A 243793-nucleotide genomic window follows, 5' to 3' on the forward strand; every position below is an offset into this window, starting at 1 on the left:
TGACATATCTTCTTTGGTGTACAGTCAGTAAAAATTTAGCTCCATGCAGGGTTTTGGTAATTTAGAGAGTTAATTAGGGAACTAATTAGCCATTCAGTCATTACAGTGACTTATTAGATTGAATAGTGTCAGAGATTCAAACAGTGTCATTCACTTACTAAAAATAACAGTCTTTGCACTTTGGATGACTCTAGTGGGTCTGATGCAATGACACGCTCTCCAATCAGAATTAATCAGCTTACGTTTACAAGGTTTTCTTCCATTCATTTTTTTTAATTGAAAAAATGATTAATCAATATTTTAACCACGTTGATGAGGTGACAGTGAACAGAGACAAGCTCTCTGTGCTACTGTGGGAACAGACGGGACCTCTGACCTCTGACCTCCCTGCTGAGGCTCCTTTTGATTGGCTGTGGCTTCGTGATCACAAACACTCACCTTGGGCATGATGGACTGTGATGGATGGTAACGCATGAGCCACAAGGTCAGCTAAGTCAGCCCCACACAGATTCAGCCACCTGACCTCAGATTGGTGTTTATCTACGTGTGTGTGGCATTGATTAATTCAACAATCCATGTGTTTAAATAAGCTTCTTGGCATTTTGTTTGGGTTAGATGAATTGGGAAAAAATCTCAATTTTATAGAATAAAGAAGAAAAAAACAGAAACTTGCAGGTGTCTGGTGATCATTGCTTAGCAACAAGCAGAAATTGCTTTTGTTCTGCTTGAAAAGCAATTGATTTTAAAATTCACAAGAAAAACGCTGCTATGAACAAGCAGTGAGGATTCAGCTGATGGTCTTGCATTTATCCTGCGGTGTCTCACTGCAGCAGCTCAAGTCTCCTATGTGCATGGCAGGATAATGATATCTCCCCTTTTAATCTTCAAAGTGAGTCCTGACACTCATGAAAATGTCCCTCGGCATCAGCCCAGGCACGTCCCCGCTCCGTCACAAGCACGCAGATGCCTTCCGCCATCCATGCTGAAGGTGGGAATGTTACGTAAGCATCCTATGATAGACGGGAAAGCAAGTTGGCAAACTGGCTCATCCTATCTCTGAAATCAGAAGGAGATAGCTTAAAGACACGTTTATACTGAGATGTGTATGATGAGGACTTCAAAAAGAGAAGCTCAGGCACGAATAATCACTGAAGATTATAATATTAGGCACACCAATTTGTAAATTGGAAGTTGGTACTATCTGATACACATCTAATATATAATTTCACAGCTGCAGCCAGGTAGAGAAATTAGATGACAGCTCCTTCTGCACCCTGAGATACCCAGATCACAAATGGCACACTCAAGCAATGTTTGCATTATGTATGCTTCTAATTAAAACTCATTGAAATCACTTAATTTGCCCTTTTAAAATTCATCACTTGCAGCATCCCCATCATTGGCACTAGCTGTCTTACATACAGCACTAGCACGGACAGAAAAGAGCCCACCTTTTACCATGAAGTGCGTTTAGGTAATTGCTCAAATTTCCAGGGATAAAATCAGACAGTAGGCTGCTCTAAAAGCTCTATAAATGGAATGAGTCCTTTTGTTCTTCCCCTAGAGACAAAGTCACACAGTTGCCTCACACATGGAGGCAGATGAATAGTTTTTAGCACTAGAGTGGAAAGCCTTTTACAAGGCCCTTCAACAAACTCTCATCGCTTCCTGTCAAGCAGCCATCATATAGGAAGGAGTTTTATAAAGGTATATTTAGCCACAACTTGGTTAGCTCTAGTGGACTTTGTACATTCTGTTTGCATTTCATCTTATAAATGAGAAAATTCTGACTCATAAAATCAAAGATGAGTTTCCCTTGTCCTCATGTGCTGGCTGGCAGTGGAGTGGTTCTGGGTAGGCCAAAGTCACTGGAGTTAATTACGAGAAAGGTCTGTTCTCTCTTTAGAGGAGAAACAGCAGGCCAACAAGACACTGTTCAGATAAAAGCTGAGGGACAGACCAAGCAACAAAAAACAGACAAGTGGACAAAGACTTTTAGTTTTCTTCTACCTGCAGTGAGAGGACCAAGAAGTTAAAGACCTTTTTGGGGTCTTTTGTGGAAGGTATTTCCAATTTGCTATTTTAAGGTAAACCTAAGATCACCTGTTGTAAGGAATTAAAGTTTGTTCTAATAATTGACAAGTCTACATATTTTTATCTGTGTATAAAGAAAGTATAACTTTACTGTTGAAGATTTCCGTCCCTAATCATGTCATAAAACCTATACAAAAAGAAAGTAAAGGCGGGGGGGAGGCTGACCTGAGCTATTCCAGCATAAATCTTTGAAAAACCTTAATGATGACTATAAATGTGTCAAAACTTGGTGCTTGTGGTGCGGCAGAGCATCATCATACTAACCCCTGGGCATGTGAGCATCAGAAGCAAACCCTCCAGCAATGCAAGAAATGATAGTTAACCTAACAAGTATGTCTTTGCACTATGAAAGGAGCCTGAAATACCCAGAGTGAGCCTACACAGGCACCGGAAAGACATCCAAACTCCACACAGAAAAGCCCCAGTAGAGCCAGGACCTTCTTGCTGTGAAGTAACAATACTAACCACTGCACCACTGTTTATTTACTCAAAAGCCAAAAAGTAGTACAATATGTCCCAACATTGGAAAATAATAGAAGAAGCAAAAATTTCCAATACAGGAAATTCCTTCCTCCAAAACAATGTGTCCACATGAGAAAACCCAAATTTCTTAATCACTAATTAGAACATTGTGTTCATGACTCAGGAGGTTAGCAACAAGGTTAGCAGATATTCACAACACCAGTTCACAACAAACTTTGTTGGACCAACTGTTTTTTGCGGTGTGATTGACCACTTGAATACTGTCTGTCTGGAAACTATCTCATCCATATTCAAGCTGAATGTGAGTCTCTGCAGGATAAACTGCACTTTCACTTCCACAAAAAGGAAAAAATGCACAGGTAACTAAGGTCAGAGCCAGACAGAGGCATCAGCTCACACTCTCACACTCTCACACACATGCATGTTCATCACAATCCACCAGGAGAATAATGTGCTGCTCAAGGGTCTGACTTGGATCAAAGGTCACATATTGAGTCTGTCCTCATCAGACGTTCATCTCTGACACCGTTGAAGAGGGGTCGTGCATCGCGGTGGGAAGTCCTGCGTGTCAAATTAAACCCTTGTGTAGAACGGGCCATCCTTCCTGTTTTTAGTATGTGTGCTTTTGTGTGTGCATGTATGTTTGGTGAGTGATTCACCAGTAAATAGTCCCAAATCTTGCATTATTTCACCAGCTATTATATTTTTTCTTTCTGTAAGGGTCTTTAGCTTATAACAGTTCATGTTTGTGTCTGCCGGTGTGAACAGAGATTTTCTCAATATGTGATTTTTCGTGTACAGTGGGGCAAAAAAGTATTTAGTCAGCCACCGATTGTGCAAGTTCCCCCACTTAAAATGATGACAGAGGTCAGTAATTTGCACCAGAGGTACACTTCAACTGTGAGAGACAGAATGTGAAAAAAAATCCATGAATTCACATGGTAGGATTTGTAAAGAATTTATTCGTAAATCAGGGTGGAAAATAAGTATTTGGTCAATAACAAAAATACAACTCAGTACTTTGTAACATAACCTTTGTTGGCAATAACAGAGGTCAAACGTTTACTATAGGTCTTTACCAGGTTTGCACACACAGTAGCTGGTATTTTGGCCCATTCCTCCATGCAGATCTTCTCGAGAGCAGTGATGTTTTGGGGCTGTCGCCGAGCAACACGGACTTTCAACTCCCGCCACAGATTTTCTATGGGGTTGAGGTCTGGAGACTGGCTAGGCCACTCCAGGACTTTCAAATGCTTCTTACGGAGCCACTCCTTTGTTGCCCGGGCGGTGTGTTTTGGATCATTGTCGTGTTGGAAGACCCAGCCTCGTTTCATCTTCAAAGTTCTCACTGATGGAAGGAGTTTTTGGCTCAAAATCTCACGATACATGGCCCCATTCATTCTGTCCTTAACACGGATCAGTCGTCCTGTCCCCTTGGCAGAAAAACAGCCCCATAGCATGATGTTTCCACCCCCATGCTTCACAGTAGGTATGGTGTTCTTGGGATGCAACTCAGTATTCTTCTTCCTCCAAACACGACGAGTTGAGTTTATACCAAAAAGTTCTACTTTGGTTTCATCTGACCACATGACATTCTCCCAATCCTCTGCTGTATCATCCATGTGCTCTCTGGCAAACTTCAGACGGGCCTGGACATGCACTGGCTTCAGCAGCGGAACACGTCTGGCACTGCGGGATTTGATTCCCTGCCGTTGTAGTGTGTTACTGATGGTGACCTTTGTTACTTTGGTCCCAGCTCTCTGCAGGTCATTCACCAGGTCCCCCCGTGTGGTTCTGGGATCTTTGCTCACCGTTCTCATGATCATTTTGACCCCACGGGATGAGATCTTGCGTGGAGCCCCAGATCGTGGGAGATGATCAGTGGTCTTGTATGTCTTCCATTTTCTGATGATTGCTCCCACAGTTGATTTTTTCACACCAAGCTGCTTGCCTATTGTAGATTCACTCTTCCCAGTCTGGTGCAGGTCTACAATACTTTTCCTGGTGTCCTTCGAAAGCTCTTTGGTCTTGGCCATGGCGGAGTTTGGAGTCTGACTGTTTGAGGCTGTGGACAGGTGTCTTTTATACAGATGATGAGTTCAAACAGGTGCTATTCATACAGGTAACGAGTGGGGGACAGAAAAGCGTCTTACAGAAGACGTTACAGGTCTGTGAGAGCCAGAGATTTTCCATGTTTGAGGTGACCAAATACTTATTTTCCACCCTAATTTACGAATAAATTCTTTACAAATCCTACCATGTGAATTCATGGATTTTTTTTTCACATTCTGTCTCTCACAGTTGAAGTGTACCTCTGGTGCAAATTACTGACCTCTGTCATCATTTTAGGTGGGGGAACTTGCACAATCGGTGGCTGACTAAATACTTTTTTGCCCCACTGTACCTCAGTGAGAAGATAAAATGCTAAGGTCTGACATGTGAACTGAGGGAATGTTTTTTAATTTGTTCATTTTAAAGTATTTTTATTCCCAGAGTAATTGTCATGTGACTTGGTTGCTTGGCTAACCAGCTGCACTATGCATATGAAGTTGCTAAGAAGGATAGTTGCCACCTCTGCCACAGTGGAGATACAGCAATCTCTGTACACTTTCACTCATGCAACTTTCCAGGACTCTGCATTGTTCAGCCATCATTAAACATTTTGAGGGAAAACTTGGAAAAAATGAAAAGCTTTCAGATTATTGACTCTGCGGCACGTCTGTTAAATAAAAACCTTATTCCTCAGAGAGCATCCGTCACTTTTTTTTTTATCATCAGTTTCTGCAACAAGAATTTCTGCAAACCTATGATGAGACACAACAGTAATAATGGAGTGAAGATAGCTTCCTTCATAGGCTTATTTTCAGCTTCATGATCTATGACACACGTTTGCAGTTGTCCAGGTTTCTGCTATTTAATGATAGATGAGCCACAGATTTAGAGATTGCTCTCATCTTCTCTACAGTTGTCTCCCCATCCCGCTCCAATGCTTTCCCTCTCTCCCTGTATCGCTTTTTAGCTCCGGTACATTTTCTCCTCTGAGCTTTCCTCCAGCTATCTCCCTTCACACTTCTCTGTCCCTCCCTCTCAGTGACTTTGTGGATTTTTGCATCTCTGTTACATAATGGGACTCCAGGGACGAGGGCACTTCAATCAATACTTCAAACAGCCCAGCTCCAGAGGACTTGCTCCAAATGCCACGTGACAACATGAGAGGATGACATTTGTGGAGGGGATCGTCTGCCCCAAAACACCTATTACTACCAACAGTAGGGAGATGGTTATGACTGGGAGGAAGAAAGTGCACCGGGAACACTGATAAGAGAGATTAGGGACCACTGGAGAGGGGAAGAAATTTCAAAAATAGGAAGAACAATGGGCAGATAAAAACACATTCACTTGGGGACCAGAGCCCAGGGTGATTCATATGTCTGGGTGAGATAAAAGCTAGCCGAATAAACAGAAATGGAATTATTCATACTGGTCCATCGGTAGAGTTAGCACAAGCTTTATTTTTGAAAAGACATCAAATCTGCATACACTAACTAAAAAAAGGCAGTCTGTTCACGACCAATTTTGCGAGGGTTAATTGTGAATTTGATCAACAAAATGAGGATTTATAATAAAAATATGTAAAGGTCTCTCTCAGGTCGGTAACGTCATCCTCCCATTATCGAGCCCTTCAACTGGGACTTGCTCTGAGAGGAAAGCGAAGGCCCTGTACTTCATAAATCTTCTGCCTATTCATGCTATTTTAGGTCTAAGTGACAACATAGACGTAAGTGTAATTGTGAAGCTTGTTTGTATAAATCTTTATTTATTTGAAACACTACCTTTGAAGGTACACTCTCCTCCTCTTAGAGATAATCAGCTGAATAACGTACTGGGAGGTTTTGTATGATGAATTGAAGAGAAAAACAACAGCATGCATGCATAAGCCATTATTACAATGTTATTACTGTGATTATGTTATTAAGCAGATTAATGTTTATGGCAAATTTAATATGTTGATGGCTCAAGACAATTACAAGTTCATATATATACATATCATACACTCACCATACAAATGCTATGATATAAAATATTTTTTAATGGAGTATGAATGCTAAAATGAAGGGTGACAGTTTTGTGTTGAGAATGACTTGACAAATTTTATTCAGGAAAGCACAACCTGAGCATATCTTTCTCCTCTGCTGGGCCAGTTTATATCAGATTCAGACCTCCTTGTTCCGTCTGCAGACCTGACCTGAATCTTTCAGCCTCTGCGCAGTTTTTTTTTTTTAAACTGTTGCGTCCCAAATGTTCTTGTTCAATTTGACAGAGGAGGTTTACAATATCAGAACAGTAGAGTACTGGGTCACAGCCGCAGGATCATATGTGTGTGCAGTTTAAATGCAGGAGGTTAAAGTGTGTAAAGAATTTGATTGAGTATTTGAATTCTTTGAAATCATGCCCCCATCTTATCTTAGAGATCTCACCGTACCACATTTCCCTAATAGAGCACTTTGCTCTCAGACTTCTGGCTTATTTGTGGTTCATAGGGTATTTAAAGGTACAATGGGAGTTAAAGCCTTCAGCTTCCAGGCTTCTTTTCAGTGGAATTAGCTCCCAATTGGGATCTGGGAGACAGACAGTCTCTCTACTTTTAGGACTAGGTTTAAAACTTTCCTTTTTGAGCAGCATATAGTCAGGACTGGATCAGGTGACTCTACACCTTCCCTCAGTTACACAGCAATAGGTCCTGACTGCTGGGGGCTTCCCATGATGAGTACTTCTTTTTCACTCACCCTTTTTTCACTCTCACTCTCTATTACTTTGTACACCACTCTGTATTTAACCATTAGTTAATCTTCATCTCTGGCTCTCTTCCACAGCATGTCTTTGTCCTGTCTTCCTCCCAGCATGGCAGAAGGCTGCCCCTCCCTGAGCTTGGTTCTGCCAAAAGTTTCTTCCTGTTAAAAGGGAGTTTTTCTTCCCACTGTTGCCAAAACCCTTTGTAGTTTAGGGGGTTGCTAGATTGCATTGACTGTATCACTGGGGGTCTGTACCAAAGGCAACCAAATGTGTTTGAGGATAGAAGTAGCTAAATAAAACTTGGAAAAACAAAACCAGTAGCTGAAGTATTAAAAGTACAAGCATATTTAGAGTATCACTCTCAAACTGAACAATTCCTCCTTATACAGCATTTGTTAAATCTAACGTCAGTTTAAGTTTTCTTGAAATGCAAGAGGTAATCTGTCAAATTAGTCATATACTATAGCAATACTATTATCAGACTAAACATACCAAATTAGAGAAAAAAAACTATGTTAAATACAGGCTTTGTGAAAACCTTCCCCACGTTGATGCCTAAGGGTCCACATTTCCTCACATGACAACACCTCTGCAGTTGGTGCGAAGTTAAACTTATGTAAACTCTGATTAATGGATTACTCATGCCGAAATGTTCCCAGAAACAGAACCCTGAAAGGACTTTTCAGAACTAACACTAATCACAGCAGGGTTGCCATTTCCAGAACTGCTAATGGAGCAATTTTACCTTATTTTCTGAAACCCCACATTGAGGTCAATTAGTGAGTCAAGGTAGGCTGAGATTTTCACACTCTTAGTCACCACAGTAAAGAGCTCAGGTGGGTGAGGATAAAAGAGAAGTGAAGGCAGTTTGTAATAGTTGAGTCAGGGAAACAGCTTTAAATCCTCAGGTTTGATTACATTAAAAAATACTGATTTTGAATTTTAATCATAAACTAAAACCATGTATGATTTTAGTTGAACACTAAATTCTGCTTCTCTACTGTTAAGATGAAGGCCACTGACAGTTTCAGTTCTGTCTTGTTACCACTTTTGCAAAAGTCACTGAGCACTCACATTTTTTTAATGCAACATTGTCAGATTAACATTTAGGGCTAGTTTATTCAGCAACAGCACAGCACTGTGGGAAAGCAATCTGCTCTAGCCGGTCTAGTGAAGCTGTAAAAAATGTCCACAATAAGCTGACATTCAATAAAGGTAAGCAATATTGTTGTACTGTTGTGTGCTGTACAAGGAAAACTGATGGAAATCTGTAAAGCTGTGTACTACCCAACTGAAGAAAAGATAATCAATAATGTTTAGTTAGTTTAGTTAGTATTCACTTATTAATTATTTACCTTCATTTAATCAAAATCACTAGTTTAAAGTGTCCAGCAGATTCCAATACTATTATTTTGAACAAATTTAGATTAGAAATCAAGGAACTATGAATAAAGGCATTAAATATCCACATCCACGTGACGCCTGCATGATAAATGCTCTGACTTGTACCTCTTTGACTCTTCCACGTATGTCTCCTCCCATCTCTGTCACATTGGCTGTGACTCACATCATTGGCCTCAGAGACTGATCAATCACCATCAGCACTGACCTGCATGGATGTCATCCATCACTACTGCTTCAGAGGTGTTTGTGATGGTCTCTTCAGTGCTGTGTGCCCATATTCCGGCACAGCCAGCCAAGTTCCCAGAATTCCTTTCATTTGGATGGAGACTGTTAGGATAATAATGATAAACATTGCTAATCCTCCCGTGTGCTTTGTTCCGGGTATTAGATTTGCAAAGCTGATCCATTGATCATTTCTCAGGGGATTTGGAGAGAGCATGTTACAAAATGTTAAATTTATTTTGGGATCCACATGGCACTGTATATAAGTTGTCTGTTGTGTAAGATAATTTTTTAATTGCTATGTCTTGATTAACTCCCAGATTTATCTCCCATAAGCCGTGTGTTAGATTCTTATTTCTCTGGGTTGAATCCTCAGCTGAAGGTGAGATTTAATCAGTGGTTTTGCAAGCATGACAAGAAGGAAAGAGGGTTTTTTTGTTGTTTGTTTGTTTGTTTCTCTAATCTCAATTCTTTTTATCCCAGTTTGCCTCATAAGCTGGTTGTATCAGTGAATGGTCATCTATAAACCTAAATGTCCTGTGTCATGTGCTTACATGCTGCCACCCCATGTGTATCCCCGGTGTCTGCTAAGCTACCTACAATATGACTCTGGAATTTAGTTGTGTGGTTAATTATCACAGCCAGTGCTCACAGAGCTGAGGGAGCAGACTAAACTGTTTGCCTGCATTTGGTCCCAGTTCATTTAGCTGCTGCCCGCGGGACTGAAGCTCTTTATTATGAATGAGGCGCCTCATTGATGTGCCTCAAAGTCAGAGGCTCATTAGAGTTAAATACTGTGTGCTGGCTTTGCTTGCATCTTGATGACTCAAACAGCAATGCGCTACCACTCTGTTGTAATGCCATCATTTTTGTGCATTGGCAGCTACCTGACTGATATGTCTGTTTACAGAGTTATATGCTCAAAATTGCACTTGAATTGATAACCCTTGCGAAGAGGTTCATCAGCAATTCTGCATGTATTTTGCATTTATTATCAAAATTAATGATTATGGCTTATTTTACATGTACATATAATTTGATTTAAGAATGTGGTGGAGGCAGTATTAAATATAAAATGCTGCAAGCAAACTGAAGCTCTTTTGGTTACGTTTTAGCCACAGCTGTTCTTGATGCTGTCATTTTAGGACAGACTTAGACAGGATTTAGACTTCTGGAGTGAATCTTTGTAGTGCCTTCGACATAAGCTATTTTAGTGGCTGACATAATTGCTAGCATTTATTGTTGTGTTGGAGCATTATGTGTTAATTACCTTGTGGTCGTGTCCTGGTGTTTTATATCCAGTGCCAGCTGATAGAAAGAAAGAAAATGCTGGGACTCTTATCCCTCCTGGTCCCCGCTCTCTGTTGTTGTCAGTTGTTTTCATGGACAAACATTTTTGTTTATTTGAGATTTTCCAGATTTTTTTCCCCAGATTTTCTGGGTGATATTGTGCTGTAACAGATTTTCCTGTTTTTTGTGCATTCCTTCTTGTCCTTCCCAATAGTGTCAGCAGAGATTTGCTGATATTTGTGAGTCCTTATATTGATGCTGTGATTATTGTTCACCATATTAAGCATCAAGTTACTCACTTGATACCTGTAGGCAGCAAGTCATTGCCACATTACCTGTTAAGGATATAAACCTGAGGCTACAGTCCCAAATACCAACACAAATCCCTATTATAGTGACAATTACTTTTAGTGTTTAAGTGTGAACACAAAGCCAACAGCAAAGCTGAAAACAAACGAAAGAGCACTTCACAGAAAGACATTGACATTGACATTGCTCCAGTGCCACAGCCTGCGAGTCACTTCTTTTGTTAACTTTTGAAAACTAAGTTTTGGTTGTTTGGTTGGACTTGGCATACAGTAAGTTTTAATATTACTGCAGTTTTGCGTTAGCATTTTGACTTTGCTGATCCTTGCAACAAGCTTTGATGTTAACAGCAATACATACTTGTTTCTGGCCAAATTAAACTTGACCGTCCGTTGCTTTCATGCAATAAGAAGAAAAAGAAAATTAAAACTGATTCATTAAAAGTAAAAAAAAAGTCTTTATTTTAATATAAGCATGCATTTTTTTAAATTTGTGTTTTTATTCTGTTAACTTTGACAAGTTTTATTTGATAACCTTTTCTTTTGTCAGTGTTTACTGTGTTAGAAATGTGAAAAATGTAACATTACAAAAGGTAACCTAACTCCTTTTTCATTGTCTGGCATTTTCTGATTCTTTTTTTCTAAAGGGTTAGTTTGACTTTTTAGGGAGTCCTTATTCAGTTATTGGAGCTTTATTGAATAAGAAGATCAATATCCCTCACATGTCTGTTCATTAAAAAGAACAGTCATTTATCTTCAAGCTTAGCTTAAAAAAGACAATTGAAATTGAAATACCAAAGTTAAATACAGCAGACCATACAGTGTACTTGATAAATGTATGGTTTCCCTAAGACGGTGCATCATTAGGCTCGTAGCAACAATGCATTTTTACTGCACTCATAAAGAAATGTGCACTCAACAAAAACCTCACCAACGCTTTACTTACAGCAGTGCTTGCAACACAGATCAATGGCAAGCAATGAAACTGCACCTCTAACAAACCAGGCGCTGCGTTACAGCTGTCTGTTAATGTGTTATGTTTTCACCACATCCACTCTTGCCTAATCATTTTGTTGTCAGTTTGTCTCGAATAATGCTGTCAATAACCGTCCATTTTCAAAAGACTGAAACAGATTACACAACACCAACTGGAGCTGTTCATTGCTTTCATTTGAATAACTTTGCATAATGGGAATAATTAATAAACACAAATGTTTTTTTTTCTTCTTGAAAATAAAATGACAAAAGAGATTGAAATGAGTTGAATATGCACATAATTTCCTACCTCACCAGTTCACTGCTTTGTTTACATTGGTTCAAGGCCATTCTTACTGTGTGCTGCTCCAAGTGAATATTAGACGCTGGAATTCATGTTCACTTCATTCTTGTTAATAAGTAGGAAGCTCTGTTTGTTATCATGTGCGTCTGCATGTGCACGTGAGAGAGAGGGAAGAAACAGGGAAGTGTTTATGGTGATGAGAGTGCATGCACACCGCCCTCTTGGGAGTTGTTAACATGTTTACATCCGACCTATGTCACTATTCTTCTTTCTCCTTCAATTGACTTATTGATTCACTCTTAATTATGTAACAATTTCAGTTTAAAAATAGACCTTCGCCGCAGTCAGTGCATTTTGTCATTATAGTCTACCCAGCTCGGGACATCTATACCACAGTATTAGGGGGCAGCTGAATGGGATTAACAGCAGTTCAAGGACCCCTTTGCTGTTCACTCTTTCAGTCTCTCTGAGATCAATAATTTAAGTTCCACATTAGTGTTTTGTCTCTTTAAATGCAAAAAATAGCTGAAAATCACATTCTTTGCCTTATTTATCCATTGTTTACTATACCTTGCATCTATATGCTTTGTGCTCCTTAATATGGGTTTGCATAATAGTGTTGTTCCATGTTAACCTTGTTTAAGGGTTTTAACTGTACAGGCTTTAACTGTACCTCGGCTCAATACGCACTGTGAGACAGATTAAGAAGTTGATACTCTTGCATTTCCAGATCAACAACAGAGCTCACGCTCCACCTGGAATGTTTTAACAGTCAACATTCTAGCCTTAAGAACTCTGCAAATTCTCTGAAAATTTCTTTAAGACATAGGTCAAGTCATGCTACATGTTTTAATCGTTCTCTCCGTTGCCTGAACCTGTGATTGCTCTGGTCAAAAAACGTGGGTTATCTTCCGTACATGTGTCAAAGCTAGTTAATGTTACATACTCATACTTCACCTGGAGGTGGTCTTCCTCTGATAACTTGCACATGTGCAAGCTCGGTACCACACCATGAATGCTGTCTATCATTACACCCCTAACCTTGATCTGTCCCTAGCTGTGCACCTGCGAGTGGATAAAGCAGAGTAGAGCCATGCAGAGCAAACCTGCGATGTCTGATTACACGTCCACTTGTTAAGAGAGGGGAAAGACAGGCAAGGGAGTAGACAGCAGAGAGGAGCGCATTGCTTAACTGACTCATCAGAGACATCATAGACAGTTAAGCTGCAGTTGTTGGCATTTTACTTTAATCCTTTGACAAAATGCACAGAAAACAGCTTATGTTAATGCAACATGTAACCTTAAAAAATACAGATGTGTGCGCACTTATGTTACCTAAGTCTGTCTATTAATGTTATGCAGCAGCGCGTGTTCACGATAGGTCACTTTCTATTTATGTCTGAGCCCGCACCCACACTCAGCTCTGCTTCGCGCCTTCCCCTTTATCCTCTCAGTGATGTTAACCTCCACGTCTGTTCAACGTCACAGGACAGCCACAGGGGAGGTTGGGCGAGGGAGGGAGGGAAAGGGGATGAAAAGGAAGGGATGAGGAGAGAAAAAGGAGCTGGTGTTGGAAAGAGCACAGGAAAACAAGGAGAGAGGGGAAGGGACAAAAAAAAGGGGCACAGTTCCAAGTGTGACCTAAGCAGTTCCCCTGGTTGACTCCTACTGTTGTGACAGTCTAGTTTCATTTTACACACATCCATTAATCCCTGGCTCTGTTTTCTTCTCATCCATTTGACATCTCCTCCCTCCTTCTTTTACACCGTGAACCAGCTATTTGGCTTAAAAGCCTTCAGTTTCTCGCTGCACTCCTCATCCTCCTCACCTCATTTTATTTCCCATGTCGGCTTTCTCTCTGCTCTGTGATGTGAAAGCTCTCTTTTACTTCTACACAGCAACTCTCCTCCGCAGTCTCCCAAGCATCATAATAACTTGTGATTCAAATACTGTTATTCTTTATCTGACACTGACCCTTTTTCTACTAAGCTTCTCTCAAGAGTTTCAACAGTACTGCCTGAACATCTTACGTCACCCTCAGGGTAATGAAAACTGTATCAGCCAAGTCTGTTTTGCAGATACTGGGAAAATTGGAAACAGAGCCCCGTCTGGGACACACAAGAAGACTTACAATAAACAATAAAGAAAAATACAGCGAGATTTTTGCTAAACAGCCGGATTAATATAATTTGTAGATCATTGTCATGGGTTTCAAATATTGCTTATTGCTTTATAGGGGTTTTGCGAAAATGTCCTCAGTATATACTTATATGTACTTCAGTTTCTGTGAGAAACTAAGTCTAAAAAACAATAAAGAACATACATTCACCAGTTACTTTATTAAGTACACCTTGCAAATACTGGGTTGGAGCTCTGTTGCTTTGAGAATCGCTTTAATCCTTTGTGACATAGATTCAACAATGTGCTGGAAACATTTCTCTGAGATTTTGGTCCAAAGTGACACGATAGCATCACACAGTTGCTGCAGATTTAGTGCTGCATATCCATCATGTTAATCTCCAGTTCCACCGCATCATAAAGGGCTCTATTGGATTGAGATCTGGTGACTGCGGAGGCCATTTCAGTACACTGAACATTGTTATATCCAAGAAACCAGTTTGAGTTGATTTAAGTTTAGTGGCATCGCGTGTCATCCTTCTGGAAGCATCCATCAGAAGATTGGTAAACTGTGGTCATTAAAGGATGGACAATTGTGAGCAACAATGCTTAGGCAGGCTGTGGCCTTTAAATGACCCTCAGTTGGTAGTAAGGGGCTTTAAGAGTGGCAAGAAAGTCATGTTGTTTATACCAGATTCTGAGCCTACCAACTAAATGTTGCCGCAAAAATCAAGACTCCTACGATCAGGCAACATTTTTTAAAACTTCTATTGTCAATTTTTGTGAGGCCATGTAAACTGTAGCCTCAGTTTCTTGTTCTTACCTGGTCTCCTTCTGCTAGAGCCCATCTACTTCAAGATTTAACGTGTCGTGTATTCAGAGATGCTTTTCTGCATACCTCGGTGTCAATGAATGGTTATTTGATACTGCTACTGCTGTTGCCTCCTATCGACTCAAAGCAGTCTAATCATTCTCCCTTAACATCAATAAGTATATGTATAATAAGCTTTTTAAGATTTGACTGACTTAATTCTAAAAACTTTATCGCAATTACCCAGCACCAAATAGCAGTGACAATAAGATAATAGCTGCTGAAAAAAGTGGAAAATTTAGCAGCTGAAGATCCAGATATTTCCCTAGGAGTAGGAATCGGGAAGCTAGTAGTACAGATCCTTGGAATAGTTGGTATATCTGCCTATAAATCCTGCGTATTGGTTCTTGCGCTACAATCAGATGATTTCAGCTCACTTGTCAGAGGAGGAAAATAGCCACGCAGTCTAGAGTGTGAATATGGACATTTATTTTTATTGCACAAAAAGGACGAGATACGTGGTAAAGTAGAAAACTGCATCCAGGACAGAAACAACCGCATTATGCTGCTGACACAACGCTAAGAACCCAGCAGCCAGACCCTGAACTTCAACAGGTAACAAGCAGCCTGCAGCCTCCCTTTCTACCTGTTCACGTTTGTAAAGCAGAATCAATGTAGTGATCGCTTTTTTGTGCTGGTTTTCATCTTTGCTTTGTGCGGTCGGCTTTGCGTTCTACTAACGATCTTAGAGATTTGTGTCCACATCAGGGTTTTGCGTAGGTATGTGGGGTTGTACCTCAGGTTATATTGTTAAATGGTGATTATGAGACAGCGAGTTTCATCTGTTTTACAGAGTAACAAGAAAGTAATGTAACGAGTAGTATAATAAATTCCTTTCCCCGGGAGTAATTAAGTAATGTAATCCATTACTTTCAAGTGTTCTGTGTAATATGTGTTATAATGACTTTTTTGAGTAACGACTCCAACTGATCTCAACAAAGAGGGAAATACCTCAACAAAGGTATGCACAAGCATTTGACCCACAGCATGTAATTCATTAGCATGTACGTAATGTTTATTTATTGCTGCTCAGTGGTAGTGACTTTCAAAATGGAGCCAATGAGAATCCTATGGGAATCGATAGGAGAATCAATAAGGAACTGAATCGATAGGTGATGTTGATAAAGGAATTGGAATCGCTAAATTCTTATCAATTCCCATCCCTACGTAGGAGAGATCTGAACAGAGCAGATCATTACAGAAGAATATTTTTGGAAGTTTCTTGCTTATAGTGGTGTACTGTGACACAATTTATTGCTACAGTTTTCAGTGGAATATTAAAATAATAATGTGTTTAATTTGTTCATTTGTGATCTCAAGAGGAGCTGGTATGTTCATTTTAGTTATATGCAGTCAGCCATGCTAAGAATTGTAGCTTCATTCATTATATAAATCTTTTCTTGAATGAAAGTGAATAATGCTCAAATTCAGCAAAATGTTTTTAGAAATTTAGCTATATTTAATGGATTGTTTTATTAAATTAAATATCTTCAGAAATTGTTGCATAAGGAGCACTTTAATACAGCTGACTTCTGCCTCAGTTATATATATTTTATAATAGAAATAACTCAGTATAACTGGAACATGGCTTTAATTCAGTCATTTGAGTTCAATTTTATTTATATAGGATCACAACAACAGTCGCCTCAAGGTGCTAAAGTCAGGCCAAGACATCAAGCTTAGTCGCAAGCTTAGCAGATCAGTCTCTCCTGGTACTGGGTCTACGGCCCAGTATTTGTGTTTCTGACTCTGTAAATATTATAGTGTTTGATTATTGTTGTTCATGGTTTTGGTTTTCTTTAGTTCTTAGTGACTGTAGTCCTTCCTCCCTTAGTAGTTATCTTAGCCTGTCTTTAGTGTCTGTTCCCATGTCTACTCTATGCTTTTCCTGTATCCCATGTTTTATGTCTAGTCACCCTTGTCGCTATGTTTCCTATGTCTCCCCAGTTACTCTGTTAACCTTGGGTGTCCTGAGTCTGAGTTTCGGTCTGTGTGCTTCCTGTTTTATTTTGATAGTCCTTGTCCTTCGTCAGTGTATCTAGTTTTGCTTGTCCTCGTCTCATCATGTCAGATTAGTCCCAGCTGTGTTTCCTCCTGTTCCTCCATCATCTCGTGATCCTACCTGTGTATTTTAGTCCTCAGTCTTCCCCTGTTTGTTGTCACGCTGTAGCCTCTCCATGCTGTGTTTTCTCCCCTTCCTGTTCCTGATTTAGTCTAGTTCATTGTTCCTGGTACATTTCCCTAGTTCATGTCACTTAGTTTCTTGAATCCAGTTTATTTCTAGTTTCCATGCTCGAGGTTTTGGTTTGGGTTTGTGAGTTAATTTCATGGAAAATTCTCCTAGCAATAAAGGCTGCCGCTTTAAGTTAATCCTTCTGTCTCTGAGTCCTGTGTTTGGGTCCTACATTCTGCCTGCCACACAGCACACCATGACACAGCCAGCTGATGAATCAGCCAGTTGCCTTCTATTAATTCATTTGAAAAATCTCATGCACTGTTTAAGTTGCTTTTGCCTGTTCAGATTTGCTGTGCACTTGCAGGGTTGCTCTGAATCCACCCTCACCTCAGCTCCACCTTTTCACACTCTATCTGACAAAATCAATGTCAAATGTGTTGTCATTGATGCTTATTCTCTTCTAAACGGAGGTCTTGGCACTGCTCACCCTACTGTTAGCTTTTCACATATGCGAACAGAAGGGCACGGAGGTGTTTTCTCACACAACAGAGACAAACCATCAGGCATAAATTACTGCATTTTAAACTGATACACTTTTATTGTGGTCCTGACTGAAGTAGAGCCTAAATCTGGGAAATTATTGCAAAATCAAGTTTAGTACTTATTCAGTATCCAATTTAGTTTTCCTATATTAGTATTTCTGCTGTAGGAATACAGATGCTACTGTATACAAGCTGTCTTTTATGTATTTTTATGTCTACAGTGTTTCTTCAACATGTGCTTTGTCAGGGTCTGTGCAGAGTAGTATAGCTATGCCCTGAGGCTGAATGAGAGCCATCAAGATGCTTCACATCAATGACTCAGTTTCCCACTGGTAGCTGGCTTAAGAGCAGAGCAGCTGCTGTGACTGGCACACGAAGGACAATGGCCAGAGAAATATATAAGACTCGGATAGACATCACAGGAGACAAGGCGGTGTGCTGTGAAAATCAATACAAGCCTGAAATACTGCATAGAGAGAGCCATGGACATGCAAAGCAACTAGTCAGTAAACAACAAAAGAATCCAAAGAACTGATCTGCATCTTGGGAGATTGTAATAAGAAGGATGAAAGCAAAAGAAAAAGAAATATCATAAAGTCATAAATGGGTGGTAGGACTGCCAAAAAGAACAAATACACTGTTCTGGTAAGAATATAACTTTGTGCTAATAGGATTTGGTGCAGTATTTTCCTGCCAAGATTACACATCTCATTTGGAATACATGAACATTTTTATCAACAAATAAACATGTTGAGTTTCACTGTACTAATAAGATTTTAGAGCCCCGATGGAAGTTAGCGCCTGCAAAGATCTGAGGCTTTTTGGCCGTTCAGCTAAGTGATCACAGTAGGGTAGAGAGAGAGGAGGAGAGATTTCTGAATATTTATAAAGCCTAATTCATTCCGCGTTCAACACTTCTTCCCAAAAGGAATGTTTGCTTTCAGAAACACTGAACAAAAACAGGCCCTAAGCCGGCATCATCTCACATAAGCTTTTGCACCTGGATTTCTGCATCATCCTTTATCTTCACTGACTGTGTGCTGGTATCATGCTCATGTATGTGGATACAGGGTTACATGGCAGCTGAGTAAAGTGACTGTCTAATAAAAGGATGAGAGGATTACATTACAGTCATGATGAATGACTCCCGTCTGTTCATATTCTTGTAAGTCCTGGTCATCTGGACTGTTGCATCATAAGCCCAATTTAATCACTCCAAAATACTACGAAACGATTGGAGGAAGACCAACACTGTCCTAACGGGCCCCTGTTAATAATATGCTGCAACTGACACAACTTTTACATAACCATTACTAACATTATGAAAGATATCTGAAATGAGAATTGGAGGGACTCAAATAACAATTTTAAGAAGAGGGTTTTCTTGATAGGACAAGATGTTAAGTTAAAGCAGCGAAAGCCTTTCTACACAAACCACAACATAAATGTCATGCAAAGTTAGACTGTGGTTCGTCACTACTTGCCATCTATTCTCAGTTGGGTGAAATGTGTCTTTACACATCTCTTCAGAAGCAAGGAGGTCCTGCTGAGAGCCTGAAGGCTTGTCAGGGGCTGGGGTATGGCCAGGTATGCAGGGATTTAACAACTGGTGTGATTTATCCTTGCAGCTTACAGTACCTGCAGCTGTTAAAACCTGCTAGTACCCAAAATTGATCATTCACTCTTTCCTGCAACCTTCTCCATTTTTTGTAGTGTATTCTCTTTATTTTGTCTCACACTAGAGGACATGTTAATCAGCCGTCTCCTGTTACAGAACGTGAAACCAATCAGGCTAATGTGCCGTTAGCGAAGGCAACTTCTGAGTGACATATGAGGTTGGCGGGGGTCGCCGGTAGCCTCTCACACTGGACCAGGATAATGAGACTGTCCCGCTGTCAAGCATCTGTGGCCCTGCTCTAGTTTCCTTCAACACACACTTCAGGCCACACAAACAAACACATACACACACACATTCAGTCTCATTTACACGGTCACATAGAACATTTTATTCATTATGAGTCAGAAACATTAAAATTAATTTTAAAAAAATGAAAGAACTTCAGTAGAGTAGTGTGTGTGCGAGAGAGAGTAAACTGGAGGGGCTGAGAGGCCTTGGTCTGCGTGTATGTGTCTCAATGTGAATGTGTAGTTTTGGCAGCTGAGAGATTAACTGCATTCATCTTCATTTGTTGGCTGGCGTTTGCTGTGTTACCTGCTGGAACAGCAATGCTCTACTTCCCCCTGAGACTCAGACCACCGATGTGATTCTGAAAACTGAAGCAGACATACCGCTCATTTCATATCTCATTTTCTTTCTCCTCTCTCTCTCTTTCCTTGTGTTCTGATTCTGTATTCTGCTTAGCACCCTCCCTGACTGTCCCGCATGTTCAAATGCCTGGCTGAGTCTCACTGTGACATTTGACAAATAGCATAACAATCTGCAGTATCTGTCCTTTGCACTTTGAATGATGATATTCACATCAGCGATCACTTTTTATAGAGCAGCTGTCAAAAATGCACACATACACATGCATGATCTGCAACCGCTGTTGCGCAAGTTTCCTTTTCCTGTGTAAAAACGAGCCTCTTGTGACACTAAACTAATGACTTATTGAATACGTCATTATTTCCCCATATTATATCATCAGGGTTGGGAAAATTAAAATCGACTGCCCTACTTTATCAGCGTGCCTTTTTGTGCAAACGAGTGTAGCAGTAATAAAAGAGAAGTGAAACACTTAGATGAAAATGCTCCAAAACCCATCCTTTCAGATTTCTCAGCTCAGGATTGAAGTGTGTCAGAGGTGGGTGGGATTTAGAAAGGTGGCAGGGAACCAGCAGTGTCAAGGCAGCGACTATAACACACTCCTCTCTGATGTGTGACATGTTAAAGCAAGTATATGTTAACGGGCATTTGTTTGTAGGTGTGTTTGAGTACAGGAGCAGTGAAAAGTCACAATCTATTACCGCTGTGAGTGAAAGATGAGAGAAACAATATCAGACAGGAACACTTGCGTATTTCAGATGCCACCTTGAATTAGGTGGTTGAAGATTACGTGGTGAAATTGAAAGCATTTGCCTCAGAAAATGAATTCATGAGTGAAAAACACAATGGCAGCACTATTTTTCTGAGACTGAATAAAATGAGTAGACATACCGAAGAGAGCAAAACAGCGGGCACAGAAGCAGTCTGAGGGTAAACCATCAGGTAGATGGCAAATTGGAATTGCATGAACAGTGACACTTTCCTTTTTTTCTGCAATATTTGAATGTATGTGTGTGTGTGTGTGTGCCTGCATCGCTGCAAGTGTTTTTCGTTAAAGAATACGACAAACAAAATTTTTTCTAAGACACTCTCTGCCAGACTAGCTTTGTAAGGTGTGCTTAATGATTTTGAAAGGATTAATTTTTCAACCCCAATCATGACCTTTTTCTAAATTTAACCTACAGCTTTTGTTGCCTAAAGCCCTGAAGGAGTATGGCATCTAAAAGTATTCATTCCTCTCACTGTTACTAAATGAGAGTATTCTGAATACTTTGGATTACTTAATATATAATCATGCTTTTTACATCTACATGAGTGTACTGTTGCTGTGTGATTTATTACTATTACTGAAGACTACTCGCCATACCAATACCAACTAGATTTTAAAATCTTAATATAAAATGAGTAACAGTAAGGTGGACATTAGGCAAGGCTGCACTTTTTGCAGCGATCTCGTACAGAAAACTATTCCGTGCTTATATAAAACAGGTCCGCAGCTTCTGGCTAATACGTTGGGTTCCGTGTCGGGCTCATAGCTGAAAACTAGCTTTACTTTGTTATAGAGATGGACCGATCCGATATTACGTATCGGTATCGGTCCGATACTGACCTAAATTACTGGATCGGATATCGGAGAAAAATAAAAAATGTAATCCGATCCATTAAATATCACGAAAGCACCTCACAAAACTTGCAACACGCCGTAACTCACCTCAGAACGTTAGCACGTCGGAGCAGTATGCATCACGTGATAGAGCGGCTGTGGCATGCGGGACCTGTCGGTGGTCTGGATAGCATGTGGAGCTTCGCTAGCAACCCGGCATTTCATCTCCGACAAAGTTATCCCCGAGAGAAGTAAAGCAAGTGTGTAAGTACATCTCTGAATGTAAAGCATTCCTGCATTAAGCTTAACAAGCGACTGCCTCTCCTGCTGCTACTTCAATCATGAAACTGCTTATAATGATCAGCTGATCGGCTTTTCTGTTGCGAGTCCGTGTCTCTAGTTTGTTTTTGGCCCACTTTGCACCAGAAAGAGGAAACCAGCGGCTGAACAACAGCAGCACGTTTAAGCTTGATCAGCTGTTGTTAGAATTTATTTATTATTACTTTCTACTCGAGGATCTTTTTCTACGTAGCTGACGGCTGGTAACTGAGCAGGGGCGGATCTAGCAAAGTTTAGCCAGGGGGGCCGATAGGGCATGAACAGGGAAAAGGGGGCACAAAGACATACTTTTCTTTCTTATTCTCATTTAAAATGTCTAATAAATAAAAGCTTTTAATAAATAATTATCTGACACCCAAAGTTTTAATTTGATGTAAAATGAATAGAAGTCAATTACTGTATATAGTGACTATTAAGTCTAATATATATACCCTAGTAAGCTATAGCACTTTTTCCTTTGGGAAGGTACCATCTGTGCAGTCTGCAATTTTGTTGAAGAAAGATGTTGAATCTATTTAATATTTCTTGAAAAATAATTGATTTCTGTGCATTTTTTTTCACACTGCATCAAATTAAGGTTGATTACGTCGATTAAGCATCATGAGGTGGAGCGTGAGGGGTGGTTCCCTATTTTTTATTTATTTATTTTTGTTGCTGGGAGTTGGAACCCTATTAGTTAGGTTGCTTAATATTTATGCTAAGTACTCTTTAAAATACCAGAATAGGGAGGATGGTGTAGGTTTAAGTTTATTAGATTGATCAGTATTGCTGAACTATGAAACATTTTTTTTTGCATACAGGTATAACAGAATAGCTTTAGTGTAGTTGTTGTTTTAAACTTGAGTATGAACTTATACAAAATGCAGCAAGATATTTAAAAAACAGTTTTGTTGATTAAAAAACACTATATCAGATTCATATCGGTATCGGCAGATATCCAAATTTATGATATCGGTATCGGACATAAAAAAGTGGTATCGTGCCATCTCTACTTTGTTGTCTGGGTCAACTTTGCTAGTGAGAGACAGAGAGAGGCGTTGAAAGGGTGCTCCAGTGGGACTTATTGTTTCGGAGGAAAACATGAACACAGTGTACAGTCGAGTCTTAATAGCTTACTTACAACTGGGCTCGTCAGGCACTCTTCTTGGCTGCAGTGGTTATTATTATATTTACATGCTTCCATCTCCCGTTTCTGCTCGATGACAACTCGTACTTTTCCACTTTCCTTTTTCTCCCTCTCTCGCTCACAGACACATAATAACGGGTATGGCAGTCCATTCTCCCTGCAGCACGGACTACACTGCCCATGAGGCTACATTCTTTAGGGCTGTAACACTCTACTTATTGCGTTCATATTAAATAACTTTTGTGAATAATTTTTTTAAATATTGCTTCACGTCATTATGCGGGCCGCAAGTAGAGGTGACATGGGCCGCGAGATTGAGACACAGGCATTAGAGCCTCTGTGTGTTTTGTTTGGGTTTCCACCGGCGTGGAAACCAAAAATAGACAGGACATAGCCTTTGAAACAAGGAAATACCGCTGAGTAATCCATTCATTTCAACAAAGTAACTGTATTCTGAATACCACCTTTTTAAACGGTAACTGTAACGGAATACAGTTACTCATATTTTTTATTTTAAATATGTAACAGCGGTACATGTATTCTGTTACTCCCCAACACTGTTTCCCATTTTATATTTATATACTAGCAAATACAGCTAACAAATGATCCCTGGTTAGCTTATCACATAGCACATTCCCAAAGACGTTTACTGGAGCTCACAGTATATTTGGGAGGTTTGGTGAGTCATTTTTTCCTGCTGTACCAGATCTGAAGTTTCACTTACTTACCAAGTCACAATTCACAACCTGACCACACCCGTAAACAAATCTGTATTCGTGAATGCGGCTGGGAAGTCATCCTGTAGTTTCACTGGGAAGTGTAAATCCATTTCACATGACTTCACCTTGTTTTTGCAGTAGCTACAGGGATGCCACTGGGATTTTAGTTGGACTTCTGATTTTGAACTTTATTTGTGCTTAAAACTTTGTATTAAAAATGTCCCTCATGTTTTTATATATAGTAGTAACCAGAGATGGGTAATCTGTTTACTTTTTTCAAGTAACGACTAAAGTAAGGGATTACTATTGCAAAAACGGTAATTAGATTACTGTTACTTTCCCGTAGTAACGCTGCGTTACTGCGTTACTAAAACCGTGATTTCTTGCCAGAATGTCTCACGACAGTGACGTAAGCGAGTGCGCCGTTAGTGACAACAGCAACAATGGTTAATATATCGATTGTGGGAGAGAGTATGAGCGTGCAGCGTTTAAAGCGTGGAAGTACTGACCTTACGTGCAGCGTTTAAAGCGTGGAAGTACTGACCTTACTTTGAGTTTGATTCCATAAAAAGTGACAAAAACATTAGTGTCCATCGTGCGTGGGAAGAAAACTTCTTTTTACAGCGAAAAAAACCCCTAAACTTCCGAGCAAGCACCGAGTGTGCAACGACGCAATGGGAAATTCACAGAGAAACTCGCGGATTCTTCCACTGACCGCTGCGGCACACCTGCACCAGGGTAAACCTCCGCCTACCGTAGTCCTGCTTTACAGGTGAAAATAGAGCAACAGGACCGCTGAGTCTTTGACTTTATTTATTTTCTGCTGTGTTTTACTTGCATCTATTTGAAAGAGTGAGTGTAAACACAAAAAATATTTTATTTTATGTGCTGGAATGTGTAGAAAATAGGTTTATATGTTAAAGTAATTTATTCAACTCAGAGAATGTTGCATATAATTAAATTTTTGCTTGATGCATAAAGTTAAAAGATTAAAACTGATAAAACAAGTTAAAAAAAAGAGACTTTTCCATTTGATTACATTTTGTATGATGGATTATGTAGAAAAAGTCGAATTGGGCTGAAAGATCTATCGCTTTATCACCTATTCAGGTTGTAAATCGTGTTTTTAAAAAGTAACTAAGTAACTAAGTAATTAATTACTTTTGAAAATAAGTAATCAGTAAAGTAACGGGATTACTTTTTGGGGGAAGTAATCAGTAATTAGTTACTGATTACTTTTTTTTTCAAGTAACTTGACCAACACTGGTAGTAACAGCAGATGGGTTTTAATATATCTTGTGCGGTTTATATTTATACTAGATACTATTTATCTTTCATAACTGCATATTATAATCTCATAGCTCTCTACCTTTTTTATTTATTATATCTACATCTTTTATATTTATTTTAATTGCACATCATTATGGAACTCCAAAGTGTTCAAAATTAAATAAATAAATAAGTCATGATGAAATAAATAACTATGTGAATAAATAAGACACAGATATGTAATGTGAGAATGATATTGTGAAATAATTGAACACATTTTGAAAAAAAGCTCATTATTGTGAAATATATTGCATTCTGCTATAAAAATTTACTTGTTATTGTGAAATATTATTTCATGATCATTATTTTTCACAATAACAGAGATTATTCCTGAGGTATTTTATTTATTCCCAGCCGTTTTTAATCCAAAATGTCCTTTTTTTCAAAGTCAGTCTTTATTTCAAAATCCCGTTTTTCCCAATGGCCTATTTATTTCATAATGCGACTTTTCAGCAGAATGACTTTGTCTGTCAATCAGTGTGAGTGGGCTTGACCTTTGCGCCTATTGGCTGATCGTTTACTATCGACTAGTTTTCCTGGATACCTGCTCCTCGGACGGCTGCTACAGGTAGCAAAAACGTGCTAGGTCAAAAGTCACGGAGGATGGCGGACTGGTGTGAACTTCAGTCAATTCTGCTCATTTTAGCAGATCAGATAGAGAGGGATCATTTACCTGTAGATACTGTTTTGAGTCGTTTAGATGATGTTTCTGAAATGCTTGGGATGATAATTGCTCTTCAAGATGTTAGCATCGATGACACCATTGTCGAAAGTTTAAGATCAATTCAGCACCGTGTTCGTTTGGAATACGCCGAGGAAGAACAGTCTTCAAATGTTGGTCGTCCACTTCTTGAAATCCCGGCTGCAGCACTCAGGACTTTAGTGCTGTCCGGTATAACCATCGGGGTAATTGCCGATATGTTTTCTGTGTCTCCGAGCACAATTAGGAGGAGAATGACGGAGGAAGGTCTAAGGTAAGTTTATGCTGTAATTTAACACCTGTGTGAGTCTGTACACAGCATTATTTAGATGTTGACCTTAATTATGACGTTTGATATTGAAATATTATCGCTTACTTTTTTATTGTGAATGTCTAAAATAAGCGTGGCAGCTACGGCTAATGCTATCGGCGCCATCTTGTTGTTGAGACACGTTTAGCTGGCGCAGTGTTAGCTGTTAGAGTGTGTTAACTCGGAGACTTGGCGGCAGTGGAACCTGTAGGAACCTTTTACACAGAGTAAACCCACCAGCTTTCCACAGTCTACTTACTTATCACATCTTGGTAGACAGCAGGGTCATTAGTGCTTTAAATAGTACATAGTTGAATGTTTCATTGCTGTTTGCAGCTAATTGTTCTCTGATAACACATAACAAAGTTGATGTTAAATAGCAAGTTTATTGAAATGGTTTTGTCTATTACAGCAGCGTTTTAAATATCATACTTTCTCTGGTGTCTTCAGTAAAGCTAAAACAAGAATACATTTACGTCCTTGGTTCTTTCAGGAAAACGTTTTGTTGAGACTTGCTGTTATACTAAAAAAAAAAAAATTATGTGCAGAAAATCTGATAGGTATTCTTCTATTGGGAATGAGGACTTGGATGCAAAAGTGCTGGACATTCAGCGTCATCACCCAAATGCCAGCTGCAGAATGATGATGGGACATCTACGATCCAGTGGCATACACATTCAAAGTAAGCTGATATTGTTTGAATATCCAAACACCAGTTTCTGGTCCAGAAAGCATGTGTCAGTGTAGCCATGATGTGATATTATAATGTAGGCATCAAAAATGACTAGGCATGTTCGCATCACTGTTATGCAGTTATGTTCCTGTTTGAACCAGTTTGTACATGATTCTCTGTCCCTAGTAAATCTGTACAGCACCTGGATACTTACCTGAAGCAATGAAGATCTGTCTCATAAGCATTACAGTGTTTACAATACAGTCTTTTTGTAGTTGTTAGTACTAAGACATGATCTGTTTGTTAATCAGGATTTCGACTGATGGATTCAATGAGACGAGTCAATCCAGAAGGGGTCATGATGCGACGGTTATCTATTCAGACTGCAAGGCGTCGTCAGTACAGTGTACCAGCACCAAATCACCTTTGGCATATCGATGGAAATCATAAACTAATTCGGTCAGTACTTGCATCACCTTTTCCCTATTCCATTGAGGTAACAGAATGCATGTATAAAATTGTAAAATGAAGCCTTGAGTTTGTAAATGTCATCTTAAATGCTGTCATATAAGGCCATTTACAGGATTTGCTATAGTCATGTCTGAGGCTTTACATTATGCATGTGATTCCTTGCACTACAGATCTTTCTGTAAAGTGTTTAAGTTTCCCTTCTATTATTTCTTTTACATTCCTGTTATAACATGTTGTCACTTTATATGGAACTGAAATATTGGTCTTGCTTGTATGTAACTGGGGACTAGGGCTGCCACAAACGATTATTTTGATAGTCGACTAGTCACCGATTATTTATGCGATTAGTCGACTAATCAGATCATCATCCACTGGACGTAAAACTACAGCTTATTGCACCAGCAGCATCTGCTCTTATATAACTATCATTAGCTTACAGCTTTAAGCTTTTAAGGTGCTAACTAAAAATAAAGACAAGATGATAGTTTATTAAATTTTAATGAAATTTGCAGATTGTTTTGGTAAAGTTTAATAAACTCCTTGCTATCTAAAATATAACAGGACACCGGAGTATATTCTCCAGCATCTCACACTTCTGATAATCAGCTGTCTGCTTGACGTTTATTCAGCTGTGTAAAAACTATAACTTTAATCTCAGCCAAACCGATTTACTCAGGAACAAATAAAATACTAAAAAAAAAAAAAAGCCAAACAACAACATTTTTAATTTATCTAAGTGACTCATATATATTTAACCTGAGTCGCGAAAGACGGCGGTGGGTTTGAAAACAATTTGCCGGGAGTCCAGTGTTCTCACGGCGCTAGTGACCTAGCCCCCGGCTAGCTATCGAGCTAGTGGGTAACAGACGTCTCCGAAAACGTCGGAGCGCTTTTGAAAATATGTGGTGTCTTGATAAACTGAGCAGATATTTGAGGTTTACACAGCTACATTCTCGCCTGAAAATATGTTAAACGTTTATTTTGTGACCCAGAAAGAATAATAAGAGTAATATTAAAACTAACTAGCTACCGCCATTGTTGGAAACTAAGCTGGGCCGCGCTATGAATTCTGGGACACAGCTGCTTCTTCTTCTTCTTCGGGGTTTAACGGCAGCTGGCATCCTTGTACATGCAGTGCTGCCATCTTCTGTTTCAGTCCGTTATTACACTCTTAAATCCTGCTATTATTCCTGCGTCTTTTGCGATCTTACAAAGCTTCAAACGACACGTCGACTATTAAATCAGTCGTCGACGATTTTGATAGTCGACGTAATCGTGACTAGTCGACAAATCGTGGCAGCCCTACTGGGGACATGACAATGTTTTTTCTTGTTTTGTTTTTTTTTTAATTCTGCCTTGTCAGATGGAGATTTGTTGTCCATGGTGGGATAGATGGTTTTTCTAGGTTAATTGTCTACCTTAAAGCTGCCACCAACAACAAAGCTACAACAGTTTTTGATGGTTTCTTGTCAGCAATCAGACAATATGGCATACCGTCAAGAGTCCGGTAAGAGGTGTTTAACAAATACAGTGTGTCAAAAAACTCTGTATTGGACAGTAGTTATATTCAGATTGTTACTCTCACTGACTCGGATCAAAACTTCTCTACTTTTTTTCCAGGTCAGACAAAGGAGGGGAAAATGTGAAGGTTGCACATTTCATGGTGCAGACAATGGGGGAGAACAGGAACTCTCACATTACAGGCAGAAGTGTTCACAACCAGCGGTAAGGACAAGTAAATTGATGGCCTGTCTTACATTTTTTTCACACATGCAATTGTAATAAAACAAATGGTTTCTGAGCATAATTGACTGGTTTTCACTGTGTCTTATAGCATTGAGCGCCTGTGGAGGGATGTATATGAAAACGTCCTTGACCTTTTCTACACAATCTTCACCCAGCTGGAGATTCAAGGACTGCTCAACCCTGGTGAAGAAATTGACTTGTTTGCACTGCACAGATGCTTTTTGCATCACATTCAACATCATCTTCAGTCATTCCAGGAAGCATGGAATCAGCACGGACTCAGAACAGCAAACAACCATTCACCTCTGCAACTCTGGTTGCTGCACAGAAAGGAGGGACAAGATTTGTCACAGGTACATGACTATTTGATCCGTATTTGTTCTTCTATGTAAAACTCTACTATCTGTAGTTGAGGTGAGTTTATTTCTACTGTTCGAGTTGGTGTACCGAATATTTCTCCTGTAAGTGAAAATGTCTCTCAAGCCATTCTCTCCTTTTATTCCATCTGTCAGGTATAGATGGCAATACTTTAAACAAAGTTAAATTTGTTATACCTGAAGAGAACCAATCCTGACCTAGAATGGGTGAATGAATAATTATGCCTAAGAAACTCACATAGGCCCTGACAGACTCAATAAGTCCATCTAGGAACAGCTGCAGGAAACACCTCTTCAGTTTAGATTTAAAACATGTGCATGCTCTTTCAGGTTGATGAGGATTATGGTGTGGACTGGACAGGACCACATAATCACCGCCCATCAAATGAGATCACCATTCCTGAGATTCAGCTCCCACGTGCACTGAGTGAACGAGAGCTTGCTGTGCTACCAAACAACAACGTTTCACTCAGTCAAGCTTTGGATACCTACTGTGAAACTGTTCAGTCACTCAAACTTATGTGTGATACCACACCGTAAGTCTTCAAAGTAAGCAGGTGCAATATGTTCACACCCCTTTTTTAAGTTTCTACATCTATGGCTTTGTAGCTAATACTGACTCAAAACAGCATAACCAATTTCATTTTCAACAAAACAGTGAGTGGCTATAAAACAGGATTTGTTTTACACAGCTGTCACTTTAATAATAATAAAAATAAGTGATTTGATTTGATATTCATTTCTTGGATGTACAGTACCGGTACATGTCAACTCTGAGCAGATTTAATACAATGCACACGGTACAGTAGTATAAAATCTTAATGCAAATAAATTTTCCAGTAGCGAGAATAAAATAAACATAATGTGTAATTTATAATGTACAGTGAACAACTGATTTTGTTTTCTGAACTCTTTTTAATATAAACTGACAAAAAGCAATAAATGCACACCTGTACTGTGTATTTTACACTGTCAAGTGTATTAAAGGAACTAGAACTCACTAGATTGTCCGTTTCTTTGAACACTGAATACAGTAATGTGATGCAAGAAAGAAAAATGGTCTAATCTTACCATGTGGTTATGGAATCAATCCTAAACCAGACCAAAACCTGAGTCAGTACAGTTGAGACACACCTCAATGTCCATCAGAAATGATTCATAGGTACAGTAGTGTGCAGGAAGACGTAGTACTTCAAAACAGGTGGAAGACTTTGGAAGACTGCTGTTGACCACTTCCACAGTCATTTCTCTCGGCAAGACTTCCCATCCTGTCCAAAACTTGATGAGGGCTTTTCGTTGTGCACAAGACGCTGCAATGGAACATTGTTTTGAGCTATAATGACATCCTATATTCATTATTTTGAGTCTTTTATGGAGAAATACCTTAAAAGATGAACAATTACATAAAGAGCACAAGACATTTTTGCCCCACTCAAATTGCTGTTGTAGCTGTCATAGATATTTTTATGGTAACAAAGCTAAAAGTAGTTACATACAATTATAATGCAAATGATAATGCCACCACTCTGTTTTTTATGTATTGCATGGAGGCAGTATGGAGCAAATAAGAAAACAAAATTATACTATAGTGTACTTTGTTAATGACCCGAGATCACTGGACTGTATGTAATTTACCAAAGTATAATCAGAGAAAACCAATAGCAAAATACCTATCGCAGCAGACTTACCATTTTCAATGAAGGACCGAAGGTAGCCTGCCACTCTGCATTTATCCTCAAGAGAGCATTCCTCTTCCTCCTCATCTTCATCTTCTGTGGCAGGCCACACTATCCTTTCTAGAATAGACTGCATAAAATAGTTCACCTTGGTTAATTTTTTCTCTTAAATGCTACAAGATAAAATAAGCTTAATTTGTCATTTTATATCTTTACTTATCTTGTAGTCTTAAGAGCGTCAGCAACATTAGGTGTATTTTTATTAAATGTAACCCAGCTGTTCGACTAGCCCAAGCATACAAAATAGTATATTGATGTTTTGTGTCAACAATTAATGTTCATCCTTCATAAATTAACCAAATACCTTTACTATTCAGATGTTAAAAGATGTGACCTGACTTTACCTCACAACAGGGAGCAGTCTCTGATTCCCTTGGTAAGAAAAGAGGAATGATGTCTGATCTTTCTGTCAGAAGCGGCCATACCATGGTCTCCTTAAGCCCTTTCCTCAGCTGCTTGACTTGACGGCTTGTTCGTGTTATGACCTACAACAGTGAGACCAAACCAAAACTGAAGTGTGAGTCCGTAAAGTAAAACACACTTTAAATGTTAAATACTTAAAGAACATCCACTGTACTGATAAAGCATTTCAAATGGCCTCCAAAGAGATTTTTTTAATGTATATGAAAAATGTACTTATTCACATCCAAAGGTTTGATTTGCTTTTCTATTTAAAATTTACATTTATTGGGGAGAGTAAGTCCGTACTCACAGCGTGGAATAGCAGACGTTCATACAGCCACTTTCTATTGGTTTGTGTGACACCTGGCAGGTCCCAAGCCAGGGCTAGCTCGAGAACATTTCTTCGTTCCAGTTCTGTTAATTCAGCAGTGCCATCAAGCTAGGACAGAGGGGAAAAAAATTAGTCAGTAGTAGGTACTGATGGCTATTCAATCTTGTCTCTAAATTTAATATTTAGTGAAATAGTAATTCTTTAAAATAATGGTACAAAAATGCAAACCAGCTGAATAGTGCTGCGGATATCAATATCAGGGCAATCCTCAATCTGAACTGTAGCTGTTTCAGGTGAGCCACCAAAAAGGACATGGATGATTGCAGGACTTATACCAGACACACACGGTCCACCATGAATGAATGAATGTCCCATTATTCTTCCTAAGATCAAACATAATAAATTCACTTAGCCTAACATTGCATGGGGGTAAAGACAAACAGTTTTGTAACTGTATTCAATCTAGTTTTCATCTTTATGGTTACAGTTAGGATAATGTAACACAAGTAATGCTTTTTCCTTTAGTGCTGCACATGTATTATTTTAAATTACTATTCCTCTTATTTCTGTACATAACTTTCTTACCTGCCACCAAAAACATGTCACTCTCAAGCAAGGTCTGAGAAGTGGATGGAGTCAAGTGTTCTGGCTCACCGTCAAACAGTCTTGTAAGATCTGTGTTCCCTGAAAAGAGTACATCTAGGTTATGGTGAGTATGAGAAATCCAGGCAGTAATTTTAACACAATTAACTCATTTACATAACAAATACATTTTCTTTACATGAATAAATATTCTCTTATTTAATCCACTATACATGTGCCCAGTCTAGTTTCATACATACCAAAATTCAAATGCAAACCAGACTGTACTAGAGAAACTGCCTTTGAGAAGAAGAATCTCTTCATCCCTTCTCCAACAGCAACATCCCCTAAAAGGAAGAAGGAAAAAAAAAAACTTGTGAAGTTTCGGATTAGTCAGTCACTGGATTTCTAATGTTTTCACAATACAGAAAAAATACCTTCCAGTTTGCAGCTGACAGGGCCCGCCCACTCTACCTTTGGAGCTTTGTAGAGGGAGATAAGTGATCTCTGTTGATCCACAATACTTTCCCGCAAGTCCATTTGCAGGACTACTGCCTTTCTTGTCTCATACTTTGAAAGTAACTCGGACTTGTAGAGCCAGGCTGCTCTGGTTGCATCTTGTTCACATTTCCACTCTGAATTTGTATGGATCACATGAATCAAAAGAAATAAAATATATGTATTTTTTGCCATTTGTCTGGTATCTTCCTAACTTAATTCCTGTCACTACCTGGTTTTTCCCCTAGAAGTGACTTTTCCTCATCTTGATGAGATGCATCTTCCTGCACTACCACCATATCACCTGACGATTGCTCTGCTCTTGCTGAGGTTATGGTGGATTCCAAGATGATACTATCTGGTTCCTCTACCCCGCAGGACAGATTCCAGGCATCACTGTTGCTACAGGATGGGACCTCTGACCTTGCTGTTGTACTACGAGTCTGCCTAGCCTGACTTTCAGTAACAGACTGAGGTTCAGCACCACTCAATGAACTGTGAGAGGGATTGGCAGAGATTTCAGCATCCATCACCAATATATACAAAGTGGACTTACTTAGTTTCCACACTATATACTAAAATATATAGAAAATCAAAGATGTTCCTTACCTTGTGCATTTAGTGATGTGGTTTTTCATTTTATTTAAAGGAATGTTAATGTCACAATTCAGGCATTTTGTGGGGGGTCCGTGTTGCTGGAGGGTTGTCAGGCTCTACAGAGAATATGGAGATAAAAATATATATATACATTTGGTGCATACTGTGATAAAAAATGTTTTGACAGTTCTGCAATCGCATTTGCCAACGTGAGAAGCAGAAACAAATTGTAAACACAAAATTACATATCTCCTTCTAAACCTTTTCTAAGAATTGCTTACATACACATTCAGAACCATTATTACTCATATGCAGTCATGTTTCTAACCAGCTGACAGCTAAAGTGATTTGACACATAGTTGAGCTTAGCTAGCCATTTGAACTAGTTTATTAATACATGCAAATAACATATTCTGACCCTAGTCATTACTCACGTCTTCCAAATCAATACTTTTCTGCAGTGGCCTTATATAGATCAAAGCTTGTCCAATTCCACTCAATGGACTGCGGAGATATCGCACTGTATATCCAGTGTCTGGGCTTGGGATTGTGCACAGGTTACGGCTTCGTGTTGTACCAGAGATTCTCAGCAGTTCAAACCCTCCTGTGTCTTTAAGCTGAGGGAAGGTATCCTCAATCTTTGCCTTGACCACTTCTGGGTCATCATCCCTTCCTATAAAACACATTACTTGCTGTACATTACTACAAAAATGGTACATATAACAGTAAAAATGTAGTTAAACTGAATCTTGAAATATTAACAAATGACATGTAGCATCACCTTGGAATGAAATCCGTTTCTCTCCAAGTCCAGCTGCTGCTAGGTCAAATTTGACTCACTCTGTAAGGGGCAAACAGTCTTGCGACTTCAGCTTTAAAAAGGGAAAAACAATATTATAGAAAACATTCTAAAAGCTTAGATTAATTGCTACTTAATTTGCAAGTATTATACCCGCTTACAAAATCACTACATTGAACTAGAATTGCTTTATTTTCATTCACATAGATTACTTGACTTCCATATTAGCAGAGAAAATAAGACACTTTAAAACGACATGATTTAACTATTACCTACAACAATGTAAACAGTGATACAGACATTAACCCAGAAGACGATTATCTTCTCTTACCTAATTTATTAAGTTCTTTGCTATGATAAAAAACAGTATAAAAAATTTGTGACTGAACTGATTAAAAAGCTCATTTTTGGCAGACAGACTAACCAAGAAGTAATAACATCGTTACTTACCCTGAACAGCGTTTCGTGGAGTGGAGCTAGCTGTGATAGCGTTAGCGTTTGCTAACGTTAACATTGTGATGTTTTGATGAGAACTTGGACCAGGGACCGCTTCATCTCCAGTATGCTGCTGCAACACTCTCTCAGACTGAGGTGAAGACGTACAATCTAAGCGGTTAGCAACTTCTCTGAGTAACTCAGAAACGGACTTGTTTCCTGCAGCCATGCCCTTCACAAGAATTGATACACCTGTAACGTTATTCGCGCCCAGTGTTTTGCATTTGTCGGTGCCTTAAGTTTATCTTGAGCTGCATACTGCCGCCAGCTGCATAGGAGACGCATTGCTCCATTAAACCTAAATCGACAATTCATGTGCTATTACTTATGTCTGAGTAAAGGAGCAACCAATCACACGAGTGGCTCCGCCCTGTCTCTCTTGATTGACAGACAAAGTCATTCTGCTGAAAAGTCGCATTATGAAATAAATAGGCCATCGGGAAAAACGGGATTTTGAAATAAAGACTGACTTTGAAAAAAAGGACATTTTGGAATAAAAACGGCTGGAAATAAATAAAATGCCTCAGGAATAATCTCTGTCATTGTGAAAAATAAAGACCATGAAATAATATTTCACAATAATAAGTAAATTTATATAGCAGAATGGAATATATTTCACAATAATGAGCATTTATTTCAAAATGTGTTCAATTATTTCACAATATCATTCTTACATTACATATCTGTGTCTTATTTATTCACATAGTTATTTATTTCATCATGACTTATTTATTTATTTAATTTTGAACACTTTTGGAGTTCCATACATCATGGCTCGTTTCAATCCTGTTTATGCCCTGTGCATATTGCAGAACTGACAATGAAGTTGACTTGAACTTTGATTTGTTTTTCTTGAGAGGTTTGCAGTTCTTCCCCCTATTTTGTCCAGCCAAAGCCTGCATGTCTCATATTGCTACAACAAAAATGGTATTTTGGCCACAGAATAACAGAAGATACCAAGTGCAGTAATAGCTAAATGTAACATCTTTATTGTAATATAAATATAAACTTAAAATACATTGAGTTGGTGCTTTAGTGTAAATGTTAAGTGTTTGTTTTTTTGGAACAGGCAAAACGCATGACCTTAAAAAGCCACACAGGCTCTTTTTCTTGGCCTGATACCCAGTGGTATGCTCATGATACCAAAATGCTTGCAACGCCACTGACTCACACCTGCACTCCTACAACGTCTGCGTTGAATAACCACAATAGAAAGACAAGAAGGATGCCATCTCCTTGGTGATGTTGGAGCTGGCTCGGTTGCATCTATTTGATTACTTTCATTCTGTTCTTTCCTGTCTTCATTATTCATGGTAGGCAAGGCATTTGCATTGATACCATGAAATATGGATGCTCTGTGGAAGGAAAAGAGAGACAACCGACCTTTCACTGCCACATGAGAATGGATAAAAAAAGAACTTAATAAAGGCTGTTTCAAATACTGAGTTAAAAGAGAAATAGTCCCTGTCTTTTTTGTCAGCCAGATTTTTTGTGTTGTTGTTTTTTTTTTCTCCATTCGCATCTGCCATCTGAATTCAAATCATTGCACGGTACTTAGAGGAAATATGTCAGAGGAATGTGAAACAGTTAAGCTGTGAAAAAAATGGAGAAAACAGTAAAACTGTTTGGTGTGTGTGTTTCTGAGAGATGGAGAAATAAGAGAAAGGCAGGGAAGTTTGCTAGGAAGAAGGTGGGGATTGGTTTCACCTGCACTACAGTGTTTAGATAAGCTCCAGCAGCAGGGAGCTGAGGAATCAGCAGAAATGAAACAGGATGCAGGTTCAACTCAGCACTTCAAAGAGAACTTAAGAGTTCAAGAAACTTAAAATCTTTGATTCACTGCAGCAATACACACTGTATAATTTAGCATAAGGCGAATTTCATGAGCGTTCCTGACTCTTAGTACATCCTGCCATATCATACTGTTTGCCAGAGTCCTGCTGAGAAGAGAAGAGAAGAGAAGAGAAGAGAAGAGAAGAGAAGAGAAGAGAAGAGAAGAGAAGACTGCACTTATTTAGTTGAGAAACTATTATTCATCCTGTAATTTTACAGTGATTGTGAAAATATAAGACTGGCAAATATCTCTCCGAATCCAAGAACATTTAAGTTCATGTCAACAACAACAACAACAACACATTTGCAGGATTGTGAGCTCCATGTGAACTGGAATAAACTATGCTTGAAGGTAAAAATGGACTAAACAAATGCTGCTGATACTGTGAACATGAGAAAGGATTGAACTTTACTTATCACAATCTTAAAATCGTTAAATAGATTTACTCCTGTTCATTTGTCACCTGGGAATTTGCCTTTATTGCAGTACTGAAATAAAGGATTTCTAGCCTCATGAAAACCAAATATTATACACAGAGACACAGCCTACATTGTACCTTAATTTTACTTACCTGTTTGGTTGACCCAACTGCAACTGTTTTGCTACACTTCAGTCATTTATTTTCTTTTAAGTAGCCCATCTGTTTGTTCTCTTCATGCACTCAAAATAAGCTTCAGATGACGGGGGGAAAAAAAACTCTGACAGGTACTGCATAATAATATGTTACAAGTGTGTACTGTTTGAGAATATTCTTAATAAACAAGCTAAATGATTCAGCTCTGTCTGCGTCATTGAGTGACTCATAAAGAATTGTCACTTCATGTCTGCAGTTAGTCTGGAGCACCTGTGGCTCACAGTATCTGTGTTTAAAGAGCAGCCTGAGGTAGGAAAAGCAAAGAAGGAAGCCACACGTGAAAACACAAAGGATAACAACTGTTTTGTGCAAAGCTGGAATCACACGCATGGATTTAAAAGCAGCTTTTCTAAAGGAAAGCTTAGACAATGATAAGAAAGAAAGTCACATACAACTAGCAAGTATTCCGATTCCTGTCTTGTAGAAAGGTTTAAATGCTTACTCTACAGTACCTGGCAACATTATAAAAACCTGAGACATGTTGTCATTTACTCAGATTATGGGCTTTCTGCTAAACTACAGAGCACAGTGTTTCTGTTTCAGTAAGTGGTCTACAGAAAATCAATCATGTAGGTGTTTGAAATGCTTAGTGGGTTATTAAATCTTTGCCATGTTATAGAAAGGTCCTGTCTGAACTTGTAGTTTAAGCCACTGGTGGCATTTTGCATGACATTTTAGTTCATTAAAAATATTTTTGTTATTAGCACTAGTCACTTTTGAAGTGTTTCAGTTGCCTTTTACACAAAGTTCAAGGTTTCATTTCCTCTGCCCACACTGTTTTAGAAGAAAATCCAGCTTCTGCTGAACTCCCAGTACAGGTTTGGGCAGTTCTCTTATTTACCTTTTCTCTAACCACGCCTCTATTCTCTGCCCACTTCCTGATCACCTTTGCCTGTCTAGAGGTGAGCAGGTTCTGGGCTCACACAGGAGAAATCCTCTCCGCTTTGGACTCATTCCGTATTTTATAAAGTCCAGCAGCAGGATAAAATTTCTCTCTTTCTACATGAAGACTGTCAGCCGGTCTCCGGTTTGCTTGAGTTGGACAAAGTCCTCTTTACGGAGTCATTTAACTCTCCTGTCCTTCCCCTCCACCTCCTCTCTGAATGGTTTAAAGTTACACTGCCTGCCAGACTTTACCTGTTCAGGTGAACTGCACTGCCGAAAGTGAATGCTGCTAATGAAGCCATGTAAGTATAGTTTCCTATTTTACATTTTATTAGAAGCATGTCTGTTATTTATCTTAAATGCTTCACTAAGTTACACAAAACGTCATGCCAGCAGTTATTGCTGCTCCGGTGTTTGCATGGAAAGAATTTGCATTAAATTTGTATTTTATATGTGAGTGTAGAGTATGTCGATTTTCTCTTACCTATGTGCACTGGTGTTAAGTACAGTCTGTGCTGACCCACTCAGCCATTCAGATACAAGTGACGCTTCATGGGGTTTCACATCTGGCTTCAGCTGTTTTCCCAGATTGAGGTGTCAGGTCTGGCTCAGACTCAACGTTCAGATTGCTATGAACTCAGAGAGAGGCCAGAATACACAAACATACCCACGAGCCTAATGCAGAGATTAGTAAAAGGGCAGAAATTATACTAATATTTGATTTGCACATCCCCTGTTTATTCTAAAAGGAACAAAATGCGCTGAAGAAATCAAAAATATTATGCTGTGTTACATTTGGTGTACAGTTCAATGATAGATAGATAGATAGATAGATGGCTGATTGTTGCTGTTTTTCCAATGTTTATCGCTGTGTGATTGCAAAACAGATGTTTGTATGAAAAGAAAAAATGGCTTGTTGGAATTTTTCTGTCTCATGGACATGTCTGAACACAACTGCCTATGCTCTACAACACGTAACTTTTGTGCCTGAGTCCAGCCTGCCTTGTGCTATGTTAAGCTTAGAGTCCTTGATTATTGACCTGTCAGCAGGTTATCTGGTACTATTTAAATATTTTTATGATATGATGACTAACCCATTTGTCAATGAGGAACTTATTGTTTCCACTCTCTAAGTGAGATTTCTCCTAACACGAGTCACAGATCAGTTTATTATCTTCACGGTCTTTAAGCTACACCTGTAACAGGTGTCTTCCTTGTCAATTACAGTAACACGGTGCTTTGATTTGACAGAGAGATCATTATGTTGCAGCATGAACTTGCTTTGCAGACACTCATACTTTGTCTGATTTGTCAGGCTTTGACTTTTACGCTGAGGGTGTGTTTTGTTTGGTTGATACAAATATGGTTTGATGTCTGTGACTAGAAATGAGGAGTGGATTTGTACATAGCAACAAGCTAGCTCAGTGTGGACAATGAGAATGCTGATACAGAAATTACCTTATTAATGGCTTATTCTTCACAATCGTTTGTTAAGAAAAGAAGCTGACTTGGCATGGCCGTGTCTCTTTATTAACTCATCAAGTTATTTCAGATCACAGGAGAGAAACCTGAGAGTGAATAAACAATGGTAGTTAAAGACAATGTGCAAACTGTATGAAAGAAGGCTCACGCTATGCTAAATAAACACCTCTCTTTGCACTCAGTTGCATAAGGCCTAGACAGCCAACAACTGGCATAACTATAGTTCAAAGATGAAAATAAAGACTACCCTGAGTGTTGTATTTACCATGTAAACATCTTTTTTACTTTGTAGTCCAAACTGAAAGCCTTGAGCCTGACAGCCCCACCTTTCTCATTCTCTTTGGATACTAGATGGCCGGTGTAGTCAATAATTAAACGTCAACAATATGTAGTCAAGGTTCAGTCAATTAGCTGTCGTGAATGATTTTGTTGTGAGGAAAGAGCAGCAGTCCCACAGGACTGTTGTGACAAAGTGAACTTATCACTTCAGAGATTAGGAATGATCCAGTATGAGCCAATGCTCCTCAGGCACGGGTGTGTCCACTGAATATGCCTGCATGGAAAAAAAAAAAAGGTGTGCAAAAGCATGAAATGTCTGCATGTAGATACATGTAGCAGCACTGGGAATATCCCTGCTATTGTGCCATGTTGTATAGATGTTATTTATGCATGTCAGGCTCAACTTCTCCAGTGTAAAATTCTTGAGAAAAAAGAACTACACCCAATGGAAGACATCATCGATCTGTTGGAATAACCGAACATAAGATTATCTTTGATTGTAAGTTAGAAGAAATGCAATGATCCCTGTGAGAAATTGTTTTTAAAAGTTCGAAAAATTTGCAGCACAATGACAAACAGCACAAACAGGAATTATATATCTTGATTGACGGTGTCTCTTTGGTCCTGTCTCCCTCCCCTCACCCCCACCCGGTCACGGGAGATGGCTGCCCCTCCCTGAGCCTGTTGCTTCTGGAGATTTCTTTCTGTTAAAATGTAATTTTTCCTTCCCACTCTCACCGCATGTTTGATCATAGGTGGTCATCTGATTGTCTGTGTTTTTGTCACTATTACTGTAGTATTTTTACTTTACAATGTAAAGTTCCTTAAGGCAGCTGTTGTGATTTGACTTGACTGAACAGAACCGATTTCCAGAGAAAGGTAGGGCCTCCCATCTTTGGGTGAAAGTTGTCTTTCCTCTCTCTGGAATATCTTGCGTTTGTTGGAAGATGTTCTTATGCGCAGGACTGAGCCAAGTCAAGATCATGCCAAGATCAGTGACGCATTTGACACAAAAGGAACTCCTTCCTGAGAACCACCAGTGTTGTCCCAGGAGCCGCAGGTAGCTCCTAGTGCTACCTGTTTCTCATGTGGCCCCTTGTGCAATTAAGTTTCCCAGGGGGCCACATGAGAAACTTGGCCTGTTGTTAAGGGCTGCATCAATGGGCTTAACTCATTTCTACTCAATATCAATTTTAGCTCTTGATAAATTTCTTCTGGACATTACAATTTGTGAAATTTTAAACACTTTTTATATTTTATACAAAGTGACAAAGAGCATGTATTGATTTCTTTGGTCAATAATTTAAGTTCAATAATTTAATCCCAGTTGTAATAGACTGTGTACCCTCTTAGATTCACATTAAGGAGAAGATAGGATACAAACGGACATAGATACATAATTACATTTTAAGTTTATTAATGGGTCAATATTGGCTTCTAAAGCCAAAAAACTACATTTCCTTGTGGTATCATTTGAGATTCTCAGTTTCAGCACTTCAACGAGGCTGAAATATTCGTTTGTTAGTATGTATAAGAAAAAACCCCATCAATGTTCATTTGATGAGCCAGAAGTTGGAGCTCTTCTTCTTGTTTGGAATGTTATAAAATCATTATACGCGAGCTCTGTAGTGGTCTAACATATTAGAATTTTCTTTTTGATCCAGCACCCCCCCGTGCTACCGAACTCTAGGGTGTGCATGCCAGATTTCATTTTTATTTCTCTGTGCTCTTGCTTTTTCACATCACTGTTTAATACTATTGTTAGTTTGAATCGTTTTTTAACAGCTTTGCGTCAAGTGCGAGAAGAGAACAGACGTAAGCTAAAGAGAATATTAGACAAGCTTTATTTTTTATTTACTTTGACTATGAATCACCATTTTCTTGTTCTCATCACCTACTGACAGGTACTTGGTCTCTTTCCCTCCCCTTTTCTGTCTGTAGCTTTTCCTGTGTAGTGATGAAAGTGCTCTGCTTCATAGACAAAGTCAGACGTTGCCACAGTGTGTGATGAATCAGCTGTGCCACCACAAGTTCTCAGAGGGAAAGTTCATCTTTGTTAAGACTGTTAAGCCTCTACTTATTAGCCTTCCGCTACCCGGCATACCAAAAGACTGTAAGCTTGTGGCTCTCACAACTTGCCACCCAACAATTTCATACTGTAAAAAGAAATTATATTGATTAATTCTGCAGCTTGGTGGTTAATCTGGACATTTGCATGTATTCACAAAGAGGTAGGACAGATTTGTATGTATTACCATATTGGAATCCACATCAAAGTCTATTGTTAGTTATAATTTTTTAGAAATAAATTATTTAGCAGAAGAGCATGGGAATCTGTCCAATTAAAACAGAACTAGGGCTTGGATTACATAAATATTTTGTAGGCTCCAAACACAAGTTTTGTTGTTGTTGTTTTGTTTTTCTAACTTGATCTAGTGTCTCATTAAGCAGCCAACACCCAGCAGTGGGTCCAGAAACAAAGCATGTGGAGAGTCAACAAGATGGCTTATGCCAAGGTGACGTGTGCCTCACTGAGCCCATCTGTTTGTGTCCATGTGCCCAAATAGCATGCCTGTTTTGGGTTTTGGATATGACGCGTTCATTGGCACACTCACAATGTAAACCTGTGTATCAGTAAAGAAAAAAAAAAAGACTTGGCACGTCTAAAATCATGTCACATTGCTGTGGATTAACAGTGATGTATGTTTGTCAGGCTGTACACTGAGCAGGAGGCTGAAGACTTATCTGATTCTATCTGTCTCTGCACTTTCTGCTGACATGAGTAGTATTGATGTTGCTGCATCCACAGAAGAAATCTCACTTGTTCGATCTCTCTTCTCTGTGTCAGTGCAGAAAATCAAACTGAGGAGAAAAGACAGGTTTGGAGGACTGCTGCACACAACATGTTCTGTAGTTGTGTTTGAAAAATATAAAAATAAAAGTGTCCCTGCTCGGCTCCTCCAAGATATCATGAGTATTTTCATAGCAAAAAAAGGATGAGCAAATCGCCCTTTTAGATATATGTCACTCTTTGGACCCAAATAGTGACCCTGAAATTTATAGTACTTCAAAGTGATTTAATTTTGAGCAACTAAAACAGGTAAATGTGGCTTATATAGTGATGCATCAGTATTACTCATGAAGCAGTTTCATATAATTGCAGTCATTTAATTCAGTTCAGTTGTATTTATATAGTGCCAAATCACAACAACAGTTACTTGTTGTTAGGTAAATACTCTACAGAAATGTGAAAATACCCTACAAGCATTGCTGGTAACACTTTTGCACTTGACTTTTGAATACAGACTATATTTTTTTTTACATTTTTGTCTGTTTGCATTATATTTATCTTCCCCACAGCTCTCCTTTGCTAATGACCTCCTTACCAGCTCTAACATGGCATCCCAAGTGTTCTCCAAATGAGTATCCAGGAGCAGAGTACATACCCTGAAGTTGCCACGGCAATGGCTGAAGCATCAGCTCCACCTCTTTCCCCTTCAGACTATGGATCATTGTCTCCGACTCCTGAACTGTGCGCATCATGTGGCCACAGTCATCAGTTGGAAGAGAACCATGAGTACCTTTACAAGGATGAAGTGGACGATGACCTCATCTGTCACATCTGTCTGCAGCCACTCATCAAGCCTCTGGACACGCCCTGCGGACATACTTATTGCCAAGAGTGTCTCACCAGCTTCCTGCTGGAGAGTGACTTCTGTCCTGTGTGCCGTGAACCCCTCATGCTGCAGACCTGCAGGAAGCCCAGCCTTCTGGTCCACAAGCTGCTGGAGAAGCTGTCCGTGGCTTGTCCCTTCACTGACCATTGCACTGAAACAATGCCCCGTGGTCAACTGGAAGACCACATCAAGTTCAGGTAGGCTGGTAGAAACAGTTTGCACCATTAAATTCCCTGTTTAAAAATGATATTATTAGTATTGCTATTAAAGTAAGCAAGTACTTTAGCTCCTGGTTTTTCCTTTCTTCTATTTGGTTTTGATGTGTCTACTAAACTCTACAATGACCTGAAGTAAGTACACACTCCAAGTCTCCCGCCCTCCTCCTCCTCCCGTCGTCATTAGCCCACAGCTCCAGTCCCAAAGGCTAGAGTTCTTCCAACGAGACTTCCATCTAAACTAGGCCCAGATCCTCTGTTTATAAAAGAAAGCACTTCCTTTTTTCTCAGTCTGGGTCTGTTTTCATTAATGCTCATTAACACTTCCTTAGCCCAAAGGCCGCTGGGATAATTAGTGAATCTTGCCCCACACCACACATAAGCACCAGGAGTATTTCCTATTCATTTGCACTTAAAACTTAGAAAAATCAAATTGCCTAAAACTCCTTAAACTCTAAAAATTTTGTCCCTCCCTGAATCTTATTTCCCATTTCCAAAACATAGACTCGTTTCATCTGTTTATGCTCTTTTTATACCTTCTTTTCTTGCTCATCTTTTCGCCTGTCATTTCTTCCCTAGTCTTTTCCTTCATGTAATGTGAATGTTATAATGAGGTGTGGCTCTCTGAGGCCAGTTCCCAGAAGGATTCAGCTGTAGAGGTGAGAGACTGCTTTCAGAAAGATGACTCTACACACTGTTTGCAGGAATGTAGAATAGTTTCAGTGAAATGCCGATTTAAACATTTCCATCAGGGTCCAGTGGGTACATGGCGTCTTTGAGTTTTTATTGAAAGATGTTGGTTAATATTCTCTATATATTGAATCTATCAAGTATATTTAAATTATAAACTATAGGAAACTAGTAGTCTTGGGTCGGGATTATACTTTTCATCTCCGTAAGTCTGTAAGGACCCAGGTGCACCACTCAAAGACAGAGATAATTTATGAGTCCTTACTAAGACACAGGGTGCATGAGACAAACAGAGTCCAAAAAAACCAAAAACCACACATAGTTCAGGAGATCGACAATGCCTCGGGGCAAAACTCAGGGGCTTTTTCTAGCGGTGGAGACAAAGAGGATCTGGAGGTCAACCGCGATGCTGAAGACGAAGACGGAGCAGACCCTGAGACCGGGTTATCCACAGGCTCTGAACCCCTAGACATGTTATTTTCACAACTGGTGGGCACAGAATCAAAATTAACTGATTTATTACTTGCCAGCTCAGAAACAGAGGACTTTGAACAGAGAGTTCATTATTAGTCAGTTCAGGAGCAATAAACTCATATTTGATAGCGACTGGCTTAGATATACACAAGAAACTAAACAAACTGAATTAACAGTCTTTTGATTTAGCCTGTTTTGTTGCACACTGATCAGTCTTAGGTCCCGTTGTATTGAAAACAGTCTTGTTTCACTGGCTTTATTTGATCCAGACAGAGAAAGTCAGTTTCAATCACCCTCATGTAGTAAGTCCAGTAACCAAGGAATGGTGGATACCAGTCTTTGTAGCCTATAACTAACTGCTCCCTGATATCCTTACACCTTAAAATCATGCCCTCCTTCAACTCATCTAAGGGGTTGAGAGCTACTGGGTCCATAATGGCCGTGTCATTTTGTCACAATTCAGCCTTGTGGCAGGTTCGGCAGGTGCAGCACTTGGAAACAATGAGAATTAACTAAACTCACAACAAGAAACTAGGTGCTAGGAACAGGAAACTAGGAAACTACTAAGGAACCATAGACCTCACAGAAAAAAACAAAACCACACTCCAAGGGAGACTGAGGACATAAATACACAAGGAATAACGAGGGAACAGACCACAGGTAGGAACACAGCTGAAACTAATCTGACTGACGAGGCAGAACACAACACACACAGGATGAGAGACTATCAAAATAAGACAGGAAGTAACAAACACTGAGATTCATGGGCTAGACACTGGGACAGGGGAGAAACAGACATGGACATCAGAATAGGAAAGACATGAACTGACCAGAAATCAAGAATTACAAATACAAGCTCAGAGGCACAGGAAAGAGACATGTTCAGAAACTAGATAACCCAAAACTTATGATAACCTGGAAAACCCAACGTCATTCCTTCAAACTTTTGAAAATAAGTCCAGAACGGAAACTCAAAACCCTGGGTCACATGACACATGTCATCTTTAGACAGTGACTGCGAGCATCTGTGCAAATGTCTATGAGCCTGCTTGTTTTTTATGAACTTGCACTTACATGTGTACAATGTATAAAGTACACAAGCGCTCCGGGCAGCAGATTTAAAGAAGTTTAACAGAAACTATCTCCAGCTGTCTGTTTCCATGTCCGCAAGCAAGTATAATCAACGCCTTCGTGTAATTTTAACAGGACAAAAGTGACACAGGAGGAAATTATATACAAATACTGTAAGTTCTTTTCACCAACTCACTCAGCGGTGAGTTGGAGAGGAGTTCCAAACAGTGAATTTCATCATTTTATCATTTCATTTGCAAAGATATATTTTCTTGCCTGTCAAGCTGTTCCTGTGCATTCCATGTGTAAGCACCTTTATTAATTTTGCTCCCACTCTTCATTTATATCCTTTTGTCCTTCAGATGGTTAAATAGCTAATGTGAGAATAGCACTTTAAAATGTGAGAGTAAATCCACGTTGTTTTGCATGGGTTAGAAACCTAAAAATGCTTTCTGCTGTAGAATCAGTGCCATGGCAGTTTGTTTTATGGCCCTCCAAGTATATAGCAATAAGACAAAACTTAACTATGCTTTAGGATTGGAACAAATTTCCTAAAATTTTATAAAAACTCAAAATGGAATTTGGGGAAATTAAGCCAGTCAAGATGTGCTTTCAGTACCCATTTCATGTGTGTAACGCTGCTCCTCCCTCTGCCTGTATTTTATGTTCTAATGATGGGTGGACTGTTTCTGGCTGTTGCTACCCCAAAATCTGGCAATGTGTCAGGAGTTCTAATGACTTAGACAGCCATGCCATCTGTTCAGAGCTGATTTCATACTAATCTAATCATTTGTGACCTTTATTGGCCTTTGGATAGAGAAAATGCCATCCTGGACACATCTCTGCAATCAAGAATAACATCTCAACTATGTAATCTTCAGTATCTTTTCAGTTTTCTATTACTTTTCCCTGTATGGATATATAGGATATGGCAAAAAAAAAAATAGCCTCCTTATGTGATCCCCCAGGTATTTTCTTTTCTTTCTTTTCATTCGCTAGTTTCATGTAGCTATGTGTCTATCTATAATGCACAAAATCTTTTTTTTTCTGCTTTGAAGGTCTCTCATTCTCATGTTTTTCATATTAGCCAATTTACCCAGAGTTCTGTTTTGATGATATTTTGCCTTGAGCATGACAGCATTTTGTTCATCTCCTTTTTCCTTTTATGAAAACTACCTTGTTTTTCAAGTATGCCTCCAATGCCCACTGAGGAGTAGTTCAAAGCTTATGTAAATACATGTGATGCATGCAGACATTTTCTATTTTATTCTGTGCTTATTTTATTTTATTTCATTTCATTCTGTACTGTTCTGTTTATGGTTTTGGTGAACATGTTCGAATTAGTGTTTCACTAGATAGACACTCATAGAGGGAGAAAAGCCACCCAGTGAGGGAAGCGGAAAAGTGTTTTACCTGTCTATGTAATTCTTATAGCAGATTTATAGTTATTTACATATACCTATTTGATATTAGATGACATAACACACTCTGCAGAGAAGGGTGTTATAGGTAACCTTAATATCTGAGACATATGAAATAATGTCTCTGATTCTGATTCTTTGTTTAATACATTAGTGGTTCTTATCTGGATTGATGTGTTATTATTGGGTTTTGGTCTCTAAGCCCCTAATTGCAGAGTGAATGGTTCAGTCTTTGACACCTCCATGGGACAGGTGTCTTAGTGGAGGTGCCCAAGCTGCTACCAATGGCAGACAAGAGTTTTTAATGTGTCTGGTTGAGTGGATGAATTAGAAAGTACTTTGTAAAACTGCTAAGATTAAAAAAAGAAACTGACTTATTTGGAAACCTAACTAAATAACCAAGCAACCACAGTCTTTATTGCAAAGATTTTTAATTCAATTGCTTCACCATCTGCAGAGAGTGAACCACTGAAGGAGCTAGATAAATGTACTTTTTCAGGACACGGTTTCTCGTTAGTACTACCATAGTAGCAGAGAGAAGAAATACATAAAGTGTTACTGCATAATTTATTTTTAAAAAAGAGCTCTAGGAAAAGAGAGTAGGCACTTCTACTGTATTGCAAACTCCTGCAATAGAGAATATCACGAAGCTGGGAAAAAGATGCAACACAGATAAACGCTATAACACTGTCACACCATCTCTTTGTTTCCTTTACATGTTACTTATTAGCGCTTAAACAGCCTTGGTTTGTAAGCTGACTTTAAAGCAGAATGTCAAGAATACAAAAATATTCTGTAAAAACTTTTAAAGATTATGACTTTGTGTCAGTATGATGGATTGGCTGCTGTGAGTGAGAAATGAAAAGTAATAATGTGGTTGGAGTATGTGTTTATGTGTATGTTATGATGCCTCTTTTGTGACTCCAAGTTAATGTGCAAGAGAATGAAATGAGTCCTGTGGGGCAGACTGGCTTCTGTTCACAAACTGCATCCTGTCACAATCCAATTACTTTTCCATTTCCTCCGTGCCCTGTGGTCTTGTTGCTGTGCGTACTGTTCAAATATTGCCGGACAACTTATGCCTCAGTTTGCATGCATGCATGCATTAACACACAGATGCACAAACGCATTGAGGAAAAAATTCAGCCGGTAACTATACTGCCTCCATCCATGAGAAATTCATCCAGTCAGGGTATTTACACCACAATTTACAAGTGTGTTTTTTGAGTGTAGCTCAACACTATGAAAATCGGATAAGGGTGGAAAATATAAGAGCAAAATAGAAAACAGAAAGCAAAGGCAGACTTGTAATTTTGGACTACATGAATAGAATATGGCTTGATTGCTCTACTTTGAGTAATAAATGAATTATAAACTGACGGAAACGCGACTGAGTGTCACGGTCTGGCTGGCAGATCGTGGGGAGATGGGGAAATAGGACCCAAACGCTGGACTTAATGGAATGAACAGTGGGTTTATTTACAGTGAGGTAATGGTACACCACACATTGAATCTCCAAAAGTGCTCCCTCGACTCCCGTGACGTGTCTTCTCCCAAGTGCTGGTATCCCGTGCTCTCTGCCCCTGTGCCTTCACACACCCCGTGTGTCTTGCAGTCCTGTGTTCCGCTGTCCTCCTGGGGAAAAACACAGACACAGCCGTTATGGCACCAACTCCGGCAGGCATACACTTTAACAACACTAGAAACACTGACATGGAGTCTAACTCAACGATCCTGCGCCGGAGGAAGCTCCATCGCTCTGTTAAGTAGCTCCCCCGACGATCCTGATCAGAAGCAGGTGTGTGGTAAGCTAGGCGTGACCAGCAGCTGGCAGGGCCACACCCATCAGGCCTGCAGGTGACTGTCCTTCATCCTCCAGCCTCACACACATACACACACCAGCATTGAACACAAGAACACAGTGCAGCAAACATACATCCAATACACTAATAACAATAAAGGTCCACACTGTTCACGAACCCCGAGTCCCCGGAACCGGGTCCGTGACACTGAGGGTGAGATTTGATAGAACGGAATAAAAATAGATCAGATGTCCTCCTGCATTTCATATTCACTTCCATTGCACTCTGTTTACTACAAATGAATGAAAAGATAGAAGAGGATGAAAGAAGCCCCATGCATACCCCAAACACCATCAGTGCAGTTAGCAGATTAAACATATCTTACTCATATTTAAAATCAAATCACAATAGTTAATGCTGGCTGCTGTCACCAACACCTAATACAGTTTGTCAGCACACAGCTCTCCTCCAGCCATGTTTCCCACAGCTTCTCCACAATCAATCTAAACAGGTGGAGAAGTCTTGGTGAATGGATTCATCCTTTGTTATTATGAATTACCTTTCCCCTTCCATTTACCAGCTCTTGTACATTGCAAAATTGAATTAATATGGAATGAATGAATGAAAATGGACAGTGTGTCAGTAAAGACTTATTCTAAATCTTCTCCTTTTTCGCCCATATTTCTCATTCATGTCACTCAGGATAACAAGGCTCCACCCGTGCAGAGAATATTGATTTGCCGGTGTGTTTTGGTCATGCTCTGTCTTTTTTGTTTCCACACATGTAGGCAGATTCTTTTGAGCGATCAGACCAATCTGCTGCACTGGGATTAGTCCATCGTTAGAGAGGAGGGGCGAGGGTTTTGGAAGGCAACATACTCTCTATCCTCCCCTTCACGGGTGAATGTATGTGCAGGCAGGGGGGAGGTGAATGCAGAGATTGTACTTGTGGGTATGTATGTATGGGAGTGTACGTGAGAGTACGCATGTGAAGAGGGTAGAGCCAATCACAGCGCACCTGGTACCTCTCCCCCCCTGCTGTCTCTTTTTTGGTCTGCTCCATCCCCCCCACCTCAGTGGTTTCTGCTGCAGTATAAGTCACAGCCTGCGCTGTTCTCTCTGACATACACACACGCGCACACATACGCACACACAGAGGGAGACTGACATGCACACACACGCATACGAGCACAAATCCTCTTACAACTCGCCAGTGCCCAGAGCAGATTAAGGGGCCGTACATCTCAAATTGTATTCCAAATGTGCCACCTTTGCAAGGGTCTTCTTCCTGTTCTTCTTGTACTTTTACATCTTCCTCTTGTGCACCAACGGGACTTCTCTGCACCTGCTTCTGCCGCTTCTTCTTCCTCCACTACGTCTTCAACCTCTGGCAACTGGCCCGTTTGCCTCTGCAGCTGAGATGACCAGGCAACCAGCCTGAGGCAGAGGAAGAAACTCACACAGACATAAGTAGAGAAGGGAAAACAAAAGGGGGAAAGAGAGGCTAGAAGGAAGGAAGTCGAGGATTAATTCAAATCTGAGAGCGCCCCTTGAGAAGAAAGACAGGCGAGGAGGGGTAGGTCAGCACGGCCAGGTTCGGAGAATTGGAGGTGGAGGAGGAGGAGGGGGAGGAGGGGGGAACAGGAGAGGAGAGAGCTATAGTTCAGAAAGGAGGAAACAGGGAAGAAAAGAGAGGAAAAGGAGCAGAGCATTGATCATGAAGGCTCTGTTGCTGCTAGTTTTGCCCTGGCTCAGTCCGGCCAACTACACAGACAATTTGGGCAACCTGCACATCCTCTATTCAGAACTGTGAGTACAACACTCAGCCTCCTCCTGCATCCTCTTCATCAACATCTACCCATCCTATCCCTCCATCAGCGCAGCTGTTATGTGTAATCGTGCATTTTGTTTACTTTTAAAACCCATTTCTTTGTGTCTGCATTCAGAGCGTTAATGCATATTTGTATATTACTTCCAATGTTGACATTCGGATCATCGCTTGAAGAGTCAGGGTGTTCTTCTTTGTTGTGAAAACAACCAGTCAGTTGCTTCCTGATGCTTTGGTCACTGGTTGCTGTGGCGCTAAAACGCAGCAGAGCCAGCAGGTTGTGCTTTATGCTGTCCAGGACGGTTGGGATGCTACAGAGCGGCACTGCAGCATGGCATCTCTGCCTTTATCTCGTTCTCTTTAGTAGCATGTGTGTTAGTGTGTCACTACTGTATTGACTGGAGCAATACAGTATTTGGACACACAAGCGAGTATTTTTTACACACACAAACACTGTGTGTGTACAGCCTGTATGGGCTCTCGGACGGTTGTAACTACTCTGTGTTTATTTGTGGAACAGACTTTCACCACATTAAAAATTCATATCTGGCTACTCTCCGTTTGCATCTACTGAAAATAAACTACACATTCACTTATACACACATTCATTTTGTTATACTGAACAAATTGAGAAATCTGTCTGTGTTGGAAACAACATAACATAATAATGCACCTGTTGCTGCACATTTCCTTCTAATTAATTCTGCATCAAACATTATATCAGAACTAATGCACATGGAAACATCTGTGTCAACATTTCTGTGTTCATTATAACCTGATCTGCAGAATACACTTCTAGTTAATATTAGTCATATGATGTAATGTCCTAGTAGTGCTTGTTTTGTTTGGCCAATAGTTTGATCTAAGTCATTTAGACCAGAGAAAAGTTGCAAATACTTTTATTTTTTGCTTGCAAATTGACATTGATGGATAATCTAACATTTAATACATTTACTGTACGTCACACCGTCTTCCTTCTTGGCTCCTCGGTCTCTCTTTGTGTGGGAGTAAGCATTGACTACATTCACTAGCTCCGTGTGAACTCAAAGCTCTGTGATCCCGGAGCTCAGCAATTGCTCTTCTCTCCAGTCTGTCGGAAATGTCCCATTATATTGCATGAACACATGGAACAATGGACCGCCTCGCAAATCCCCTCATTTCATTTTATGCGCTCTCTGCACTGAGTGGGGCTTTAGCTCCTGCAGACAGCAAGAGCCCGTGTTGGGCAGCAATGGATGCCAAAGAGGAGAGAAAAGAAGGGTGATACACTGTAAATACTGCAAATCAAGTAAAACAGATTTATTATATTAGATAGGTCAAACTGATTTAATTATACACAGAAAGAAGTGGTTGAGGATGTAAGAAGAATAGAGTGGATGAACCATGCAGAGCACAGAAAAGAGTAGAGGGGAGATGAGAGGAGACAGGAGGGTATAAGGTCACTTCCTGTGCCTGCCTTCCATCTGGCTATACATACGGCTGCCATGGTGATGGTACCCAGCAGGCACAGTATGCAGGTCCTTTCAGCGAGTGCTTGTTTGTAAATAAAATCATATGATTTCTCTCTGACACTCACTAAGTGAGAAATATTGACAGCATGTGTTGGAGCGTGTCTCTGTACCGGTGACAGTAGAGCTTTTGCTGATTATGACATGACAGAGAGAGTAACTAGAAGCAGACAATCGCGGACGTGGTGTTTTTCTGCCTGGCTAGTGAGCAGTGGAACACCATTTGTCTTTATCCATACTGTTGACAGCAGCAGCCTCCAGCTCCCGTTGTGCGACTACCGCCTCAGCCTACACCCTCTCTCCACTCGTCTTTCTCAGTCTGTTCTTTCGCTTACAGATGTCATTCTGTGTGTGTGCGATTGCTTCAGTGAGTTTGTATGGTGTGAGAAAAGCGAGAATGGTTATAATCTGTCTTATTTACACATCAGTATGCTTGTACAGGCTTGTTTACACACTATACTTGCTATACACAGGGAGTAAGTGTAACCAACATTGCAAGTGCAGAGTTAATGTCTCTGTGATGAAACTCTTAATAGGTTTACTGCCATTGTATTATGTCATCAACAGCCAATACAAACACCACGCTGGTACACGCAACACAGCAACCGGGTGTGATATTTACTGCCCACATCATAACAGTGCACACATACACACACACACACACACCAGTCATTGGATCTTGCGTATTCCCTCCCCCAGCACACGTGGCATCCCCTGATCATCACAGTGTCGTGCTGTAGAGCATTAATGATTAATCTGTGTTCATTTCTGGGCTTGAGCTGAGATGTCTTAAACACTATGATTAGCTTAGCTTCCGTCTTTTCAGACCTCATCTCGGAGGTGTTTGATCACAACGAGCAATACGTACTCCTATTGCTCCAGACGACTTCAGCATGAACGCATCCTAACAGGCTTAGACACCCAGCCGCCGCTCACTCTTTGGATCTGAACAATACCAGTCATTTGTTTGTACCAGGTCCACCTCGAGTCAGAGGCAGCGCGCCATGCCATTCCATGCCCCCTTTAGCCGCATGTCTGAACCTAGTGTGGGGCAGGCTTCACTAATTAGAATTTTGTTTGGATTAAATATTAATCTTTGTTCTGTAGTCATGCAGCTCCCCCTGTCTCATTGTATCTAGCAAGGCAGATACAAGTGATACAGTGAAGGCCAGTGGGAGTGAAGCCAAAAGATAAAAGTCATGCTTACCACCTCTTGAAGTACTTGCACAGCTTTCCAAAAATTAAATCAGTTTAATTATTTCTTTGCATGGGATTCTAGTTTATGAAGCAAATTCAGTGAATCAACCATGCAAGCATTTATATGCAAAGGTGGGCAAAGTCTACAGAAGCAACACAATTAAACATGCAAGGAGACATGGGGCAAGGACACATGCAAAGGACACACTGAAGCAATTCAGACTAATGCATTAATCTAAAATTGCACATTACTGTTCACATAAAACAAATATGGACTAATCAACACACCAAAGACGCATTTGATGTTGTATAATTGAAGTGCACGCCATGCATGTGTAAATACACAGTCACAAAAGAACAGGTGTGTGTATTCATTTATTCATGAACAGCAGTGAGTAGCAGATCAGTGTGTTTACTTCAGCAGAGCTTTCCTCTCAGGTGTGTCTGGTACTGTCAGCATGCAGAAAGGTTTGAAGATGAGTCTTACCATGGTGTTTCATTAGGAGAGACTTTAAGTAAATTTAAACGTCTAATATTTTTTAATTCAGATGCCCTTCTTTCTTAGCTACATGATAGAAGTTAGGTGTATTACAAAGATTAGTATAAGTTAACCTTTGCTTATGACTGACTCAAAGTTTTGCTGCTGTTGATGGGTTTTGATGCATGACGTGTATGACATGAAATGCTTTCTGCATCGTCCTGTCTGCAGCAGCTTATCTGCAGGAGGCGTTCCATATGAGCAGACTGCAGAGCACGCATCTAACAGAGTGTAACTGACAGCAGAGAGGAGAGCAGCGTAGAGTTAATCTCTCACGTGAACGTCGCCTACTAAGTGTCAGGGCTTTTGGTTGGGCTGACCAGTGCTGGCTGTGTTTCAGGCTGTTGTACCATGGCACGTGGAGGTAGAGAAACCAGGACACTGCCAAGGGCTAGGATGGCATAGAGTGAAAAATATAGGCTAAAAGGTGCCAAAGGCAATGTGGGACAGCAGCCTGGTGGGGATTCTCTATGATTATGCAGTTCAGCGTAGCGTGGAGGGGATTACAGTTAGAGTTGTCGACACATCAACGTACACATCGTGCTTGACTGCAGCACTGGAAAACAGCCACAGTTGAGCTGGACATACGTAAGGTGTATTAGTAAGCAGAGATGGGCAGTAACGCGTTACTTGTAACGCGTTACTTGTAACGCGTTACTGTAATCTGATTACTTTTTTCAAGTAACGAGTAAAGTAAGGGATTACTATTGCAAAATCGGTAATTAGATTACCGTTACTTTCCCGTAGGAACGCTGCGTTACTGCGTTACTAAAACCGTGATTTTTTTTGCGAGAATGTCTCACGACAGTGACGTAAGCAAGTGCGACGTTGGTGACAGCAGCTGTGTGCAGATCAACAATGGATAATATATCGAGTGCGGGAGAGAGTATGAGCGTGCAGCGTTTAAAGCGTGGAAGTACTGACCTTACTTTGAGTTTGATTCCATAAAAAGTGACAAAAACATTAGCGTCCATCGTGCGTGGGAAGAAAACTTCTTTTTACAGCGAAAAAAACCCCTAAACTTCCGAGCAAGCACCGAGTAGCTACGACGTGATGGGAAACTCACAGAGACACTCGCGCGGATTCTTCAACTGACCGCAGCACACCTACACCAGGGTAACCCTCCGCCTACCCTGCTCCTGCTTTACAGGTGAAAATAGAGCAAAAGGACCGCTGAGTCTTTGACTTTATTTATTTTCTGCTGTGTTTTACTTGCATCTGTTTGAAAGAGTGAGTGAAAACACAAAAAATATTTTATTTTATGTGCTGGAATGTGTAGAAAATAGGTTTAAATGTTAAACTAATTTATTCAAGTCAGAGAATGTTGCATATAATTAAATGTTTTGCTTGATGCATAAAGTTAAAAGATTAAAACTGATAAAACAAGTTAAAAAAAAGAGACTTTTCCATTTGATTACATTTTGTATGATGGATTATGTAGAAAAAGTAGAATTGGGCTGAAAGATCTATCACTTTATCACCTCTTCAGGTTGTAAATCGTGTTTTTAAAAAGTAACTAAGTAACTAAGTAATTACTTACTTTTGAAAATAAGTAATCAGTAAAGTAACGGGATTACTTTTTGGGGGGAGTAATCAGTAATTAGTTACTGATTACTTTTTTCAAGTAACTTGACCAACACTGTTAGTAAGCTGAGATCCAGCTCAGCCACACACAGCAGAGAATAAATCAGTTTTAGTACTACTTTAACTCTTCTTCTGTGTTGACAAAAAGAGTATGTGATTGCTCTCCTGGTTGAAACCAGACACTGACACAGTAAATGCTGCATAAATATTCTTCAAGCCTGATCATGGGGTCGTGGCTCGACTGATAATCACACATATTGATTTGGTCAAAAACCATGACTCAGAGTTCGGGCTGTTGTAACAGGCTGACTCGACTGACACTGTGCTGGCTTCTCATCTGCGCTTGAGAACGCTCAGATGCATTAAGCTTGCCAAACCTGCGGAGCCACTGCTCACTGCACAGGAGCACAATAGACAGTTCAAACAGAAAGACAGGATTTATCGGTTACTGTATGCTTTCCCTTTTGTTTTCAACACCCACTTATCTTTAAATGCGGTAAGAAGTCACGCCCAACAGAAGCTCACCTCCTACTTCAATTTAGCAGATCCGTCTTTAGAAACAAGCTTATCCCAACTGTCCTCACACGGGAGACGCGGCCCCTTCTAGGTTTGGCCTCATCCCCTCCTCATGCGGCAGATGGGATTACCCCTCACAGCAGGCGGATCCAATCAACACACCAGCACATCCTCTGATTAATACTCTTCTAGTTCATCATTAACTGGATTACTCTGTCTTTATGTCACTCTCTCTTCACTTGATCTATGCATCTATGCATCACTCTGTCCATTCCCCCCAAATCAAACTTTATGTATCTGGCATGCACACCTTATGTGTGATTGATTCACTACACTAATCAAGGAAGCAACTCTGCATCAAGGTTTTATCAACACAAATTCAATTACTGGCGGCCACTCCTACTGATACTGCGCTAGCATTCTTGTGCAGCCGTTTTTTGTGTGTCTATGTGTGTTGTGACCACAGGTGCTTCCCCAGAGCCTTGTGTTTTTATTTCAGCTCAGACTGTTCTAAAACAAGTTATGCTTGGGACTCAGCCAAGAGCTGTTAGAGATAGACAGCTTTCACTCCCTCTATCAGCTAGATTGGATGTACACCAAGCCCAGAGTCTATGCATAATTGCTGGATTTCCATGATTGATTTTCTGATTATAATTTTGAATCCTTATTTTTTGGCACATACATACTGTTACAGTGATGAATGTTCTTACTGAACATGGCCAGGGTTTAAAGCTCAGGTTTTGGACTGCCCTAAATGCTCTGTTTTTAATATATATATATATATATATATATATATATATATATATATATATATATATACCTGCATAATGTCAAAGAGAGCAGATAAAACTAACATCATCCCATCCACATCCACAATTCTGTTTTCAAATACAGAAGCCCCACCTACCTCTTCAGCCTCAAACCTCCTCTTTACCAGAAGCAGCCAATTAGAATTGAGGGAGAAAGGAGCTAATATGGCTTGTTTCAGACAGTGAAGTGTCAGTGAAGTCCAAGACTAAAATTATGGAGTGGGAAAAGAGCCTAATAGATCCACTTGACCAGCGCAATAAGGAGGGTGGCCAAACATTCTTGAGCACATACCTTACATACCAATGGCGCAAAACAGCAAAAACAAATATTGCTTTTGCCTTTTTGTGCAATCATTTGGTTATTTTTGTGTTTACAGTGTGGCAGACAGGAGCATTTTAAGCCATAAAATGACTATGAAACTGTATATATACTGTTTACATATCACAGTAAAACCTTCTGTACACACATATACATACGCACACATGTGCAGTCTACTTCCGGGCTCACAGTGTAGCGTCTGCTTATTTCTCCTGGGTTCTCACACGTTATATGTCTTCGTTATATTTTCAAACCCATCTGAAAGTTGGCAATAGGAGCCAGCACTCAACAAGAACAACTACCTGCCGCTGCATTTACAGTTTTTCTCAAATGTTAAAACACAAAAGCCAATCCTGTAACCCAAATGACCAGTAGTCTAAACACATTTACTAAATGTAGCCACCATATTCCAGTACCATAAACACATGTCACATGAAGACACAAGTCACAAAACACAACCCTCTGTACTCATAAATCTAAACACATTTTTCCTTGCTAAAACACATGTTGCAAAACAACTCTGCTCATATTCTCAAATGAAAGCCCATGTGATGCAAAATGCTTGCCACAGTCACCAATCTTTGAACACAGGGAACACACCTGGCGTCATTCACTACACACAATGACTCAAAATTGAAGACACTTGTTGCTAATGCTGTACCCACATGTAAAAGCAAGTTCAGAGTGCACAGTATGCTGAAGATTCCAAACAAGCACAATGGATGAAGGCAGAGTCAGGGGAAGAGGAATTTGATGCAGAGGAGGGAGAAGAGCTGGCCCTGGAAGAAGAGGAGCAGGCCAATGAGGAAGAGGAGTTCAAATGAGAGGAGGAAGAGGAGCGACCAACGAGGAAGAGGAGAAGGCCAACATGGGAGAGGAGAAGGTCCAGGAGGGAGAGCAAGACAACCTCGCACCATCATTACGGACGAGATGCGAGCAACAGCTCAGCGACATGATGCCGCACAGTGATTGTGGTGTGTGTGTGGTGTGAATAACGTAAATAAAAAAACTTCACACCCTGTTCATGTTTTCAAGATTACTGTTGTGTGCAATAGATTCTGTTTTTGCATTGAGTTGTGTTACAGTAGTGTACGTACATGCAGGATTTTCTATAGATTTATACTACTCATATGAAACTCACAAATCTAAATGCCTAATCCTCTGCAGAGATCTACGACGATCCGTTACTGTATAGTTTCTAAAATATGCATTGGCAGTTATGAAACAAAGAACCTTCTCACAAATTGAGCATTGTGTTTTCAATTGTTTTGCTGTAGTGTGTAATGCTGTGTATAGTGTTTACAGTTTTGACAGCTTCGAGCTGCTCTCTTGGTGTGGGAGTTTGAGTTTTGCAGTGGGAAGGTGTGGTTGTGTTTATGTAGCTTTAGAGAAGGGTGTTGTGTTTGGACATTGGGGGACCTGGTGGTAACGTTTGTGACATGTGTTTTAGCATTTGAGAAAAACTGTAAGGTGTGAGTTTGTGTTTAAACAGTGCTTTAGATTCCAAACTGCATGTATCATTATAATCTGTTACCTACATTTGAAAGTATGCGCTGAGCCCAGTTGCTGTAGCTGACTGTCTGACCTGGAATTGTCACCTTATCAGAGGTAATTTGCGTTGTATGCGGACTGTGGCCCAACATGACTGTCCGTGGCAGTCAGGGAGCGGAGAGAGTATTTGGGTTAGAAAGGATAATCCACTCACCCCTAAAGAGGATTGGAGAATCTCAAGGGCTTTGATGAGTTGTGAGCTGGTGTTTATTTCACATCACATGAACAGCCAGGGCGCTTGGGCACGATCAGCGTGTCTCCGAAAGCATCATGGGTAATTGTTATTGCTCTGGAAAGAGTGCGGGAAAAAGGAGGGGAGGGTAGTTGCGTAAAAGGGAGCAGGAGGGGCTGAGCGCTAAGGTATTTTGGTGTCTTCGCTCTTTATCTTGTCACAGATCCTGGGGTTTAGAGAGATGATGTGATAACTGAGGCTGACCAGGACAAGTATACTGCAGTGCTAATGAGCATCCTCTAAGCTGAGTGATCATCTCCTGAAACATGATGCTGAAAAACAGCTTTGCATAAGCACTCAAAGTCCCATTTTTAAAATAAAAGGATATGTTTCATGATATTATGTAAAAAATAAAAAAAAAGGAAATAAAGAGAAGTGTATGCTGTTTGTGTATTTCTCTGTGGATATGCAAGCACTTCACCTCTCCAGTGTACAGACTTAATTGGCTCATTTTCTTTGGCTCTAAGGTTGCAGGACCACCCTGGTGAGAGAGACAAGGGCTTTCTATCATGCTTCCCTGCCTTCAACCTCATGTAGTGCAGATTCTGGACTTAGCATTAAAAGACAGACATTAAAACTCTAAGCAGCAGAGATACGGCTATGGTTTTAAGGCAACTCCTATTCCCTAAAGAAAAGAGAGGAGGTTTTAATTAACAGAAGACAAAGCCTTTAATAAACTGGTCCTGAACTAAACAATAGCGCTATGCTGCTATCTCACAGACTTTGTATTATGACGCCTATAAGTTTCAAAGTATAAGGGGTCTCGATATATTTCTGTCACGTCTTTATCTGAGACCCATCACAGCGCAAGAAATGAAGCCTTCGAGATCTTAGGTGATCTGTTGGCAACGCACACATTCAAAGCTGGTGTGTAGACGGCATTCGTTAATTTTTTTCTGACATTTTTTCCAAGTTTTGGGTGGTCTGTAAAAACTGAATGAACCCGTATTCAATAGTATTTGCACGTTTCCACAGGCTGACTTTGGTTTTCCGTTTTCCACTACTCATGCTAAAACAGGAGAATGTTGTCTAAGTATTGAACTCCATATATTCGCCATGACCACTACTTATACACAGTACAATACCTGTGAAATCAGTGTGTGGGTGTGTGGAGAAAAGCAGTCACACATGTAAGTCAGAAACACTTGAAATAAAAAAGGACATTGTTTTACAGAAATAGCCAGAGCTGCATTAACATACCTACTATAATATTACGAAAATTAAGGCCTAACTAAAAGTCTTCTTCTTTCATCCTTTTAAGTAGTTTTCTGTATGACTAATGCATGATGCATCGATGTTAACTGAGAATCTAACGCCATGATACTGATTCTTGCATCCAAACAACCCCGTCTTTTTTGCAGGCTGAGTGATTCCAGGATGTATTTATTTTTTCTGTGTGATGGCAGACAGGGGACCAAGAAGTAGTTAAGAGGGAACCATGGGAAGCCAGAAAATTCTATCAGGAATAAATCCAGTGTTGCAAATTGGCTTAGAAAATATCGAGCACGATTTTCAGGCTGTTGTCCAGCGCCCAGTGCCTTAATACAAATAGCATTACAGGAAAAGTTGTACTGCGTTAAAATCTAAAAACATTTTTGATTAAGCTGTTTTGTACACTGTTGAAAAGAATATCTGAGATCTCTCAAAACAAAAAGCAGTAATGCTACTGTATTAAAAAGTTCAAAGGAAAAGTCAAAATACCATTTAATTAATATCAAAGCATAGTTATTGGTAATGCAAAATGTCCAATTTCACTGTTATATAGGGTTCATTAAATTCCTGGATCACTCATTCATTAATTCATGTAAGGTTAATGCTTCAGCTGGAAGTAACCGTAGTTACTTTATATACTGCTGAGTAGCTTAATCTATAATAATATTGTATCATTTGCAAGTGTGATTATATTTTATATTTCTAATCTAAATTTGCATTTAATGATAACTATGGCCATGAAATTCATCTAGCGGAGTTTAAAGTACAAGATTTGCCTCCAGAATACAGTGGAATCGAATAAGAAACTACCAATATCATAGGATAGAAATACATAAAGTACAAATACATAAAAGTTGTACTTCAGTACAGTATGTAAATGGTTACACTGGTCAGTTCACCACTGATCCTAGCAATGTTTTCTTATGGTAAGGGATATTTCAACCAGCACCATCTGAATAATAAATTAGCCACTGATCAACTGTCAATCCAGCAATGCCGTCTTTAAAGCAATACTAACATACAGGAGGATGACTAATGCTCTCCTCACTCTGATTAGTGCTGCATGGCTTTGCCCTTCAATGGTGCCAGTAAAAATATAAAGGCCAGAAGGTTTTCCATGGTTATTTGCAACACATAATATCTCACAAGAGCTTCTGGACTCTGGAGTCTTAGAAATACTAATCTGTTTATATAATCAGGTGACAATGATAGGACATCTAAAATTGTCACTTATGTTCACAAGTTGTTTTGCAATTTTCAGTTTCTGTGTTGCATTTAAGAGAAAGGTTCACTTTGTACCATGTGCATATATGTATTGTTTCCATGTATATTCGTGCACAGGTGGGGAGTTTCTGCTTTCAGAGCAGTGTGCACAAGCTGAATTTAGATTTAAGTTTTCTAATTGACAGTGAGTGACGTGAGGAAAGCTTCTGCCCCTCAAGACTGCAGAGCTGCCCTCTCCTCTCCTCTTGATTGCAATATTACTCTATTCAGCCACTTCACTCAGTTAAGTGGTATGTTGCTGAATGGACATGCTTGATAGCGTTCAATTTACTAACTGAATGAACAAGAATAACACCGTGGCACAGCCCACACACAGGCAAACACATGCGACGTAACACAGTAGCACGTTTCTGAGGTCAGAAGAAGATCAATGGGCATTTCAGCTTTGTGTAATGTTGTACCTGACTACAGCTCGGAAGTAGAATCTACTTCAGGATTCAGTTATTTTCCTTGCCAAATATGAACAGAAAGCAGCATGCCCCACTGAGACATATTTATTATAGAGACAAAATACCACTTCCAGTGATGTGGTGCCCTTAAGGGGCTGATGGCTTACCTGGCTCAGTGAGTAATCTAGTTTCTTTTTGTAACTGCTATGATGCCCACGATTGTACTTTGCTTTCATTTACATCTCCTTTTTGGTTTAATATCCTACCTGTCAGACCACAGCACAGGAGAATGGGTGCTGCTTCTCTTGTTTTTCTGAGCTACTGTTGAAGCAAAGCCTGGGTTTGATCCAGCTCATTAAAACCCAGTTAATGTTTGTGCTGATGGCTCCACAGAGACAGCCGGAGAGACAAGCCAGAGTTATTCCTGCGTCTGATGAAGCATCAGCTCAAAGCCTTTATGACTTTCAGATGGAAGAAAATTCTGCAGCAATAGAATACCATGCTCTGTAGGGATATCTTTAATTCGCACACAAACATTCCCAATTTAATATTGTCAGTGTGAAAAGCCTTTCGTGGCTTGTAGCATTATGTGTGTATAATTGTATGTGTGTCTATGTATGACAGACTGTGGAAATGTGTTGCGGCTGTGTTGTTGACAGCTGGAACTTAGGAATTAGATTTGTTTTTGAGAAAAACAACTATCAAACGACTTCTGTTTTATATTCACATGTTGTGTCAGTTACCCGCTCTCTTTCTTGCATTTGTATTCAATCATCTGTCAGGGACGCTCACACTCAAAGCAGAAAACCCAACCTACATGTGATTGCACATACTGTCACAAAGATGGTACAAAAACTCTTTTTATATATTTTTTTCTTTTTGTGAGAGTAAGTATGAAATTTTTAGACCAACCTCAGATGGCGTGACAGATGAATTCTAAATGCGAGCACTAGAAAATGTATCTTCCCTTACCATATGTTGTTGTGGTTTATTGTACAGCCTGTGTGGTATCTCAGAGAGGTGCTGTCTGAGTGTTAAGGTCAGATAAGCAGCCTTTGTGTGAGGCCATCCCCGAGCAGAAGATATAGGTCGGCATGAATAAAGCCTGAGGGTGGAGGACATGCTGAAATCTGCTTGCATTTGTCTTGAGAGTCTGACCTTTTCATTGGCTGCTAACGCAAATGTGTTGACTTTCACTCTGACTGCTTCAGAATTCAGTTTATTAGGGAGTTGGAGCATGTTTTAAAACATCATCAATGTCATCTATTTATGAACACGTCTAGTAATAATTGCAGCCACTTTGTAATTTGAGTTTGCTACTGACATTTTGTTTTTCGTGTGTGTAGGTGTAAAGGAGCCTCTCACTATGGGCTCTCAGCAGACAGAAAGCGACGCTCGCAGGAGGGCGAATGCACTGACAGCACCTCAGAACTCACCATTGCCACCCTGCCCAATGATGGCCCCACTTCTGCTGCTGTGGCCCTCCTGTCAGATGAACCTGGTCTGGTCAACCCTGCCTTTGACCCCAGCATGGAGGATAATAGTCAGTCAGGCAGCACGACTAGCCTGGCTGCTCGGAGTAGCACAAAGAAGAGTGAGTGTGAGTGGGCGAATAGATGTTTGTGTGTGCTCATGTTCAATGCCATATGACGTTATCTGGCAAGAGAAGGAGCTAAAAAGGTGTCTGTTTGCCATAGTGACAGACTGAAAACCAACAGAGTACAGAGATCTCCAGTCACAGTTACACGGTCTGCAGTCAAAACCAAGCACCAAAGATCTGTATTCATACATATATTTACACCCGCAAATGACATGACACATAACACCAGTTTCACCAATCTATAAAATCTCTCTGTGGAAAAAAGCAGAGAAACACATAGAGACAAAGTCACCGAGATGCAGGCACATTATGCAGTCAAGGAGAAATGGAAGGAGAGGTAGGTTAAATATAGCCTGTGCAAGTGTGTGTTAATGCCCAATGACGTGATCGCAGCTCTTCCCTCATTTCTCCCACCTGTGAAACCAGGAAGCAGTCACGAGTGTTCCTATCTGCCCGTCCATTGCTCTGCTAAAGTAAGCGCATAGGCAGTGGGGAAACCAAATGACGCTGCACCAGCACTTTAGGTCTGGTCAACTGAGCACCCTCCGCCACCACCACGAGCACCACTACTGCTGAACAAGCTGTCAGCTCCAGAAGCGGCTCGCGCTTTTAAAGAATAATGTGGCTGTCAGGAGCCTTCACATCTCCATGGGCCTGCAGAGGGAGGGAGGGGCACTGCAGAAGCTTGCTGTCCCGTGCTCCGAGCAGCCGGGCTGGGGCTTCTGTCTTCAATGGAAGCTCCTGTAGCCTAAAAAGCAAAGTACAAGTACAGACAAGAGCCTCTCTGGGAGGGTCTCTTTTGGTACCAGTCGCTAGAGTCCACTACTGTTGTTACGCAACCATGTAACTTTACTGTGCACGGATTTGGTTTATTAATTAAAGGACTATCAGCTGAACGCATTTCAAAAGATTTGAACTTTTTAAAACTTGCCAAAAAAAAAACAAAAACATAGCCCAAAGAGGGAAAAGAAAAGTTTTCTGTTATATAAGAAAAAGTAAAAAGATTAATGGGGCCCCAGTGTTTTCCCCAAAATTTTACTTGTAAACAAATATAAGCACGATTAATTAATGTATTGCTTCCAGTTTCTAATATGCTACACTTGGATTCATAACAAGAGGTACCTTGACTTGAGTATCAGTATTTTATTTGCTAATATCATTGTTTCTTTGGGGGAGTAGTAGTATTTTCTTAAAGCCTCGACTCACACATTACCTGAATATGGTGAAATTTGCAGCTGGAATGCGTTTTTTCTTTTTGAGCTCTCTATTTTAACAGAGCAAAAAAAAGAAAAAAAAGCATTGTTCAGCCTGAGAGGCAGTTTGTGGTCTCTCGAAACTCATTGATAAGGCATGCACTCTGACCACAGCGGAAATAAAAATACCAAATGGACACACTGAAATGTAGAAGGAAGAGACGGTCTCTTTTACAGGACAACCATGACATTCCACTTGGTTCATATAAGAAATTCCATTAATTGTTTGTACTACAAAAATAAATTTCAGTTTCTGAATGCTAACCTCCATGCTGCAAGTTTGAAGTGCGTGTGGAAGCTTCAAAAAGTTCCTTAAATATCAAGCACAGTCCCCCTAATCCAGTGTTGAATCAGAGTTAGGGATTGAGGCTTCCAAAGCTAACCCACCATTTGTATGCAAGGTGGAGTGTTAAGCTCACTTTAGAAAGAGTCAAAAACACAACTAGTGATACAACACAGAAAAGCACTGTGCTGATCAATACACAGTGCTTTGAACAATGTAATTCTTATGTTCATTTCACAAAAAAAGGGAAGCTAATCCAAAACCCTAACAAAACTGGACACTCTTCTTTAGTAATATCACTTTGCACTGTTTAGATCCTTTAGAGATTTAAGGGTTATGGGTATTATTCAAACAGGTCTTCCTGCATTATACAGGTAATTGCAACAGGATCACAGATTGCTTAATGTCTTTGGTGCAGCTCTGAGAAAGCTTTCCATTGGCTGTGAGTGAGATTCAGACATGTCTGGGCATGTTGAGGGTGAGGTCATCTTTAAAGTGCCTCTCTTTCACCCCTGCAGTCAGAAATTTTGATCGCTCTTCAGTGAGGAGTCGCTCCTTCAGAAGGTTGAACAGGGCCTTCAGCGTCTTGAGGAGGACTAAGAGTGGCAACGCTGTTAGCAATGAGACATCTGAGGAAAGAGACAATGCCAGAAATTCCAGTGTGCCACAGGAAGGTATGGATTAAAACCTTTATATCTGTGTTTCTGTGTTTCCCTGAATGTGTATACTTGTTTCCTCAGCTTTATATGGAGGGTGACACAGCTGGGTCCCACAGTGTAACAGTAGTATATGTTTCTTTAATAATTCAGCTGTGGATTGCATAAGCTTGTGCAGACAGATCATGGGAGAATGGTAGCCTGAGGGATGGGATGGCCAGAGGTCGCTGAAGATAAAGCAGATGATGTTCCTACTTCTGTCTCCACTACCTGTTCTTCTTTTTTATCTCATCCTTCTATTCAACTCTACCATATCCTGTCATTCCTTACCAACTTGATGATATATTCACCTGGGAAAGCAGTGTTCTAGACGTGGTAGAACCATAAGATGTATGTATGCAGTAAAAAAAAATGTGCCGTAGTGATATTTAATGTAATCTCTACAGACTGGCACTTGTGGTGGAAATATAGCCAACCATAGAGTATAACCTTAAAGCAGAATTGCAGTGTGATTGGACGAAGGAACGTGGGATTGCGTAAGAATGAAGGATGACGAATGATCTGGGAGTAGATTATTCTCAGAGGCCATCACTGACGGGGCTGAGAGAAAAGATTAAATATTCATTGCCTGCCACTGAGAGACAAAGATAGACGGGAAGGATGCAAAAGTGAAGTAGACGTAGTTCCATCCTGGAGAAATGTAAGGAAGAGTGGATGCAGAGTAAAATAAAATGAAAACAAATAAATAAGCAAACACATCATACAGTCCCATTGGGGTGGGTAAAAAAAGTATGTGACAAGATGAAGCAAGACAGAGGTTGAAAGGTGAATGATGGAGAGAAAGGAGGATTACATAACGGCTGTGAGTCTCTCTTAATGTGCTCTCCACCCTTGAAGCAATCTGCTGCAAAAAAGACAAAATATTGACTTTGTATTGGAAAAAGTGCAGCGAAGTGTGGAACAAGTGTCTGAGGCTACAGAGACAGAGATACGAGGGGAAACAGTGCATTTAGGAATAAGAAATGAAATGAAAAACTCAACTTCTTAAAGACTTTGGCCAAGGCTGTCAGCCAAGATAATGTCCCCCACCCATTTCCACATGGTCCTGTTCAGAATGAATCATTCTGCCATTTAGTAAAATTCAACAAATTCAACAGTGGGTATGTGGGAGGATTGCACAAAAGAATGACATAAAACTAGAAGAGACATACTCTTTCATTAAAAATGCTGAGGCTCATAATGAGGTCTGCATTATACTCGAATCCTTTATTTTTTGCAGATGATCAAGTACTGAGGTGAAAACAAGGGGAACAAATCTGTTGTGAATCAAAGTAGTTGGACTGTGTACAAATTTAGTGTGTATTACAACTTTTCTTACATCCCCACCCTAGTAATAACTTTGTGGAAATGTGAAATTTAGGGTTTTCCCAAGCATACTTGCTACAGATGTATGTGACTAATGATACAAACATCACAGAGGATAATCAGCCAAGCAAATTTTCCCTCTTGACTTCTACAAGTTTGTTTTAGTAACCTTAGGGAGTAGAGACAGCTGGCTCCACTGCTGAACCTCTACACTACGGTATACCTCCATCTCCCTAGATGTGTTTGTCTTTTCCTTCTCAGCGCTCTCCTTTTCTCCCATTTCCTCTCTTGTTTTATTTGGCTGGGTCTTTTTGGCTGTTGATCTTTGTACAATAGAACTTAACACAGCCTTTTCCTTCTTCCCCAGTGGTGGCTCTTCCTCAGCTCCATCACCTGATCCCTGATGGTGAAGTTACCAGTATTAAGATCACGCGGGTGGATCCCTCAGAGCCACTGGCCATTAGCATCGTCGGTGGCAATGAAACCCCTTTAGTTCGCATTCTAATCCAGGATATCTACAGAGAAGGTGTCATTGCTCGGGATGGACGCTTGCTTCCCGGGGACATGATCCTCAAGGTATAGTGAGTTTAACAAAGCAGCTGGAAGTGATAAAAAAGTCCTCTGTGAAATTACATTTCCGCTTGTCCTTCAGGTAAACGGCATTGACATTAGCAACGTACCCCACTGCTTTGCTGTGACCACCCTCAAACAGCCGTGCCAACTCCTCCGGCTAACCGTGCTCAGAGAACAGCGGCATCGCTACCGTTCGCATTCGCATGGCCACCCACATGGCCACATCACTGGGGGCCACCCATCACACGGCCTACCCCATCATCCCTTGAGAGATGATAGCATCCATGTGGTCCTGAACAAAAGTGCTCCAGAGGAACAGCTGGGCATTAAGCTCGTGAGGCGGCCAGAGGAGCATGGAGTGTATATCTTTCACCTGCTGGAGGGTGGACTAGCTGCACGTGATGGGCAACTGTGCATTGGTGACCGCGTGCTTGCCATCAACGGGCACGATCTACGTTATGGCGCACCAGAGCACGCTGCTCTACTCATTCAGGTCTGTTAGCAAGTCAAGGAAAGACTGCATGCATTAGCATTACATAGAAAGTTCACAGTTGTGACAAATTCACCTTCATGTTGTTACAGACCATAAACAACTGTGTTGTGATCTTAATGTGAGTCCCTGAGGTATTAAAGATAATTGTGGTGATTCAGGCTAATTGTGTTGTGCTGTTGTGTCTGCATTCAGTGCAGTTAATAGTATTTAATTGTGGTTACTCCCTGATGGACTGGGCCATGTGGCTGCCTCTGTATCCTGGTTGATGCCAGTCAACGATGGTGTGTTTTTGGTTAATAGTGGTTAATTGCAGTGTGTCTGCGGCTGACTGTGCAGGGTCTCTGGGCTCCAAGTTCCTGTCTGGGTTGTTTGACTGGCTCTACTGGGTCTCTGTGGAGCCAAGATGGCCTCTCAGAGTAGGCACTTTCTGTCGGAGATTAAGAACTGCCAGGATAGAAATTAAATTAGTTCAATTAAGGCAATAATGAGCTGGACTGGCTAATTCAGGACTCAGCTCTTTGCTAGAAAGACCCGTGGAACTCTCCAAGGAATGAGAGCATGGGGAGAGGGATGTATCCAGCCAGTCTGTGTGGCTGTATGCTTGCATATGTGTGAATGCGTGTAGGTCAGCCTGGAGTATAGTTCTAAGAGTTACGACAAAGTGGCAGTGAAGATTAGCTATCCAGAAAATTTCACTCAGAATAAAATTAATTTCCCCATTTAACTGCAACACATGTCAAATTTTTCTGTGGTTGTTTTTTAGGCAAGTGAAGAGCGCGTCCATTTCATAGTGTCTCGTCAGATCTGCCTGCCCACTCCAGACCTCATACAAGAAGATCCGTGGGGCATGGATGGTCCCCCACCATATTCCCCTGTGGATCTAGAGCAAACACTGCTGGTGAGAAGCTCATACAGACACATATATATATACACACACAAGAGACAAGGACGGTACTGATACACAGAGGAGCTTTGTTCCCCCGACTCCCCTTCCCGTGATAAATATTCGCTTTCAGGTGCAAATGATCCATGGAGGTATTATTCTCCAGTCAAAGCTGAGTATGTCATTCAAGCAGTACAGCAGGAAAGCTGTTTTGTGTTGCACCCCCATCGATCTCCTATTTTTTTCACCACAAAGAAGACATCCCAACCTTTACTGTTTTTTTGAACATAGCAATTTATCTTGCTCTACGACAGAGCCAAGGTGAAAATTCATGGTATAATTTCAGGTTGATCAATTCCCTTTGATTTTTAAGAGGCAATTGTTTTGGCTTCCTGCTATAAGTAGAATTTGTCTGATTTCAAATTTGAATGTCATTGGCACAAAAAAAATGCAAGTTTGCGATACTTTTTGTCTTTGCCACAATATTTAATCACTATAATCACAAACTTCCTTACAGATCTCTACTTTGGGGATATTTTGCATATACAGTACAGTATCTTGTGGAGAGTTCCTCCTCTTTCAATGTCACCGGGATCAAAACATGTAAATGCATATATTTTTATATATCTTTGATTATATCTTTAATGCGGCTGCTTGAGAAGTGACTGATAAGAAATTATTCATTGTCAAACCAAAGGTGACATCTAGCGAGATAATGCTGCTTCATGAATCTTTAGTTTTGGGGACATTGTTCAGTGGTCTAGGGCAGTGTTGACAAACCAGTAATAGTCCAGTTAGGACAGCACAATATTAACTGAATCGTAATATTTTTCCCAGTGTCAGCTTATATGTTATACCTGAGTGATTTAATTTATAATAGTAGGGATTCGTGTGGTTTGGCCAAGACATATTCCAAGACATGAGAAGTACAATACTCTGCTTCATTATGCGGCCATCAGGGGCCATATCCTCACTTTCATCCGAATGCATAGAAGTTTACAGGAAAATGACCTCATTTGTTCTATGACCTCACTAAATACATTCCTGGTAAGTTTAACATCTTAAGTGCTAGTTTCAAGTCTTTTTGTTTTATTACTCCAGTAGTGTAAAAAATGTTGATAAATCAGGATGTTCTTTAGGTTAACACTGTATTCAGTGTCTGTAAGCTACTTATTCAGGCTTTACTTGTCACATCAGGTTTAAAAACACCAAGATGGGATTGAGCAAAATGCTCAACCAGAAGCTTCAAGATTGCACATTGCCCACTAACCAGTGGGTCATGTCACACTGATTGCACCAGCTTCTAAATTCTTCTTTAAGTTGTGTACATACTGATAAGCCAGTCTATTTAACAACTATCCAGCATTTTGCCTAAAACAAACCTGGTAAAAATAACTGGCATGCCACAGAAGAAATCCTTCTTTTGAACTCCAGGTGGTTGTTCTTTAATCACCACACGAAATAGCTAGCTGCTTGGCTAAGCATAAAGAACAGAGATGACAAAATATCTTATGTGAGCTCGCTGTGCTGGGAGGTAACAAACTCTGCTCATTACACAGCATTATTGTTCATCAAAAGCCATCAAATAATCTGGGAAAAAACAGACAGAATTGACAGTGCTTTAATATGAAAGCCAGGTAATGTGTTCAGTTTTCGCACTGTCATGCCATAAGGTCAGTCAAGTGATCTCTTGTTGTGAGTGCAGCTAAAACGTGTGAATGTGGCACATTAGCAAAGCAGGACAAGCTACATCCCACCAACCTCAGTGTGTCCATGTGTTATTCATTAGTATTCAACTCTGCCTCATATGACTCACACACTTGCTATGAATAAAACCTCATTCACTTTATCCCATGCAATGCCTCGTTCAAAACATCAAATAACACATCACGACTCTGTGTATGAATCTCTGCATTCAACATGGACAAAGACTGAGGAGGCACTTGAGCTGCCTAATGTTCTACCATAATAACCACCATATATTATACATTAACCAATTATGCTGACGAGGTCATTCATCAATCAGCTTTTAACTGTGTCTATGTTATTGGGCTCTTGTTCCCATAACCCAGCATGGGTGGCATTCATGTGACTTCTACCATTATTGCAAGTCTCACAGAAAACGCTCCTCATTATTATGCAAATGCACTACATCTAAATCTAATTACATTATATAATTTATTTAAGATGCCCTTGGTGTAAGTCATTATTATGTTTGGAGTGACGGTGCATGCGGACACTCAAAACACCACAGTGACAGCATCAGTTCTGAATGTGTGGTATGTCCATTAACATCACAGTTGGAAAAGAAAACGGGATATTAGGGGAAGGAATAAAAAACAACCTTGGTTGTTTTTAAAATCAGTCACTTTACAAAAAACTCTTTACTTCAACTATTTGTCTGTCTGCTTTCTGTCTCCTGTAAAGGACTCTTGTCAAAAGCCTGCATGTTATGAGAAGACAGTAAGTCTAAATAAGGAGCCGCATGACTCTCTGGGTATGACAGTGGCGGGCGGCATGTCCAGCCGAGGGTGGGACCTCCCCATCTACGTTACAAATGTGGACCCTGATGGAGTGGTGGGACAAGAGGGCTCCATACGCAAAGGTAAAATGAGTTGTCATCTAATTATGTAATCATTAGAATATTACTCATGTATTTCAGAAGAAATGTGATGTCTGTAATCTGTGCAAATAATTACTCATATAGTGGATTAAGCATGAGTTTCATTGCATAAAAATTCTGTCAGTATTTATGTGGGTTTGGTGATGAATACTTGTAACGAACAGATGGGGTGATTGATGAACATTTAAGGCTCATGTTTCATTATGAAGGTTATTCATGCAACAGAAAACTCTGGTGCTGCTGTGGTTCAGTGCTCCGCAAATTGGCTCTAAGAGATTTAAACAAAAACACAAACAAACATTAGCATAGCAGTGCTCGAGACTTGAACTCCAATTGCAATGCAGAAGAGAATTTGTCAAGTATCTAATTATTTTGCTACATGAAATTCGTCAAGACCGAACCAGCAAAACATGAAGAGACACACAATAGCTGTATGGAAGAGCAGCAGCCTTAAAATCCTGTAATGCTACTGAAGGCAGGGAGAGTGGAAGATTTTTAGCCCCAAATGCTGATTCCTGCATATTCACCTTAAAATAGAACCATATTAGGCCTTTCATTACTCTCAATCTCAATGCCTTAAACTCTGGTTATGAGAGGATTGAGAGAAATGCTGAGATGGGTGATAAGAAGTACAGTATGAAGGCTTAATAAAAATAGAAGTAAATTGAGTCTGTTGTCCTATTCATGGTTCAAGGTGCACATTATTGTATTCATAAGGGACAGAGCAGCAGCAGCTGCCTCCTTTTGTACGGTTATGAAACATGTTTGCGTTTTGTAATGGAGTGTTAATTTGTATTTGCATATCCTCACAGGGCAAATGTGTCCTTTGAGCTGCTTACTAGCAAGATGGACTCTGCGATTATCAATTTATCTTTGCACCACTTTCATCACTAGGAGGCTTTTTAAAGCACAGGTGGTGCTTAGTTTCCATCTCTTTGTCTTCTAGCGTGGAGGTTGATGAATATTAAATAGGCAGATGATGTGTCCCACGTCTTGTTTTAAGCTGTTATGAGGGTATCAGCCCCAGGCAGAGCTTGAGTTGTGCTGTCTATATCTTCCCCTGCAGGTGACATTTTGTTAAATGTGAATGGCATGGATTTGACAGGGGTAACACGAGGTGAGGCCGTGGCCAATTTGAAGAACACCTCCTCTCCTGTTGTGCTCAAGGTTTTGGAGATGCGTCCTCCAGAGGACTTTGTGCAAGATTGCACATTGCCACCTTGTCTTACGCCATCACCTACAGACAGCATCAAGAGCCCGGTGCCTAATGACGATTACTCCCCACTGTGGGTGTCATGGCTGCAGCTACCCAGGTAGAGTACCCACTGCTGCCTTTGCATCATCTCCATGTACAATTGTATGCTTTTTCTGAGGCCAGTATAAATTAAACCCCTCACACCGGTCCTTGTGACCTCTGCCAGCTGGTGCCAACTGAAATTTTGACAAAGCCAGCTGGGAAAGGAATGCTCATTATACTTTTAAAACTAACCTTTCAGCTTAAATATTTACCACTAAGATATCAGTTAAACTTTCTCTATGTTCTTAGCATATGAATTTAGAAGGTGTGTTAGAAAGACAGCTGTGTACTGATAACGACAAACAACTGCTGCTCCTAGTTTTATAAAGTATGATGAAACAGAGATGCAAAGAAACCAAGCACTAAGTCACAGTGAAAATTTAGCTTTGGACTGTGATTTGGTGCACTACTGATACAAAGTCCAAATCACACCTGCATTCAAAGGTTAGCCAGGCCTTTCTCTTTAGAGTGGGGCTCATTTCAGCACTCTATCTACAGCACACATGCTCAGTATAGATGCACAGTATGTGTAATCTAAAGATGCCGTTGAGAGATTAGTGTGATTAATCTCCCTCTTGGCTCATGCAGGCATCTCTACTGCTGCAAAGACATCGTCCTGCGGCGGAGCACTTCGGGCAGCCTGGGCTTCAGTATTGTTGGAGGTCAGGAAGAGGTCAACTGCAATCAATCCTTTTTCATCCGCTCGATTGTGGAGGGGACACCAGCTTACAATGATGGCAGGATAAGGTATCTGCTCGTTGCATATCACTTTTTTTCCACAATTGCCCATGGGCAAAATGTTTTAGAAGTCAAAGAAGATCATTTTCAATTCCCATTTCTCTGTCTGTGTAGGTGTGGGGACATCCTGCTTGAGGTGAATGGAAAGAGTACTTGGGGGATGACACACACAGCACTGGTTCGCCTTCTGAAGGAGCTCCGTGGCAGAATCACCCTGACCATAGTGTCCTGGCCTGGTAGCCTGCTGTAGCAGTGCTTTAAGCCATCCAGCACTGTTTCGGTGGCAGTGACCAAGGAATGTCAAAGGCAGAGCTTTAGTCTGGCTGACTACCTAATTTTGCTGTGAGGGAGAAGCTTAGAATAGTCGTGTAGCTGTTTGGATACCTCACGTCTGATGGACAGCCGTGACTTCGGCAGGAGTTTGGAGGGGGACAGACATAAGACTGGATTGTTACCAGAGGTTAACGTGCCCCTCAGAAAATGCTGAACTGGGAGGATCCAGGCTTGAGACACTTTTAACTAAGATGTTGGGTGTTATCAGTTTAGAGGACATGATCATTCTCTGGCATCGAGTGGGAGTACCGACAGGAGACACAACATGTTGCCAATTCCAGTAGTTATATGTTAGGATATGCGTTAAGTTGGACTCACATTTCTCTACTGTAACTGTTGGGTGTCTAAAAAAGATCCAAGCACTTGTAATATGTTTATTTTGTTTGTTTGTTGTATGGCCTTTTAATGTAGGCTTTATTCTGTTTGTACTGACAGTGGTTGTCATCTTCATCTGTTGATCTGAAGACACGTTGCCAAGTAGTAGTCTGTGAGGTTTTTTATGTTATGTCAGAAGCTATGGCTAAACTATCAAACCACTGGCAAAGAAAATATATGAAAAAATAAAGGATTAATGTGTTCATAACATGTTAAAAGATATTTAATTAGATAACAGTGTGGAGGCCTTACTAATTTTCTTACATTTAAGAAAAAAAATGACTTGGTTTCTGTGTATCAGTGGAAGGGCTGAGGCCCATCTACTGCAGTTCTATCTGTCACGCTTCGGCCTGTGTAGTACATCTGATGGTACATTTGGTTAACTGATCAATAAAATCATTTGAAAAATTGGTTGCTGTGACAAAGATGATTAAAAGCATATCACCCTGGGATTCACAAAGCTACATGTACACATTCCCTTCATCTGAAGAAAATCAACAGAAAAAGAAACAATGAAAGCATAGTGTACTAAACATTCATGAAATTATCCTTAGTTTTTCAAATAAAATTATTAATTTAAATGAATTATTACTACTGAAAATATTAATTTGTGAATGATGTTATCTATTAATTAATTTTCCGAAACAATATAATGTAAGAGGCCATAGGGCAGTTCTCTGTTAATCAGGCTGGGAGACTGAAAGTCAGTCAGATTTTAATTTCCTTTTTTGTTAGGAGAGAACTACTTGCTGGTTTCCTTGTTCTTCCTACATGTCTTGGCTTTTCTGTTTCTTTTCTGTTTGTGTCTCCTGTCCCTGTTCCCACCAACATCTCTGCTACTTCTGCTGCTCCTGACACTGCTGCTGTTGAAGACACAAGATAATGATCATTAAGGTTAGTTCTAGTATTTTCATCCTTTTACATATATGTGAGTGCGCTTGTTTCTCATTAGACCTTTCTGATCTTTTTCGTGATCCATCTTTGTTGCTCTTTCTCTTTTTTCCACTGCCTCTGTCATAGCAATACTTGTACCCTTGGTTCCTAGGCTCCCTGTGCTTCATTTGCGCTTCCCTGTTGCAGAAAACAAAATGGTTTTTATTTTATTCTTACATTACTTACTGATAAAACTTGAGAGTTTCTCATTGGGACATAACACAAAAGGGGGGGGAAAGGCCTGTTGACCCACAGGAAGACTGCTGCTCTTTTGCTCCAGTGAAAGAGAGATAAGTCATGACTCAAGGGATTAAAACTGTAACCACTGTGTTAGCTTTTATAACCTCCCCCCGGCTTCCACTTTGAGTAACAAAGAGCCCAATACAAGTGTCACAGCATGCCTTTTACATAAAAGCCACACATCCACACTGCAGTTACCTATAAGTTTTAAATTCTAGTGTTCATATGACCTCTGGAAACACACATGCAAAAACATGGTGAAATCAGTCTAAATCAGCACTGGAGACATATTGGACAAAGCAGCTGCAAACATGTATGGTTTAAAATTTATAGTCCAATGGTTCTATAAGTGAGTGAGATGGTCTTTTCTGTGTCTACATTGAGCACCTTGAGGTACCTTAAAGACCAGGAAAAGGCTGATCCAGGCGTGTCACTCCCCAATTCTCTGCCTGATTTTCTCTCTAGGTACTAAATATCCTATTAAAAATAGCTAAAAATGCCTGAAAAAAGGATGTTTAAACATGTTTTACGCACTGCTTTTTTTGGCCAGTAAACCTATTTTATTGTGGTACTTATTACATCTTTGGACCAATGTAATGGCTCTGTTTTGTAATATTTGATGTCATGGATTTTATCCCATTATGCTGGCAGCTTGTTAAACTGTCAGTCAAACCACCTAGAACACTGCTTACAACTGAAAAATGATGAGAAATTCCTCTGTTGTTATCAGGGATGGTCAGTAACACCTTAGTGTAATCCAATTACTTTTTTCAAGTAACGAGTAAAGTAAGTAATTACTATTGCAAAAAAGTAATTCGATTACTGTTACGTTCCCATAAACATGCTGCGTTACTAAACCGTGAGTTTGTTTGTGAGAGTGTCTCATGACAATGATGTACGAACATGCGACGTGTGCAACAGACGTGTGTAGATTAACAATGGATAATATAAAGTGCGGGAGAGAGTACAACCATGCAGGGTTTAAAGATTGGAAGTACTGACATTACTTTAAGTTTGATTCTGTAAAAAGTGACAAGAACATTAGCATCTCCTGTACATTCTGCGTGGTAAGAAAACTTCAAATCTGAGCAAGCACCTATCACGCTGCCACAGCAATGTGAAATTCACAGAGGAACACCCAGATCCCCCCAGTGACATGACTGCTGCGGCACATTTTTGCTGTGTTTTACTTGCATCTATTTGAAAGAGTGAGTGTAAACACAAAAAATTTTTATTTATTTTTTTATATGCTGGAATATGCAGAAAATAGGTTTAAATGTTAAACAAATAATCTCCACTCAGAGACTGTTGCATTCAATTAAATTTTTGCTTGATGCAATGTGCATGTAGTTAAAAGAATAAAACCAATAAAACAAAAAAAGAGGCTTTTTCATTTGGTTCAATATTATATGATGGATTATGTTTTTAAAAAGTAACTAAGTAATAAAGTTGCTAATTACTTTTGAAAATAAGTAATTAGTATAGTAACAGGATTACTTTCTTGGAGAAGTAATCAGCAATTAGTAACTAATTACTATTTTCAAGTAACTTGACTTGGTTGTAAATATCAAAGGGTTAAGCTGCTAGCATAGTTTCTCATTTTGTAATTCAGTTCACAGCAAAAATGCAAGAAACCATGCTAAAAATTGTTGTTGCTCTTTTAAGGCCAGGGGCATTTAACAAATTGAAAAGCTCTTCCTTGATCCAATGTCATAGTATGGAGGGACATGAATAACTTTCAGATGATATTAGTCTCAGATAGTGTTCTTGCGAGAAAACGTATTTTCTATTAGAACAAATCAACAGAAGTAGCAAATGTACCTCAACTCATCATCTTGCCACTTATAAGAAAGGAAAACACTGGAGGATTTTGCCTACTGCAATGAAGTGTTTGGAAGAACATTGAGTGATAAATTATTCAGATACCTGAAAGCATCATGAAAGAATGTGGACTGAGTGGCAAGAAAAGTGCGTTTGGGTGCAGTACTACTGTGGTAGCAAAGACGGCCACTGAGGCGAAGTTATGGAGTAGTTATAATTCATTTAAATACAGCTGTGAAATCATCCACACCAGTGAAGGTATTGGTACTCAAAAAAATGCCGCTGCACTCAGGTTGGCATACACTCAGCTTTAACATCAATGTGGGCTCTTGGCTTTGTGTTAGCATGCTGTCTGTGCAGATATTTCCAAAGTGCCGATGTTGAGTTAGAAGTAAAATGCAGCTGTTTCTGTCCTGGATGCAGTTTCCACTTTACCTTTATGCTCTTGTCTTTTCATGCAATAAAAATAAAAGTAGTGTCCATATCTCCATTCATCAAAATTTGTAGACCCATGCATCATTTTCTGCCTTGAACCAATATCGGCTGACTGTAACACAAGTACGTAGAAATATAGACGTTTGATGTTTTCTGTCTTTCTATCGGTCCTGAATGCAGATAACTTTATAACTTTATAATGCAAGTAACAACATAAGTGGAACTGTAATGTGATTACTGAATCGCAGTAACTTGTTACATTACTCCATTTCTGAAAAAATTTTACGTGTTACTTTCTAACACATTATACCCAACATGGGTTAGCTCCAACATAGTTTGTTAATCATTATGTTTTTACATTTATGTGGATACATATTTTTTTATCTCCTCCAAATTAAATTTGTATGATTTTGTTTGATTGTTTGAATTTTATCTTGTGCTTTCATTGCCTCTTCTTCTTCTTTTTCTATATTCCACCACATGAATTAACTCAGCAATGTTGAAATATTCTTCATTACTGTATTTTTATTTTACATGGTCTCTGATATATACTCATATTCATACATTTTTTCATCTCCCAGTCACCAGTTTACCGAATATCAGGACTGATTTATCGTAATTATATTTGGGTTTTCTGTCTGCTCTTGGTTTTCCATATTTACCAGCAAGCTTTCTATGCATCAAGTCTTTGGATCCTCACCAATTACTTGCCCACCTTAATGGCAACTATGTTATCAGACAGAGACCAACTAGTTCTCTGCCTTCAAAGAAACATTGTTTCCTATTTTAGAATTCTGTAAATAAAATCTTTTCCTTCTGCTTCAGTGTTCTACATCTTTCAGTCTGCCAGCACCATTAGTTTTATTACAGCGAAAATCTTACCCACTGCTAAGAGTGAATGAGTAGTGTATTAAAATAATTTTTCCCCTCTCTATCTAACTTGCTCATCTCGCCACCTTGGCACAGCAATAGTCTGTAATTTTAAAATAATCAGCCTGACCTTTAAGAATCATCAGACTAAAGGCACTGTTCACGTCCCGTTTTTCCAAAAAGTCTATAGAAAAGTACAGATGATGCGCTGCTTATGCAGACAGTGTGCTCACACATAGCTGGAGTAATTATTATCATTCACTTGAACAACACAGAGAAAGAGAGAGAGAGCCTTAAGGGGCAACTGTTGCAAGTAAAAAGCTAAATATATTCAATATTTGTAGACAGCTCTTGTGTTAGCAGCAGGGACTAGGACTCTAGGCCCACATTTGTTCTTGCTCAAAGCCATTAGTTTTAACACAGAAACATCTCACCACACATAATACCATAAACACACTCAAATGACTCCAGAGGAAAGAGTAAATTATAGCATAAAAGCCTCCTTTCACATATATTTTTTTGTATTATTTTATTCAAAATTAGTGCTCAAGCTTGACCGGATGAGCACTACCGTAGAATTCACAACCTGACTGAGAAACCCTGATTCTTCAGAGAGTGGTGTTGTGGACACAAAGTACAATTTTTCAATTAACACAACCTGTATAGCAAGGGATGACTGCTTTGCAGTGAAAAAGAAATTTGTTTTTTTTTTCTTTTGTAGTAATTATCATTTAAAACACAATCATGGCCAAATAATGCAATCTTTATTGGGGTTGTCAAGCTTACGTCTTCTATTTGGATTTGTGATAAACATGCAGGACTTTTGCATATTAGAGCTGATTAACATGTAGATTCTTTGTATCAAGGTCACATAGCAGAATTTATACATAGTGTTAAGCTCACACACTTTTTAGAAATTTGATATTTAGGTAGAAAGAGTTGTCCTTATTTTTAATTTTCTACATATGTTCATTATGGTAAATTACATTGTTTTGGATTAACTGACATGTAGGATTGGTTCAATGTTCTCTGCTAGATAACCGGTGGTATAAAATGAGTAATTAGCTGACTAACTCTGGGTTTTATGCTCTACTTCTGCACAGGTTCATATAAAAGGCACAAATCAAATCAGACTCATTTAAATAGTAAAACGCTATGTTCTTCTAACCCTTTCTAATCTCACCTTATTCAGTTTTTGTATATTAGTATGTGAGAACAAAGACAGGGTCAGTGCATTTTACAATCATTGGAGTATAAATCTAAGACTAAATAAATTGTATGTGAGAAACATGTACGTTTCGTAAAATATAACTAGTATGCAATGACTTGATCAGCTAATATACAGCAAGCAAGCACACAAGTGTTTCTGGCAATGAGTGAAAGTCCTAAAACAAAGATATAAAAGCTGTACGGTCACTATGAGTTATAGCCGATATTATAGTGCCTGCATCTAGAAATATGTAAGTTAAAGTCAAGTCAAATTTTTATAGCACATTTAAAATTTTAAATTTCATGCCATATAAAATATACATAATTAACAATAACCAGTCAACAATAAATATGCACTAAAAAACACACTAAAACAATAAAAACATCCGGGTATCCTGCTCAGCAAAGTGTCGAGCAGTGTTTCAAAATGATTGAGTGACTGTGCAACTGTTTTGTCAAAGATTAGGTTGTTTAAAAGTGTCACAGACCGGCTCTGGGGACTCGGAGTCCGTGAGCAGTGGGGACTATGATTGTTGTTGTTGTGATTATTATTATTATTATTATTATTCTCATTTGGTGTGTCGTCTGCTCTGCCTCTGGTCTCTGTCCGCATCTGTATGTAGGCAGGTGTGTGTGTGTGTTGCGGTTTTCTGTGGCGAAGTTACAGGCACCTTCAGGCCGTGGCCTGGCTTGAGGACTGGCCACACCCGAAGTCCTTGCCACACACCTGCTCCTCATCTGGGCTCGTCGGGGGAGCTATTTAGAAGAGCGATGGAGCTTCCACCGACGCTGGATTATTGCGTTTGACTTCACGTCAGTCTTCTAGCGTAGTCGGAAAGTCTGTGAGTGTATGCCTGCTGGGATAAAGTGTGTTAATGGCTGCCTCTATTGTTTTCCCTCAGGAGGAACGTGGGACGAGAGAGAGCAGTGAGCACGGGGAGTGCAGAGACACTGGAGCAGAGAGCACTACACTGGGACTTTTTGGGAAGAAGACACGACATGGGAGTCTGGGACACTAGGGGATTTATTGCTGCTTACTTCACCACCTTGTAAATAAACACTGTTTGCACTGAAGAGTCTGGCGTTTGGGTCCTGTTTCCCCACCTCTCCACAGTCTGCCGACACAGACCGTGACAAAAAGATTAGGGATCACCACCAAAAATGCTGTGTTACCTCTGTTTTTGAGCCTGGATTGACAAATGTCCAAGAGCAATAGTTTCATAGACCTCAGGGCTCTAGTAAGAATGTAGGGCTGTAAAAACAACCACTGATACTCTTATAAACAAGTAATACAAATTTAAAACAGACCCTGAAATGGACTGGAAGCCAGTACAGAGGCCAGTACAGGTGTAATGTGATTAGACCATTCTTTTCTGTCAAAAGGCGAGCTGCTGCATTTTGTACAGCCTGCAGAAGAAGCTAGGAGCAACTGATAAAGGCAAAGAATTATTAATAGTTAAACTGAGAGGTAATGAAGGTGTGATTACTCTCTCAATGTCATGTGGAGGGAGGTAGGCCTTCACCTTACTGTGGAGCCTCATTTGAATACACAGGTAACAACAGAGCTAATCTGTTTATCTTAAAAGCAAAGTCAAAAATCACATCAAGGTTCTTTGAACTGGGTGACAGTAAGAAGCTAAAAGACCAATGGTGCTGTCATACTCATCGAAAGTGTTGAGTTGCCCAAATAAAATAATTTCTGTTCTATTTTTATCCAGGTTGAGGTTGAAATTTAGATACCAGATGATGCAATAGCAGTTGCACTACACACTGCCCCTCTCTCACCTGGACCAGAAAAACACATATGTGCGGATGCTGTTCATCGACTATAGCTCCGCCTTCAACACTATCATACCATCCAGACTCATCGTGAAACTCCGTGACCTGAACATCAACTCCTCCCTGTGCAGCTGGATCCTGGACCTCCTGACAGACAGACCTCAGGTGGTTCGGATCGGCAGCAACACCTCATCCACACTCACACTCAGCACAGGTGCCCCCCAGGGATGTTTGCTCAGCCCCCTGTACACCCTGTTCACCCACGACTGTACAGCAACACATAGCTCCAACACTATCATCAAATTTGCAGATGACACCACCATCATCAGCTGCATTTCTGATGGAGATGAGACAGCATACAGAGCAGAGGTGAGAGCCCTGACATCATGGTGCCGCGACAACAACCTGCTGCTTAACGTCAGCAAAGCCAAGGAGCTCATCGTGGATTACAGGAGACCACACCCCCCATCCACATCGAAGGAGCAGAGGTGGAGAGAGTCAGCTGCTTCAGATTCCTGGGCATCAACATCAGCGAGGACCTGAGCTGGTCACACCATGTTGGTGTGATCACAAAAGCAGCGGCTCTTCTTCCTGCGGCGCCTGAGAAGATTCGGCATGAACCCCAGAATACTTACAAACTTCTATCAATGCACCATTGAAAGTATTCTGACTGGCTGCATCACCACTTGGTACAGCAGCTGTAATGCTCTGGACCGCAAAGCTCTGCAGAGGGTGGTGAGATCAGCACAGCGCATCACCAGGACTGAACTGCCAGCCATACCGGATCTTTACACACAGCGCTGCATGAGGAAGACACAGCGGATCCTCTCTGACCCCAGCCACAGACTTTTCACACTCCTGCCGTCCGGCAGGTGGTTCAGGAGCATCCAGACCCGCATTACCAGACACAGGGACAGTTTTTAACCACAAACTATCAGACTTTTGAACTGCTGACATTCCATACACACCACTACACACTCACTACAATTACAGGACTCTGCACACTGTCACTTCAACAAATGCTACTTAAATGCTCACTGCACAACTTTGTACAACCTGCAGATACTCTTGCACAAACTTGTAAATACCAACTTGTCTTAAATGTAAATACCAACTAAATTCTCTAATATTTAATACTTTTTCCTCTCTTTTTTTATTGTTGTTATTATTATTATTATTTTATTACTAATAAACTGCTATTTTCTGTTATTTTCTTCTCAATATAACTGCACACTCTCTATATGCTCATGTAAAGCTGAGGAGCACGAGGCAAAGAATTTCATTATGGATAAATGTGGCTACACTGTTATCTGTACATGACAATAAAACTTGAAACTTGACAGGCAAACAATGTAGAAGTAATTTTAAAATTTATCTGGCACAGGCACCAGCTCTGGGAAAAAAATGAGTTTCTTGAATGATACTGAAAGAGAAAGACAAAAACATGTCACACTAAGAGATAATAAAAAAAACTTTGGTGAAAGGAAAGTAAAAACAGATGTAGGTGAAAGAATGTCCAGGCCCCAAGACAGACCCTGAGGCCAGGATAAGTGTGGCATCAGGCACAAGAGTAGCCGAGGAAAATCAAGAAATACATGGGAATTTAGACTATGCTCTAACCTCTAAATCCAAATCTGATGTTTCAAAAATGATGAAAATGAAGTTGCATGAAAAAACTGTTTCCCCCTAACACAGGCAAAACTTTGGTAATTTTGAAATGTTATTCTTTAAATAATTCAACTAATAAATTAAGTGCAAAGGTAATAACGTGCTAAGCTTTCAGGAGTTTTGTTCCGAATTAGCAATAGCCTGATTTGGTTGCACAACATACCAGCAAACCTTTTTTTTTCAGCTATTAGCTCCTTTTTAATAAAATGTGAGCCATACCCTCTGTTAACGCTGAAGCGAGTCTTGGAGCATAATGATGCTTTTAATCCAACCTAATAGAAGATAATTATCATTTTAATTTCCTTATCACACTAGAATTTCTTAATTCCGTTATTATCCAGGTTTGATCGAATTATCCAAGAGGTATTAGATCTATGCCTTGTGTGAACTGATGTCGAGAAAAAGAGGATATTGCAATTCGTCACTGTGTTGTGCAAGGTCGGGCATATGTGTGCATGAAGGAAATGAAGAATATCTGAGGTACTGCCAGCTGGAAAAAGTTACGTTTATCATCCAAAGCTAAAATTTACAGTTAGGGGGCAAGTGTTGACCAAATGGCCAATCAGTTACTCAGACTGAATGTGTGCCCGAAAAGTACAATATATCACTCGGTCTGAATAAATGTACTGGTGAACAATAGCCTTGTGGAATCTATTAGTAGTGGGGTTAAATCCGAGGCATGATGTCACAGTCACAGCTAATAACTAGTAGCTGATACTTAGAAAACCTCTTGCCACACTTTGCCTGTGTGCATGAGTAAGCAAAGGACAAATAGGCTAGCTAGTTTCTAAATGAATAACACATACATGTAACACTCCCACTGACTTAGTCAGTGAACAATAAGGATGGCTAACAAAGCTATGGAGGTCTCCATCTGCTTCTCTGTCCTGCCCACACACACACTAACAATAAATCCCCCTGGGCCTACTCTAAAAATAATCTAGAGCCCAGTAATAAATCAGCGTAACAAAAACATAGAACTTGTACATATGCATGTGTGTGTGTGTGTGTGTGTGTGTGTGTGTGTGTGTGTGTGTGTGTGTGTGTGTGCGTATCTGAATTCTGATCATCTGACCAGAATGTAGGACAAAAACGTCAGCAGAGCCACTAACGTGTGAGGAGCACACACTGGGCCAAAGGAATAGTCCTGTCAGCTGGGACCAAATCTGTAGAATGACTCTAAATCTCTTGTGTGTCTGTCATGCACATGTGATTCCCATTCTTCAGATCTTCTACATTTAGCCTATAACTTCCCATCTGTCCCATGTCCCACTTCCCTTATTTGACCCAAAATGTTGCTTTGAGCTATATGTATAAACCTGAATTCAAACATCTAGGGCATAAACACTCAATGAAATGCTCACCACTTCAAGTAGGAAAAGTGCTGAACAGCACAGAAAAGCATGTAAGGATATTTTAACAGAGCCCAGTACAGTAAGAAATACTTCAGCTTGTCATTTTTGCTATTTTGCACTTATTTTAATTGCAAGTTAATTACCAGCAACGCTTTTACAGTAGCTGATGCAGGGATTTGTTGTTATCAACAACATTACAGCTTTGGAAGCCAAAGAAACAGAAGAATTTCACCTGCATTGCATATATTTGTAGTTTCAAGTATTTAGAGGCAAAAGGGGTTGGCTGTAGCTCAGGAGCAATAGCAGGCCATCTACTAATCGGAAGATGGTGGTTTGACCCCTGACTGTCCCAGTCATGTCAAATATCCTTGGGCAAGTTACTAACCCCAGGATGTTCTCAATGAATGTGTGTGAATGTTAGATAGAAAGCACTTACGTGGATAATACACGAAAGAGTGCTTGTATGTCTGGTAGACTAGAAAAGAACTGTACATGAACCTATTCCTATTCCAGAAGGTAAAACCCCACGCAACCTAACAATACTATAAGCCTGCCTTTTCCTATAGTACGAGCTTCAGGTCAGCTGAGGAGTGTGTGAAAAGATGTGCCTGTGTGTATTACAGTTGACAGCTGTCTAAGTTAATAATAATTAAATAGAAATTTGGCTAATGGTCAACACTGAGAAATGTAGGGCATGATTTGGCTTGTTCACATGTTAGCATGTATGAGTGCTTGTACAGCAGGCGCTCAGGCTGTCACACTATAGGGTAGTAGGGCACTATGTGAAAATTGGAGAGGAAATTATACTGCTCCGATCAGCTGTGAGCCTCAGAGAGAGAGAGAAAAACAATTTCCATGCTGAGGAGTGCAAACTCAATCTTTCTCTGGCAATAACTGGCAAATATAGCAAGTTATTCCCTCATCTCACTGCACCAGAAAAACTGAAATAGTTATGCCTGTGCTGGCAATAATTTTTCCTTGTCTTGCAATAGTCTTGATTTCTGTCACAATGGCCTTATGCTCTTTTGCAATAGTATGCATTTCTTCACTAGGGCCATTTCTCACAATAGTGTGTTTATTTTATAGCGATCAGCTGGAGAGCCAAGAGGGTAACCACTCACAAATACAATGCCTTTAGCTGTGTTAATAGAAACATTTTTGGGTAAGTTCAAATACTAAAATAATGTCGTTTATGTCTGTATTTTCAAGCACAAACTTAATTATTTAGAGAACTAATTAATCTATAAAAAGCAACTCTTTTTTAAAGTGTATTTTTTTATTAACACTTGTCTTGAGCAACTTTGGTTCTTCGGTTCTCTGCCATCTAAGACAGCAAACATAACACAGAAGCGGCTTCACAACCATATATTGCACTAATATCTTGTCCCTGTCTGGTCTAACCTGAAAAAACAGAGCTACAGAGTTTTACACTGCACCTCATGATCATTTTTTGGTTCTGTTTTTGTCTTTTATCTAAAATTTTCAATTGCTCTACAGCAAAATTCTCTCTCTTGCTCTCTTTCTCTTGCCCTCTCTCTCCCTCAGTGTGTGTGTGTGCAGGCAGGCTGCAAATACACACATACTGAACAAGGCCAGGAGAGAATGAATATCTGGATTACTTCCAATATATTATATGTTGCCTAATCCAGAAGGCCACAGCTGCACAGCAGACATTCAAATTCAACTACTGCAGAGGCACCCAACAGTGGAGAAAGGAAGAACAAAAGGAGAGAGTACACTGTGCTAAATGCAAAGCGCAAACTGAAGCACATACATTAAATAAAATCATCATCAGTTCACATAGACCAACCTATAATAGGAAGAGGAGCAGCCCTCCTCCTCTCTATTTCTGCTTCTTTTGTTCTCTTTATCTTGACCATGCGCTCTGGATCTGTCTCTATCCTTGTCATGCTTTTCCTGCAATATGTAGCATTCCCGAGCCTTGGTGGTATCAATCACTCCAGGGCTGATGGTGATTCTTCCTGGGATTAAAAATGATACACCCATTAAAGAACAGAACCAAACCAGGTCAGAAAATTGGGGAGAGCAACTAACAACCACATGCATTACCATTTGTTTAGCAATTAGCTCTGAGCTTTGAACCAATTCTTCTCACCTATTCTCACCTATTTCTTTTTCTCTAACGGTTAACACAGAAAAAGATCTAGTAAATATATTCACATACTGGAAGTTCAAACTGAATATGTAGGGGAGCTGAATAGTAAGGATTATGATTCAGTTTTCCAATACTCAAGACAGCTGAGAAATATGAATGAGAGAGCACGGCCTAAGGTAATTTTCAGAATGGTTGAGTGCTTGGACACCATACCTAACAGGTTCACTAAGACAGTGTAATATACAGTACTGATCTATCTTGAAACAGTTAATAAATATGAAACACTATCTCTTATGGACAAATGTACATACTTGATGAAGCTGATGGGCTGTTAAAACTTGTAGAGTTCCCACTGAAAATAGAAAATAAAGAAATATGTGAAAATCCTATATTTACATCAGACCTTTACAGATGATCCAAGTTTACATTCTTTTTTTCAAACTTCAGTTTCCATAAATGGCATTAAGAAGGCTTTCATGATAGCATTTTTGAATTTTTTTAAAAAGACAAATTACTGTTACTGAGCAGAATTTATTAAAACATACAATTAGTAGTATTAGCAGATCTAACAAAAGGACAACATACATTACACATAGATTTACACCAACCGTATGTGTCTGAGGCCCAGAGTTCTGAGAACTGTATAAATGATTCTTTTGGTTTTGAAATGTGATTTATATTCCAGTTCTGTATTATTTATAGTTATTATGTATACTATGTGTTTTATTGTGCCATTTATTAGATAATTCCCTTTTGTCATGCCATTTGGTTCTCTCAGTCTTGTCTCGGAATTTGTCTTTTTCTCGTTCTTGTTCTCCTGTTAGTTGTGTCACTTTATTCTTGTCGCCCTGTTCTGTTGTGGGTCACTTTGCTTTATTTTGGTGACCATTGTTCTCTGTGTCTTGTGTCAAGTTTTTCTTCTTGTGTCATTATGTTAAAGGTCCTCGGCTGTTTTCACACCTGTTACCACACTCTCATTTTCTTGTGTCTATCGTCTACGTCTCCCTTTGTCCTTTATTATGTTGTCCCTGATTGCTGTGTATCTCCTTGCCATGTGTTCCCAGAAAGTTTCTGGTATTTGGATTGTTTGGTTCTGCTCTGTAATGTTTTTGGATTTCTTTATTCCCTACAGCATTGAAGCTGAGTTTTGAGCTTATTTCCTGTTTCCTGCATCCTCAATTTGGATCCAGCTACAAGATGACCCTCGACAGTCTCTTTTTATCTGCTTCTGGCAGATTGTATTTGTAATTGTCTGTTTACTGTCTTTAATGTTTAAGGAATGTTAATGTGCATTCTAAAAAAGGAAACCGCATGAGCAAACAAATTTACAGATGAATCAGTGAAGGAAAAAATAAAAGAAGCGGGTCTGCAAAAGGATCAAAGCACTTTTACAAATGCACAGCTGTGTTCTCCAAGTGTTTGAAGTGACTGGCTCATTGTCAAGGCATAGTGTGTGCTCGCCAACGCAAGAGGAACGGATGGAGGGCATATTACTGATAAAATCTGGGTCTTCTGTCCGTCCACGTGGCCAGGGCACACTTGCCTCCAACTGAAAACTTCCGAATGAGCTGAATGTGAACTTGGCTTTTGTTTGAAGCTCATCCAAATGAACGCCTTTCCAACAGGTGTGAGCCCAGTTATGTTGCTCCATAAATCCAAAAGTAAACAGTTCCATCGCTGAGGAATTTTATTTTTGGCTCAACAGATGCACAAGAAGTTAAAAGACTTACTTATGAATGGAGAAGAATCAATGAATGGAAGAGGGAGTCTGGTTCTCTGAGCATGTGACAGGTAGCAAAGCCCAAAAAGATTGGTAATGTAATATACACTTGAAGGTTGATAATGCTCAGAATCAACAGCTTTGGTCGAGGAGACTGATTGAACACACACCAAAATAAAGTTATAGATGTGTGATAAAACTCTATGGAAGATATGGCAAACATGCAAGTCATTATCATGCTCTAACGTTCCTTTATTAATAGATCACAGTTTTTATACTGATTCGGCCTCCCTCTAGGATGACTAAAGGAATATTATTGTGAGATATGTATAAAACATAGATGAACATGATTTTACACTACCACTGCCTGAACAGTTAACTTTACCACATTAAAATTTAGCTCATTTTGAATAATTTTTCCAGTGATTTTTGTTTGTTAGTTAATTTTCCTACAAAGGGACATTTTCATTTTGAGATTAATTGCTACATCCTGTCACTATAAGGGAACAATGTTGTAGAATTGCCACAGTCTAATCAGATCTTAAGTATTTTTGAAGCCCTCAGGACCCTTGGCCCTCATTGCAGCATGGCATGTCAAGGCCAAGATGATGCCAGAAATACCTGCTGTTCCTAATAGCCCCAAGGGAAAGGCAACAGTGAAACCAGGACTATCACTGCACATGTGTATACTTTTTTTTAAAAGTTTAAAAGGAAATTATTCATAAAGCACACAGGAGATGGCTGGCAGAGTTCATAGGAACAGTAAGTCCCTGAAGGATGTGAGGATTTGGCAGATGGACTGAGATGTGAGAAAAACCATCTTTATGGACAAAGTACTGAGCACATTTAGGCACACATCAGACACAGCAAATTAGGGGAAGGGAAAAAATAGGAATGAGAAAAGAGAGAAAAGATGAAGGAACAGGAAGCTAGTGAGACAGACAAACAGAGCTGGACTCAGGAAGGCTGGATACAGACAGCATCCAAGTGAAACAAGCACAGCAGCAAACACAAATGGAGTAGGGCTGCATTCATTAACATGTAAGAAAATGCAAGAGGGGTACAACGTGGCCCACTTGTGATCCAAGTTGTGTAAATTACTGCTGAAATGTGGGAGTTTGCAGACAGGTTGTGACATAGATCGGAAAAGCAGAGTGGAGGGGGTGCCTGGAATACTGATAAACAGGAGACTGGAGGAACAAACAAGGTTGCTATCTTGCTTTCTACCTTATATGGCCATTGATTCAGTTGGAAGATGAGCAACAGTGCATGGTGTACAGAAAAGAAACCCCAATCCAAGTTGATCTTTAGAGTCTAACTAGAGACACCTGGTCTGTTTCAGAAGTTGTTTTATCAAACTTTTGAGTTACTTCCTTTCACACTAACGTAATAATCGCTTGACTAATGATTTCTAGTCCAGTCTCTGAGTAACATTTTTCTTTCCCTCCCTGCACATTTGCTGAATTTGTGAGGGAGTCTGGTTTTCACTTTTTCACTGACACAGTAACCTTCAGTTTCTCCTCATTACGGTCATTACATATAGAGCTGACCTACAACTGATGCATAAAGATAGACACATTATAGGGCTCACCTGACCGAAGTAGCAGTAGAGGAGGGAGGTTGGGGACCTGAGCAGGAAAAGAAGACAGCAAAGTTATCTATTGTTCTCTTCAGTAATACTGAAATTCCAAAAAAAAAAAAAAGATTTTAATACCGTAACTACATTCAACCTCAAAAGGGAAATAATAATATACCCACAATAATTTGCTGCTTTAATTAGAGCAAAGAAAATAATTATTTAATTATTGCATGAAAATTCACGAAAAAGCTGCATATTAAAGGTTGTACCCCTTAACAGTTTAGAAGGTTTAGAATATTATACATATTCCAAATGCAGATTTTGTCCAACACAGGCCAAATATTTTAATCAAATGGAAACAGAAATAGTCTAAAATCATACATTAAACGTGAGAAGATGTTTTGTTATTATTAATATAGCAACAAATAACAGAAACACAAGACAAATAACAGAAACAATATAAAAGAATATGAAAAAATATAACCCATTACCAGGAACATGCATTCATAATTTATAGTGCTGCATCTTTTAATCTTAAGAAATTAGATCAGCCTCAAAATGTCAGTGCAACAAAATGTAGCAAGTGCTACTTGCCTTTTCCTCCATCAATAAAACAGAACAAGTCAAATGCTTGAGTGCACACTTAATGGACCCACTTGTTATAATGCTCAAATTTTACGTGACCAAGCTGCAAAATCAGCTCTCACACTTGCTGTACGGAGCCAATGTGTGTACACATAAAGACACACATACAAGCACACATATATAGAGAGATTCCTTTGAAGACTCAAGGCACAAGCACACATTCACATCTGGATACCATCTCCTACTTTTTTTTTAAAGACCCCTAACGTGAGAGTGGCTAGAAACAGCTTGGTTGAAGCAGGAAGAAGAAGAATATGAGCTGCTATGTGTGCTGTACATATGAGCTGCCTGAATTTGAAAGAACATCAAGATGCCGTCCTGTGAATAAATCTAAAACACTGTTTTTTCCCGTTCAAATACAAGTTCCACAGAGTTGAGATGGCCCGAAGTGCTCATGGAGGAGTGTGGTTTTTGATACTTGAGACACCTGGACACCCAAAGAAAAGAGCAGAATTTAACATACACGTACAAACTTCTCAAAATTCAAGACATCGAAGTCTGAGAGTGTAGCCTGGAGGGTCTTCAGGTAATTCCCTTTAATGTGATTCCATGATGTGAATAATCAGGAACATGAAGAGTGCAGCATGTAAAAAAACATCTGCGACAAGCTCTCATTACTGCAAATAGATGAGGTCACTGCATGAGACATCACAAAGAGTTTGTAGAATGAATTATACTACAGAAAATCTAAGTGGATTGTAAAATGTGATTGGCAGTATTAGTAACTTTGCTAATGGAATGCTATGCAATGCATACTGTATACACAAGCAGATGCACAAAGTACACAGCAGCTTGTCCATAAACATGCCATCAAGGTTAGCGTGAGTGAGTAATTGTTTTTACCTGTGGTGATCTCAAGTGAGTGTTTGATGGAGGCTAGAGTTGCATGCTTGGCAGCATATGAGAGAGCAAATGGCTGAGGGCTAATTGCATCTGATTGTTTTTGCGTGGTTTTGAGTCTCGTGCTAATGCTTTACAGAGCTACAGGCTGCAGTGTTTTAGATGGAGCTGATATTTCACATGGGACAACTGGCTGCTGTTCTGCACTGCAGCACAGGCCCAAGTGATCTTTGTTAGTGTAAAGGCTACTGTCTCCCATACTCTCAGATGCAGCAATCTGCAAGGACAGATGTGCATAAATCTTCTTGCAGTGACAGCATCCTGTCATTACACTGTCACCTGTTAAAAGCACAGCCATCAGCTCTTTACAAGAAAACTAGCATTCTCCACTCTAAAGCTGAAAATCAATACAGGGCACAGATTTTTTTTATGTTATGAATCAAAACAAAACAAAAAAATTATAAGGTTAAAAAAGCATTTTTTTAAAAAGTCTTATTGGTAATAGTCCTAATGTTGCTCTGATTGTTCATCACGGGGCATTTACTTGCATAGTCAGTTTTTTAAAAGAGTTTAAAAATCTGCTCAGTTCAGTCAGCGAGGACATTCACATACAAGCTCTGTTGCTACAGTGATTATAGTGACCCAGTAACCAGCTGTATGGAAGATTAGCTGCAGTGCACAGCAGCAGGCAGCATCACCTTCACTGTGCTGCACTGATAGATGACACAAGTACAACCCTGTAATGACACAGCTCCACTCCAAAATGTGCACCTATGAAAAACACTTGGCATCTAATGTGACCTTACTGAAAAACAAACCAAAAATTAAAACAGCCCCTTCTTTTCCTCTGCCCTATTCCCCACAGTTGGGTCTGTTCAGCACTTTTCTCGTGCCTCAATCTGCAGACCCAGCAACTTTTTTCTTTTTTTTACCAGGGGCTATTTTTATCATGCTACACATTTGCCTCACACAAGGAGACAGGGCCTATAACTTAAAGAAAGGGGAGTGGTCGGCATTAAAGCTATGCATATAACTTCAAAGCTGGTGCCGGCAGGATGTTTGATATTTTGGTTGTATTAGTGGCTCTGGCACGGGTTTTGCTGTGCAGTATGGGGCTCGGAGGGTAAGGGGCAAGCAGGCCTAAGCCGGCATTTCTATTTCAGAGCCTTTGAAGATGAAGATATGGCATGTGCTCAGCTGTGTGCTTGCGCCAGGGAGCCTTCCTGGATTTCAATATGATTCACTGCAAAGACTAAGAGGAAGTCTAAAGACTGATGGACTCCCACCTGGACAGCACTAGATACCTGACTGCAGGAAGACATATATCCATACAGTGCCTTCAAACACATGCAGGCAGGTGCAGAGATACACACGTATACACACAGTTAAGTTCACCTCTGTCCTTCAACTCCACAGGATAATTTATTATGACACGTGTTGCAGCTTCACAAACACATGGTCTGATTGCTATTAGTCATTTGTGCAGCTGCATGATGCATGATGTGTCCAACAGAGGGTTCTCTTTGGGGCCTTAACACCTGAAAATCTTAGTATTAAATCTAAATATTCTCCCGCAGATAACTCACATGTTCATAATTATCATGTCACATGAAAAAGAACATACAAGAACCTTTCTCAAATAGTTTTGTAAATATAGTAAATAAGCATTAATATAAGTAAATGTGTTGCATTCCAATAGCAGAGTGACTTACGTGGTGGAACTCTCTTTTTAATAAATTTAAAGAAAGAGTTCTTGCTGAGTGGAGGTGGCAGCTGATTAGTATTACTGCTGTCCTCATAATGGCACATCTCACAAACAACCTGAAAAATAAAGATAGTTACTGTTATTTATGACAACAATAAAAAGAAATCTCATTTAAAAAAATGACAGCGACAAACTATCAACAATAAAGTTGTAGGCTGAACCAGTAGCTTAATACACATATAGTTTTTTTTTTACAAAAATTCTGTGCAGAACACAATAAAAATGCTATGTTAATTGAAATTCCCATAGTTCAATCAATTGTCTGCAGGTTGGTTCATGCCAAAAGGTTTAATTATAGCTTCCGAGACTGATCATTTCAGGTCCTCCTGCATTGGTGCCCATCCTTATTAAACCCATACTAACATAATACCTGAGTGTTGCTGCCTCCATCATTATGACATTGGTGCCCATCCTCTCTGCTGGATTCAGGTTGTCCTCCAGCCAAATTAGTGATAGGATCTGAATCTCTGTTGATCAGGTAATATGATAAAGACTGTACAAATACATACAATGTTTTGATAATGTCCTAAAAAAGGCAAGTGGGGGTTCTCATACATAAATCCTTCTTTTTAATGTGATGCTGATGTGCACTTATATAACATTTTTAAAAACAGGACATTCATTTATCCTAATGTCACTTTCAATGTCCTTACTTAAACCCCCTGCAGGTCCATTAACGCATTAAACCTCCTTATCTGGGTCATCTTGCCATCTTCACAAAACAGCCCTTTACAGCCCTAAACCCTGCTACACTCACCCCGAGTGAGCTCATACACACACATACGCACACAAGCGGAATGTTAACCCGCTTCTGTCACAAGGACTTTATCAACAGTAGAGAAAAGCATACATAAAAAAGTAAAAACGCCTACATCTAATGGCAACTCAATAGGGAAGTGCCTGCAGCTCCTTAATGTCTCTTTGCTCCAGATCTGAGAACACAAACACTTTTGACCTGAGCTGCACAAAAACAAACCAAAATCTTTACTACATTATCATGTAACACACTAGTAAATTCCTTAACCAAACAGTAGACCCTCTTTGAATAAAGAGGGTCTTGGTCAATCGCTGTCACATAGGGAGAGAGACATGACACACACATGACTCAGATCTGTGTCCTCCTCCTAAGGGTAAACTTGCCGATGGAGAACAATGACATCAAGTAGGACAGATCTTAAACTGGCTGGCCATTTCTGTCAGTCAGTCTCAGATGATGGTCAAGGCATCCAACAGACATCTTAATCACCATTAAAGTAAATGAATAGAAGCAGTGGTAAAGAACCTGTTTTGCATGGGACAGCTTCACTCAATGGCTGAAAGCATGGTTTTATAAATAGCTGCAAAGTGCTTGCTGAGAGTGAATGTTTTTTCCTAGCATTAAAAAAAAAAACAAAACAGGCCCCTCATGAGTGTGTACACGATTTTTTTTTTTGATTCGTTGATGACTTACTTTGCATCTAAGCACAATCCATCCATAAAGCAAAACCCCTGCAACTGTGTTACCCTATTTGACAGAGGTCTGTTCACAGTGTTATTTATGACCTCGAATAAATCAAAACCAAACAGGATTTGTTAAAAATTTTAATTGAAATCTGTTTAGCAATGCACCAAAAATATCTCTTTGCAGGAAAAACACACTTGTCTACACATAAAGATTTGGCACTAACTGGGTTATAAAGCCCAATCTAGTTATGTTTGATGAATTGGTCGCTGCAATCGCAAACTGTGACGTCAAAATGCCAAACCTTTTATATTTGCACTTGTCTGCAGCATTTTTCATTAGTGAGTCATGGCTTGGAAAAACACACCGCTACACTCCTGGAATAGCAACAGAGGAGGTCATTTACAGAAAGCTGAAAATCTCTTTTTTTTTTCTATTGTCTCGATCCACAAATTCAGTGTCATCTAAAAGTCCAATGCTCCCACACTGATGGATGGCACCTCCAGCTCATCCATTTTGTAAATGTACCAGCAGTGCCTAAATCATCTAATGTATCAAAAGAACAGTATACAGTAAACAGAGACGCTATTCGCCTAATCAGTTCTACAATTATATATTTATTACACTAAATTCTAATGAATTACTACAATTTTTAACTAAAACTACAGCGGCTGTTAAAGTTGGAGTAAAAATCTGCATTAATTTCTGCTGGCATAGGGTTACATTAAAGAACCTAAAATGGAAATACTAATCAGGGTTTTTCCTGACTCCAATTGGCCTATGAATGTTAACACAGTTATTTTGTGTTCAGATAAGTCTTCTTATCTTCAAATGAACAAAAGTGGTTTAAATAGTCTCTGCTTAAACCTTTTACCCTGCTCAAGTAAAGCACAACTGTAAATAAGCATTGACTTGTGCCCAAGACAAGCTATGATCACAAAGTAGTGTCACTGTTGTTAGCAGATAAATCATAAATGTATGAAATATAAATACGGGAAAAAAGAATGGCACAAAGCCTAAAAATTTTTTAAAAAGCTTTAACCTTCGATGAAATTTTGCCTTGGGCTTTAACAGATGAACATAAGTCTGTGTTTACCTCAACATTTTGCAATCCCTTGCCAAAACAACCCTAATATGCTGAGCACATCTTAGGATCACAGAAAACAGATGGCATCAGGCAGATAGTTGCCGTGTCACAAACAAACAGAAAAAACCAGCTGCCAGCTTCTTCTGGCTCTGAGCTCAGAGCAGTAGCATAGAATGGGATAGAGGTTGTAGGACTGAAGGCACAAAATATAACAGTATGGAGAAGACATATTACTGACCTGAAAGCTACAATAGATGGTCTGCCTGGGGAAGAATAAGCACAAAACACCTCCTCTTCTTCATATCCAGTGTGCCTCTTCTGGGCCTGAGCAGAATAACAATTTCTCAAGTTTCAGTCTGATTTATTATTCCTAACTATGTTCTCCTGTTTAAGTGAAGGGTCTCTTTAAAAAGAAGGCTGACTAAATCACATTAGTGATAGCATTATCTTACCCTGTCTTTAGCATTTACCTTTCTTATCATGCCATGAAGTTTTGCTTGTTTCCTACAGTAAGCATTCCAGCTTTCTTCATCAAAACCATAGTTAAAGTAATCTGAGATGTTAGCACCTAAAATAAAAACACTAAATGGTAATGAATAGGTCTGAATGTAATTACTGAATGCATACAAGAATCTCATTGATGTGTCAGGTCAAACAACAATACTTACCAGCTTTTCTCCATGGCTTTTTCTCCAAAAACTCTACTTTCTGGTTAATTTCTTCATTTCCTTGGACTTTTTCTAACAATAGGTCATTTGTAGTACCTGTAAATCATCCCAATGCAGACATAATGATGTCACATACATTTCATATATTTGTCACATATATCGTCATTTCTCATTTATTTTCAATAAGGAATATTTTAAATCATAAAGATCTGAGTTAAGTCAGCTGATTTGCAGTAATGAAGCTGACATTCTCAATGTGAACTAATTATGAATATGTGTAAAATGACTGAAAGTGTACTTTTTTAAATGTCAAATGGTCACTGGGTTCTCTAATAGGCTGATCGTTTTCACTGTAAAATTCTATATTTAAATTCTTGGCTGACTCTGAGGAGAAATATAGTCACTGTGTGTCTTTGGAAGCTGAATGCATATCAGTTAACTGATATAAGACATTTATATCTTATAGTCTTCTTATTTCTTAAACCAAGTTTACAATAAAGCCTGGTCTTTGTGTGGCTGTTTTGTTTAATGTTTCACTGTCATTTGTGTTGCCCAAAAATCTCAAAAGGGTTGTCACTACTCACCACCTACATGTTGTGTCCTCCTAAGATGCATAAATGTACTGCAAGAAATAAGGAGGCCCTCACATCATCACCACTGTTATCTCTATCATCATCATTAGTAACTTTAAATAACAGAAAGAAACACTTCTGTCTGGGTTGAGTGCTGATGACACAACGCGTTAACTTAAACACTATGAAAATATCTCAAAGCAAATTTTTGACAGAAGGGGGTTTTTGACAAATAAGGCCCATTCATAACATACCTAACAGCTACAAAAACACAATAAAAAGCTGGAAAAATTCAAAATAATATGTCATTATCATCTTGGACAGTTTTCAAATTGTCCCATAAACAAAAGAAAGGGATGAAAATAATATCAAATCATCAAAATAGAAAAGAATTTCCACTCACACAGATAATTGTCAGAATGATTTTACATTACTGCAAGAACACTAAACCTTGATGGGTACAAGTGAAAAATGGCATTTAACCATGTCTATTCACGTTCAGGTTTTTCATGTGGGTATTTTTTTTCCCATTAGGCACTGATCAACGTAAGTGACACTGTTGTTCTTTAAATTGCTTGCATGATTTCAAACAAATTCCCAAATGCAAAAACAACTAAACTATCCCGCCCAAAAAACAACATTGTTTAAGCCTTAGTATCCTTTACAGTCACTAACTGTAATTGGCATGTTATGCTACATTTATTCTGAGGCATAAAGGCTGGTGTAAACATACAAAAAAAAAAAAAAAAAAAAATCAGGGCTCCAGTTGTATGATTGCTAACATCCCCATTTCCCAGCTCACAAACAAATACCTCTCGCCTGACAGCGAGTTAATGAGCATCAAATTCTTTTTAATGCTCGACATGACTGATTGCACATTTCGGGCAGCACACAAGGTGCCGTCACATGTATTGTGCAACTATAATGTCATTATCGTACTGTGAAAACTGTATTATACCTGAACGCTTCATTAGTATAATACTGTTGGAAATAATCATGCCATTACAGTTTATTTTCAATTTGTCTACTGCTCACTGCAATTTACGGCCTGTGAGACGAGTATCTAACTCCTTCTAATTCATGACAACAAAATTAATATTGCTTTGTAACTTTCAATAATTTTGTATTCTTTTGTATTGAATTGTTTCCTTTAGTTTTTAGTGGTTTAACTTAATTTAAACAACATTTCATGTATATTTTTTTTATTATTTAGAATATTGTCTTGACATATAAAGGGTCCCCTGCTTGGTTAGCGTGGGGACCCTTACTGGTCCAGTGTCGAGTACCACTACGCCTTATATACATATATGCACATATATATACACGCGCAATGCCAGAACAATGGCTGTACACAACTGTAAATTTGCACACTTATTTATTTAAGGCACTGGCTACACACCTGGGTGAGAGTCCAACCCTTTGTATCTCGTGTCGGTCATCTGTGGCGTTCATGTCATATACCCCTAAAACAAGGAACTTGGAGGCACATTAAAATCAAAGTGGCTCTATTGAAAACAGAAGAAACAGCTGGCCTCTTTAAACTAAGCTATGGTATCTTTCCGTTAAACGCTGGGGGAAGTGATTTAAACAAATATAAAGAGGAACTCATAACTCTAAGCATTAAACATTTTTAGGGGTTTAATTGTTTGTGCCAACTGTCATTTAAATTCGTTTTTTAATGAAGGAAGCTCGTGTCAACAAATCGCCATGACTAATTTCAATTAGCTTAAAATCCATCAAGACTAATTAAACTTCACATGTTTAACATAATTTTTGAGATTAAATTTACCCGCTGGATCTTCCCCCTTTTAGCTCTTGTCGTTCTTGGTTATGGTAGTGAAAGTCTAGATACTTCGTGAGAATATTGCATAAAAAGTTTTCCTTTATTAACTCTGTAACGATTGTTCTCGGGATACTGCTTATTGTCATAGCAACGACGTTTGGGTGACGTTTTAATGAAGCGACGGGTTAGCGCACGTCACCTTTAAGAGACGTGTGTTTGTTTTGTTGGAGCTACTTAAGCTGAAATTGCTGATGTGTCTTTGATTTCGGTGAATTTAGCTGATACACGTAACTAGGGAAATGTTGGCGACTGAGGAGTTTACGCGATTCCCCCTCTTGATGTGGGAGAAGGTGCTGTCGAAGGTAAAGAAATCTGTTGTTTTCATGGATGACAAATGTGCAGAGGCTCTCCACTGGAGTGGAGGAGCTGCCACGTTATTGGAAGCTGGAGCCAGGAATTTAAAGCAGTTTTCGAGTTTCGAAGCGTGCGGTGTCAATGAGCCTAAAGCCGTGTTTGTTGTCAGCACACTGTTGAAAGGGAGGACAGTTGACATTATTAAAGACATCATATCCCTCAGTCACTTTCAGTACTGCGTTGTCTTTACCACCGTTGCTCACTCCGTGCACCTGCTCGTCAACAAAGTTACGACAGAAATGGAAGGAAGCCCTGTGTTTGAGCAGTTTGAAGAGAAATTATGCGAGTGGATGGGAAATATGAACTACACGGCGGAGGTCATGCATGTTCCAGTTGTCTTCGCCCCTGTGTCACAGCAGTTGATAGTTGCACCCCCGTTTGCGCACCTGTTCCCTCTTCTCTCGCCAGACCTGGAGGCCATCAATGAAAAACGACCAGAGAAGAGAAGATTTGCAAGCCTGAATGATATAGACATGCACTGTCTCCCTGCTGAACTGCAAATTGAAGTCAAATCCTTAGCTTCAGCGTTAAATTCAATGTTTGAGGCTACAGGTACGAGAGAGGAGAGTTTTGCTCTGGGTCCAATGAGCCGCATCATAGCAGGGGAACTCGCCAATCTTCCTCAAGCAAAAAACCGAAGGAAGACAGCCCCTAATAAAGCATCGATCATCTTTGTAGACCGAACGATGGATCTTACAGGTAATATTTGTGACCATATTGTGTTTGACCTTTCTGCATGCTGCATAAGCCCAATCACACCAGAATCATAACAATGAGAGTGGTAAGAGTCAAGTAAATGTCTAGCACAAAGATAAGCAGTTCATTTTCCCAAGAGGGTTTCATCTAAAGAAAGTTTAGATGGGTCTAATGAATCACCTTTACCTTCACTTGCCTGGCTTGGTGTGTGGGGGTCATTTAGCTGGAGGACACATGGAACCAGAATGCACATTGGGAATAAGGAAAGCCAATGGAGGCAATGTGATGCTTTACCGGCTGGGAAACCTTGGGTCCTGCCGTCCATTTAGATGTTAGTTTGATGTGCACCACTTATAAGCATTGTTGCAGACCATGTACATCCTTTCAAGGAAACTGTATTCTATCATGGCTGTGGACTCTTTCAGCAGGATATTGAGCCCTGCCACAAAGCAAAACTGGTTTAGGAATGGTTTGAGGAGCACAACAACAGGTTTGAGATGTTGACTTGGCTTCCCCAGAGCTCAGTCCACTAAAACATCTGTTGGATCTGCTGAACAAACTAGTTTGATTTATGTAGGCCCACCTCAAAACTTACAGAATTTAAACTGTCTGTTGCTAATATCTTTGTGCCAGATACCACAGCACAACTTCAGGGGTCTAGTGCAGACCATGCCTTGATGGGTCAGGGCCATTTTGGCAAGAAAAGGGGAACCAACACAATATTAGACAGGTGGTCATAATGTTATGCCTGATTGGTGGATATACTTTTGTTTACTGGCAGCAGCCTCTTTCTTCTGTGAAAGCATATGATTCGTCATGTAAAAGAGAAAATGTAAAAAGAAAAAAAATTCCTCACAAATTAGGTTGATATCCTATAGATAAATTGAAATTAAAGAAGAATAACAGATGCTTTGGTTTGAGCATCCCCACCAATTAGGAACTTTCTGTGTCGAGTTTCTATGATCTTTCTGTCTTTCTGAGTACACATTTATATTGTTGCCTCTTTTTACATTCCTGTCTTCTGTAATTTGGCAATCATTAAAATTAAATACCACCCACGATGAGATTAGTTATTGCAGAGCACTGCAGATATTACCTTAGCCACCTCCCAACGAATATTTATATCAAGTTGTCCTCTGATGCACATATATTTTTCCATACTTTTCTCCCCAAGACCAACATACAGTACACTCACCAGCCAGAGCTACCTATTACACCAAGTAACCCAAGCAGCCAGGGAATGTTCAGCTTATTGATGTGGCCTTCCACAACAGTCCCAGTTTTCTTTGTGGCTCCTTGGGAAAATTAATTGCTTACCTTTTATCTGGTATAGAAGGCACATATTTTTGTTGCGTTACCAATGACTGCTGCTACATACTCAACACATATTTGTTCTTGTTTTAAATCCCAAATTTATTCATTTACAGGGGCTGTTGGTCATCATGGTGACAACCTAGTAGAGAAAGTTTTGACTATGCTAAAACTCTTACCGGGTCATGTGACAGACGTGCAGGTGGACATGCTGGAGCTCACAAGTCTGCATAAAACCCCTCACTCCAAGAATATCCTGGCCCCTGGCTGTCTTGCACAGATTCAGTGAGTGTATTTAATTTTTCTATTAATTTAGAGCATTCACCACATTCCCCGTCATGTAGAATCTAATAAGGGTGACTTGGAAATAGCTCGTCACATCATAAAGGCAACATCCAAGTGTTGCTACAGCAATGACCAGCTTGGGGTGTTAGTTTTTGCCACAGGGCTACTCTGACCCCATTATTTACAATACTTGCAGAAGTACCACATATCACTTATATACATCTTAGTACATATTGAAGACATACGTAGCACTTTGATATTGTTTTTGCTGTCTGATTTATTATAACCATTTGATCAATCATTTCACCTAATTTCAGCCAATTGTTAAAACAATAAATGTCAGTATTTGTGCAGTATTGCCGTGTATAGCCATAACCTACCTGCAACAATATTTCTCAAGTGAAGATCTGAAATATTTTATTTTGGCATTTCATACAATGTGTTTGCACTTTAAATTCCGAGTCCACGGTTCTCTGGCGTAAGACGGTTTATTCAATCTTTGCTGGCAATGAGTTGCTGCCCCGAGTTAATGAGTTTAAGTATCTAAAGTTTTTGTTCGCAAGTGGAGTTGGAGACTTACAGCTGCTGTGGCTGTGCCAGTCCAAATCAATAAACTGGTACACAAAGGTAAAGCTGTCCATTTACTGGTTTCTCTACATGCAGTGGTATAGTGACCAAAGAAATAAGGAGGCAGATAGAAGTGGCAGAAATGTGCTTCCTCTGATGTCTGTGTGTGCTCAACCTCGGTAGTAGGGTGAGGAGCTCAGTCATTGAGGAGAGGTTGACAGTAGTGCTGCTACATCCTTTTTATGTAGAGGTTGTTCCACTGAGGTTGTTTGGGGATATAACCAGAATGCCTTCTAGGTGATGCGTTTCAGGCATGTCAAACTGGGATGAGATCCCAGTGCAGGCTCATGACATGCTAGATTAAGTCTGTCCGCTGGCTTTGGAACACCTTGGTGGCCAGGGAGAGGGAATTTGCTAGTCCTACAACCCAGACACTGATAAGTGGTTAAAAAAAAAAAGAAAAGAAAGAAGATGGTTGGATGGATAAAATCATTTTGTCTAAACAGAGTTTAGACAGGTCAGCTCTCTTGCCTCATAAAGCCAGCTTTCCTTTCCTAATTTTATATGTTATGGAAAAAATGTACTTTTGTTTAAAGAACGGACCCTGTTTCTTACAGTGAAAGCATGACTATTCATTTAAGAGAGCATTTTTTTTAAGAAAATAAATAAGGCTGATATCCCACAAGTAAGTTAAATTGAAATAGAGTAACAGCTATGTTTGGATTTGAACTCTACACCATTTAGGGCCTTTCTGTGTTTCCAGTTTCCATGATCTTGCTGTCCTAATGTGGTTTTCCTCTTGGTGCTCCAGCTTCCTACCGCAGTTTAGACATGCTGGCTAGATTAATTGGAGACTTTACACAATTATATTGTTGTCTCTTTTTATATTACTGTCTTCTATAAATTGGCAATGAGTAAAAAGGCATCCTTTAACACAACCTAAAAATAGATTTCTCCCCAAGCCAGGCATACTTATGGACAAATGCACACTTACCAGCCAGAGCTACCCACTCCATCAAGTGGCCTAAGTAGCACATGATCAACATTAGTGCCAGTAGTTGAGTGAAACCTGCCTCTGGTCTTAGCTCTGCAGATGCACATGCTAGGCGCCTGCGGTGGTGCTGTTATCCATGGCAAGGATTAGTCCTACATCAAGTGTTCCATTCTGGATTTGCCCCTTTATGTGGTTGCTGGAGGAAAAGACTTTGACTGAGAAGAAGAGTTTAGTGGACTGAGCTGTCATGCAGCATGTCTGACTGCGGTGATTTCATGAATGGACTCACACATACTGAATGTTTTGAGCTATGGTAAAGATTCTCTTGTAAGAGAACCCGTTTTTCTAGTTGGTGTTCCCCTTGTAATTATTTAAGGACATCTAGGCAGGGTTACCCCAACATGTGGTTGGATGTACAGTTCAAGTTTGGATTCCTATCTACCAAATAACTACGGTATACCCACAAATTACTGTAGTTGCTCTGAATAGCTGCACATCAGAATTAAATCTGGATAATTACAAGTACAGCATCAACAAGGTTGCCCTCTCATTGTTAATTTTATGATGGTATAAATGGGCCACCCCAAGGAAAACTGATAACAGAAACGAAGGTACCAACCACAATCACTGTTCCTGAGCTTTTCACCAAATATGACCAGACTCCCAGCCTAACACCAGATCTTAAAACATTTAGATGATCCATTCAGATATTGTGAACAAGCTCTGCCAAGAGCTCAGATTTTTTTTTTAAAAAGAATGCAGATAAGTATTGCTGAAAGTAATAAGTAAATGACGACAGTCTCGGTGGAGAATATCTGTGATCAGAGCCAGTTGGATCAGCAGGAGAGTTATTCCCTACACTATCTCTAAGCAGATGATCCAGCTGAGCCTTATCACAGATGTGTAGGAGTAGAGCTGGGCGATATGAGATTTTTTCATATCACGATATGTTTTTTTTCATTTCAGGCGATAACGATATCTATCACGATATAAGCCAAATAACTATATTTGTAAGATTTAAATGTGCCGTTGCTCACAAGTAAAATGTGAAATAATCAGCAGCTTGTTTTTATTTAAATATTTATTTCCCATAATAAGTTCAACAGGGTAGATGTACTTAAGGAACATGAGACTTTTTCAGATAAATAAAGGCAAATATTGCAAACTACACAAAAGGCAGCCGCTAAAGCGTTTAAGTTTCAAAATAGAACAAACGAAACAGACTACTAAATTGTCAATTCCACTTAGAAACAAAATATTAATTCTAAAAATAAATCTTAGTTTGTTTTACAGAAGAACAGACAAAACTGACTAACCTTTGTCAATATCAAATAAACTGAGAACTAAAAGGAAATTCTCAATCTCTCCTTGTTGTATAGCTGAGCTTTTCAAACAGTTGTAACAGTTACTTTAGTCTGACAAAAGCCGAATGACGAATTAGCGCTTCCAGTCAGAGACTGAGGCTACGTCCACACGTACACGGGTATTTTTGAAAACGGAGATTTTCCGTTTTCGTTTTAAAAAATAATCCCGTCCACACATAAAGGCAGAAATGAAGGAAAACGCTGCTATGAACATGCCAAAGCAGCAGGTGGCGCTAGATTCCTAACCGTGCAGAAATGTTGGCCAATCAGAAGTCTAGAAGCCTCGGTGGGAAAAAGTAAACAAAGCTGGGGCATAGAAGCAGAACCGAGTCGTATGTGTGGAGGGACAGTAACTGTGTGTATATGTAAGCATTTAAACACTGCAGAGAGTAGAATTAACAGTAACAGTATTGTAGAAATTCATTTCACCGAAACAATAACGTGGCGCACAGTGTGACGCATGCACCAGTTTATTGTATTTCCAGACTTGCTTTCGGCACAATTTACAGTGCACGCTACTCTGTTTTTGTCAGACTTGAAATAGCCGAAATACCTTCACACTACGGAACTTCTATGGCTCTTCCGTTCGACAATCTCTCCGGCATTGGAACCATCATCTGTTTTCTCTTCGGTCGCGCTCGGTTGATTTTTCTAGTCGCTGGCTCCATTACCCGCTGGCTGTTTCCCAAACAAACACACGTGCGGCTTGGCACTTGTGCTGTACGTAACAAGTCACGCGACGTGACGCTGCGGCTGTGATTGGTTCGGCTCTGCGCTGCTTAATTTGGATTGGCTGACCTTTTTTTTTTTTTTTTTTTTTTTTTTTAAGAGGACAAGAGCGGCGAGGTCTATCGCGATAGCTTAATTTCTCTATCGAGTAAAAGTTATATCGCGATACATATCGTTATCGTTCTATCGCCCAGCTCTATGTAGGAGATTGAAATGCTGCTGAAGCAGAGCAAGGGAGATGCCTAGAATTCCCACTTTCTTTAACTGGCCTCAAGTGCACAGCTCGCTGCAGGAAGTGTTTATGTCAATCATTCTAATATGTTCAAGACAGAGTTCCTTAAATGCATGTTTTTAGAGGTCTACTGTTCTTCCCTCCTACTGGATGTTTATTTACCCATGATGTTTTTTAGCTATTTTTAGCGTGGGTAACAGAGTGTTTTTATTGGTTTTGTTATGTATGCCATCTCAACCCTTTAAATATTAGGTGTGGATTTAATTTAGACCTTTTGTATGATATTTCCCTCTGTAATTCCAGGATATTTTTATAGATTACTATGTCTTAAACATTCTGTGGGTGGCTGTTGATTCTAGCTCTACAGGCAAGACCCCACACTTACTGTGCAATTACTCTAGTATTGTCTTTCATAACCTGGTGTGAATTTCCATATCCTACAGCCTGACTCTGTGGTTGTAGTAATCATGCCAGAAAGAAAGCATACAGCATGTGGGTGAGTGCACATGCAAACCTAGGCTCTTCGTGCAGTGTTTTTGTATATTTGCTATTTCTATGCTACTACTGTCCTTTTTTTCAGCCATTAAACGGCACCAGGGTGCGCCACTTCGTGTATATAGAAAGATGATGAGTGAAAGTGGCAGTCAAAGTGTTGTTTTATATGCGCGTGTGTGTGTGTGTGTGTGTGTTTGTGGTCAAGTACGTTCGAGTCCCGTCTGTATAATTTGCTGTGCTTGGATTCACAGCCCTTTTGATCCTGAGTAGGACATTTGAACCCCATTGGCAGAAGGCACAGAGTTTTCCTCAGTCTCAGACTGAACCCTGCACCCCCGTCATCTGGCCGCCTTGGACCTTGATGCTGTGGCGGGAGTGTGTGCAGTGTGGGCAGAAGCAAGTATGGGTGGCCAAGGTGAACTGGGCCTGCCTTGGGAGCTGTAGAGATTGAGCCAAGCAGTGTTACTGACCGCACCCTGCCATGAGAAAACACTACATGGCTGCCATCTCCACAAATCTGGCCTGCAGATCCCTCATGCATACCACCAGAAAAGAGGGAAAACACCTATTTCTGTCCCAGCTGGGAAATATGAGCATGAATAAAAGCCATGAACACTGATTTCGAACAGTATGAGAAAAGTAACAAAAACAGCCTAGATAGTAAAGGGTGGAGAGGATAAAGCAAATGACAGGCAGTTGAGGATAGCCAAGCCTGTTTTTACTCTACCAAGAATAAGAGTAGAGTATGAAAAGTCACCACGTTTCTTCTACGGTTTCTCCTTAAAGGTTAGAGATTGTTTTGTTATTCTATACTTAGACAGTGAATAGTGGCATGAACAGCTGAATGAGTCTTTCAGTGATTTATAAGCTTAGCAACCATTCTGTTCCTTGCCAACAGTATAGTATGAGTTCCTATACAGTCCTGCATAAAGTAGACACACAAGAAGAAGGTTCAAGCATAGTTGAACTATGCTGCATAGGATGTGGCTTCTGGTCAAATGTGAGGTTTTTGCCTTTGTATTTGAATGAACATTTATAGTAACTGGTTTCAGTGTTGGCTGATTTTACAACTAATGATAAATGTTTCGTATACAGAAAGTGTGCCCAAAGGAAAAGACACAAAAAGGGAAAATGACTTTTTCATTTCTTAAAAATAATAGTCGATCCAAAGTGAGAACCAGTTTTGCTTTGTATCTTTTGATTATTGCATTAAATTGTGAAAATAATTTCTTATCCTTTAATAAAATTGAGCCAGTTTTCAATCTGATTTTATTCACTTTCACTTTTCCTAAAGGTTAATGACAGATAAAGCTGATTTGGAAAATAAAGTTTATATCAGTGTCTAAGATGCAAAGTTTTAGCCATAATAATACATTTAAGGATGGAGTAAGCTGATGTGTCTTGTGGTTCTCCTCTTAAGTTGTTTCTGTTTCATTCACTCCCTAATTCTGCTTACTCTTCTGAAGAAGGTATCTCAAGCTGAAACTCAGACTACATCAATCAAATAGATTACGTGCACCTGAACAACATGTACTCTGTGTTCCCATCAAGACTGAGATAACATAACCTTTTCAGTCCTGTATGCTGTCTTCTACTCTGTGGTTTAATTTACGCTGCAGAACACAAGAGCTGTTCAGGAAACTTTGTGTGTATTTGTTAACTGAGTTGATAAAACATCTCCCTAAAATGGTACTTTACTTCCTCCAGGCCCATTCCTTCAAAGAGCCCCTACTGCTGGCTTTTATTTGAAATGCGAATGTAGCCAAGACAGAGGAGGAGAGGAAGACTCCTGCATTTCCATTTCCCCCCATCAAGGTCCTTTGATTTTTAACCTTCTCCCACATTTTACCATTCTGCCAGTGCTGCAAAAAAGAAACTTTTTAACATGTCTTTACTATAACCCTGTTCAGAAGACTTGACTTTCTTTCACTTAGGCATAAAGATTTAATCGACATCTTTTATGGATGTTTTAATGTTAATGTGATTATTTATTTATTTATTTATTTTTTGTTAAATGGAAAGCTCAAACTGCCACATGAGAATTCACAGCCACTCTATTTGGCTTTTGTAGCATCATTAAATAATTAATTCATAAGTAATACGATAAATGCATTTTGCTTCTTGCAAAAGAAATGCATACAAAAAGAAAATAAGTTTGGGGAAATAAATGGAGGAAGCAGCAATGGCAAATAGAGATGTAAATATGGAAACTAACCACGAAAAATGAATGAAATCATAAATACAAATAAAAATTACACGTGAAAGTAGATAAATAGAAGTATCAGTACAAAAGTAAATAAAACGGTGTGAAACGGACAACAAATGGGCACGCTGTCTATGTTGATTTTCCTTTATTTCAGTGACACACTACTGATAGTTTCTTTTTCACTTTTGCCTCTCCACCTACGCATGCAGATTTCTACCTCTGACACACACTCTCTACTCTCCGGCCTCACAAATTACAAATCACAGAAAATGATTATGAGCTTGTTAGCCAAAAATCACCCCCACATCCCACCAACCTCCCTGGCATCCCCCTGTGTTCACTACACCACACCTCCCCTGAAGCTGAGCCCGGGACCACACCTCTGCCACAGAAGCGCCCATTTATTTTACATTTTATGAATTGACACATTTCATTTTCCTAATTATTTTGGTGCATTTGATATTATTTATTTGCTGTAGCAGTTTATAGTTGTCTTTGACGTGTTAAATTAAATGTACATTATTTCTATGAATGAAATTACTCAGACATTTCTTTACTCCGTGCATTTTATTTTATGTCAAAGCCTCGAACCTACGTTATCCACAATGTCCGATTCAATTCAGATTCAGAAATTTTAGACTAGCAGTGGCTTATGTAAACACAAGGACCAGGATCTATAGGTTATATTAACATTTTAGTTTTTAGCTCCAATCAGGACAGATTTAAGCAACATCACTTGAGGACATTTCATTCTATTTGACTTCACGTGCAGCCAACACCTATAGGGAGATGACTTTTGTGCAAAATTTCTTAAGCTTCCTTTCCTTTAACGATTGCGTATTTCACTGTTTTAGTTGTAGTAAAAGGAAAAACCTTTTACTCATTATTAAAGAAGTGCAGTTTTAAGACACATAGAACTGACCCTCAAATTCGCATCAGTTTGTTTTATTTTACTGTTTTTTTTAATTATTATTTATTTATTTATTTATCTGTTTGTGGTGTGCCTCTCCCATCATTTCCCCGCTTCCTGCAAAACTCCTCTGCCTCTTTTTCTCTCCATAAATTCACTGGGTCATTTGTCCCTCTCGCCAGAACACACAGACACTCAAGGCCAGGTCTGGTTTTACTCCCCCGCCCTCTTTCTCTCTCGTGTCATGTCCTGTGCTAGATGGGGATGTTTACAGAAAACCAACAGTGTTTTTTACCCCATTAAACACACTCCATAAATTAACTCACCAAGGAATGGGTATGACCTTGCACAATTCTGTTAGTCCATGTCTATTACGTGCAGTTCTACTGGAAAATGCACAGATCATCTAAATCAGGTGTGATGGGAAATGGATTACTCTCTGGGTTTGCAGTCTGCTGAGTGTGAAACTTCAATACTCTTTAACACATTGGGATTAGTAATGTTGGTTTGCACTAGAGCGTAATGTAGTTTGTTAATGTCACTTTTTGCAGAGATGCCAGCGTACTCTATGAAGTAGTTTCATAGATCTTATATAAAAGATCGGCATACCCTTTAGGACTGATAAGGGAAGTTGGTGTTTGGTTGCCTTAGTCTTCAGTCACACAAGCCTGGAGACTGGCCTATGACCCGCCTGACAATCTCTGGGAACTAGAGAAAAATCTATATTCCACTGGTTGATGAGTGGTCTATAGAGCTTACTGGCTGGTGTTTGGTTAAAATCAGTCTCGAAGATAGTGCTGCACCAGAACTCTTGTTGTGATTGCTTTGGTTGCCTGTATTTTGTATGAAAGATGGAGTCAGAAGTGGAAACTGTTGCTTTCAAAGTAAAAATTATGCCTCACCACTGCAACCAGCATTTCAAAATACAAATGCAAAACATTTCTACCACATGGCAAGTAGTTTGCAAGTATTTGCTGTCAAGTTGATGACTTCCATGCAAACTGTGGGTGACTGTGGGAAACTGCTAGCAATCACAACAATTCCAGAAAGGATTTTGGTGCAGAAATGTATAATGCATTGTGGTCAATTTCAGACTAGTAATTGCAGCAACCTCCAGAAAACAACCAGTTCCGGAATACACACTTTTCACAGTATGCTTGGTAGTTGCCAGATGGACACTAACGGGTCTAAGCCTGTGTGAAGGAGACCTAACTTGCACTCTGTTAATGGCTACTGAGGGGTCCAGTTCAGTAGAATTCTGTGATTATAAAATCTCATTGCTCACTTAGCTAAAATCTCAGTAGAAACGTACCTAATGAGTTTATTGTGTCAGTCGTTAGTTTTAAGTCACTACATACTCACTACATGTAATCCTGTAACTGTTACCAGTGAAGGTAAGTGAGGAAATAAGGGTGCTTTGGTTTTGATGTGGGGGGAGTTTCCAGGTGGCGAATGAAATGACCATCTAATACTTTTCCTTCAGGCTTTATCAGTCACATGTATCAGTAGTATGACTCCTTTCTGAATCATAAACACTGAATTTTGTGGCAAACATGCACATACATGTTTGGCAAAATAATGAACTGGGGGGGGCTCATGAAATCCTGAGTCACCATGGTTTAAACTATCCTATTATGCTGCATCATACTTCCAGGAATGTTACCCCCCCCCCCCCCCCCCCCCCCCCAACCACACGCACACCCACCCCACTTTCTTTAATGGGTTCGATGTGGTAGGAGGAACATTAACAGACATTTACATGGCCATTCTTTAAAATAGTACACAGATTTTTCTTCAAGCAAGTATTTGATGTTTAGCTATTTTTAAATGTTACAAAACTCATTACTAATGGAATTTACTTTGGGTACAAACACCCATACACTTTAAACCCCCACTCAACATATCCAAGCAAGCTAGACAGGGCGTTCAACGTGATGTACACAAGTCAGGTGCAAGAGTGCCCCCTTCAGTCTCTGTGTGAGCAGCCTTTCAACTAAGAGAGCCTTCACTCTGCACTTCGCACTCAGAAAAAAAAAAAAAAAAACAGATGACCAAACACGCGAACCCCAGTTTCCCAGCACCCCACCTCCTACCCCTTTCCATAGTAGACTAGTTACTCAATAAGGTTTCTGGCTGATTCTGTCTCACACCCTGCCAATATAAACTTCACCCCCGGGAGGATTATTCTAGCTCAAACCCCCACCTTCGTCTGACCAAATGGCCTGAGGAAAGCATCAGGGGAGTGGGACGTCTGTGGTTTTTGGGGGGTTGGGTGGGCAATAAGCCAAATGAGAACCATATTTCATTTGTACTCTGCCGAGGCCCTCCAACTTACAAGAACACATGCAGATGTGCAAGGTTGCGCACAGACATATACATGCACACACCCTCAAACAAACTTGTGGTTACTTACATATGGCCCGGTCAAGTCACAATATTGGTATTTCAGCCATGACAAGCATGTGGGACGTGATTTGATTAGTCTTAGCAGTTTTAATGCATCATCGAGTTTTCAGGGAATGGGCCCCTGCCATGACTCTTCATTAACCAGAAAAATCTGCAAAGTATTCAGAAAATCAGGTAATTATTATGATTCTATCTGATTCATCTTTCCTTATTTTCCCAAAGTTTTTACTGTATCAGTCTTTCTGTATTTAACACTTGTCGTCGGCTGAGTCGTACTTGCTGGTCTTTGTGTCTAGTTCTAGTGTGAAGATGGCGGCTGTCCCCTTGTGAGCCCCTCTTCTCCCCATCTAGCCCCTGCCCAAGGTCTGGAACAGATTACATCTGATATTAAACACATGGCAGCAGTTAGAAAGGAGAAAAGGCGAGCGAAGAAAAAAAGTTCTTAAAAAAGACGAAAGAAAAGAAAAACAGAGTGGATTTGTCAACTAGGTCCCTCCTACCTTCTCTCTGTCCTCTGTTCATTTTCTCAGTGTAGTCTCTTTCTCTACTTTGTTTCTGGGCACTCCTGAGTATGTGGAAGATCATGACCGCTTGTCTGAATAGCTGTCAAAAGCACAGACAATGATGTAAGCTTTTTATGTCCTTTTATTCAACCAGCAAAGTTTAAGTTTTCTTATCATGAGGGGGGAAAAAAGAAAAGAAACTAGACCAACTTGTACAGAGACATAAAATATGGTCTGAAATTCTTATATAGAGGCTGTTTTTTAAGAAAAATGTCACTTTCTATTCATTTAATGATGATGAGGCTCCTCAGTGACACTCTTAGATTATTTTGGGGAAAGATTTGAATGCGTTTCTGCTTGCAAGCAGATGGTAATGGTCTTAAACGCATGCCTTGCCGCCAGTCTCCCATTAGAGTGTGTTTCGTAATAGCGTATAAAAAAAAAAAAAAAACCCACTAGGGCCTGAGATGGCACAAAGACGAGTCTCAGTCTCCAGACTTACTTTTGTAAGGACGGTGGTTATCAGTCCAGAGGAATGTTGGCACACAGATCTTTAAGGTGGATGCAAAACATTCCTAATGTTCCCTCTGTTGATTTCAGTTTTTTCCTGTGAGGGCTCCCATCGGGGAGTCACCAGTCCCCAACCAGTAGGCTCTCTATCACTGAGGCTTGAGCTCAATCATGCTCATCTTGTTCTGTGTACTCTGAACAAACAAGCAAGAAAAGTAACCATCGCTCAGCTTGTTAGTGCTAAAAAACACAGTTCACTTTCTATTGCAGTGTTATGTTTTCCTCATGACTAAACTTAACCTGTTTTGATTGCTCTACCTATCAGGTCATCTGCAAGGTCTCTGTGGGACGCCATGCTGACCAGTAAACACAAAGAGGGGGTGATAGAGGTCCGCCGGCAACTAGTGGAAGCAGCCAGTAAAGAGAATCTGCCAATCAAGATGAGCATGGGTAAGAACCACTATGCCGTGGAAGGAGCAGAGCCCATATCATGTTTCACATTAATTAAAGACTAACTTATACAAAACACAGAACAGTCATATCATATAAAGTATGTAGAATTTTTCTTGCTTAAAGAGAATCATGTGCTACTTCTGTCATGTTTTTCAGCACTCTCAAAAACATTACAAAAGCACCTCCTATTGAAATCAAGCTTCTTTGCCTTGCTGTGTATTTGCCCATGTGGCCACAGAAGGAAATGTGAACCACATGTTGGCTCTGTGACACACACTTACACACACATGCTGCTTGCACACATGCTGCTTTCGAAAACTTTTGTTGTTTGTTAATGAAGCAAAGGGACTGAATCGAGGGATAAAAATATGCGTAGGCACACAAAAATAAAGTCATTACGTGCACGAGTGTAGAGTGTCCTTGTGCACGTTCACCTTTATGCTACCCTCTGACTTAAAGAGGTAATGGATGTACTACACTCCCACAAACACACATACGCACACACTCCCGTTCATGGCTAATATGCAGGTTAGCATCTGGCAAAAAAGGGGGTGTAAAAGGGAGGGGCACTGTGGTCCCTTAGCTCCTATAATCTATGAGGTAAAGAAGGTCTTGTCTCTCGTAACAGGCAGGTTGTAATATGCTGGAGGTCGCACACACATGCTCACACCCAAGGCACTCTGTCTGGCGTCCAAATCTACACATGGCTGTTTCCTTTCACACATGGCAGTCCCTTTAATTCCAGATGTGTGCAGGCTTTTAGATTTTATTGAGAGAAATACGCAACATCAAGTGACGCTAAAAGAAAAATGTATAAAGAAGGTATAGCACTGAAGCTTCTCCCGCTGGTTCACTGACAGCCTGTTGACTTAATGTTTTTGCTGAGAGAGAGAAAACGAGAGAAGCAGTGAGAGAAGGGGGTACTGTAATATCCTTAACACTGAACCTTTATACCCCGCTGGCAGAGGACCAGAATTCACAAAACCCCCTGAGCTCCCATAGCACCCCCCACAGTTCCCATCCTGCCCACCAGCAGAGTTTTCAATGCATCATGCTCTGCTCCTGAGACCAAGCTAAACCGAGTAACACAAAACACTTAGCATTAATACCTATCTGCTCTCTCAGTGCCCACTCGCTCGCTAGGAGAGGAAAATTTTCCCCCTGCACCCAAGAGTGTTCTCACTCTGGTGGGGTTATGCAGATCAGAGGAGAAAAGAGGATATCGCTGTATTCCAGGCCCTAAATTTTCACATACAGACTGACCCAACTTGGCTTCTTTTCATCTCAGCAGGATAAGATCATCCTGTGAGAAACAGAAAATAATCAATTTCTCAGCGCCTGATATAACCCGTCAGGTTTCTCACAGCACAATAGAATGATGAAATTCCCTAGCTCTGTGTAGGGATATGTACAGTATGTGGTTTTGCAGAGTCCAGTGTTTATCTTTGGTGTTTTTGCTCTTTGCAGGGAATTAGCTGGACAGCTTCGGTTTCATCTTCCATAAACGTGCGTTCATCTCATCCATCTGCTTGTGTTTGTATATATGCGTGGATATGCGTGCGTCACAAGTTTATACCCTCTGTGTATGTGCTGCGTGCACGGACACCGTGCGGTAAATGGGATGTGTTGACAGGACCTTTCTTCCTGTGGCACAGTCCGGCCTTTTAACGACAGAGGAGCGTGAGTCAAGCGGACAGTTGATTTGGGGAAAAATACATTTTTGTAACAGCAAAGATGTGTTTATGTTTAGCAGTGTAATTTCTCCCTTTTGAAAACTAAATTTATATACTCACATGTATACATGTGAGTAAGAGGAAAAATGTTATATTTTATCTAGTAATTAAGGCGGGCCTATTCATTTCTTGTTTTGTTTTTGTTGAATTGGATTCTCTGTCACCATAAAGGAGCAATTTTTTTTTTTTGTCTGTTTAACAAATGTTCGTCGGATTTATTTAACACTTGGCAGGTGAATTGCCAAGTGTTAAATCAAATTTGGGATTCTCTCCAGTGTCTATTTTTCTGCTTTTCTGCATTTATACCAGGGTTCCCATACCAATGTAGATGCTTATGATTGATTTGATCGATTCGTCCCAACAGTGTCACCAGCTCACGTAGCATAATTCATAAATTTACCTTAAGAAGTGAATTTTAAATGAGTTAAACACACAGAACAAGGAACCTTTTTAAATTGCACGTTACCTTTTAAAGCAAATGAAATGAAGACCTGATCGTAGCTTCTTTTTTTTTTTTAGTCGTATTTGCTTCTGTTTCTATGAAAAATTGTTGAATTTTATATTGAATGTACTTGTGAAATTTTGTGACGAGGTGGACCATGGCAGATACAAGCCAAAATATAGATAGAAATCTCTTTCTTCAAAATTACAAGATCGCACATTGACCTTTGTGAATGACTCGTCCTAGGAAATGTCGCTCTAATTTCTGTATATCATCTCTTTTCTGCTCTTGCAGGTCTGCATTATGTTACTACCAGTCACATCCACACAAACTGTTTAACTTGTGTCCCTTAGCCAGAGCCTGCTGTGTTGTCTTGCAGCTTCATGATAGCCAGGGCCAGTCTACCTGGAGCATTTAAAAGCTGGCTTATTAGCTCTTGCATCCCTTTTCTCCATTTATCCAGCACCATGTTATTTGTATGGTTGGTTTTGGGTTTGTCATTTTAGGTTTTTTAAAATGCACAACACTATGCATACTTATTAACATTCAGTCATCCAACTACTGACACACTGATTAGAACCCCTCATTGAGTACTATACTTTTCTACTTAATTAAGTTAATAAATTGGTAGATTTTGTTTCAAGTGATTTCTTCCCATTATTTGTCATGGCCCTTGAGCCATATTGTGACACTCAGATCTTTTAAAATTTCAAAGCATCCTAGTTTACGTTTAAGGAATGAGAATCATTTCATTTGTAAACATAGATTTGTCCTATTAGTCGTGTTAACCACAGAAACGATACAATCAAAATTTCCAGTGATGCACTTCAAACATCACTCTTGAATTTGAATGAAGTCTCCCACCCCAACAGATTCAGTTTGAAATTTACTTTAAGTTTGAACTAAAGAAAAGCCAGAGATAAAAGCTTTTTTTGGAGAGACACTGAAGACACTAAGTGCTGCGACTGTGTAGCTGCCCACTTGTAGCCTCTGCTCTAATGTACAGTAAAGTCTTAAAAGGGTCCCTAACATACATCCTCAGATAAAGGCTCCAACATGTTCCTCCTCTTGGAGTGCATAAATAAAAATCTCTGAGCCTTCCTGTGTCCTCATCCACACAGAATTACTTATGAGGCTGTCCAGCTGCTGAGGCAGGCTACCACTCAGCTTCACTCCGACATCAGACATCACTTACCCTCTGAGTAACCCTGTGCACCTAGAACTCAAGTCATCTTCCAGTAACCGGACTAAATCATTGTTGGCCCTTGCCCCTTCTTACATTGTTGAAGACTTTGATCATAGCCAAGTCTCAATCGCCACTTCTGCACATCAGGCTAAAATGCGCAGAAGATCCAGATGTTTATAGCAAGAGATTAAAAATGTGATTTGCTTTATGGCTGACTTTGCAATAAATGCACCCAGAAGATTCTGCAGTACTGCTGATTCATATGTATGTAGGGTTCTTCTTAACAAAACTGACATTCTGAAGTACTGATGTTATTTATATTTATTTTGAATCGCTTCTTATTCCATGCACACCCAATGCACTGAAGACTGAATGGAAATATTTCTATACTTGGCGCTTGTCACCACCAGAAAGGAATGCACGGTTCTTGAAATGCATTCAAATTTACAGATGCAAACATTTCGTTTTAAAACAGTTCTTCTGTTTTGCTGCAGCTATGGTAGTTAAAATGAGAACTCAGCTGACAGATCAGATGACAATGAGAAAACGTAAAACAGATTCATTTTGCATCTGGCAACAGGATGCCTGAAGAATCATAGCACTGTTTTGAAGGAAGTTTAGAGACACAGATAAGAGCTAAGGCTGAACCAGGACTGTTTGATTGTGTAATGGAGTGGAGGCTTTTGTGAGGCTTTCTTGGCTAAAGTACTTTCTCTGTGTTTCTTTCCGATGTTTTACGTTTTCTCATTCTCATCTGGTCTGCTGTAGCTGTAAATTCCGATTACCTTTAGCCTACAGGATACCATTCTGGGTGAAATTATTCCCTGGTTCTGTGCTGAATTATGGTTGGCACATGAAGCTTTGTGAACTTTAGTTATACTGCCAGGATTTTTATGGCTGGATATGCTCACAAAAGAGCTTTTCAGTATTCTGTCTGGACTGGAGCTTATTCTTTAAAAATACTTTAAATTCAACAAGAAACTTGATTCGCCTTCGGAGGCGCTTGCTCTGTTTTGTCTTTAAATGCCACCCAGTGCACTCAGTCCTTCAGTTCATTTCAGAAGGTGTTTCCCAACACATACATATGGAAATATATGTTCCTGTCGTGTTTACTGATTAGCTGTTGTGAATATAACTTTGGTAGCAGCTTTGTGTGGCTCTCCCAAGTATCCCTCCTGAAAATAGTACAAAGCTACACATTTTGTCGTCCAGTTTAACATGTGCCTTTTTGCATTTCTAGTTCTGTCTTTTTAGATTTCTGTTTCGTTTGTATCCTGCCTGTCTGTTTCTCTTCTGGTCATATGTTTTGCCTCACTAAAGAAAACACTGGCCATGTAGTCCAACAGGAAATACTCCCACATCTGGTGCTGGTTCAGAACATCAACATAAAGAAGTAGGCTTTATGGCAAGTTAATGTGTGCCCTTTGTCTATCCCAGCCCCTGACACAACCTCTCATACCTCTAAGCCGCGCTTCATACCACCCCTGGACTTTACACCCTTTGCACTGCTTTTCCTGTCTCTTTAAATGGGAGAAGTTAGGGGAGATTCAGAGGTTCCTAAACAGTAAAAGGAGTCTGGACTCTTTCTGCTACCTCTATAAATAATCAGTGAAAACTTCTGATTTACAGTTATTAGTCATACTCAACACGGGTTCAGTGCCTCTTGTCAGTGTTGCTGCACCTCAGCTATATGTAGACATGCTTAAGCACCTACACACATGCTTACATAGTGCAACATTTATGAGTCACTGGCTAACAACAATCACAGAAACTCTACGCAGGAACAAGCACATATAGAGAATATTCCTTTGTGACTGTCACACGGCAACACTCACGCAAGCCGTGCAGTTTGCTTTCTCTCACCCTGTGGAGTTTTTGCCTGTTAAGATAAAGTTATGCTCTACTTTAGTCTCAGTCATTCCCCTCTGCCCCAAGATAAGTGTATGATTTTTTTTTTTTTGATTTTTTTTTTTTTAATGCTGTTATGCTTGGTAAAAGGTTATTGTTGTTTCTGCTTTTGGCTCTTCCCTTCTATGTGTGTGCAGTGTTCCCTCGTTAATCGTGTGGGAGTTACGTTCTAAAAATAACCCGCAATAGGCGAAATCTGCAAATTATTATTTTTTACAATTGTTATAGATATTTTAAGGCTGTAAAACCTCTCACTACACACTTTATACACTTTTCTCAGACAGGCATGAACATTTTCACACTTTTCTCTCTTGTTTAAACACTCTCAAAGTTCAAACCTTCGTAGAAAAATAACTCCAGTATTATAGAATGAAACCAACTTCAGAGTCACAGTGCTAGCAATCGAAGATTTATGTAAATTTGACAAGGCCAGCGCATTCTGTACTGGACAGGAGACATGGCACAGAAGAGATTGATTGACAATGGTCTACAGCCGATCAGGACACAGAACACAATGAAAACACACACACACAAAAGCATGCAAAACAAAATTGCACTAAAAAAAATCAGTGAAACGGCGAGGCCGCGAAAGGTGAACCGTGTTATAGCGAGGGACCACTGTATAGTCTAATCATTTTCCCTTAATATAATTCTTAAAATGCTGTATGTATAGAATATGTTTGTACACTGTAAACCCAAAAAAGTTAGCAGAACTTAAACAAATTAAGGTAACCAACTGCCTTAAGTTTTTAGAAGTTGATGAATTTCAAAATTGAAGCTTATCAGTACTCCAGTATTTCAGTTACATTTGGTATGTATCTTTTGACTAAAATAAAAGTAAAACGTTTAGTAATTAAATTTTTAAAAAAAGTAACTAGAACTTAAAGTTTTCATTCATGTTTTCATGGGAATTAGTTGACATAACTTCAGTTCGACTCAGTATTTAATGATTTGGATGATTTTATGACAAATTGTGTCTCCAATTCATGGTCGTCATCGTCATCATCATCAATCATCATCAGAAAGGTTTATAGTAGTTGTGACCCAGAAGAAAGTGGGCTAATGCTAGAATTCAAAGTCTCAGTTTGAGGTTCATGATAAAGACAAGGAGATTTTATAAATGGTGGAATGTTGGGGGGTTTTTACGCCCTAAAAACCGATAACCACGGGGCTCCAAAGTTTTGTTGCTTAGAGTGTGGGATTCCTTTCATTCCTTTTTATTGTAAAATACAATCCAGCTTTGACGCATCTTTTACTGAGTAGAGGGTCCACTCTGCCATAAAGTTTAGTGCTTCAAAGGTAGTTGCCCTTTCGAAAGTTTCTCCCATCTTCACCCCAAATCTTTGTAGCTCAGTGTGAGTAACCACCAGGTTTAGGTCTCCTTCCTTCCACCTAAAACATCAGGAAGGAGGGAATTCGATCAAAGTTGATAACTTCATGTTCTGAGGCTCCTGAGCCAAATACAGCAAGCGCTCTGAATACTTATGTCAATGTAATATTTCAGATTTTTCTTTTTAATGAATTGGCAAACCTTTCAACAATTCTGTTTTCACTTTGTCGTTATGTTTGGATGAAATTAATTTTGAACAATTTCATCCTAAGGCTGTAAAACGTGTGGGAAAAGTCAAGGCGTCTGTAAACCTTCCTTATACAACGATCTTTGCCAGATTTTGATTGATTAATTTCTTACGGCTCCAAATTGCTCGCTAGATGATAACTGTATCATCTTCCCTCCTTTCAGGCCGTGTGACCCCCGAACAGCTGTGCTCCTACATCCAGCTGTTCCGGAGCAGTAGAGGGGCGCTAGAGAGTCACTGTGGGGTGCTTCAGCTGGGCCTGGCCACGGCCCAGACTCTCCGACACCCAAGCCTGCCTCGCTGGGATTCCTGTCTGGCCTTCGAGAGGCTGCTGCTGCAGGTGCGCGCTCATCTTACACGGCCTTATTATCCATATGTGCTAGAGCCGATGAAAACTTGATGTTTTCCTTTTTAAATGAGATGTGAACATCTTAAAAATGCGATACCACCTATGACAGATTGACACATTTTTGAGCTCTTCAACTGCAACACAGTAGCCTATTTCAGATGAAAGTAGTTTTCTTTTAGAGTGTGAGAAGTGTGACTGAAATAACTTCAACAACACATATCGATGTTAGATAATAACTTGAAATAAAGCGACACTGATAGTTTTAACTAAACTGGAAAACTGCATATTCGCTAGCATTTTTAATTAACATCGCTCCTGTTAGTAAATATGTTATTACCAGTGCACAGGAGGTAGGTGTGTGTTTGTGGTTAGCAAGATGGTGGCAAGAATGTTGTGTTAAACTGACAGCAACAGGAAAAAACAGATTCCTCTCTGTCATAAACAAGGTCAGTTTTGCTTGTAGGGAAAACATTCCGTTCAAGTAAACACGGAGAAAACACTAGATTGCCATGATTTCGTGTAGAGCCTTTGAATCTACAGGAGGTCTTTTATGGTGGAGGCACATGTACATGTGTCTTTGAGCTTTTAAAGGTCGCAGGATAAGTCGGGGGAAGGAGGCGGAGTATAACGAATAAATCAAAAATGAGAGCACAGTCAGTCATCACTCATTCACCTCCACAGCAGTGATTAGTACATGTTCTGTACTTTCTAACACACAATCTTAATGGCGCCAAGCTATGAGCTCACTAATACAAAGCCATTTCCTGCTTCTCTTACCTTGGTATTTTCATTGAGTCGCTCTATACTCCTGAAGCTGTAAAGCAAGCAGTAAGACAGCCGAGTATTTAGGAACTTATTAAACTAAAGCACGGAAAAACAAAACAAGCTCTTAGCCATGCCCCATGCCAAATTAGAATTTGAAAACAACCTCATAAACCTTCATCCTCAGCTGGGGCCATCCCTGTTTTACTTAATAAAGGAAGAAGACTTTAGGGCTTACTGTTCCAATATCCATTTACTTCATGAACCCACTTTGATCCACTGCCCCATGGTTGTCTGCTATACCTGGATAATTTCTCACCACACTTTTTTTTAGTTTTAGTTGTATCTTATGAGAACTAACTTCATTAAAGTGACTGTGTCTCATTAAGCTGATGGTGACTATGTTAATAACAGTGTAGGATACGTGGCACTTGCCCCAAGTTCAAAATTGCATTCTTCAAGAATCAAATCTCACAAGCAGGCCTTGAGCGCGATTTGAGGGTTGTTTGCAATCAAAACTGGCTTGAGTTTTATTGAGGAATTAAGGGAAATGAGTTGTGTGTCCTCTGTGCCCCCTCTGTTTATTTAATCTTCGTATGAGTCCGTTTTTTTCCCCTCTGCTCAACATGGTCAGAGAGAAGTTAATTACTCTATAAAATGGCGGGATGAAATGCCTTTCAGCTCTGCCTGGCAGTCTGGATGTGTTTGCTCTGCCTGAGTGTGTGAGGGCTGCTGTGGGTATGACCGACCAGAGCTGGACGCTCCATTGCTGGTGGACAGTGTGACTTCATTCAGGCCAACACCTCTGTGGTTCACTGGGGCTTTGGATGGGCAGTGACCGAACTGAGGCAAAGGACCAATGAGTTCAAGGCCTAGCCTAGTTCATGCCTTTCCCAAAAGTTGGCTACAAACACAGAAGCACACAAAAGAGATTCTAATATCTCAAATATATCAATTTCTGGTGAAATAAAGGTTCAAAAACACACGTCGTGTAAGATGCTGCGTAATATCCACTATGTGACCTGAGCTGCTGTAGAATAGTGTTCTGGTCCGGTCATGCTTGAGTACTTGTGAGGGTCTTGCTGCTTGGAGGTTAATCAGAAAAGGGTACAGATGTGGTTTTGGAGGTCAGCATGTTAGTGGGACTGTGAAATAAATGTGGTTAGTGTGATACTTAGTATTTATACTGCCACCAGATTTATTACCTCCTTAATAGAGTTGTTACGTGTGTGTGAGCTAGATATCATCTTGGCTGGCAGTGCCACCCTGCCTGCTCTTATACCTCCCTCACTGTTCTTGGCCCTGGCTGTCTGACATAAGACTGGGGTTTCATCTGAATGGTTCAGATTGAACAGGCTTGGAGGCTCTCCAGTCCACAGAATGTGTAGTACTAGGCAAGCTAGAAGGGGTGGGGCAGCTAAGGCAAAACTCAACAGACTCACTCTTTCACCACTTCCAGGAACACTCACTGCTTTACCTTCCCATCACCATCCCAGCCAGGACCTCAGCCTTCCCAAACTAAACATGCACACTTCTACTGTACATCCCTCCCACGGAGAGTAGACTTTGCAAGTTCATTTTTTTAAAAGACCGATTTTTATTAAGGTACGTAGTGTCTCTATATAGCGTGCTGTCCAGCCTACTGTTGATTAGTCTGTCACATCACTGAACTTGGAAGTGATGACAGCAGTGCAATAGAGAGGAGCTAACCTCTTTCACCCCGGCCTGTTGCTTTACTCTGCTGGGATTACCAGGGCATGCCTCTGCAAACATTCAAACTCAGAGTTATTGCTGGTCACAGCGCTGCTCAGACAGAAAGCTGCACTCGGCTGTATGTCCCCATCTCCCAAGGGTAACTCAAACTGGTTGCCTGGTTCTTATCGCTGTCTCTGCTTTAGCTGCATGTTTGTGTTGTAGTCTGAAATGGTGTTTATATGACTAAAACTGAGCTATGAATCCAAAACCAGTACCCTTAACATTACTTTATGGCAGATAGATAACATTGTAAAACCTCTTCTATGTACAGGATATGAAAAAAAAAAAAAAAAAACCCATTATTTCATTAGTTCAGATAAGATTGAAAATGTAAGTATCTGTTGGTTTTTGTTGGCAGGATCTGAGCAACTACAAATATGAACTGAATTGGTCCGACTTAATACTAGATATCCCTCACAAGTTGCACCATTCCCACCATACTGACTTCAGTCTCAGGTGTGAGTGTCAGTGTATGTGCCTCAGTGGGATGTCAGCCTTCATTTTCTTTATCAAAATCATTTGGAAAAAAATCCATCCATCCATTCGCTTCCACTTGTCCTTTTTCAGGGTCGTGGGGGGCGCTGGAGCCTATCCCAGCTGTCATAAGGTCGCCAGTCTGTCACAGGGCTAACACATAGACAGGAGACAACCAGTCGCACTCACATTCACTCCCACATTCACACCTATGGGCAATTTAGTGTTTCCAATTAACCTAACCCCACTAACTGCATGTCTTTGGACTGTGGGAGGAAGCCGGAGTACCTGGGGAGAACCCACGCAAACACGGGGAGAACATGCAAACTCCACACAGAAAGACCCTGGCCTGATGGTGGAATTGAACTCAGGACCTTCTAGCTGTGAGGCAACAGTGCTAACCACCAGGATGAAGTGTAATTATTTTCTGTCATCAAGATTAAACAGAGAGTTTGACCTGCAAATTTCAGGAAAAATTACATAAAAGGCTACTTTTTGATTGCAGCTGCTCCCTAGTTGGGTCTTTTGAGCTGACAGAGTGTTGAATCAGTCTTATCCTAAAATCTGTTTAAATGGGGCTTTTGTGCAATATTTCCACAGAAACAATTTAGTTAAAAATGCCCAACCTGTGAGACCCTCTTTCGTAATCGTCCACAAATTATTCTGCAAGCACACTGAAAACCTACAGTTCACCATGAGGCATGGTTAATTCATCAAGATAAGTCCAGAATAGTTTTTTTTTTTTATTATTATTTGTTTATGCATTTGGTGACGTCTGTGTTATAAATTATTATATAGCCAGGGTGGAGCCTGGTGACCCTAACACTCCATTAATAACCCCCAGGACAGTGTCAGTGGGCTCTGCCCTAAAGACTCGTGACCCTCAACCTTTATCCCTTGACACTCTTGGATGTACAATGATCTGCAGAGAATCAAACCTGCAGGTCTGCAGTATGTTAGTAGTTTGACAATAAAAACCCATGTCATCTCCTTTTATATAAAGCTGTAAGAAAGTGCACCCACAATACGTATGCTCATGCAGTTATATATGCAACATCTGGATTGCATCATTTCTTATGGTGACAGAGGGGAAAAATGTTGATATTGGTCCCAAGTAACTTTCATCTTATCTGAGCTGCATGCCAGAGACAGGCAGGAGGCTTTAAGCCTGTAATTGGCCTTTCCCCAGGGTATGGAGACTATCCCCACATCCCAGACATTCCCCCTTATGTTCTGTCACCACTGTGTCCCTGCTGTTTTCTCTGTTTTCCTCCAGATTGTAACAAAGGGGTGTGAATGACTTCGGGGTGCTGCCCTGAGATGTCCACCATTGACCTCCTCTAGTTCCCTACTGTTTAACAGCCTCACATCTGTACTGACCTGGACTGACCGTCTCCCCATCCATCCACTTTCTGTACCACATTCTCCCTCATCCAGCCCGTGTATTATCCTCTCTGTGAGTTTGTTAGCCCTGGAGCAATGCAGATTTGCTCACAGAAGAAACCACAGGAGGTTCAGGATCAACTCCTGTCTGTTTCTCTACAAAGTGGACTCTTTGTCTCTCAGCTCCTGTTTCCTTACCCATTGTTTTCTATAACTTCATCAGGCTTCCTTTTAAATATGTCTTGAGCAGGATTACGGTTTCTCTGTGATGCGTTCCACAAACATATGGCTCACTACAGCATAAGCTCACATGGCCCATGTGAACTCCTGTACTCCACTAAAGTCCACGCCTCTGTATTTTCAAGCATAACAAGCTTTATAAAAATGTAGAGTGGGAAAGAAATTAGTTTATCGGAAGATCAAGTTATTTACCTATCTCTTCCTTCCTGTGTTTAGTTGGAAAGGATTATAGTAAGGGGGAAGAGCAATGATGATCACTCCCAGGAAGACCCAGGAATAGCCCCCATGTCAAGCCAACACCCCCCCCCCCCCCCCCCCTTTCCAGCACCAGTATCCTGAGACGGCTGTGTTTACATTGTTCTGCACAGCTCAGCCTTAATGTACTATCTGTTTAATAGGCAGAGAGAGGTCTGTTTATAGAGGGGGGGGCTTTTTAGCAGAGGTGATGGGTTGGTAGGCCAGAGGGCAAAATCAACTCATCTCACTTCCTGTTATCATTACCTCTCTTCTTTCAGACAGATAGGTGCTTGACTCACCCGGCTTTCTGCATTACTTATCCTTAATCGCCTCGCCATCCTGCTGGCTATAATTGTGTTCAGTTTGTGCCTCCCCTGGAAAATCAAGTAACACAGGAAGGCTCAATCAAGTTGCTTCATATTAGGCCTTGCTGCATTCACTTCACAGCTCAATAGTCATTTGCATGTGCTGCGTTTTAAGTGCTCTACGTCTTTCTACTAAATCTATATCTCAGCCCACTGAACTGAAATTTATTGCTTTGATGTTAATAGCTGTAGAATTACAATGCTGCAGCGCTCTAAAATTTAAAAGTGGGGAATAAGATGGTCTCATAAGGTTTTGATATACTGAACATTTTCTCTTCTACTTAAAGCGCCCCTCGCTCTGTATCGAGGCAGAGTTGCACTGTCACATATGTACATCTGCGGATATCTTTTGTTCTGGTTTCTATTGTTTACTGCGCCTGTTAAACTGCAGACTCAAAGCCCTTCATGTCAGGAGGATTTTTCATGTGGCCTTGAGTTTTTTCCCCCACGAGTGTGTGTGTTTTGAGGTTTCTGCAGAATGTTTTTCACAGCGTTGGCCAAAGGAAACTCGTTTTTCTCACCCTTGCTCAGACCAAACTTTCATCGCGCTGAAATCGTTGATCTTTCTTGAAGATCATTTACACTGCTCTCTCCACTTAGGCACACTTTTGATATTCCCGAAATTTGTTGTGCTGAGGTGCACTGTCATCTTGCAGTGTTTAGGTGAGGTGGTCTAGGGAACATGATCAGAAGGTAAGGGGGGGGCTCATAAAGCTTCCACTAACACTCTCCATCCGTGGTGAATCAGGTTAGTGTGGTCTGCTGACTTGGCCTTCTGGCGTCAGACTTCATTTGAGCATGCTCCAAAAAGACACCACAGACTGGGAAAAATCCCACAATACACAGCATTCATCCTTGGATTGTTAACAGGGAAGACCGTAGAAAAAGCTGACCATTAGGGAAGATGGCGGGGTTTGCAAGAGGCCCAACAATGACCCACTGTCCCAGATGGATCCGAGCAACGAACCGCATCGTACCTTTATATTCCTGAGACTGGCACACAGACTCTGCCTTCAGTTTTACGTGTCACTGCTCATTGTTGGTGTTCCATTTTTTTCCCATGGTTTTGTGCATCTGAAACTATATCCAGATGTTCTTGTAAGCAGGTGCGTGTGTGCACAGCTATGTGTGCGTGCAACCATTCATGCGTGTGCATCCCTTAATGTGCTTATTCTGGTGAGATTGTCTCAACTTCCTGTTGTCACAAACAGGCTCTGTGTTCGCTGTAGAAAAGCTCCACCTCAGGACAGATTTACTATCAGGTCATTTGTCACTACCTGCTGAGCACAGGCCAGGGAAGGTCAGAGCCCACAGGACATACGTCTTTGTGTTAATTTCTCTTATTTGAAATAGAGACAGAAGAACATTCCAGGACCTTTGACTGTCCTCTTTGGATACTGTTTAACTAAAAGTAGATGAAAGAGTTTCATCAGATTGAAGATTTATTGTTATTGGTCAGTTAATGGGAAAAAACATATCAGCAATCGGACGATAAACCTCACTGCTAGTTCTTGCATTCTCAGCTTGTCTTTAATCATGCAGGCTTGTGCATAAGTTCAGTAAAGGTGAATGCTCTGACTTGTGAGCCATTAAACAAACACAATCTTCCCACTTTGGTCGTGATAAAAATCAAGGCCCAGGACAAACATGGGTAAATTACACATTACCATCTCAATCGCACCCTCAGTATCATAAAAGGAAAAGAAAACAACATGAAACATAATCAATAAAAGCCAGAGACATTAATAAAACTCAAGGTGAATAACTGAATCTGTACCACTGCCTAAATGCCTCTACTTAAGTGTCTGGCATTCTTCTTCTGTAATGACGTGTTACAGATCACAGGTAATGGGTAAACATGCCTGCTCTGTGCTGTGTATTTTAACATTGACATTAAGACAGATTGTGATGAATTTGCAAAGAGATGTGACCAGTTGCTCCCAAAAGGCTTAATGACACAAGTTTGTGAGATTGCTTATAAATATCTTATTAGAATCAAAGACTGTATTAAGACAGTATAAAGGATGTAGGATAGCAAACAATTATAGTAATTATTAGAGACATAATGGAGGATCATCCAGGATATGATCATTAGCTAACAACTCATCAATCACAAGTCATCAACCAAAGAGTGTAGATCATCCCATCACGTCGTGTTTCATGCACCAAGATGGCCACAGCATAAATACTCAACTTGAGACTTTATTATAGGATATTAGCCAGGGGTTAATGTTACCCTGGCTACATTAATTTTCAAACAAGCAAAAAGGAATGAAGGCGAATTAATGTGTTCTGTAGTTGCAAGCCATGTCAATGTCTTAATAAGCCACAAATCAGCTGTAGATACAGTAACTTAAGTCAAATAACAAATGTGATGTAGTTTTAGGATGTTTCAGGTTGTATAGTATCACACTATGATGTCATTCATTCTATTAAAGGGATTATCGATAACAAACTGTAAATAAATGCATAAAAATGAACTTGTCAGATTTGTTGCATATCCAAGTCTGTTACTGCAGTTATATTAGAGTTTAAGTTAGCTTAACAATTAAATCTGATACCTGCACACTCTGGACAGGTTGCCAATCTGACATAGAGCTAACACAGAGGGACCGACAACCTAATCCAACTAAGTGCGTGTCTTTGGACTGTGGGAGGAAGCTAGAATACCCAGAGAGAACCCGCACAAACACTGGGAGATGCAGACTCCATACAGAAAGGCCCCCGTCAGATGATGGAGTCAAATTTAGGACCTTCTTTTTATAGGGCAATGTGCTAACCAACTTATTATAGTGCTGCTGCCCTATTATATTATAATATATAATATATATTCAGCCTAAATTAACATGCATTGAAATTCATGGAGCTTAACAGTACTCAGCATTATGGTTGTCATGTTTCAGTTCACATTTCCATTATGTGGTCCTTCACTTTTTCTTAGCCAGTGTGGCCCTTGAAATGATGTTGCCCACCTTCTCGACTAGAACCTCTCTTTGTTTCAGAGTGTAATTGTGAGACGCCAGTCTGCACAATTTTCTTTCCTCTGCCCCCAACACTTTGTTACCTCATGCCCGTTCTGTGGGCTACCTTGTGGCCCCAGGGAATTGCCCAGTCACCCATAGGGAACGAGACTGACCAATCACTATGGCAACTAAGCGGTGAGGGTCAAACCAGGTCAATCAGAGACAGACTGTTGCCATCCCTGCTCTGTCATTAATTACGTATACCTCCCCAGGCACTGCTCCATGTGTAATGCAAAGCTGAAAGGTTTGGATCCAAATGGTTTGAGTGGATGGTCAGGTGAAGTTCACCGATTCATTTCATACGTGTATCTGTGACAGGGTCAGACTTGTCTTTATTATGAACCAAGAGAGGGTTTCCACCTCTGACTGTGTTTGGAAACTAATGTGTCAAATAGATATGTCATGTTAGCAATAAGAGCACAAATGACCTGTGTGATGTTACAGAGACCTCTGACTCTAGAGGAAGGCTTTATTTGTTGATTTGATTAAGTCCAGCGTCATCTCAGTGTTGTGCGAGCCTGTTCTTTAGAAGTGGGCATTTAGTTTGATTTGAGCAGCCAGAGCGTACAGAACCCAGTCCTCTCCAACTTTAAATGGTTCAGTGTTTATAGGTTGTGACAACACTTGCTGTGTCTGGTTTAGAGCTCAGCTTTCAAATTGAGCTGGTATTTGCATTTGTTAGGCGCTATGGAGATGAAAAACTGCATGCTGCACAGCTTCCCTTCTGTGTGTGTGTGTGTGCGTGCGTGTGTTTAGGAAGGTTGCCTTTTGTTGTTCTTGGACTGATCTTGTATGAGCTAGAAATGAAACTCATCTGTGGAGGGAAACAATCTCTCTGCTTGCCTTGTAACATGATTGACATAGGGGTGCAAAGAATAGGGAAATACCCCCCAGGCTCTCTGCTGGAGTGGAATCTGGTGATGGTTAAATGTCCTCCTTTCCCCTCATTCCATATTATTAGTGTTTTCTTTCTTAGTTTAGATATTCTGTTTCATCCAAGTGTCCATCTTTTTCCACCTCTAACCCTTTAGTTTTCAATTTTTTAAACAATTGGACTTCATTCGTACAAATGTGTCTGACGATATCTTGGTTTTTATCTGGAGTAGAAGGGGAGTATCTGGTCCTGCAGTAAAAAAGAACTGTAGCCATGTGCTGAAACAGCCTGTAAGACACTGGAACCAGAATGGCCAACTTGAAGAAGTACACGCTGATGAAATATTTGTTAATGAATTTGTTTGAAATGCCTTAGAACATTTGCCAAAACACTGGATATGTTTAGTAGAATTATGACAAATAGAAACCACTGCCCAAATAGCTGCTAGATACAAGTGACACAAAGGTAAGTAGAAGTATTTTAAATGAGCTACACATTACATAAATGCATTGAATTTGCAGAAATAACTAAAACATGTTGGCTATTGGACAACAGTGCATTTCACAATGCCTGCAGAGCGTTCTTGAAAAGTTTCCACTAACTGTCATGGTGTATACCAACCAAGGCCAAAATTAAGCTGTTCCAGCCCTCCACGCTGCATTTTATCCAATACGAGAACTCAATTTGAAAACATGTGAGCGAAAACCTCACTAATTCCTGTGTTTTTCCCACTCTAGCTTTCATCTGGAGTGAACTCATACACCCCACTTTTTGTCTACTATTGTTCTCGCTGCATTTAGAGACACATGTGGGTCTGTTTGTCCCACTGCTGTTTTCATGGAAATGGGGCAAGGAATAAAAGTAACCCAAAACGAGCAGCGACGCCGAACCGCTAATTATGAGCGGGGGGAGGGATGAAGGGGCCCGAGGAGGAGGAGAGGACTGCTTATATACATTCCCCCTTCTCACAATCTCCAGCTATAAGTCTCCATCTTCTCCACCCTACTGTTTTGTTGTTTTGCTTTTGTTCTGAGTTATTTAAGATGCTGTGTCTTTCATGTGTGCAGTTGTGATCTCTCTGAGCTTTTAGCACCGTGGGTCGTAACACAGCAGAGATGTCTGCACGACGGGTGCCAGTGACAGCAACAAGTTTTATGTTCTGTGCTTGTGCGGCATAATAATTCATACCTTTTTATGATTTGATGATTTTGTGTTCTGTTTAGGTGGTCATGTTGGTGTTAAAATTGTCAAAAGCATCTGCCTTTTTAGTTGCTGATTGTGAGTATGAGGATACGATCATAGGAAAAAAATAAAGCATTTAGTCAAATGACACATTAAGCACATACTGCACATCTGGCCGTGAGGATCTGAAGTTCAGATGTCCTCGTTCACACTGCACTAACCACTTCTCCACATCCTGTCTAAAGCATAACAGTACAGAGGTTAAACTGCAGAATCCAATTTTTATTTTTGCAAGTTTGCATGACTCCAGTCTGCAGTTGGCTGTCTCTGTTTTTTCCCTTACTTTGTTGAGCAGGCAAAACTTTTGCTAGACACATTTGGTGAAATATGTCATAATGCATTCATGAAATAAAGCAATTTTTAACATGACTGAGTTTAGAAAAACACAGTCCTTAAGCCAGGCTGTGTTGCCAGTTAGATACACCTATCGAATAGGGGTGCAACGATACACAAAATTCACGGTTCGGTTCGGTTCGATACTTTGGTGTCACGGTTCGATATTTTTTCGATACAAAAAAATGTTCATGCCTTTTTAATTTGTCATTTATTAAAATTATAAATATATATTTTAACTCAAAAGTACAGTTTTTAAATTTAACCCTAACCCTTGTGCGCGTTTTTTATTTTGACAGCGAATGCGCACCTGCGGACCACTTATGTGCACCCCTGGTTATTTAGCTCGTCATATTGCAGCCACAGAAATTCTTTTGTCCATGAAACCATAAAGCTGCACTTTCTTTTTGCCTTATAGTCTCATTTGTCATAACTTCTCCGTTTTGTGGTAAGCTTTTCTTTGGCTGTCACTTCTTCACCCTGACCTGTCTTATTTGGCTCAGCAGAACTAAAATATATATACACTGCTACTTTTACACACGACTCACATAAGCTCAGCGATTCTCTGCGCGATCAACCTCTCACATGTTTAAGCTTGCTGCGGGAGATTTCACTTGTCATGTTTGCATAGTAAGCTAACGATTAATAAGACGATGTCAGAGGAATTGGTGCACAAATTATCATCACTCACAGATCAGTGCTGTCATTGCAAAGTGAAAGCAAAAAAACAAGCGCAAATTCAAACGCGATTTCAATATGTCACATATTGACAGTGGCTCACCGATGCCAATGACATAATTACCCAGCTACATTTCTGAAAGAATGCAAAAGCATTGACATATATTTTTCCTACAATAGCCCGACGGGCAGGGCAGAGAGATTTTTGTAGCCCGACTGGAAAGATCGCTAGCTCCGGGACGTCGGGCTAGCGATTTTGCAAGCCCTGTATCTGATTGAGGAATCACTCATCTTTGGAAAAGAGAGTTTATTACAGAGAAATGTCTCTTTCCAAAATAAAAGCTATACTATCCGCTTCTTCTGGGCTATATTCTCAGCAGCATAAGGAGAATCACGTGCTAACAGCTGTCTAAATGACTCGGCTAAAGTTAGTAGCATGCTTGTTGTTTTTGTCTTTGCACTAGGATGATGTCGGCGTAAATGTGCAGTCATATTCGTTGTGTTCCCACTAGTGCTTTCAGGTTAATCTCGTTGAAATGACCTTAACGCCACAACACGGCAAATCTCCGTTAACGAGCTACCGCCGATCGCCCCGTGCATGGGGCTAGACGGCCAACACGTTAACGAGCTAACTGCGCTAACACACTAGTTCACACCAATGTAATTAAGCATTGCATGGCACATCCAACATACTGTTTTACTTTAGTCCATGACTCGCTTACCTTCAGGGTCATACGTCACATGAAAACCAAAATAATTCCAAACGCCAGATCTGAATGAGGGTGGGGGAGGTCCATCTTGCAAGGAGAGCTTAACTTCTGTCTCGCTAGCTTGCCCTGCGCTCTTCCTCCTGACTATGCTGTCTGTGTTGAGCGCTCAGTGGATCTGCGCTCGACAGTGCAGCCTAGGCGGAGTAGTCGAACGCAGATTCACTGAGCGCTCAACACAGACAGCATCGTCAGAAGGAAAGTTGATAAAATAAATTACAAATGTTGTATTGTTCGATACATATGCGTACCGAACCGAAAGCACTGTATCGAACGGTTCAATATCGATACGAATATCGTTGCACCCCTACTATCGAACTATAATCTTTTCCAACACAGAAACTCTGCAATAAATCTCATTTATAAAGCTTATCATATTCAGTTTGTCTTAAGACTGTGCCAGAGAGGTTCTGACTCAGCTCTTTGGTCATATTGGACGCTATTGTGAGAGACACTCCATTAAATTATAGTAAAGTTGGTTGCAGAAGTTTTTCCACTGCCATTAATGTCAGTAGTGGTGGACAAAATATTATATACACCTAGCTCATAGTGCTTTATCATTTTGATAAATATCAATAAATCCCAGTGAGTTTAAAATAATTTGACATCAACTATAAAAAAAAATTGGTGTGTGTGTGTGTGTGTGTGTGTGTGTGTGTGTGCGCGCGCGCGCCGTACTCTTTTTCAACCAGTGTTGGAGGTGGAGGTAAAATGTTTTGGTTGAGTGTGTTACTTATAGTTTTCTTGAAAACAATTACACCTGCTGTTTCCAGGTCTTTCTGTAACTCTTGGACAACTCGACTGATAATTCTTTTTACTCCTCTGTCTGAAATTTTGCAGGGAGCACCTGGTCATAGTTGATTCATGGTATGTTTATGGTGAAATGATGTTCTTTCCACTTCCACATTATGACCCCAACAATGCTCATTGGAACCTTTAGTAGTTTAGAAAGTTTCTTCTGTAACCAATGCCCTCAGTATGTTTTGCAACAATAAGTTGCAAAGGTCTTGAGAGAGCTCATTTGTTTTACCCATCATGAGATTTTTTTGTGTGACACCTTGGTAATGAGACACCTTCTTATAGTCCATCAGTTGGGACTCAACCAGCTGATATTAATTTGCACTAAGTGGCAGGATTTCTTTCTAATCACTGATGGATTTCAGCAGGCGTCATGACTTTCCATGCCTTTTTGCGCCTCCCTTGCTTCATGTGTTATTATTACACCTAATTTATGGACATCTGTGGTTTGATTTCTTTTCATGTGTGGACTGGATTGGTTGTTACCGACATCTGGTTCATGTCAGTAGCACTTACAAAATTGGTGACATGTTAAATATTTTACCCGTTGTATACTATGAATATCAGAAAAAAGTGGATATTCTGTCATACATATACTGCTATCGCAATGCTCATATGAAACAAGTACAAGTAATCTCTGTCAGTGCAAGGCTCAGGCTATAGGCAGCTCTTAGTGCTCTGTTTAAAACTGGGGATTTTTCTACTCTTGGATCTGTATGATTTAGCTCTGGCTGTGAGCATACAGGGAGTGCAGAATTATTAGGCAAATTGTATTTTTGAGGAATAATTTTATTATTGAACAACAACCATGTTCTCAATGAACCCAAAAAACTCATTAATATCAAAGCTGAATGTTTTTGGAAGTAGTTTTTAGTTTGTTTTTAGTTTTAGCTATTTTAGGGGGATATCTGTGTGTGTAGGTGACTATTACTGTGCATAATTATTAGGCAACTTAACAAAAAACAAATATATACCCATTTCAATTATTTATTTTTACCAGTGAAACCAATATAACATCTCCACATTCACAAATATACATTTCTGACATTCAAAAACCAAACAAAAACAAATCAGCGACCAATATAGCCACCTTTCTTTGCAAGGACACTCAAAAGCCTGCCATCCATGGATTCTGTCAGTGTTTTGATCTGTTCACCATCAACATTGCGTGCAGCAGCAACCACAGCCTCCCAGACACTGTTCAGAGAGGTGTACTGTTTTCCCTCCTTGTAAATCTCACATTTGATGATGGACCACGGGTTCTCAATGGGCTCCAGATCAGGTGAACAAGGAGGCCATGTCATTAGTTTTTCTTCTTTTATACCCTTTCTTGCCAGCCACGCTGTGGAGTACTTGGACGCGTGTGATGGAGCATTGTCCTGCATGAAAATCATGTTTTTCTTGAAGGATGCAGACTTCTTCCTGTACCACTGCTTGAAGAAGGTGTCTTCCAGAAACTGGCAGTAGGACTGGGAGTTGAGCTTGACTCCATCCTCAACCCGAAAAGGCCCCACAAGCTCATCTTTGATGATACCAGCCCAAACCAGTACTCCACCTCCACCTTGCTGGCGTCTGAGTCGGACTGGAGCTCTCTGCCCTTTACCAATCCAGCCACGGGCCCATCCATCTGGCCCATCAAGACTCACTCTCATTTCATCAGTCCATAAAACCTTAGAAAAACCAGTCTTGAGATATTTCTTGGCCCAGTCTTGACGTTTCAGCTTGTGTGTCTTGTTCAGTGGTGGTCGTCTTTCAGCCTTTCTTACCTTGGCCATGTCTCTGAGTATTGCACACCTTGTGCTTTTGGGCACTCCAGTGATGTTGCAGCTCTGAAATATGGCCAAACTGGTGGCAAGTGGCATCTTGGCAGCTGCACGCTTGACTTTTCTCAGTTCATGGGCAGTTATTTTGCGCCTTGGTTTTTCCACACGCTTCTTGCGACCCTGTTGACTATTTTGAATGAAACGCTTGATTGTTCGATGATCACGCTTCAGAAGCTTTGCAATTTTGAGACTGCTGCATCCCTCTGCAAGATATCTCACTATTTTTGACTTTTCTGAGCCTGTCCAAGTCCTTCTTTTGACCCATTTTGCCAAAGGAAAGGACGTTGCCTAATAATTATGCACACCTGATATAGGGTGTTCATGTCATTAGACCACACCCCTTCTCATTACAGAGATGCACATCACCTAATATGCTTAATTGGTAGTAGGCTTTCGAGCCTATACGGCTTGAAGTAAGACAACATGCATAAAGAGGATGATGTGGACAAAATACTCATTTGCCTAATAATTCTGCACTCCCTGTAGAAGCAACCGACCTGCTGGTTAAACCTTCCATTTGCAACGAACAACCAATTAGATGGAAACTGACTCAAAAGGAGGAGAAAAAAGACTATTTTTTGTTATGGCTCATGGACATTGGAGTGCCAAAATGGCTCTGTGGCACTCCAACGTTTCGGGTCAGTCAAGCAGTACTTTTATGTATTTCAGATCCAGATCATCATTTCAGTATTAAATCACTGTAGAAGTGCATTTAGTTGGGGGGGAGCAGTGTCAGATGTGTCAGAATCATCCGATTTACATTAAATTTACATAGTATATTATTTTTTGCAAGTGTTATAAAGAAAAAGGAAAAAATAATTACTCTTGTTCTCCAGTGGCACAGAAATCGACATTAACTCTTTTGTCCAATATCATGTGAGACTAAAGACATCTGAATGACAACAATAAAATCCCTCGACTGTTGTGACCTAAGTAGTTAAGGTTTGTACCACATGGATACAAATGCAGCAAACTGCAGTTTGGTTTCTGGACAGTTAGGCTTTTACAATTTGTCCTCTTTCAGCTAGCTTTTGCCCTTTATGTCTAAAGATAACTGTGCCATGTAGCACTGGCACAAAAGTGTGAGTTTAATTGTTTAACTTTAATTGCTTTGATACTCATTAATCAGACATTTTGATCAGTCTATTAATTGTTGCAGAACTTTTTTTAGGAGATTAAATCAAAGTATAACAGCATTTTATTAGAATGGAATAAAACTTTATAATATTTTGATCTACAGATTTATGAAGTCCTGAAGTGGAAATTTGTTAACAAAGTATACCAAAAAGTGTGTGGTGAGCGCAAGTCTACAGACTACTGAATACAGGCGTTGTGGTACAAATTGGATAATATACTTGGTATACTTGGGTGCACTTTAGTACTTAAGTCATCAAGCACAAAGTGACACTATAGTTCTCACAGTCTTAGTGCTGTTTGGAGAAGATGTACCTCTTTGCCAGTGTGATGTGTTTAGTTCTTGTTTAACAGCGAGGCTCTGCGCAGCATCACAGGATAGACAAACAGACAGACAAGACATTAGTGATGTGTTTACCATCTGTTCAGGAAGGACAGAGATGATGGGAAGGGATGAAAAAGAGAGACATTTATTTTCACAGTGTATGAAGAGATGAATGGTGTCTGAGGATTTACTGCCAGACATCTACTGTTATCAGTTATCACAGAGGTCAGGCAAACGTCGTGCACCCTGTGACACATTGTCAACTTTAACTTGGAATAAAGGCCAGAGATGGTCAGTGATTGTGGGCCCAAGAGGTGCAAGGGATATAGTCAAATTTGAAACAGCTGAAAACATTTTAAGCCTTTTCCTTAGTTGAGAAATTATCCACCCAAATAGAATGTGTGAGAAACATCAGCAAGCTGTTGTCTTTAAGTTGTTGTGAGGGATGTGTGATGCGTGAGGGGAACGCAGCACGTGACCCAAGAATTCTGGGAAGTGAAGAAGAGCCATAAGAACTCTAGGAGGAGTATGATAAGGATTTGGGTATAATGTATGAAGGGGAGTTCAGTGTTCAAGTTTAGTGAATCACTTGGACTCATTTGTCCAACACCATCTTGATCCTTAGTCATTCTAAACTTTCTTGCAAAAGCCCTCTGGAGCTGTTACTTGATTAATGCTATAATACTTGTTAGTGTTGGCAGTTGTGATTTCACCATTTGTGATTTGTAATTGAATCTTGTGCGTCAGTACACCAATCATGTTAGCACAAGTCATCTCTGTGCTATGTTGCATATTTATGGAAGTACGAGATCTATCCACAAATCATCATAACTTGCTGAATTTTCAACCAGTTTTTCACAGGTTTCTAGCCAATGCAGGATGTGTTTATATAATACTTGATGTTTGGTTAAATTGGAATGTGAGCTTTGATACTTCTTTTGTAGATTAAATTTCTATTTTCATTAGTTTTTAAAGTACATTCATTTTCTCTCAGCATAGTTGGCATGTCATTTTGTATATGCATTTGGAAGTCAATTAAAAATTACTCCTGATATCCCTGATACACTATGTGATGGATTCATAAATCTTGGAATGGGGAGAGAATAATGGGGATGGGGATGTGTTGCGTCTAAAACCAGGTTTGGGGGGTGGGGAAAGGTGTTAGCCTGTATTAATGGTTTAAGCTTGCTTCAGTACTTCTCCTGTTAGTGTTTTTAGCTGAGCCATGAGCTTAAAGCTCTGGGAATGTTTGCGCAGTAGAAATCCTGGCTGATTTTGTTTGTATTGTTCCATTTCAGAATGTGTTTTGAACCAGAGTCAGCAGACCAGGACTGTTTCGTTTTCACACAGACGCACACATATATTCATACATAAAGAGAAGTCAGCCATGCGCTCATCACCCTGCCTGTCTCCATCCTGACCCCAACTTCTGTCTCCTTCAGCCCCTGTACTTGTTTGTGGCTATCAGTCTTTGCCACTTTTCATGAAATGTGGGTCAGGCTCAAATGAATTGCCAAAAAGAGATCCTGTTAAGCCCTCTGATACTCAGTGTTATAACAGATGGAATTCATGGAGGGTGATGGGTGTTAATGTGCAGACATGTAGTCTGCAAACAAATCGCTGTATGTCTGTGCTCGCGCTCTTGCCTGCATGTTATGTTGTGTATAGCTTCTCCTGTGACACGTCAGTTAACATAAGCATGGCACAAAATGCTTCTGTTGCTATAATTTGGTGTATGTTTGCATTAGTAAGGCAAAGTTAAACTTGTATTAGTGGTGACATGCTAGTATGTGTGTGTGACAGAGGACTGTTGTGTGTGCAGAATGCAACCCAGACACAGGACTTGGGTTACTCACAGAAAAAGCTTTCTTTTTATGGTCCACTGCTCTGACATGCTGAGCACAGACAGAGAAGTTACTGTGTTTAAAAAAAAACATCTTGCAAAGATGTGTTTGTCAGTAACGCTTTCAAATTTTGGAAGTTAGAAATAAACATTTTATCTCTTCTCAGCTTTTATTTTGAAAGTTCCTTTCATCACTAGCCCTGACTGTGGCTCCAGTTTCCTAACTCAATTTTCTCTTCTCCTTTATGTGTGAACCATGGCTTTCCAATAAAAAACGGATTGAAGAATCTGCCTATAGCTCTTTATTATGCGGTCATTCAAATCTTTAATTGAAGTGTTTGTATGCACACACTGAAATTCAGGTCTTCTTTCACAATCTGCTGATTTTTAAAAAAAAAAAATACTCAGACATCTAAAGTTAGCCTCAGCTCAGACAGTAAAATGACCTGGTTAATCATAATTGACTGATAAAGAATTGGTCTGAGTCTCATCACCAAATAGATCATCAGAGAGCATCATGGGATCTAGCTCACTCACTAATAGCATCTCTTAGAGGAGGTCTTTCTTCAGTCACTTCCCATAATTCCAAACTTTTCCTCTGTCTGTCTTTGGATTTATATTTATGCTTATTGTATATTCTTTCCAGATTGTTTTGTTTGTTGTTAAAGTCTTCCAGTACACATCAACATCCAGCCAGGTGTGTGTATGAGAGTGCTTTTACAGTGGGATGAAGGGAGATTAGTTGTTTTCCATTTCCCGTTGCAGTAATGAGTGTTCTATAAATGTTTAGGGAAGAGCTGCCACGCGTAGGCGTGTTTGTCTGTGTCTATCTGAGATATGCACAGGTTGGCTAGACAGTCCAGATTATGATGTAGACCTTATTTACACACACACAAAAAAACCCACATGCATCACTCACATTTCCTCGGCAAGCCTTGAAACCCATTGCTTTAAAACAGATGTGTGCATAACCATTTTTTTCTCATTTTGAAGTCCTCTCTGGTAAGTACAGTGTTGCCTCTGACCTCTGTGTTAACGTGAGGTCAGAAAAGAAGCCCTGCCTACTGCCAATATGCGGCTCACGATATAGTTCCTCAACACACACACACACACACACACACACACACACACACTAGCTCCGTCCATTGAGAGACTGAGAGCACACTGCTGCTCCTCAGAGTAATGACTCGCGTCATAGTACACCAGTACGTGATGCAGCTCTTAGTTTATTCATAATGAATTTCATGTTTTATTCAAACGTTACTACAAACTAATTGATGACAGAGTTCTGCCAAAGCTAGTGATGACACGCTGCTGAATTTAGAAGTTACTGCACGGACAGACTTAAGGTCAGATATGCAGGATTCACAGTCACACAGCTCTGACCGGCAGTATGCAGCATATAGTTTAAAAATATTCATTTCAACTGTCGCACATTTCCTGTCTTTTGAAGCCTTTTCCAGAATGGAGTTTTGGAGGGAAAGAAAACAGACAGACACAGTTCAGTCCATGCAGGGTGCATTCATGGATGGGATTTGTCATGGTGCAGCAGTGCCCCCTAATGTTTGTGATTTTCCTCAAGCCCTGGATCTGAATCAAAGTGCAACATCTCTCAGAGGCAGCAACTTTAGCCTTCCCTTATACAAACAGACTCATTAACTTAAAAAAAATTTTTTAATCATAAATCAAGCTTAAACATATTGAAGGATCATGCTTAATTGCAAGTAAGAATTTACACATTTGAATTTTGCCTACTCTTTCCATATAAGCCAAGCTCTTATTTTGAAATAACCTCCTGGTTAACTATACTCAAACCCCCAACTATTCTGCCCCCACCGACTATGCAACTTCTCATCCATGTGTGAGACAGACCCTGGATTCAGAGGGGCTGTTTTAATCTCTCATGTTTCTTTGATTTAAGAAAAAAAGAAAGAAAAGTAGATGCATGAAAAGAAAAGTGAATATGTATATTGTGTCTGTTCTGAATGGATGCAGGAAAAAGTGAAACTGAGCAACAGTAAAATGTCAAACACAGTTGTTTTGCTTTGAATCCCATCGGACGAATTGTGGCCGTTTCATTCTGCTTCGTGTAGAAACCGTGTGTTTACCTCAGGATGTTTTCTCCCTGCTGGAGCCTCCTGAGTCAATTAGTAGTGGATGTAATGTACTATCCTTGGCAGTATTAGGGGGATGTTTGTGTGTTTCTGTGTGCATGTGTCTTTGTATGATTTGGTTTTCCTCAGTGTGAGAAAAATGCGGGAGGTTTTACATGGCCCTGGGGTTTGTGGCTGCAGTTCTCTCATCTGGAGAATTGCGCCATAATCTGTTGCAGCCCATGCAGCAAAAAAAAGAAGCCTTGTTAATTTCCTTATGTTTCCAACCATAAGAGAGTATACTACCTTAAAAGCTTGTGCGACTTCTGTCTTCCGTATTTTTCCAGCACCGCAAACGAACTGCAGGTCTTAGCCTAAGTGAGATAAGCAGGCATGGTGTCGTGTGCCGGGCAGACAGAATCCAGCCACATTGACCAGCATGTGGCTGACTGGCGGTGACGGGGTGGAGTGCGGGGACTGTGTTTGTTTCTGTGATTGGGTCTCATGTCTCCTCTAAATTATAGTCCTCAAGCTCTGTGCCAAACCAACTTTTGACACACAGGGAGCAAAAGAGGAAAAGATAAAAGACCGAGAGTTGCATGGGGAGACAGACGATTAAAGGGGATAAAAGGTGAAAGAGACGAAAACTGATGTAAAAACTACTGAAAGTTTTTACTTGCACAGACAGAGAGGCAGCTGACCATCCATCCCTCTCTGTGCAGATGTTCATTGATTTCTCCCCCAACAGTGTAGCGTGCAGTTCAGCATCCGGGCTACTTGGCTGGGCAGAATGGAATCACACACATCTCAAACACTGTGTGGTTATTCAGACCTCATTTAAAACAAAAGTTTTACGTGTCTGTCATCCAGCAAGCATTACAGGCAAGCTGCTGGATCTAGACTGGGGGGGTCACCTTACAAATAAGAGCTTACTAAGCTCACTTTCTGTACAGCGGCCTAAGAACTCAGTACATACAACTTGATGAAATGCATACGAATCCAAGAAATGTTAAGAAAACATTTGCACCAATTTGATATTGCAGGTGCAGCATTCAGGAAAAAAATAAAACAAATACAGGAATGAACTGTAATACAAAAAACAATTTCCAGTGCGTTGAGCTGCCAGGCAGCTGTACATTTATCCCATCAGGCAATCAATAAAGTACTCATGTCTTTCTCCTTTACTCCTTTTTTCTATTTATGTTCCCCTCAGTCAGAGACATGCATGAGTTGGCCCACTGATAGACAACATGCATGTTTGCGATCAGGGTGTACGTTCCATAATCCACCCTGTACAGGTGGAGTTGCATGAAAGAAAATCTCGGTCTGCTTTCCCCTCAAACATTTTTGTTACATTACCAGGTCACCTGGATGATGATACGTCTAGAGAAGAGAGAAGTGACAAGTGTAATCCTTAAAATTTCAGCCCTGGTGTATGTGGCAATACCTGTAGTTGTATGTAGTACCTGAGTACACAAAACGTTCAGAAGCTACTTGTTTTTCAATTTACATTTGTACATCATAGTCATGACTTACATCAAAGTCAGCCAGCAGCAAAAGTAAGATGTATTTGTAATTTCGTACAGCTTCTGAACAGCTGAAGCCTCACATTTTAAAAGGTAGGGAACCGCTCAGGCTTTCAGATGTTGTAGTTAGCACAATCCACGTCTTTGGCCTGTCTCAACCTCTGAAAAATTAGCCAAATTGAATGATGTTTTGTGAGAACAAAAAATGGACAAAGACAAATAAACTCTGCAAATGTTTGCTGATAAAAATCTTACTGTAAAAAGCGGTTTTAAATGTCTCTTGTATATAAACAAACACAATCAGACTTAATTTCTATGGCTAATTTATTGCTTGTTTCCTGATTAGGAAGACAAGGATGGGATGAATAAATAAAATCCAACCTCATTTCGCAGAAAACAGAGTGATTTAAGTTGATCTTCCACTGTTCAGTATGTCTATGATCTTATGTGCACACTTGCTCTTCTTTGTGTTTAAAGTCCTGTTTCCGTTGTTCTGGTTAAAAATCTGATACAATGTCCACAACCTTTCACACAAGACAGAATAATGGCTGTTAAGAGATCCAGAGATAAACTATATTTTTCCATTCCTCCTTAACTTGAGGCAAATTTCCGCCTTTTAATAAACGGTAAACCCATTCTCGGATCCGTCATTGTCATCACAGCAGGTTACAATGACCAGGTGTCTCCGCTGAGATACTGCACACGTGCACTCGTGCCAGCAGGCTTGGATAAGGCATGCTCATTAACAGAATGTGAGTTTGCATTCATTTTTGGTGTTGTTTACATGTGCAGAATCCTTCCAGTCTCTCTAAGGGTAAAGACTTTGTTTGTCTTCCAGCTGTTCTATTACAAATCAATGGTAAGCTTGCATTACATAATTTAGAGGCAAACTTTAGTTGCTGTCTTCATTCCCCGAGGATTTATGTGTTTTGCTTTTAGAAGTTTGCTTGTATCCCTTCCAGCTTTGCGTGTTATTTGTGAATGCAAATTGGTTGTGATTATATATTTGCAAATGAAGCACATGTGTGCTTTTCCAAAATAATTCAAATTAGTTTTTTTCCTGGTTCCTATGGTAATGATAAACTGTCTGAAAACCCTTTGAGGTGAGTTCTGGCCAGAGAGTCTTTGGTCGACTAGAACAACTGACCTATAGCCAACTTGGTTCATGCTCCCACAAGGACCCACACCTCCAACACCCACCCCCTCCCCCTGCCTTCAGGCCCAGAAAAAGGTTCATTGTGCAGGCAGGGAGCAATGCAAGTGAGGCCTGGTTCTGGTTAGTGCACTGCACTGCATCTGAAACACTCACCTTCCTCCAGGGGCTGCATCTGGAGCTGGTTTCCTGCGCAGGCAGCACTAGGCTTGGGCGGAGTTTGGCCCGACTCTGTGATTGGACGAGATTGAGCCTTTATGGACTCCAGGATTGTTGGAGTTGCCAAACGGTAATCTGTCAATCACTGGCAGACATATTTAAACCAGAACATAAGCAAGAGCGAGCTAATGATTGGTGCAAAGGTCTGAGCAAGATGCCAGTGATGTTTCAGCTTTCTACCAATAGCCTCACTGGCAAACGTTGCATTAGCCAATGTCCTGAGTCCATTTGGAGAACAAAGACAATTTCTATATTTTTATCTAAAGTCAGCTTTTCTTAGGCAAATACTATGTCATGATAAGAAACTAGAGTAATTTAAAGTAATGGCTTTCTCTGAGTAATTGCAAGCCCTAAAATTAGCTTTGTTTTGACAGAGTAATGCCATTGTTATTCTATAATTGTATATAATGGTCGCATTAGAGCATGGCAGCAGAGGCCGTGGATTCAGTAATTGTCTTTAATAATAGTAATAATAATGCTAGTTTCCTGCTATTACAGTAGTAAGACTGCACCTAAATCTACACTCTTTCACAGACATGCGTGTCACAGATTTAGCCATCTTTCTGTCATTGGGTGTATATCTTGCAGGATTTCCTGGGAAGGTGCTGTTTTTTTTTTCTGAGTTTACATAAGTACTGGGCTCTTATAACCCATATGCTTGATAATTGCACTTAAATTAAATACACCTTTGCATAAAATGAGCTTAGGTGGTCATTTTTAGAGCGTTAGATTGCTGATGCTGTGATTATGAGATCCAGAACTTGGAACTTGCACTGCTCACTGTCTTATTTTTTCTTTTATAAAGTCCTACTTTGCATTTTAATCTACACCTTTGTGGCTAAATTATCTTCTGGAATAATCTGAGGGAAACACTTCTGTCTGACCCAAACTTCTGCTGAAAGCATGGTTTACTCCACTCCATCATGTTCACAGAGGTGTACAGTTCACCACCACATTTCCACTTATCCTGTGTGCCAGAACTGTGAGTCGGCCATTGTTGAATTTAACTTGGAGAGAGTTTTACTCAGAGGTCCCACTCAGCTTCACTCAGCTCAGTCCCAATTCTGTACCAAGACTTCTATTTCCTATCTGGCGCCATGGTATACAGCTGACAGCAGCTTTTATAGCGCGCTTGAAAGGACTCAGTTGAAGTGCACACTTGTCTTGCATGTGAAAACACATGCACATAGCAGTACACAGTTTATACATATGGTTAGGGAAGGAATGCTTGGTTGATTTGTACAAATTTGAAAATTGGGGCAAGTTTAGACGGCACAAGTTTTGATATCTCGTAATTGTTGTTCTGCTTATGTACCAAAACATGTTTTGTCCCTTACTGTCTATAGGTGATCTATGCCACTGTGTTAATTCCAATAAGATGTGTCAAAAGTCCATGATATCAATGGGTATCTAAAAATCAGAAGCTCATTGGATGAATACACAGTGTGCATTTCATTTGACTTTCTAAATCATCATGTGTAATTCTTGTGAGCTAATAGAGATCCAAATAGGGAATCAGGACATCCTTTCATTTTCTACAGCAGGGGGCAGCAGTCTAAGTAAAAATGTCCGGCCCTCCCTACCTGCCTTCAGCACTTCTGTAGAAATACCAAGGTGTTCCCAAGCCAGTTAAAAGCTACAATCCTTCGGGCTACTTCCGGGTTGCACATGCCAGAAACACCTGTAACACCACCCCAACTGACCCATTTGATGCCCAGCGGGTTTACTTTGAGTCACTCCTGAATGACTGAGGTCCTTGCCCTTTCTCTAAGGGAAAGCTCACATATGAATGGTTGTCTCTCTCTCTGTTAGCCCAGACAGACTGGCGATCTGTCCTGGGTATACCCTGCCTCTTACTCCATGCCACCTGGGATAGGCTCCCACATCCCTCACCCACAGCTCCAAATTGGATAAACGGAAGAAGATGGATGGGGTTTTCAATTTTTTTTCATCCAAATATATCAATGTAAGAAACAAACCTCATTCTTAACTTCGAATGCTCTTAACTCAAACCCACATTGTGGCCAAAACGTATGACGATCTGTCACAGTGGCCATTGCTCCATTTGAAAAGGCCACAAGCCATAAAGGTTGGTAACCGCATGTTCATCTGTCTATCCATTTTTCTCAGCTTTTCCATCTCATGGTGGCTCTGGCCCCTATCCCAACTGTCATTGGATGAGAAGCAGGATACACCCTGGTCACCACTCTATTACTGGACTAAACCAGAGAGACAAATAACTATTTTTGCTCAATTTCACACCTATGGAAAATTCATAATCACCAGTTAACCTAACATTCATATCTTTGACATTCATGGACTGTGGGGAGAAGCCAGATGGGAGGACACGGAAACTCCAAACAGAAATACCTTAGCCAGAAAGCTTATTTAAAATGAAGCAAGAGTGCGACATGGGAACCATATATACATTTAAAAAACTAAATAATTTTCTGTGTTATAATATTATCAAATGCTTACATCCTCTGTTGTAGTGTAAATACCATAAGTGAGCCATTTGTAATGATTATAAGACTGTTTAGCGTGTCAAATTGAAACTTTAACTGCAGGAGCAAACACTAAAAACACTGAATCTTCTACACTTGTAGTACACTGTTTGAGTGAGGTAGTTTTTGTAGGGCCCCAGAAACACTCCAGAGCTCCCCTTTCAGCTTTCTCTGCAGTACCATATGCTGAAAGCTTCTGATGCCAAAGTTACATGACAACGGGTACCTTTCAAGCCAACTGTGGTCAAAATGAAAATGTAATTTGCTGACAGTGGCACGCTTCTTTTCAAACCTAAAAGATCAGGTTGAGCGTCGTGGTATAGACAGAAGTGTTAGAAATCAATATTTGTTCTAAGGTTAGAGAGGAGGGTGAAAGTGCTCAGCAGTTTGCATTTCAACAAGAAAGCCATAATGTTCTTTGTCTGTCTTTCCTCACTGCCGTCTGCAAGTGAAACGAGTGAGGGAAAGCATTGTTTGGCAGTTCAAATGAGAGCAGCTTGGAGAGGTATTTGATTTCACAATGTTTAAGAAGAAAAATGTGTGGTGGGATTGTGTTTGAACGGTCCCCAGGGCCGAGTGGTTGGCCGGGGTCTGATGCAGGAAGGGGGCCTCGTTGGAGTGAAGAGACTTCTGTTTCTGTGATACCTGCGTGTTTAAAGGACGTGAATGATACTGATTAATTCACCTTCAACGTCTTTTCCTGCCACTTTCATTCATATTAAGTTATTTATGATGCATGAAATCAAAGACTTCACTGGCGTCATCGTAGGTGACCTTATACTGAGATAATTGTTTGGTGTGACAAGGGACAGTCAGTCAGCTCTGTGGCTTTGGCTTACCATTTCTGGACTGTATTGGATCTTTGGCTCAGTGAGGAGATCTTCTGGGTCAGATACAGGATCCCCCCACTGGGCCCACCGCAACATCGAGAGCTGCTCATTCTGAAGGCCTGTTTGTCTTGGTGAAAGAAACACAAATGTCTTTACAAAAGAATCTCTTGTCAAAATGAAATGTATCCATGTGGGCATTTGTAGCTACAGCCAACACAAACATAATATCCTCTGTTAACATTCAGCCCCCCCTTTATGCTATCATCTGAAGGTTAATTACTCATTTATTACCTTAGTATCTTTTTTTGCATTGCTTTTTTGACTTTTCCCTCTGTTGTGAGTCTTTCCTGTCTCTGTTTTTGTCTTTTTGGGCCTTCAGCCCTTTTTTTCCCATTTGAATTTCATGCTGTTCATCGGACAGATTAGATCCACACCCTTGTTTTATAGGTCTGTGAGCTCACCCTTGTTGTGAGAGTAGCCAGTGTTCTGTAAACGGTCCCGTGATCTGCAGCACGTTGGATCAGAATGCCATCCAACCATCGTGAGGGCCCGACTATTCAGACCTGCTCAGACAGGCTCACAAAAACAGGTCACTGCACCTAAACATTGCTCCAAATGTTGGCTTTGTGAGTGTGTGTCTTTGTATGTGTGCATTTGTGATAAAAAGAGAGGGAAAAAAATAGTTCGGTACCCGAGCAAATCCAAAAAAAGACTAAAACAAAATTAAGCGTTACATCAGCCACCCAGAGTTGTAAAATTAGCAAATGGAACGATGAGCTCACTCACACTGTCCCTGTGATTTTTAAACACTTACAACGCAACACAGTATTTTTACGCTTATGTCAGTCATCAAGAATGTATACTTGTGGTTTAATTAAATCAAATGATCGAAATAGTTTATCTCCCAATGCAGTTTATTCTTGATTTTTGTTTATGTAAAATGTCCACTGGGAGTAGAAATGAGTAACTGGGACATCAGAACAATGGGGGCCTGTCAAAATAGTGACTTTTATATTTTGCTTCCAAGGTGCCAGACTTACTTGTAGTTTTATAGTGGTTTTGAGCAAAAGTTCTTCAAGTTTTCTGAACGTATTTCAAAGTTTTTCTTTTGACATTGGCAGCTTTTTCACTCTGAGAGAGGGAGAATCTTAAATTGTGTGCTCCAGCTACAGGGGGGTCATACTGTTCAGCCTCCCTAAAAAGGTCTATGCCAAAGTCCTGAAAAGGAGCGCTCATCTGTTAGTTGAATCTTAGATTCAGGAGGAACACGCTGGACCACCTCTTTATCCTCTTCGAGTGTGTGGGTGGCTCGAGACTTTGCATAGTATTGTATGTGGAAGTAATAAACTGAAACAAAAATAAAATTTAGACTTTATTCTGGAAATTTATTTCATTTGGATATTTTCCAGTGTAGTTAAAAGAGTAAGGAGGATTCAGTGCAGTTTATTACGACTTGGATGTCTTTGTGACGGTGACTGAATAACCAACATAAACATAAAGGGTCCTGAACTTGTTGAATTTTGTCTCATATCTATATTAAAATGATAAAAATACTAAAAACAAATATTAGTAAAAAACACATAAAAATCTGCAGTAAATAAACAAAAAAATCCGAAGGTAAGACAGACTGTAAATATTATACAATATTATATTATATTATATTATATTATAGTGATGGGGTATCTATTACTTCCCATTGTACCATTGAAAAAAATTACCCTTAAAACAATACTGTCAAACATATAGTCAGTGTGATGTGTACTTTATTATAAACAATATTCTCCTTGAAGTACACATTTCTATTATTCTCTAAATAAAATACATTTCTAAGATGATGTGCTCTACAATGTTCATTTCTGTGTAATTTATATAGATATATTGATTATATTGTCCATATTAGCAAGTTTCTTATTAAAGAGATGACTTTGTTTTCTATGCATTTAAATAATATGAAATTTAGCGTTAACTAAAGGATTCTAATGTAACTGTTGAACTGTATGTTACCTGTCATATCTTAAACTTTTTTGTAAATCTCCTGTTTACATAAATGCTCATTAGAAAAGAAAACGTAAGAACCAGCACATCTTGCAGTAATCACGATTACAGATTAGCGTGGGTGTTGTAATGTTAACTCAGCTACCCTGCATATGACCCTTGCCTTGAAGGCAACAGCTATGCTCTTGCTAAAGCTTATTAGCTTTATAGTTGCCAGTTAGATATAGAATTTAGTTGAGTTTAGTTTAGTATTTACTCTTTGTGTAATGTTTAAATTTGATTATCATACTTTTTCAAAGCACTCTATATGTCCTATCATTAGCCATTTTATGTTCACCACACATTAAAATTTTTTAGTTTCATTTAAAACAAAGAAACAAAGAAAATAATTACTTCTTGAAAAGTGTGAAGTAATTGTGTGTTTGGAAGTCATTTATTCTGGAAATATAAGCCTCTGCTAAAGAGTTAAACAGCATTTAATGAAGTCTTGGATTTTCAGCTAAGCTAAACTAACAGGTTAATTGTGGTGGCTTCATATATGGCATGCAAAATTGTATTGATATTTTAATTTCACTTCCAGCAAGAAAATATGTTTTCCAAACATGTCCAATGATTCCTATGACGAACATCCTTAATAAGCCAGTGGTCATTTCTTGGTATGGTCATTAAAAATAATAAAACCAGCAAGGTTCAAAAAACTGCATTCCACCGACTAAGCCCTTTATTTTTATTTTTATTTTATTTTATTTTATTTTATTTTTTACGTGTTTGTGTGCCGTGTCACAGGCTCTTGGAGACGCCGACTTCCCTGCTGTGCTGAGGCAGCTGCTGCCTTTGATGAAGCCCCGTGGAGTCGAGGACACCTCGGCCTCAGGGTCGAGGCTCAGGGAGGACGAGTTGGGTCCCGATGAGCTGATCCTCCTGCTGGTCTATCTCTACTCCCTGGCTGATGAGACCCAGCCTGCAGATCATGATACAGAGGAGGAGGAGGAGCTGGAGAAGCTGGAGAGGGACCTGATAGGAGCGCTCACCCTAGTCATCAGTCGAGAAACAGAACTCAGCCCATTGCTTCAGAAACTGACTGGTGAGAGAAAGTTATTGCCATTGCGGTTGTTCAGTTTTGCAGAAGCGCTGCTGGAAAATGAGAGCAAATGGTTTGTTTATTGCTGCCCCAGTTCTTGGAATAGGGGTCATTTTATCATTGTCTTGACACTTCATCCTTTTCTCGTGTCACACACTATAGTGCACACACACCTACACGCATTTTCTAGTCAGTTGGCCAAGTGGCTGTGGGAACTTTTGTATATTTGGATAGGTGTGAGAGAGAAATTACTTCTACCTTTAACCCCTACAGCTTCCCTTTCCACAATATTAAGATTTACCTGTAATGTGTGCATCTATGGGAGTCCGTGAGAGTATATTGATTTTCTCTGTACTTTACCAGACATTTCACTGGTTTAGCTGAGCATGTAACCATGTGGCAGAGAAGATCAAGGCCAGCTCATAAGATGAATTAACAGTCTTCCTCCACAACACAGCCGACTGTACCTCCCAGAGTAATGGCGTCTTTAACCTTGAGCCTCTCCTCCCCTACCACATAGTTCATAATTAGCGCTGCTTTTAGTTTTGGCTGTACCTTAGCACACGCCCTGAAATATTACACTGGGATTGGGGTTTTCATCTTATATGGCACATGGGGTCATATGGTGTACATATAGGGTTGGTAAATCTATGTAAAGCACTAATAAAGATTAGTGATACATCTTTTGTATTTTTACTCTTTCTCTCTCTCTTTCCCTTCTTATACTCGGTCTCTCTCTTCTTCCTGTTCTACTTGGCCAATGCAGTTTAGAGGCGAGGGGCCTCTTGGCAGGCACAGGCTGTGAGATGTGGCTCATGTTAAAAACCTGACTCTCTGTTATAAACACTTCATTGCAAATTAGCCTGTCATGGTGTGCCAGGTGTGCTTTAGACAGAAAAAAAACAATGTGTGTATGTACTCACATTGCGCACGTCTCGCCCATTCAGTGTAATTTGGCAGTGTGTGCACTCTTTTAAATTTGAGTCTGTGTGTGTGTGTGCACGAATGTCTGCGAGAAAGGCTTTATGGCAGTCGATGAAGTGCTTGGCTGGGGTAACATGAGTCGGGAGGTCGTCTCTTTCAGCATCCAGAGCAAAACATTGATTGTGACATTCTCCCCAATTAAAGGACTCAAATGAAAACCAGACATTCAAAGAAACCTGGTCGCCATGAGAACAATGTTTTTACAAATTCTTTTATTTTGTTCCCCTTGGCTACAGTACACAGCCAGAGCTTAGCTAACACGATGCAGATACACAGAAACACACAGCGCATGCACAAACATAGTGCAGAAACACAAGAATAATATACACAAGCCAGAATGCCAGTGAAAGGGAGTAAGAAATAAGGACAAATAAGTTTGTGATAGTAAGCAGCAACACACCCTAACCCTTCTAACTACCTCCTTCTGGGAACTTAATTAAAGAGCATCTTCAGGAAATGGTGTTCCTCGTGTGGAATTGTTTTCTGTTCGATGTTTGCTGCCAGCCCCCGTGGACTTTAGTTTTCATGAAACTCCTGTTAACTTTTAAATATATTCAGACAGCATGTGTGTGGCAAGGGTTAGTAAAGCCCCGTTTGAGTAATGTTTCTGTTAGGATAAGGTGGATGTTTGGTGTGTGTGGTTTTTTTTATTAATGCTAATGGGGGTGGTAAAAACTTTCCCCCCGTGACTTGAGTGAATTTCGACTCACAAATTTGCATCAGGGACAAATATCAAGCCTTGTAGACAGTGTTAACATTTGAAGAAATTGAGGGCTCGAGAGTCCACGGTGGAGTAAACAAGCTTCCAGACTTTATTCTTGTCTTTTTTGGGGGGGCGGGGCAGCGAGAGACTGTTCTACAGTAGCATATATATGTGTACCTTGAGAAAACTCGGCGTCTTTCAAACAAAAGGGAATTCTAAGCTTGCAGTTAAATCTTCTCATATTAGTCAGCATACATTATCATTTGCCACACTCATTTATTTAGTCCTTGGATAAATACTGAATGATTTTATAGATAAACTGTCAATGATAGATTTGGCATGTTTATATGTTACATCTGATTCTGCAAGGTGAGGTTTCATTCTCGACATGAAAAAGCATAAATATACTTTTTTTCCCATTTCTGGATATGAAATACGTTTTTTTTTGTTTTGTTACGTTTTTTTTTCCACTGATTTTTTTTAAACTAGAACACGCTAGCTGTGAAAAGGCTGTTTCATCGGTTTTATTTAGCTTCATATGTTTGAGAATGATGTACTCCAAAAAAGGTGGTTTATCTTATTGTTGTCATCTAAGCAGATAAAGCTAGCCGGCCATAGGCAAGTAACCAGGACCATAATGCTAAAAACGACAGTACTTGTTCTTTATGCGTACCAAAATTCTTCGTGAACTGACAGTGCTAGTGCTAGGCAGTACTGCTACGTTAGCTCCCACCCCCACACTCATTGATTAGAAAGGCAGTAAGAGTTAGATGAGCATTTCAACTTGTGAGATCAGCTGTTTTCCATTGGCTAAAACATTTAATAATGTCATGTAAATGCTTAAGCTAAATTCTACCATAGTAGTAATGTTTGAATGCTATTCAGGAACCACCCTAACATTTCAGTCCTGTCAACGAAATATAATCTTTTTTTTTTTTTTTTTTTTTTTTTTTTAAATGTTAGTGACACAGTAAGGTGAGGTCATGAGTTAAACTCAACTTTAAGGCCAGAAATCAAATGAACTAGCAATGGGAGTCAAGACTACAGTTTACTGACATACTGTATGAGCAGTTTGTCAACACATTTTAGGGGTTCTTGCATAACTGGAGTCAGGAATGTCCTTTAGCAGCCAGCTCTGAGTTATAATTGATGCACAATGAGCAAATTACTTTATTTGAGGACATCGTTTAGTGGGTGCCATATAAAACGAACAGAATATCTTCAGTAAGTCTTAAAAGTACTGACCATAAACTCATTGTGGGAAGTGCTTAATGTGGTTATAGAGCAAAGAAGCCTTATGTATAATCAGTTTTCTTGATTGAGGAATTGCCCATTAGAAAGAATTCAGGTTACCTTATTGGCTTCATTTGTCAGACCCAAAATTTATTTATGCTCACATTTATATTTTAATAATGAGCACTGCAGCTGCAACAGTTGACCAAGAAGCCCATTAAGGTGTCACAGATTCACAAAGCTCTATGAACCAAAAATTAAAGAAATTAAAAACATTATTATTTTTTTAATTATTTTAATTGTGGTTACCCCATCAAAAATCCCAGAAAATGATTACCAACAATGTGTAATAATTTTTCACTTATCCATTTAGTCTGTGACGCTGAGACCCCAGTTCATATGTCCCAACCCTTTTTAAAAAATTGGTTATGAAAATAATTTCATTTTGCCAGTGTTGTCTTTAGTAAAATTACTCAAACTGGATTAAATACTATAATTTTGAGGGGCTATTTTAAGCAAAAGATTTGGCACACTACTAAATATTTATGGCAGCTGGACCATGAATATGGGGCTGGCTCAAAATAAACTGCAGTGTTAATGTTTGTGGTAGTGAGAGAACATGTTGGCCAGTGCAAGGGGATGATTTAAAGCCCTTGAAGACCTTTTAATAGATATAAATTAATATAATGGCTAGAATAACACCAGTAATTTCTTGTAGCAGCGCTTCTTTAAGTTGTAAATTTGGATTTGTGCAAAGAGCAATGCTTTGTTTTCATTGTTAGCATGTGTCTATATACTATAGACATATTGCAGTGTGTGTGCAGCATGTATTGTTGTATTAGGGTATGGATTTGATTAAAGAGCTGAACAGTATTCATCCAAGAAAATTGTTCCACTTATTCCAGACTGGGAAATGAGCTCTTAAACCAAATGCTCCGCAGCCAACACCACATCTGGAACGATCTGGATTGGTTGTAGGCAACGCCGCACACAGAGAGCAAATGATGGGATTGGAGAAGCAGCCCAGTTTGTCCTGAAGTCTAGAATGTGATTGGCTGCTGGCAGACTGTAGTGTATGTGGATGTGGTGTGTGTGATGTGTGTAGGTTGTAAATAGCTCTGAGCATTTACTGTTAATCCCTCATTCAGTTGTGGCAAAAACTACATTTATTGTGGTAAGAGAGCAAAAAATTTGCATTACTTTGTGCTTTATGGATTTGTTTCCTGTCAGCCCTGGTAAATTTTGGTTTTCTTTGGTTCAGAATCAAACCTACTCCCTCTGTTTTTTCCCTCTTTTCTCTCAGCATTGGGGTGCAGAAGACAAAAAAAGAAATCGGGCCGATTCAAATGTTCTTAATTCCCTTTTGTATGACATCTAGCTGGCTACGGATGATGGATCGTAGTTTGTCTATACTTATGTCAGTGTGGGGGCGTACAGGGCGGGCAATCCACAATTTGTGCTGATGCTTATGATTTACTCACTGCGATGACTGAAGAAGGAAAGAAAGTCACAGTATTCTAGGGAACTTCTAGGGAAAATCTTAACTGAAATGGTTACACGACATGTTCTTCTCTCTCACTCTGTTTCTCAGTCGCACATTTTGTTTGTTATTCATCCTGTCAGTGGGGTGTGCACAGGGTAAGGAAGAGGGGAGCAGTCGGAGACTCGGACCTCCCCAATGCTGCTGTTTGGGTTGGCACAGCAGCATGGGCCGGTCAAGGGACATGAAAGGGATCTCGCATAACTCTGGCCACCAACACGCTCTGCCTACTTTTTAAACTTTACTTCTCTTTTGTTTTTATATTTCCTTTTTCCATTTCTCCCCCTTTTCTCTCTTTTCTGCCTCCTTGCATCTCTCCTTTCTCTCTTCTCCTCCCTTAAGCACCTAGCTGGTTGCAGGGGGGAAGCGGAGCATAAGTTAGTCTAATGATTACGCCTGATTAAATATATTCCCCCTGTTGCGCTATGTTTATGAAATTAGTCCCAATTATTTTTAATTGGTGGTCTCTCTTTACTTCCGCTACTGTTATACAAACACATATGCATACATATATGAGGTGAAAACCGTACGCCCCAGGGTGAACAAAGCAGCCTGTGGTGTTGTTCTCTCTAGTTCACTTCATCAGATAAGCTCAAGATTTGGAGTTCAGGCTTTAATTAGCAAAAGCTCATCAGAGTCCTCACTGGCAGGCCTGGTTAGCAGGCTGGGCCACACACAGAGCTTGATGAGCCCCAGAGTCTCGCACCCAAGAAATCTGTTCCCAAGTCAACACTGTGGTTGCTTCTCAGCACTGCCTCCAGATACTATACCTTTTCTTATTTCCTGCTAGCTATGTAATATACCTGCCATTTGACAGGGCTAAAGGGAAAATGTGTAGATGATGATGAATCACATACTTATAATACTCATAATCAAATCAGCCCAGCGCTTCTGTCTGTCCGCTTCAGTTTCTCACAACATTTTCTTGGCGTGTCGTCCATTGAATTGAAAGGATATGTTGTGTTTCAAATAACAACGTATTGATGACATAATGTCTAGCAGGCTGAAAGTGATTATACTTGTTAATGGGAAAAAGAAGAAATATGTTAAAAGTAGACCTTTTCATGGATTTTCATAGAATTTGTTCGTGGTATGTTTAAAGTTTCTACAATCATGCAACTTTCATTCAGGGTTAATCAACTGCTTTCCTGTTCATATAAACTATTTATTACTTTGATTTTCTTTTCTTGGATTTTTTTGGTCTCTATGTTCAAAACTAGTAAACCTTCTTTTCAAAGCTATTAAGTATTTAATCCTGTTTTTGGTGTTTCACTTGCCGCTGCTATCTATGGATGGATGGATGGATCCACATTCAGTTGAATATTGCTGCATATTATACTTTTTGTTATTATTGTACTTATTATACTCAAAAATCCACTATTTTAATCACATTAGAAGACTCAAAAAGTCCTTTGGCATCACAGTTTTAAGACTTTTTTCTGAGACTGCATGAGCTATAAATGATACCTGTGATCTGATCACTCGGCAGCAAATCATTTTAGTCAGCAGTAGCTGCTGTTTGTTGGGTGGATTTCACAGAACTGGCCCAGTATGGAGTTTACACCTCTGTTTGGTTTATGGAGTGTGTTAGCGCTCGTCTGAGAATCCCTCTGCTTCTTATTTATGACAGGAAATGCACATCATAAAAGGCTTGTAAGCACTTATCTCTCTGCTGGGAGTTAGGCTTGATGAAAAGGGAGACTATCGAGATCCCACACAGATTTGCAAATACATACGCACATGCTTGCTAAACAAAGCAAAGGAAGAAATACATACCAGAGGCGCATAGAGGCTGGCTCCTGAGGGACTCTAAATGAGCCCGCGGCCCATGGCCTCTACGCACGCGTCAGTGCAGGCGTGGGTTGCGCTTTGACCCCTGGACAGCGAGCCGGCTGAGGAGGCTGATCGAAACCTGCATGCCTCTCTGCACAAACACATCTTTGGGTCTGTACTTGTATACATAGGGCTTCTGCTTTACAGCCTGCAGAAGAATTTAAATAAGGCCTCAGAGGATGTTTTCGTTTGAGTCTGCGGAGGTCTCTGTGCGATTTTTCTGCAGTTTCATGGCCATAGCTCAAAAAGTATTCATGAATAAGTGTAGAAGTGTGGTTCACGATGCCTGCATGTGAGTCACCAGTTTTTCACCAGACCCACTCGGTTTTACAGCATATCTGCGTTTTATCTGTTGGTGCGGAAGAACTTGTTTACATTTAGAATTCCAGTCAGCAGTGAAAGATGACCTCTCCTAATGTACCCGCTTTCCTCCCTAAACTGTCCCCTTTCCTCCCTTCCACAACCATCCTAAGTAACATTTTGAATCAGTGGAGTCTAAGTTTCACCTCAATCATGTCACTGAATGTTCAAGTAACCAAATAGCCACACTGAGTGCTGATAGATAGAAAGAAGGTGATCTTGATTATCGAGGTCTAGACTGAAAGACCGCAGCCTTGCACTGCTTTTGCCTCATTTGACCTCAAACAACAGGAACAGAATGACAGTGTTTGCAGCAGTGTCCTGTACAAGCAGTGGAATTATTCTCAGCAGTCCTGGAAGTGAAACGGTTTCATTCACTTTTGCTCAGTTCGGAGCTCTCCTGGGTGGAGGACTCAGCCTCGATACCAGATGGAAGCTCTCTTGGAGCTGAACTGGCCGGGTTATTTCCTGTCAGGCCTGGTGTTAATCAAGCGCTGAGCCAACAGGAACACCCCCACCACCTCCTCCTTTTCTTTTTTACAGCCCCTCTCCTCTTACACCCCCTCATCACGCAAAGAGACTTGAAAATACACTTTTTTCTCTCTCCTCCCCCATTTTTCCCCTTTAGTTTCTGTTCTTTTGTCTTCCATGCTATGCCCCAGCTTTGTTTAGTTTATGACATGCTACAATCGGGGTGTATTTAGTTGGTCTTCAATCATGTTATCAAAGTGTCCCTACTGAGAACTGCAGGTCCAGCCAATAGATAGAAGGAGATAGTAAGGAATGAGTAAAAAGGAGTCTTTCTTTACTTGCCATCTGGTGTCTGGTCATTTTCTGTTGTGTCTGTTGGTGTCTTCAGGAGTGTGATGGACACAGTCACAGATAGGCTTATCTCCTGCTCCACCTACTCAGCTGACCTCTCGACTGAGCAGACACAGGCCTTAGAAATGAGAGGGGGCCTCAGTTTTAGGGAACATTTGAACTCCGTCTCTCCTTATATTCCCGCTATGTTTTCCTCAATTGCTTAATGGTCTACGTGCCTTGTCTTGTGACACATCGGCTAAGATGTGATTATTTTTCATGGAAATTATTTAACAGTACATGCGCTAAGAGCCTAGATACATGGTTCTCATGTGTGGCTCACATATCCTAGTTTTGATTCAAGATAAAAACATAATCCAGTAAGAGAAAATTCAGTTAAGCTAAATATGAAAAACAAATTAAATTTGAAATTTGCTAGACACGTAATAATCCATTAATGTTTCCTTATCATTGGGATAGAACTGACTGCCCTTAAGGATCACTCAAAGCAATTTAGTTTTTCATATAACGCATCTTCCACACACTTAAGCAGGTACCTCACCTGCAGCCAAATTAGAGGCATGAGTTAACTTAAATTGTATACTTTTAAACTAGGAGAAAGCTGTATTATCAGATAAGTGATTTAGTTCTCATGACCAGTTCAGACTTGTAGTTAAAAACACAAGAGCCAGCAAGTTGCTAGGAAACCAAGCAATTGGTGGCACTAACAAATTCAAGCACCATTTGAAATCGAGAGTGTTTATTTGGACACTTGCTTCATGTTCACACTTCATTTCAATACGTACTTAATGTTTTAAAACAAATCCGAAAATGTGAAGTGTTCCAGTTGTTTGCCTTTGGTAGATGAGTGTCCCTGTTGTGGGACAGAGTCTGATAAAGTAAATGGCATTGGGGGAAGGTATCTTATGTCTTTTAAATCTTATTGTCAGTAGAGCGTTATTCCATCATCACATCTTATGTCTGCCTCTCCATCATTGGATCTGATCTTCTCTTAGTTCAGTCTGCTTCTTGGTCCCCTCTTACTGATTCTTATTCTGTTTTTCTTGCAGACATTTAAACATACACACACACTGGACTTGTGTTAACTTCTCTGTTGCCGACAGCTTTTTGGCATCTGCGCTGTGTCTGTGAGCCCAGCGCTATCGCATCCGACTCTCTGTCCAGGTAAACGTCTCATTCTGACTGGCAGAGATGGAAGGAGGAATGAACTGGTTCTTTTAGCATTTTCTGTGTAGTCTCTTCACAAAGCGAGTACCGTTTTAGCAGAGAGCACTACCACTGCCATTAATCATGGTCATCCACGTCATGTAGGCGTATAGACAGCGATAAGGACCTTCTATAGACAGCGATAAGGACCTTCTACAGCCAGTATTGCTGCAGTAAGGCCAGTATAAACTCAGCGCCCCCCAGAATAAACACATTAGAACACACACATATACACACACACCTCCTTTATAACTGTCGCACTCTTGAGTTAAAGCCAAGACAGCCCACCTACTCCTATTTTACACTATTCCTGTAATACAGCTTTTTCTCATCCCTGACCCAGAACATACAAACTACTGCTTCCACTTTGAAAGAACTCACTATTTCTGACTGTGCTTTCATTTTCCTCTCCATACAGTAGCAAAAGCAAATTCTAATGTAATATTTCCAGGAAGGGATATAGAGTATGGTTTTAATTTTCTCCTTTTCCTGTTTTCTTCTCCACACCTCCTCCCTCTTTAGACTTTCTCCTTGCATTGCTGCTGGAAGCGTACACAACCTTTAGTAGCATCTCTCCAGGGTTTCACAGTTGTATGCAACCTCTCCTCTCCAATGAAACAATCATTCACTTAGCTACACGTGTTGACAAAGTGATATTAATGCAGCATGTTGGTGTATTAAACAGACTCAGAATTGCGACTGAAATAAAGCACAATCGCAAAAGAATTCTTTTCAGATAGTCTTAAAATGAAAATATATGCGTGTTAAGTGTGTGAAGTACTATTAGACCAGTACTTGCCACTACTGGCCGGCTCATTTCTGCCTCAAAGCACAAATACTTCAGTTGTTATTGCAACATACAACTGCTAATTCACTGAATCTGCATTTGGATTCAGCTCTATGCCCTGGACAAGTTCTTAAAAATAACTTCTGTGAAGAGGAACCCCAGTCTGTTCACTTTGTTGCAAATGGTACGAATTATGAGAGCATGACTTATCAGAGGTCCTAAGTGACAGAGAGGAAGATAAGAAACTTTTTTGGGTGATGCAACCAAAAACTAACTACCACTTCAGTTAATCAACAATCTTACTCATTAAAGAGTATGCAGAAACTCCCTGTGTGTGACTATGAGTGCACCTGGGATGTCTGCATTACTCAGATCAAGTGTGTAATCTGTTGAGACAAGGTGGTTGATGCTAACATGGTTCCAAGCAAGCTCAATAGACACTTGGAAACCAAACATTCCCCCTCAAAGAAACCACAAAAGAGGTCATGATCTCAACAAGAGGCAGTAAGACTGTTTTTTGGACTGTGTGAAAGTGTCTGATAAGGCAGCGGAGATCAGTGCTGCAGTGGAGCTTATTACAGAGACAAAGAAACCTCAGACGGCCACAAACGAGCTGTTTAAAGTGCCTTTGGCTTACAATACAATCAAACAAACGGATTATGTGTCAGATCACATAGAAGTGGTTTTGTGCACATATGCATATAAGTGTGCCTTGAAATTTTGGCTTTTCCTTAGGTGTGCCTTGGGCACAAAATGTTTGAGAGACTCTGTCATAGACACACTAATGTGCATTTAATAGCATTGCATTGGCAGGTCTCTTTACCCGCGTAGGCACTTGGACGCATACACAAACTCTCAGGTGGGAGCAGCCAGCCTCTGCTAGGCCTCTGCATCGCTGCAGTAGTCAAGTGGTTCAACACACACAACACCCACTTCACTCTCTCACTTGAACTTGACTATGAAGTTGTTACTCTTAGTTAATCCGTGACAGCTCTATGTTGCAGCATGGAAGTACAGATTAGCTGGGATTTTTTTGGTTTTTCTCTTTTGAGTGTTTATGCAGGACTGGTTCATATAAAACTGGTGCACTGGGTTGTTTAGGTTTTGCTGACTCACTTTTATAAGAGGTATAATGCATGTCTTCAGCAGAAGTAAGACTGTCAGCCCTCAGACGCGGGTAAAAATGCATGCACGGTATACGATTAAAAGTAAAATGAACCTTAAAATAATGGAAAATGACAGGCATATAAAACGACTACATATTTGTGCACTTTTTTGTGAAGATGAAGCATTGCAACATTTCCTTAAAACAAGGGTGGCGTCAACATATCAAGGTCAGTAATAATAAGTGCTATGTCTGCTAGCGGTCACTGTAGCGCTCGTCCACCCTATAATCCACTTTGATGTGGACCTAAAACCCAGCAGGATGTGATGTTTATGTAGGATGCCTGCCTGTATGGGTAAGTATACATGTGACTCCCTTTGGTTTGTGGGTATCGTTGTAAGTGCTCATATGTTGTCGAGCTCCAGGGACTGAAAAGGGAAGCGAAGCCACGATTAGGAGGATCTGACATTTGCAAGAGAAGCTTCCTGTGATACGAGGTTTCCTCTGTGTCTTTGGGACTCACCTTCTTATCTCGCCCCCCCCCCCCGTTCTCTATCTGGCGTTGACTACTCTCTTGAAATTCATTCCTTTCTTGCTCACGGTTGCGCAAACATGTTTCCTGTTAAAGCCTCATATTTTATTTATAAATGAAGTTCAATTTGCATCATTTACAATTTTTTTTTTTTAAAAACCCATTTCTTTCACTTAATCTTAGTTGTATTTAAATTTGTTTCAGCCAGCCAGTGATAATGAGTGCAAAGAAATATAGTATGTGTAACTCACAACATTGAGAAATGCTGTTTTTAAAAAAGCAGCACTAACAACAACCTCGAATACATAAATATGAATAAAAAAGAAGATGGGGAGGATGATAGGGAGGAAGTTGGACAGTATACAAGTTGCATGTTTTCCCATAAAAACAGAAAAAACTGTAATTGATTCAAATTTGGCCCAGTATTCTTTAGGGTCAAATGCACCTCTTCACCATTTCAAGTGCTCCTGCTAAGTTTGGATCGCCTTACAAAAGTCTCATTCTGATCATTTGCAGAATCTCATTTGAGATTTCACCAAACTTGCTCACAAAGCAAACATTAACTTCTGTGTGAAGCTGACCCAACTTTCATGTCAAGGATCGTCACTTGTTCCAGACATGACTCAGAAACAGAACAGCACTTTTCAGTGGTTGGGCCAGCAGTGGAGGCACAAAAGGTGAGGAGCCGGACAAGGAGCATACAGAGGATAGTCACCCCAAACGACCTGGGCTGTGGTGAATGTGGTGTTTATGGCCACACCAGCAGATTTGCTGCTATTTACGTTTCCTGGATACCAGTTTCGGGTGTCTTCAGCATCACATAGTTGCTGCAGATTTGTAAGCTGCACATCAATGATTCAAGGCTCCTTTCCACCAAACCAAAAGATGTCCCACTGGACGGAGATCTGGTGATTGTGGGGGGCATATAAGTACAGTGAACTTATTGTTATGTTCAAGAAATTAGCTTGAGATCATTTAAGCTTTGTTAACCATCAAAAGAGGGATAGAGTTAGGGAGGGATAATGGGGTCGTCAACAATACTCTGTTAGACTGTGGCATTGAAACAATGATCAAGTTGTACTATGGAGCCCAAACTGTGTCAAGAAAACATCCCCACCACCAGCAGCCTAAACCGTTGAAACAAGGCAGACCTAATTCAGACCCAGTTTTGACCAAATCTTCTGAATGTTCAGATCAGGCATCATTTTCCAGTCTTCTATTTTCCAACCTTGGTCGGTCTGTGTGAATTAAAGTGTCAGTTTCCTGTTTTTAGCTGACAAGAATACGACCCGATGTAATCTTCTGCTGCTGTAGCCCATCTGCTTCAAGGTTGACATGTTGTGCATGTCATGTAATTGTCTTCTGCATACCTTGGTTGCAATGAGTGATAATGTTGCCTTCCTGTCAACTTAAAGCAGTCTGGCGATTCTCCTCTGACCTCTGGCATCAACAAGGCATTTTCCCCAGCGAGTGGTTGCTTACTGGGTATTTTTTCTCTGGTAACTCTGTAACAAACGACTTAGTCTCACTTTTAGCCTTTTATAAATTCTTCGAATTATCGTGAAAAAGTGTTGGCATCACTTTACATCATCCCCACAGCTCTGCTGTCACAAGTCTTTGTCCTGTTTCGTGCATTTGATAAACTCAGTTGCACAACAAATCGCTGTTCTCTAGGAGAAATCTTGCTGCAGAAATGAGATTCCTGTAATCCGTTAGCCCAGAATATGACTTTCTTTTATCCATAATGTTCATGTTGCAGAAAGCTGATTAACGCTTTTCAATGCTTTAAAAGTCCCCATTACTTTGAAACTTCTTTTTTTTCCTCATTTGAACTACATGCAACATTTCCAGTGTGTTATCTGTATTTTTTACAAGGACATGTTCCTTGTTTTGGTTTTTTTTGGCTACCTGGCACTGAAAAGTAGAACTGAAATTGAAGTTTAAATGCCTATCATTCCAAAATCAACATGCCAGCTACCCTTGGAAATCCTCACACCCATGTAAACAGTTTTAAGTGGCAGAAACCTCCTATGAGAGAAATCTGAAAACTATGTATTTTCACAAGTTTCCCATTTTTTTGTTTTTAGGTCCCATGTTGAACTTCTGATCCCTCTGTAGCCTCCACCTTCTTCATCACCATGGGCTTACACAGAGACTAAACCTATCCCTCCTACCGTGTGCTACTGTTCCTACAGTTAGAGAAGTATCAGAAACGTCTTCATAGAATAGTTGTCTGTGGGGAGAACACAACTACTTCCTCTGTCATGCTACAGTGCTCTTGTAGAACTGAGACTTAAAGATGAAGAGTACCTCAGTCTCTTTGTTCTCTGCAGCTCTAGTTTGTGAGCAAAGCCCAGTGCAGCAGCTCTTCAGTCTCCCATGTTGAGAAAAATCCTGTGAGTCACCTAGATAATCATATGACTAAGTCACACTAAAGTAAAGCAAGTGGCTGACTGGAAAAAAATCCCTTGAAATGTTAGTCTGAATGTGCACTGCAGTATTGTCTGTTTTGGCTTTGCAGTGGAAATTTTCAGAGAGAAGAAAAAAAAAAATCCAGATTAATCAATCAGTCTGTGTGCGCGCGTGTGATGTGTGCTACTCCTCCACATGTGGCTTCAATCTCTGCTCTCTATTCCGTCCCACCCCTCCTTTACCCTTTACAGAAACTTGTGACCACCGAAGACGTCTTTGTGGTTCAAAACAAGTCATTTCATATTGAAATTTACATCAGATTTGTCCTCACTTTTTTTTTCTTTCATTATGACTCGGAATACGTCACAGCAAAAAATCCAGTTTTGCGCAGCGGTAGTCCATACAAACAGGTATAGTACGACCGTTGTAGTGTGTTGACTGATGAGCCAGTAAACAGACCCTGCGTCTCAGATATCAGTGAGTTTATTGCTCTGCGTTTAGATCGGTCAGTTCCGAGTTGTTTATTTGGCTTCCAGGTATGAAGCCAGTGAAACCCGCAACTCTCTCTCGCAATCGTATGTGTATCCCCTCAGTTTGACCATGCAGTAATGGCTTTGTAGAATCAATAAACAGTCATGCAAGAACTTGTTCGCACAAATACACAAGTCTGTCTCCAGCGCATATAGAAACTAATCTCTCTTTTCTGCTTTCCCACAGACAAAAACACATTTTCTCCCTTCTTTGACCCTACTGCTCACTTTTTCCGGCACTCGTTTTAACATACACACATATAGAAGTATTCTGCATTCCCATACTTTGTCCCTAGGCACACTTGGCTTTTAAAGGTCACACAGATCTGCTGTCCGACCCTCCATCCCCTCATCTGCAGTATGTAATTCAGACCAGCAGCACCCAGTGACCACCATGGGGTAGAGACTACACAACCACCTGACCAAACTGTCACCCACTCATCAAACAAGCACACAAACATACACAGCCGCCACCACAAGCCTTCGTTCCCCCCGCCTCTTTCCTGCTCCATCCCTGCAGCCATTATCAAAGGATCTGAACAACGTCAGCGTTATCTATCGGCTGTCTCCCATGGGAGCAGCCGAGCACATTGCACACTTATCATGCAGCACTCACTCTCGGTCTCTTTCTTCCAGCACACTCTAACATGCTTGCATGCACACACACACACACAAACGCACGCTACAGAGTGAAGATCAAAGGTTAAACATCACTTTTCATCAGCTGCGCCACCCTCTACTCTATCTGTCCTCTTCCTGTCTAATGGTTGTGTGTTTGTGTGTGAAGCTATGTGTACATGAGTACGAGCAGACGTTTGTCTGTGGTTGTGGGAGCATTTCTGTCCTCACCAGGCGACGTTTTGGAGAGGCTTTTTTTTCCTTGCACACAGTAAATAAACAGTCCTGTCCTCCTCCATTGTTTTCCTCTATCTTTCTCCATCTCCTGGATGTTTTTTTCCCCCCTATGAAACTACAGTTTTGTTTGCATTAAGCGATTAATGGGAGACTTAGTGTTTCTTTTGTAGTTGTAAAATTGGCTATTAATTTGACGTATGCTCCAATAAAGTCTGTAACAGAGCCTTTCTATAATTTGATAAGTATGTGAGATTTTAAAGTGCATGCCTAGGAGTTTGCAAGTGAACTGAAAATCCTGCTCTCGACTCTTTCAGGGTTAAAAATAAAAAAGTGAGAGAGAGAGTGGGGTACTTCACCACTTAACCCCCCCGTGTGAACCCCAGTCCTGGCTAAAGCAGGAAGCGTGCACTTATTCTCGAGGTGTACGTTTACAGAACCTCTTTCTCTGCACCCTCAAATTTTTGTGGGTCAGGGGTTCAATACGGCTGCAGAGTACTGTAACGTTCAAGACATGAGGTATTCAAGTTTTATTCAAGTCTTTTCTCTTTTTTGGAAAACAACACGTCTTAACACTATTCACAGTAAACCTTGAGAACTCCTCCTCCTTCCAAAATAAGTGCTCGAGTATGAGTTTGGCAAGTGGATATTTTTGTGTTGTTTTTTTTCTAAGCTTTTCTTGTGGCAATAATTTTGAACTTCATAATTATCTCTGGTATTTAGAAATATTCTTGTGAGAGTGTGTTTCAACATCAACACTTAAGGCAGTGTGTGTGTAAAGTAAATAGAAATAAATTATGCAGTGTCTGGGAACACGTTCAGACTATGAAACCTGGTATGTTAACGGTTTCCTCCTAGCGCTGTATGAATTTGTCCAAAGTGGTTTGCAATTATTATTAAAACCAATTTCTTTCTTATTTTTGTAATTACAGTTCTTTATTTAGCTGAAAAAAGTAGACCTGTGTGTGTCTGTGCAATCTTTAAGACTTCATATGTAAATCACATTGCGTTCTAGCCGTTATCACTGTTGTTTCTTGTTGCATCTGGCTGACTTTCATTGCGAAGTCAAGCAGCCTTGCTCCATAGTTCATTAATGATAACCCCATCAGTGAGGTTGGCCACAAGCCGTCCCTTTCCTCCAGCTCTTCATTAGCACGGTGTTGTGGGTTTGAGCTTCAGAGCAGCCAGGCTGCACTCTGGGCAATCCAGGCTGCCATGCATATTATCACATTATTATGCTTCCTAGTGTGTGGGATTGAACATTTGCCGTAAGGCTTCTAAGCACTTTTACCCGCTGATCCGCCACACACTTGTAGAGTTTTTGATGTCATTGCGACCTACATGTAAATGTAGATTATTTTTAAATCAGCAGCATGCATATCTTTGACTCTGCTGTGTTTTATGTAAAGTATAATCCCCGTGGTGGATTTCTGCTGTTCATCAAAAAAATAGGTAGTAGCAGACGTAATCAAATAAATACGTTCTTTAGCAAATAAATGGTAAATGGTCTGTGTTTATATAGCGCTTTACTAGTCCCTAAGGACCCCAAAGCGCTTTATACATCCAGTCATCCACCCATTCACACACCTGGTGATGGCAAGCTACATTGTAGCCACAGCCACCCAGGGGCGCACTGACAGAGGCGAGGCTGCGGACACTGGCGCTACCGGGTCCTCTGACCACCACCAGGCAACGGGTGAAGTGTTTTGCCCAAGGACACAACGACCAAGATTGTCGGAGCCGATTACAAGGCGAACTCCCAACTCTTGAGCCACGATCGCCCCAGACTCCTCAGGGTTAAATTTATACTTAACATGGTTTCATAAGCTTTTAACATCTAGTGAGCTAATAGATTATTTCTTTTAGGATTTTCGACTCCACATTAATAGGCCCTTATGAGCTGTGCTTATATAACTGCCTCCAGTGCCACGACAAAGTTAGACAAAAGTTATATATAGAAGTTAATAATTGTGTTTTCCCTCATTTGCTGCTCCTGGAGGCTGCTACATGTCCTACTCTCCTGTGGATGGCTGCTAATTTTCTCTGCTAGAACTGATGCAGTGTACTTTTCTGTACCATAACAACAGCTCCTCTGGCTCAACCATATGTCGAATTTTTAGATTTTTACAGAAAGGATTTAATGACGTCTCCTGATAATTCGTGAGTTAAACAGAACTGGGTCGGATTGGGGGTTTATTTGGCCATTTCCAAATGCAGAGGCACTTGGCACACTCATTTTGGAAAATTTGCTTGCTACAACTGACATCTTAGTTTAGCTTAGCAAAAACACTGGAACAAACCAGTTATACTGCTTCTTTCAAGGTTTGCAAAACCCACCTACCAGCATGTTTAAGGCTTACCAACTAGCACATTATATTTCTTTAATTCATTCTTATATAAACAAAGTGGTTTAGGTGGGATTCTGTATAAGGGCTATTTTTTTGGAGTGATCAATCCTAGGCCAGCGGTAACTTAAGTTTCCACTGGCCTATTAAAAAGTGGCAGCTGTGCCAGCAGTTTCCACCTATTTTCTGTCTTGATGCAAAACTAAACTGCTACCTTGAATCAATACAGGAACTATTCCATCTACCGTAATTCTCTGTTATAATCTAGTGCAAAATATCATTAAACATCTTTTCCACAAATTAAAATATAATATTCCTTGTCACTGCATTGCTGCTTCTTTGCATAAACTACAAATCCACAAATTAGTATGTAGACCCAAACAAGCTATTCATTCATAAAAATATGACCCCAAATAGCTACTAGCGGTAAAAAGTAAAGTGTGAGATTAACCATCCTTATCTTTTTTTGTTTAATTTTAGCTCACTGGCACTTCAGCACTCTTCACCAGCCTCTTAGTGGGCTCTGCACTATCGAAGAGCCCATTTTCTTTACTCAGTTGTTCTCATGGAGGTCTTATTGCAGAGGTTGTTTTATTTTTACCTAAATACTAGGTTTGGATCTCTATGGCAGCCTGGAATTGGTTTGGTTTTCTAGGAATTCATTTACCTTATCTTATTTTCAAAGAGCTGGGTACTGCTGTTTCACCTCAGTGTCTCTCTGAAATACCAAACTGTCCATGTTGATGATAGTGTATTACTACTATGTATGCTATTTGAAAGCAGATCAAACCTCTATTTTAACCATCATTACCATGTTACAGGTCACAATTTCTGTGTGAGGTCCTGCACATCCTAGATGTGGTTTGAGAAATGTACTGTAGCCAACCTGCCTGTCACTCCCAACTACTGGAGCTCCTTAAACTGTCCCTTAAGGCTGTGATTTAAAAGAAAAGTCAGGTGTGGGTGTAAATACAGCTTCATGCATTTTAGTGTGAGGGTCATCATACACACAGAGTAAACAACTAATTTAAATGCATGCTGTAATATGCACTGTTAAAACAGTTAAAATTTGAACTTTTGAATTGTATTTTTGGATGTTTTTCTACTCTTCCACATCATACACGTTAACTGTTCTTTACTCAGCAGGAACCACAAAAGCAAAAATTTAATTTAATGTTTTTGTGGTTCTAGTAATATGCAATGTGCTTCAAAATACAGCAAAAAAGAACGACCAGAAAGAGGCAGAGAGACCAGAGGAGGAGGGAAAGTGGTTCTGGTTTTTTCGCAGGTTTGAAGACACTGCGCCCACGTCTGGGCTACAACGTCCGTGTATTATCTGAGAAGTTTGAGTCACAGAAAAAGAAGAAATGACGTCGAGCTCCCCCAGGAGAACGAGAGAAAACAGTTCATTCGTGGCAGCAGTGAGAGTTGGAACGTGTGTGTCTGTCTGTGTGGCTGTGTGTGTTGGAGTTCAGGGTTCAGTGGTGTAATAGTGCACCCTTTTGACCATATTGAGAGCTGCAGCGTTACAAGATTGTGAGAAACTGAAAAGATTAAAAACAAAGTATTGCTCTAAGATCCCGCATGGTTTATGCAAAAATTCTTTAGAGTATCTTCAGCTCTGCAGCATTTCCCAGAGTAAAATGGGCCTGGAGACATAACCTTTTTATTGAAAAAGGGAGGCCTGTCACAAAGGCCAGATATTCTTGCCAAGTGAAATATGTTCGCGCTTACACAATGTTTGCTTAAGAGCTGTTTTTTTTTAGCCTTGGATTTCTTGGTTCAATATGTAGTAATGCAATAAAAACGTCAGACACAGCCAGAAGACAATAAGCTCTTCGGTGCAGCTTTCACTGGAGAGTCGTATCTGCCACGTTCACACGTTCACAGTGCCCCGACAGCCAGGACATTAGGACTGCATTCCTCAGCCTGCCTTTGAAGTTTGTGGTATTTACTTTTCATCTAATTAAAAAGATTTAAATTGTGCACAACTTCACTGCAGCATATTTAATATATAATAGTCATATACTACAACTGAGATAAAATCCATCAACTTCAAAATGCCCTTACACTTTTATGTGTTGCTCTCCAGTGTGTATGTGCGTCTTAATGTGTCCAACAGCGCACATGTGTTTATGCGTTCTTGTCCACCAGTGCAGCTTGTAACTCTAGCCCAGCATGTTGCACAGAGGAACACCACAGATGTTCAGATGTTTCTCCTTGGAAAACAAACAGAGAGGCCATTTTCTCCCTGGACAGAGTGACTGTCAAAATAAGAGCCTCCCCCCCCTTGGATCTCCCCTGAAACAGAGACTCTTATTCATAGGTTCCTTACTCGCTCTGACCTGCATTTGCATGTGTTAGTTTTAGGTCAGAGTTTCTTCTACATTTGAATTTTATAAATATTTGTTTGCACATGCTTCTGGACTGCACATTTTTCTTGTGGCACACAGGGGAGAAGCTTTGAAGGTGAAGATGGTTCAGACTGAGAGAGATTTAAAGTCCAGGGAGGGGGATTAGAGAAGTCATGGTGGGAGAGCAGGGCGCCCTCTCCTCCTTCTGCCTTCCTCTTTCTGCTCCGCATTTGATTGATGTCTCGTGCTCTACAGTGTATGGCAAGGCTCCACCGGGGCCTTACAGGGCCCCAGGTGAGGACCTTGGGGAGACCGAAATGGAAGGGGAAAAAAATAGAAAAAACATGAGACGGTGGGCTAGCTGTTTTCTTTTTTGCATGTCATAGGCCAGCCATTTGTCTTTCAGCTTTACAAAGATGATATCATTGTTTTTTTTGTTTTACCTGACACATGCATCAGTCTCACACTGATGATGATGATGAGACTCAAAATGAGAGCATATACTTTTTCTGAAAAGACCCGCGTTTTGTGCCAGTGCCAGTAGTAGAAGATTGGTGTGATAAAGTCAGAGCAGAGGGGAAAGAAGAAAACAAGCTGTGTGAGCTGTGAAATTGAAGAGGATCAAAGTGTCAGCGAGTCGTAAATAAATCCTGGTCCCTCCCTGTGGGTAGATGGACAGGCTGTTGCATTGCACTGATTCCGTGAGCATCAGGAAACACACTCGAATCTTTATAACTGCATGTGCAAACTCTTAATACTGTCAGTACTTTAAGAGACGGTAACGCTGCTGAGGTTGCTCATCAAGACTGAGGAGGTGGTCCATTGAACCCTTATTGGCCGGCACGCTTTCCCAGAACTCTGTGTTTGTGTTTGATGCAATGCTGGAGACTCGCAGTGCTATGAGCTTGTTTCCTCTGAGCCACATGTGCTCTGCGGTGCTGAGCAGACTCAGAGCACAGCAGTAATGAGAAGTCCAGGTGCAGATTTTACCCTTGGGGAGGAAGTCCTTGTTTACTCATATTTAACCTTGTTTCTGACCCACCCACCCCCTTGTTTTTAAGGCATTCTGACCCCACGGACGTTCTGCTATGGTAGCCAAACTGCTCCGCAACATGTTAATGATACTCAACCGGTGGACTTTGATATTATATACTCAGATATGTTAAAACAAAATTGTACTTGTTACAAACCAAAACCACAGCTACATTCCAGTCACAGGCGAACACTGAAACACAAAGTGATGACATCAGTGCAGGTGTCTCAGCAGCACTTTTTTTTTAAAGATTGCATAACATCTCTATAAATCCGAGGTTAACACAGATTTAAATCCCGCTAGTGTAGATACAGTGTTCTACACTGTTGTGCACTTTTATCTCTAAATATCATCATGTACTGGCTACAATAAAATGTTCATGACTGTTCAAAGTTAAAATCATGCTGCTTTTATAGACCTGACTTTATTTGCTTTATTCCTTTAAGTATAACCTGACAACACCAGTAAACTTTGTTATTATTAACAGAACTTCATCTCAAACTTGTGACAGTTGAAATAAAATTTGTAGTAAAAAGAAAACAGCACTACCTGCCTCCCAGACAAGTTTTTCTAATTAATCTTTGTCTAATGATAATGTATAAAATGTGAAAATAACATGGCAGTATTTGGTAGTAGATGTTTTCTTATTACCCGACTCTGTACCTCCTCCTATTTTAATGGAGCGTTGCAGTGAATTTGGCAATAAGGTCAAGGCTAGAATTGTTCTTGACTGCAAAAAACATTAACAGGGAGGAGATATTCTACCAAATATTTTCTCTAACATGTTTTTAGGAGACCAAAAACATTATTAACAAAATAGTGAATATCAGACAAACATTCAAGTCAGGCCAGTTGGTCAAAGATTTTATGCCAAATTAATGTTAATATTGCCCCCTAACTGCAGGATGTGTAAATGAGCAAATGTTTGCTGAGTAAAAAAAAAAGAATTGAGGTTTATGAAAACTTAGTTGTGCTTCATTAGAAGATTTTCCACAATGTTAATTAAGCAGAACTTGTTTTCCAAAACATCTTTACCCTTATTTTAGAGTGTGCCCGTATGATTAATGGCCATGACATCTAAACTACAGTTTCATGACTTACACTCATTTAAGAGCTGCACATCAGACAGCGGTTATGTTTGTTTTGACTAAAAACAGGCTTTCTGTTCATGGAAAAAGATGTTTACAACCCTCATAGGAATACCCTTTGACTTTATAAATGTTTTGCCTATTGCAAATTAAGTGTCATAAAGTTTTATACTGTTTAGACTGCTGAAGGAACTGCAGCCTTATAGACACAATGCATTCAGCTTTTTTTTCTTTTAGCTCCAAAACAAGATGCATGTAATTTATTCTCTGCATTGCTGCTGTCGTCCTCTAGGGGACAGACTAAACCAACTTTTGCTCACAGCACGCCTTAGTTTAGGTTGGGCCTCACTGCCCTCACCGCTGCCTGTGGAAGAAGGAGCTGTTGTGTCATGGTGTGTCTGTGTTTCTTGTTTTCTTAAACAAGATATGCAATCTCACTGCCCATCCTACAGTCAAAGTCTTTGTCAGCAATTTGGAGGATTAGAAAAGGAAACACTGTGAGCACTTTTACTGTGGAATGGCCTTATGTCTGCAGCCGCTGATGATCGGCCTCTAGAATGATCTGGAATTGAGGAGTGATGAAAACTGCACCTTACCATCTGCTGACGTGTGCACGGTGCTTATCCAAGTACGTGCACACAACCACAACATATTTTAATACAATTTTTTTTTTTTTTTTTTTTTTAAACCTCTCTGTCCGGGTTTGGCACATGCACACACTCAGTCATCACAGTGCTAATGACATTCTTTCACACACATGCAGCTATGATTGCACAGCAGGTTCAGTTGGGTTCAGTATGTGACCTACAAGAGGGGATTGCACTGTGACTTTGTGACTGTTACAGATTCCAAATGTGCACATTTTACAGTCAAAACTAGATTTAGGATTGTCAAATAAATAATTTATAATTAGGATTTTTTTTTTTTTTTTTAATGAGGTGTTGAGTGTTTTGTTTTTTTCTGTATTACATAACGCTTTAATGGCCAGCCAGCTGCATGATGATGTATCTTTGGCTCCTGTAATCAAATCCCTCGTGCTCACTGTTAATTAAAGTTCAGTTGTTTCAAATGGCAAGAGAAGCCATTCTCATGCACACATGCATGCTTGCATATGCACAGGTACCCCACATACTTACACGCTTTAGTGCACACACATGCACAAATGAAAGAGACCCTGAGCCTTTGAGATATACTGTGCCTATTCATTGCAAGGAGCCTTTTAAGCATTTCTAAAGGGCTTCTTATGTCAACTTCCCACTTACCCGCAGACACTCAGATCCTGCAAACTGTCCAGATAAGCAAGCACCTATTGACACACTTTATGAACTCAGACACCCAAATTGAGAGTGAATACAGTTTTCATAGCATTCCGTAAGTAACTTTGCTCCCAGTGTGTTTGCAAGTGCCTGCTACTTAACTACACAGCATTGTATCCGTTACGATTTGATGTACATTACTGGTTGCATTTTACAAGTATGGTGCATGTTCCATGTATAGTTGTAAAAATTTTAGTTAAAACCAGTGGAGATATAGTAGCAAAAAGTTTACATTCCTGAAATTTTCTAAAATTATGCAAAAATATGGAGGTAAAGTTTAAGAAACTTAATATTAATAGGATAAATTCAGAAAGAATATGATATGAGTTTTTAAAGGTATTCTATTCCATCTTGCATAACTAAAAATAAACTCTCATAATTCAGCTTTCGGACATGTTTTATCCTTTTTTTTTTTTTTTAACACCAGTGCTCTCCTAGCATCATTGTCACACACAGGAAGCTGATTCCATGAAGGCAAAGCTAATGGCACATTGAAAATTAGATTAAATTAAAACGTATACAGTGGAACCACGACGACCCATCGCGCGTTTTGACTGAGGCGACGCTGAACGATAGGCTATAGGCTAATTGCTAACTAGAACAACAATACGTGGTTCAAGTGGAACAGCGAAGCGCAAGTACAGAAGCCAAGGGGTTGTCACATGTTTCGGAAGGCATTGTGGGCATTGTAGGCTCAGCCAGTCAGAGTCAGCGGATTTCGTTACTCGGGCATTTTGCCGTAACACGGGCAAAAATATTGCCGTTCAGTGCCTTCGTATCTTGAATTTTTTGTGAAACGGGGTATTCGTAAGTCTGGGTTCCACTGTACCAGGTAATTAGACGAGACTTATCTCTGGCTCTCTTCCACAGCATGTCTTTAGCCTGAGCCTGGTTCTGTCGTAGCTTTCTTCCTGTTAAAAGGGAGTTTTTTTCTTCCCACTGTCACCAAAGTGCTTGCTCATAGGGGGTCATATGATTGTTGGGTTTTTTCTCAGTGTGTATTATTGTAGGGTCTACCTTACAATATAAAGCGCCTGAAGGCGACTGTTGTTGTGATTTGGCGCTATACAAATAAAATTGAATTGAATTAAACTGGTATGATCACTCCAGTCTGATTGCGATTGATTTATTGATTTGGATTTAATTACACAACTTGTTCTTTACATTTTGCTGCACTTTATAAAATAAAGATGTGGAGCTCAGGGCTTTTACATTTTCCTGCTGTAACATCTAGCAGATTTGACTTGCCCTGTTTGGACTGGATTACGGTGAACAATGATAAATGTAGTTTTGACACAAATGACTGCATAATACATATTCGATCCGATTACAAAACGCATGAAATATTCAACAACTACTCAGCAGACTTGTGTGCATGTAATAATTCTTTCCGAGAAGAATATTTTGCATGTGCTTAAGTCTCGCTCAGATGCAGTTATGTAACTACTGAGAAATTCATGAGACAGGAGAGCTAACATGCTGCATATGCATTCAGTCAGGCAGCCACAGTTAAGCTGATGTGGATATGGGGAGTTTGTTCAACATCTTCAACATAACACTTTATACAACACACACTGCTTTCCCCTGCTCCCCCTCGTCCCTCTATATTAAAGAGAGGACTCGGGTTGCATTGCGTGCAGAGTTGTAATTTTGACTTTGTCTGGAATTGGTGTAATTTCTGTGTACCTCTCCTCCAGATTTCTAAGATTTCTACCCCAAAACCGTGAAACACTGCAACCGCTGTGATTATAACACACTCCGCCATTCAAACACACTTGCAAACACACAGCACTGTAATTACAAAGGATCAAAGACAGATTTAGCATGCCTGACATCTCAACTAATAGCACATGACGGCACGCTAAAGCGCAACTCATAAGGAGCAATATCAAAGAGAAGTTTCAACACTGTTTTTTTACAGTGAAGTTTTTATGTCTTATTTAACACTGCAGTCATGAGTCAGCTGATGTCTGGCACAATCGAAGAGTTTTAAATAAAAAAGGAAAAGAATTTGAGTACTGACTTTAATATGAAAAGAGGTAATGTGCCATTCACAAAGTATGGTAAAGCTGTAGTGTTTGTGCAGCTTTGTTCACACAGTGAAAGTGTGTGAGTGTTTGTGCGCCTACCCATCTGATCTGCTTTTAAAGACCTCAAGTTAGATGAGAAAATTAGGGCCTGCCATTCTCTGAATTAGCAGATTGGTATGTTACCCTATGATTTAAACTGGTGTCCTCACATTCAGCTCAGAGATAGCATTAGACACATGTACCCTTATCCTTGTTAGTCATTTATTATACTCATGCATACTGGCAGAAACTCCCTTTAGTGGTGACAGGGTGTTTTCTCCATCAGAGGGTGAGTCCTGCGTGCTCACTGTTTGATCACACCTGTTAGCAAACAGCATAACATCTGAGGGTTGCCACGCCACTGCATCCCACATTCCTGTCATCTAACATAGCCACCAAGCCGACATGAAAGTGCTCTGTGTTATTAAGGCAGATCCTTTTGCTCTCCACAGTTATGCTGTCTGCGGGCTGCTTAACCATGATAGTTTTCTCCATAAGTGGCAGAGTGGAGACCACACCTTCCCCAGCATGTAATTAATCACATTAGCTGCCTCGCACTATCTCTTGTAGCAGAGGTGTGTGTCCTTTTTGGAAATGACAAGAAGAGGAAATAAATATAGAAACTCAGATCCACACTAAGAGTTGTGCTTTGCAAGGTCTTATAACAGTGAGGGAGGTGGGAGTTAAAAGTGAGTGCTTGATGGCCTAAGGTGTGTGTGTGTGTGTGTGTGTGTGTGTGTGTGTGTGTGTGTGTGTAGCATTGTTCTGTACTTCTTAAAGAGTCAGTGAAGCAGCTCAGATTAACAGGTCTTGTGTTTTTTGTCAAGTGGGCCACTCTGAGAAGGATTAAGTTCTCACAGTGGAATTCACACAAGTATATGCCCAACTTTTTCCAACTTGGATGCTGACACAGCAATCCAGCTCTCAGCTTTAATTAGTTTATCACTGATTAAAGGTGGACGTCCTATTTTGTTTTTTGTCCTTTTAGATCTGCCATTTTTGCATTAAGTGATAATAAATAGTGGTCCTTTTGACTAGTTCGACACACATCATTCAGGTATTTAAAAGTGTAAAGTGAAGAAAAAGCTAAACTGTTAAGAAAAATTGGTGGATAAAGCCTCCATAACACCCCCTATTGATTTGTGGGCGACTCCGAAGCCCAGTGACCTTGACCAGAAATCAAGTTTTCTGAAAATCTTGTGAACGGTGTAACTCGGGAAAGATGCAACTTTTGGATTTTCAAAGTTGTAGTCTGGTTCGACTCTCAGTCTGATCTCAAGGTCAAGGCCAAAGGTGAACTTTTCAGAAGATCGCCTAGGGATTTCAAATTGGTGCATCTACTAGTAGAGTGAAGGGTAGAGCTGGCAGCCGCTGGTACATTTACATTTTTTTTGTGTTAAAAAAAAAACAAAAGTTTATCAACCTATTAAATTTTAATTAATTTAAACTCAATAAATTGCAAATATTCACATGAAATTGTTTAAAAAGTTTGTCTGTGTGGGAACAACTCCCATTGAGAAACGCTGCAGTTACCCTCCCTTAATGTCCTTCCACTGGTGTTGGTCTTTAGTCAGTGGTGCTGTGGCCAAACTTTGGTTGGCCTCCAGGGAAATAGAGAAATAGCTTTTGGAAAATGAATTCATAAATGTTAGAAATTCTTCTTAACGGTGTATGTAATTTGCTGTTTTTATCAGATTTTATGAACATGCACATGCTTGCATCATCTTCAACTTCCTCATAACTTTGATTTGCTGTTCATTTGCATAAAAGTCCATTATGATTTTCCTATATTTATTATTGTGTTAGCAAATGAAAGTACACAAATCCCTGTATATCAAAAGATCCACCTCAGTGATCAAAGATTTTATGGTTAATTTTAACCTGCAAATCTGTCTGAGGTTAACCTTGACCGAGCTGGATACAGTGTTTGTTTTTCAGTTGTCAGGAAGCATCATCATGTAAGGTAAAAGAGGCACGACAAGCATGTAGCTCAAAAAGCCCACTACTTCCGTCTCTCCTTTTCATCCCGGCGTTCTGCAGGAAAGATTTTCTTCCTCAGCATTCCACACGGGATTACCACGTCTGATATAAACTCTTTTTAGAAAGTTGTGCTCGGCAGCATGAATCCTTCTCCCCCTCGCTTAAAAATCACGTACTCTCATTCTTTTCTCAGACCAGAATAGAATTTTTGATCACGTTTCAAAATAAGCTGTGATATTTATAAGTAGTCGGGTTGTCTACATTCCACTGATAAGTACAGAGTGATTAGTTTGATTGTGGGGTCAGCCATAGACAGTGAGCTGTTGCAGTGCAGTTTCAGTGTTTTGAGGGTTGTTGAGGAAACAGACTGTGTTTTTCTAATTTAATGTTCCCTGTGTTCTTTAGCAGAGAGTGCATTTCTTGTGAGATGAATAGTGTGGCATTGGTAATGAACACAAATGCTTCCACATTTTTTACTTCCTCTTCTTTGATGATTTTTTTTTTTTTTACTTGATTGTTTACGTGCACAGTGCATTCAGTCTTTGTTGGTGCAGCTGCTCTGTTATATGCTCGAGAGAATATTTTTCTTGAACCTCAGTTGTAACTGTACATTTGGAATTTTTCATAATGTGGAGAAAACACACAAAAAGGCTCCGGTAATTAATGCGCTGATCCTTGTAACAATTATTTCCTGTATAAGCAAAGCCTGATCTGTCCGATATGCCTGCACTAGGCGACATCTTTCTTTGCTAGCATGAGAATTGGCACTCTCCTGTATTTTGACTCAATCCTGCATACACTGTCTTGTTGCCATAATAACTCAGTAGAGGGTAAATCATGGCTGAAAATAGTCCCCAGCAAATACACCTCCTGTTTCAGTAATGGGTGATCTAAAATATGTATATATAGACAATTACTTAGCGATAAAAAGGCGTGTTTGTACAGAATACGTGATGTATGAATGTGAAAAGTGGCTTAGTTTGTGCTTATAGGGCAAAAACTTAAAGTTTATTTTTCTTTTTATGACATTATGTAATCACAGTCTCTACTAAATACAGTTGTGGTCAGAGGTTTATATACTTATCGTGGACATGAATTATCGTGGTACTTTTAATGATTTCTTTTTTATGTTCTTTTTCCAGGACTGTACTAGCTTACATCTTTAATCTGTAATTGGGTTCACAAATTTGAAATGATATAATCATTTCAAACTTGTACACCCAATTCTTGTTTGTTTAAAGTCATTAAAGATGTACAATGTACAGTACAGCAATGATGAGTTCATGTAAATGTGTGATCTTAACTGTATAATACGCATATGTCACCACTCCCCCTCTTTATTTTGGATAGGCGAGTGTTTAACTATGAGCTAACTCTTGCTAACGTTGTTAGCCCAAGATGAATCTGTAAAAACAAATCTACTCATCTGTTAATTAGTGCTAAGAAACATGTAAAGAAAATACCAATTCACACATCAAACAAGCTACAGCCCTTTGTGTCATCATGCAACAATAGACAACTTTAATAACATTTAAACGACTGAGATATCCTATAAAATCAATTTCCTGTACAGTTAAAATGACAAAGAGATTAGCTATTGAGACAAAACAGTGTTTTTTTTCATAACAGTTTGCAAACATGTTTCTTTGCGCACTAAAGTTGGGCTTTGACACACAGGAATCTAAAGGGACTCAACTACCCACTGAGGAAACTTCAGTCGTTGGCACTTAGCCTGTTTTTTTGGTTTTCAGCCTCTGAGGTTGTCGTATAAAGTGGTAAAAAGAAGGCCTGTCTTTTCTTTATGTACAATCCCACACAGCTGTGGTATAAAAGCTTGTCATCTGAATCATCCAAGCTTTTATGTGAATCAATGCGTTACACATTCAAAAAAATAGCAACACCTACTTTTATGAGAACTCATCAAATCCCATCTTTTCAACCTGATAGTAGTTTTACTTCAACAATGAATATTTTAATATTTCTTAAGTCTTCAGCATCATCTTCCAGCTCTGCTTATTACCTAACATCCTCCTCTGGTTGGTTCTTTTCACCTTGTGAGTGTCACAGGTTATGTTCGCACCTCTCTTAGTAATTTATTGCTCACCTCCGGCTCTGTTAGATCAAATTAAGGAAACACTCAGTCAGCTGTTTCCTGCCTGGACTCTTACTGGACTCTTTACCTAATCTCTTTGTCTCTAAGCAGTGTAGTGTAGCGATGAGTCAGACTTGAATAATATTTTCTTATCTACTAAACAAGTTGGTGTCTGTTAAGATGGGTTGTTTCTGGATATAAATGCATACATGGAAATGGCAGAGCTGTTCATATGACAGCTCTCATTTATTTTCCATCATCGTCCAATGTTGTTCACTTAATTTAAAAAAAAAAAGAGAGAAAGAAACGGGGGGATAAAGATAATTCAGCTTGCATATTTGCATGTGAGACACGTGTGCTGCCGATATGGTGGGTGGCGTGACTGTGCAGCGTGAGATGAATTCAGACACAGGTGTTCAGCCTCGCCGCCAAACTGGATGTTCCCGGGTCAGCACCTGGTCCTGCTCCTGCTCGGTGTCTGCAGATCAACATCCAAAGCACAGGTTGCTCGGGGTGGGACCTGCATCCAACTCCTAGCTCTGGGCGTGTACTGTATTCTTTGGCAACAAGTCGAGCAGCTCCCTCATGGCAGACACGCAAGCGCTCAAAGAGATTTACACATCTCCCTCTACCTCACCCTCATATTGGAGTGGACTGCCACCACTAACACACCCACTATGCACAGACAGTATTTTAGTTGATTGCTTTCAGTAAATCAGTAAAATTTACTGCGTGTTTGCCTGATCCCCCTTTTCTTTTGCTTCTCACTGTAGAAATGCTCAGTGACTAACATTTGTAGTAGGGTGTTTTTTAGGACGCTTTCCCCCTCTGCGGGTGTCTGGAAAGATAAGACCCACATCTGTCTGAGGCTTCACGCTCAGCTCAATTGAATAGACCCGCTGTTTTTTTGTAGGAGTTTACCGCTCAGCCTGGGCAACGCGGGAGAGCAAATTCAGCGGACCAGACACTTTTACATTCCTGAAGACAGCAAATCAAAACAAAGACACGCTTTGCTTAATTTGATATCATCTATATGGGATGGGGAAAGGAACTAACAGAGATCAAAAAAACCCAAGCTAGCATGCTGAAAAAGTAAAGCTGTTCACTCTAACTGCTGAAAGTGATGTATAGCTCTACATACACTACATACACTACATACAAAGGGTGGCCTTTTGTTGTGGGCAGTCTGAGGTACACCTGTGCACTACTCATGATGTCAGATCAGCATCCTGATGTGGCACACCTGTGAGGTGGGATGGATTATCTCAATATAGCAGATGTGCCCACTACCACACATTTGGACTGATTTGTGACCACTGTTTGGGAGGGATGGTTATATTGTGTATCTGGAATGAATTTTAGGTCTCTACGTCCATCCCATGGGGAATGGGAGCAGTAACAAAGGTGTTGCGTTTATATTTTTGTTGAGTGTATATAGCATGCCAAATACCATAAAGCAAACTATTTCTGCAGGTCTGTTTTTAGTGTTGTGAAAATCCTCCTGAAGATATAAGAGTTTGAGGTGGCGTAGGTGCTCTTGCACTCCATCAATTTAGCTTGCTGTGCATAAAGGGCGATTTTTACCACATGTTCTGCGAATGTTCGATTTTATCTTCAAAACTCACATGTTCCTAACACACAATGTATACATCTGGCTTTGCTTTCATTCCAGAAGTAGGTCTGTGTAAGACATGAGCTCATGGTTTGTTATGTAATATTTAGGTAAGAGCTTTAAGAGAGTTTCCAGGATTCAATGGTAACCCTGTGGTGGTAGAAGTCATGCATGGCCCTTTGAGTCTGCTTAATTAGACCGATGTTGGGTTTAGCTGAGAGCAGTAGTGAGTGTTTCAGAGAAATAGAGATATCTTGTTTTTTAGTGTCTTCTGCATTCAACAATATAATTTTTGCTTTAAAGTGATGTCCACAAAATCAAATGTATATATTATGCAGCTGTTTTTATTTTTTATATTGACAGCTGCTCATCTGAACAATTCACACTTGGTGGGTTTATTGTTACAGACCCGAGTTGGGATGCGTGGTTTGTGTATTGTGGCTAAAATTGCTCTCAATTCCCAGGATTCTTGTGGTCTTTGGTTTCCTACAGTGATTGCTGTTTGGGCCTCCCTGTGAGTGTTTGGTTATCTTTGTGAGGGCATTCATTGACATTCCTGAACCTCTTACCCGTAAGGTTTATCCTTAACAAATTAATGTGCAATTTAAACCTAATTCAACCCCAAAACAGGATGTGGATAAAAAAAATGAAAACAGGCCAAAAAACTTCTAACATTTGCAAAGATTTAATCTTTTTGATGGCCCAGAACTCAATCTAGCTCAAAAGATAGCTGGTCATGATTTTTTTTTAGTTTTTTATTTATTTATTTGTTTTTATTGTTTTTGCATTTCCTGTGAAAGATGGCTAAAATCACTTACTCATCTTTTTGGATGAGTGGTTCTTGATAAAGCTGTATCCCACAATCTGTCCACTGTGCACAGTCACATGCACACACTCCTTCAGTGAGTGTATCCTTAAAGCTGTCCGCTTTTGCCTGCGTGTAACGCGATTAGTGGATATCTGTAAAGTGTGCCGGGAAACACGAGTGAAAGAACAAACAGATGCTACGTTAGTTCAAGTGAAAACGCCTGTTTCTATTGCTCATGTCTTTAAAACTGCACAACTCACACTCTCGATGAATAAATACTACTTAAGGCCAGAGAAAAATAATTTAAACAAGAGTTGGGTGTAAACCGTTCTGTTAAAGCAGCCACAATTAATATCTTTGTAATAACTGTGCATCATTTGGCAATGCCTGTGTCAGAACAACGTGACAGGCTCTGTAGTGAAGGGTCCACAAAGAATTGCCTGAAACTCCCTCATCTCTCAGCTTTATAAACCCTTCTAATTTCAGCTCAGTGTTTTGTATTCACTGTGCAACTTAACTGTTTTGATTCACTCACATGGCTCGGAACAATATTTTTGTCTGTAGCAGACATCTGTTTTCATTTGTTTCATTTCATTGTAGACTTCATGTCTAGAACCAAAACGGCAGACACACACTTATGTCCCGCAGGAGTTGGGAGATACCAAAAATGGAGTTAAAAGGGTCTAAATGTTGACGTTTTGCCAGGTGACTACAATATACACCAGAAGAATCATCCTATCACTGAGGGATTAAAAAAACAAGCAGGTTTTACTGATGAATGGATCGATGGATGGGATTTTTTTTTACTGTGCAGCAGCAGTGCTGTTGTGGGTCATACCTGCTAAACATCAGAATGTTTCCATTGATATTATGAAATCATGTAAACATTTGTCATACTTCAGGATGTAAGTGTGGTAAATATATGTAGCCAGAAGTATGCATATGCTGCCATAGACCACGAGTATGGGCTAGAAACCGTGATGAAAACCTCGTACCTGCAGGAATGGAAGCTGTCTGTTTGTTATTTGACAGTCCATGCAGTATTAAATCTGGGGCGCTACATGAACCCGAACATACTTAAGCAGATAAAACATTTATGAAATGCACATTTGCATGCAGAAACTATGACTTGGCCCTTATTGTGGCTAAGTGTTACCGAGCCAACAGAATAACTGTAGACTAGTCTTGTTGCGTTATTGTTGTTTTTAGGATTCACCCATTCATCATTCCAGTTTCTGAACTACTTATCCTATTCAGGAGTGCTAGAGGAATGCTAGAGTCTATCCTAGCTGTGAATAGGGTGAGAGGCATGGACTATGTCCCCAGTGACACAAGCCTGTAACCTGGCTGGCAACCTTCTTGTGACTTCCAGCAACAGTTTAATAATTGAAATCACAATTTTTAAAGGCTAAGCAGCTGGGATTGGGGAATACACATTTTTCCTACTAAACTCAGTTTAAACTTTGCTTTCCTAACACTGTGAAACAAAGTGTAACTTATAAATACATATTATGAGTATATAAATGTAATGATTTGGCATTTATTGGTTATATAGTAGATAATAACAAAACAGAACAGAACTGAGATGAACAAAATGAAAAATACAAAAATGTGTTTATCTTATTTGCACTCATTTCAGTTGAGTTCAATTAGTCTTTACTGCACTTTGGTGTAATTTGTGGTAGCACTAGTTTGTCCTTTCTCTGGCTTTCACTGTGTGTGCAACTGCTCATTACTTCAGTAATGAAGCAGATAAAACAAGAGTGAAGTGACGTTCACGGCATTAATACGTGCTTCAATACGTGCAATAAGATCTTGTTGTAATTCCGGTTAAAATGTACGTCAGGTTTATATGATATAGGTTGTGCATTTTTATCACTGAGTGGACCAACATGTCCAAGCAGAACATGAGCCAGTTCCTGACTGTAAGGAAACTGTAGCTTAATGTTGGAGTCACGCCGCTGCGTGAAAAGCACTTTTATGTGTAAACTACTTGTACAAATGGTGGAGTCATCATTGTTCTTTTTGTTACGAGCCTCTCAGAGTCTGTAGTGCTGATTCAGTTTTCAGGTCTGTGTTCTGTAACACAGCTGACCTCCTTGTTAATTAAAGGCAGGCAAATCCCCAAGCTGTGTGCTGTGGAACTGCAGGTGCCCCTCAACCCACTTTGCCAGAAGCGCTCTAAACGGACGTCTTGGGCGCCATCGTTTAGCCTTCTTCACTATCTTCTCACTCGGTTTACTTGTCTTTGATATTTTTAAGCCCCACTCTCCTTTTCTCACTGCCATTTCTCTTTCTTCTTAAACGCTGTCATTTCGGGTTTATTTCACAGCAAGCCTTTGCTTCCCTAGGCACTTCTTTAGAAAGAAGGGAACATTAGATTTTGATTAGGCTGCAGTGCTTTCCGCTGAAATAAAGGAGCTCTTGTCCTCTCACTCCCTTGCGTTTACCTTGATAATTGGTTTCAGTACACACCCAGCTGAGAAAATTACCCACAAAAATGAACGTGCCACATCTTATGGCCAATTGTTTTTGCAGAATCAAATGGGTTGTTTTTGCCTATTTAGCTTTCCTCTCTGGCCAGTTTTGAAGCAAAATGTAATGTGTCTACTTTTAGATGAATCTGTGGTTTTTAATGTTCTGTTAATGAGACTGTGTGCTTGTTTTTTATTAGGTTGTACAAATCCTGAGGAGCTGACCGCAGAGCGAGTTCATTCTGCAGTGGAGAAGATGTTCAAGACCCTCCGAGGTTTGAGCAGCACCAGAAACCACCTCAAGCAGCTACGCTCCATCTACACTGCCAGCGATGGAGTTCACCAGGTTGGAGGCACACAAACTCTGACTGCCAGCCTCAAAACACATGTTACAGGGGTGGTTTGCTTTACCCGTATCAAGTATGAACACTACCACAGCTTCAACATATCCCAAGTTAATACAGAATACAGTTTTTAAATGATGATTTCATTTATTAAGGGATAAAAGATATCCAAACCTACCTGGCCTGATGTGAAAATATAATTGTGCTCTAAACCTAATAATTGGTTGTGCCATCCTTGGCAGGAAGAACTGTATTTGTGTCAAGTATTTGTGTTAGTGGTAATGAGTCTTTCACTTTGCTGTGGAGGATTTTTGGCCCATTCTTTTTTGCAGAATTGTTTTAATTAGGAGCGTTTTCCAACATGAACAGCGTGTTTAAGGTCATGTCAAAGCATTTTAATCAGATTTAAGTCTGGACTTTGATTAAGCCTCTCCAGAATCATCATTTTGTGTTTAATCCAAGTGCTCTTGAGCATCAGGGTATATACTGATGGCCAGACATTGTCCTTTAGGATTTTCTGGTAGAATTCATGGTTCCATCAATTATGGCAAGTTTTCCAAGTCCTGAAGCAGCAAAGCAGCCCTGGACTATCACACCAGCACCACCATGTTTGACTGTTGGTATGATGTTCTTTTTTATAAAATGTTGTGTTAGTTTTTCACCAGTTGTAACAAGTTCCACTTGTGTCTTGTCAGTCTCTGGGATCATCAAGATGTTTTTAGACACATGTGGGATGAGCCTTTGGTCAGCAGTGATTTTCTCCTTGGAACTCTCCCATGGATAGATGTTTTTTGCCCAGTCTATTTCATATTGTTGTTCCTCTGACTGACACCTGCAGTTCTATAGATGATATTCTGGATTGTTTTTTGACCTCCTGGATGATCCATTAATGCGCTCTTGAAGTAATTCTGGTAGGCTGGCCACTCCTGGGAAGATTCACCACTGTTCCAAGTTTTCTCCATTTGTGGATAATGGCTCTCACCGTAGCTCACTAGTTTACTTTCAAATCGTTTCCAGCCTGATAGATATCAGTGACATTGTTTCTGAACTGTTTCTGTAGATCAAGGTGTGATGTATTGCTTTTTGAGATCTTTTAGCCTACTTCAGTTTGTCAGATACTTTCCATTTAAGAGATTTCTTTCTCAACAGGCCAGGAATTAATGAGGCCCGGCTTTGGCCTGTGTAATTGAACTCAGCTTTCTGAAAACTGTGGTGAATCACACTTAATTCATGATTTAACAAGGGGGACATTTTACTTTTTCACATAAGCCAAGATAGGTTTGGAAAGCTTTTTTTCCACCTTAAGAAATGAAATAATTAATTTAAAAACTGGGTTTCATGTTTCCTCTCGTTAACTTTGTCTAATATTAAAATTTGCTTGATGATCATGAACGTAAATATTACAAATATCTTTTAGAAATCAGGATGGTGTAAACACTTTTTCACTGCACTGTACATGTAACTTTTTACTTTGTGTTTTATTTAACTACTCCATGTAATGTTCACTCTTGCAGTGGTTGTAGCTAGGGGTGGGTTTTAATAATCGATTAAAATCGATTCTGGCTTGGATAACGTGATATCGATTCATTAAAATCCTGAATCGATTTTTTTATATAAATATATTTTGCCCAAAATTCCAGAATCTCAGGTGAAACGTCACAAAATTTCAACAACCACCAAACATTTAAAACAGTAAATGAGAGCAGGTACACGGCTTCTGCACAAAGACGTAAACACAAAGCGTGGACCCGCGGATCAGAATCAGTGAGATGTCGCCTTTCTCACCCGACGGCACGGACACGGTCGGGGCTGAAAGCCGACAGCTCGCTGACTCTGATGTTTCGGCGGGTCTGCGCTTTGTGTTTATGTCCTTTTTGCGCTGATCATAAAGCTGTTAGTTTTATCTCTCTCCAAACAATATTGACCAAACCAGCAGCAAAAGAAGATCCAAACTACGCTTCACATAAACATCGTCATGAATTCCCTCTTACTTTTGCTGTTTTGCTTCGAACACGATAAAATCACACTTCATGCACATCTCTCTCTCTCTCGCTTTCTCTGTATACTTCAAGAACAGTTTCCCGTTTATCCCCAAAATCTGTTTTCTGCATTATTCTCTTGCTTGTTACACACAAGTCTACCGTTGTTTACAGCACTGTCGGCCGATGTTTTTTTTTCCTTTTACTTACTTCCGAAAAGAAAACCTCATTTCTGCCGTTCAATACTGAACAAATTTATAAACTTTTTAAAATTATACAAAATGCAAAACGCTTAGCCGTGTCTCTAATAAAACCGCTGTAACTTCAGAGGTAATGTTCATATGTTGATTAATGGTTTTCTTTTGTTTTTGATGTACTGCAGAATATTTTTATAAAATCCCAGGCCAGGAAAATCACCTACATGTTTTTATGTGTTTTATCTTCAGCTACTTTGACACAAAGGCCTCTGCTGTGACGCTCACACCTTTGATAAAGTCTGGAAATTGTCAGCTTCCTTTTTATAGATACAAAAATATGTAAATGTACTGATCTGAATTATAATATTTCTGACTGTCTGAGGCAAAATTTCCCAGATTCAAATAGAATCGAATCGAATTGAATCGAATCGAATCGTGGATCGAATCGATTCAGGACCTTGTGAATCGGAATCGAATCGATTCTAGAAATCAGTGACGATACCCAGCCTTATTTGTAGCACAAGCACAGATTTACCAGAGGACCTCTGACCTCTCCTGCTTTTGTTGCTTTCCCTTTTGCGTCATGCAAGCATGCAGGCACATGGGACTTCACTGCGAGAGCCTCGTCACACTCGTCTTGGAGCTTATGTAACTCCAAAGGCCCTCTCAGTGCATCTGAAAGCTTTGTCCTTTTGGTATAGACAGTGACATTCTAGAGTGGCGGCTTCACTGCTGTTGTCCTTCATTCTCATTGGGCAGTTTGTCAGAGAATTATAGGCCAGGAGCTTTAAGGTCAGTCGATTGAAAGTAAAAGAAATATTCTTGGAACTTAAGCTTTTGCTGAAGTTTCATTTAACAATACTTCTGTGTCCTTGTCATTTAGTCTTTTTCTTGTCTACTTCTCCTCCTTCTACCCTCTGAGGTTTATTTCTTGAGTGATTCTCTCAAATCTTACATCAATAATTTAACCAATCACACAGCCATGATGTAGAAAACCTTGGAGATGAAGTTCGTCAGAATAGTGAGATAATATGGTTGAAATGCATTTGAATGTTGCAATCTTTTATCCATTGTACATGCTTTTTCAAACATTTTAGCCACAGTATAAAGTAAATGACATTTAATATAAAGTAGTTACTATAGTCATAGGAAAATGTAATTACTTTGTGAAATAACTTACTTTAGTTTCTTGACAAGAATGAGAGCTCTCTTTCTCTCTGGCTTGCATGCATTCACAGAAAATCAAACCACAGCTAGCTAACTTCAAAGACTGGGATCAGTGACGTGAAGTCTTGCCTGTTTGCAGTCTAAACATCTTCAACCAATTTACAATCTAGACATAACAACTACAAAAAATGTAATGTGTCATTTTTACACAATGTTTCTTGTATTCACTCTTCAGTGCATAGAAATAGAGAAAATAATAAAAAGCTCCACCATAAGTAGAAAATAGACAGCTGTGCTTCTGCAGCTCTCTTCTCTTCTCTTCTGTCCTCCCAACTAGACAAGAATTACCTTATATAAATTGTCTGCATGGACTGGGCCATCTACATGTTACTGTAGGTGGCCTGTGCATTGAAGCTCCCAGTGCTCAAATTTTGTGCTGATGTGCAATTCAGATTCGCAGGTGTGCCCCAAGACTGGAGTCTAATTCTTTCTCAGACAACTTAAATATCTAGTAACTGTTCCAGTTCAGGCTTATGTTCTTGATTAACACAGAAGTTTGAATACATTTCATGACTCAGTCTCTCATTTCTGCATCTGAATAACACTGTAAAAATAATAATAATCATGCAGTGTCTGTGAAAATGTGCCAGTAGCCTCTTGACTGAGCAAGCATTTTGGATGCATGTGAGAAGCATTGTGTTAGGCCAGACCTGGCTGTTCTTGTTCCAGGACTATTATAAAATGATTTCATATGAAAGTAGGACAGTATGATATCTGCCAGCTACTGCTTGTTCTTGAGAAACGTCAGAAATCATCCAGCCTCTCTGAGGATGCACCCCTGCCTCCAGTGAAGCCGACACCTGACGTTTTCTTATTAGGCCGTAGCCTAATATGCAGAGGTCCTCACTCCAATGTTTAAGGCCACTGAAGAGGAGTCAAGTCGTTCTGTGTTATCTACTCCTGTTGTGTGCGTGTGGTACCTGTAAATCCAGTGTAATGATGTTATATAACCCACCCTTTACAAAAGAATATGTGGAAAGACATGATTGTGGCTTTGGCTTGACATGGGTCAGAATCTCTTGCTCTGACTCTGTGATGGGACTCATGGGAATCATATGTTTTTATCCTAGTGTGAGGGAATGAGTGTTGTGTGCCATCAGCTTCAGTAATCAAGTGTTTTGGGGTTCATCAAAGCGGTGAACAAGAGCAAATGAATTAAGTTGTGGCTTAAGTAGGGTTGTTTTGGGGTTGAGCTCTGTCGTTGCATGTTGTCATTTGTGTTGTGTTGTAACTACCTTTGTGTGATTATAACACTAAACATAAAAATATTTCAAATTAAAATCAAATACCGCAGCTCCTTTGTTTGCTTCAGTTAGGCTTTCTTTGTTACAACCATAATTATTCTGACCAGCAGACAGCTACACTCACAGCCTTGAATGGTCATGTGTATTCTCGTTGTAGAGGCGCACAAAACTCGCGCATGTCATGGTGTGAGTAACTGAGCACTATTGAAATTCCGAGAAAAGAAAACAGTGGGCTATAAGTGATCAAGCTGTAACAGCGAGACGCTAAAAAAAACTGAATTCGAGTTCAACAAAGGGCTTGATTTTATTGCTTTTGTGGGAAACACTTGAAATTGGGTGGAAAATGTTCTTAGTAGCAAGCATCTGCATCATGATGAAAAGTTTTAAGACTTTCAGAGACTAGCAACAAGGTGGGAGAGTTGTATAACCAACCAAAAACCATAGTAACGAGAAAATGAATCATTTGCATCTACATTGAACAGATTGTGACACATGGGTGAGCATACACACCTATGACTAGATAGACTGTCCTCCCTCTTGCGTGGGTTTTTGAGCACAGGCTTTCGGAGGTATTTACTCAGGTTTTTATGTCTTATATAATATCTTTTCTCTTTCTATTATGACCAGTCATTGCATTGACATGGTAATAAGATATAATCTATTACCACCTACATGAGATGTGAAGCAGTCTAAAGCATAAGTGCATCCAAAATAAAAATGAAATTCAGAAAACGAAAATTAATGTCCAGCGAGGGCAGTGACTGAAAATGACTCTTATTGAACATTAAACATTAATTTCAATTGTTATTTAATATACAGTTATATTAATTTTTAGATGTTACATAGAAAAAAATAATAAAGGAGGGTATTATTTAAGGCTGCCCTACTTTGTGATAAGTAAAGTTGCTAACATACAGTTTCTGTTTCTTGATCAGCTCTTGCCTTCTAGTTCAGGAAGCTACTGTTTCCTGCCAGGAAACAGGTCAAGCAAACTCCTTGTTGCTTCAAAATTATTACTATTCAATTGTTTTCTAATTATTTTTAGTCAAGGCAGCACGGTGGCACGGTGGTTAGCACTGTTGCCGCACAGCAAGAAGGTCCTGAGTTCAATTCCACCATCAGGCCAGGGTTCTCCCCGTGTTTGCGTGGGTTCCCTCCGGGTACTCCGGCTTCCTCCCACCGTCCAAAGACATGCAGCTTGTGGGGATAGGTTAATTGGCTAATCCAAATTGCCACTAGGTGTGAATGTGGGAGTGAATGTGAGCGTGAATGTTTGTCTGTCCCTGTGTGTTGGCCCTGCGACAGACTGGCGACCTGTCCAGGGTGTACCCCGCCTCTCGCCCTATGACAGCTGGGATAGGCTCCAGCACCCCCGCGACCCTGAAAAGGATAAGCGGAAGCGAATGGATGGATGGATATTTTTAGTCAGTATATTGATATATTAATGGGAGGAGATGGCCTCATGGTTGTGTGTTGCCCAGTTTTGGGGAGAGCCACGTCTGAGAATGTTTTGCCATCAATTGGCGGTAAATTAAAAAGAAATTACAGCATATATTCTATAGCAGCATCAGTTTTCCTACTACCTAAATCCTGCTATAGAGAGTGTATTCCTTTATATACTTAACATTTAGCATGACTCGCTAAAAGGTTTCATATTTTGACAGGAATGTTCAAAAAGAAAAGAGTCCACAGGCTGATGAATTAAACAACACCATTTTTAGGCATTTAAATGATATGCATAGTACAACTTTATCATATTTTTGGACTGGGTTGTTTCCAGGGACATGCCAGACTGTAGTTTTCCATGCTCCATTTGTGTTTTTCATTTTATCACCTGTTGTTTTGGAACATTAATTCGTTCATCTACCTCAAAGCCAATAAAACCCATGGGGAAACCTGATACTCACATTTGACGGGGGTGTGTATGTGCCCTCACATGTTTGTGTTTGCAAGGGAATATTTAAGCGCTGACATTATCATATGACTAATTCTAATATTGTTTTTAACATGTGGGTGTTGGTTTAATGGTATTGGTTTTAGGTTTTTCAAATTCAGATGATAATGGAGAGTGCGTGACTGCGGGTTGGATTTGTTGTTTATGCCTTGATGTTGCGTATGCACATGCACGATCATGCTTGAGCCAGAGGTGAATCATTATTGTGTTTACTCCAAGGTCTGTTTGTGCAGAGTGACCCAAGCTGCACAGTCATTTTGGTGGAGGTGTATGTTAGTTTATATCATTTGGACAGCAGGATTTCCCCAAGCCTAATCTGGATTCTCCTGCAGGTTGTTGAGGAGTGGGAGGCTCTGAGGTGTCTGTTAAGAATGATGCATATTGAGAGGATGTCTGTGGGCAGAAACACCTGGACGCATTAACATTTAGACAGTATTGTATGTGTAGGTGTGTGTTTTTAGTGCTTGTTTCTTTGCAAGATCTAAATCGGGGGTGGGCAAGTAGTTTTTTCAAGGGTCCACATGAGAAACTGGAACTGTTCTGCTCAATATTTTTTTTTTCTCTAGGGAAATTAAATTATCTACCAATGATCTAAAGGATAATCCGCTCCTTCCCACCAAATATAACCTCATGTAAAAAAGAGACTTTCAGTTCTGGAACATGTTCACAATGTTTATTTAGACACTTATGCTATTCACAGTACTCAAATAAGGCTTTGCCAAGTCTTATCTGGGTCTTTATTGTTCTCTGAGAGAGCAAGCTTTGGTCCCTTGGAGAAAAAAAAATCCGCCTTGAATTCTTGATCCGCTAGCTTTGAGGGCTATAAATGGTTCATTTTGTCCTGGGTCACTGGGCAGAAAAAGTCCTCTGTTAGAGTTTTTTTTTTTTTTTTTTTTTTTCCTCCATGGATCACTGTAAATAAAGACATTTATGAAGCTTTAGTTGAGGTTGTGCAATTCAGCTCCTCCAAGGACACACACTTTATTGAAACACCTTCTTTTTTCTGTGAAGTGGGACAAAACATAAGCTGCGGTTATTATAAAAGCAAGGCTGCTGAAACTTTGGAAAAGTGGGCCAGGTGTCTACTTTGAAGAAGCAAGTTACATCACACACTAAGCTGTCTAAGGCGAAAGGGGGGATTGATGTGTTCACCAAAGTTCACAGTAAACCATCCACAACCATTTGCTGCTAATAATAATTCAGACTGGACATAGAATAGTTAAACTAGTCAGCATGAACTTAAATATCCCTGTCTGAATAATCTTAGTTTCTGGGAATCATGTTAATGGAATATCACATTCTTCATTTGATTCATCCCTTTATCACCCACATGGTTGGCCAGAGTGCTTTTTTTAGCCACATATAACCATGTGGGGTTCTTTACTGCGCTGTTTTAAAAGCTCTTCCTGAATTGACTCATAAGTCAGCAGCCTGTGCAGAGCTTGAACAGGGCTGTTTATAACTTCACTGTCTAACACCCAGAGCCATTCACATAATCACGCAGGGGCTAAAAGCCCAGAACAATATGGACTCCACAAAGACACCAACAGTTCCTCAACCCCCAACCTGTAGCAATCTGTATATTTGCATAGAGGCTGTTATAAAGAAAAACCTCCACTGTCATTGGAGATGTTAAGCATGCTTATTTGTGTGGTTTGATATTTATGCTTTACAGGCGACCTATCGACCTTTCCTGCGGCAGATTCTAGAGGAAGTCTTTCACCCTGATCGACGTGAATGTCCTGACATCGAGCACATGTCTGGAGGTCTTACAGACCTGTTGAAGACCGGCTTCAGTATGTTCATGAAGGTTAGACATTCCTCACAAACACTTATATGCAACAGAGTCAGCTCTGTCGCAGAAGAAATTACCTGATTTGAGTTATTTATACTTAAATTGGATAAACTGTTAAGAAAATGTATGAATGGACGAATACATAAAAGATTAAATATGGAAACTTTACAACTGGGTTACATTAGTACACATGGCTCTGGTAACATGCACTCTCTGAAGGCATCATTTATACTGAAATGTGCATGCGGAACCTGCATTCCAGACATTTGGTATACTGTGAAACAGAAAATCCCAATGTAGATCCCAAACTGTCAAGCCACTGAAAGCCGATGTCAACCCTTTACCATTCACTTTCACACGAAAGCAACTGATTTCTTTGGTTGCTAAATGACTGCAGTTATAAAAAAGAAAAGTCAGTCTTCACAGTGATAAACATGTCGTACCATATTCCTGTGCCAGTTTTTACCAACATGTTGCTAGCATCATGTTCCAAATAAACTATCAGTTTTTCAGCTTCCGCTTTTTATTACGATGTCTTTGTACTTTGTTTATAGTCAAATATAGTTTTAAACAAATTTTCATTTAAATCTTATATTGCATCGCAATTTTTTGGATATGGCAGATTTCAGAAATCCCACACAAAGCTGAATGAAATGACTATACTTTTTGGACAAAAATCAACCCTTCAGAGGATAAACCGCCAAACTAATACTTTTTATACACATTTTCAAAAGTGTTTGTGCTGTACCTCAAGTCTGTTATACATATCAACCAGTGATATAACTAGAAAGGGTTTGCTGACTATTTTTCTTGATTCCCAAGAATGAGACATCTTTATTGTATAACTGGTAAAAATGAGTCACTTTTGGGAGCTCATTTGAAGAAAATCAGAGATTACTGATGAAAAAGCATGAAGCCTTATAGTCTGTGGAGATGAATATCTTCATGATATTCCAGTGCCTGTCACCTATGGGTGATTTTTGATCTCTGGGATCTATATGTGTATTAGCCTCATCTCCACAGTGTTTCCAGCCTAATGGCATTACATTTGTCGACAGTGTTGGGGTACTTAATTAGTTTCTTTAATTCCTTACTGCTTTTCTATTACTCTTTAACTCTACAAGATGTACTGTTATGTAATAACTACTTAACAATATAAATGTTATGCTACAGTGCAACACACTGGCATAAACCAACCCAAAGAACGCTTCAGTGATTTTGTTGTAGAAAGTTGTCCTGGTAGAAATTGATGCTACAATATTACAAGCCTGGCTTGTAGTTAGTATCTTGCCCAAGGATACTTGACATGCAGACTGGAGGAGTCAGGGATCAAACCAGCAACCTTCCGATCAGTAGGTGACCATAATATGTATTATACGATTTTTTTAAAAAATATCTGTGATATTTCTAGGATATCTAGGATAGCAATGAATTTGCAACTTTTGCAGAAAGATTTGCAGAAAAAACACATATGAGAACTGAAACTGTTGTCTGCCGCCGTACCCCAACGTTTTTGCCTGGATCTGGTCATAAAGCCTTCAAATTGGATATCCAGCTCACAGTAGAAGCTATGCCAGGTCACTACTTCAAAGAATCACATTTATTTTAAGGCAGAAAATAATCCTCAGATGACAGCAGCACAGTATGATATTGAGGCTCTTAAAGAGCAAGACCTTAATGGGAACCGAAACAGAAAAGAAAGAAGTAATGCAGTTGGATTTGCAAAGTTTAATTGTTAAAAGTCGTTGATAATTGGCTTATTCTTTCATTATTCTTTCATTATTTTAGCACTAGTCTGAGTTTTTTTTTTTCTAACACTATGCATAATGTACATTTCCTGCAGAGTGGATCACTCTCCACAGTCTGATCTGATCTGATCTCACATCTGGGCCCGCTTAAACTGATGATTACCCAGAAGGGAAGGAATTAGACAAGTTGTGTAACTGTGGCCTGGTTTCACTCAAATTAAGAAACTTGGCTCAAGAACCACCAAGTCAGACAACCTAAACCTATAAAACTGACCTTGTAGTCTATAGGAGCACAGTGCACACCCTTTATGCCATAAAACACCTCCTATAAAACTTCTATTTTCAGCCAAAGAGTTTACTGTGAACACAGTTTACATTATTAAAACACAGTGGACCCTGCTGTCTGGACCGTGACCTGCTGAAAGCCTGTGCAGTGTTGTTTCAAACTGTCATCTTAAACTGTCTGTAACCAAATTATTTGTGTGTCTGGTGTACCATATTTAGTCTTTGTTTAAACAGAATCCCAGTTGTACAAGCGATCTTGTAATGTTAATGCAACCATAGTTCTTGCCTATGACTGACACCAGAGAATCACAGAGTGATTTATCTTGCACAATTTACAAATGCAAATAGTGCATGGAGGAGAGGAGAAAGTCTGGAGTGGTCAAAACAACAACACTTGTATTTTATAGAACAACGTTGTTGCTTGACTGGCGCGTTTCAGCTTGTAGCCTCATCATGGTCGTCATCTGATAACCCTGATGACCTTATCGTGTTGGTCAAGCCATAAAGTTGTTCTGTGTGCTACAAGTGTAGTGAAGACTTTACTTCTTCACTTTGTGTAGATTGAAATCTGCTGTTTGTGAGCACCCTGCAGCTACATTTTATCAGAAATCTGAACGGTTTTTGTGATAAAGATAAGGACATCTTTATTGATCTCTGCATGGGAACTATTTTTTTTCCTTTATTAGAAGCATTTAAATAAACTCATCAGAACAGAAAATCCAAAACAGTAAACGTTTGATTTTCTGCAGTTAAGTTCGGGGCTGGTTTGTGAAGGGTTTCCATTATTTCTGCACATCAGATTGCTTCTTTACTTGAATTCTCTGACAAGCAGAATAGATAAACTAACTGATCCTATTTTGTTTTGGTTTACCTGTTAATGGTTACCAGATGTCAAAGGGGAAATCTTAGCCCAGAGGGTCCATCTACACTAATTAAGCATAGTGTTGATTAGTTAGTTAGCAGGACAAGTCAAGCTAAGGCATCAGTCACAAAGGCTTGGAGACCACTCAGCAACCACTTATTAACATCTGGTTGCTAGACAAAAATGTGCATTAACCAGGTGGTTGATGGAGTTTGCCCGCTGCAGCTGAATGAAACTGGGTGCAAACAGGATGCTTCACCAAAAACCTCTTTGTGATTTCTCTGTTTGCTAGCAGACTGCTGCAGTCACATGTAGTTTGGATGGATGATACCATCTTGATGCCAACATATTACTAACCAAGCAGTAGTGAAACTTGAGAAATGTAAACCTAAAATGGGTTTATATTAGTGCTGTCAGCGTTAATCTCGTCAAAATGATATTAGCGCCACGTTAGCAAGCTAACCATGCTAACGCGTTAACACCGTGCAGCCCCACACTCCTGGGCACACATGCGCTAACTCATTAACGGAGATTTGGTGCGTTAATGCAGTTATGGCGCTAACGTCATTTTAACGAGATTAACGCTGAAAGCACTAGTTTATATCCATAATCCCAAAAAAGTTTTATTTTTGCTTAATAATTTTATATATATTTATAGATTTTTTTTCTAATTATTCAGTTGATATTTGCCATGATTCTGTGTTTTGTGCTCATCTTTGTGTTTTTATGGACTGCTTTAAATTGAACTAAACTCAACTTCATTTATTTTTTTATTAAAGAAATTAATAGCTGGTGTCTAGCAAAAGACAGAGGCAGATAATGTTGAGAATTTTTTTTTTTTTTGAGAATTCACATTAAACAGTTTGGTGAGTGGCATTGTAGAAGAAGTCCACAGATGATGTCTAAAAGTATGTTTTCTTTTCCTCAGACACACTCTGCAGCACATTTCAGCTCACAGCCCCTCCCTCACCATGTGAGGTTCAGATCCAGGGAACACACTAGTGGGGATTTACTTACACATGGGGATGCCATGTCTGCATTGTTTAGAAGTCCCACCAGATCTGCCTAGATGTACAACATACAGCTTGAGCTGAGCAAGTTCCCAAAATTTCCCATGAACACATGTTGAATCATCCCTGACATGCTTTATCCCAGCCTGCTGCTGCTTCACGTGGATAGCCACTCTCTCCTTAGGTCCACCCCCTGCAGCTCTGATTGCTTGGTTAGCATTCACAGGCTCGTCCTGACCGCTGCCCGCTGACCAATAGTACAAAGCCATTGCTCACCACCATAAGCACCAGACATTACCTGGTGTTAAAACAGCATTTTAAATGACAGTTAATAATGTGCTAGCACAATTTTTTTATATCAGTCTGTGAGATGCGCCCTGACACAGGTGATGTGGGATATTTAGGTGTCTGTGTGTTGTGTAAGTGTGTGTGTAGAGCTTACATGTCCACGTGTTAGCCATCATGACACCAGTGTGAGGAGACGTCTCACTCCGAGTGTTGTTAGCAGGTGCACTGTGATCAGTGGCACCGCAATATCACAGGAATCCAGCTGAGAGGTGACTCAGCAATAATACATAAGAGATGGCAGAGGTGTTATATAGAAAAGAGATGATATAAAGTGTTCAGTGGACAAAAATATATGTTTATTAAAGGAAGGAAAGAAGCAGCATAAACAACTCCAGTGGCCTAAAAATACCTGTCAAAATGTCTCGTCTTAACTCCAGGTGAGCCGTCCACATCCTGGCGACAACCCTCTGCTCCTCCTCTTCATGGTTGGTGGAGTCACACCATCAGAACTTCGTCTCATCAAAGAGACTGTTGCCACACACAGACCGGGGACCCAGGTGAGTCTGTGGCCTGTCGCTGTCAGGTGACGTTGCTCTTTCCCAGTTCTGCTTCCAGTCCAGTTCAATAATTGGGGAAATGTTTTGTTCAAACTACAAATGGCTTCACTGGTAAAATTAAATGAAACACATCATGTTTTAAAGCAGAATTGAGATCCATGCTAGCAAGCTTTACCTGCATGCTTTAACCTCAAGAATGAGCACTGAAATAACTTTTACCGTCATATCACTTAAAGTGATGCCATACAAAGTGATTAAACTTACAACTAAAAATATAGTTTCATTTAATTCAGAAACCTAATGCCTGAGCTCCATATTTTGCTTTATGTTGAACTGTTTATAGTAATATACACTGAATGGACACTTTATTAGTGGACGGGTTTGAGATGTTTTAACTTGAAAAGCTAACAAAATATATCAGAATATGGATACACTGTGGCTATAAAGGGATAGACATGGTCAGCAACAAGATAGTCTGCGGGATTTAAATAATTCTCAGTTGGCACTAAGGGGCACAGAGTATACCAAGAAAACATCCCCTACACCACTACACCATTGGATCCATGCTTTCATGTTGTTTATTCAAAATTCTGACTGTACAATCCTAGTTTCATGTTTTTAACTGACAGAAGTGCCACCTGGCGTGTTCTTCCGCTGCTGTGGCGTATCTGCTTCAGCATTCGACATGTCATACGTTTAGAGATCCTCTTCTGCACTCTGGCTATTTTCCTCTGACTTTAGGCATCAACCAGCCTTTTTTATGAAGAGAACTTTTGTTCACTGGATATTTTCTTCCTGCCAGATAATTCTCTGTAAACCCTAGAGATGGTTGTATGGGAAAATCGCAGCAGATAAGCAGTTTCTGAAATACTCAGGCCAGCCTGTCTGGCACCAGCAACCATATAATCACCTTTCTTCCCCATTGTGATGCTTAGTTTGAACTTCAGTAGGTTATCTTGGCCATCTCTATTTGCTTAAATGCTTTGAGTTGCTGCCATGCAATTGACTGTTTAGATATTTGTGTTAACATAGAGTTGAACAGGTGGGCCTGTTAAAGGAGCTAGTGAGTATATATTATGTTATATTATATTATAGCTATCCAAGCTTTGTTACCCTCTCCTGTGACAAAAGCCACTGGTGATATAAAAGATTATTAGAAATTTAACATTAACAGTATCAAGCAATCCTTAAGTTCCATACTCAGTAGTATCTGCTGAATTTCAAGCAAAGACTGACTGCATGAGCAAACCTAAGTACTGACCTACATAAACAGGTGGCTCTGATCAGGCATAAAGGTGAGCATGTCATCTGATCTTTACACCTTTTAATACACTAATTGCATACACAAGATGTTGAGTCTGTCTGCCTGTCTGTGTGTTTGGGTGGTTTGAGTGCTTATTGCATATGCAATCAACACTAACACACAAAACATGCAGATGATGCATTTCCTCTGGATGAGAGGAGTGCAAGAAATACGCGAGGGACATGAGGCTCGTCTTAATAAAAGGCTTCGAGAAAGAGGCCAGAGGCAATGAAAGGCTTGGCAAAGATCAAAGCCCCCCCATCTGTAATCAGAAGAACTGAATAAAGACCAGCTTATATAATAACCTGCAGGGCCACACGCACTCTAACCCTTACACAGAGATGTGCTCACACTTTATGTGATGTGTTTGGACCAGACATTCATGAGTATTTACACTGAAAACAAACAGCGACGTTTTGCTTTTGCACTTGGATGTAATTCTTCTGAAATACAGTCACTCTGCCACCACAAACAGCCACTGCTGTTCTAGGCAGTTAAGGGCGCAGAGTTAAGTCAACGCTGCTGCAAAGAAACAGGGCTTCTCTGTTATACAACATCAGAAGAGGTCTGCAGAACTATAGGAGTGCATACTTCAGCTAAAGCCGTTCAGCTGTGTACTTCTGTCATTTTAAAGTTACGTTTTTGAAAGCTGCATCTGAATCCAGAGCTGCGTAAGAGAAAACAACCACTGATCCAACATCCATTACACTACCAAACAAGAATTTGGACAGGCGCAAGGTAAAAATTATCAAAAAGCAGATATGGGTTAATGCAGTAAGCAAAAAGACAGACCTTAAAATGCCTTATATTGCACACTACTGGCAATCGCTTCATGGGGTTGTCACCCGTAATGGATTTCATTTAACAATGAGCCTTATCAGAACTTAGGTCATACACAATAAGCTCTCCCAATTTGGCAATCTATGTAAGCTGCAAAATGTCCCACCTCTCCCTCTGACGGTTTAGTGCCCTACATCACTACCTCCTGTTTAAACCTGTCCAGCCAGAGCATTATCATTCCCAGTGCGTAACATATCAACGATTTGTCGTGCCCCTAGGCGTCTCATAGTAACGCTAAATGTACCCTTCTACGTCCTTATGAAACGCTTGCGGCTTTCTATTACAGCCCTGAACCTAACCTTAACACATTTATAGATTCATGCAAACCCGCTCTCATGCCCCTTAACGTGTTGGGATGAGAACCTGTTGCTCCACCATCCTAGCATCCACCTGTATCCTCCCAGATGGGGGTTGCTTCATCAATTCCTAACTTCTATGTGTGTCTGAGCATAGACGCCACACTCTAACTGTATTCAGCTGTTCTGCTGTCAGTCATAGAAAACTCAGTTAAAGCAGTTATCATGAGAAACGCCCAAGAAAAGAAGACCAGGAGGCCGAGTTTATTTCTTATCATCTTTAAAGATCGACAATGACACCCAAGATTACGTATCAATGACGCATCAATGCTTTCCAGCATGTGAGTGGTATTTGCACCTTATCAGCCTCTGGGAGGAGATTGTGTTTCATGGTCCAACTGCTGTAAAACAGCTTCTCCACAACAACAACAACAACAACAGTCATCTTAGTCATCGCACACACACCTCATATCAACTGCATTTTTAACAGATATGCTGCAAAGTATTAAAGATCACAAAACACACAGGCTCACAAAGCAGTGTGATACTGTGTTGATGTTGAATTTTACTGAGCATATTTTACAATCTTATTGAGCTTCTTATTAACTGAAAAATGTGACGGGCAGCCAAGCAGCCAGCCATCCAAATTCACCCACAAGTAAAGCCTCACACGTGCTGCACAGCAACTGGATGCACTTGACATAATTCCTGCATTTTCTATTTCCATCTTTCGCATCCAAACCTGTGCCAAAGTTTACGTGAAAATAAATAAATAACGTTTCTGGATCGACGCTGTAACTCTATCCTGTGCTCATTCAGCTGTTGCCTAACTTTCAGTGCTTCTATTCTTTACATACAAAAACCTGCAAAATGATTTTATGAAGCTTTTTGTCAGTAACGTACTTATAAAGTAAAAGTTATGGCAGGATTGTATTCGTTCCCTATGTCTGAATGAACTTACTGAATTATTCCAGTCATATTTATTCTCCAAACTAAATGTATGGATAACTGCTGTCTTTGATTTAACATCACCCTTACAAAGACTTTAAAATGAAAAGATCAACTTTGGTTTGCGAGTCACCAACCAAAACATCATTTGTTTGACAGCTCAAAAAAAACCCCAAAAGAAGCCAAAACCTTCTGAGTACTACTACTTAACAAAATAACCCACCTACAACAGAAACTGATTCACGCAGCTCTTGGATTTCCACCTTGCGAATTTCTCAACATGTGCTTCATTTATAAGTGTCGGCTTGCACATGTTGACATCCTTTAACTCTGACGAGTGTGTTGTTCCCCACTCCAGGTGCTCGTTCTCTCCACCAGGTTACTAAGACCGACAGACATCCCCGAGCTGCTCTTCGGCACCCAGAGACTGGTACCTGATATCGGTGTGTAAAAACGGAAACGCAGGTGTTAACACGCGGATGAACACATGCACCTCGAACATCTAAACACTGAGGTGTGAAGAGGGCATGAGAAATTAAAATGGCGTGTCAACAGACGACATGCAAATGAAGCAACATTCCTGTTCTGTAAAAAGCCACCTCTCTAAGCGTGAGGCGTAAAATTCCATCAAATGTTAATATAAAGCAATAAAGTCACTTTTCAGACACCCATGTGTGATGTCTTTTATTTGCATATATACACAGGACACAAGAGGTCAAGTTAGCTGTTTAAAGCAGGTCTCTGTGTGTGAACCCATTAGAAGTGTTAACAATGGACAGCATGCTGTTGTGGCCGGAAGAATACACACTCTCTGTTAACATCATCCCCTCGCAAACATCATATGGTGACAAATAAGACCAGGATAATTAATAAAGCCTTTCACACTGCCTGCCAAGGCCGATAAATTGCTCACACTTAGACCTCACCTCCACCTTCCATCCCTCCCACTCTCCCGTCTCTCTTTGTTCTCTCCAACATGAATCATCACAGCTAAAGCTCAGAAATTCACCCACAACTGGGGCCGTTCTCGAATCTCCCTCATTTTGTCAAACACAGGTGTAATTCAGCAAATCCTCGTCTGGCAGGCTTGAACAGAATTCCCTGATTAGGTTCTGAATTGCCAGTAAACTGATGCAATTGGATGTTTTAATGGCAAACTGTTTTAATATAATTTTCACCTCATCTTTGGGACCGGTGCAGTTGTTCGAGGTCTCTAATGAAAACAAGGTCAGCTCTGAAAGAGGGGGAAAAAAAACCCATAAGGATTTGGCTGCAGTCACATCAGCAGCTTCATTCTTTAGTCAATACTTTTTGGGAGGTCAAGGACTGCACAGAGCTTTTAATTTTAAACAGCTCACAAGATCTGTGAAGCGGCTGTACAGTCATGCTTCCATTGTGTCCATGCTTTTCATCACTAGTCTGATATCTAAGCCTTTTTAAGAATTGCTGTATTCATGGGTCAGACTACCTTGTTCTGTGTGCGTCATCTGCTCCCAGTATGAATGCAGTTTATTAGTGTTACAGTCCCAAGGACATCAGTGACTCAGAAGTTCTATAATCTATTGTTTGTAAACTTTATTCCACACATGCAAAATGAATAATGCTCCAGAGACATTTTATTGGAAGTTCTTAATATTTTTATTATGAAAAAGAACTTGTAACAAATAAATAACAATAGGCCCTTTGGACTCTTTTTAATAAAGTGCATCAGTGATAATCACCAACACATGCTACATAGTGGCTGCTACCCCACAAGGATACTTCAACCCCCACCCTTCCCTCACTCATCAATCATGCACAATGATGCTTTTGTAAGTTGCAAAAAATAAACTGCAGATATTCAAATATGAGAGTGAACACACCGAGAGCTGCACTGAGACCCAGCTTAAGTGGCTGGTATAATAATGCCGGCGTTTAGCCTTGATGAAGTGGCAGTCTGAATAAAGAACAGCCACAACAGGCACAGTACAGCTAAAAATAAGCAGTCCTTCAGAGCTGTTGTTGCCAGGAGGGCTTTATGTACAATTTTTATATTCAGTTTTTAGTTCTCTCAGCTTCAATCGGCTGTTTCTGTCCTCAAAGGGAAATTTTCTCCCCCTGAACTGCTTCACCGCTGCTCTTTGCGTCATCTGACAGGACAGACTCCATCTCACCAAGACGCCATTTATCTCTGCAAAGATTCATCTGCCTCCTGCTATACTGTTCATATCACACCAGCTGAACTGGAGCAGGACTTCACTGGAGAAGCGTGAATCTTCCGTCCTCTTTTCCAACGTTTAGTACTTTCTGTGGCCACTCTCAACCACTTTCAGCTTGTAGCGCTCCTCACACTGAGGTGACAGTCCGGACTTTGGCAGACAGCGCCTGCTTGAAGCGCCTCTTCAGATCCTGCATATTGGGAGACTTTGGTCTGGGGATGAGGAGAGAGCGCCTCTTCTCTGTGACACCACTAGCAGAGGTGGGTGGGGAGCTAGAGGCAGGGGGTGGCTGCTTGGCTAGCTGGCAGCACAGCCTGTGGAAAGCCCCGTGTACCTGGTTGTAATCCTCACTGGCAGATACTTCATAGAAGGAGCAGCCCAGGTTTCCAGCCAGAATGGGACCCTGCTGGGAGTCGACTCGCCTCAGGTGCAACAGGTCTGCCTTATTGGCCAGCAGGATTACTGGGGGCATACTGGCACCGCTGCTGCGAACAACCAGCTGGTGCAACTGATCGATCAAATCAAAGCTGCTGCGGTCAGTCACAGAGTACACCAGCACCACAGCATCCGCCCACTGAATGGAGCAGGTCACATGGTCAGGTAGACTGATGCCATTATCTGTCATCTGGGGGGAAAAAAAAAAAAAAGAAAAAAAAAAAGACAATGATTAAAACACAACTTCCTCTGAAAAACATTTCCAGCATTCTTGTTCTGATGCACAAAATCAATCAAATTTCAGGAAAGATTAAATGTTCCTCATGTTATGAAACTGAGCTTTTGTAATGTCTGGAATGCCAGCTGAGGCAGACAAAAGCTATAGGATTACTCCTCCAGAAGAGAGAGGTGTGGGTGATTGAGAAGTCTGGATGTGGATCAGGGTATCATTTACTCTGGCCCCAGACATCCATTAGCTTAAATGGAAGATTAGACAGGCAAAACAAAGGGCTCTACTTCAGGAGGAAAACAGACATGCTCGGTTTTGGAGCAGTGCCTGAAGACGCTTAGATATTTTTTAACCAAACGGTTATTTTGTCCACTCTGTTACCCTCCAGTCAGCCCAGACAGATTATAATATGTCCCTTTCTGCTCACCTCGGCACCAGGAGTGTCCTGTACTTGGATGGTCACTTGCTCTCCATCCACCTGGACTTCTCTGGAGTAGAGATTACCTGCACATAGGAGGAACAAAACCTTTAGTACCCCACAAAATAACAATTAGCTCAATTTTAGCGTTTTCCATTCATAAAAATACAGATATTCAACTTACCAGCATTTCTCTCGTAGTCTCCGATGAAGCGTTTTGTTAGGAATCTCACCACGAGTGCTGAGGAGAAGCGAGAAAACAACATTAAACATATACGCCAGGGTATACGTTACCTACAATGCTTGCGTATTTTTTTTCCAGTTTCCTCTTACCTGTCTTCCCCACACCGCTGCCTCCTATAACGGCTATTTTAATGGCCCGGTTGGGGGCCGAGTATTCAGAAGCTGGATACTCCGCTATGGTTGTCATGTTCTGGATGAGGCGCATTGTTTTTGCCCGTCAGCTCAGTCAAAAAACGAAAAAACAATCCAAAGCAGAGACGAAACTATTTTCGAGTCCAAGTATAAAGCGAGCTTTTAAATAAAGTGAGTTTAGTAAATTCCGTTTTCCTCGCAAAGCGGTTCGGTGGTCAATTATTTTCTTCTTGTAAAAACCCGGAGGGAAAAGTCAAAACAGTCTTTAGAAGGAGAAGCTGCGAGTAAATGCTGGCGCAGAGGAGACCACGGAGTTTTTATAGCGCTCCAGAAGCGGCCACATCTGATTGGGTGTCGGTGATCCCCCCCTCCTCCTCTCCTCTCCTCGTGCGTCCCCGCCTACACGTGGATGTTCAAGCTATCCTCAAGCAGGAAAGCTTTTGCAACAGGTGAGACCTCTGTCTGGGTGTTCTGATAAAATACCCTTTGTTTTTGAACGGGGAAAGGTTGTCTGTCCTCTGCAGGTATGTCACTATGAATTACACAGATTTGGGAAAGAAAACGACATAAACAAAGCTTTAGCTGTGTGGTGAAATGTCTCCCCTAAATAAACAACAAATACCCCGCATGTATAAGAGCCATCGTTACCAGAAATCCTTGAAATTCAACCCACTACTTTTATTTATGTCTTAAATACGATTTTTATATCATATTTTATTTCCTATCCGGTTGTTCAGTGATGACGCGACGAATCCTACTTCCGGGTCTAAAGTAGTCTGCGTTTAATATGGCTTTTATGTTGTTAACATGTTTAATGCTATGTATTTTCTTCTATTTGATCTCAAAAAGCTCCTAAAACAGTCCGTGATCCCTGTTGACCTCCCTCGGCTTTTATTACCGCTAATCATTTATTTAAGCTCAGTTTTTAAAACCTTAGGATGTAACTACAGCCCAGCCCATGCAGCAGTATATGAATGACTAACTTTGTATTGTAGATGAATTATCTCAGTTGTTCTCCTGGCTGAAGTTTGGTCCTTTTACAGCATCCTGCCATGCGATTACATTTGTTTCTGACCACCGAGAAAACTCACGTTAACTTTTATCGAGTGGAAAAAAAGTTAGCTTGTTTATATTATGCTAACATAGCTGTGTCGCTAGCGGTCACGTAGCACATCATTATATACCAGCTAGCCAAACTTCAGTAACCCTACAAACGTCACTGCTGTTTAGTTTTCTGTCTTCATTTATGCTGGAAGTGATAAGAAAGCTGTATGTTTTAATTTGTTTCCAAAACCCCGCAGTCAGGACATGCTATATTGTATTTAGATAGAAGCTAGCGAGCTAACTCCCTGCTAACTTCTAACTCCGTTAAATGTCATAAATTCCGTTTTCATGGATGCCTGGATGTTAAACTCAATTGTTACACCTGGTAGAGCAGAACGCTGATCATTTTATTAAAGATGAAAGACTTTAGACAGTTTTTCAACTCTCAGTAATGCCATAGTGATCGTTTGATATATGGTATGGACCTGCAGCGGAGTTTAGACCCAGACACGGCTAGTGACGTCAGACTGAACAACCGGATTCTGTTGAATGCACACGTTGCTGTTCAACCTCCCAGCCTGTGTTGTGTTGCGTTGCAGCTGGTGACCTGTTAAGACATGCCCCTAAACTTGTCCACACAGGGGGTTAATGGCTGTTGATGTTGCATCAATACACCCCCTCCCACACATCATACACATTCACGCATACCTTACAGAAACTCATGCAAGCGTATGCGCTTCATCTCTGTCATTTTAGTGCCAGCTGTGCCACTAAAGGTACACATTTGTGCACAAGTTACATGACAAGTTCAATTTGAAGCTGCTCTCCATTGTGATTTAATCCATTTTAGCTTTTTTTTTGTCCCATTTTTCTTTTGCCTCCTGTCATACACCCCTCCCTTCCTCCTTCTCCCATCTTTCATTTATGCTCATGTGCTCTGAGGTATTTTGGCACCCAGTTCTCCTGCGCCGTGATTACGGTCTGGTATGTATTTTTGATAAGAGTGCTGATGACAGGCAGCTGCACTGAAATATGAAATTAGTGCCCATGATTCACAAGCAGGCATCGTTGCAAGGTGTACACACACACACAGCTGTTCATTTTAACCACATCACAGCCGATGTGGTGAACTCCACCCTGGCTGTGATGCTAGTGCCTGTTTTCTTGCTAATAGTGCATAAATACTGTATTTACATTTGATGGCGTGTATGCAGGATTTTCTGGAGTTCACCCCCACGGCTCAGTGCAGGGCTTTAGTTAAACATAAAGCCCAAGGTTTGACCTTTTTAAGTGAATGTTTTGAGTGAGGTGCAATTTCATAATTTTAGCCCACACACCAGCACATTTGTAGCGCAGAACAATTAAAAGCATCACTGGTGCTCTCTCCTCGACATCAGGGGAGAAGGCTAATGATGACAGATAATAAAACGAGGATGCTTGTGGGGGTGTTTTTATTTGTTAGCCTAATGGATAGCCAGGGTTCACTCTTTTGACACAATCAAAAATGGTGAGTGACTCACATCGGTAGGCAAAGCAGGTTGTTAACACGACTTTAAACTGTTTTGTGAATGATACATTGCACCATAACTCAGTCTGTATGAAAAGCATTTATCCCGACACGAAAGCACAGTGACTGCAGTAAAGTGCACTCTCTGTGTTGTTGTTCCTTTCTGCTTCTTAGAGGCAAATTAATGCCTTTAAGTGAAAGATATTTATAACTACAGCAAAGCAGTGGAGGGCCTGTTATAGGGATCAGGGTGTCACTCACATAGAGGTGACAATAGATGGTTATAAAGGGTAGAATGGGGCTAATCCTTTAGTTGTGGTGTGGGCAATTGTCAGAGAGGATTTGGGGTATTTATTGCAAACGGAGGAATGTGGAGTTAATTGGGAGGGGAGGGCAGTCAAAATCTGGAGGGGAGGAGGATGGTGTTTGCAGAAGGATGTCCTTGTTGACACAGAAGCGTGGACTGATTTCCCAAGGTGGCCTCGCCTTTTGCAGTAAAGCTGACAAGAGGCAGCCTTCACTTTGCCCGGGGCACGAGCCCACAAAAGAGGGTCATTTGGGATGTTAGAGAAGCACAGGCCAGGTTAAGAGGCTTTCCAGAGCCAAATCTTATAAGACAGTCATTTTGTAATGTCAGTGAATTGAAACACAGGGTTTAAAACTGGGATTCTTCAAATTTTATTAAATGAATGACAGTTTAGGGAGCCAGCTTATACCTGAAGGCTAGACAGGGGGGGGGGGGAATGCATTTCGTAAAAACAATAATGAATGTCTGTTTAGAGGATGGTGGTTTATTCTGTCAGCTATCAATTGTGTGTCAAGTTATAGTCTTTGAAACAGTGAGGTTGATGGCACATTTCTTGACACTAGCTGTATCGATCTGTATCGTGAAGGTTTAGTCTTCTCTATGACGGTTAGAAGACTGTAAACTAAAGGGAAAATTTTCCTTTTAATCTTGTTCTGTGTTATGATGTCATGTCATAACCCGAACTGTGGATGTACAAAACATATAATTAGAACAAAAAGTCTTTTGCGTGTTTAGGTGCCCCATAAAAATGGGTCAAAGTTGGGCTGTCTGCTATAACAGGCTATTCATTAATAACTAAAAACATAAGAAAATGCAGAAGGACAGTAACTCCAAGACTAGAAAAAGACAACCACCCAAAAAAACCACACTTTGCACGCTAAAAACCGTTAAAAACATCATCAAAACTGAGTGAACTCTGACCGTACCTTTAACTGAAGGCGCTGTTAGCTGCAGTGTACTAATGTGCAAAGCTTAAATTAATGCATCACATAGACAATCCTTCTGTTATTCATCTGTTAAAAATACCTCAAGATGCTTCTGCTAAGGCGGTTCTCAAACAACAAAAAGAATTGCGTTTGGGTTTGCAGCACCAAAAGTGTTGCAAAAATATTTGACTTTCATCACTTAAATCGTCCATTGGCCTGCTGTTTGCTTGGTTAGTAATTATTAACTTTATTTAATTTAGTGCCACAAGTTTCAGAAATACGTTCAAAGCTGTGTAATACAAAACAATACTCACTACTTCAAATTTAAACTCAGAAACAGAGTTATCTCTGAAAAGCACACATCTTTTCACTCTTCAGTTTATCAGCAACACATTTCCATTTCCACTGATGTATGGAAATTGAAATGGCCTGCCAGCACAAGCAGCTCTGAGCTGCTCAGTGGCAAAAAGGTTGTTTTTCTCTCATTGAAATGTAAACCTTCCAACGTGTTTCAGCATTTGCATTCCTCTGAATGGTAGCAGTCGTAGGGCGACGGCAGCAGTGGTTTTTTGCAGTTGTGTTTGCAATGGCACTGGCTTTCAATGACAATAGCTCCCTAACAGCACCATCACTACCGCCGCACACGCACATGGCACCTCCTCCCACTCGGGGAACGACAGCGCTTAGCTGTGAAAAAGAAGTTAGCAGTTTGCCCATTGCCAACCTTTTGGAAAGCACAATGTAAAATATTTAAATCTCGAGTGGCCATCTCTCATTCATGCCGCGCCTCATCTCTGGCTTTCACCGGTTGGATTCACATGCATATGTCAGTCACCAAATGGGGTGTGTGTGCCAACATGTTTTGAAGAGAAGAGAGAGGAAAAAACAGTAAGTGCTGCAGCAATAACAGAGCATAGGGGTGTTTTAGTCTGACATGCATGTGACTGTTAGATATTGGTATATAAGGTAAAAGACTTTAAGCTCAGGAATTATCCTGCTTCTCCTGATTTAGAAGCTGTTTAAAGTCTTTTTATTCTTGCATAACCTGTAAAGGAAATACAAATAAGAAAAATTACGTGGTCTTGTTTCTCTTTGCTATTTTAGGTAAAGACATCAGGAAAGTTTTGATCTGAGAAAGGCAGGTTTGGTTTAGTGTTTGCTTGTTTTGATGTAGATTTACCTGTGCATGGCTTAATCACATACAAATGGCCTTAAACACCAACTGTACAATAAAAAGTGCTGTCAGTGTCAAAATAAGGATTTTAAGGAAACCAATAAATCCAGAAAGTCACCATTTACCACAGTAATTAGATTTAATGCATCATCCTCTCCACCATTATTTAAAGTGTACAGTAAATAATGGTGTAATTAGACCACATAGTAGATAAACAGAGAGGAGAGTAGGAGAGAAGGTGGGTTTATTTATTTGCCTCTTTTTCATGAATCATGAGTGTTCGTGGGAACAAATATTCATTTATTTACAATGTAAGTTTCTGCAGAAACTGGGAAATGGCAATGAAATGAAACTCGTCTTTCTATTCAGGAGTATGACACACAAAGGGATGGGGACACAGCAGTGGACAGATCATGTTGGGACACAGCGTTCACTAGTTGAGATTTATGGTTTGGAGCCTCCGTTAGTAATTCAGACTTCCCCCCTGGGCCTTGTTTCTAGTCTAGCCTGGTTTACTGCCCAGGCAGTGAGGATCGGTCTCTGCGGTGGCTTAATAAAGACGAGCAGCTTCTCTGGGGGCTGAGTCAGGGCCAGGCCTCAAGTCCTGCTTCACATACTGGCAATTACACAAACGCAATGAGAAGTCCATGCATAGTACTGTGTGTTCCGTCTCATAATGTATCAGGGGTGGACTTGATTTGTGAGTGTGCGTGTGTGCGCGTGCTACAAAAAGGACTGAAATATGTGTTTCAGGTGTGATTCTGGCTCGAAACTCTGCCTTCTCTGATGTGACTCTTATCACAGTTCGTCTCTCTTCCTCACAGTGGGACACTGTGACCTGTTCAGCTCATCAGCTCGCAGGTAACAAGAGCTCAGTGATGAATAGGGAAAAGAAGATGTCACTCTGCACGTGCAGCCTGAATCGGGTGTAGATTATATGAATGTAAACACGAACGAGAGATGCACCATTTGCATGTTGAAAATAAGCGCCCAAATATTTGCTTTGATTATGTTCTCGGTCACGCAGACCTGTGTCCGACTTCTGTCAGCATCAGTATTCAATACTGATAACATTATGTGCTTAACCTAACTCTTGGGGGAAGAATGGATTTGAATGCAGGTAGATTAGACACCTGTGAACACAAATCTGATAGCATCAGTGCTTTCTTAAAAGCAAAGGAAAATACTGGATGGTAATCAGCTTGCTTTAAATTCCGTCTTGTCCTGTTTTCATTTAGGTTAAATATGATCACAGAAACTAAAGCAGGCAGGCCTTTTATGATGGCATGCTAAACTGGAAGCTATTAGTCATTTATCCAGTTTGAAAGTTGACAAAATAAACATGGTAAAGGTTTCTTTTTTTTTTCATTAGGTAAACTCTAAGGTGCTTCCTTAGCACGCTTAATTATTCCCCAGTGAAATAAATCTAGTCTCTGTTCCTTAAGTGTGTGTGCTCTGACTCAGAAGACCTTTACAGAGTCAGTGAGGTAGTTATGCATTTGACCTCACTTATGGGAACAAGTGTCTTCGTGTTGTTGTTAGGATTTGCGTTTAATTGCTAATGTTTGTGGTTTACCTGCTGCTTTTGCATCATTTTAAGCTTGACATTCGTATTCTTCATGGTGAAGTTTACAGGATGAGTTGATCTTCTTACCTTCACTGTCTGCCGGAAAACTCCCTCAGGCCGCGCACATGCAGACAGACCTTCCGGCACGTTCATTCACACAATATACGCTCATGACTCAACGCCCAGCTCTCATTCATAAGCACAAACACACCCACTCAGAAACCAGTGCTTCGGCGCATCCTCAGAAATTATGCAGCCCGCTCGCAGATGTCGTAGACAAAAAAATTAAAACGCTTCCAATTGAATATGCGTGTGTGACTCAGAGGCTGGCGGAGATGGGTCTCCCGGATTCTCAAGGTACCTCTGTGTGAAGCAGCTCTCCTTTGTGTGGGCATGTACCGGTAGGAGAGCATGTAAAACAACAGCTGCTGGTGTTTTTAGTGTGTGCGTTAGCGGAAGCGTATTGATGTTCTGACGCTGAAAACGTGAGAATCTCTCCACGTTTTGTCATCTCACGTGTAAACTGATGGGATGAAAAATATATGAAGGCAGGACACTTTTCACAAGTGTTTGTTGGTATTTATATTTCAAAGGTGATCCAGCGTGCTGTTTTCCACCTCTATATTTTGTTCTTGGGTTGTTTTGCGTGACTCACAGTTCACAATAATCCTTATTCGTCTTATATCGGGCCTTGGTGCAACCCCTTAGTTCAACCTCTTTCTGAAAAAGGTCATTTTATATACTCTCTCCTTTTAAGACCACCTTCCTTTTGAAAACATTTTCCTCTGAGCTCTTGCCCACCATAAACAGAAGGTATGGTGGGTGAAGCGTTGTGCTCACAGCTAGCGATGACTGTATTCAGACATCCTTTCTTCTTGTCATCATACAGAGTAAAGATGATTCTTTTAAAGTACCACTGCGTTTCACTTTCAGTAAAATCCTGCACACTTTTTTTTTAGCATCGCATTCTGTTTTCCTCCATGCGATGAACCAATTGTCTCTCTAACAAGCAGCTAATCATGAAGGCTCCACGAGTCTTCTGCTTCTCTCACCACAAACACTGCATGGATGCTGGTTAGTACACACTGTCTCCAACCCTAGCCTGACTTCTAGAAACACACTGTGACTCCTTCAGATACAAGGAGTGGTGTAGCTGGGCCATTAGGATGCCACAGAATGGGAAGAGGAAAAACAGTTAGACCAAACAGCCCTGGGCAATAATGCAGGATACGTGTCAGTGTTCTTGAAGGGTACACACTGTACTCAGCGTGAAAATTGGCACTAAGCTTAACGAAAAAAGAAAAAGATGTGCGTCAGATACTTCCTGAAGGAAGGAGTACTACAACATCATGTCCCATTATTAAACTACTGAATAGGCCTTCATACACAAAAAGCTGTGCCTTCCTATAAACATGCTTGAAAAAAATAACTTGCCTGATGTGTTACAGACTGATGGGTAGTGGATGCAGTGCAGCTCATTTCTGTGGCAGATTTTCTTCTGGTTTGAGGCATAGAAGAAAATCAAGGTGAGTGCGGTTATTTCTTTCTAAGGAAAGTTTTCATTCCAACGCATGAAAAAAAAGATGTTTTTCTGCAGCTGCATCAGAGAGGAGCTCAGCGTGCTGCAGAAAAGGAGATTCCTGCGCACTTAAATCAATTCACTGGAACTGAGTGGTGTTTACATCCTGCAAACCTCAGAGAAGGAATGTGTTTGCAAAAAATATGCACGTGTGTTAAAGGGTCTCTCCAATTTTTCAAAGAGGCCACAAAAATGTCAAATCCCTCCTTTCCCTTTCATCACAGCTGTTGGAGCATCAAAAGTTGCTAAGGTTTGATTTGAATTTTTGTAGTCAGGGCTGTCTTAAAACATGCTGCAAGTAGAATAAAACAGATAATCCTTGTGGTACTCAGTTACTGCGGCAGTGTTTGACTTAACATGAATTCGATTGCAGGTTGAGTCCCTTGGCATCAATATCTGGTTGGCCATTGTTTGCTTACTGTTTCTGTGTTTTTTCCAAAAACAAAAAAACCCCAATCTTTTCCCAAACCGAGCATTTCATAGTCCTTAAACCCAATTATGTAGATTTTTTTTTTGCCTATTCCAATCAGTAAAAGTATAAATCAAGCGAAGAAACTAAAGGAAAATGGAAATGAAAAGCTAAACAAGTGCAAAACACAGTTTCCTGTCTGACAAAGCTACAATCTATGCTTATCACCGCCCCTTCAACCTCCCAAAGGTGCTTTCACACAGGACATGGCACAAATTGTACACTGAAACACATCGTTTTTTATTTTTTAACACCACATGAATGGAAAAACACAAGCACAGCTAAAGAGCTCTTGCAGGCATCTTCATGCTCCAAGCAATTACACCTGCTGACTCAGTGAACTGAAAAGAAGCATTCAGGTTGCAGTACTCTAAGCAGAGGAGGCAAAATAGAGTAAAGGTCGATATTTGATGTCTAAATTAGCTGAATTACAGAATACGTGTGTGAGTTTGTATCAATGTCAGGGTAGGAAAAGTGTTTTTAAACATCTATTAAAGCTTTTGAGGTATTATCAAAAAAGACTGATGTCCCACGGGAAGTTTTGCATCGTGTCTCTCTCGAACAGTGACCTGAACACAGCACATGCAGCATCCTCTGAAGACTCTGATAGACCTATAGACTTTATAGGTCCATAATGGGCCACTGGGAAAAAAAACATACTGTACAGCTATCTGGCTAACCATTACTCTCTCACTAATGGAGTAGCTATCAAAATGTTATCTGAAGCCAGATCAGTTTTTGTTTAGTTTTCCTTGTGATATTTAGTCTATGTTGCACTGGGACTCGCTCATTGTTGACATTTGCACTGTAGGGAAATGGAAGAGAGGCAATGATGCTTAGATTTCAAGAATTTCATATAGAAATCGGTCACAAGACAACCGAGAGACTAGGAAAGTCTGATTTCTTAAGTTGTATTACTGTCCCTTCAAACATTGCTTGTAAATACATGAAAAAAATAGCACATGCTGTACTTTTAACTGACTGTATTTTTTGTGTGTTTCGTTTTTGTTTTTACATTTTCGAACGTCCTGGGAGGGGATCTGAAAGTCCCAAACATCTGTACATGCGTAAAGTCATTGTATTATTATGCCTTGTTACATCAAAATCCAAAACTTATGTTTAAGGGGAAAAAAAGATGAGGAAAAAGCAGAAGAAGGCTATAGTACTTTCACTAAGTGGACCTGCAGCTTTCAGAGCACCTGGCAGAATGATTTAATGCGGTTCACAGGACTGGAAAGTGGGTCAAGCTCGAGTGCTTTCTGCAGCATGCTCAGCTCACTGTAGACATCCAGTTATACAAACAGATCTATTGTTATTGACCATGATCAGGACAATGACTCACCCGTACATTAATGTGCTCGTGCGCAAACACAAGTATAGAAGCAGACCATATCTAGGGCTGCCTGAATTACATGGTTACAGTTAACAATTACTGCTTCCTGCCTTTTGTAATGAAAACAGTGCAGCTATTGCTTTGCTGTATCTGGCAGAAAGTTGCAGAGTAGAACAGGTGAATTTTTAGGTTCGCTGATGGTGACAGCAGTAAAAGGCTGTGGATGTTTTTGTGATAATCTAAAAGAACATTTTTGTTATTTGCATTTTCAGGATTCTGGTAAATGAAATGTGTTGTTTTAGTTTCTGTTCTGCTTAATGCACAACATTTTTTATTAGCTAGCGATGCCTGGAAACACAAGGAATTTGATTATAGAGTGATTATCCCCACAAACATGTAGAAGGAACGCAGGACGAAGAGCAGCAGTACAAGCAGAGCAGTTATAAGATGAAACAGATGAGCTAGAATGTTATCTAATTATCTTCTTTTACAAGAAGTTAATTAACTGGTTAAAACTCAAGTAAACATTTAGGTTTTCATTGATGGTTAAATGAGATGAACATTGTGCAGATATCAAATTAGGCTCACATGTTTGTTTTACATTTGAGGTCTTTTCACCTCTAATATTAAAGTGTCAACAGGGTGACTCCATGCTGCATGATTCAAATTTTAAGGCAATAATCAACCAATTAAAATGATATTTTTTGGAGTATATGCAGTTTGAGGTGTGTAAAACTACTTTTGATCTAGCCTTTATAGAGACTATAGATCAATCAATAATGAGGATATTAGCTCTAGTGTACTTTTACACCACTACACAGCTTTTTCATAGTATTTCTACACATTCAGTTGCTCATTACACAGAAAAAATATTACACGCCTGTGTGATAATACAGTGGCGAGCCTGTTGTGGTTCAGAGAGCGCATGAGCATGCCCTTCTCTTCTGTTTATAGTGGAGGGGGTAGTACATATAAACGAGAGATTTTTAGGAACAGTGTGTACGAAAAGCCAATGAACGTGCCAAAGCTTTCGTGCACAACTACCAATTCACCCCCCTTTGTTTTTGCTGTTCTCTCTGTTGTGGCCAAGTTCTTAATGTTTTTTTCTCCCTATCTCCCCTAATATAACACACGCAGGGTTTATTTTGTTAGGTTCAAGTGTTCCGAACGTGGAACGGGGAACGTAACTTGACCGGGATACAAACTCTAACGGGAGCTCGTGTCTGATTGGACAAAAATTAATCATAATAGAATTCAGTCACGCAGAGGATTTTCTTGCTGGATACAATATGAAGAACATCAGTTACCTTAAAGTCAAAGTGTTAATACTGCTGCACATGTTTTGAATACATCATAATCTTTCCCACCATGTTTTGTATTACTATAAAAAGGCGGTGCCACCTAATACATCTTCTTCCTATTTGCCAACTTTGAAATCTTTGTACTGAGAAGCCTAACAAGATAATAAATAAGAAAAAGGCTTCCTCATGCTTTTGAGACAGGACATAAGATCCAGAGCTCTGACATACAATAGAGCAAACACTATAACCTGCCTCTCCATTTCAGATGCCCTGCAGCTGCAGAAAGATACTAAAACCTGCTTTGTTTCTGCTTTCAATTCTGAACATGAAACCATCACAAAATAAAAGAAATAGTAGTCATCGATATGACGTGGCACTATCACTGTCACACAAGCTGAACGTCTAGCTCCTTATTTGATGGAGCAACATTTACTTGACATGTATAGCTAAACTGTTTGAATGCACACGGATAGTTTTGTTAATTACTAGTTTTTGGGGATGCAAGTGCAAATTGTGGCTTAAAACATGAGACAAGTTGAGATCAGAGCAAAAGTCTGTCACAAAACGCTTTTATTTTCACTTCAAATACTACAAGTGTATAAAGAAATGTCACACCAACTGAATCATTCTGAACATGCAAAATTTGTTTGTAAAAACTTGACTTATGACTCATCTGGTATTAGCAGTCATCATAACATAGTCAGTCCCCAGGAACAGATAGACACTGTGTCTCACATACAGTGGTTGGAGGAGGGGATTAAACTTTTCTACAACAATCTTAATAAACTGTTCCTAACCTTGATGTTTCAGAAGCCTGTGCCAATGCCAATGTGCCTAAACTGAAGGATTATTTCCTCGTGATGCATAATTCATTTTGCCTCTCTTTGTAGCAGCTAAACAACAGGAAGGTCATCAGTGCTTTTAGCGGCGGAGCCAGCCTCTTTTACTGGAAACTTTTTTTTTGAAACCCAACATTAAAATTTTTTTTTGGTGTGTTCGCTTGCCCAAACATTTAGCCCCACTTCTGGTCTCAAATGAGGCAAGCAGGGAAGGTTCTTTGAGGTTCATTTTCACAGACGTCCTGTCAGCTTCACCTAAACATGAAGAGGAAAACACTAGATGAGAGAGATTAAAACTCCAGATAAACGCAGATCGATTGATCCCCCCCTTTTCGGTTCACCTGAGACCTTCTGACGATACATGAGCTGTCCTGCAAAGCTTACAGAGATAGGAGATAAAACTGATTTGATCTCATCAGCAAGGCCGGGAATAGATCATCAGAGATGCAGAACAGGAGCTGGGTTTCATTGTAAATGCTTTTACAATGACCATATTTTTCTTGCTCTTATGGTTACTTACTGAGAACATAAAGAGCAGGAAAAATTACAATAAAAGCAGTATGAGTCATGGCATCTGCATCTGCTGTGGTCTCTGTCCTATTAATACTGACTGGACCAAAATAGAAAGCAAGTCTGGGAATGTTTTGTGTCAAGAGCCAGGAGCTTCAACCACATGTAACTGTTTCCCCACCCATCAAACATTTTTCACAGATAAACCATGAGAACATCAGTCAGCAAGATTCTGAGTAAGTACATGGTGCATACAAAACATCTGATCAACAATGTGGCTCTCCCATCCTCCTCAGCTCAAACTGCCCCCGTTATTCTGTTATTTGTTGTTCTGTTAACACTTTTATTCCTTTCTCCTTTTCCCATCCCTTTTGAAGTATGTCTGTCATAATTATTTGTTGTTTTCCTTTCTTTTTGTTCATATTGAAATGCTAAGGGGATAATTGCTGAGGGAATGTTTTGAAAGCACAAACAAAGCTGCTGATAAATGAGAGAGTCCCGAGGGCCCAGGACTCCTGAGGTGCCCTTACCTCATAATGCCCTCTCTCTTTTCCTCATTGTCAACTAATTGGCAGATAGAGAACCAAATAACTGGAAATTAAATGATAATTTACAGAATGTCACCTTGCAAAAGAATGCACAACATACGTTTTCAAAGTGTAAAGGATTATCTCTGAGGCCTCTCAGTTTCAGAAAGGATTCCTCTGAAGTCTAAAGAAATCTCTTTATGATATTATCAAGAGTTGGGGACTACTTTTTAAAGAAAAGGCCTGGATTGCAAACAGGCCATTTGAAATTTAAAAGAAGCAGAGGTTTAAAAGGCAAGCAGTGTTCCAGGAAAGATCCCAAGGGGATGCATCATGAAAACAGGATATATTATGTTACCATTTCCAAACTGATTTTGGATTGGTGAATTTGGTTAGCACTGGTGTCTCACAGTACATGGATTCTTGTTCAAACTCAGGCAGGGTCATCTATGCGGAGTTTACATGTTCCATATGTGCTTGTCTGGACTTTATTCAGGAGTGCTTTCTTCTTTTTTTTAAATAAAAAAATGAACAAATAAGTATTGCCAACTTGGAATATATCTATCTTGTAGGGGTGCAACGATACACAAAATTCACGGTTTGGTTCCGTTCGATACTTTGGTGTCACGGTTCGATATTTTTTCGATACAAAAAAATGTTCATGCTTTTTTAATTTGCCATTTATTAAAATTATAAATATATATTTTAACTTAGAAGTACAGTTTTTTTAATGTAATGTTGCTGAAACAACATAATAATAAAAAAAATCAATCAATCTGATCAAGAAATCACTCATCTTTGGAAAAGAGAGTTTATTACAGAGAAATGGCTCTTTCCAAAATAAAAGCTATACTATACGCTTCTTCTGGGCTATATTCTCAGCAGCATATTAAACATACCAGGAATCATGTGCTAAATGACTCGGGTAAAGTTTGTAGCATGCGTGCTTGTTGTTTTTGTCTGCTTCCACTTGTCTTTGCACTAGGATGATGTCGGCGTAAATGTGCAGTGATATTCGTTGTGTTCCCACTAGTGCTGTCAGCGTTAATCTCGTTAAAATGACATTAACGCCATAACGCAGCAAATCTCCGTTAACGAGTTACCGCGGATCGCCCCGTGCGTGGGGCTGGACGGCGTCAACACGTTAACGAGCTAACTGCGCTAACGCACTAGTTCCCACCAATGTAATTGAGCATTGCGTGGCACATCCGACATACTGTTTTACTTTTGTCCATCAGGGTCATGCTTCACATGAAAACCAAGATAGTTCCAAACGCCAGATCTGAATGAGGGTGGGGGAGGTTCAATTTCGGCTAGCGTTGAGGCAGTTGCCATGTTGCACCGAGCTTAGCTTCTGTCTTGCTAGCTTGCGCTGCGCTCAGTGGATCTGCACTCGACAGTGCAGCCTAGGCGGAGTAGTCGAACGCGGATCCACTTAGCGCTCAACACAGACAGCATCGTCAGAAGAAAAGTTTGTATTGTTCGATACATATGCGTACTGGTTCGAACAGTTCAATATCGATACGAGTATTGTTGCACCGCTACTATCTTGGCCCCAGAAGGATCCTACAATAAGGTTATTAATCTCAAGAGTTTCACTTCCTGGACAAATAAAACAAACTCAATGTGAATGCCATATATTTATGAAATTTGAATATTAATTTTCTTGTACACCTTGTTCGATGCTTTTTTTCGTATGTTTTCAAGTTGAACACAATATCTGTTGGGTAGAAATTCTTTAAATATGATCACATTCACCCAGGCTGTTTTTACTTGTTTTCAAGTTGTTAATGTTATGACATTTTGCGCAGAAAAAGAATGTTGCTTCAGATGCATTTTTACTACTGGAAGTATTTCATCTAATTTAAGCTGAATAGTTGAGCAGCACATGCAGGAGGTAGAATACATGACACCCATACGCTTACTGTAAGTTTACAAGACAATGACCTGCTTTGTTCACACATGGACTTAATTTGATATCTCAGTCTTTATGCTAGAGAGTTGGCAGGTTAAAATCCATTTACTGGCTGAACTAAGTGAGTCAGACATTTGGATTCCTAACTCTGCCCGGGAATGTGCAGTGCATATGTGAAAACAACTTTGCGTGTAAGGGCCTGTGACCTTGTCTTTTTGACCATAACTCAAGAATTCCTAAATTAATGACAATGGCAACATTTTCCAGAAATGTAAAACAGGATAAAATGATGAAGAAATTTGCAATTTTGACCAAGAGGTCAAAATTGTTGCATTGTAATATTACGTAAAAACACTTTTCACAGCCTTGAAATAAGGGAGACTGTGATCATATTTTATTTTGGATACTGAACTGGTGACAGTAATCTCTGCTGGCAGATCTCTATATAAGAGACAGGACAGACAAGGGTGTAAATTACAATACTGGAAAAATTGCGAAACAGCAATTCTAGTAACTGAACTCATACTTATATTGACTTTTCTGCTCCATTTGAGCAGTCAAAGCACTTTTAGAAATGTGAAGCTAGAGACTCCAGTAACCATAGTTAATTGTATTCCAGGGCCAGAACAGACAACACTGGAGACAATTTGATACTGCTGTCTAAAAGTAAGCATATATTCAGTGAGATTGCAAATCACAGTGAAAGTAATGACACCCATTTGCATCAATCGGAGGTCACTAAAATTAATATTGAGCCTCATGCCAGGAGTGACATGGTTAGCTACATGTTCTCCTTAAAATGCTGGGTGTCCAAAACATGATGTGGGCTTCATAGTCAAATGGAACCAGGAAGCAGAGGATGTAGGATGAATACGTTAGCTTAAATGAGTCATACTGACTGTCAGAATCCTCAAAGCTAAGGCCGAGGAGGAGGAGTGGCTGCAATCTTTCACTCCCTGTTATTGATCAACCAAAGACCCAGAAAACTCAAAAAACAGCTTTATTTGTTATCTATCATTCACCTCATAGTTTCTATCTGATTTCTCAGACTTTTTTTTTTTTATCTGAGTTAGTGCTCCGTTTTGATAAAATCATTATTATACATGATTTTAACACAGATATAGATGGTGAAAATGAAAGTCTCGACATAAATGTTATTTTTTTTAATTAGACTTAATTTACTTTTCTCAAAATTTAAATGATCGTGCAACTTCGCAATATTTTCTGACTCTTTATTTAGACGCTTTCTGTCCAATTAATCTTTCTGAGTTAACTTAATGTCTTCCTCTAAACCATCACTGTGACTTTTAACTGATCATTTCCAAAGGAACAGTTTATTTGAAGCATTTTAATCAGGATTTAAAATTCATCATAGCACAGAAACAGTACTAGTGAATGTTGTACATAATGATCTTCTTACGGCTTCTATATTGCACAAATATAAAGAACTCCCTTTATTCATTTGCACAATATCTCTAATATTTAGAAACAGTCTGTCTCAAATTGATGCTGAAAAGCTGGTCCATGCATTTATTGCTTCTAGGCTGCACTAACTTCAGCTATCAGGTCCCTCTTCTTTGGAAATGACAAACATGCTGTCTACTTTTAAGATTAAACTTAAAACTTTCCTTTTTGATAAAGTATATAGTAAAGGCTAGATCAGGTGACCCAGAACCATCACTAAGTTACGCTGCAATAGGTTTAGGCTGCTAAGGTACTTTTCTTGATGCAATGGGGATGTCTTCTTTACTCCCCGTGTGTTTATACACCAGTACTGTATGTAATCATTAGTAATTCATGAACTCTGGCTCCTTTCCACAGGACACAGCAGATGGCTGCTCCACCCTGACACTGGTCCTGCTGCAGGTTTCTTCCTGTTAAAATTGACCTTTTCCTTCTCACCGTTGCTTGATCATAGATACATATCTGATTGTTTGGGTTTTCTCTCTAATATTATAATGTCAAATTGCATTGAAATGGAATCAAATTCAGTGTCTTTACCCATTCATAATTTTCTTTCTATGCTTAAGTACTTTTAACTAACTCACACACTGGTGGATGCATCTGGGACAACTCGGGGTTCAGTAACTTGCTCAAGGATACTTGGACATGCAGACCAGATGAGGCAGGAATCAAACCACTGACCTTTTGCAAACCACTCTAGCTTCTGAGCTACAGCGACTACTCTTAAAACATATGTATTGACTAGGGGTGCAACAATACTCGTATCGATATTGAACTGTTCGATACAGTGCTTTCGGTTCGGTACGCATATGTATCGAACAATACAACATTTTTTATTTATTTTATCAACTTTTCTTCTGACAATGCTGTCTGTGTTGAGCGCTCAGTGGATCTGCGTTCGACTACTCCGCCTAGGCTGCACTGTCGAGTGCAGATCCACTGAGCGCAGCGCAAGCTAGCAAGACAGAAGCTAAGCTCGGTGCAACATGGCAACTGCCTCAACGCTAGCCGAAATTGAACCTCCCCCACCCTCATTCAGATCTGGCGTTTGGAACTATCTTGGTTTTCATGTGAAGCATGACCCTGATGGACAAAAGTAAAACAGTATGTCGGATGTGCCACGCAATGCTCAATTACATTGGTGGGAACTAGTGCGTTAGCGCAGTTAGCTCGTTAACGTGTTGACGCCGTCCAGCCCCACGCACGGGGCGATCCGCGGTAACTCGTTAACGGAGATTTGCTGCGTTATGGCGTTAATGTCATTTTAACGAGATTAACGCTGACAGCACTAGTGGGAACACAACGAATATCACTGCACATTTACGCCGACATCATCCTAGTGCAAAGACAAGTGGAAGCAGACAAAAACAACAAGCACGCATGCTACAAACTTTACCCGAGTCATTTAGCACATGATTCCTGGTATGTTTAATATGCTGCTGAGAATATAGCCCAGAAGAAGCGTATAGTATAGCTTTTATTTTGGAAAGAGCCATTTCTCTGTAATAAACTCTCTTTTCCAAAGATGAGTGATTTCTCGATCGGATAGATTTATTTTTTTTATTATTATGTTGTTTCAGCAACATTACATTTAAAAACTGTACTTCTGAGTTAAAATATATATTTATAATTTTAATAAATGGCAAATTAAAAAAGCATGAACATTTTTTTGTATCGAAAAAATATCGAACCGTGACACCAAAGTATCGAACCGAACCGTGAATTTTGTGTATCGTTGCACCCCTAGTATTGACAGCAGCAAAAGGTGTCATATAGCAAAAAAAAGCTGCTGGTTTTAGACCTGAAAACATATTTTTTGCCTCACACCACTTCTCTATGGGGGAATTACTTGTACGTGTTATAAAGCCTAATATATGTTTTTATGTCACCAGAAGGCTTTTTGCATAAACCCTTCAGTCCTTTTAAATTTCATAAATCACAAAACGAACTACAAATCCCTGCTCAAAATCATCGCAGATGATTGGTTGCGGCTCACTTAAACGCCACTGTGCATGTCTGCATATGGCTCTTCAATCACGTCAATCAATTCGGTTAAATCCGGACCAATCAGGTCCGGGGGTTTCCCTTGGTGGGCGGGACTGTAGTGCTTCCTCACACAGCAGGCTCGTTTCCTAGACGTTGCTAACAACCTGCTGCCTGCAACTTTCGCCTGTCTCCTCGTGCACTGTCGTTTTCCAGCTGAGGGGTGTTCGATATGTGCGCGAGGATGCAGCCGTGTCCACACTGAGAGTCCCCCTCCGCTCCGTGCCGGCTGCATGGTGCTCCGTGTCTCTCTGCCTGCTTTCTGACGCTTGAGGTTGCAGTCTGGCCTCCAGCCGCGACTGCGAATTAACTTCATTGCTCAGCGTCGCCTTGCTATGTTTATTTTATAAAGATGGCGGTGAAGGGGACACTGTAAACTAAATGACTGTCAGAAACATCGCCTCCATTTGTAATATGGTGAGTAACTCGCTGCTTTTCCGTGTTGATATCGATCCGCTTGCAGGCACTGTGCTGAACCTGTGTGTGTGTGTGATGAGTCGCCTCCCACCTGCACCCAGAGAATGTGCACACTGCAGGTTTTTTTTTTTAAAACGAGTATACACAGTAGTTTAAATCGTGGCCCCATACTTTAGTTAGTTGTCGCTCAGACAGGGCCCCTTTTGTGCACCTTTGCACGCTGAAGCTTGCCAGTGTTCTGACAAACCATCCTCCTTTGGCAAAACGTCCTACCATAAGTAGTTTATGCACATTTCTGCTGTCACAGAGTAATTCCACCACAAATTTAACTAGGTATGATGGTTTGCCACTTAACTTTGCCCATCACAGTATGCTGTAGCTTATATTCATATAGCCAGGACGGTTTGCCACTTCATTTTACCCGTTAAAGTATGTTTGTAGGTCACATTCACAAAGGTAGCCTGGTTTGGCACTTCATTTTACCCATCAGAGTATGTTTCTAGATCTTATTAACAAAGGTAGGACGATTTGCCACTTAATTTTAGCTGTTAAAATATGCTTGTAGGTCACATTCACAAAGGTAGGACGGTTCGCCACTTAAATTTGTGTTGTGCCCATACGCAGAAACAATGGGTAGGATGGTTTGTCAGGTAGGATGGATTCCCAGAACACGTGGAGCGTTTGCATTGTGTGTTGCATCCTGGCGAGACAACACAATGTACAATTTGTATAGTTGTCACCGGTGATTGACAAGAGGGATGGGGGAGCGTGCTGCCTTTGACAGCTTGGTGTGATTGCATAATGTGGTGCTGCAGCAAAGGACCGGTTACATCCTGGTAGCATAGAGCAGGAATCTGCACTAATCTGTGCTCCTGGTGTGTTCAGGGGCAGTGAAGAGTGGGTAAGAACAGACTTAAACGGCTCTGCCTAATGCCAGTGGCCTTTGCTTTATTTAGACTAGATGCTAATGTGAAAAGCCTGCAGTGTCAGTCAGAGCTGCTAGAGTTCTTAGATTGCACAGACTGATATATTAATCCATATCTCATCAGGATGTGTGGTGTTTTTCTTTTGTTTCTATATATATTTTTTCTATCTATCTATCTATCTATCTATCTATCTATCTATCTATCTATATCCATATCCATATCTATATCTATATATAGTTCAGTATTATTTATAGAGCACCAAATTACAATAACAGACACCTCAAGGCACTTTATATTGTAAGGCAAAGACAGTATGAGCACTTGGTGACAATGGGAAGGAAAAACTCCCCTTTAACAGGAAAAAAACCCTCTAGCAGGAGCAGGCTCATGGAAGGGCAGCCATCTGCCACAACTTGTTGAGGGGTGTGGGGAGGAAGACAAGACAAAAGACACATTGTGAAAGAGAGAGCTGAGATTAATAATAAGACATGGGTAAATGAACAGTGCTGTATAAATACACTGAGTGAAAAGAGGTGAGTGAAGAAGAAACACTCATGGGAAGCCTCCAGCAGCCTCTGTATATTTCAGTGAAACCAAATGCGGTTTTTAAATGTAATGTTGCTAAAATAAAAAAAATAAATCTATCTGATCGAGAAATCACTCATCTTTGGAAAAGAGAGTTTACAGAGAAATGTCTCTTTCCAAAATAAAAGCTATACTATACGCTTCTTCTGGGCTATATTCTCAGCAGCATATTAAACATACCAGGTCCCCATACGGAGAATCATATGCTAACGGCTGTCTAAATGACTCGGGTAAAGTTTGTAGCATGCGTGCTTGTTGTTTTTGTCTGCTTCCACTTGTCTTTGCACTAGGATGATGTCGGCGTAAATAAGATAAGATAAGATAAGATAACCTTTATTAGTCCCACACGTGGGAAATTTGTTTTGTCACAGCAGGAAGTGGACAGTGCAAAAGTTATGAGGCAAAAATTAGAATACAATAAGAATAAATACAGTACACAACTGTACAGAATAGAATAAAATAAAATACTATATACAGTAAAATAAAATAAAATAAATATACAATAAGATAAAAATAGAATACAAATACTATATACAACTGAGTAAAAATACAACGATGACAGAAAGGATTATTGCACTTAGTATTATTGCATATGTATGGATGTGTGTGCTTGATCAGTTAAAGTCTTTATTATGGAGTCTGACAGCAGTGGGGAGGAAAGACCTGCGAAATCTCTCCGTCCCACACCGTGGGTGCCGCAGTCTCCCACTGAAGGAGCTGCTCAGTGCTGTCACAGTCTGCTGCATGGGGTGGGAGATGTTGTCCATCAGGTGATGTGCAGTGATATTCGTTGTGTTCCCACTAGTGCTGTCAGCGTTAATCTCGTTAAAATGACATTAACGCCATAACGCAGCAAATCTCCGTTAACGAGTTACCGCGGATCGCCCCGTGCGTGGGGCTGGACGGCGTCAACACGTTAACAAGCTAACTGCGCTAACGCACTAGTTCCCACCAATTGAGCATTGCGTGGCACATCCAACATACTGTTTTAATTTTGTCCATGACGTGCTTACCATCAGGGTCATGCTTCACATGAAAACCAAGATAGTTCCAAACGCCAGATCTGAATGAAGGTGGGGGAGGTTCAATTTCGAGCTTAGCTTCCGTCTTGCTAGCTTACGCTGCGCTCAGTGGATCTGCACTCAACAGTGCAGCCTAGGCGGAGTAGTCGAACACAGATTCACTGAGCGCTCAACACAGACAGCATCGTCAGAAGAAAAGTTGATAAAATAAATAAAAAATTTTGTATTGTTCGATACATATGCGTACCGAACGGTTCAATACCGATACGAGTATTGTTGCATCCCTAATATATAACTACACTAGTGAAAGCCTCCCAACAAATGTTTCACCAAACATAAAGCAGGAACAAGCAGTTCACAGGGAAGCCATCATCATGTGAATTTAAAAAAAAATAATAATAATTTTTTTTTATCCTGATCGAAATATCAGATCGACGCATCCCCCAGTCAGTAGGTCCCTAACCCTATTTATTAAATAATCTTAACTAAGTAATCTAATCGAGATGTTACAAGTTAAGGACGCACTGATGGATATGGGCCGATAAAATGCTGCAGTGTATTGCACCAGTCATTATATTATCATTATTATTATTATTAGTATCCATGGATTTTTCTTAACACCGACTAACCTAAATTGCACGTTTTTGGACTGTGGAAGGAAGCCGAAGTACCTGGAGAAAACTCGTGCAGGAGTAAGGAGAACATGTAGACTGCACACATGCAGGGCAACAGGTTCAAATTAGGAACCTTCTTGCTGTGAAGCAACAGTGCACCTTCAGTGTTAGATGAATAATTGTTATTTCAAGCTTCTGCCTTAATCAAAAAAATATGTAGAAAGGAGCATAATATGTCTCCTTTAAGAATTTATTCCTTTCTAAATTAACAATACCACTGCCCGCTTCCTGTTATCAGGAGGAGCTCAAATTTCAAAGTGTGGTTTCAGATGTCAGTAAAGGTTGGATGTGATATTTCATGTGTGGATTCTCCTTGGTAATTCGTCTCTCCTGGGACCTGCATGTCTCCCAAAACATTGGAGACTGGAAGTGGTAAGCCGGACAGACGGGTATCCATTGTTTGCTTTGACAGATGAGAAATGACAGTCATTAGAAGTCAAAGCCTTCCCCAACCTAAATTGTCTGCTGTGTTCACTCAACAAAGCTGTGATTCATTTGAAAAAGCTTTGAGCTCTGACAAGAGATAAGTGCTCTGTCTCAGCAATTGGGTGCAGCAAGAGTCCCGACTTTTGATACGGGTCTACCTGTTTAGACTATATCCGTTTTCTACATTGACATGACTTGTTGTTCTGACGAAAGGAAGCAAGATGTGCAGAAGTGTGTGCTTTCTGCAGAAAATTGAGATCTTTACATATTCCAGAAATAATAATTTTATTAATTACAGAAAAAGTCAGTTTTGTTTTGCCTCATAGCTGCAGATGTATAGCTGCTCCTGGCCCTTGACTATGCATCATTTCCATATTCATTTGCCTGTATATTCACACACCGGACTAAGCAAATAAGTCTGTCACTGAAATCTACTGAAATGATTCAAATGGAATATGAGATGATTACGATGACAGAGCGTCTCGTGTTTTGTCCTCTCAGGGCACCAATGCCTCTGCTCTGGAGAAAGACATCGGCCCGGAGCAATTCCCAATCAACGAACACTACTTCGGATTGGTCAATGTGAGTATCACTAAATCCTCGCTTGCATTAACAAAAGCCATTGCCAAACAACAGTGGTATCATTTTTCAAAACAAAATGCCACGGGACCGCAGTGAGTCATGTCCTCGGCTGGTCAGCGGGTATTCGAGGTAACAATGTTGTTTGTGAGACTCTTGGCCAAACGGGGATGTTCTGTTTCCTTAATGAGACATTTATGTAAACACACAAGTTTCTCAACGCTCTAGACACTGTGTCTGCCAAATGGATAACAACAATAGAACACACTGGTGTTTTTCCACGAGCTATTAACAGATAATCTAAAAGAAATATTCGAGTCCTTGTTTTAAATCGCTTCCTCATCACGGTTTTGTGTCGATGTCTCCCTGTGGTTTTCTCCCTCAGTTTGGAAACACGTGTTACTGTAACTCAGTGCTCCAGGCTCTGTACTTCTGCCGGCCTTTCCGGGAGAATGTGCTGGCGTACAAAGCCCAGCAGAAAAAGAAGGAGAACCTGCTCACGTGCCTGGCTGACCTCTTCCACTCCATTGCCACGCAGAAGAAAAAAGTTGGCGTCATACCGCCCAAGAAATTCATCTCCCGCCTACGGAAGGAGAACGGTGAGCATACATCATAATGAAAGTTTCACAGTCGGCCTTTGTTATATCATGTGCTGGAATTGTATGAACACAGAAAAAGAATAAGAACTGTGAGGTCTACGCCATCTACAGTGGCAGGAAGTTACACGAACCTTATATTTTGGATAATGGACCTTGTGGTAAAAAATATAAACATATGTTTGGTTTTTTTGTGTGTTTGTTTTTGGTTTTTTCCCGATTGCCAAGAATTGCATAAACACTTTATTCTTCTATATGTATGTCCAGATGTACTCTTGATTAAGTAGTGGACAGTCCTCAAGATCTACTTTTCAAAGTCCGCCAACCCTTCCTGTCTGAACAAGGACTACCGTCAGCCCAGTTGGAGTTTGTTCCTGGGATGAAAACCTCACTGGAGAGGCAGCTCAGCATATTTTTTAGTTATTGTTCACAAAGTACTTGGCTAATTTGCAGAGAAGCACCTTATAAATATTTGCTAATTAATTTGTCACTTCCCCAAAGCAACAAGTACCCCCATATTCTGATAATACAGGGTTTAAGGGCACTTGGATCTCATCTCAGTTAATCGTTTATGAACCTTGTGTCATACAGGCTGCTTAGACTTATTTTGCAATTTTGGTTGTAAAAGTTACAAAAGCACATGGTAATCTCTGTGCCGAGCTGATTTTTCTTCCTGTGTTCAGACAGCAGTGCCTTGTGAATGCTTTGTGCTGCCATGAAACACCAAATATCCCCTTAAAGGTCACTTTTTCTTCTTCCCGAAACCGTTTGAATTGTGTCTCTAGCACAAATGGTAACTGAGTTACTGTCATTTATAGAGTGCTTGTAAAATGGGCCTGCCACTGGTGCTGTTTAAAAATAAATAAATAAATAAAAAGGGGTTAATCCCATTGAGGTGTCCCAGTTTTAGTGTTCTGGTGTTATGTGCTGGATTACTGGAAGAAGAGTCTCGCATTAATAATTTCTCAGAAGAGTAATTTTTCTTGTCAAAATTTATATGCTCAAAACATTAAGACAGTGTGTTGAAGAATGACTTAAGTGTCCGTCATGTGGATCCTTTCACACACACGTTTCCATAAATGGAGAGCTGAGTGCTGTGGTTTAGTTTAGTGTGCTTTTGAGCTACATTACAGTCTGAATATTTGAAGTGAAAGGCAGGTGCGTGTTGGTGGTAAGGTCATTCAGAGTAGAGCTGACAGAAAGGCTGACTGTTCACTGCTGTCCATATTGAGGAAGCTCTTTATGTGCATGAACAATGCAATCTCTGTTGAGACCCAGCTTTGGTCAGCTGGCTCATCTCTGGACGCTTTTTTTTTTTTTTTTTCTTCCCCCTCGGCAGCCGCCACCATTCCCTTCTCATTTCCCCCTTTATATACAGATCTGTTAAAACAAAGAATGTGTATGGATGTTTTTACTATAAATAAACCCTGCTGATTTTACTTACAACATGTCAAGGCAGACATTTTCAAAGTGCAGCATCGCAGTGAGAGTAATGCAGGTGTAACAAATCACTGTAATGACAGCTGTTTTCTGCTTGTGCCAATGAACCAGCAGTTATTACTGTTATTAAACACACCTGTAGTTTTCAGAACTACAACAGCTGTTACTTCCCCTGATGTAACATAGAAAGAACCAGTCGATACTGGTCTACCACTTCTTTATCTATACTGGTGCACAGTTTTTACTGTATTCTATAGAAAAAAAGTATATTTTGAGGGGTTAGGAGCAACGTGCTCCAGAAACGTATTTTTTAAAATAAGGTTTAATTTGCTAAAAAGCTAGCTTTAGAGATGGCTTAGGGCAAATTTTGTTAATATATACAGATCTAGGCTAGCTGCTTCTCCCAAGCGCCTGCTTTATGGTAACAGTTACAACCTTATTGGTCCTTTTTTGGGGGGCTCATTGAATAGCTGTGGTCCAGTCCTTTATCTGTAGCACTGATCTATTAAGCTTTCAGATGTTTAAATTGATGCATAGGTTTAAATAACAGCCTCCTGTAGGCCCATTGTGGTAGAAATATTATGTATTTCTATTTATTTCTGCAGGAAGTTGAAGTTGTATGCATTTATCTCTGTCTCCTTCCAGATCTGTTTGACAACTACATGCAACAAGATGCACACGAATTCCTCAACTACCTGCTGAACACCGTGGCTGATATTCTGCAAGAGGAGAAAAAGCAGGAAAAGCAGAACGGGCGCCTCAAGAACAATGGCACCGCCGTCACCACCGAGGCTGAGACGGAGAACAAGACGGAGCCCACGTGGGTTCACGATATCTTTCAAGGCACACTGACCAATGAGACGCGCTGCCTCAACTGTGAAACAGTATGTATGCTCCTGGATTTTCTACACCGTGAGTTTATTAGAGAGGTAGTTTGTGCTATCTGGTAATGGATTTGCTGGTGCACGAACAAGAGATCTCACCTGAATAAGTCTGAAAAGGGGATTAGCTCTTTGCAAAGGTGCTGAGAGACATGGGAAGAAAAAAAAAAAGAGAATCAGTGAGAGCTTCTGAGGAGCTCTGACCACCCGGTTTACGTCAGGGCCGTCTGAGGTTTTGTCCTCACCTTTTTTGAGGGCAAGGAGTGAAACAGGTTCCCCAGAACAACCCCTGCAAAACACCAAGGCGATGCAGGGTGCAGAGACAAAAGCCATTCAGTCAAATAAGCATTTCAAAGACTGGCTGAGTGTGTGTAGGTGTGAGTGGGTGGCTGTTCTGTCACAGAACAGCAGGCTTAGTCTCACTGACTCTGTCAGTGTAACAACAGATGAGTTACATCGGTGTCTCTCGCTGTCTGACAGGTGAGCAGCAAAGATGAGGATTTTCTGGATCTTTCTGTGGATGTAGAGCAGAACACATCAATAACACACTGTCTCAGGTAGTATTGATTTATTATACATTCAGACGGAGCTGACATATTCCCTTTGGTGTGAGTGAGACTCAGTAATTGAGCCTCCTGTGGTCTGCTTGTTCCTCCAGGGACTTTAGTAACACAGAGACTTTGTGCAGTGAATACAAATACTACTGTGAGACATGCTGCAGCAAGCAGGAAGCACAGAAACGGTCAGTAAAGCACTCCGTTTGACCACCAGTGTTATGTTCCTGCAGAAAGGCTCCTTCCTAAGCATGTATTCTTCACTGCAGGATGCGTGTGAAGAAACTTCCTATGATCCTGGCGCTACACCTCAAGAGGTTTAAGTACATGGAGCAGCTGCACCGCTACACCAAGCTGTCCTATCGGGTGGTTTTCCCATTAGAACTCCGTCTCTTTAACACGTCTGGGGATGCAGTCAACCTGGATCGCATGTATGATCTAGTAGCTGTGGTGGTGCACTGTGGAAGGTATAGTATACTGATTATTATACATATAGCAAAAGTACGTGTGATGGATCTTGTCACACCTGGTAAAAGTAGATATGTAAGGCTGTTATTGTGTCATGTTTTGGAATTTAAAAAAATAACACGGTTCATTTTTTTAAGCCTCTACCAACTCACTGATCAGACTTTACATTTTTTCAGCTGACCCATAAAGGCAGTGGAACGAGAACCCCGCACTATGAAACAAATTCAACATTGCCAGGATATTTTTCCTTATCTGGCTTCACCTGCCCCAACGTTAGCAATCAGGCTAAGCAGTTACTCAAAGAGCTTCGTAAGTCAACCTAGGCTTTCCCAATCTGCGTCATCAGAGAAAGACAGAGACTTTAGAAACTGCTGAAAAACTTTAGACCCTGCTGACATCCTCGCTCAGACGTTTGAGGGATCTTCCAGGAATCATGATGTTATTTTCTGGTGAATCAATTGGTCAGTAGGAGGTGATTTCATGCCTGTTGATCGCTTATTGCCAGCGTAACCTGCTACAGAGCTGGGTACATCTGCAATACAAATGACCACAGAGATGTACCTCAGTAAAAAGTGAACCCTCTTCCTGAAAATCAGGGGTTAAACCTGCAGTTACCTCGCTAAGTCCCACATCCTGTGTTATAGTTCAGGCTTCAGGTCTCTGGGTAAATCCACACTAATAGGTTTTTATTTTAAAAAGCATACTTTGCATTTTAAAATAAAATACTTCTAAGATAAAGTATTTATTTATAAAAAAAAAAAAAGAAGTCTGCTGACGATATAATTGACACTAGACAAAATACTTTACAACTCCACAAATTTATTAGTGCAAAAAAACCATCAATGTATTTTAACTTAAACAAGCAGCTGTTTTTTATGTGCATTAAAGTTATATACAATTTAACAGTGAAAATGCAAATTCCTTGCTGACAGTTTAACCAAAAGGCATTTCCAGTGGAAATTGGCCGACAGATCCTCAGGATAACCATGTGTAATATCCATAAATCTTAAAAAGAGGTTATACACACACAATACGGTAATATTATGTTGAAGCACAGTACGTATCACTCCGTGAGGCTCCTGCCTACGATAGCCGTAATGCTCCGACAATCCATCAAGCTGTGCGGGTTTGTAGCTTAGCAAAGTCACACTAAAACATTTGACAGATTTTCAAGCGCCGTGTACATAAAATCGTTTCGAGGTCAGTAAACACAACCAGAATTCAAACATAAGGCACACGGGATTATAAGGGGCACTGCCGATTTTCAGAAAAATCAAAGGATTGATTTAAGGTGTGTGGTATTTTCCAAAAAACGCGGTAATAACGACGGCCCGCTAGCATGCTCTACCAAAAATAGTGCTTTGTTGTGACGAAAGCTAAACCAGTTCCACACCACTGAAGTTGCAGCATTTTTACAAACCAGTTCTGGTTCATCCGTTTCATTCAACGACCCGCTTTCACCCTTCTCATTCTCCACCATGCTTTTTCTGCCATATGCGTATGAAAACAAAGGCACTGCGCATGCGTGTTTTACCCATATTCTATCGCGATATTTCATTTTCTTATTGTTGCCCAACATTATATCGGTATTACCGTGAACGGTATGATATGGCCCAGCCATAATTTTCAACCAGCACAAGTTGAAAAGTGAAATATGAAGTAAAAACTAAAACTGAGTCAGTCCCATAGGCTCCCATTCCAAATCCTCAGTTTCACAACATACCATAATTTTATTTATATAGCACTTTAAAAACAACATATGGCCAACCAAAGTGCTGTACACGAGAAATAAAAAAAATAAAAAAAAAGCAAAATAAGAATAATAAATAAAATAACAAAGCATTAGCAGTGTCAGTTATCCACTGAGTCCAAAGCCAGCAAATAAAAACGAGTTTTTAACCTGGATTTAAAGACCACCACTGAAGTAGATTGCCTAATGTGAAGAGGAGGATCATTCCAAAGCTTCAGGACCACAATAGAGAAAGCTCGGCTAGTTTAGGGACCAAGAGCAACAGCTGCTCAGCTGATCGGAGTGAACAGCAGATGTAAACATGTTTACAGCCTTGTACAGAAACAGTTTTGCACCCTGCAACGAATTTCCTCTTCAGCAGCTGTTAAGGACCTTGCATAATTTAATAATTTAAAATCTGTCAAGTCTTCTTGTTTGCAATATTGTGGGTGTAGCTGCTTTAACTGGCAGGTGGTTGTCCACAAAGGCAGCTGTAAATGGGAACTCTCTGCTGGGCTTCACCACCAGATTGTGGCGCACAAAGTTCAGATTGTCTGGTAACTGAACCACTTCTTTTTCCAGAAAACTAAGTGATGGTCAAAATGTTAACACTGAGGCAATAAAATCTGACTTCCTTACATCACAGTGCCTATGTCCATCTTTTATAATCTTTGCGTCGCCAGCTCTCTCCTTCCTCTTTGTAGAAGTGCACACTTTGTCGAGTGCATTTAAAATTTGTTGCGTCTGTAAAGACTGAATTTGTTCCTGTTACTCCGATCAAACTGGACAGTGTAACACTTTAAAACTTGGCGTGAATGTGTCCTAAAAGATTAGCATGCCTTTTATTCTGTCTTCCTTCTCTCACCCCAACCAGTGGCAGCAGATGGCCCCGCCCCTCCCTGAGCCTGGTACTGCTGGAGGTTTCTTCCTGTTAAAAGGGAGTTTTTCCTTCCCACTGTCGCCAAAGTGCTTGCTCATAGGGGGCCATACGATTGTTGGGTTTTTCTCTGCGTGTGTTATTGTAGGGTCTACCTTACAATATAGAGCGCCTTGAGGCGACTGTTGTTGTGATTTTGCACTATATAAATAGAAATGAATTGAAAAGTGGTGGTTGCACCTGGCCAAGAGCAGTCACTTCCTTCATATTATTACAAGATCTTCACAGATTTAAGGTATTAGCTCTCAAACCACATAAAGTTGCTGCTCAGAATTTCCCAAGTCCCAAATCACTATTAAATGGCAGTGAGTGCACGTGTGGCCAGTTGTGGTTAATTTTGTGCAAACGACAGGAGGAAGTACGCGTGGGCAGAGTTAACGATTTCAATGTTTGTCTTTTGTCTCCTCAGCGGCCCAAATCGAGGTCATTACATCACTATAGTGAAGAGTCATGGCTTCTGGCTGCTGTTTGATGATGACATTGTGGAGGTGCGTGACTGTTAGTGTTGGCCTATTTGTTCCTTGACTCCTCTGTTTGTTTGCATTGCCATTTAATCTCATCTTACCTCTGTTGTGCAGAAAATTGATGCCCAGGCCATTGAGGAGTTTTACGGTCTTACCTCAGATATCTCGAAGAACTCTGAGTCGGGATACATCCTCTTCTACCAATCCAGGGAGTGACGCTGGAGAAGGATAGGAAGGACTTTGTTTTGTTTTTTAAACTTCAGCCTAACAGACTCTTCATCTCCATCCCATCCTGCTCCTCCTCAAGTCAGACCTCTCTGAAGTATGTGCCAATCCTCTGCCCCAGTCTCACCCTCTGGGTTTTACCTCGTCTATTTCTTTTCTCTGTCACTCTCTTTATTTTGATTCTTGTCTTTTAGCCACCTGCATTTGGACTGCACTTTAATATGAAAAGCAAAAATGCTCAACAGCATGATCGGGGAGGAAAAGGTATTGCATCAAGCAGCCACTTGGTGTTCTCAACCAGGAAGGATTTGGTGCACATATAGACAGTTTCAGAAATTGTACTTTATCATTTTTATAAGATCTACATTATGTATAAGATCTACTTCCATGATGTGCCACCCAATCATACTTCCTTCCATTAGGGCTATTCCCCTTCCTTAACTGAGCTTCGGTGTATTTATGTCTTTAGTGGGTGCATGAGAAATGTATGAAGATGGAGACAAACACTGTATAATACGCATTGAGAGATTTCACGCATTTCTAATTTCTCAAGCAATATCTGAACACTAATTGGAGAGAACTCGCAAGCTTTAAACTACCTAAATATAAAGCTGTCAGCTGTTGACGGTAGTAGATTTTATTTTGTCCTGTTAGTCTGACCAGAAGCAATCAGTACTTAAACACTACACGCATAACACTACACATTGGGGAAAAAAATTCCTGCTGTTTTCACTTAAATCCACTGAATCTTTATACGTTATTCACATGGAACGCCCCAATTTATTGAACTCTGTATATTTATTACTTTTATATGAAATGCTGGTAACAAAGTAGTAATGTAATTAAGTGAAAGGCTCTTTTGAGAGCTTATACTGTATGTTTAAGCTCTGGCTGTTAAGGATAAAGTGCATGAAACGCACAAGTTGATAGGACAGGTTAAAAAAAAAAAAAAGAAGCTAGGTTTAATTTTGTATTTTACATGTGGAATAAGAGATTAACTTGACGCAAGAGAGACACGACCCATTACTGCCTAATCTTTCGACTGAAAAAGCTAAAACGGTGCAATATGAGGTGAAAGTATCCAGTGTGACGTTTCCTGGTGAGATTAAAATACAGTACATTTAATTGTGAGTAGTAGATGTGCTGTTTGGTTTGGTTTTTCCCCCTCTGTTATGTGTCCCTTTGCAACCTTGGACTGCATTGTCCTTTCTTTTCCATTTCTATGGTGAATTATGGCTTAGGCATTTTCCTTTTAATCTGTCTCTGACTTTGATGATGTGTGCGTGTCTGATGTAGCACACTGCAATCCTGAAAATCTCTTCAAATTTAATGGTGATTGATACGATATCCCCAGTACTGTAAATGATCTCTCTGGCGCTTTTTTCTCGAGCGCAACATCAAACACTTTGTTTTCATGTGAACAACATTCCTGTTTGCTCCACATCCGAGGGAATCACCATTGCAAATACATCTCGTTATAAATAAGACGTAGGAATAGGATTTATGTTAGGTTAGTGTCTGTGTTTGTACATGAGAGGCGTGTTGAATGCGCTCGTTTCTGCTGTCTCATCCACGTAGTCTGTTTTCTGGGTGAAGTCATGACGAACACGTGCCAAAACTGGAGTCTGACCTTGCAACAGTCTTTAACAGAACATTATTTTCTTTGTAAAGATGCAGCTGTACATATATATTATGTAGAGAAACACTTCTGGGAATAGCTAAATATTTTTTTAAAGTTGAGATCTGATAATGTAGAGACGCTCATGGCAAAGATTTTAGCTTAGCGTTAACCGTTAATAAAGAAATACTGTGCTGTTTTACAATCATGATTACATAATCAGAGTACTGAGCAGAAGCCACCATCTGCTGCTTTATGATAACGACTGGGTTAAACTGAGCCAGGGCAGAAAACGGTGGCTGGAATAGCAGACTTTTCAGACCCGGGTGTGATGAGAGAGACTCTTTCACGTGCTGATCTTCCATTAACACTTATGCACTCGCCCTTACTGAGATTTTCAGTCATTGCACTTGGTCTCATGTATCTTACTGTGATGGTGTTCTACCAAGAAGAGCTGAGGTGCAGAGAGTCCTGCACCGTGTGGGACCTGACTGAACTTGTGTGAGGGAAGGAGATGACTCTCCGTTTGGCAGTTAACTGAAAGTGCACTTTATTAGACGATGATGAGCTTCAATGCTTTAACATGATGAACCACAGTCTAACACACTCACTTTGAGTTAGTTTCTTCTGTTCAATAAAAATTGCTATCAACAATGTTTATGAATTGTTTGGTTTTATTCTTCTGTTGCATCACTATACGTGTCAGCTGACCAGTCCTTATCAGTTTTTATTCCATTTTTAAGTTTACTTGGATTTCCTGAGTATGTTTGCTTATTTAGGTTTTGTTTTTATTTTAGAAAATGCTTAAATTGTATGATTTGTCAGAGGTAGAAATAAGGCATTCATAAAGGCTATAACAAGAAGCACCCAGAGAGCACACACTTCCTGTAAGATGGCTCGCTCTTTGGTCAGTATTTACTTTAAAGGTAATAGTATTTAATTTTGTATTTATTTATGTCCTCTTAGTTCTTTTTAAAATGTACTTTAATAAGTTTGTAGTGCAGTAAAATCTTTACTTTCATTACACTATAACAGTATGTAGGGTTGGGTAATGGATGATTAATATCAATTCTTACATAACTTGACATACATAACTTGAGCCTATTATATAACACACTACAATATATTTCTAAATAGGCAACTCATCAACTTGAAAGAGAGGCATATGAAATGTAAAACTGAGATTAGCGGTCCAGTGTGACATGATATTTAGGATTCCCACATACAGATATATTTCTTCCATGTTGACAAGACAACGGCACTAGAATTTCAAGCAGAGTTTTAAAGATCAGATATTTTATAAAATTTTGAACTAAAAAAAAGTTTGACCTTATCTGACCTTGAAGAAGAGGTCAGAGGTCCTGCGTAATACTGTATTTAGAATCCCCATATATCACTCCCTGTAGGCCTATATGTTCTTAACATAAATACAAGCAGTAAGTAAGTAAACAAGTTTTAATTTTTTTCTAAATATTATTAGCATTTTCACATTCAGCTCAATTAATCAACCCTTAAGGAGAGGTCAAATGTAAAATCAAATCTTTACATGGTAATTTCTATATGTTGACAACACACACCACACTTGTAAGGATCATAGTTTGATAAAATCTTTGTCAAGCTATGACAAAAATCTACAATCTTTGACCAATAAATCATCACATTGAACTTGAAGACCTTGTTGGATGTAAGGCCATTTTTAACGGACTGTTTACATGACCCCACTCTACGCTTCTACAAAGTTTTATCAGAATTGATTCAAAACATTTCGGGCTATCGTGTTTACACACAGAATGACACTTACGCACGCTAACGATATCAAAAACCTTAACCCCGTTTGCCGCGATAACAAAATAAACACTCTGAGTCACATCTCAGTAAACATCCCACTCATTTCCCATGCACCAATCCCACTTCAGGTAGGTTGTTTCGGGAAAAAAAGATGTCTGGAATTAACATAAATAAAATATTACAGTATTGTATTACAAGTGTCACAAGATATCACAAGAGTTCAGGTCATTTGAACTGGATAAATATAACACCAGAGCAATAGTATTGTTGCAAAGATGGGCAAATAAAAACAGTCAGCAAGATCATACTTCTGTACACACTTGTAAATCTATGACTACCTCAGAACAAAGGTATAGTGTCATGGATTCGGCTCAGCTGAATCTGACTAAAATGTTCTGGAGAGGCTTCAGACTGGCAGCATATGCATAACAGCTCCAAACATCTTGAACCTGAATGGCTATTGCATGGAAGACATGGTTCAATATTTCAGCAAGCAAATGTTCGAGAGTGGTGGACAAACATGCAAAACAAATACGGTTATTTCTACAGAAGGAGCGGAAAAGAAATCTCCTCTGGTGTCATAATACTAAATGCACTCAAAGAGCTTTTTACTTGCCCCATTCACCCATTCATACAAGCACTTTTTTCAAGCACTTATTCCCTTTAGGCTACTTAGACATACCTATTATCGTGGCTTAAGAGTTGGCAGTTTGTTTTGTAATTGGAAGGTTGCTGGTTCGAGCCCCGGCTCAGACAGTCTTGGTCGTTGTGTCCTTGGGCAAGACACTTCACCTACCGCCTACTGCTGATGGGCCGATGGCGCGGTATGGCAATTACCATCTAGCAAAATATTAGGATCATCTTTAAATTTGTTACTACGTGATAATTTAATATGAGACCACAGAACTGATAACAGTTTGTATGAACGATGAGATAAGCCCGGAGATCAATGGGCCTGTATACCACATATTTATCAGAAGAAAAAACTAATTGGGTAGATCACTCATCACCTCTACAGTAGCCGGCTCTGTCCACATCATATCTTAGTCTGAACGAAACTTCCTGTTTGTTTTGGTTTTCTTTGAAAATTAGACAGTGCGCTTGTCTAACCAGCTATCAGCTTAGTGTCCTCTCAGTCACCCTGAAATCTCAGCTAATCCCTCGGGAGGCAAAGTACAGCTGCTGTCAGCAGTCTGGCACAGTCTTCTCTCTGTTTATATTTTCACTTGTTTCCTTCTGCCTCCCTACCTGCTTTCAGTGAGTCTGCATCCAACGAGGAAACACAGGAGACAGCTGCAGCATTTACCTGTGTTTAACTTGTTCAGCCTAATGTGTCACAGTTGCCTAACTTTTATATAAAATGTTTGACATTTGTATTTTATTAGATATGACACACTGATATTAATAAGCTAACTGTGTATTCACCTCTGTTGAATTGGTGTGGACTTGAGGTTCTCAGACATTTAATGCGACAGATAAACAGAGAGACGGGTATTCCTTCAAAGCTCAGGGTTCAGACTGGTTTAAATGCTCAGTTTTGCTCAATTTTTCAATAATCTTATGCATACAGCTCTGGTTGTAAGCATGACACCTCCACCCACCTGCTGTTCAAGTCTTCAGTTTGTTAAGGTTGACCAATCGATACAAGTTTGCTTAAGCTGAATGGAACTAAAAGACAAACTACGCTATATTGTCAAAAGTATTCACTCACTCATCCAAACGAATCACTTTTATGGCCACAGGTATATAAAATAAAGCACCTAGGCATGCAGACGGCTTCTACAAACATTTTTCAAAGAATGGGTTGTTTTCAGGATGCACCAAGTCCAGTCATTAAATCACGCTTCTCCGTGTGGCGAGTCTGGGTTTGGTGGTTGCCAGGAGAACGGTACTTGTCTGACTGCATTGTGCTAAGTATAAAGTTTTGTGGACGGAAGATTAAGGTGTGGGGTTGTTTTTCAGGAGTTTAACTCAGCCCCTCGGTTCCTGTGAAAGGAATTCTTATGATTTAGCATACCAAGACATTTTGGACAATTTCATCCTCCCAACTTTGTGGGAACAGTTTTTGGGATGTCTCTTTCCTTTTGGTTTTGGTGGCCTGACATCATATTAAAACCTATGGATTAAGAATAGGTTGCTACCAAAGTTCATACATGTGTGAAGGCAGACGAGACGAGAAAATACTTTTGGCAATATAGTGTCAGTTTTGCATCAAAGTATAAGATAAATACGGATTATTTTCACCATGAATCATGCAAAGCTGCTATAGTAGAGTCTAAGAACAATAGCAGGGAGCAGAAAATTAGCGGGATAAGTCTCCTTAACGGCTTTTTGAAATTGTGTATTTCATAACCGTTGGTGTACAGTTCCAGATGTAGTCGTCTCACAATCCTGACTACATGATACTAATTGTCTTAATCTGTGTCCACTTGCCACATTCTATTGCTATTGTTAATTAGTTTAATTGGCTTACCTCATACCTCTGCTTGTCATTTCCCACTGGCACATACCCATTAAATTCCAAGTGTTTGTTTTACATTTAGGATCACCTGAAATAACTTCTGCCTGTACAAGAATTTATCCAGCCGTGCACATTTCCCCCAATGGGATTAATAAACTTTATCTTATTTTCCAGAGATTATCTTGCCACGGTATGACATGTAGGTGCTTACTGATTATTTTGTGGTGACTTGATGCAGAGCAGCAAATTCATTAGCAGCGTAATACTACAACACATACAAAAATAATAAAGGCATAATAAAGGGCTTTTCTACAAATGCAGCCTATTTGTTACATAATATATTAGATGGTGTTTATGAATCCTTGAGGACAAAAAGCTCTTTCTTTTTTAAACTGGTCTCAAGGCTGTTTGACATTTATTTTGATTTAGTGCATAATTTGAGCTAAAAAATTTTAAAAATGTTTTAATTAAAAACTAAAATTGATGCTTTCTTTTGTGCTGGTTGTTCACATTCTTCTGTGCTAGATGGTCACTCACAACAACTCTCATAGAGTCTCATATTAAGCCCTTTCATTTTTCTCATCAAACAAAAATCAGATTTAATCAGTAACAGCTAAAAACTGTTAATATAGCAAATGAACAATCTGAACGACAGAAACTTGAGAGAATTTTGAAGCACTATACATTACACCAGTCCAGAGGTTGCTATGAAAATCTCCATAAAATACTGATAATTTCAGTAACCTACTATTTGAAAGTCTAAATATGAAAGTTGATAACAGCCAGGAAACAATGAGCCGGTGACACTGAACCTTTTCTAAAACTACAAAATTTTGTTCAGTAGAAATGAAGTTCAACAAATCGTACATCAGTTTTAGTCATATGCGTGGTAGGTGGCCTTTTCAGAATGTGCTGGCAACCTTCAAAAATGGCATCAGTTGTGTTTTTATAACAAACGCAGCCTGGACGCAGAAAGCATTAGTGAGAAAGAGAGTAAATGACTTTAAAATGAGGTGTAAAGCAAATTAGCACACTGACTCAGAAAGTGGAAACTTTTCATATTTGTGTCAAAGTAACTGCATGACTTTTCCGCGAGAAACTAATGGGGGTATGAAACTGAGGAGCCATGCAAACACCTCTCTGCAGCTTCTTTCCTGAGACAAAGCAGTGAAAAGTGCTGCTCAATCTGTGCAAGACAAATGAGAATTCCTGCTCGCACCACAGCAAACACATCCACACCATTCCTCCTGTAATGCTGAAACAGTCCACATTGCACTAAAGCGGTGGCAAAAGCCATAAAAGAACACGCTGCTGCCTTGGTAGTGATGCCTTCTGTTTTTAAGACTGTCTAATAGTCGTTATTTGCTGAGAAACTATCTACTGGCCAAAAAAGGCATTAAGAAATTAATGGTAGTTCCTGCCACCCACCGTGCCTTCAACAAACCAGCCTTTCCAGACTTTCTGGGACTACCGTGTTGACCCTCTCTTCCTGTCTGGAGGCTGATGTGTTGCTCAACAGCTCTGCTCCAGCAGCTAAAAGCTAGAAGCTAAGTAAATAGTGAAAGTTAAACTGCAATGCTTTTGGAGAGATTGCAGTCCTGCTATTATTACCTCCAGGGTCTTCTCACAGGTGGTGATCAAAATCCTCCTCTGCTTCAGTACTGTTTACTTTGTTGTCACAGCTCTCAGCAAATGTGTTAAACAAATCTGACAGGTGACAGAAATCAGCAACAGGAGGAGAACTGCAGAAAATCACATTTTCAGCCTTCTCACTCTTTACACAGAAAGTCACTGCATGCTCTGTGATAAACAGCACAATTAGCACTTAAAGTGTCTTTGAGCCAGCATCACATCTATCCATCTATATTCTTTAAATTAATCATAGGATTAATGTTAAGGAATTGATTTCTCCATTTTAAAGAAAATCACATAGATATGTCCTGTTCAATCCTGGTTTCATTTCTTCTCGGTTTTGTCTGCGGAAGCATAAAACCTTTAAAACCATGAAATCTTTTGAAAAGAAGCAATTTCGATGGTAAAAAGCGTAGATTATTTTTAAAAATAGAGACATGGTAAGAAATTGTTATTTTCAGGGCTTAAAAGCCGTCTCAGAGAGTAATACTCAGTCCACTTTTATGTACAGAGCTTTTACCTTCAGAACTGCTTTAATACTTCGTGGCAAAGACTGAACAAGGTCCTGAAAACATTCCTGTTTCACCACATCCCGAAGCTGATCTTCTGGATTGAGATCTGGAGACTGCTGAGGACACGTGAGTACAGTGAACTGATTGTAGAAAACCAGTTTGAGATGATTTGAGGTTTGTGACACACGACTCGTTATCCCACTGCAGTCAGGCATTGAACACTGTGGTCATAAAGGTACGGACGTGATCAGCAACCATATTCAGCCAGGCTGTGCCATTTAAACAATGGTTTATCCATTCATAACAGATTTTGACCATTCTATCCAAATAATGCAGAATCTTTCCAATCTTCTGTTCTCCAGTTTTGGTGTGAACTTTAGCCTCACCTTCCTATGACACTCCAAGTGATATGCTACTGTAGCCCTGCATCAAGGTTTAACGTGTTCTTTAAAGCTCTCCTGCTTGTAACAAACAGTTATTTTAGTTACTCTTACCTTCCTATAGGCTCGAAGCCGTCTGGCAATATCTCCTCTGGCCATCAACAAGACTTTTTCAGGACATTCTCTGTAAATCGTAGAAATGTTTTTGTGGAAAAATCAACAGATCAACAGTTTGTGAAATGCTCAGAACACCAACAATCATGCCACATTCACTTAAACTCACTTAAATGCCCTTTCTTTTCCATTCTGATGCTCAGTTTCAGCAGGTTTCAGCACTTCAGCAGGTTGTCTTGACCCTGCCTAAATGTGCTGAATTGTTGTGACTGGCTGATTACATACTTTGTTAGGGAACAACTGAGCAGATCTACCTACATGTAGTGAGGCTATTTTAAAAAATACTCCTTAAACAGACTGAAGATTGATGTTGTTCTCTTCTTATTAACCTGCTCTCATCCAAGGAATTTTTGTTTGAAACAGAG

General features: G+C 40.1%; 7 protein-coding genes across 15 annotated transcripts; 4 read left to right on the forward strand and 3 right to left on the reverse strand.

Annotated features, from left to right (window-relative positions):
- Nucleotides 1-25815: 25815 nt before the first annotated feature.
- Nucleotides 25816-29777, forward strand: LOC309700475 (uncharacterized protein; the record flags this gene model as incomplete). Of its 2 annotated transcripts, XM_082524009.1 has the most annotated exons (6): nucleotides 25816-25934; nucleotides 26519-26652; nucleotides 26955-28621; nucleotides 28735-28839; nucleotides 28949-29213; nucleotides 29568-29777. In XM_082524009.1, the coding sequence occupies exons 4-6, from the start codon at nucleotides 28775-28777 to the stop codon at nucleotides 29775-29777; spliced, it is 540 nt and encodes a 179-aa protein (XP_082380135.1). In that variant the 5' UTR covers nucleotides 25816-25934; nucleotides 26519-26652; nucleotides 26955-28621; nucleotides 28735-28774. The 2 variants fall into 2 exon arrangements, with proteins under 2 accessions (XP_082380135.1, XP_082380136.1); XM_082524010.1 differs by lacking the exon at nucleotides 26519-26652.
- A 552-nt stretch (nucleotides 29778-30329) lies between these two features.
- LOC309700163 (G2/M phase-specific E3 ubiquitin-protein ligase-like) lies at nucleotides 30330-34196 on the reverse strand (the record flags this gene model as incomplete). The annotated part of the gene is made up of 12 exons (XM_082523609.1): nucleotides 34165-34196; nucleotides 33818-34056; nucleotides 33396-33499; nucleotides 33019-33281; nucleotides 32726-32923; nucleotides 32549-32635; nucleotides 32292-32390; nucleotides 31935-32089; nucleotides 31686-31814; nucleotides 31318-31458; nucleotides 30926-31043; nucleotides 30330-30547 (listed from the first exon to the last, which is right to left on the reverse strand). Exons 3-12 carry the CDS (start codon nucleotides 33422-33424, stop codon nucleotides 30330-30332), a joined length of 1437 nt encoding a protein of 478 aa, XP_082379735.1. The 5' UTR covers nucleotides 33425-33499; nucleotides 33818-34056; nucleotides 34165-34196.
- A 3822-nt stretch (nucleotides 34197-38018) lies between these two features.
- On the forward strand, nucleotides 38019-74991 carry lnx1 (ligand of numb-protein X 1). Of its 5 annotated transcripts, none has more exons than XM_082524012.1 (11): nucleotides 38019-38332; nucleotides 43152-43665; nucleotides 63455-63708; nucleotides 65763-65918; nucleotides 67633-67841; nucleotides 67918-68331; nucleotides 69095-69229; nucleotides 71642-71819; nucleotides 72904-73150; nucleotides 73723-73881; nucleotides 73987-74991. In XM_082524012.1, the coding sequence occupies exons 2-11, from the start codon at nucleotides 43211-43213 to the stop codon at nucleotides 74120-74122; spliced, it is 2343 nt and encodes a 780-aa protein (XP_082380138.1). In that variant the 5' UTR covers nucleotides 38019-38332; nucleotides 43152-43210; the 3' UTR covers nucleotides 74123-74991. The 5 variants fall into 5 exon arrangements, with proteins under 5 accessions (XP_082380138.1, XP_082380141.1, XP_082380140.1 ...); XM_082524015.1 differs by having other exon boundaries at nucleotides 72943-73150; XM_082524014.1 differs by having other exon boundaries at nucleotides 63455-63702.
- fip1l1a (FIP1 like 1a) lies at nucleotides 74566-99254 on the reverse strand. 2 transcript variants are annotated; one of them, XM_082524020.1, is made up of 13 exons: nucleotides 99113-99254; nucleotides 98723-98799; nucleotides 97336-97373; nucleotides 96752-96847; nucleotides 96554-96651; nucleotides 96322-96407; nucleotides 93926-94022; nucleotides 93503-93611; nucleotides 90318-90354; nucleotides 87318-87358; nucleotides 86701-86872; nucleotides 75535-75651; nucleotides 74566-75440 (listed from the first exon to the last, which is right to left on the reverse strand). In XM_082524020.1, exons 2-13 carry the CDS (start codon nucleotides 98773-98775, stop codon nucleotides 75323-75325), a joined length of 1062 nt encoding a protein of 353 aa, XP_082380146.1. In that variant the 5' UTR covers nucleotides 98776-98799; nucleotides 99113-99254; the 3' UTR covers nucleotides 74566-75322. The 2 variants fall into 2 exon arrangements, with proteins under 2 accessions (XP_082380146.1, XP_082380145.1); XM_082524019.1 differs by having other exon boundaries at nucleotides 74566-75443.
- Nucleotides 99255-99287: 33 nt separating this feature from the next.
- scfd2 (sec1 family domain containing 2) lies at nucleotides 99288-201447 on the forward strand. Its single transcript, XM_082524017.1, has 9 exons — nucleotides 99288-100219; nucleotides 101644-101812; nucleotides 113054-113178; nucleotides 120192-120367; nucleotides 149539-149836; nucleotides 184104-184249; nucleotides 192524-192658; nucleotides 197274-197393; nucleotides 201139-201447. Exons 1-9 carry the CDS (start codon nucleotides 99406-99408, stop codon nucleotides 201229-201231), a joined length of 2076 nt encoding a protein of 691 aa, XP_082380143.1. The 5' UTR covers nucleotides 99288-99405; the 3' UTR covers nucleotides 201232-201447.
- A 920-nt stretch (nucleotides 201448-202367) lies between these two features.
- On the reverse strand, nucleotides 202368-206022 carry rasl11b (RAS-like, family 11, member B). Of its 2 annotated transcripts, XM_082524022.1 has the most exons (5): nucleotides 205419-206022; nucleotides 204394-204967; nucleotides 204245-204301; nucleotides 204070-204146; nucleotides 202368-203603 (listed from the first exon to the last, which is right to left on the reverse strand). In XM_082524022.1, exons 2-5 carry the CDS (start codon nucleotides 204506-204508, stop codon nucleotides 203106-203108), a joined length of 747 nt encoding a protein of 248 aa, XP_082380148.1. In that variant the 5' UTR covers nucleotides 204509-204967; nucleotides 205419-206022; the 3' UTR covers nucleotides 202368-203105. The 2 variants fall into 2 exon arrangements, with proteins under 2 accessions (XP_082380148.1, XP_082380147.1); XM_082524021.1 differs by lacking the exon at nucleotides 205419-206022 and having other exon boundaries at nucleotides 204394-205127.
- Nucleotides 206023-222798: 16776 nt separating this feature from the next.
- On the forward strand, nucleotides 222799-237137 carry usp46 (ubiquitin specific peptidase 46). 2 transcript variants are annotated; one of them, XR_014274679.1, is made up of 10 exons: nucleotides 222799-223357; nucleotides 227492-227572; nucleotides 227955-228168; nucleotides 230251-230489; nucleotides 230967-231043; nucleotides 231145-231228; nucleotides 231310-231507; nucleotides 234584-234662; nucleotides 234753-234960; nucleotides 235058-237137. XR_014274679.1 is itself a non-coding variant. In XM_082524018.1 (9 exons), exons 1-9 carry the CDS (start codon nucleotides 223322-223324, stop codon nucleotides 234852-234854), a joined length of 1110 nt encoding a protein of 369 aa, XP_082380144.1. In that variant the 5' UTR covers nucleotides 222799-223321; the 3' UTR covers nucleotides 234855-237137. The 2 variants fall into 2 exon arrangements, 1 of the variants encoding a protein (XP_082380144.1); XM_082524018.1 differs by having other exon boundaries at nucleotides 234753-237137.
- The last annotated feature ends 6656 nt before the right edge of the window (nucleotides 237138-243793 follow it).

This window comes from Aulonocara stuartgranti (assembly GCF_965226115.1).
Source record: "Aulonocara stuartgranti genome assembly, chromosome: 23".
Classification (NCBI taxonomy): domain Eukaryota; kingdom Metazoa; phylum Chordata; class Actinopteri; order Cichliformes; family Cichlidae; genus Aulonocara; species Aulonocara stuartgranti.

Bases quoted from the DNA above. Each gene is read 5' to 3' on its own strand.
- scfd2 (XM_082524017.1), top strand. From the start codon at position 99,406: ATGTTGGCGACTGAGGAGTTTACGCGATTCCCCCTCTTGATGTGGGAG. The intron at 101,813-113,053 runs GTGAGTGTATTT...TCTACCTATCAG, and splicing joins GGCTGTCTTGCACAGATTCA to GTCATCTGCAAGGTCTCTGT. The intron at 184,250-192,523 runs GTTGGAGGCACA...TATGCTTTACAG, and splicing joins CCAGCGATGGAGTTCACCAG to GCGACCTATCGACCTTTCCT.
- rasl11b (XM_082524022.1), bottom strand. From the start codon at position 204,508: ATGCGCCTCATCCAGAACATGACAACCATAGCGGAGTATCCAGCTTCT. The intron at 204,302-204,393 runs GTAAGAGGAAAC...GCTTCTCCTCAG, and splicing joins CAGCGGTGTGGGGAAGACAG to CACTCGTGGTGAGATTCCTA. The intron at 204,147-204,244 runs GTAAGTTGAATA...TCCTATGTGCAG, and splicing joins AGACTACGAGAGAAATGCTG to GTAATCTCTACTCCAGAGAA.
- fip1l1a (XM_082524019.1), bottom strand. From the start codon at position 98,775: ATGAACGCCACAGATGACCGACACGAGATACAAAGGGTTGGACTCTCA. The intron at 96,652-96,751 runs GTAAGTATTGTT...TTTTTATTTTAG, and splicing joins AAAGCCATGGAGAAAAGCTG to GTGCTAACATCTCAGATTAC. The intron at 86,873-87,317 runs GTATGTACATTT...TTTTAATCCCAG, and splicing joins CAGCCCATCAGCTTCATCAA to GAAGAATCACCATCAGCCCT.
- lnx1 (XM_082524012.1), top strand. From the start codon at position 43,211: ATGAGTATCCAGGAGCAGAGTACATACCCTGAAGTTGCCACGGCAATG. The intron at 65,919-67,632 runs GTATGGATTAAA...CTTCTTCCCCAG, and splicing joins TTCCAGTGTGCCACAGGAAG to TGGTGGCTCTTCCTCAGCTC. The intron at 71,820-72,903 runs GTAAAATGAGTT...CTTCCCCTGCAG, and splicing joins AGAGGGCTCCATACGCAAAG to GTGACATTTTGTTAAATGTG.
- usp46 (XM_082524018.1), top strand. From the start codon at position 223,322: ATGACTGTCAGAAACATCGCCTCCATTTGTAATATG. The intron at 227,573-227,954 runs GTGAGTATCACT...TTTCTCCCTCAG, and splicing joins ACTACTTCGGATTGGTCAAT to TTTGGAAACACGTGTTACTG. The intron at 231,508-234,583 runs GTATAGTATACT...TTGTCTCCTCAG, and splicing joins GTGGTGGTGCACTGTGGAAG to CGGCCCAAATCGAGGTCATT.